The 288358-nt window shown below is 43.7% G+C and overlaps 6 protein-coding genes and 1 long non-coding RNA gene across 13 annotated transcripts in view; 4 read left to right on the top strand and 3 right to left on the bottom strand.

Annotated features, from left to right (window-relative positions):
* LOC306922824 (PDZ domain-containing RING finger protein 4) overlaps positions 1–72611 on the top strand; it is a 167228-nt gene extending 94617 nt beyond the window's left edge. The window contains exons 4-11 of one of the 2 annotated variants that reach the window (XR_013789969.1): positions 36382–36635; positions 41384–41480; positions 57577–57675; positions 63609–63671; positions 65200–65301; positions 66350–66478; positions 68956–71879; positions 72348–72611. Coding sequence is in view for 1 of the 2 variants with exons in the window: in XM_079500669.1 (XP_079356795.1) it covers positions 36382–36635; positions 41384–41480; positions 57577–57675; positions 63609–63671; positions 65200–65301; positions 66350–66478; positions 68956–70410 (2199 nt within the window). In the remaining variant the exon portion in view is untranslated. Of the gene's footprint in view, positions 1–36381; positions 36636–41383; positions 41481–57576; positions 57676–63608; positions 63672–65199; positions 65302–66349; positions 66479–68955; positions 71998–72347 lie in introns of those variants that run through there. The other variant, XM_079500669.1, reaches the window with a different exon arrangement.
* A 4107-nt stretch (positions 72612–76718) lies between these two features.
* LOC306923373 lies at positions 76719–86524 on the top strand. Its single transcript, XR_013790054.1, has 3 exons — positions 76719–76874; positions 77085–77195; positions 86394–86524. It is a non-coding gene; the product is annotated as an uncharacterized lncRNA (long non-coding RNA).
* A 75256-nt stretch (positions 86525–161780) lies between these two features.
* Positions 161781–174188, bottom strand: gxylt1a (glucoside xylosyltransferase 1a). 3 transcript variants are annotated; one of them, XM_079500689.1, is made up of 8 exons: positions 173891–174188; positions 173354–173446; positions 171459–171642; positions 171135–171266; positions 168477–168728; positions 167602–167725; positions 166166–166338; positions 161781–163032 (listed from the first exon to the last, which is right to left on the bottom strand). In XM_079500689.1, the coding sequence occupies exons 1-8, from the start codon at positions 174112–174114 to the stop codon at positions 162874–162876; spliced, it is 1341 nt and encodes a 446-aa protein (XP_079356815.1). In that variant the 5' UTR covers positions 174115–174188; the 3' UTR covers positions 161781–162873. The 3 variants fall into 3 exon arrangements, with proteins under 3 accessions (XP_079356815.1, XP_079356817.1, XP_079356816.1); XM_079500690.1 differs by lacking the exon at positions 161781–163032 and adding an exon at positions 164133–164574; XM_079500691.1 differs by lacking the exon at positions 173354–173446.
* A 1600-nt stretch (positions 174189–175788) lies between these two features.
* On the bottom strand, positions 175789–182956 carry yaf2 (YY1 associated factor 2). Of its 2 annotated transcripts, none has more exons than XM_079500709.1 (4): positions 182768–182956; positions 181982–182107; positions 176955–177107; positions 175789–176804 (listed from the first exon to the last, which is right to left on the bottom strand). In XM_079500709.1, exons 1-4 carry the CDS (start codon positions 182791–182793, stop codon positions 176525–176527), a joined length of 585 nt encoding a protein of 194 aa, XP_079356835.1. In that variant the 5' UTR covers positions 182794–182956; the 3' UTR covers positions 175789–176524. The 2 variants fall into 2 exon arrangements, with proteins under 2 accessions (XP_079356835.1, XP_079356836.1); XM_079500710.1 differs by lacking the exon at positions 182768–182956 and adding an exon at positions 182439–182611.
* Positions 182957–186320: 3364 nt separating this feature from the next.
* Positions 186321–231237, top strand: LOC306922981 (uncharacterized protein). 2 transcript variants are annotated; one of them, XM_079500911.1, is made up of 10 exons: positions 186321–189882; positions 193125–193198; positions 194184–194402; positions 195668–195741; positions 200175–200294; positions 203676–203851; positions 204914–204949; positions 212183–212256; positions 213077–213217; positions 230115–231237. In XM_079500911.1, the coding sequence occupies exons 1-10, from the start codon at positions 186861–186863 to the stop codon at positions 230328–230330; spliced, it is 4152 nt and encodes a 1383-aa protein (XP_079357037.1). In that variant the 5' UTR covers positions 186321–186860; the 3' UTR covers positions 230331–231237. The 2 variants fall into 2 exon arrangements, with proteins under 2 accessions (XP_079357037.1, XP_079357038.1); XM_079500912.1 differs by lacking the exon at positions 204914–204949.
* LOC306923193 (Golgi-specific brefeldin A-resistance guanine nucleotide exchange factor 1-like) lies at positions 222520–227556 on the top strand (the record flags this gene model as incomplete). Its single annotated transcript, XM_079501221.1, has 1 exon — positions 222520–227556. The coding sequence occupies one exon, from the start codon at positions 222520–222522 to the stop codon at positions 227554–227556; it is 5037 nt and encodes a 1678-aa protein (XP_079357347.1).
* A 156-nt stretch (positions 231238–231393) lies between the features above and the next one.
* prickle1a (prickle homolog 1a) lies at positions 231394–264618 on the bottom strand. Of its 2 annotated transcripts, none has more exons than XM_079500914.1 (8): positions 264350–264618; positions 241738–241941; positions 238777–238890; positions 237504–237641; positions 236233–236436; positions 235589–235775; positions 233970–234854; positions 231394–233772 (listed from the first exon to the last, which is right to left on the bottom strand). In XM_079500914.1, exons 2-8 carry the CDS (start codon positions 241924–241926, stop codon positions 232844–232846), a joined length of 2646 nt encoding a protein of 881 aa, XP_079357040.1. In that variant the 5' UTR covers positions 241927–241941; positions 264350–264618; the 3' UTR covers positions 231394–232843. The 2 variants fall into 2 exon arrangements, with proteins under 2 accessions (XP_079357040.1, XP_079357039.1); XM_079500913.1 differs by lacking the exon at positions 264350–264618 and adding an exon at positions 248662–248976.
* Between the last annotated feature and the right edge of the window lie 23740 nt (positions 264619–288358).

The following is a 288358-nucleotide window of genomic DNA, read 5'->3' as shown; positions in this document are numbered from 1 at the left end:
GGGGGGTGTGGCTCTGTGTGTGATTGATCTCTTGGCCACCCTGGAGAGATTAGCCCTGAAATATAATCCCATGCAGCATGCCGCCTGTCGCTGCCATTCTCTGGGTGAACCCCAGCCCATAATTCTGACAGACAGACAAGACAGACAGATGGACCGGCAGGTAGCTGTGTGTGCATGCATGCTCACTCAGTCACTCACTTACTAGCACACGCGCGCACACACACACACACACACACACACACACACACACACACACACACACACACACACACACACACACACACACACACACACACACACACACACACACACACACACACACACAAACCATCACGACCACTCCTCCTGCCAGTGCTCATGTTTTTCTGGATTCACTCTCATTTGTCACACAGAGATGGACAGATGGACAGTGAGTTTGTGTGTGTTTGCACAAGCAAATTTGGCCCACATGCAGGAGCGCACACACACATGCGGGAGCACACCCCGGCCCACACTGTCTGCCTTTCCCATGTCATTACGAGTGAACACCACATCTGAATCTGTAGCCATTTGCAGACAGACATATGGACGAACAGACAAAAAAGCAGGCAGGCAGGCAGGCAGGCACGCACACACACACACACACACACACACACACACACACACACACACACACACACACACACACACACACACACACACACACACACACACACACACACACACACACACACACTGTCATTACCATTCCCCTGGTGGTACCAGGCCCATATTTCTGACTCTCCCCCTTGGATTCCCATCAGCAGTCGCAGCGCTCCGACTGCACTTCATGGTGCAGGTCTAATCACAACCTAGATCTGTCATCCAACCACGTGTGATTGCAACACAAATGGATGTCTGCTCTCCTGTCTGCTGCCTTCCTTCCCCCAGCGGCTGAAATTGAGATGTAAATATGCTGAGTTGATCTTTTCCACTTACTTACATGTAGCTTGTTTACAATGCTGCATTACTTACTCCCTGACTCTGTTTCTATGGACTCAGCACTGAATGTCATCCACATATTCACTATAGAAGACACTGTGTAGGGAAGTGATTATCAACCGTATTAATTATATTAATTCATTTACTTTTGTATCTCTGGGAGCTGTATATAAAATCGTCAGTCTTCACTTAACTAGAGTGTACAAATGGTCCCGGACCCGTAAGGGTCCATTTGGTTCCATTTATACACTCTTGGAGTTACAGAGTCATCAGGGTCCATTTAGTTTTAAATCTTTTAGCTGGGGGACCCCCTGGAACCCTCCCAAGGACCTTTGGGGGTCCCTGAACCAGTGTAAGTACCCTGAACCAGTGTAAGTACTTTGTAAGTAATGTATAATTGGAGTTCTGATAATCTAATGGTTCCTGACTTGCATTTCCTAGTGCCTGAGTGCTACAGTAGTGTGACTGTGAGTGCATGCGTGCACGACGTGTGTGTGTGTTTTTGTGTGTGTGTGTGTGTTTGTGTGTGTGTGTGTTGTGTGTGTGTGTGTGTGTGTGTGTGTGTGTGTGTGTGCACGCGCGCATGTGTGGTCGCAATAGCTACATAATAAACAGGTTTGCTTTAAGATGCAACAGCTGTTCCTCTCTAGAACGATAAGAGCAAATTAAAAGAGGTAATACAAATCCAGCTTGACTCATGTGGCCGGGGGTGAGGGTCTGTGTATGCAGGATGACTCCGATACGGACAGCGGCACATTCACCACAAGAGGGTCAAATAATCAACAGTTATTTCTTTATCAGTGAAGCCCACTAAATCTCACTATAGGAGTAGCGAGGATTTAAGAGGGAGCTGACAAATTGACCTTTTTCCTTCCTGTCCGTTTCTTATCCCAATAAGAGTCTGTCTGACCTTTTCAGCCGTGTATCAAATCCTCCCTGACCCCCCTCGGCTCCTCAAGCTCCTCGTCTGACCTGACACTGACGCAGGCTCTTCAAAATGAGTTTTATCGCCCTCCCTCTCATCTGCTGTCCTCTCTGTCCCTTCCCTTTCATATCTGGCTCACTGCCTCCACCAGAGCAGAGCTCTGTGGACGATGCATGCTAAACCACTTTCCTCAGGGAACCAAAATGTGTTTATGCAAAGAACATGGTCCCCTGCACGGCAGTCTGTGTCGACTGTGGAAGGCTTGTAAATGGTCTGCATTTATATGCAGAGGGAGACACCGACTGCTACCAATGCCTGTTTACTGGCAGTTACAGGTGTTGATAGGTGTTCTTACTGCTGGCACAGTCTGTATACGTGTGTGTGTGTGTGTGTGTGTGTGTGTGTGTGTGTGTGTGTGTGTGTGTGTGTGTGTGTGTGTGTGTGTGTGTGTGTGTGTGTGTGTGTGTGTGTGTGTGTGTGTGTGTGTGTGTGTGTGATCAATTGCAATTTAGGCTTTTAGCAGACTCTCTTATCCAGAGGATTTGCGAAATCAGAGTAAATGGCATGAACCCTGGTCAACAAACCACATGGTAAATAGTGATAGTCACAGAAGTAGAGTGCAAAGAGAACGCTATACTGTAGTGTTACAAAGTAGGCTAGGATACCACTTAAACCTACTGTAGCATCTGTCTATACAACTTGCTATAACATTCTTAGCATTTGTGATCAAGCAAAAATAAATCTAAAAAACAAATAATCAAGAATATTTGATCTGTGACAGAATAGAGACAAACAACAAAATTGATATTGATTTCCACAGTGTTTGCGTAGTTTTACTGAATGTTCGCCCTCGTGTGCCATTGGGACACTAAGGGTTAACATGCAGGTTAACAATACTTTATAGGACAAAGAGAGGATAAAAAAAACCCCACACAAACGTAACTTTGACTTATCAGCCTTCAAAGTCCATCTGCTCATGAAGTCATTCAGCGTGTTCTCACTGAGGCTAATCTGTCTCGGGCTGACGAGGATGACATGAGTGTGGCGTCATCCACCAGTGTGAGTAACACGGGAGAGAGAGAGAGGGGGGGGGGGGGGGGTCCTTTGTCAGAACGCGTGTTTTAGCTTCATGTGCCCGTGGAGATCAAAGGCCGTCAGCTCCAATCAGCCTTTCGAGAGCCGTTGAGAAAATGAAAAAACATGCCCGAGTGTCTCCGTGTCAATCCCCAGTGAACCGAAGCGTCTGTCTTAATGAAGTATACCTGGTATAAGGTGACTCATTTATTGTGTGCGTGTCAGGAGAGGAGAGGGCTGAGACAGAGCCCGGCAGCATGGGGCAAAGTAAGTCAAATACTGCCTGTCCTCGTCCCCTGTGTTTGTGTATTGTCTCTGCCTGCACATATAAATCATAGTGTTTAAGAGACATATTTTTCCTCTGATATCCCAGTGATTAATAGAGGCCACTTGGAAAATTCAGTGCAGACATAATGCAACAAACAGCAGTTCTGCTTTTACACAGATTAATTTATGTATTTATGTGTGTATTTATGTGTGTGTGTGTGTGCGTGCGTGCGTGCGTGCGTGCGTGCGTGCGTGCGTGCGTGCGTGCATGCGCACATGGTAAATTATGTGCAGGCCTGTGTATGTTTTTTGAGTGACACCAGACCCGACAGATTGGACTATCCACTTGAACTAAAACAAAGGGAATGTGGGGTCTGCATCGTAATGCCTCTCAGCTGATTAGCTGGGTTTAAGCAGACAGAAGGACCCTCATTAATTCATTCCCATTCACAAGGAGGCGCCTTGCCTTTAGTAAGGACTGTATGCTGCCCAGAATGTTTCAAACGTCTAGCTCTTCCTCAGACTCTGAGGAAGAGCTAAATTGGTTGGTGGTGAATTATCCATGGGAGCATGATCCATGTTTCTGTTTTAACCACATGGACTCTATAGTGTCCTGAACATTTGCCAAAAATAGCAGATCGGCTATTTTCAACAAAGAGATTTAGTGTAGAGGGCAAAAAGGAGCGGGCCAAGTATAGAGCCCTGGGGGAGTGAGTGGGACCCTGCAGTGTTTAAGGCCTTATTCTGTAATGTAACCATGAGTAACACAAGGAATAAGTAGGACCCTGTGGAAAGTAGCTAGCTGCTCATCAGGAGGTTCTAATCTAGACCAATACAGAAGATGGACTGGTCCATTCCAGTCCATAGTGGGCCAGTGCTACAGTGCGGATTGGTTGAGCTCTAGTTGACTTTGAGAGTTTAAGAGTTTATACAGTGGATTTGTAGCCACATTGCCTAGCCTAACAGCCTTTAACAGCAGGTGACAGCCAGACGAATTTGTGCATTATTTGTCTATGGGACCCGGTCGACTACCGCCGATAGCAGGCGAATGGCCGATAGTCGAAAAGTGGGCGGAGGAACGTCGCCCGAAAATATCAAAATAATTCATCTTTTCGCCTGATAGCAGGCGATTAGGCGTTGTGTCGCCCGATGCCTGCCCGCTGTTAAAACGCACTGTAAAGGGGTTCCATGTGCCGCCCAGAAACCATTTTGTAAAGCTGCCTCTGAAGAAACTAATAACAGCAATGGGAAGCCATCTGACCTTTTGTATGGTTTTGTAGAGAGATAGAACATGTGTCGCACTGTTGCTTGATAATGACAAGCACTTATTTTGGTCCAACTCCAAAGGGAATCAATGAAAGGTCTGCATCTGTATGGTGCTTGTGTGTGTGTGTGTGTGTGTGTGCGCGCGCGTGCGCGTGCGTGCGTGCGTGCGTGCGTGCGTGCGTGCGTGCGTGCGTGTGCGTGTGCGTGTGCGTGTGCGTGTGCGAGAGAGAGAGAGAGAGAGAGAGAGAGAGAGAGAGAGAGAGAGAGAGAGAGAGAGAGAGAGAGAGAGAGAGAGAGAGAATGAGAGTGCGAGAATGAGAGTGCGAGAGAGAGAGATAGGGTCCCCTTTTCCTCTCTGGTGAAATAAAAGAGGACCTGGCGGAATACCCAATGACAAATCATTCTCTTATCTGTACAATAAGCCAGGAGTCCAGTTTCCCCCCCTCGTGCAGCAGCCTTTAGATATCGTCTCTAGCATCACACTGACATTTGGAAAAATAGGACGGTGTCAGAGTTGGGGCCGCCTGTTTGATCTTCAGTCGATAAGGAGGTGATGAAGCCTTGTGTTCTTCTGGCGGATGCTCCCTAGCTGTCTTCCTCTCTCTCTCACTCTATCTCTTTGCATGTTTTCTTCTTTCCCTTTCACTCTCTCTTCCTTTTCCTCGGTCCCTCTGTCCTTTACATCCTCACCTCACTGCTTGAGCACATCTGTGCATAATAGTATGACAGGTGTCTGCAAGAGTGTGTGTGTGTGTGTGTGTGTGTGTGTGTGTGTGTGTGTGTGTGTGTGTGTGTGTGTGTGTGTGTGTGTGTGTGTGTGTGTGTGTGTGTGTGTGTGTGTGTGTGTGTGTGTGTGTGTGTGTGTGCCTGCATGCATGCATAGCACGTGCATGTGCAAGTATGTGTGCCTTGTGCACAGCCATTGTGTGAGGATGGATTACTCATGCTGGAGAAGGCCAACGGATCGCCCCTCACGGCCCCTCCGGAAAGGCAGCCATGCCGGGTGTCACTCCACAGGTCAGCAGGGACCCCCCCTGTGGCTGCTGTGATAAGCCCTGCCTGACAGCAGTGTGATAGGAAGGGTGACACACACACTCACACCTCCCCAGCTCTGCTGCGCGCACGGCCAGGCCCCAGGGAACAAGGTGATAAGACCCTCCATGAATACACGGACCCTGCAGTGGCATTAGCATTCTAACAGTCACGGCAAAAGTGTCTAGACATGAGTGGGTTACTCATATCAGTTATTGTGCCTTTTGACTACAAGGACCAAATGAAAACGTGCCTTGCCATGGGACGTTTTTTTATTATTATTACCCTTATTATTATTATTATTAGTTGAACTCGAGCCTGTGAGATGTGATGCGATTCCACTAATGCTTGAGGGTTTCTCTGATTGGGTAACACTGATGATGTGCATTTCCCCCGCGCTTGGGGGGTGGGTATATATGCTGGGGATTCAGTGTAGACTGACCACTATTCACATGACATTTTTCTTACTTCATACTAGAACAAGAAGCGATATTGTTTTCACCGACGCTTGCCCCGGGGAAGCTCATGAACCTCAAGCCCACACTGTCGGCAGAAGACCGCTCGCCTTGTTGCGGTAACAAAAACTAACTCCTCTCCCCAACCATCCTAGAGAAAACAATATAGCGAACATGAAGCCCCTCCACCCGAGTGTGATGTAAGAGCAAAATGGCCACCATGTGCATATGGTCAATGGAAGGAGCGCAGCTTTATTTATGTGTAAGTGTGTTAGTGTGACACAACACTGACACACTGACACACTTCCACCCTGTTTTTAATGGGCTGCATTTTAAATGAGACCACCACAATGGTGTTTTAAAAACTCGAGCCCTCCTCAAACAAAATCAATTCCTCATCAATGCAGGGTTAGCGCCACTCGACACCTCAGTGTAAATGTAATTTATTCGGATTGCAAAATCTATTTAAGAGTCCAATAGTATTACAACCACAACCCGAAGCGAGAGGCTGTGTCGGCTAATTGAATTGCAAATCTTCTGCGGCATATTGCTAAGGTTACCTCTGAGATGATATACGCAAGAGTACGCTAAATGTTAATCAGTAATGTAAATCATGTATCATGTTTGATGTAGCAGAAAGCGCAATGCCTAATGTGTGCTTCGTCGTATGACAGTGTCCCACACGCCGCAAATGGCTAATTCACAAGCTCACAATGAGTCGCGGATGCGGCGCGTTGTGAGCTTGTAAATCGGCTATTTCTGGCATGCAACCTCGTCGTAGGACGAAGTATAAATCAGACTTAACACGGAAACGGCAGCCTTTCAGCCTATCCTCCTCAGAGACATAAAACCACTCCTGTTTAAACTAAAGAGCAGCAATGTGAGGTTTCACAGTGGGAAGGAGTTGAGGGGTTGTAATGGCGAGCATGTTCTCTTATCTCCCGCGGTACTGTGCTGCAGTGTGGCACCTCCTCCTACACAACCCAGATCCTCTCACGCCTCCTCTCTCACAGTCTCAGCACTAGTTGGAAGACTGAGAGTCTGTAGAGGATCGTCCACCTGCTTCCCTTTGCCTCTGTTCTCCTCCAGCAATGTACAGTAGAACTAGAAGTCTGTGAGATCAACTTTGCTGTATAATTTCCGTTACTGAAGCTTTTCATTTAATAAAAAGAACCAACATTGAACATTGAAAAAATGTCAACCTGCCGTGCTTATTGTGGGGCATGTTTTATAGGCAATCATTTTCAATCATTTGATCAGTCATTATTAGTTTTTAGGGTAAGGTTAGTAATGAATCAATGTGCAATATCCCCAAAAGTTTCCCAAACCAACGTGTGTGTGCATTGATTGATTGATTAATTGATTGAAGTATTTATTAACAGATTGGAGAATTACAGTACATTTCAAGCACAGCTCAATACAAAACTGTTAACTGCATGTGCGTGTGTTACTCAGAAAGAGAGCCAAAATAGAGAGTTGGAGCGTAAGTAAAGGAAGGGTTCACGGTGTCAGGGGAACGCTGAGCTGGAGTCCATTAGTGTCACGGGCATGTCTCCCCGCTCGTCACCGACACTCTGAGTGTCATTGCCATTGTCAGTTCCTCTCTGTCGCCCGTGGCCGCGGCAGGCCGCCTGTCACAGTGGAACAGGGAGCGATTACCGTCGTAACCAAGGCTATCTGAGGGCTCCCAAAAATGACACTCAGTGACCAGTCAGCTCCAATAAAGTCTCCCGTCCAGCTTGGATGGTCGAGCGACGGAGGATTCCAAAGGAGGACAAGTGCCTCAAAAAGTTAATGTCAAGGCCTGCCTTGCATTACTGAGAACGAGGCTTGTCTTTTTCATTTCAGTCAGTTCTATTGTAGACGAGGTTGCATTCAAGTCTGCCATCAACTCTGACAACCATTCTGAAGATAATTGTAAAATTACACCCATGTCCGTTGTCTCGTCGGCTTCCCTGCAGTGATTCCACAACGTGTAGTTGATTTGGAACCAGTGTTTTCCTCAGTGGGTTGCCTTGATAATGGCAGCACCTGAGAGAGGCGCAGGAAAAGGTAATCAATATGAGAATGTCTGTTTTTAGACCATGCGTGTTTCAGACTGAGTTTGTGAATCAATAGTGGAAACTGTTTTTAGAAGGAGGGGGTAGGACCACATCGAGCTACTAACTCTACTTGAGGACTGCTATTCATCAGAATGCTGTAACAGGTGCAGGAGCGAGCAAAGAACTCCCCCCTGGAGACCAGAAATGTGTGTTTGTGTGTACAGTTGATAATGATATCATGAATTTTCCCCCTTCCATCCCAGATTCCCCTACACTAGGGAAAGAGCTGTATTTGAGGAAACAAGGTGCCTAGAAATATCCCAGGTGAAAATCTATCATGTTTGCTGTTCTTTGTTCAAGATTGAATTTGCCAGTTGCAGGAATGAAGGAGTTCCATTTTCCCTCTGTGTCTTTGTCTGACAACTCCGACTGAAATATATAGGTCAGACTATAGCAGGAAAAGATGACGTAAAGTCTACAAAAGAGAGGCAGTCCTCATTTATGAAATGTTCTTTCTCTCGTTTTATTTTTAACGACGTATATCCTATTTGACTTCAGCTGACCAGGTTCCCCCCGGGGTCCTGTCCTTTTTTCCCGCTAGATCAAATCTCTTTAGTGAAATTAGATCTGCTATTTTTCGGAATATTTGTCTATTTTTGCCAAATGTTCTCCTACTATGTATGCCCTGGGGTTCATGTGGTTAACTCAGTTCAAGTTGTAATTTATGAGTCCTCGATGTTAAAATAAAACTGGTTTACAGTTTACAGAAAAATCCAGGAATTAATGATATCTCAACTGTATTATGGATATGTGAGATACTTCCTGTGTGAACCCGCTCATCTCTTGCTTGGAAAATGATTACAAACAAGATGATTTGCACTGGAGCCGGACCAATTTATTTTTAAACTAGTTGCTTTAGGCTAATTCTTGGTGAAGCAAAAACCAATCAAAACCAATCTGTGTGATTACACGAGGTAACACATGAATCGTCCCCAGCATGGAGAACCCTTGAGGTGCTAATTTAGAAGGTGGGTGGGAAAAGACGGGAGTCACGGGACACCGCGACATTATCTCGAAAGCGACAAATCCCGGGTTTAGCATCTGTTAGCAAGATTTCTAAAGCAGTGCATCTATCAATGAGTGCAATGGGACCTGCTGGGCAAACAGGTGGGTTCATTTGAAAGTCAATTACAGTCAGCATGTGTTTAAGACTCTTTTAACCAATACGCTTTTAAATTCAATTGCAACACTACAGGCGCCTATTGTGTTCTATCCGTGGGTAAAATGTATGGCACTCTACACATAGCCTACACTGTACTGTATGTGGCTATGTACAGTATACAGTACATACTGTAGGGGTGTAGGCCCTACAGTATGTCTGCTTAAATACAGATACAGTAGGCCTACTGTAAAGTAAAGTCTTGGAAGGGGCATTGAGGAATTAAATGGATAAATGTCCTTGTACAGCCTTGTAATTCATCTTTTGACACAGTATACCTTTTACATTTATAAGATGCCAGAGCAACGATTTACTTTGTAATGACATACAGTTTGATACAGTAACACTTATGTTTGAGCCATGGGCCATTTTAGTATACCATAACCACTTGGGCCCTATTTTGTATACGATTTGATTCACCATCATGTAATGAAAATAGCAGATCTACAAGTGTGTAGATGAGTTTTCTTTCGCCGCATGAAACACCGGACTGCTACAAGTATAGGCCTATAGGCTACTTTTGAGAATGAGAATGTTCACCTATAATGAATAACATTCTGTCCACAGCCTATAGCATGTAGCATCCCTATTCTGAGAATATGAAAATAGGTGAACGAACGGATGAACAAAGGGCAGAAAAAGGTATGAACATGTGGCGAACATTCTGCTAAAATAGTTTATCTGGGGGTTTTTCTATAGCATGGCTCCAGTTTGGCATTGAATTGAGTTAACGGCATTGTGCGCCTCCTTTGTTGACATACGGTATGTGCAAAGACAATGGGGGAGTGCAGCTGCAGTTTAACAGGTTGCCCTACTGCAGTTTGGGACCAATTAGCATTTGTCATGGCTAAGTTCCAGTCGCCAGCCTGTAGAAGTTTTCAACACAGATTTCTTTTCACTTGCAATATGGTTAATATTTGTATTGGGGGCACACTAATTGTCTCCATTGTTGCAGGGGACCCCCCCCCCCCCCCTTGCCAGTTTTTCTTCCAAGCCACAGAACTGTTAGCAGAAAAGTCACAGTGGAACAGACGCACTCATCTAATTATAAAACACTAGGTAAATGTAGAGCAGATGCCCTTCTCGTGCAACCCCCCCCCCCCCCCCCCCCCCCCCCTCTGCCATCCAATTGTGCACAGCGAAATCTTTATTGTGTGGAGCCATTTGGTCTCACTCTGGTGTTGCGTTGGCTCCACATGGAGCGGCGCTGCTTGCCAAGATACTGACGTGGTATGAAATGAACCTAATTGGTCAAACACCGCCCCCCACCACACACACACGCACACACACACACACACACACACACACACACACACACACACACACACACACACACAGTCACACACCATGGCAGTCCGCCTGGTACAGTAGGAACAAAAAAAGACCTCTGCTTAAGCCTCATGCTGTCTGCTGTACGTGGTTACTGTATATGCAGCAAAATCCATAATTGAACTCGGAGAGTGCAAAGCGGACACATTTCTACACTCTTTGGGTCAACACTGCGGATTTTGCTGTGTATGGTGTACAGGGCCCACTCTCAAAAGCGCCCATGGCCCACATCTGCGCGTGCGTGCGTGCGTGCGTGCGTGCGTGTGTGCGTGCGTGCGTGCGTGTGTGTGCAGGCGTTGGAGCTTGAACCTGGAGCGAGGGATGGTATGGTACTGTAGGTATGAAAGCGTCATAGGAACCCCGGACTGCCTTTTAACGACTGCAGAGTTCATAAGCATGCCGCTTGGCAGGGCTGGGCCACACAGTTAAGCATCTGTTGGTAGTGGAGGGAGGAGAGAGAGAGAGAGAGAGAGAGAGAGAGAGACAGAGAGAGAGAGAGAGAGAGAGAGAGAGAGAGAGAGAGAGAGAGGTGGAGACGAGAAAAAACTGCATTGCAAGTAGAGAGACTGAAAGCATGGAGAGAGGAAGAGGTGGTGACACTGAGAAGAAAGGTAGAGAGAGCCAGACACACACACACACACACACACACACACACACACAGTCACACAGTCACACACACACACACATGCGCGCACACACACACACACACACGCTGTTGTGTATTTTCCACTTCACACTTCAACACCATCACCTCGTGTGTCCAGACTGTCCTCCTGCCTTCATTACCTCCATGCCGTGCACTCTGGGCTGGAGAGACCAAGCAGCTGTCATTCTCCTCTGGCTCGAAGCTTTCTCTTCTTGTCCTGACTCCTGTTTCCGTCCCCGGACCAGGCCGGGGGACAGGTCTGTTCTGTGTAGACACATTCAGAGACGGGTCCCCTGGTCGCAGCCAACGTATTATTAAGATATCTGCGGTGTACACAGTCAGCTCTTCTAATACATTGAATGGGAAGGTGACTGATGTTAGTCTGCTCAAACGTTAGTATTTTACCTGCTTTTTACTAACACTAACTTTACAAAGACGCCCAGAACATCGGGATGATGAACCTGTGTAGTTTATGGCCGTTAGTGGCAAAATTCAACTTTGGAGAGAAACGAAATGTCAAATGTCAAACCAGGGGACCCGTCTCTGAATGTGTGTATATGGATGGTCCAGGTGTGGGCTCTGGAAATGCAGAGCGTACCTGTGCTTGGTTTATATAGCGGATAAAAAAAATGTATGGCAGTTTACATTTAGAGGCTTTGCACAGTGGTTGGCATTTGAACACACACACACACACACACACACACACACACACACACACACACACACACACACACACACACACACACACACACACACACACACACACACACACACACACACACTCGGAGGAAGCATCCATTACACAGTCTGACTATAAATCTGTCTGGGAATTATCCAGTGAGCAGCAGAGGGTGATTGCAGCGGCAGTCTACACGCGCTCTCAGGAATGAAAATAAATGGGCAGGACTTGCTGTGAACAATCCTTCATTACGCCCATTAGCCAGAGGAACCGAAAGCGTCCTGACTCCTGAGATGTCTGAGAGATGCCATGCCATGCCATGCACAGATCCATGAAGCCTGAGAAATGCCATGCCATACCCAGCCCAATGGGCACACTGATGGCCCACTTCTGGCCACCAGTGCAAAGCGTCTCCTCCCCCCCTGCATGTATGAGTTAATACAGTATAACTAACTAGTTATGTATAACTAACTATGTAATACAGTAAGCTAACTTAGTATACTCATTTATACAGTACTTGCATGCGTGCAAAAATAGTCAATCTAAAAGCCTCATGCGGTGTGTGATACAGTTGGAGGCCATCGATATTGTCCTTTTCTTTTTGCTGAGGTTTGCGTGATCTGCGCAAAAGGACAGTTAACCCATTTTGGGCGGGAACCCCTTTTGGTGTTTTAAACATTATGTTATAATTTAGCTATTGAAAAATAGCAGATCTACAAGCTCATAGCGCGCCACCGAGTGGCGCGCTACGAGCTTGTAGGTCTGCTATTTTTGAAAAATCGTGAAAATATTTATTTCAGAAAACTGGAGGATTTAGAAGGATTTTTTTAAATGTTGAGGTCAGGCCTAAATGGGTCAAATGATAAGGGACAATATCGGTGGCACCCAACTGTACGTATAAATCAGGTATTTATGATCTGGCTGACTGTCGGCCTTGGTTTGTTGTCAAAGTTCGTCAGTGTTTTGTCTGCTGAAGCAACTTTGGAGAATCATCCATCAGCTAGCCCTGCTGTCCCTCGAGAGACTATGGCGGGTGCACTGCTCAAATAACTACACCAGGTATTTTTAATCAAGATGGGGCTGTTTACTTGTTTATGCATAATCTATTAAAATTAGCAGGTGTACTGTTTTTCATTAATGCTTTCTCTCTGTCTAAGAGTATGGTAATGTAACAGCTCATTTACCATATGAACATGTCTGGCAGGCTGCGGCAGCTGTTTCATTAACATTAACGCCATGTACCCTGTGACACTGTTATATTTTTTTCTTACCTTAATTGGAGGAATTAAGAAAGCTATACAGACCCTTCTCGCTTGCAGACATTTTGATGGGTGAACCCAACAGAAGGTATTTGTGTGTTATATATAGGTGTTACTACAGTGTGACAGCAAGGACGGCTCCTCCTGTGCAGTTCACTTCATGCTGGGGCACACAATAAACACCCCCGCAATTAACATTATTACCTTTCAATATGGCAGCTGTAAAAAGGGTCCACTGGTGCATGTTCTCCCTGTGTCCCCTAGGGTAGGTACCCTCCCAAAAACATGCAATAATCCTGGTCTGGCCTGATGGACGGGGAAGGAACTGGTTGGAATAACGTGTTCCTTCCACACGCTATGTCCTACTGGTGATACTCCCCCCTGTCAGGTGATGAGAAGCGGCCTGCTCACTCCTCATGCATTGAAGGAATGAGCTCAGTTCGGGGCTCTCCCCAGGTTGGCAGAGGAGAGTATACCGCCCAGGATTACAGCTTAAAATAGTGAAATAATACCATTTTAGCAAGCTCCCAACGTCTCTGTGTCACATTGCGGAAGGTTGTGTGAGTTTGTGAATTGGCTATTTAAACACTTTTCGTGCCGGCAAGGTTTCGGGCACCTCGGTAGACCCTACCAGGCAAAAACAAAAAAATTACGTCATTTTGCGGGTTCTTCGTCTGCCATTTTAAATCCGGAAGTAATAGCACAACCTGTCCGTAGCTAGATCGGGTGCCTAACTAGCAAACAAGATCATAACATGCTAAACGGAGCCTAAGGGCCGATTCATACTCCTATTTGCCGAGGATTTCGGCTCGTCAGAAATTTTCAGTAGCACCGAAGAGCCGACTTTAGGACGGTACCTGCCCCCCCGAACCTCAAATGACGTCACATTGTAGGCTCTACAGAGCCGAACCGACTTTTATTCAGCTCTAAAATAGGAGTATGAATTGCGCCTAAGTTGCGAAAATGCGAGCGAGCGAAAATGCAAGCGAGCGAGAATGCGAGCAAAAATGTGAGCGAATCTGAGGGTCTATTCCGAGATAAACCCCGCTAAAGATCGCGGCCAGTATGGGATTCTATGGAGCACGGATTATCATTATTTTCGTCACTTTTGGTTCTCGACCGTTCCAAGATGGTTGCCGGTCCCCTTGTCGTCGGGGCCCGTATGCAGGAGGCTTAAGTACAGTATGACTGTTAAACGTTCAAACGCGAGGATGGCATAAAAATGAGGAGTGTTATTAACCGTGTTTGGACGTGTATGGCTCGAAGTGTGTTAAAGAATCAAGGCTTTGTTTGTCACTCATACATGTTGTACAAGCAGCAAAATGTTGGTGTGACATGGTTCACAAGACAGCAGAAACAACAGTAATACAATAATAATAATAATAATAATAAAACTTTATTTGTATAGCACCTTTCATGACATGAGATGCAGCTCAAAGTGCTTTACAGAGCAATGGAGAAAGAAAGAAAAGAAAAGCAAGGCATAAACATTAAAAATAATAACAGTAATGCAATACAGTGAGGACATGAATAACAAAAAATTAAAAGATCAATTAAAAGCAAGAGTGTAGAAGTGGGTCTTGAGCTGTGCTTTAAAAATGTCTACAGAGGCTGCCTGTCGAAGGTACAGTGGGAGTTTGTTCCACGCCGTCGGCCCGCAGAAGAAAAAATCTGCTTCCCCGTATTTTTTAGTTGCCATTTTTTTAGGCAAAGCGAGCAGGCCAGCAGTGGAAGACCTTAGGGGGCGGTTTGGGACATATTTCGGCAGGCAGTCATGTAGGTAGGAAGGTGCGAGACCATTGAGAGCTTTATAAACGTAAAAGTAATAATTTATAAATAAAAGTAAAATAATTTTAAAATCAATCCTAAAAACAACCGGAAGCCAGTGCAGTGAAGCTAAAACTGGAATATTATGTTCTCTCATCTTAGTTTTAGTTAAAACTCTGGCTGCCGCCAGTAATATATATGTCAGTTGTTTTCTTAGGCAGTCCAGAAAAAAGTGCATTGCAGTAATCAAGCCGAGAAAAAACAAAGGCGTGGATTAGCGTTTTTGCATCGTCCAATGACAAATAGGCTCTGATTCGTGCAATATTTCTGAAAAAGGGCAATCTTGGTAACATGATTAATGTGTGAATTAAAATTCAATTCAGAATCAACAAAACAATATACAGGTATACAAGATGATTATAATGGATGAGCATACTGGACTCTTTGGCACTACTTGTTATTTATTCCTATCGAGGGGACACGGTGGCAGAGTCGGTAGTGCTGTCGCCTCACAGCTAGAAGGTCCTGGGTTCGATTCCCGCTGGGGACGCTGTGTGCGCTGTGGGCGTGTTCTCTCCTCCACGTCAGCAGTGCTCATACCCAAGGCGGGGTTGGCGAAAGGGCCTTTCTGTGTGGAGTTTGCATGTTCTCCCCATGTCCCTTAGGGTAGGTACCCTCACTGGCCAGCCAGGGGGCCGGGGCACGCCGGGGCACCTGATGGAGGGGAAATTAACTGGTTGGAATAACGTGTTCCTTCCACGCGCTACGTCCGGCCGGGGAAAATCTCCCCTGTCAGGTGAAAAGAAGCAGCTTGGACTCCTCATGCATAGAAGGAAGCATGCGCTCAGTCCGCTGCCCTCCCAGGTTGGCAGAGGAAGTGTAGCGCCCAGGATTACATTAGATAATTGACACTAGGTGAAAAAAAAAAAAATCTGTTATTTATTCCTATCGTAATTTGTGGCCATTAATCTTCAGCAATACATGATAAGATTTCCAGGGGACGCTGTAGGGAGTTTCATATATGGTAAAGGTTTACCATGCACACATTTATAGGAATTACACTTAACTTTGTTACTGCAGTTGAATGCAGCCTCTGTTTTACTTTTATTTGGGCACTTATTTTTCCTCTTCCTCAGTTTTTTATTTTTGTTTCACATGTCTGTGTTTAGAGCTCTGACAGCCACTGGCAAAAAGCGCTTCCTATAATCCTTGCGCCGCGGGCTATGAGAGTGAGACATCTCAAGCACTTCCCAATCCACATCATCATGAACAGTCCCGTTACTGGGGTGCTGTTTATCCTTCATAATCCTCTTAGCCCTCCCCAAGCACAGTCTACTGTTATGCGTCCTGTGGAGACGGGAGGGAGCACCCTGTGGCGTGCTCAGCAGACCACCACCATCCGTAGAACTCGCAGATCCTTGGACTTGGAGTAACTATTTCCATGTCATACAGTGATAGGCCCTGGCAGGAGGCTCTGGGTATAGTAGCGGAGTCGAAGGCAGTTTTTGTGAATCGTCGTGCACGACAAAGTACTAGCACTGTATAAAAGGTTAATTCTTAATTCTCTTAAAGATGCTTTTAAAAATGTCATTGCAACATTTCACTCGGCATATGATTTACTTTCTTCCAGTATTCTAAACGTGAACGTGAAGTCTAGTGCCTCTTATGGATTTCTTATCGTTGCGAGTCTTGCCATTCTGCACCGCACAGGTACAGTAAATCATGCCTAACGGGCGGTATCTCCTGAACGGCGTCTCTCCGTTGTCTCAAATGGATAATCAGGGCTTCGTGGTATGCAGTGAATTACAGCCACTTTCCTCTCACTTCCTTTTGTTTATTGACTGACTGACTGAGGGACCTGACAAGGTGCATGTGAACCGAGAGAAAGGAGACAGACGGTGGCTGCGTTCACCCCTCCGTGGCATTTCCACAGTGCTGTGAATAACAAGGCAGGGAGCCTTGAAGTAGATTGATTACACTTGCGATCACTCTCCCCAGATAATGTCCTCCCTTTTAATCATACATTGTGCCACTGCACTCTTTACATGGTTCAGATGATCACCCGCAACTTCATCACTGTCTCATTGTTAAAGCTGTACTAATTGAAAAGCTATTCATTAGGAGTTTTTATTTATTTGTAATCTTGTTTTACTGTTGTGTTTTCCCTCTGGTTTTCCGCTGGTACAGTATGGCAGCCAGTTGCTTCTTTCACCCAGTCGAGTTAGATGTTCTTCGCCTTACTTCAGAACGTGTTATACGGCAGCACAACACAGCCCCACCTGTTCTAAGGGCTGTCCACAACCTGAACTAGAAAAGTGCCCTCCTCCCTGGTTGCCCACCCAGGGCTGTGTCAGTCGTGGGGTGTAGCCGCCAAGACACGACCAGGATCAGGTGAAACGGGACAAAATCTGAGTAGCCTTTTTAGTGGAAAGAAATTCTCGTTTGTGAGTGCAAATAAATGAATGGTCTCTTATATTTTAGTTGATAATTATGCACTAGCAAAACGCATTAGCCTAATGTGTTGATGTTGTAATTGTTCTCTGTCAGGGTTGACTGTCCCATTAAAGTTGTCTGAGGAAGTTGGAACTGTCCATGGTCTTGGATAATGCTTGCCGGTGAAGTAACCCCACCCCCCCTTCCTCCCGGCATAAAGAAAGACAGGCTTATAAAGAAAGATAGGCTTATTGTTGTTGTTGGTTGGTGCATAATGCATATAGCCTTTTCTCCTTCTCCTCCCGCCGTGGAGATGGCGAGTTGCGACATAACAAAGACACTAAAGCCTACAAATTAATGCTCAACTATATTTGTTGTTGGCGAATGGTGACGCATAGCTTTTCTCCTTTTCCTCCCGCCGTGGAGATGCTCAACATAATTTGATCATGTTGTTGTTGGTGCATGCCATCGTGTTTCCATTGTTCTGTACGCTACTATAATTGTTCTCTTGGTGTATAATTGGAGCCTATACTTGTAGCCCTTTTTCCAAGGCTTTTGTGTTGTTGTTTATTGTATATGTGAGCATTTTCTTGCTATTATGGGTGGTAAACTTGAAAAATAAAGTACCCCCTTTGGAAAAATTAAGGCCCCTGTTGATTATTCCCTGGAGACACGGCACTGCTCTCAAGACTATTTGCGCCTGATTTGTATGGAAAATAATTACGTTTCAGCAACAGTGACATTGGCTGCTTTTGTGGCAACCCTTTTTGTAAGTATAATTGCTTTTGGCTCTGCGTAGTTTAGAGCTCCCTTTATGTGTGATTCGAATTTGTTTTGGGGTAGGTGATAGCTTTATTTTGTTTATTGTTTGTGAATGGTGTTACGTTCCATCTACAGTTCATGTTCTCATCTATCGTGAGGTTGACTCTTAATGGATTGCATTTTAATCGCATTTTAATTGCATTTTTATAGCGCTTTTCCATGTGCTCAAAGCACTTTACAATGGTCCATTCATTCATACATTGGTAGGTGAAGCGGCGAACAGTCGACCCCAGCGTCCTCACTTCCCACATTGATACACCAATGGTGGCAAGCTAGCACCGACCGACTCACTGGAGGCAATGTAGAGTTCAGTGTCTTGCCCAAGGACACTTCAACATGTAGATAGCCAAGAGCCCAATCTGAAAGCAATTGGGATGGAGGTACTTCCTTGACCTAGTAGGAGGTTGAGTGCAAAGTTTCATGGGTTTCAGAGATTAGCTGTCCAGAGACAGACACACACACACAGTCACAGTCACGCACACGCACAGTCACACACACACACACACACACACACACACACACACACACACCCACACACACACACACACACACACACACACACACACACACACACACACACACACACACACACACACACACACACTCCAGGACACTCCACAAGAACAGCACTTATGACTGATGATAAAGAGCATGGGTTATAGAAGGCTTACTTGCCCGAGAAACACCGAAATCGTCCTCGTCTGGATTACCCCTTGTAGGGACAGTGTAACTTCAGTGCTGCTTCTGATGTTACTGATTATTGTTGTCTGTTGTTGGGAAAACTTGAATTCTATGGTTTTAGTTATGTTGCTCTGTCCTGCATGGAGAGTTAAGGTACCTGTCAAGAGAAAGCAGAGGGAGTATTCTAATTTGACCGTAAGGAGCTGCAGTGCAGAGTTCCTCAAGGAAGCTCCTTAGGTTCTCTTTTCATTCACTAATGACCTACCATTTTTATGAAATAAATCTAGCGTGGTTATGTACGCGGATGACTCGATAATGTACAGTACCGCATCTACAGTAGGTGAATTCAATGATTTACTAAATGATTAAATAAAAGCAGTAGCCGATTGAGTCGGCGAGAATAAATGAGTACATTGCCAAAACTACAGTAAATGCATGGTGTTTGGAGCTAGACATGTTGGACAATGATCCTCAATTGAGCATATCACTTGCTGGGAAGCCAGTGGAAGCGGTGAAAGAGGCTAAACTACTTGGAATTGTATTATATCCTAAGCTAAATTGGACTAAGCAAATTGATAATATAGTAACTAGAATGGGAAGGAGTATTGCTATAACCAGGAAATGTTCCTGGTATATAACATATAAAAGTATATAACATTAAATACTCAGAAAGTAGTAATTCAAGCTTTAGTTTTGTCACACCCTGAGTACTGCCCAGTCATTTGGTCATAAAGAACGACATACACAAATTACAAATAGCTCAAAACAAAGCTGCCAGATTAGCTCTCCAGTGCTCCAACTGGACACATATTGTACAAATTCACAGAAATCTATCATTGCTTACAGTTGAAAATAGATTACACTGACGTATTCTCACCTTTTTGTCTCCACCAGGCCGAAGGCATGGGGAGAGAGTATGTTTTGCACTCCGTCCGTCCGTCCGTGTGTCCGTCCGTGTGTCCGTCCGTCCGTGTGTCCGTCTGTGAACAGCTAATCTCTGGCACCGTTGGCTTGATCGCAGCCATACTCTGCACACACACTCCCTGAATGCCAGAGCTGAACCTCTGCCCCAAAGTTTTCACATTGGCCTGTTATAGCGCCACCAGGAGGCCGCTTTGTACAAAACAAATGTTTTGACAGTACACCTACAGATTTTGTCCAAACATTACGCAAATTGGTACACAGTCTCTCTTCAACGAAACGGGTCTTTCAGATTTTTCAGACTCCATCCTGATTGGCTAAAATTGGCTTCCAAAGTTCGCAGGAGTGCTCCGTTTCAAACAAAATGCTGCAAATCATGAACACATGGTGTGATTTCCGTGAAATTTTGCACGCACATTCCCACTAGGTCGAGGAAGAAATGTTTTCAACTCAACCTCATGGTGGCGCTATAACTGGCCGATTTGTGTTTTTACCTATAACTGCACCGATCTGTGTAAAACCATGTATGCACACTTCCTAGAGGCCAAGGAAAAACCTTTGCCTGGAATTTTTCACATCTGCTCTTTATAGCGCCACCAGGAGGCCGACATATGTAAAACACATTTTCTAATATTACTCCATCAGATTTTATCCAAATTTCACGCAAATCGGTACACATGCTCTCCATAGTCATGTGATCATGTGATTTGTTTAATTTCTCATAATTAGCCATCCTGATTGGCTACGATTGGCTTCTAAAGTTTTCAGGAGTAGCCCGTTTTGTACCCGTTTTGTACAAATTGCTACAACTCCGCAACGCAGCGTCTGATTGCGGTGAAACTGTGCATGCCTATTCCCACTACTAGGCTGAGGAAGAAATGCCACTTGACAGTTTTCAAATCAGCCTCATGGTGGCGCTACAACAGGCCAAGTCGCGTCAAACACACACACACACACACACACACACACACACACACACACACACACACACACACACACACACACACACACACACACACACACACACACAAACAAATAAACATGTTTATATTACTCCTAAACATTTTGCCAAACATCACACACAATCCTATCCTCCTGGTGGAGACCTGTGCCCAGAAGGGCACTTTTTCTAGTTCCAAAATGTTTTAATTGACAGAAAAATTATTTGACCAGGTAGGACACGTAAGAGATGAACATGACAAGCCAGTTCCGGTGATTTGGTAACACTTAAACCAAGAACAAAATTATAATAGGTTATTTGTAAAGCACTCATAAATGTGCGTATTTAATCATGCATAGTAATTTTGTTTGTCATGGTCTAATCAACACAATGTCCCTGGTGTGGCCATCCATGCACGCACACTCAACACTCAACATACAGTCATTTGAGTGAATACCTTCAGGTGTTTGAGGCTGTGGGCATGTTCATAACTGTCATGGGATATAACCTTCTGGACTGTTTAACAAAGGAATGCAAACCTTAACCTGTCCTCTGTGTGTTGACATTTATCTTGTTTGCCCAGCGGAGCGAAAAACATTGCAACAGTGAATTTGAATTATTTATTTTTTGCGTCCATTGTGTAACGCTAACACTGCTGACCGCAGCCACTTGCTATCAGTTTGAAAGGCCTACAGTATCTTTGCCTGTCCTCCTTGTTGTCCTTTGAAGTAGTTGACATTTTTTTAATTGCCCCATTTGGCTCATATAGAAAGTGTTGCAAACAGCAGCCAACGCGTATGGCAGTGATTACTTGCAGCATGTGCAAAAGTAAATACCTTGGGTGATATGGTGTGTGCAGATGAATGTGGACAAAGCCACTTAGTTCCAACTATGAATGTGTGTGTGTGTGTGTGTGTGTGTGTGTGTGTGTGTGTGTGTGTGTGTGTGTGTGTGTGTGTGTGTGTGTGTGTGTGTGTGTGTGTGTGTGTGTGTGTGTGTGTGTGTGTGTGTGTGTGTGTGTGTGTGCGTGCGTGCGTGCGTTGCCTTTAGTAGTTTGACTAGGATTTGAAGCACCTAGCTTACTGGGATCAACTCATTTTGCAGTTTTCTGATACGGTCTATTATATAGCGGATATAACTTCACTTTACCAAACAAGGCCGTAAACCTAGAGTACCTATATACTTCCCCTCTGAATTCCCCTTTGCTATATCATCCAAGTTTTATTCCAACTCGTAGCACGACTGGCGAGACTAGACCGTTTTATTCATCATTCAGGTCCCCACCTGAATGATGTGTCTCCACACCTCATTCAGGTCACACCTCATTCAAAGTTGAACTCCACACCTGATGCGACAGTCTAGCCGGTAACTCTATCTGCTCCTTTTCTGCAAGCAAGGGCACTGAACGTGATTTTGATCTCCAAGTTCATCGCATCGCGTTGAGAGCTTGTCAATTATTTTTGACACATTGCGAGAATTTGCGACACACTATAGATCTTGTAGCTTGTAGATCAGATTTCCGTAGCATTGCGACATGTTGTACATCTTGTATCTTGTAGCTATTTTTGGCTGGCGACTCACTCGTTATTCGACGGACTATAAATTAAGCATTAGCCTGGCTTCTTCTAGTATTTAATGCCCCTTGACTCCAACTCAGCAGACTCCCAATCACCATTAACAGGCAGATCAATGGGCAGCTGCAGGGGTCCTGAATGACCTGTCAGACTCCCCTGGTTTATTATGTCAGATCTCACAGCTCCTTGCGCAACCTACTGACCCCAGCTCTCTTTCCATCTCCCCTGTGATGAGTGGAGCGCCTGGAACCGTCATGTGACAGGTGCAAAGAGGAAGGCAAGGAACCGGGGCGGGGGGAACCTTGGGGGGAGGTCGTACGACACCAAAATGTTTGTTGTGATCATGAGTGTGTATGTTATTAATTATGTAAATATCACGCTGTTAGCCTCTGCTGCCTGGAAGTGCAGATGAATGTGGACAAAGCTACTTAGTTCCAACTATGAAAGTATCCCCAGGCCACTGTGTACACGACATACGGTCATACGCTTTGCCCAAAATGAGTTCTAAAACGAAGCAGCCTGCTGTTTGTCAGAGAGATAATTCAAGATTTGGGTTTACTTGTCGCTCACTCATAAGTCATAATACCTGTATACAAGCAGCAAAATTTTGGAGTGGCATATGTTCCGCAAAAACAACACAATAATATAATAGTGATGAAACTGGATGTAATAAAAAGAAAAAGCAAAAGAAAGGAATAAAGATGAAAAGTAATGTTTGCCGGCAATGGTAATGTATATAAGTAAGCATTGCCGAGCCATGTAGGGCTGGAGCCCATCTCTTGTTTCTGTAGCGTGAGGCAGCTTGATGTACAAGTACACCCCCTGGTCTGGACATGACGCTAGTATGTCGCAGGGACTTATCCCCAATCCAACCCTTGATGCTGATTGCCAAGCAGGGCGGCACTGGGTCCCATTTTTCAGATTCTTTGGTATGACCCGGCCGGGGATCAAACCCTGACGTCCCAAGCTCAGGGCAGACGCTCTAACCACAAGGCCACTGCGCTGGTCTGCTGTATATGTAGGTAAAAAACACTTCAGCAAGTAAATGGGTGGGGGGGTGCTATTGCAGTACAGCTTGCAATGCGGCTCCCATTTTTTATGTCATGGTCTGACACTGGTATTGTACACATCAGGGACAATAGAAATGAAACATAGAGTCCGAGTCCGAACGTGAGGGAAAGCCTGCTCGCCGTGCAGCCCACGTTGTGCCTTCGCCAGAAGGCAGGTGCATTTTTCTTTCCACCCACTGTGAGTAGCTCACTCGCAGCCCATAAAGAGGTGTTCCGTAACAGAGCCCACTTGATTTCACTCAGTCAGCATGTGTAATGGCACCATTACACCTTACAGCATCTTTTCACGCCGGCTAGGCCCTTTGGCTGATATGTACAGCACATAGCATCACTGTATGGCTGATATGTACAGCACATAGCATCACTGTATGGCTGATATGTACAGCACATAGCATCACTGTATGGCTGATATGTACAGCACATAGCATCACTGTCCCTTTGGCTGATATGTACAGCACATATCATCACTGTATGGCTGATATGTACAGCACATATCATCACTGTATGGCTGATATGTACAGCACATAGCATCACTGTCTGGCTGATATGTACAGCACATATCATCACTGTCCCTTTGGCTGATATGTACAGCACATATCATCACTGTCCCTTTGGCTGATATGTACAGCACATATCATCACTGTCTGGCTGATATGTACAGCACATAGCATCACTGTCCCTTTGGCTGATATGTACAGCACATAGCATCACTGTCCCTTTGGCTGATATGTACAGCACATAGCATCACTGTCCCTTTGGCTGATATGTACAGCACATAGCATCACTGTCCCTTTGGCTGATATGTACAGCACATATCATCACTGGCCCTTTGGCTGATATGTACAGCACATATCATCACTGTCTGGCTGATATGTACAGCACATATCATCACTGTATGGTGTCCCTTTGGCTGATATGTACAGCACATATCATCACTGTCTGGCTGATATGTACAGCACATATCATCACTGTATGGCTGATATGTACAGCACATAGCATCACTGTCTGGCTGATATGTACAGCACATAGCATCACTGTCTGGCTGATATGTACAGCACATAGCATCACTGTCCCTTTGGCTGATATGTACAGCACATAGCATCACTGTCCCTTTGGCTGATATGTACAGCACATAGCATCACTGTATGGTGTCCCTTTGGCTGATATGTACAGCACATAGCATCACTGTATGGTGTCCCTTTGGCTGATATGTACAGCACATATCATCACTGTCTGGCTGATATGTACAGCACATATCATCACTGTATGGCTGATATGTACAGCACATAGCATCACTGTCTGGCTGATATGTACAGCACATATCATCACTGTCGGGGGGAAACCTTGTGTGACCTAAAGGCATAGTTTTCGGGAGCTGGGGGGAAAAAACAACCTGTGTTCCCATTGATCCAATTATTATTTATGCGCAAGCTCTTGTTAATACTTAGTTCAATATTTAGTGGGATAAACTCATATAGAGACTTTACTTTGTTTCTTTTTTTTAATGATTTGAGGGGGGAGACATGCAGCAAAGATCATCATGACCGGGACTCGAACACGCGACACGCTGTCAGGCCAGAGCCTACAGTATGTGGCATGCGCCTGGACCACTAGGCCAGCGGGCACCCCAAGATTTTACCACTTCCAACCTGGCATCTCTATTTAGATTTTTCAAAATAGCAAAAAATAGCAGTTTGAGGTGTGGGAAGGAGATACTAGGTTTCTGCCTGACAGCGACAATATGTATGCAGCATCCATCTACCCCCATCACCCAACACCAATTATCAGTTATCACCAAGGAGGGAGGCTGTTCCTCCATTAGTTATTCATTCACCCATGTGCCATGTTCACTCTAATTTGATTTTCTCCCTACGTTTTTGCATTAAAACTCACTGTAAGAGGCCGAGCTCTTAGAAGTTAAGCACAGAGATTAACTGTGCTTCGCTAAATCTCTTCAACAAACATATTCTGCATGTACCATTAACCTTGGACAAGCTGATTAACTTAACTCTGCAACTTTTCCCCTACCGATTGCCCAAATCATGTTAAAAATCCACAGTAGAATTCCATAACTCATAACTGAAATGGGATAGTGCAATTACCCCACATCTGAGTGTAATCTGTTAGCGGTGGAGATGAAACCATGCATTGATCAAATTTATGCTGAAACGATCATTACCAGAGAATAGATGATTGTGTGTACCCGTCCCATCTGAAGCATAAAACCCTGCACAATAGTCAATGGAGTCTGATGAAATGTGTCTTTCCTCTGCATTACGGAAAACTCTGCTTTGTGTGGGTGTGCAATTGTAATTGCGTTCTCACTTCTGTCTGGCTATCTGGCTACTTGCCAGAAAATGTCCTTCTGCCCATCTGTATTGTCTGTTTGTGTGCTGTCTGTATTTACACACCTGTGTGTGTGTGTGTGTGTGTGTGTGTGTGTGTGTGTGTGTGTGTGTGTGTGTGTGTGTGTGTGTGTGTGTGTGTGTGTGTGTGTGTGTGTGTGTGTGTGTGTGTGTGTGTGTGTGTGTGTGTGTGTGCGTGTGTGCGTATGCATGTGCGTGCACGTTTGTGTTTGTGTGTGTGCACGTGCGCGTGTGCGTGGCTGCGTGCGTGCTTGTGTGCACATGCGTGCATGCTTGTCTGCACGTGTGTGTGTGTGTGTGTGTGTGTGTGTGTGTGTGTGTGTGTGTGTGTGTGTGTGTGTGTGTGTGTGTGTGTGTGTGTGTGTGTGTGTGTGTGTGTGTGTGTGTGTGTGTGTGTGTGTGTGTGTGTGTGTGTTGGTCATCTTGGCAGACTGTGAGAGGCTCCTTCAGGCATAGGGCAGCAGCAGCATTTCATTAGCCCAACAACAGTGTGCCCCAGAGCAGCTGACGATGCTAGGAATGGGCCCTCAGCCATCCCCATAATCCCACCACCACACACAGTGCTGGTCAAAGTACTCAACCCCAGCACTTGAGATACCGGTACTCAAATATTATCCACCTACTACTGCTACTCGACAAGTGAAAGTTGCTCTGTGAGAGTTGTACTTGAGTTTCACTTACACACTTTGTACTTTTACACTTTTACTTTTAATGTATACGTTAGCCTAATATTTAGAGATTTTACAGAAATGAAAACGAAAAACAAAACAAAAAGTTGTTATTGAGCCTGTAGATCGGTTATTTTCAATAGTAGAGGTTCGGGAAAATAGCTGATGCCCATGGAGATCTCTGTATTTGTCAGTCATTTATGTCCATGGAGATCCTTGATGGCAGTAGTATACACTATGCCCATATAGCATGCACCCTTTTGTGCCCATATATGGAGGTGACTGATTTGTTTGACGGAACATTGAGGTTAGACAACACACTCTATTTGGGTGTAGCGGCAGTGGGAAATCCTTATATGGTTATGGTTGGGTCATGGTGACATCAGTGTGACGTCATCCGCCCGTCTGCCTGCCGGCCTCCCTTAAACCAATTTTAATACATTATTTGAAATAGGGCTGAGTTGGCAATTCGTAATGTACTTTTTCCCTTCATAGAATCGTCAAATAGTATCCCCCACCCCCCCCCCAAAAAAAAATGAAAAAGAAAAAAAAACACTTGGGTGGACACACAAGTGTTAGTTTGGTGTCAATATATAACAAATAATATAATAACTGGGCCTGGGCCGTGGCTCAGCAGTCCAGGCACCTTGGCTGGTAATCCAGTCTGGTAGTGTGCCGCGGGTTCGACTCCCGATCCCGACGGCCTTCACTGCATGTCACCCCCCCATCTCTCTCCCCATTTCCTGTCAGCCTACTGTCTGTCCCTCCATAAAGAAATATAAAATAAAGGCAAAAGCCATAATATAATAACTGGTAAATGGTCTGCAGTTTACAGTTTATGTGCCTCACATTAGGGGGATCACATCACTATATATATATATATACAGCAATATGGTGCTTTCAGATGATGATCATCATTAAAGGACCACTTTTCAACATCTCTTCACTAATGTTCATGAAAAAACACCACCATTTTTTCCTACTCAGTCTGTGTCTCATAGGAGGGCTTTGGGCAGTTCGGACACCCGTCCACCAGTGACATCATCATTAGGCAGATTTTTTTTTAAACAAGATTTGTTTTACAATATATTTAGATTTGTATTATCGTGAGAACGATGGCTTCAACTTTTGCATTGCAATTTTTCAGGAAAAGAAAGCCTGCCGTTTCTATTAGCTTGGATTCACCATCGATTATGTCACTGGTGGACAGGTTTCTGAACTGCCCACAGCCTTCCTATGAGACACAGACTGACTAGGAAAACATTGTGGTATTTTATCATGAACATTAGACCAATTATAGGAAGAGAAGTTGAAAAGTGGTGAAGTGGTCCTTTAATACCTGTATTGTATATTATCTAAGTGGATACAAGCAAACAATAGAGCAGCTAGAACAGTCAGAGAAATTAAGAAAATGATCCCACTTTACTGTAATGCAGCCTTTAAAACCAAGGAACCAAGAAAACACTTATACCATAACACAATATTACCATGTATTTCCCAGATTTCATCCTGTCTCATATCATGAGATATTACCATGTACTGTATATCCCAGATTTCATCCTGTCTCATATCATGAGATATTACCATGTATATCCCAGATTTCATCCTGTCTCATATCATGAGATATTACCAAACCCTGGTTCACATTCACTCTCATACTCAGTCACACACCAATGGCGGTGTCTTGCTTAAGGACACTTGAGGATTGAACCGTCTCAAAGCTCCTGAGCCACCGCTCGCTGCCCCGAGAGTACAGAATAATAAAAGAGTGTATGTAAACGACTGGCCCGATGAATCGCTGCACAAATTGAAAATGAAAAATGCACGCTGAGCGCGTTACGCAACGAAGGGAGCACTCCAACGATGACTAGCGCGCAGAAAAGAAAATTGGCAGAATTCATCAAATGTTCGAGGGGCATAAAAACCACTGACAGAAGTGAGTAGGTCCTTTAATGTGAAAAATAGCCCAGGGGTCTTTTGGAGTGTGTTTTATGTGGTTGGAGGGGTTAAAGGAGTTGGTTCATGTAGAGATGTTGGCGTGGGGGAATGTCAGATTTCCCCAGAGAATTGCTCTCTCTCTCTCTCTCTCTCTCTCTCTCTCTCTCTCTCTCTCTCTCTCCCCCCTCCCTCTCTCTCTCTCTCTCTCTCTCTCTCTCTCTCTCTCTCCCTCTCTCTCTCTCTCTCTCTCTCTCTCTCTCTCTCTCTCTCTCTCTCTCTCTCTCTCTCTCTCTCTCTCTCTCTCTCTCTCTCTCTCTCCCTCCCCCTCCCTCTCTCTCCCTCTCTCATTCTCTCTTAGTTGTGTGTCACTGGAGCAGTGCTCGAAGCCACTCAAACAGTGACTCCGCCTGTCCGGGTGTGATTTATGCAGTCATAAGGGCCGTACTGTAGCGGACCGCTGCCTGTATTTTATTCTGACACTTATTATTGAAATGAGACATTTGGGGTGCAGAGAAGAATGTGACCCCCCCCCCCGCAAACCCCCACTCCCCCCTTTCCCCCCCCCCCCCCCGTCCTCCTCGCCAAGAGGAGGTGGCAGGTCGCATTCACGTCACAATCTCAGCCCTCCAGCATGCAGGACTTCAGGGAGGAATTAATTAAGAGGATTTAATGCTGCTTTCCTCCCACTGATTATTCCCCACTTCTACTTCCTGTGTACTGTATATTGTTTTTTTTATTTATGGCAAAAAAAAATGCAAATTGATTTCCGCTCATTCAAAGGCGGGAAGTTGACAATGCGTTGTTGTTTGGGATTAGAGCAGTTCCCATGCGGCTGCTCTAAGCCACAGCTTCTGCTGTGCGGGAGGTGTGGTGTTCAGTGCAGCCCTCTGCCAGCCTGTGTGAAATGAGCAGCACTCCTGACCTTCCATTGTGCTCCTTCGCTCTCTTGTTGTCTCCATAAAGAGCACAGACAATGCCAGATACCTGCGTGAGAGGGTTTATCCACACAGCGGCGTCTCGCTCCTTATCCCGAGCGCATTGGTGGTCACGGTGTCTTGGACATGAAGAGGTTTTCCTTCTATTGGCGCTCTGTTGGTGGTGCGTAGTGCAGGAGCAGCGTGCCGGTCTCTGCTCTAAGCTGTACCGTATACAGTACACCTCCTTTGTCTGTCTGTATATCTGCCTCCTTTGGGCCTGTGTCCACTCTGTTGCCTTTTGAGACCAGATGACCTACAGTGCCCAAGGGCAGGCACACTTCAATGTATACACAGCGAAAATACACACACACACACACACACACACACACACACACACACACACACACACACACACACACACACACACACACACACTGTGGTGTATCATTTGACTCTGTATTGGATGTTGATATAGCAAACCTTTTTGTATGCAGGTGCTCAAGTGGCTCAAGCGGGGGTTCAAATCCATTGTGGTGCGTTCGACTTTGTCGAGCATCTATACGAACACAATTGGCCTGTGTTCAGGGGAGGGAAGCCGGACGTGGAGGGTGATATTTGTCACTGTCTCCTACGGGCTGGGGAGGCACCTGTCAGTGGGGAGTGTTGGGTGGGAGGTGTAGGACGGAAGCTCTATGTCCTGCCTGGTGGGGGCTGCTCACTGTCAGGTGAGCCAGTAGGATACAACAGCAGTGACAACACAGCCATGTGTTTGAGGAGGAATTAATTGGCAATTGGAACGAAAAGAATCTCCTATAGTTGTTTGTATAGTATAGTAGCCTACAATAATAATGTGGTGTTGCCACAAAATCCCAATTCACAACGGGACATGTCTCACGGCACACTGTGTGTGCCTTGGCAAACCGTTTGGGAGCCACTGACCTACAGAACAGTACAAATTGGTTGCTCTCCGTCCCGTGTGAATGTTCTCAACGCCCAAACGGCTGCATGGTGACAGGCAGTACACAGGAGGCTGTATATATGTTAAGGAGATACAAGTTCAAGTGCTCGCGGTTTGCCCAGAACTCAAGGTTAGAATGTACTCCATTAACGTGAGCTTGTGAGGCTCTTTCCCTGCAGTTGAAAGTGTTCTTTTTTGCCCCCTGTTGTCAGGAGTCATTTGGAGAGGATATCATTATCATTCCGTTCAGCACGCTCCCAGGTCAACCAGCACAGAAGCTACTTACCTCAGCATAACCTCTCCTAAGCCACTCTAAAACATCTCATTAAGGCACAGCATGGGCTGCATGCAAGGTATAGAGTTGTGTGGTGTTAATTTAAAAGCTAATGGTTTTAGCAGTTATTGCCTCCGAGCCGTTTTTTCCCCCGTTCTCGCAGTTGAAGTACATCAATCACTTCTATCAGTAAGTTCCGGCAAAGCTGCTGGTAGCGTTAGATGTCTCCCTGCCACTGAAACAGACCCTGGTGCGAAAGCACTGTGAGATGGAACTGAGTGTGACATGTTAGCAGATACACTGGCCCTATACTTCACTAATACTACTGTCTCTACATTCTGCCCTCAGTCCATGGAGAATATTGATGCAGGCCAGTGGTCGATAAGTCAAAGGCACTTGCAGAGGAGGACGCCAGAAGAGTTGGTCTATAGATATTGTACACTTGCTCTCGCTTGCTCGTCATTTTCACGTTGAAGACACAAAGAACACAAAGGATTTTGGACACTGTACATATAGGTGACTCTTATTGTGAGAACACAGGTGTTTTCTTGTATGTTTGTCAAAAATGTCTTTACTAAACTCTCATAATGGCTTATGGGTGTGTTTGTGAAAGTTGCAATTTTATGTTCTGGGGTGCATCATGAAAGAACACAATTTCCGAATGTTATTTGTCAACATGGCACTCGGTCACACAGAAACAGAGAGAGAGAGAAAAAAGGTTTCATCCTTTTCCGTTTCACTCCACTAAGCCGGTCTATTGCATTTGTTGTGCGAAGGCTGGTGGTCGTCCCAGGGGGTTAGAACAAAAACGCATTTCTCTGCCGGCTACAGCTGCTGTGTATCCATGTGCAAACCTCCGCCAGATGTACCTCTGGCCAAGCACACATACTCCATCTCAGTGCTACATTCCAGCCAACTTAACTGATATCTTACACAGGCTGCTTTCAGAACAAACAAATACAAACAAAGGAATATATATCCTGATAAAGAATCTAAATCGTGTGATGCCTATCAGATTTTGTTTCTTTGGCACATACACATGCTTTTGGACACAAAGCACGCACAGACAGCAATGTTTTAGTTGATAAACATTGTGGCTGCTGAATAGTTTGTTGTGAACAGCTCTTGTTTACTTCTAGGATGTGTTTATGAATGAATATGTATTTGCATGTTTTTTCACACTTGAAGTGGAAAATTGGTTTGAGTGTAATTACACTGAAATCTGTGTGACGAAATCAGAAGAGGCTGCATGAATATATCAAGCCTAAGTGCACAGAAAATGCATTTCACTCCTTGCTCTTTGCTAATGTACTTGTTGATCTACAGATGTAATCACATTCTGCATTCTGAAGGTTAATTACTGCAGTTGAAAATAAAGGTAGATGTTTTGTCCTGGAAAACCTGGCAAAGAATGTATAGTTAAATATACTGATGCTGATTAAGTTAGTTACCTGCCTATAGCAGGGTTTCCCAAACTTTTCTATGCCATAGCCAGAGCTATTACGAATAGCTGTATATCAATCATTAGTTGTATATCAATCATTTATTGCCAAAGCCAACTTACTTTACAAGAACAATACGGAAGTAATGCCTGCCATCAGGTGATCGATAGCCTGGGGTCCACCTATGCTTTCTATGGCATAGGCAGCTCCCGGCAGGACACTAGTTAGTTAGTTGCTGCGAGAGTGAGGTCTAGCCAACACCAACTCGGGATTCATGGATTGCTGCCCTCCACAAGTTCCTATCCAACATCAGATTCTTGAGCTCTGCAGTGTTGTCAGCCAAGCTGTCGCGCCGCAGCACGTCTATACATAGGTGGTACGCTTCTTTCCCCTCCTGGCTTTGCCCTGGGTTGGCTCCCATAGGGTCAATTTACTTGCCTCAAGTTCTGGGTGCCTGACGCAGTGCCCTGCCAGCCTCATCCTTCTCTCTCTGACTTTGTCTGTGACCCGTGGTAGGTCCTCATAGAGGTCCACAGCTCTGATGTGGTCCGTCCAGTTCCAAACACTACCGTATAGTTCCAGTCATTTAATCCTTATAATGGGAGTTGATGAAGCGCCTGCGTTACATGAACCACGTGAACCACAGTGAGATCATTCAGATCAAACAGTGTTCCAAGTTTTTGTTTCAACAGTCAGTTAGCTTTACTGTCAATAATAACATGATGTACAAAGGTAGTGATAGGACATAGTCATCTAATATCATGTGCTTCACTGCTTACTAGTGCTTAGGGTGTTGTTAACGAGCAAGAGCATGGACATATCATTGTGGGGCTGCTCACTTTACAGGAGAGCTCAAAAACATGATCTTATCTGATTTAGGTCACTGATTTGGTACTGTACTGTACTACAGTACTGTACTATACTTTGTCTGGATGCCAGCATCTCCAGAAATCAGTCTGTCTGGAATCAAGAGCATGGATCTCCATGTACTGTATGTACATATACAATCTAGTGTTACCACTTAAACCGTATGTACAGTACTTTGTTGACCGAGGTCCCCCATGGTCTGTACTTGCATCAAGGTACATGGCCTCCTCCTTTCCCCCCCTCTATCCCAAATCTCTTCCATGCATGAAATAGCCAAATTGTATGCGTTTGCTGTTATGCTGTTTTTACTGAATGTTGCCTTTTTCACTGAAAACAGGCGAATGGGTGTGTTATTATTACATGCCCAGAAAAGGGACGCTAGGGTTTATGTGGTTTAATCTAAGAACTTTTTTCCAGAGTTAATTAACTCTGGAAAAAAGTTGTTAGATTAACTGTTAAAACGGTTAAACTACTGTTTGAACATACTAAAGGCACATAGTTTTATCTGGCACTCCCGTCAGCCAGAGAGGGACACACCCTGGATGTTAAAATCCCGTTCCACGTGCAGGAGTTTCAGGCAGTTTAATGTTGATCGGGGATTAATTGCTCCATCTGGCTGAGATGACAACGAAAATGAAAGAGGAAAAGAATCCTTGTTTCATTATGGCCATGGGTGTTTGTATATAGCGAGACGGAAAGGAGGGGGGGAGCGGAGCGTGGACAGGACGGGCTGCACCAGAGGGAGAGCTGGGAAAAATGTGATCATTTTTCTCTGGGACTGTCATACGCAATAGGCAGCCTCATTTGTCTGCTCAAACTCCTTTGTTTCCACCGGGCTCCCTGGTCCAGGATTAGGCTACTCAGAGAGAGAGAGAGAGAGAGAGAGAGAGAGAGAGAGAGAGAGAGAGAGAGATGGAGAATGGGGGGGAGAACAGTGAACAAGGCGAAAGGAGGGGATAGAAGAGAATTGAACCTCGACCAAAACAGCTATGAGCTAATTATTACAACAGCCCCGTGTTATTTTAACACAGTTCTATAGCATAATGCACGTGGCTGCAATATTTAAAGACTGCTGACTGGCCACAAAGAGAGTGGAACAGAAAAAAGCAGGTCTGTGGCGGTAATAAAAGGGAGGAATGGGGGAGGGTGGGCACATGAACTGCACAGTTTTCACCTTTTTTTCTTCCAAATTGCCGCTGCAGTTCCACAGGAGTGCTGTTGACCCAGTTTATCTCTCTCTCAGGTGATTAATGCTACAAACAAAGGTCACACCAGGAGACAGGGGAGAAGAAGGCCTGTGCCCAACAGGCGTTAAGAGAGTTATACAATACACTGCTCTTTACAGCTGAGAATATGTTATAGTGTTTGTAGGGCAACTGCAGTCTCACTCTCCAGCCACAAGCCAGGACCACCAACATGTATCAGTTAAAACTATGAATAAAATGCTATTTTTAACCAATCTGAGTATTCTAATTCAATATTGTAACCAACACATTTGCAGTGGATGGAGGACGGTAGTCTCCCTACTGAAACATTGAACACTGGCGATGGCTAGGACTGGACACTTTCTGGTTGACAATGTTATTTGAAGCAGACGTTACACTGGATTGAATACACGGCCATCTTTATTGCAGTTCAGACATTTACTCACATCGTCAAAGTGAGACAAAGTAAAAGACTAATGTAAAACACTATTATACTATTACTAAAGGTAATGCTTATAGATACAGGTAGCATTGCCAGTGAACTAGTACTTTAGTAAAGCCACACGGTTAAAGGACAACTTTAGTTTTTGGTCGTTATTAGAGAAAGTAAAAGATGAGTGTTTAGCAATCGTTTTAGCGATTTTAGCAATTTTTGACAGGGGGGTACTATAGGGGGGTGCCACACTGTGTTGTATGGCTCAACAAGTCAGTTTGTCACCCCCTTCACATTCAGTAGATCCTGTGATCTTTTGTGGCCAGATGTAATTTCCTGGGGTCTAGTAGGACTATAGTAGATCATAAATAAAAAAATCGCTATAAAATTGTGTAAAAAAATACATATTTAGCCCCATGTTCGAATGCCCCCGCCACCCTGTAAACAATAGTCAAAATCGCTAAAATGAAAGAAAGCAGCAAATGAAAAAAAATGAACACTCATCTTTTACTTTCTCTAATAACAACCTAAAACGTGAACCTTGGTTGAAAAAAACTAAAGTTTTCCTTTAAACACAGCTACAGGTCATTTGGACATGTACACCTCAAATGGGATTAGGCAGTGATTTACCAAGAACAAGTTATTCACATGTTGGTGAATCACAGCTAAATCATCTTTGTTGTGCCTGCTGGGAGGTTTTTTAAAGGTCTCCATAGGAGTTTCTGTGAACGAGGCATTTAAACTGAGCATTAGAAGTATCCCACGCTCACTACATTAAGTGTCTGCAGCACTTGAAATTAGGTCACTTTGTCAAGAGCCAGTCTAGTATAGGATTTAATCCTCTCTGCCAGTATATTTTGCATTGCAATGCAGAAATTCAAAATATAGGTTGAGGAATAACGCCTTGAGTTTTCCCTCCTGGCGTTTATTTTTCACAGCCGTTACTGGTTGGATGCTAAATGCAGATTTCTACCTTCTTCTTTTCTGTCCGTTTAAAGAAATCATTTTAACTCAATTCAACAGGCGTGCCCCACAGAGCAAAAGGCTTCAATCCAAATGCCAGACTTGAATAAAACAGCTTGAATAATTGTGCTGCGCGTCTCTACCCCTTTTTTCTGCCGCTATCTAAATTATAATCTCTAGTTTCAGTATCTATACCAAATCACATTCTCTGAGGTATAGCACAGCAACGGCTTCTTTTCCAGAGCAATTACTGGGGCTAAATGAAGCGGTGCTTTTCTTCATACATGGGCCAGCTGCAGTGCAAATGGTTTTCACTCTGCCAGAAAATCTAGTTGATTCTGTGGAGCCAAGCCTGAGGATGCACTTATGAGTGAATGAGAGCCACTGGGGCAGTGATAGAGAACCAAGGGCTTTTCATCCAGCCATACTTATCGTGTCACTTCAGACTGTATTCTCTTGAATGCTTTTACAAAGATGCAGTGTTTGGTTATCTTCTGTGGCAAAAAAAGTGCTCGAGCGTCATTTATAAAAGGACCTGTTGTAGCGTCTAGAACTACGCTGCAGTATATCATCACATACTGTACTGCATTGTCAAGGACCAGAGGGTGGACGACTTTGAAATACACAGAATGTTGCTCTCTTGTTTGATCGGCACCTGACTTGAGAAAGCAGTTCCCTCCCCCTCTACTCCAAATCTCTTTGACGAATGTTCAGCCATTGTTACCCAGCATTGGGATGCTAGAGTTCAAGTATAGTTAAAAAACTCATTGGCCCTCCAGAGCTTTGACATTGTGGCATGCCGATTTGGACATTGTGGCTTGCCAATTTGGACATTGTGGCTTGCCAATTTGGACATTGTGGCTTGCCAATTTGCAGTAGGCAGAGTGTATGTACCATGTTCTGAAGTGGCACACAAAAAACACGTGTCTGATGGCTTTCCCCTTCCTCCTCCTCCTCCTCCTCCTCCTCCTCCTCCTCCTCCTCCTCAGGTGAATGGGAAAGAGCTGTCCAAGTCCAGCCATGAGGAAACAGCGGAAGGATTTCGCAGCACCAAAGACCCCATCGTGGTGCAGGTTATCAGGCGGACGCCCGGAGGCCGTCCCCATGGCTCCCCTCAGGAAATCCACGTGATGGATGTGTGCACGCAGACCGACATCACCTTTGAACACATCATGGCGCTGGCCAAGCTGCGACCCACGACCCCTCCAGTGCCTGATGTTTGTCCCTTCCTGCTCTCTGATAGGTAGGCTCCTACACACCTGCAACCCCTGATAGGCTCCTACACACCTGTAACCCCTGATAGGCTCCTACACACCTGTTGTAACCCCTGATAGGCTCCTACACACCTGTTGTAACCCCTGATAGGCTCCTACACTCCTGTAACCCCTGATAGGCTCCTACACACCTGCAACCCCTGATAGGCTCCTACACACCTGTAACCCCTGATAGGCTCCTACACACCTGTAACCCCTGATAGGCTCCTACACACCTGCAACCCCTGATAGGCTCCTACACACCTGCAACCCCTGATAGGCTCCTACACACCTGTAACCCCTGATAGGCTCCTACACACCTGTAAACCCTGATAGGCTCCTACACACCTGTAAACCCTGATAGGCTCCTACACACCTGTAAACCCTGATAGGTAGGCTCCTACACACCTGTAAACCCTGATAGGCTCCTACACACCTGTAAACCCTGATAGGTAGGCTCATACACACCTGTAAACCCTGATAGGTAGGCTCCTACACACCTGTAAACCCTGATAGGTAGGCTCCTACACACCTGTAAACCCTGATAGGCTCCTACACACCTGTAAACCCTGATAGGCTCCTACACACCTGTAAACCCTGATAGGCTCCTACACACCTGTAAACCCTGATAGGTAGGCTCATACACACCTGTAAACCCTGATAGGTAGGCTCCTACACACCTGTAAACCCTGATAGGTAGGCTCCTACACACCTGTAAACCCTGATAGGCTCCTACACACCTGTAAACCCTGATAGGCTCCTACACACCTGTAAACCCTGATAGGCTCCTACACACCTGTAAACCCTGATAGGTAGGCTCCTACACACCTGTAAACCGTGATAGGTAGGCTCCTACACACCTGTAAACCCTGATAGGTAGGCTCCTACACACCTGTAAACCGTGATAGGTAGGCTCCTACACACCTGTAAACCCTGATAGGTAGGCTCCTACACACCTGTAAACCGTGATAGGTAGGCTCCTACACACCTGTAAACCCTGATAGGTATAGGCTCCTACACACCTGTAAACCCTGATAGGTATAGGCTCCTACACACCTGTAAACCCTGATAGGCTCCTACACACCTGTAAACCGTGATAGGTAGGCTCCTACACACAGGGCCGCTTTAAGGGTAGTGCGAATGGTGCGGCCGCACAGGGCCTCGCGCAGTCGAGGCCTCGCGCTAGGCAGTGTTTTTTTTTAAGAAACAATAATCGCATCGCAGCCCGTTCCGTCGCAGTTGATTTTTCACCTATTTAAGCTGCGGTCGGCTTGGAGCCGCCCCCCAGGGGGGCCTCCGGCGGCCGCGCGTCGCCTCCTCCTCCCAACCGGCGTCACTTATTCAGCCTCCCGTTAAGCAACGCCCGGCCGTCCGGTCGTGGGGCCCCCTGTTGTCCCCCTTTGCGCTGTGCAGTGCCGTGCTAGCTTGCGCTGCAGAATTAGAGCAGATCTACAAGCTCACAATGCGTTGCAGCGCGACGCGTTGTGAGCTTGGAGATCGGCCGCGCCACCGCGCAACGCAGTCGAATTATACACACACTGGAAACGAAACAAAAACAAGTTGAACACATGTAGGCTAGTTGAGTGCACAACCGCTCCCGGTCACAAACAAAACGACTCGGCAGTCGGCACTCGAGTGAAGTGAAAAGGTATGCCATCATGTCATGTAGGACTGTGTGTGGACAAAAAAGGTTTTATTTCAAATAATTAGTCACACATGACTATGCGCGAGAGAGAGAGAGAGAGAGAGAGAGAGAGAGAGAGGACCTCTCTCTCTCTCTCTCTCTCTCTCACGCAAAAGTAAGTATTAATTAATTAATTAATTCACGCGCGCTAACGCGCGCGCACATTGTTCCCCCCGAAATATCGCACAGGGCCTCGCATTTCTCCCAGACGCCTCTGCCTACACACCTGTAAACCCTGATAGGTAGGCTCCTACACACCTGTAAACCCTGATAGGTAGGCTCCTACACACCTGTAAACCCTGATAGGTAGGCTCCTACACACCTGTAAACCCTGATAGGTATAGGCTCCTACACACCTGTAAACCCTGATAGGTATAGGCTCCTACACACCTGTAAACCCTGATAGGCTCCTACACACCTGTAAACCGTGATAGGTAGGCTCCTACACACCTGTAAACCCTGATAGGTAGGCTCCTACACACCTGTAAACCCTGATAGGTAGGCTCCTACACACCTGTAAACCCTGATAGGTATGCTCCTACACACCTAGGCTGTAAACCCTGATAGGCTCTTCCATACCTGTAAACCCTGATAGATATAGGCTCTTCCATACCTGTAAACCCTGATAGGTAGCCTGTGGGAGTGCTATTTATCATTTAAAGGACCATGTTTACTGGCATATTAACTGATTATAGAGAACCGAAGTCAGACATCACTGCTGCTAGAGTTATTTTTTCCATTGAAAATACCATACCGTACTCTAAATAATTGAATGAGCATTTTCAATAGAAAAAAAATATACTTCTGTGACCCGGGGGATAAAATAGTGACATCAGGACTTCCGTACTCTATAATTGTGTGGTTATTTCTATTTCGTCCGCAGACTGATTTGAAAAGTGTTGAAAATGACTGGAGAAAATGTATATCATAATCATACGCAATACACATGAATTGCCCAAATACGGTATACATGAAAAGCTTTAAAAGTTTGGCCAAATCTATCCTTATTGTCATTGCAACGTGACTTTGTTCAGATTTAAAAATCCACTCACTAGCACTGTTGACTATTGACTGAAATCATTTGCTCCTGACGAACATGACGTGTGTGGTGCAATCAATACATTCTACAACTAAAAGCCCGCCACAATTGAAAGGCAGGAACGTGCAATACCTCAAAGACATACTGATACTGTGTCCTGAAACAAGACATGAAAGCATCTAAAAAGCTCTGAGACAAGACGTTACACTTTAAAGTGTATCAAATTTAATTTGATACACTCAAATGTCATTTGAATTCAATTTTGAATACCGGTAGTTTTAGGCTAGAGTAGAATAAAATAAGGATAAGCTCAAATAAATACAATTTATTTTAGATCAAAAACCTCAATAAAAGGCAGCAGCAAATAGAAGGTGTTCTTCTTGGGAAAACAACAAAGAAATATGGTGTTTATTATTACTTCCCTTTGCTTGGAGTTTTGTTCATACTATTAATCTCACAGGAGCAGCAAACAAGCGAACAAGACAAAGTTTAGCATATCTAGGTTTCTTCTCTTGGGACATTGAAAACATTAACTATGCAGTGGGATTTTATTACAGCGTGTGGAAGATAACAGACAGACGTATGATTAATTCCAATAACATCAAAGCTAAACCTAATTAAACGCACATCGACAGACAGTGGGTGCTAGGCCAAAGAAACTAATATTTAAAGAGGTTGAGCCTGCACACCGTCTTCAAGGGAAAGGATCACTTTATTGAGTAGACAACGTTTTGATCCTCACAGGATCTTCATCAGGTCAGTACAATTCCAATAACAGCTCATGGATGATGAATTGATGGGTTTAAATATGATCAAGTATACATTTACAGTTCACCAGAGACCTCATACAGCCATCGAGGGATCCGATTTCAATCAAGTGTTTTATCTACATTATTGAAAACAAATATGGCCATTGTCCGCTGATAAGCACCCATGATAAGGTGTAACCACACATTTATTAAATGCTGGTTTTTATAGGCCCAGGTATTTCATGCATGACCCGACCTAACCCTCTGTCTGTCTTTCAGTATAGCTGTATAGATTCCCCACAGGGCCTGCTTGTAATAATTGCAGCTGCTTGGTATATCCATTTTGTTTCATGGAAGGTTTACAAGGTGATTAAAGTGAATGGGCTAATAAAAAACTAGGCAACACAGTGCGATGCTAGCTCGCTGGCTACTTGCAGCCCCGGGCTCATCCCAAATGTAATCAATGTGACCCATAAAACCCCCATTTTCCTCTCTTCATCGGAGATCAGGTGCACAAGCCAATATATTGCTACGTTTTATAGATATAACAAATGTTTCTTATTTTTCAGGGTGGATTGTAAACCTTTGTAATTGTATTCCACGCGCACACCGCCAGAGATGTTTCAATGTATAATATTGTACAGTAGAATCAGAGTATAAAGCATTCTGACATTTACTGGTCTGGTCCTTTGCCCAGGAGATCATTTTTTGAGACGGGTCCTGTTGATCTTACAGTGGTGGGTAGTCTGCCTTTTTCAGACAGAGAGTTGGATGATAATGTTTTATTGTAAGCTACTTGATTAGTATCTTGTGTGGGTTTCAAGTCGCTCATCTTGCTGCAGCGGTTCCCATTCAACGTTGTTTTGTTCTGTGAGTGAGTGCAACATAATAGAGTTACACCATACGACGTGTGGGGGGTTGTCAGTCAAGAGTAGGAAGCAAATTAAATGACTGTGTTTGGGATTAACGAAAGGCTGTACTTTTATCACATGCCATTCTACTGGTAGTGAAAGCCCTTGACAAATCCTTTCTTCCAGACTTGGGGCGGTGACGAACATCCTGTCACTTCAAGGTATTCACTGCATATTATGTGAAAGAGAATGAGCGAGAACTCTCTAGCTTCGCCATAGCAAAGGAGAGCTCTTCTCTCGATGTCTCCACTCTCCCCCCACCACTTGATAATGGTTTCTATTAGCTCTAATTCTTTGTATCCTCACATTCTCTTTCTCTCTCTCTCTATCTCTGCATTTTCCTCTCCGCTGACAGCTGTCACTCTCTGCAGGAACAGGAGTTCTATGAAGGGACTGACTACCTTTCACCTCTGCCAGCCGATGGAGAGAGGACAGAGGAGTTTGAATATGAGGTAAGAATCTGAGAATAGCCTATCTACAATGTGTTTAGGGCACGCACGTATTTAGGGCACGCACATGCACGCACATGCGTGCACAGCCACGCACGCACACACGCACGCACGCACGCACGCACGCACGCACGCACGCACGCACGCACGCACGCACGCACGCACGCAGGAATGCCACCCCACCCTCTACTCCAACAACATATGCTTATAAAACACTCTGTTTACCAATCAGTCCAAGAGCCCGGCACTAATTTACTCCCCAGTCCCCACACAATCCCCAAGGGCACAGCAGTGACAGACGAACAGTCACATATCTTGGAATATCCTCAAGACCTTTGACACTCCCCCGGGTGATGACGACACCTCTGCATTTGTTTATCCTATTCTATGATGTGCCTTTGCTCAGAATTCATATGAGGAATATTGTCTTTCGTGTCTGTCTAGTGATGTGCAGCATGTGCAGCCGAGCGTTCTTCTAGGCAGTATATACTGTACAGTAGTAGACTGTACATACTTCCAGACATACTGTATAGGGCTCAATTTTCGTCCGAGCATTCTAAAGCCACAATTTGGGAATTTAGCATTGTGGAAGGGGCGTTCCCGCACTGAAGTGGCTATTTTGGTCACCTGTCTAAATCCCTAAAACACCTCCGTTACCCGTTACATTATGCATAGGTGTGGTTTGGGCGTTACAATAATTAAACCAATCACCGTGCCACATGCCATTGCCTTTAAGAGATCCCTTATCCGTTGCCCGTTATGCCCAGTGCTATATTGCTTCATAGCTACTTTGCCTTTTTTTTACTATTTTGAAAAACATTGAATACCGGTAGTTAAAATAGCATCTACAAGCTCACAACGTGTCGATGGATATTGCCTATTTTAACTATTTAGAAATGTTTTTCAAAATAGTAAAAAAAAAAGACAAGGATTAGCATTAAGGATAAGCATTGGCCCGGATGGTTAGCTCAACCGCCTGGGCACCTAGGCTGCTGAGCCAGCCTGATGGCGTGCCGCGGGTTTGACTCCCGGACCTGATGGCCTTTGCTGCGCATCTCTAGCCTGGGTAAACCCCTCCCCCCTCGCCAGATTTGCATTCTGCCTGAGGGGGGAGGGGTTTACCCAGGCGAAATGTTGTCCAGCAGGGGGAGTGGGTTTACCCAGGCTAGTTTTGGCTGGCAAAGTCTCTTGCATTCATTGTTTAGGAGAATGAGCACAGATTCTTTGATTGTGTCCAGCAGTGTGTCGTGTTTCATGATGAGGTTATGAAATGTTGTCCAGCAGGGGGAGTGGGTTTACCCAGGCTAGCGCATCTCCCCCCCCCCCCCCCCCCATCTCCCTCCCTAATTCCTTCCTGGTTGTACTTTCAACCTATCAATAAAGTCAGAAAAGGCCAAAAAACACATCTTAAAAAAAGTTTAGCATTGACAAAAATAGAGCCCATAGGGTCCTATCTTGTGCCCCCTTACCCCATATCCCTAAACGTATTTGCCTTTTCTTTTTTTACTATTTTGAAAAACATTTTAAAATAATTCAACTAGCCGATCTGCATCGACACGTTGTGAGCTTGTAGAATGGCTATTTGAACAATTTTAAAAGGTTTTTCAAAATAGTAAAAATGGCAAATAAGTTTGGGGATAAGGGGTAAGGGGTGGCGCAAAATATAGCCCATAGACAGTACTTTCAGACAGTATAGTCTACTCTACAGCAGACTATACAAAAATGACAGATAAGCTCACCGCTTAGCGCTTAGAATTGAGCAGGTATATTGTAAAACGCATGTTAGCACTCTAATAAAGAGGCAGTGGGTAATAGATGAATGCTTAATACGTGGATGTGACCCCGGGTCACATTGTGCGCTTGATCTGCTATTTTCATAAAGCCAAAGTATACAGTATATAAGGCTGAAGTGGTTAATGCATGTTTTCTAATAATCAGAATCTGCAAAGTAACTAGAGTCACTGACCCGTGGTGAGCTTGTTGATCTGCTATTTTCAAAAGCTTTTAATACATTTTGAAACCTTGTCAAATGAGACATTCTGCGTAATGAGTACTTTTTGTACTTTAATTAAGTTGTGATGCCAAAACGTTTGTACTTATTACGCAAGCACATTTCTACATTGTGGAATTGATACTTTTACACAAGTAAAACATCCCCGTACTTCCTCCACCACCACCGGTTGTATACGAGGAACAGAGGTGTTGGTGTGGAAGACGACGTGTTGAGACTGACAGCAGCATATTTCCCTGATCCCATCTTCACTGGAGCTGAAGTAATGGAGGTGCAGGGACTGCATGGCGCTGAGATTAGCTTGATAGATGAATTGACAAAGCTTGTCAGTCTACTTTACGCTCTACGAGACACACAGACACAGACACACAGACAGAAACGAGACGTCCTTTACACAGACACAGTCACAGACACACAGATACACAGACGCAGACAGAAACGAGACGTCCTTAGCACACAAAGACACACACAGATGGAGTCATTACACAATCATCCAAAGCGTAATATCTCGTGTAGAGTTGTCCCGATACCATTTGTTTCAGACCGAGTACAAGTAGGCCTACTTCATTTTTAGTACTTGCCGATACCGAGTACCGATACGAGTTACTTTATTTTTGTTGAGTCACCACTTATTTTACGCACTTTTTCTCATAGATGCAGATGGATCTCCAATCTACACTTGTCACTTATGCTTGTAGATCGGCTGTTTTTGGCGATTTGCCCTAAGTGTTTTTTTTGCCGATGGGTTCCTGGATTGCCTAAGCGTGGCACTCTCCCTCACATCCGCATGCACACACACACACACACACACACACACACACACACACACACACACACACACACACACACACACACACACACACACACACACACACACACACACACACATACAGTATATATCAAATCAAATCAAATCAAATCAAAGTTTATTTGTATAGCACATTTACATTGACCGAAGACAAACCAAAGTGCTGAACAAGAGCATGTAAAAACAAGAACAGAGCAACAACAAGAGCATATAAAGAAAACAAAAAACAAAACAAAAACAAAAACAAAGCAACAAGTGAGACCGGAAGTATAACCAGACATGGTATAAGAAGGGTACGAGTTTTCAGGCAACATTAAAAGCCAGGGAGAAAAAGTGGGTCTTTAGGAGAGATTTAAAAACACCCAGGGACTGGGCAGAACGAATGGGAAGGGGCAGGGCATTCCACAGTGTGGGACCGGCCACAGAGAAGGCTCGGTCACCTCTAGTGACACATGAGGTTCCAGGCACAATCAAACGCAGTTGGTCAGCTGACCTCAAGGGTCTGGCTGGGACGTATGGTTTAATGAGCTCGCAGAGGTAAGGGGGGGCATGCCCATTTTGGGCTTTGAAGACAAACAATAATAATTTAAAATCTATTCTAAAGCGAACTGGGAGCCAGTGTAGGGAAGCAAGGACAGGTGTAATATGATCGCGCTTTTTCTTTCCGGTAAGGAGGCGGGCAGCAGCATTTTGGACGAGTTGTAGGCGTCTGATAGCAGATTGATCGATTCCAAAGTACAGGGAATTGCAGTAGTCAATCCGCGAGGAAATGAAGGCATGGACAACTTTCTCTAGGTCTGAGGGAGGTAGATAGGCCTTGATCTTGGCCAGCAGCCTTAGTTGGAAAAAGCTAGCTTTGACAACGGCACTAATCTGCTTATCAAATTTAAATTTGTTGTCAAAGAGCACTCCTAGATTTTTAACAAAGGGGCGAGTGTTGATGCTGAGTGGGCCAAGGTCAGCGTTGGGATAGCTTGGGGCATGATCGAAAACCAGCACCTCAGTCTTTCCCTCGTTGAGTGTTAAAAAATTTGAGGCCATCCAAGCCTTAATATCTGAGAGACAGTCCAACAATGGTTTGGTTGAATCACTGTTTTTTGTGTTTAAGGGTAAATAAAGCTGTACATCGTCGGCATAGCAATGGAAAGTCATATTATGTTTTTTAATGATTGTCCCTAATGGCAGAATATACAATAAAAACAGAAGAGGGCCGAGAATGGAGCCCTGGGGGATACACACACACACACACTGTATGCAGTATGCACATACAGATACACGTGCATGTGGTGTATAGACACCACATGCACACGTCTACACACGCACGCACGCACGCACGCACGCACGCACGCACGCACGCACGCACGCACGCACGCACGCACGCACGCACGCACGCACGCACGCACACACACACACACACACACACACACACACAGATGTGCCAGTAGCTGTGTGACAGGAGGTGATAAACAGACTCTCAGTTGCATAGCGGGGCCGTCTCGACCCAGAGACTTCTATCCTAATATTCTTCATTTCCAAGTCATTGCGGTGCAGAGTAGACCAGAACCTCTGCCTGATCTGATGCATGATCATTGCCCCCCCCCCCCCCACCACCACACCCCCACCCCCACACCCTACATTTGTTTGATTTGGATGTGTCTGAAATTGCTCTTCCACCGACTGAGCTCAGAGTTGTTTTTACACCTCCGTAGGAGATGTGTGCATCCACTTGTGTCGCCGAGGCCCCCGCGTCAACATATGATATATTAAGCCCTCCTATCCTCTTTATGCCTGATTTCTATTAACAAATCCTATTATGTTTGCGCGTGTGCTTTGCAAGCCGCTTGTACCACTTTTTATTTCATGCTTGGGGAAGTAGATTCCGCACTAATGCAACCCCACTTACCGAATGTCAATAAGAATGTCCTCTGAGGAAGATGTAGTAGGGGAGCGCTCAATGCCGCTCTCTGAGCCTGGAACTAGGCTCTTACTCACTGCACAGAGAGAGAGAGGGGGGGAGGAGGGAGGAGGGAGAGAGGGGTGGGGTGGGGGGGGGGGGGGCAGGGCAGAGAGAGGGATGAGAGAGAGAGAGAGAGAGAGAGAGAGAGAGAGGGGTGGGGAGGAGGAGGGAGAGAGATAGGGAGGATAGAGAGAGATAGGGGGGAGGAGGGACAGAGAGAGAGAGAGGGAGGAGAGAGGGGGGGGGGGGGGGCAAAGCAAAGAGAAAGTAGACCGACTCTCATACACAACATACACTCTCATACACTCCAAAAAAATATAATAAAAATAATACTCCATATTTAATATTCCTTCCATTAACCACAGACATGCAGACATAAACGCACGCACGCACGCACGCACGCACGCACGCACGCACGCACGCACGCGAGGAAGGGAGGGGGTCGGAGAGAGACAATTTTATTTTAATTACCTCAGTCAGATAAAAAGAAGCCTGCCATCACATCAGAGAGGAAACGTCTAAATCTAATTTACCTCTCTAATACGCAAGGACATTGATGTTTCCTTTTGTTAGTAGCTACAGAGGCAATCACTATAGCTGACGCCCTAGGAAGAGGAATGCCATCAAAGCATTGATTGTACATAAAATTGTACATATTTTGTTCTTTTTTTAAAACCTTGTGTTAAAGCTGTAGTCTGGAGCTTTTATGTCCTACCTGAGATTCAAACACGGGTCTCACATATGAGACATCAGAAATGTGTACCGTTCTCAAGCCAGAGGCAATCCCTGCTTGGCCAGGGAGATATTGCACTTATGCTTGCACTACATTTCAGAGTATGGGATACCTCAAACCATTGCAGATCTGCTAGTATATTGTAACATACTCTACCATACAGATTGGTTATCATAACGTTTTCCGACTGTCTAGCCGAGGTGTTAAAGTCACCCCGAAATGCTGTAGTGAACTTGCTATCTATCACTAAAAAGAGAATATACATTTGCTGAATACGTGAGCACGGTAAACAACCCAAAACTTAGGAAAGCATTGACTAGGTACAGAATCAGTGAAAACAGCCTTGCAATAGAGAAAGGCCGCCACAGACAGACCCCGCTCCCAAGGGAAGACAGACTATGCACCCACTGCACACAAAATGTGGTGGAAACAGAGCTACGCTTCCTAATCACCTGCCCACTATACCAAGACATCATCAGAGACACATAATTCCCACAGAGTACACACACCCAAAGCGAGTTTGAAACTATTTTTTCCCTACATTATGGTTCCCCCTAGTTTCACTGAATTCACTATATTCACCGTGCTTTGCCCTGTGGTTTTAAAACCCTATGCTATATTAATGGATATTCTGAACGCATTTTTACCTATCTTTAACTGTGTCCTATCGCATGGTACTTATGTCAGCCATGTGTATTGACACATCGTATTATGCTTGTTATTGTGTTATTGTATTATTGTGCTATTGTATTTGTTGCTGTTTTTTTGCTGTGTATTGTTGTGAAGTGCACAGAGACCCCTTGGGGTCATGTTGCACTATAAATAAAAATAAACTGAAATAAACTGAAACTGAATGTTTGGAACTATAGCCCATAGGCACCCGATTTGCGGCGAGATCAAAGCATGTCGCTACTCTCCTACTCTACACTCTGGTCTAGTAGTCCCCAAGAGGAGAATTAGCAAGAGAGGCCAACTTTGTTTTACTTCCCGTATCTGCGTGAGGTGGGCGGTAACATTATTAGGAGACGGGAAGAATGTTGGAGTCTATTCATTTCCAATGGGAGAATGAACGTGAACACAGCTTATGAACCATTCCTTAACTCCATGGTCACTGAACTAAATACTGGACCCAATCATCACAAGGCACACAATATTTACAAGATATTCATAGTAAAAGGGCTTCTTTTAGCGAGACAAATCAGGAGTCCGGAAACCTCTCTCTGTCCATCTGCAATTTGACGGACAACACATAGGGGGCTCTGGCCCCATATTTAAGATGACATGTGAATATTAATAATATTCACATTACGTGAAATGAATGGACATATTAAAAATGTAAAAGTGAAATAAAATGTGTGTTCCAATGCTTAATTTTATAATTTTCCATAACTGTCTTAGACTCTTGGTTGATGGGGGCTGATTTGGGAAATGGCATTTGACATACCGGTAATTGCGACTGACACAGAGGCAGTTATAGCGGACCCCCGCAGATAATAAAAATCACACCCGTGTGAAGTGAGGGGCTCTAATATCCAACTCATGTTGATTAGGTGATCTAAAACAAACGGTGTCAAAACAAACATTAAATTCTCTTTATTGTTAATGGCATTTAATGTTTGTGTTACAAGATTACGTACATTTTCCCTTCATTGTCAATGACGTTTTTAAAACAAACATTGAACTAAAAACATTAAACCTGTATATAGGAGGGGTTAGTGCCCCTCAATAATGCAGCTGGTAATTAATTGATTTAATCAATTTGGGCTTGTTTTCGTCTCCTATTACAGTGTTCATAATATCTAAAGACTGCCGTATATGAATGTGGTGAGCCTGAACAGTCTGCCAAACACATAATTAACACCTGTTGTCTGTGCAGACCATCTCAAAAACAATCTGTTCTGGGAGATGATACCCAAAACCAGGACACACATGATTGTTATTAAAAACACTGAATGATTGTGCTGTTTACTACTGATTGTGTCCAGATAGCTCAGTTGGTAGAGCTCTTGCCTTTGGACCACAAGTTCATGGGTTCAAATCTGGGCACCGCCAACTCAGTGTATGATGTCATACTCCTCATTAAGCCCTTTTGGAGCTAGCGTCTGTAATGTTAATGTATGAATCCAAAGCAATTCCCATCTTAGTAGAAGAGTCACATAACAATTGTGCGTAATCATACTGTCAAGGGAAGGGAAAAAAGCAAATCTATATTGCAGCTAAAATACAGTAGGCCAAACACTGTAAAGTCCTGAGTGTTACCGTATAGTTCTAAAGTGAGTGTGCACAAAATGGACCCTTCTCTCTCAGAGTGAAATTAACTCTCAGGATTTCAGTTTGTCGTTTAAATATTACAGAATTGCTATTACACAATGGCTGAGGCAGGCAGGCCCAAACTACCACTCTTTGGTGTTGGGCTCTATTGAATAACTAGAATTCGACCAGCCTTTGGCCGGTCTCACTCTAGCACCACACCATGCCATCCAGGTGGCCAGTGTACTCTGCCATGCTGTACTGTAGGAGGCTGTACCGTACCAGGCAGTACTGTACCATACCACACTGTACCGTACCGTACCGTACCGCACCGCACCGCACCGCACCGCACCGCACCGTACCGTACCGTACCGTACTGTACTTACCAGACTGGACTGGACTGGACTGGACTGGACTGGACTGGACTGGACTGGACTGTATTGTACCACACTGTACTGTACAATACTGTGCCGTACTGTGTACCATAGTGTGCCGTACTGTTCCATACTGTGCTGTGCTGTACTGTTCCATACTGTGCTGTGCTGTACTGTACTGTAGCAGAATGTGCTGTACTGTACCGTACTGTACTGCTGCACCCTGTGTGTGTGTGTGTGTGTGTGTGTGTGTGTACATAACATATAGCAACATATAGTGCGTTATGTCTGGACAGGCATGCAGTACGGTGTTGTGCATGGAGAGATTTGTGCAAACAGTGTGGTTTGGTAGAAGAAGACGAACAAAGGCGAACGGATAAACGGGGGCACACGGCTTCAATTAGTGTGGCAAGATGACAAAATTGCGGACATGCACCATAACTACCTTTCAAAGGGGGAACTGTATAGCAATACCATAGGTTATAAAGGAATCCTTCCATTAGTTCCACAGAGTTCTAAAGAAGCAAAGTGCCCAAAGCTCAGAGAGAGATAGTGGATCTGTCTCTCTCTCTCTCTCTCTCTCTCTCTCTCTCTCTCTCTCTCTCTCTCTCTCTGCCAGTGGCAGCCGTCCACGCGTCTGTGACTGCTTTTTCAATTACTGGTAATCAAAGGCACGATTATTATGACAGCATCCAATGTGCTTTGGCGGTGGGCGGCAGTCTCCCCCTAATCACGCCATCGCAGTCATTAATTTACTGTCAGCCCTCATCCGTGCGCCACGCTGCAATCTCCCCACCGGAGAGGCTGAGAGCTCTCCTGAAAACAGCGGAAAAAAGACGAGGCGGGAAGAGGCAGCGTTCCAGAGAGATGTGTGTGTGTGTGTGTGTGTGTGTGTGCGTGTGCGTGTGCGTGCGTGCGTGCAATTATAAGACAGGTTCCCTTGTTGGCGATTCACAGGCATCTCTGTGTGTGTTTGTTTGTGTGTGTGTTTGTGTGCGTGCGTGCGTGCGTGCGTGCGTGCGTGCGTGCGTGCGTGCGTGCGTGCGTGCGTGCGTGCGTGCGTGCGTGCGTGCGTGTGTGCGTGCGTGCGTCCGTGTGTGCGTGCGGGCGTGCGGGCGGGCGGGCGGGCGTGCGGGGACAGGGGTCATCCATTTGTGTGTAATATTCTTCTCTCCCTAACCCCACACACACACATACACACACACACACACACACACACACACACACACACACACACACACACACACACACACACACACACACACAGCATGCTCCATCCAACATGCCGTAATCACAGCCATCCGTTTTCTGTGAAGATTTAGCCAAAGGTCTTGTTCCTCCAAATGCATACATGAATTAGTCACAAGCAAATGGAGGCTCTTCCCATTGAGCAGGAGAACGATGATGCCCTGGCTGCACCAGATCTTCATACTTCTCGTTTGCCTTCAGTGTAGCTGTTAATCTGCTTAGTTTATCATTAGACAGATGTCTTTACGACACTCCCAGTCATTTGCATATTTCCCACAGACATCCTCTATCATGTGCTCCCGCTCAAATTGCATCTCACTCGCATCAAAGGCCTGATTTATAATTGGCTGTGTGTGCCGGTTCGCCGGCGTCGTGCACTCAAAGTAGCCGATCTAATGCTTGTAGATCAGCTATTTTATGTATGAGACGCGATGCGCGCCCGAGTATAAATCAAGGCAAAACCGGCAATCATAGTGTATTGTCACTATGATTCTGATTACCTCCATGACTACTTCATTGCATCAGGAGACATGTGCTACTTTAATATGTGGGAGTGATAGTTCATTAGTCGCTGCCGGTGACTGATGTTTGCATTTCACTTTGTTCTGCTATTCGCTACCAAAGCTTCCTCATTCCAACAACCCCCATTCCCTTCATATCCTATTCGAAAAATCTGCTGGGATTTGAAGTCGCCGTTGCTTCTGAGACAGTCAATTAAAGACGTGAGCTTCCTGTCAGGTTTGACGCCGCCAGAGAAGATGAAATGACAAAACTCAGGCATATTTCCTTTCTCTCTGTGTGAGATTGCTTGTACGGCTGCACATACAGTAGGCACACTAACTGCACGTGTCCACGTGAGGTGGCTATAGGGATACAGGGATTACAGGGATTGTGCAGGTCCTGACGTGAGACAACCAATACGCATCAAATAAGATACAATTACATAAAGCTTTATTGATCGACAGAGTGAAAATTCAGATCTGTGTCATACAGTAACAGCAACAACAAACATGTTCACACTGGTCTTGGGAGAGCTGCTTCCTGATGATCAGCCCGTATGTGTGTTGTAAATGTAATGTGATAAACCACGTACATTAAACCCTGACGTTGAATATTTCTAAATTAATAGTTTCAGACACAGCAGGTCTCTGGCCCAGGCAGATGCTGCTGCCGCAGAATGCACTCACTCCTTATGAAACGTTGGCAGAAGGTTAAAAGGCAAAAGGGAATAAAGAGAAATACATTTATATATATTTTTTAAATGTTTTTTTGGCTTTCGCCTTTATTTTATGGAGGGACAGACAGTAGGCTGACAGGAATTGGGGAGAGAGATGGGGGGGAAGACATGCAGTAAAGGCCGTCGGGATCGGGAGTCGAACCCGCGGCACACTGCCAGACTGGATTACCAGCCAAGGTGCCTGGACCACTGAGCCATGGCCCAGGCCACATTTATATTTTGTTGCTTACTGCGGGGGTACTGACAGCAGGGGGTGGAGGTTAGCATAGCAAGGGGATGGGGAGAGGCATCAGGTGGCAGCTCTATTGCCCCCCCATCCCTTCCAATGGTCTGTTACTTCTCCATTTCCCCAATGCCACGTCTGACACATGTAACCAGCCAACCCTCGGATGTCAGAGAGAAGAGGAGGAAATGGATCTCTCAGTTTCTCCCTACAGAATTATACAGACCCGTCTGAGCCCCCCAGACAACCCCCCTTCATGCCCACAACCCACCTTCACCCCCCCTCAATTCTACCAGCTTTTGGCTGCTGAAAGAGTTGGTGTGTTTCTGCTCTAATGAAGACCTTCAGAGGAGAGGCCATTTCACAGTTGATTCCCTTCAACAGCCTTGACGTGGCTAAGCATGAAGAGAGGCTCTGCAGGCTGGTCGGCTTGTTGTTTGAAGTAGCAGCAAAAATGGGACATAAACTGCGTATGAACTGTCTGTGGGGGAAAGAGCAAACACAAACGCATCGAGCTGTTTTGTTAGGCCCTACACTGTAAAGTCCTGAGTGTTACCGTATAGTTCTAAAGTGAGTGTGCACAAAATGGACCCTTCCCTCAGAGTGAAATTAACTCTCATGATTTCATTTTGTCGTTTAAATATTACAGAATTGCTATTACACAATGGCTGAGGCAGGCAGGCCCAAACTACCACTCTTTGGTGTTGGGCTCTATTGAATTAACTAGAATTCGACCGGTCTTTTTGGCTGTTTGGGTCCTTGTGTGGTGTATTTCTTATATTAGAAAATGAATAGAACACATGCGTGTAAACATGAAGCAAAATCAATAGCAGATGCTCTTATCCAGTGACATGTTGGGCGGGAACCCCTTTTGGTGTTTTAAGCATTATGTTATGCTTTAGCTGTTGAAAAATAGCAGATCTACAAGCTCATAACGGGGCACCGAGTTGCTTCTTGGGGGGGTCCCTGGGACAACATATTTTCAGATGGAGGTCGGCGGCCAATTACATATCATTTTGGGGGTCCTTGACATGAAAATGTTTGAGAATGACTGACATAGAAACATGATTTTTTTCAGAAAACTGTCATGATTTAGAAGACATTTTGTAGAATCTGTTGTCAGGTCAAAATGGGTTAATCATAACTCACATATTGGGGACGAGTGGAAAGTGTGCCATTTTTAAACACTAACTCTAGCTAATGTTCATCTCACTTGCTGTTTATGCGCTTAAAAAAGGCTTAAATGATGCATATACAAACAGGAGGGTGGTCTAAAAAGCCCATGGGGAAATTTGACAACTGCTCATTTGTAAGTCAATAGTTTGGTGCCACTTCCCGGCGGGACAAGATGAGGAATACTCATGGCACTGCAATGAGTGAATAGTATTACCATAATTATACTTTATTTATAATAATCTAATATTCTAGTACTTGGCAACAGCTTGCAACAACACAAGAACTGGAGGTCCTCTGACATTTATCAAAGCATCTCCGATCGAGCCACTGATGCCGAAAACGGCATTAATCATCAAACACTCTCTCCCTCAGACTTGCTTGGATGAGCGACGGCAGCCCAGCCTCACACACACACACACACACACACACACACACACACACACACACACACACACACACACACACACACACACACACACACACACACACACACACACACACACACACACACACACACACACACACACACAGCGACGGCAGCCCAGCGCCAATAATGATGATAATGATAATGAACTTTATTTATATAGCACCTTTCAGAGCAATGCTCCAAAGTGCTGTACAGTACAAGGTACAAGTTTAAAAGCGAGAAACACAATGGGAAAAAAGACAAAAATATCAACAGTTTAAAAATGTACAGTCTCCTATAGAAAGGGTAAAAAACATTCTTTGTACAGGTGAGTCTTTAAAAGTGACTTGAACACAGGCACAGATGGTGCTAGCCTTACATGCACCGGTAGAGCATTCCACAATTTGGGCGCCCGGGCGGCAAAAGCCCGATCACCTCTGGTGACTAGGTTCGTCCTAGGGACCTCAAGTAGGGCCCTCTCCGATGATCTGAGGATGCGTTCCGATCTAGGTGGGGACAGCATTTCGAAGATGTAGGTAGGGGCCAGCCCATTTAGGGCTTTATATGTAAGGAGTAGAATTTTGAAATCGCATCTGGCGCTCACAGGCAGCCAGTGCAGAGTGGCAAGTACTGGTGTGATATGGTCTCGTTTCTTAGTGTTGGTAAGCAGTCGGGCAGCAGAATTTTGGATTAACTGTAGGCGGGATGTGGTTTTCTTAATAAGGCCGGAGTAGAGGGAATTGCAGTAGTCGAGGCGTGATGAAATGAGGGCATGTATGACTATCTCGAGGTCCGGAGGTGACAGGAAAGGCTTGATTTTTGCGATATTTCTTAGTTGGAAGTAGCATGATTGTACGACTGTTGTTACCTGTTTATTAAAAGTTAAGTCTGAGTCAAAAAACACACCGAGATTGCGGGCTGCAGGTGTAACATTTGAGGAAAGGGAACCAAGTTGTGAGTGTAATAGGAGAGTTGAAGTAGGGGGGCCGAATAAAATTATCTCTGTTTTGGATTGGTTTAGTTGAAGGAAATTCTGTGTCATCCAGGCTTTGATGTCAGAGAGACAGGCCAAAAGAGGTGACATGTTGCCGGAGCCGGGTTTTAATGGGAAGTATAGTTGGGTGTCGTCCGCGTAGCAGTGAAAGTTTATATTATGGGTGCGAATGATGTTGCCAATGGGGAGCATATAAATACTGAAAAGGAGTGGCCCTAGGATTGAACCCTGTGGGACTCCGCAGGTAAAGGGGGCCCGAGAGGAGGAGGCCTCTCCAATAGTGACAGACAAACTCCTACCCCTAAGGTAGGAGCTCAACCAGGAGAGTGCCAGATCATTAATCCCAACCCAGTGCTCCAGTCTCTCTATTAAAATGTGGTGATCAACCGTATCGAAAGCGGAGCTGAGATCCAACAAAAATAAAACTGAGCAGTCCCCAGAGTCAGCCGCAAGGAGTAGGTCATTTGTGACCTTTAAAAGAGTAGTCTCAGTGCTATGGAGGGTGCGGAAACCAGATTGGAATTTTTCAAACGTACTGTTAAAATTCATAAAAGAAATCAATTGGTTAGAAACCACTTTCTCTAAAACTTTAGATAAAAAAGAGAGTTTTGAAATAGGTCTAAAATGGTTTAAGATGAGGGGGTCCAAGGAAGGTTTTTTCAGTAGGGGCTGCACCAGGGCGTGTTTAAGGCTACTTGGGAAAACGCCTGTGGCCAGGGAACAGTTTAGAATTGATAAAATATCAGGGCCAATGGTTTCGAGGACCTCTTTCAGAAATGTGGTGGGGATGATGTCTAATGGGCATGAGGAAGATTTCATTTGTGATATTGTCTGTTGGAGTGTTGCTAGTGAAATTTGTTGAAATGAGGTGAGGCGGGACGGTAGTGGTGGACAGTTATCAGGGGCTCTAGGAACTGGGGGAAGATTCTGTCTTATTCCTTCAACCTTATTGATGAAGTGAAGGAGGAACTCCTCACACCTTTCTGAGGAGGCCTCCAGAGGCTGACTGGGCAGTGGGCTGATTACAGAGTTGATTGCATTAAACAGAATTCTGGAATTGTGGGAGTGAGAGGTGATGAGATTGGAAAAATAGCTGTTTCTGGCATCCTTTACTGCAGATTGATAACTGGCCATCAATTCCCTGAGATGGTCATGGGTTGAGGTGAGTCTATTTTTCTTCCATTTTCTTTCAGCCTTTCTGCATTTCCTTTTGATGTCTCTGGTCTGATCATTTTGCCAGAGCATGGATTTTTGCTTGGCGTATTTGATTTTAAAAGGTGCAATAGAGTCGAGGATATGTGAGCAGGTGCTGTTAAAATCATCAACTAAAATATCAACTGACAGTGGTGGGTGCATGGTGGTATTGGCTGTGGTAGCTGAAAAGGCCTGATGAAAGAGATGACTGGAATTGGAGTTGAATGTCCGGGATCGGGAGGATATACGTGGCGGAGGAGCAGGAGGAGGCAGCATGGTGTGGAAAAATACAGCTTTGTGGTCTGAGGGAGGAAAATCTAGAATATTTAAGTTAACCAGGGAGACGCCATGAGTGAGCACAAGGTCAAGGGTGTGTCCCAATTTGTGGGTGGGACCATTTACGTGCTGTATCAGGTTAAAGGATTCATAAATATTAATAAAGTCGGTAACAAACGTGGAGGAAGGACAGCAGACGTGAATATTGTAGTCGCCCGTCAGGATAACACTGTACGGCTGGGCCATAATAATTGATAAAAGCTCAGAGAATTCCTCTAGGAACCCGGCCACGCGTTTTGGTGGCCTATAGATTAAGGCACATAAAATAGGGGTCTTACCATTAATAATAAAACAAAATAATTCGAAAGTGGAATAGCTGCCAAAGTCGACAGGGGAGCATTTAATGATGTTTCTGTACACTATTGCTAGACCACCGGCATGGCCCAATCTAGGGTGGTTAAAATATGAAAACTCGGGTGGGCAGGTCTCTTTGAGAGTTGGAGAATCGCCTGGACCCAGCCATGACTCTGTAATCATAAATATATCTGTATTTGAGGACATAATAAGATCTCTGCAAATGAAAGACTTGTTTGTGAGAGATCTAACATTTAACAGGCACATAGTGAGAGGTGCAGTGACATCTGGTGGTGAGGTCCCACGTTTCAGCATGCGGAGGTTGGAATGGACAGTGCCACGGTTTGAGTGGATGCCAGGGGCTGATAACTGTTGCTGTCTATGTCTTATTATTGTTTTGATGGGGTTTGGAGGGGCGTCTAGGGCTAAGTGGTTGACAGGCAGAGATCTAGGCGCAAAGGGAGGTGGAAGCCAATAAGGGTCTTAGAATCAAGAGAGGTGTTTGTGGCTGGTGGAGTTTGAAGAATATTACAGCAGCATATCTGAATTTTAATGCAGTCATTGTTGGCACACTCTTGAGAGTTCAGCATGCATTTTATGGCATTCATGGCCACTTCAAAGAGCTTCATAATATTTGTGGTTGTTATTATCTTAGTTTATGTGTTTTGTGATATTTTGCTTCTTTTTTTTTTTGTCATACTTGATTGACATGATTCATTTGTTTTTCTTATGATTTGTTGTTGTTGATGTTTTCAGTGTCTAATGTTGGCAGGTATGCCCAGAATATGGATGCTGCATGCATGGGGTTCAAGTGGTTAAGATGAATCTTACCGTAGTTTTATCGTTTGTTTTGTGCAGGAGGTGGAGCTGTGTCGACTCAACAACCAGGAGAAGCTGGGGCTGACGCTCTGCTACAGGACAGACGAGGAAGATGATGTGGACATCTATGTCAGCGAGGTGAGAAGATTGCACACCTTACAAAAAAAATCACGGCACACCATCTTTAAGTAGTTGTCTTGGGGGCCCCCTGGAACCCCCCCCCAAGGACCCCTGCCCTGAGGGTCTGGCCCCCACTTTGAGAAACACTGATCTATACGTTTGCTGTGTTTACAGGCACATTGGCACATACTGAGTATCTCAGTAAAGGTATTTTTGGAGCTAACATGTTATGTGAATCCTTATGCACTATAGTCAAGCATGTGTAGCAGAGTAGCAATGCCTGAACCCGAGAAGCCTAATATCTATCTACTATCGGGCGGCTGTGGCTCAGGAGGTAGAGCAGGTCGTCCAATGATCCCTGGGTCGGCGGTTTGAATCCCAGCTCCTCCTGTCCACATGTCGAAGTGTCCTTGGGCAAGACACTGAACCCTACATTGCCTTCAGCGAGTTGGTCGGTGTGAGCTTGCCACCATTGGTGTGTGAATGTGGGAAGTGAGGAAGCTGGCGTCGACTGTTCACCGCTTCACCTCCAAATGTATGAATGAATGAACCGTTGTAAAGCGCTTTGATGACTTGGAAAAGCGCTATAAAAATGCAATTCATTAATATCTGCCTTGGCCAAGGGTGGATTTCCCTGGCAGGAGACCCGGGTTTGAATCCAGGTGGTTAATTACTACAAATAAATATGCATCTCAGCTATGATGCTAGACTCATTCTGGGTTTGAATCCAGGTGGTTATATAATTACTACACACTACTTGGAGTTGGAAAGTAACTAAAGTAACTTTAGTAATATTATTACTTTTTTTTCCAGTAAATAGTAATATAACTAATTACTTTACAATTTGAGTAATAATATTACTAATATGTTACTATTTTCCAAAAGTAACTTGTTACTACTTTCACGAGCCTTGGTGGTCCTGTGGGCTTTGAGTGTTTATTAATGGTAGACTGGGTTGGGATAGAGGCTGCTGATCCGGTCTGATAGACTATATAGAGCGGATAAGACAATGTGCACTTGTCTGTACATATTATTGGATGTGGAAGGGCGGGGCTTAAACCATCCGGAACAAACTGGGTATAGTGTGACACTTTTGGGGACAAAAGAATAAGATGCCATTACTCAGGGCGGGCGGAAAAAAACCCAAGTAAAGTAATAAGTAACTACAGTAGATACTTTTGGCAGGGAGCAATATGTAAAGTAATATTACTGTTTTAAGTAACTGTAATAGGTAATATATTACCAATTTTTTGTAACTTTTCCACCACTGTTCAATTAGAAGAGCCCCCAAAATAATTTGGCGACCCCCCCGAGGGGTCGTGACCCACGGGTTGAGAACCCCTGCCTTACAGGACTGTAAGTGTACAAATGGGACCATTCATACATATATACAGCACTTTTCTAATTTAATTAACTAAGGATTTTACAGTGTAGATTGGGGTTCCAGAGATAACGATTGTGTTGTGTGAAATGGGGGAGTCTGTTCTCAAGGTTCAAGGTTCACTTTATTTGTCATTTCACATGTTTGCACATATAAAACGAAAATCGTACTCAGGACCAGCAGTGTATATTTAAAGGAGCATTCAGTGATTTGGGTGATTTGGAAAACCACCCAGTCCGCCCCGGTAACAAAATGTGCACATGCACACTCTACAGTGGGGGGAAGTGCAACAGGCCAACAGCATGTGCACCAAGGCCCGCCCCCACTCGATCATGATTGGAGGAAGGCCCCACTCATCCTGATTGGATGAAGGTTTTGCCACCCGCCACCAAAACTGAAACTAGGGTTTTTTTGACCCCAGGGGCTCACAGGGACAGGGAGGAACTCCTTATATGGTCAGCACACTCTATAGTAGGGAGGATTATCCAGAAAAAAAGAAAAAATAAGTGATATTTGAATTAAGTCAAATCACTGAATATACCTTTAAAACGTATCAATAAAAAGAATAGGAATACAATTCTGTTGGCTAATACATATACATATATCAAACTGGGCTCTTGGAATTAAAAGGTTTGAGAATTACTGATCTAGAAACTGCCACACCTGACATCTATTCTCATCCTCTTGCCAGTGTTACTTTGTTGTTCTTTACCAACTCCTGGTGATGCTACGGCAAACATGCAATATTAATCGCCCCCTACAAGATATAGCAGTGCAATAATAGGAAATGGAAATAATCTGAAATAAAGAGCCATGCTTTGAAAGTGTATTACTGTATTTCTCACCTCTTTGAAGTGTTGCATTATCGTTGCATATAGTACATGCTTTGTAGAAAGACTACAGTAGTTTTTGCTAGATCATATGGGCCGAATGTATGTGCTGTACATCAAATGTGTCATTTAATATTCCACTCTCTCTTTCAATTTACAGTATAGTCTAATATTCATGTGAGTAGAGCGAGTTTCTGCCGGGAGAAATAATCTCACGATTGAACCTATTTATCAAGAGCGAATGAGATTATTGAATGTTTTTCAACGTGCGTGATCACACTAACTAAAAAGGTATGTGTCAGCCCATTGGCACAGAGATAAAACAGGAGAGATATTTGTCAGCCAGGGTTCCCCAATATGCGGCCCGCGGAGCGCCCCCTTGTGGCCCCTGGAAGAATTTCAAAAAAAAATTGTTTTGTTTTGGGGGGGGTGTCCCAGATATAAATGGCATTAAATGGGGGTCAGTAGCCTATGCATGTCAAACTGGGCACACCCTCAAGGACCACTGGTGGTCCCTGGACCACTGGTTGAGAACAATTTTTAATGAATTCATGAAAAAAATAAAAAACACAATTTTTCGCGCTTGCGGACTCGGCCCCCAGCCTGGTTCCCTAGTCAAAATATGGCCCTTGAGGAAAATGTATTGGGGAACCCTGAAGAACCTTGTCAGTTTGTGGTCCCTGGCCAAACAGGGGTGCTTGAGGGGGTTGTGAGGGTCCCCAGTAAAATTATTGATTGTTAATCTTCATCATTATTAAATACTAATTAAATACATCTAGAGCAGTGGTTCCCAAATGTTTTTGCTCAAGACCCAAAAGAGAACTTAGACGTTTGCACAGTCAGGACCCAAACTAGTGAAAATAAGAGATCTACAAGCCCACAACGCATCACTTCGTGCCACATTGTGAGCTTGTAGAGCCGCTATTTTCATTTTCACTACTTCTTAAAGTTTTTAAAGGTTTTTCAGAAATGGAAATCATTAGATTTTTTTATTTTTAATTATGAACAACTTTTGAAAAATGCTGGAATTGTTTTTAATTGTTGAAAGGTTGTGATTTTTTTGTTTAAACTTTCTTAAAGGGGGGGGGGGGGGGGGGGGGGGGGTATATATATTTACTTGTGACCCATAAAAATGGGTCCGTGACCAAACATCAGTGATGTAGAGAATCAATGTACATGACAAGTTTCACTGTTCTCTCTATACTTACAGTATACAGTAACATACAGCCTACATACCTACGTTTTTCTGTTCTGCCCTGTAAAGCACTTTTAACTTTAAGTATGAAAGGTGCTATATAAATAAAGATTATTATTATTATTATTATTATTATTAATACCATTCTCCCGTTCAGCCAAACAAGTTTCTCCGCTGCGTTTGATGTGGCCTCAGAACCCGCAAGGTACTGGTCCATGACTCGTGTGGAATACAGATCAGTGCAGTCTGTCTGTCTGTCTGTCTCTCTCTCTTTCTTGTGGCTCCTGGCAGCCTGTCCTCAGGTTCTGGCTCTGTGAAAAACAGTACAAGGCGAGTGGAGCGAGCTGCATTCAGATGAGCCTGCTGCGTGTGAATATCACTGTGTGTGCCAGCCGTGTCAGACGACGTGTTTCGTATACTGTGATCTTTCGTAAGACGCCAGATCACATGAACGGAGAGAGAGAGAGCAGCTAGCGCAAGGTCATTATGAAAACAAACTGAATTTACCTGCCTTCCTTATGCTCTTGTGATTCAACTGCTTACAGCATGAGCTGTACACCAACAGCAGTGTTCTTTGGTTTCCTCAACCTTACTCGATCTTAAGGATGCTGCTGGTGTTCGGTTCCGTTCTCACTCGCAATCTGTTGTGTTGTTTTGTTGCACAACATTTTACATCACCAAATGGCATGATTAAATACTGCACTTAAAATGCCACCATTTTAAACAAATTACCAGTGCCATTATAGTTTTATTGTATCATTATTGTCTCTGCCAGGGGACAATGTTTTTCAACCATACATGCATGATGCGTGCAATGCATCATGCATCAACGTCCATGAACATTCAACTAATTCCAAGCTGTTTTAAGTCAGTCTTTAGCCACTTGAAAGAGTTGAGTGTCGATGTTTGCCAATGCATATACCAAAACTAATTGAAATGACAAATGTGTACATGCTGAATGCTAGATTTGAAAATAACTTGTTTTGGCTGATTGAATTGATGATTCTGGTTGCACCGTAATGATGTAATGACAGTCCTCTCTGTCATCTCTGTCCCCCCTCTGGGACTTTTCGTACTCACGCACAAACCCAAAACATTGTCATCATAAGCCCCAGACAAACGGAAAGATGGAGGGAGGTAGGGCATTCCTCCTGGCAGAGCTCTTTACTGATCATACCTTTCTAGTTATATATTTGTTTATTATGCAAAGATAGTGTTTTACTCATAAACCCACACAGGACACTCACCCAGTTTCTCTGTTTCATGAAACCATTGTTGTGGCTACCATAAAAAATGGGGAAAGACACCAGACACCACTGATCCAGTCCCCTGATGCTCCCAGACGGAGTCCCAGTCCAGTCTGGTGACCTTCCTCCTTAATGAGCACGCTCCCTCTGTGGCGTGCTGCGCTATCATGAAGATGGAACACCACTGGGCCTATAACCATCTCCGGAGATCCCATCTGATTGGACAGAGTGAAACGAATGGCCCCAGTCGCCAATTGATTGGCCGATGAAAGAGTGTCCTGCCCCCTCGCTCAACTGGCATTATTTATACAAGCCGCATGTGCGTCTCCCGATCAGGGGCTGAAGTGCCATTTATAGATACTATGAGAAGCTTCTGGTGTATCAATCAGTGTAATGCGGTAGACCAAAGACTTTATGGTGTAGTATATATGCTGTGGTTAATATAGTTTTATTGTAACCAAACGCTCTTGGGGTGGTGAAACATTTTACTGTAGGTGATTTGAATTTAATTGAATACATTTAATTAAATACAGCGACTGAGGTGGGTAAAGTCAGCTGAAAAAGCAACTGTTAAATGTTCTGAGCAGTGGCATCATGGTCAAGTTCTACTCTCCTTTAGCTCACACATGTACAGTACTGACAGGTGTGTGTGTGTGTGTGTGTGTGTGTGTGTGTGTGTGTGTGTGTGTGTGTGTGTGTGTGTGTGTGTGTGTGTGTGTGTGTGTGTGTCTGTGTCTGTGTCTGTGTGTGTGTGTGTGTGTGTGTGTGTGGATTTCTATTAGCCAGCAGAGTAGGTGAAAGTTGCCTCGATACGTGACAAGGCAGCTGCGATAATGGTTTTTGACAGCAAGGGTCTTCCTCTGGAAGCGAGGTGTCAACTACACTACACTTCCTTGGAAACCTGCTCGTTTCCAAGGAAGTTTCTGTGTTATTATGAGTCTAGACTGTATGTCTAGACTATACTTCCATGTGCAATAGAAGAATGTCTTGAAAATGGATTTGAGAGATTTTCAGACATTCTTTTCGTTTTCTGTGAGCCAGCAGGGACGTTATTATCTCTTACAATTGACAATTTAGGCATTTAGTCAGACACTCTTTTTGCTTAAAACATGTAAGATCAGACTAACCAGGGTGTAAGGAAAATCATACCAGCTGAACATCAAACCTATCATCTAAATAACATGCTATACTATTACTGTACTTGTAGACAATTGCAAACTGCACTGTTACTGTACGTCTATTTAAATAACATTCATATCATGTGTGACCTATATCAAATCTTATCTCTTTTTATACAGATTGGTCCAAACAGCATCGCCGCCAGGGATGGCCGCATCCGAGAGGGGGATCGCATTTTACAGGTACAGTACTGAAGGACGTCGCCCTCATCAGCATTCCTCTTCCACCAGTTCTCATTTAGATTCTATGTAAAAGCCCTTTATTTGGTTGTGCTCCACCGTTGTCTCGCAGCACGAGAGCCCATTCATTTTTAATGACAGAACATTAAAGAAGGAACTGGTTAGAGGGGGGAGAAATACCCCCCCCCCCTCTGTTTTACTTACAGACTCAGCACCACTAGGGCTTTTTAAGAGTCGTAGTAGTACCACAGCTCCCTTACACCCCTCTGGGATGAATGTTATTAGCCCCTAGTTCCATCTTTGGGCAGGGATGTTGTGTGTGTGTGTGTGTGCGTGTGCGTGTGCGTGCGTGCGTGCGTGCGTGCGTGCGTGCGTGCGTGCGTGCGTGCGTGTGTGCGTGGCGTGTGGTGGGCTAAAGGCAGCCCACAACACCACTGCCATGGTTTTCTGGGTGATGGGTGATTATTGTTTGGGCACAGGTGATTCAGAGAGTAGTGCTGGGTGGTATGGACAGTAACAGTAAATATCACAATGTTTTACCAAATACCTCGACGAGTCAGTATCATGGTCAGTTTATTTCTAAAATAGCTGATGCACATCCTCACAACACCATTATTATTCAGCATTACGATATTCAGACGATATCGATATCGAAATATTGATATATTTCCCAGTCCTAATTCCTAGCCACTAATTCTAATGGTTGAAATTGGTGAGAGAGGTCATTTTGAATAGGCTACCAGTAGGTAATGGGACAGCACTAATGAATGTGGGCTACTATTGCACTAGCAGGTGGATGTTTTAGCAACTGAGTGTCATCATAATAGAATTTCCCCCATTTCTGTTTATGCTGTGTGTATGCTTTAATGAGTTCATTGTGCAGAGTTAGGAGAAGCACAGACGTGGCAGAGATGAATATTCTGTGCTGGTGATTATTTTTTCAGGGACAGAGGAGGGATGTGTAACTGCTGTATGGTCAGAGATAATGCACTTCGCTGGCCTAATTGTACGCTGGCGTGTGTGTTTTGATCCAGGAATGGGGGGTTGTTTGCGAGGCAGCACTGTGCCACTATTATCCAACACTGACAGGGCCATTACTCTGCCCACAAAAAGATGGACGTCCCCTGTCACCGGCCAGTTAATTGTGCAGCTAGATGTATGTATGCTGCCGGATACTTTAGTGAACACAACAGTTCCGCCAACCCTTGGCCACTGTCCCATTCATAATCAACGCCTCGTCTAGCCTCATAAACTGGAGACTGCTGGCATTCGCCTCTGGAGTGGAGATTATTGTGTAGTGCCACTTTGATTGTGGCCTTATTCTTCTGTTATGGGAGAGAGTGTGTGTGTGTGTGTGTGTGTGTGTGTGTGTGTGTGTGTGTGTGCGCGCGCGCGCGCGTGCTTGTACGCATGTGTACTGTGGATGGGTGCGTGAGTATGTGCGTGTACAGTGTATGTTTTCAAAGAATCAGCATTTTACCAACAAACAAGCAGAATTATAATGTGCACACTTGGGTCTGTGTTCCCTCAGATAAACGGTCAGGATGTGCAGGACAGACAGGAGGCTGTGGCAGCACTCTCCAACGAAGACTGCAGAAACATCACCTTGCTTGTTGCCAGACCAGAATTGCAGGTGAATTGCACATCCAATATAATCCCCAAAGCAGACCCTTTGAGGCATTGGCCATAATGCACACACAAGCAAATTGCAGCCATTTGAATTTGGTCAATTAAGGAACTCACTGACATGTAGTGTGTAGGCTCAAATTAGGTAAACAAAGCATACTGTTCACAGCCCCGGGGCTCTACCACTTACTCTGTGTATGGCCTCATAATAAACATTGGTGCTGTGCTGTAGCCAACCTTCCTATTCACCACTCTACTCCCAGTGGTAGTGGTATACAGTAGCTAGCACTGGGACACCTCATCATGTTTTATTTTTATGTAGCGCTGCTGTAATTGACTTCCAACGGTAAACCATAAAAGCTATAATGGCATGCTAATGTGGAGTGTGTTCAGGCCCATGGCCATGCTGCTGAGTCGTTGCAGGAGCTCAGCCACAGAGGAGCGTAGAGGATCCGGAGCAATGGAGGATACTTTGTAATTAAATTAAGTCTCTCCACGTAGTAAATCTAAAGTCTTAACCACTTTCAACCTGGCAATGGAAATAAGCTCTCAAGCTTTCTTTGTGTGTTTTATCCTTTTGACAGATATGTAATCGCTGTTTGGCAGAAACCGCCAAATCACCATACTTCAATTGTGTATGTTTATTCGTCAATGAAGGCCCTACTTTGTCATACTATAACTACAGTGTCACACAAAAAGCAAAAAACAGCCGATCTACATGCTCTAAAATGCAACGCAATGCGTCATGCATGGTGATTTTTCCTATTTTTGAAAAACTTTTTTTTAATTACTTTATTTATAGGATTTTCAATTTTTAAAAGACAAACAACCTTACATATACCTTCCCTCACACAAAAGAAGACAACAACATCAATAGCAACAAAACGTATTTAAGTGAAAGTGTTTAAGACTGTCTATGTCTTTGTTTTCTTTACACCCGAGGCGCCAGCGGCATTGTGTCCATGACATTTTGTCAATGAAAACGCCAATCAAGCGGCAATCAGTCAAAACATTCAAAGATACAGACCTAATTTGAATCAATATACTCTCTCTAGCTGGAGGAGGCGTGGCTGGACGACGAGCACAGTGAGTTCCTGGAGCAGCTGAAGATGGAGATGATGGAGGAGCAGCAGAGAGAGGAGGTGGAGCTGGCTGCTCTCCAGGAGGAGCAGGAGAACCAACAGGTGGGTTAGGGTTAGATGGAGATGATGGAGGAGCAGCAGAGAGAGGAGGTGGAGCTGGCTGCTCTCCAGGAGGAGCAGGAGAACCAGCAGGTGGGTTAGGGTTAGGGTTAGATGGAGATGATGGAGGAGCAGCAGAGAGAGGAGGTGGAGCTGGCTGCTCTCCAGGAGGAGCAGGAGAACCAACAGGTGGGTTAGGGTTAGGGTTAGATGGAGATGATGGAGGAGCAGCAGAGAGAGGAGGTGGAGCTGGCTGCTCTCCAGGAGGAGCAGGAGAACCAGCAGGTGGGTTAGGGTTAGATGGAGATGATGGAGGAGCAGCAGAGAGAGGAGGTGGAGCTGGCTGCTCTCCAGGAGGAGCAGGATAACCAGCAGGTGGGAGTCCTAGGAGCCTCGTTTACACCCACACATTGGCAGAGGGAAATTAATTTGTGTGACCTTGGCAGTGTGACCAAAACACAATTCATTACACCTGGAACGAGGTTGCGGTATCATTTTTGTCAAGCAAAGGGGTCATGTGAACAAAGTATAAATGAAGCCTCAGCCTATAAAGCTTCTGTGTGTCCCTCATTGATTTATATGGAGGGAACACCGGAACACTGAAAGTGGAAACAAGACCACTCACATTTCCAGATGTTTTGAGTAGGGACACAGGACTGACTGTGAATGAACTTGGTGTGGCAATGAGCAACAGAGACCAGTGGAAGCAGCTTGTGTCGTAGATCTCGAGGGCACTGAGGGCGAATGATGATGATGATGATGTCTGAAAGTGTATCTCTCACACACACACACACACACACACACACACACACACACACACACACACACACACACACACACACACACACACACACACACACACACACACACACACACACACACACACACACTGGTCTGGCAACAACAGGAACAGTTCTGGTCCCCATGTTTGTTTAGTTAAATAAAAGGAAGGGCTGCCAGGTGGACACAACTCAAGGCATACTGCACCGATCTGCTAAACAGTCCTCACTGACCTGGTTTCTGTGCTCTTTATGCTGCGTGTGGGCTGAAACAGGGATTCTCAACCAATTTAGGCATTTAGCAGACGCTCTTAATCCAGAGCGATTTACATTAAGCAAGAACAAAAAGCATGGCAATACATCACATACATAAAAAGTAGTTATCATGAAACGTGTAAGCTAAGAACGTAACAGTGGAATATCTCTATATATAATGCAACTATACATATAAACTATACATATACTATACTATGCTATACATATGTACTATGAAGTGCTATGACTACATACAATGCAATTCTAGTGCTGTCTACATAACATGCTACTGTATAAGTCTGTATCAAATGCTATCTAAGTCTACAAAAAGTACTATCTAAGGCGGTAGGGTAAGTGCTACGGGCCATGATGGAGTCTGAAAAGGTGGGTTTTCAGACTACGGCAGAAGATTGGGAGTGAGTCAACCTGTTGCATGTCGACCCACGTCGACCCAAATTATTCAACTGGTTCAATTCAACGGCCCAAACCACACCAATGGGTCCCCATGCAACTCCTCGCAACTGTCTGGTTGCATGACGACCCATTGGTGTGGTTTGGGCTTTATGCATTAAGGCACAGATCCCCATTTGATATTACTTTTATCTCTGCAACCCCAATCTACACTGTTTAAATCCTCAGTATGAATTTAACTCTGGAGAATAGTGGAGAATAGACCCATAAGGATCTGTTTGGTTCCATTCCACTCTTGGAGTTACAGACCTGTAAGGGTCCCATTTGGTTCATAACTACAGTATCAATCGTTTAACTGGGAACCTCCTGGAACCCCTTCAAGGACCCCTGGGGGCCCCCGGGCCCCGTGCTGGGAACGGGTGGGCTAAAAGACACATATCTCTTGATAATAAACCTCAAATAATAATAATATACATTAATTCTCCATCATGTGTTCAGGTTCATGAATAATTGAGATGCACTAACTGAATATGGGTCACTTGCTCTCACTCCAACTGCTGTTGGAAAGGTGGTGGAGATCGGATCAAACTCACTTTATTTACACGTACAGTATAGAAAAAAAATAACTTGGAAAATCAAGCAGCGGCGCCGGCCTTTGAAATACAAATACAAAATAACCACTGTGAATATGTATGGCAGGAGATTTAAATTCCACAACATTGATGTAAAATTAATTTAAAATTAAAAAATTCCGCTTTGCTGGGAGATTAGCATATTATAAAAATCCATGTAAATGGGCGGAGAAGAAACACTCCCCAAAGTAACAGAAGTACTCACATCAGAAGGAACAGTCCTAGAGGATAATCCAGAATAGCGAAGCGCCTTTGCTGAACCTCCATAGAGATGACGTTTTCTTCTCCAATCTCCTTGTTCTGTTTTAATGCGTAGGAAGAAAAAAAATACCAGAAAGTTATGGAAAGTCTAAAAATCTGAGAAATTAATTTTCATCACGTGTGTGTGTCTGTTTCATTTCAGAGAGCCGAGGATGACGGACCCACCTGTTCCGCGCTCGCTCACAGTAAAGACAGAGCAGTGAAGAGCAGAGGGGAGAGCTCGGAGCGTGACATGTTGGCCCACATCCAGAAGCGTCTGTCCCAGTGCCTGACTAACAACCGGCCCGCGGGCTCCACGCGGCTGGAGGAGGAAGAGGACGACGAAGAGGAGGAGAGGGAGGGCAACCGCTTCCAGCAGCTCCTGGAGCTCAAGTGTCAGATCCGTAACAGCGGCGAGTACGACCTGTTCTACAGCCGCCGCAGCACCATCGAGTGCACCGTGGCGGAGCAGGGCGGAGTTCAGCGGGAGCTGCGCATGCTCAACGAGGAGTTGCGCAGCATCGAGCTGGAGTGCCAGAACATCATGCAGGCCCACAACCTGCGCAAGGGTCAACAGTCGCCCTCCACGGGCCACTCCGCACCCTCTGCCAAGGACCAAAGCCTCCGCCGGGGCGAGCCCACCAGGGGTAAGTTGGGAGACATAAATGAGAGGCTGGAAAAATCGGACAAGGACAGCTCCAGTGCCTATAATACGGCGGAAAGCTCGCGGAGCACCCCTCTGGCCATGGATCGCTCCCCGGATCATTCCCTCCACAGGATGGTGAGTCTGACCAATCAGAAAAACCTGTGCAGCAGCCTGGCCACGGGATACTGCCTCAGCCCTAGTCCCAGCCCCACACACACGGTTGCAGTTCTAGCCAAGAGCAGCAGCCCCGACCACTGCAACCACTCTGAGTCGGACCAGGCGCCTCAAGCGGAAGAGGAGAGGAAAGGGAAATTGAAGCCGCTGGGCTCCCAGATCCCCTACCTTTCCCCGTCCCACAGCTCCCAGCAGAGACAAACCAACATCCCAGCCCACGCCCGCCACTACCAGAGCTATATGCAACTGATCCAGCAGCGTTCTGCCGTGGAATACGCCCAGAGCCAGCTGAGCTTGCTCAGTGTCTGCAATGAGCCACAGCAGCCTGCCGATGAACACAAGATGGAGTGGAAGGTGAAGATCCGGAGCGATGGCACGCGATACATCACCAAGAGGCCTGTGAGAGACAAGATCCTGCGGGAGCGCGCCCTGAAGATCAAGGAGGAGCGCAGTGGCGGCATGACCACGGACGATGACGCCATGAGCGAGATGAAATTGGGGAGGTACTGGAATAAGGAGGAGAGGAAGCAGCACCTGGTCAGGGCCAAGGAACAGAGGAGGAGACGGGAGTTCATGCAGCGCAGCCGCCTGGAGAGCCTGAAGGAGTGCCCGCAGAGCGGCAGTGAGGGCCGGAAGGAGGTCAGCATCATCGAGCTCAGCCACAAGAAGATGCTGAAGAAACGCAACAAAAAGATCCTGGACAACTGGATGACCATCCAGGAACTGATGACTCATGGCACCAAGGCCCCTGAAGGGGCCAAGGTGCACAACGCCTTCCTATCAGTCACTACTGTATAAAGAAAAGAGATCAAAACAAACACACAATCTACCCCATGTGGTATAATATACTTGCCTCGTTCAATGTGGCATTTTTATGCGGACAATAGGAATATTTTTCACACTTTGTAACCCAAATAGCATTTTTGTAAAGAATTTATCAGTGTTTTCATGACATTTTATTTTATTTTTCAGCATTGTTTTTCATGTCACACTCTCCCAGAAAAGAATTTTGTATGAAATTATAGCGATGCAATGTAGTTATTTTTCTTATTTCATGCTATAGATGTTTATCTTTTTGATCATTGATTATTTTCATACTTCCTTTCTACCCATACAAATCAAGGCAGCAGTGTGAGTTTCCAGATAGGAGTTGGGAGCTTTCTTTTGAGTATACAAATTGTATTGCTCAAAATGCAATTGTGACCTAATTTTTGCTTATGTAATTAACAATTCTATATTTTACTTAAAAAACCTTATGAATATTCACACATTCCAGACATAGTACTGTACAACTTTTAGTACAATACAAGGTGCATAACAAAGAATGTCTAACTTGTTAATGATTGTTAATGATTCATAAATAACCTACCCTTTGAATTCAGTTGTTTTCTAACTCAAAAACTATGCTGACACGGTTGAGGTAATGTAATTACAATATGTTTATGTATTTCTTGTCACTCGTATAGTCCTTACCAAATTATGTAATAAATTACTCCATTCAAAATGACAAAGAAATTAATTAATCAAACAAAACTAAAAATGTATACACACTACACATTTCTTCCTGATGGCCTGAAAGCTAGAATTCACTTCACTTCATGGTTCACACAATACAATTAAGTAATTTTAATTAGAAAATCGTAAACATTCAATAAGACGACAAAGTCTGTCTCTCCTTTAACAGAGCAAATCCTGTTTATTTCAGTCCCTTTAGACCCCTTAGTAATCTTTTCTGAGCTCTCAACAAAATGTAAAGGTCATTCTCCATGTATACATTATATCCCACACCAAATGGACCTGCTCATAGCTTTTACGAGACAGTATTTCTTGTTTGTTTGTTTGTTTGTTTGTTTTTACATCTCCACATGCAATTTAACTCCACACATAGCCTTAAACAGCTGGAAGTGAATTCATGCAACACTGATGCACACTGATGGTTCACACATGAACAAATCTTCTGTAGGATGGAGAGATTATAATTCAGCCATAAATCTATATAATCTATAATCATATAATGTGCTGTTTGAAATCTGGAAAACATTATCAGACACTTTAACTGTATGTTACGTATACATGTGAACCATCATTAACCCCTTACACTAAATTGAGCAGAGTCCATCAGTGCTCTATACCTGGCCTTTGTTTTGTTTTTGTTGTTTTTTTCATTTTCTAATCTACACCAAATCTCTTCGCTGAAAATAGTCAATCTATATATAGATTGGCTATGTTTGCTGAATGTTTGCCACAGAATAGGGATGCTACAGTAGGTCTATGGTGTTGATCTCAACTGTTTGCCACAGAATAGGGATGCTACAGTAGGTCTATGGTGTTAATCTCAACTGTTTGCCACAGAATAGGGATGCTACAGTAGGTCTATGGTGTTGATCTCAACTGTTTGCCACAGAATAGGGATGCTACAGTAGGTCTATGGTGTTAATCTCAACTGTTTGCCACAGAATAGGGATGCTACAGTAGGTCTATGGTGTTGATCTCAACTGTTTGCCACAGAATAGGGATGCTACAGTAGGTCTATGGTGTTAATCTCAACTGTTTGCCACAGAATAGGGATGCTACAGTAGGTCTATGGTGTTGATCTCAACTGTTTGCCACAGAATAGGGATGCTACAGTAGGTCTATGGTGTTAATCTCAACTGTTTGCCACAGAATAGGGATGCTACAGTAGGTCTATGGTGTTGATCTCAACTGTTTGCCACAGAATAGGGATGCTACAGTAGGTCTATGGTGTTGATCTCAAACTCATGCGTTCAAACGATCACTGCTGAGCAGGTCTCAGAACATGTAGTTCAGTCCATTGGTGACACTGGGTTTACTTTCCACCTGTCAACATATTACAGTTACATGTACAGCGTGCTCATTCCAAATGCCTACTTTTTACTGGAAAATACTGTACATTTGGAATTTTAAACCAATTCTTGTATTTGTTTAAAGTCGGTGTCCAATGGTCTTATTTCAAGTAATCCGTAGTTGGCACATTTGTAGCCAGGTAAAATGTGTGATAATTGTGATCATTGAAAAAGAAATGACAATAAATTATTGTTTGGTTTTTTTTTAAAAGTCTGTTTTTAAATCATATGTGATATACCATATATGGGAGTTATATGCTCTATGATTATGATCTTATTCCAGGTAGCAGTTTGTGAACTAGTTGGGCAAGTCTGCAGCAGTGTTGATTTCGTCGACTAAAACGAAGACGAAAAATGTTCGTCGACTACCTTTTTCCACTGACGAAAACTAAAACTAACTAAATGAAAGCTAAGCTATGATGACTAAAACTAACCCTAAATATATTGACAATTTCGTCAACAAATAAAAACTAGACTAAAATGTTAAGAAGGGACTAGTGGACAAGAGATCCAATATAAGTCATTTTACACTTGGTTGCATGCTGAAAATAGCCGATCTACAAGCTCTGCAACGCGTTGTTTTATTTTCAGCAAGTGTAAAAACAGTCATTACGACGGCATCAAGGCCCGACAAAACACATTTTAGTCGACTAAATAAACTAGATTTAGTCGTCTAAAATCTTATGATATTTAGTCGACAAAATTTGCTGCCAAAAATAACACTGGTCTGCAGACTCTGCACCTCAAGCTTGGAGCAGTGCACACAATTCAGCCGCTGCCATACCAGGCTATATGAGCCTATAGAATTATAATTCGTTTTTTAGAAATCTTTCAAACATTTGAGGGAAAAGTACCAAAACTTTCCAAATTAGCAGAAATCTATACAAGCCTTCACATTGAGGTCAGGCACACTCCCTATTGGGAACTCCTTGTGGTTATGGCTGTGTCAGAATGATGTAATGATGTATAATTTACCATCACAAAATGGTGTCATCCGTCAAAAAGGTAATGGGGTTAATTTACCAAAACTTTAAAATAGCAGATCTACCAGCTCACAGCGTGTCTATATAAATCAGGCTTTAGTTTCGATAAAATGTGTCATGTATGGTGTTATAGGAAAAGAGAGGAAGCCGCACACTCATATGCTCCGAAGGATAAGTTTATTGACGACGTTTCGAGCTTCATCTGGTCAAAGAGTTTGACCAGATAAAGAGCCTTGGCTTGAAACGTCGTCAATAAACGTATCCTTCGGAGCATATGAGTGTGCGGGTTCCTCTCTTTTCCTATGTTACTTTTTGAACCCAGCACCTCCATGAAGTGATGTGCGTATTTTACTATAGTTTCTCATGTATGGTGTTAGAAATGGTGTCAAGAAACAGTAACAGCTTTGCAGCACATTATGCAAATTCAACTCATTAACCTGAAGAACCGTCAGCCAAAAGTGAGAGAGAACGATTGTTACTTGTTCATTTAACACTTTCACACTTAAAATATTGTCTTATATTTTCCACAGTGAACATGTTAACTCCTAACAAACAGATGGAGATTTCAATTAAAATCACCTTCCACTCGGATGGCTTTCTGTTCATTAAAATGTACCAACCACTTAATCATTTCTATGGTCCTGTCATATGCGTGGGAGGGCTACTGGGATATTCTGATCTCTGTTTTATCTTAAGAATGAATGTTCAACGGTCATGCATACTGCCTCAAGACTGCTCCTGGGTCTCAGTTAATTGAAAACTTGTACAATATACAAAATTATTGAATTCTTCCAGAGTCCTTCCAGAAATAAAAGGAGCAAAGTTCCCTGTAGTGCAACATACCACAGATATTAGAAATTGTCTCTGTCTCTGTCGGGTGGAAACCATAAGTCCAAAACAGTTATTTTCAGGATTCCAGAGCCGTAGAAGAAGAGAGTCGCGACACGATTTGATCTTGCCACAAAGCGGGGCGCTATGGGCTATAGTTCCAAACATTGGAACTGTCCCATTGAGATAGAATGAGCACTTCCGCATTCAATTATTACAATGGGAGTAACGCTAGCGTCATCACTCTCATACTAGATCACGCTGCAGGATTCCAAATCAAAAAGCTCAAAGCATGTCACCTCGTGCCACATTTCGAGCTTGTGGTTCTGTTACTTTTGATGCTTTTGTGTGATGCTGTAGTATGATCAAGGAGGACATTAATTTACGACAAAACACAAAAAGTTAGCGTGTGTTTCATAAAAATCCACTGTAGACATGTTATGAGCTAGTTTCGGTCAGGAAATTCTGTGCAGGTGATTCTTTTTTTTAAGTGTTGAAGTTTGGAAGCGCTCGTCAAAGTCACTGAATGGGACTGCATACCACCTGTTTCGAATGTGCACATGCTGCAGGAAGCAGCAGCACGACCCGTTAATTAAGAGTGAAACATGGTGGTAGAGTGTACAGTACATGACTGGAACGGCAGAGACTGAGTTTAGAACTCACACTTGGAAGATTGTTGGTTCAAAAAAGGTTGAGTTTGTTTTCCCAAGTTTGTGCATGACGACTCTAAATTTTCACTGAAGAGCATGCAATAGAACTGGCTGAGTATATGAACCATGGTGATACAGAGGTAAGATACACGACTAGCGAAAATAAACAAAGAAAACATTTCCCAAACGTTACAGAAATAATATCATAATCCATAAGGTAAGTAGTATTAATCATGTTTTTTGCAACACAAATGCTTCAAGTATTGAAGCAAACAGTGTACCACTACCATGTGACCATGATGTGGGCTGTGACAAAAAAAGGTAATGAGTAGGCCTACTAATAATTGAACAGGTGAGGCTATAAAGACTGAGAAGTCTCAGGGTTAAAACGTAAGAGTTGCATATACGCAACATGAGGGGAGGGGGGGGGGGGGGGGGTAGGGGGGTGAATGTACTTATTGTACTCCAGAGTTTCCTATGGACTATATTCAGACCGCGGCCATCTTGCCAGCAAGGTGCTAACTAGGTGCAACTTCCCATTGAGAGCCCATACATCCAAACTTTCTATCTGCAAAGTGTTTGTTTCATAAAAATCCACCGTAGAGGTCCTTTTTAGGCGTTTCCGTGTCAGTGTGTTCCGGTAGTTGTCATATGATATGTGATTGATAGACGACGTTTGATCTGACGTGTTTGTTTTACTTTACGTAACTGATAAACAAAGCATCTGAAACATTCCTACACATACACTCAACTGTTAGCTCAATCTCAATGTATTTAAGATATCCGATAAAAAATCATCTTGCCAGATTTAGCTGTGCCTGCGCCTACTATACTACTGCTGCAAATGTCCCATGCAGACAGATTAGCCTGTAGCTCTGCTGCTCTGTAAGATTCCACTCTGATCATTGATTTTTATATTTTGATTATGCAGCGTCTTCCACGTTTAAGCACAGGTAGAGACTAGAGCTTATATGTTTGGGGATGTTGTTGAAGGTCAGAGACACATACACATACTGTACTTCCCACAGATTACACACACCCAACGTGAGTTTGAAACTATGACAAATGACAACAACAAAAACTCCCATACCTATTGGGAAAAATACAACAATGTGCAAACACAGCAGCAATATTTGTGAACTGTTGTGACAAAAGAAGGTTAGCCAATGGAATACAACCACCATAAGGATATACCAAGTAGACCGCTGGACCTTGCACATGTAAACAGAGCTGCTATACCTTTAAACAGATCTTAAATCTGAGTTTTCTGTATACTATTTAAATAGTCCTGAGAAAAATGCTGCCATTTGTCCCAAAGTGACTGCAAAAGAATGTGCTGCTATTTGTTTCAAAAAAGCTTTATACTCCTGTTGAATTGAATTGAATTGAATTGAATTGAATTGAATTGAATTGAATTGAATTGAATGTTATTTCGTCAGCTGACTCCCAAGCCATATTTGATATCTCGTGACGCAGCTGCCCAGGCACTTGTGTAAATGACAAATAATAAAGTTTTGGATGGGGCAATAGATTGGAGAAGTTGGACAATACTGTATGTAACGGATCCCAGGATGGGATTCCTGCCATGTTGGGTCTCACAGACCTTTATTTGACTAGTTTCCTGTCCAAACTTCAGAAGCACATCAATGGGCACTGATTAGGTTGATCAAGTTCACCTGTGGTGCTGCTGACGCCCAGCATGGTGCTGCAGATAGCAACAGTAGAGTATAAAACAGCCTCAGTGGTAGAGGAGCGAAAACGGCATCACTATGGGACCAGTACACAAATTGTGCTTAATATAGAAGGTTTGGGCAAGGCTTATGGAAAGGAAGGCCAATTGAAAGGATTGACGGTCAAAAGCTGAACTTTATGGAACAAATGGACATCCAAGCAGTGAAGCACATGCCACTTTAGCACCCAGCTGGAAAGGGGACAAGGTGAATCGAAGTCTTATTCTTGTGATATATTGTCTAAGGTTTATTGTTGTGGTTTTTATATTGCGTTTTGATATGGTAATTTTAAGCTGTGTACTGTATGGATTGTATGGGATATGTAATTATGGTTTATGGGAATGTTTGTTGCTGATATTTGATGTGTATGGATTATTGTCTGATTTATGATACATTTTATGCCTGTTTCTTGTACAGTTATACGTTGTATGAATAAAGCAACTTCAAATCATCAGTTCAGACTTCAACCTTTCATGGCCAGCTGGGTCCGCTACACTGTAGGAAAAAACCTTGACTTCGGACCCTGCGGTAAGTGACCATTTCATTTTGGCAGGAACATAATTTTCTAGTATTAGGCCTTAACAGGGACAAGTGAGATTCTAAATAAATATATATATCTAACAGTTTATTGGAGCCCGCTCTTGCAGAAAGCAATGATGCCCTATTTATTGCAGATATAATATTGTTATGCCTATTATCATACTTTTTCAAGAAAGCGATGCTTGTGTAAATTCCTATTAGATTAATAGAAGGGGCGACTGTGGCTCAGGAGGTAGAGAAGGTCATCCAATGATCCATGGGTCGGCGGTTCGAATCCCGGCTCCTCCTGTCTACATGTCGAAGTGTCCTTGGGCAAGACACTGAACCCCAAATTGCTCCCGATGTGCTGGTTGGTAGTTGCATGGTTTCCGCTGCAATCGGTGTATGTGTTGCCCGCCTCCGCTAGGGGTCAGAGGGCGGGTAACCAGAGTCTGTAGAATGTATAAGAAAAGACAACAGGCTCTGTTTATATGTCGCTCTTTTCACTGCTGGATTTATTCTCTCCATTTCAAATATCAAAATGATATGACATAACAGTCACTTCATTATTCAATTTCTGGCTTTGCCACTTGAACACCTTTAACACAGCAATTCCTTCCCAGTATTACCAATCAATACAGTGCAGTATTTATCAAACAAAAATACACATGACCCAAAATGTACAATGCTTTCTCTCCAAACCAGTTTCTCATTTAGAAAACAATGAAGGCACTTAGTTGTACTGTATTCATGTGAATACATTACCAAAACACAAATAAGAAAACAGCTTGTCTTTTATGCAATAAACCTCATTTGTCACGTTTCCTTGTTCTCAGATAACCAACAATATTATGTTCTCTCAAAATAAACACATTTGGTCATTACACCCCTGTATAGTAACAGCATTAATTCCTCACAGAATGATTAACACATTGCTGAACACATTACTGGCTGCATTCATAATAATGGTTTACCATTTATGCTTTAGTGTCTGTCCAACATGTGACAATAACATACTAACAGTAACACCAGTATTAGTATGGGACACGTTTACCACCTAGCTACCACCTAGCCACCTAGCTAGGCAGCACAAACCTGCAGTGTTGTACAAAACTCCTCAAAACGTATTTCCTTGAGACAATACATGAACTTAGTTCAACCCTTTACAACACATACATGTTTAACATTGATATCATTCATATTCTGATCATTATATTCGTTTTACTAACCTGTAGAATGTATAAGAAAAGACAACAGGCTCTGTTTATATGTCGCTCTTTTCACTGCTGGATTTATTCTGAGAAATCTCCGCAGGAACATAGCATATAATGATCCCAAAACCGCAGGCGCCCTCTAGCGGCCTGGGTGTGAAACAGCAACCACACTGAAACCATATCACCAATGCAAAGGCAATGCAAATGTCTGTTACCTTCTGTGAAAATGAAAAGAATGACTAAACTCAATGAAAATTAAATAGGGGTAACTGTTTTTCTTTCTTTAATCTATTTCCAACCCTCTACACTCTCCCCCACTTAAAAGAATGTCTCCTGACGTTTACTGTGTTCGTATCTAACGTACGAGAGTGCCACAATTGTAACAGTAAGACTGGGGCTGGATTGGGTAGGGGAATGGCGCAAAGTGTGGCGCTACTGCTGGGTGGATTGGAAAAAGGGTGTTCACATCTGCACCCCAATGTCGGTAAGATGGTTGACCGAGAGTGTCATATGTGAGTCTTTCCGTCGGTCTCCCTCTGCGTTGGGACCTTCTCACGTCCTCTCCTTCTCCGTCAATGTCATCCATCTCCTCCACTTGATCAGGCTCTTCCTCAATGTCGTCCATCTCCTCCACTCGATCAGGCTCTCCCTCTATTAGCTCTGGCCTCTCTGGGGCCTCCTCCCTGTCCGGAGCTCCCTCAGCTACTTGTCTGACAGGAGAGAATTCTCTGGCTGTGGCACGGAGCCCAGGCTGCTCCCGACGATTTTGCTGTGGCATGACAGGTGCTTGTTGTTGAGGCTGTACAAGTCTAAAGCATGGGATTCTGCTCCGGAGGTCATGACGGTAAGTGTACTCTTCTTCCTCATCAGAGCTATCTGTTACAGGTCTGTCGATATCTTTTTCAGGTTGTCTCTGTCTGTTTTGTTTCGTCTTTCCTTCCACAGGGAACTCTTCTTCAAGAGGTAGGTCATTTACTGGAAGCAGCAGGTTTCTGTGAAGTACACGCGGGGCTTTGCTACCTCGCTCTGCTTGTACTTTATAGACTGGCCCATCTCCCACTCTTTCCACCACGTGATGTACGACATTCTCCCAATAGGCACGTAGTTTACCTGGGCCTCCTCTCTCTGAGAGATTTCTCACCAGTACTCTGTCACCTGGTCGAAGAGTAACACCTCTCACGCCTCGATCATACTGTTTCTTGCCTTTCGCTGAAGATTTCTGACTGTTGTCAGAAGCGATTTGGTAGGCTGCCCGCATCCTTTCTGCCCACTGATGTGCAAAGGTCTGAGGGTTTCGTACCTCAGTCTCTTCCTTGGAGCTAAAGATCAAGTCAATTGGTAACCGTGGAGGCCGGCCATACAAGAGGAAGAACGGGGAGTATCCCGTTGCGTCATGCCTCGTGCAGTTATAGGCGTGCACGATGTGAGGCAGATGCTCTTTCCAATCACTCTTCTTTTCCTCCTGTAGAGTGCGTAACATTTGGAGAAGTGTGCGGTTTAGTCTTTCCACTGGGTTGCACTGTGGATGGTAAGGAGTGGTCCGTGAATGGGCAATTCCTGCCAGTTGCTGCAGTCTCTGGAACAGGTTATTCTCAAACTCACGACCTTGATCATGATGGAGCTTCTCCGGGTACCCGAAACGAGGGATAAAGTCCTGAAATATCTTTTCAGCTGCTGTTTTCCCTGATTTGTTCCTCGTTGGGTACGCCTGAGCAAAGCGCGTGAAATGGTCGACAATGACGAGGATGTACTCAAATCCTCCCTTGCTGGGTTCCAGATGTAAATAGTCAATAGAGACTAACTCAAACGGGGCACTAGTTGTGATGGATCCCATCGGGGCTCTCTGTGGGACATTGGGACGTTTTTGTTTGATGCAGGCACATTTCTTTGTCACATAGTCCTCAATGTCTTGCTGCATATAGGGCCAATAAAACCTTTCACGGGCAAGATGTACCACCTTATCAGCACCTACATGTCCCATGTCGTTGTGCAAGCTCTTCAACACCATAGGTTTTAGCTTTTCAGGCAGGACCAGTTGTCTGTGTTGGTCGGTTTTCCGGTAGAGTATCCCCTCATTTACCTCTAGCTTGTTCCACTCACATAGCAGTCGTCTCGTCTGTTTCCCCATGTTTTTTTTCTCCTTTTCATTGGGGATCCAAGTACTGAGTTTCAAGGACACAACTTCTTTGATTGCTGGGTCTGCTTGTTGTGCAGCTTTGATGTCTTTGGGCATCACCCTAGAGATGCTATCCGTTGACACAGCATTCTCCTCTTCACAATTAAGTTGCAGTGCAGCCACCCACGGGATATCATTGTCTTGGACAGCGTTACTTCCTTGCCACACTGCCGACACCACCTCCGGTGACACTGTCTCTGTATGCTCATCCATTTGATAGTGCAGGCTCACGGGGTACCTAGACAACATGTCAGCATCTGCATTCATTTTCCCCGGCCTATACTTGATGTCAAAGTGAAAGTCGGCTAACTCACCAACCCACCTGTGTCCCACAGCATTTAACCTGGCAGTACTTAGGACATAGGTCAAAGGGTTGTTATCTGTATAGACCGTGAAGGTTGGAGCGTAATACAGATAATCACGGAATTTGTCGCAGATGGCCCATTTGAGTGCCAGGAATTCAAGTTTACCGGAATGCATGTGATAATTTTTCTCTGCAGGTGTTAATGTCCTGGACCCGTACCCGATGACACGTAGTTTGTGGTCCTGGCGTTGGTACAATACTGCTCCTAGGCCTTCGTTTGATGCATCCGTGTGCAAAACAAATGGAAGGTCAAAGTTTGGGTAAGCTAGGATGGGAGGGTTGGTCAGCATCTCCACAAACCTTGATACCACATTCTGGTGTTCAGCAGTCCAAGTAATGGGTGTGCGTGAGGGAAGTTGACCTTTGTCGCCCTTCTTCAACTGACATTTCCCCCTCCCTTTCTGGAGCTTGTTGGTATTGCTGGTCTCCACTGGGCTCTGGAGAAGTTCGTACAGGGGTTTTGCCAGTCGTGAGAAGTCTTGGATGAAGGACCGATAATAACTCAAGAAGCCTAATAGGGTTCGAAGCTCTCCGACGGTGCGGGGTTTCTTCTCCTTCAGGGCGATCACAGCTTCCACATCCTTCTGGTCCATCTCTATCCCTTCCCCTGACACTATCCGCCCAAGGTACCTGATTTTACTCTTAAACAGTTCACATTTAGCTGGACGGAGCTTGAGGCCATGTTGTCTCATCTGGCGGAGTACTTGTCTGAGGTGGTTGACATGTTCATCAAAGGTTTTAGAGTAGCACAAAACGTCGTCTAGGTAAGGCACACAGCACTCGTCTCTAAGGCCCTCCAACACTCCCTCCATACAACGCTGGAATGCAGCAGGTGCATTCGTCAGTCCGAAGGGTATTCGCACCCATTCGTACAGCCCCCAGGGGGTGCTAAAGGCGGTGAGATGTCTAGATTCTTCGCTCACAAATCCCTGGTGATAGGCACTGCCTTGATCCAGTATGGAGAACCACGAGTGGCCTCCCAAACTGTCCAATAGATCCTGAATTCGTGGCAAGGGGTGACGATCCGGTATGGTCTTACGGTTCAGTTCGCGAAAGTCAACACACAGGCGCAGGCTCTGGTCCTTCTTGCGCACGCAAACCACAGGAGAGGAATTGGCAGATGTCGACTTCCGGACCCAGCCTCTGACCAGAAGATTTTGCACGTACTCTTTGACCTCCTTATATAAGGGTTTTGGAATAGAGTTGTAACTCCTCTGAACTGGATTGTCATCAACCGTGTTGACTTTCAGTCTTAAATCAGGGATACAGCCAATGTCGCCCTCTTCCTGCGCAAACACCTCAGATTCTTCGTAGAGCATTTGGCGAGCAACTTTCTGTTCACCCTCACTAAGATGGTCTAATCCTATTGGTGGGTGCCATTTGTCATGGGTGTCCTCATGCTCAGAGGCCGCACTTACTTGAGCTGAGCACAGGAGAGTGTCATTGTCTTGATTGATTGGTGTCTGGGGAGCAGAGACAATAGTCACAGGTATGAGGTCTCTCATTTCTTCAATAGAACCCAGAACTGTTTTGGGGGGCAAGAAGATGTCATGCAGTGTGGAGTTCTGTATTGGTATTCTCACTATCTTTGAGGCACCGGCTGACACGTCAACAAGGGCAGGAAACAGCTCCAACCCTTCTGGCAAACTGCTCTCCACGGTTGGCTCGAATAACATAGTCCCTCCCTCTGACCATATTCGGAGGCGACATTTTACCTCACCGATTTGGCCCCTTTGGACCGTAAGCCCTCTCTTTCCTACTTTCAACACAGGGTTTACTTGTTCTTCCTCAAATGACATGTCGTTAATAGTAGAGACGAGAGTTTGGACGGTGTGCCTCTGGATACTCATGGCCTCCGATAATAAGTCCAATAGACCAATGTTATTTGGCTGTTCCTCATTCTCCATGATGATCTCCTCGATCACATTAAAACCTAGCAGTGGGTTAGTAGCACAACTTTGACTCACAAGCATCGGTACATGTATTGCGACATGTCCGTGTGTTTGACTTTTGATCTCCAAAAGGACCTCAATCCACCCATCATATGGTACAGCTGTCCCATTAGCGGCTGTGAGTTTGAGTGGTTTGTCTGACAGAAGGCTTTCAAGGGGTTGGAGTTTGACATTCGGCAAGGCTTCTTCCACCCAGGACTTTCCCACCATACTGACTTGTGCTCCACTATCCAGTAACATCTGAGCTTTGACCCCATTTAAATAACAGCTGAGCATACATCTCCCACCAATCAGCTTGGCTACACGTTTTCCTTTGGCTGTACCGTGAAGGTTGGGTGACTGGGTAGATGACAATGTTTTATTTTTGGGCCAGGAGTTTGCTGTGACGGGGGACTCTATACTAGCTAGGGTCACTGGTGGTCCCTCCCCAGTGACCTTGTTCGGTTTCCCGACTGGTTGTTTTTCAGGAGGCAACCAATCGCTCTGTGTCCCTCTTGTCCACATCGAAAACAGTGGTTGCAGCTATCATTCCTTTGTGCTACACACTGCTGACATTTGCCTCTACTGTCCTGCTTGGGGAACTGTTTTGAGTGTGATAGGGTGGCAGGGGTGTTTTCTGGGGTTACACTCATTACAGCAGGGGTGAGAGCCTTCTCTAAACTCTTGGCTAAGGATGAGACCTGTGCTGTTAGCTCATGTATGGCAGTGCGATTAGCTTGGACTTCTGCCTGCATCTGAACATCATCCTGTCTCTCCCTGTCCTGCTGTACTGCACTGACACTGACTGCTTTTTGTTTATGTGTGTGACCCAAACGGCTTTGCCTCTCAGTTTCCTCACTCACTGACATAGTTATAATTTCTAAGAAGAAGTCGTCAGTAATACTCATATTTGAGATGTGTTGTTTGATATCCCGTCTGATGTAAGAGTATTTCTCGTTCATACCCTGGTAAAGGGAATGAAGGAACACACACTGGACTAGTTTGCTGTCATACTGAAATCCTGCATTTTGTTTGGAAGCAAACAGTACGCGTTGTTTCAATCCCATTAACCTGTACATAAACTGTTGTGGGCTTTCTCTGTCATTTTGTTTTCCGTTGCTGAGCTCCTGAAATAATTCGGCACTGCTTTTATCTCTAAGGTGTGCTCTGAGAAAACGCTTTAGCTCAGCCACAGTCAGGCTATCTTTGGTAATGAGCATGTCTTTGAAGGTACCAGGCTTAATTATCTTTAGCACTGTTCTAATGATCTCCGCCTCTGTGAACCTTTCAGCAAGACCTTCATCAATTTGTTTACACAGATTGTTAAAACTCAAGTCAGAATCAGAATCAGAAATTTGACCACCATGAATCTTATACTCTCTGCGCGGCAGGAATGCTGCGAAATCCGATAATTTGACCAAACCGGTTACCTGATCAGCAACTGCTGCTGTGGTCTTATTCAACACTGGTGCCACCGTTACTGACTCAGTCTCTGGCACCGGATCAGGGTCCTCTTCTTCAGACTCTAGACCTTGTCCATTATCAGCTGCATGACTTTGAGAATGTACATCCACTGTCACTGCCTGTGGAGCTTGCAGTTCATAAATGAGGTCACGGAAGGCATGCAGGCAGGCCATCCCTTGGTCCTCTTGGCTCCTCAATCGTTTACTTCTCAAAAAGTCAACAATGAAGTCAAAGAGTTCCACTTCGGTTGATTCCTCGCCTGGCACCTCTTCTTCCGCCTCACCGTGGCATGAAGTTGCAAGCTTGTAGAGTATGTCCGTGTTGCCAGAGCTGGTCAGCTTGTGTAGCTGTTGCTGTATTTCCCACCGCAGGTTTCGTAGAGCAGTCATCTCTGGACACCTGCAGTCTGTTGCTCAATTCACTGGCTAGGATCCCGTAGTTCTGAGATGATTAACACGTCCACCAGGAGGCGCTAATCCCGGACGAGCCCCCAAATTGTTGCCCGCCTCCGCTAGGGGTCAGAGGGCGGGTAACCAGAGTCTGTAGAATGTATAAGAAAAGACAACAGGCTCTGTTTATATGTCGCTCTTTTCACTGCTGGATTTATTCTCTCCATTTCAAATATCAAAATGATATGACATAACAGTCACTTCATTATTCAATTTCTGGCTTTGCCACTTGAACACCTTTAACACAGCAATTCCTTCCCAGTATTACCAATCAATACAGTGCAGTATTTATCAAACAAAAATACACATGACCCAAAATGTACAATGCTTTCTCTCCAAACCAGTTTCTCATTTAGAAAACAATGAAGGCACTTAGTTGTACTGTATTCATGTGAATACATTACCAAAACACAAATAAGAAAACAGCTTGTCTTTTATGCAATAAACCTCATTTGTCACGTTTCCTTGTTCTCAGATAACCAACAATATTATGTTCTCTCAAAATAAACACATTTGGTCATTACACCCCTGTATAGTAACAGCATTAATTCCTCACAGAATGATTAACACATTGCTGAACACATTACTGGCTGCATTCATAATAATGGTTTACCATTTATGCTTTAGTGTCTGTCCAACATGTGACAATAACATACTAACAGTAACACCAGTATTAGTATGGGACACGTTTACCACCTAGCTACCACCTAGCCACCTAGCTAGGCAGCACAAACCTGCAGTGTTGTACAAAACTCCTCAAAACGTATTTCCTTGAGACAATACATGAACTTAGTTCAACCCTTTACAACACATACATGTTTAACATTGATATCATTCATATTCTGATCATTATATTCGTTTTACTAACCTGTAGAATGTATAAGAAAAGACAACAGGCTCTGTTTATATGTCGCTCTTTTCACTGCTGGATTTATTCTGAGAAATCTCCGCAGGAACATAGCATATAATGATCCCAAAACCGCAGGCGCCCTCTAGCGGCCTGGGTGTGAAACAGCAACCACACTGAAACCATATCACCAATGCAAAGGCAATGCAAATGTCTGTTACCTTCTGTGAAAATGAAAAGAATGACTAAACTCAATGAAAATTAAATAGGGGTAACTGTTTTTCTTTCTTTAATCTATTTCCAACCCTCTACATATGAATGGGTGAATGTAATGCACAATCTATGTAAAGCGCCTTGGATAAAGGCGCTATATAAATGCACCATTTACCATTTATAGAAACTCGCTCATATTAAACACAAAGTGAATTGGAGACAGGTCTCCAATTCAGTTTATGAACCTTACAAATAAATCTCAGTTACCAGTTTATTTCTAGAATGTTGCATAGCTTGTAAAGGAAGGAGACGTCCCACAGCTCGTAGTTTATACAATGTTTTGTTTTTGTTTAGAATGTTGTATGGAGCATGACCTTGTTGAGGGGGAGGAGTCAGACAGGGTTGGAGAACATGTAGCACTTTGTGATTGGTTGAGACATGATTCTATTCTACTCTTTGGCCAATCAATCCCAAGCAGTTAGTGGTTCCACCTCAGGCTCTCTAGTATAAGGAGAGTTTGTAGTTGTCATTTCTCCACAACTCCTCCAGGATATCAATCATTGCTGATCACATCTGACTGTGGACTCCAGACTCCAGACTTCAGCTGAAGATGAACTCTCTCAACCCCACCAGGAACAATTCTGCTCAACAGGGAGGACCCAATGATCATGAAGACCTATGTAAGTTACTGATTGTGTCTATATGGATATACAGCATGTCATGAGGATGTTGTTTTTAATCATCAGGACCTCTGTAAGTTACTTACACCAAGTCATAAGGATGTTTTTTATCTAAACACTAAGTTACTTACTATGTCTATATGGATATACAGAATATGATAAGGATGATTTATCGAGTCATGTTTATTTGATTTATTATTAGTGTCGACAACTGTTTTGTCTCTTTTGGTAAAATGCACAACAATTGTAGAATCAAATTATAAATGACTGGAAGAGTTGATAATTGTGTACATTAACTTCACATTCGTTTCTGAAATGTTGGTGCCATGGAGTACCTCTAAACATTCTTTCCTTTGTATTTGTTTCCAATTCAGTGATCCATCATCAGTCTGGCTTCCCTGTTCTACCAGAGGTGAATGAACAAAGAAAAGTGTCTAAGCATAAAATATCCAGCCTTAAAATCCACCAGCGAATTCATACTGGAGAAAAACCCTATGTATGTGATCAGTGTGGGCAACACTTCTCTCAAATGGCACACCTTAAAATACACCAGAGAATTCATACTGGAGAGAAGCCCTATGGGTGTGATCAGTGTGGACAACACTTCTCTCAAATGACACACCTTAAAGAACACAGGAAAATTCACAGTGGTGAGAAACCCTATGGATGTGATCAGTGTGGACAACACTTCTCTACAATGAGGAACCTTAAAACACACCAGAGAATTCACACTGGAGAGAACCCCTATAGAGACACACGGGGACTACAAATTCCACGCCCCCAAATGAGACAGCGGCCCCACTTCTGGTCCGTTAGACCAGTGTACTGCATGCCAGCCCATAGAAGTCAATTGAAATTCCACTGTAGTTAGCCTACTTTTAAAATAATACAACATGAACTGAAGACTATATTGATTTGAATAAAAATATATTTCCAAATGTATGAAGTGTCTTTGTCAACATATTTTTTTGTTTTCTCAATAGATGACTTGTTTCACATTTAATTTACCACTTGAATGAGTTACCCATAATGTTAACGGAGCAGAGCTGAGTTGACAGACTGATTACCTGTCGCTTATAAGTGACGTTCCAAGCGCCGCCGAGTTTGAAGATACATTATCCGTATTTGTGGTGCATGGTGTGAACATGCAGGCGTATATGAATTCTTTATACAAAGAAAAAATAAAACTTGTTGGATTATCAATTTGTCCATATGATTTGCCTAAAAGTAGTTGGGAAAATGACCCAACTAAATGGCCAGGAGTGACATATCCAGATATTGTCAACTATCTAGTTGATTCTCCAGGTTTATAGATAATAAAATATCAATTAGAATCTATCTTATGTATTACAGTTTTAATATATATTACAATATATGGGGTATTTATTTATATAGCCCATATATTGCAATTTCACGGGAATTGGGAGCTTCATGCATGAAGAATAATATAATAAATTACTTTTCAGGCAGTCAATTTCAGTCTGTGTAATCCTATATAGCAGCATATGCTCCTCAGATGATTTTGCCTGACTTCTTGATATTGTCAATCTATATCATATTCAGTAGGATAAAATTAATGGTTCACATGACGCTCGTCCTTCACGTGCGTCGTGGCGTGACTTGCCTTGTTTTGAGCGCCTGGCTAAGTTATGTGCATTTGTAAACGTTCAGATTTCAAATAGCCTATAAAGTGCTCACCCCCGGGGACACGGATGTTAGAATTTTGAACGGGCGGCTATTAACACCCGTGCATCCCGTATTGTTCAAGAAAATGCATTTTAATCCGATCGGTGACCATTTTCTATAAAGGTTATAATAATGCATGAGTGCAATACACCTCCCAACCGATAAGGGCACGTATTGAAAGCATATAGCGAAAAAATTAGAAATTGGCCAGCCGTCGGATAAAAATGCTTTTTATTGAACAATATAAGGACTACGGGTGCTAATAAACGTGCAAATGTATAACATCCGTAGCTCCGGGGGTGAGCACTTATATTTGAAATCTGAACGCTTATGTACACTTAAACGTTGTAAATGTAGCAAGGCACTAAAGACAGGGTGAAGTTGCGTCATGACTGACTATCATAAGTTTCAAGGCTATTTTCACTGTGACATATACCTTCATAAGCTTCACTTGAATACTTAATTTCAGTTCACAAACTTCTTCTGGATGGTTTCACATATTTTTTACTAGTGGATGGGTGCAGCCATTTCTGTCTCTTTTCATGATCAGCTGGAAGTTGATGAAACATCAAGTCTGGGTTTTTTTCTTTGTTGTTTTTACAAAGAGGAACGCAGCACACTTTAGGCATGATGAAGACTGGCCGTTTAACCGTTTACAACGCTGGACTCTGTCACGCTCGTCGTGGTCGCTCGATCCGTCGCTAGGGAATGCCGCATCTAGCGGTATTTATAAGGATTAATGCGTGACGTACAAATCATACGTCAGGGAAACTTCAATATATCCGATGCTAGCAGTCTTTACAATCTTATGGAGTATATTATAGTACATTGTGGGTTGTATATTGAGATGGCAGGTATATGACATTAAAAAGGACAAATAAAACATATGGGACACATTATTCGAACACAAAATAAATCGCTACAGCCTCAGTAATGAACCAGTGAAATAAGGGTATTTTATGATGCCTCTCATTGGGATTGCATTGGCAGCTGCAGTACACAGTTGAAACGGACCAGAAGTGGGGACGCTGTCTCATTTGGGGGCGTGGAATTTGTAGTCCCCGTGTGTCTCTATGGATGTGATCAGTGTGGACAACAATGCTCTACAATGGGAAACCTTAAAACACACCATATAATTCACACTGGAGAGAAACCCCATGGATGTGATCAGTGTGGACAACACTTCTCACAAATGTCAAACCTTAAAAGACACAAGAAAATTCACACTGGAGAGAAACCCCATGGATGTGTTCAGTGTGGACAACACTGCTCTACATTGGAAAACCTTAAAAGCCACCTTAGAATTCACACTGGAGAGAAACCCTATGGATGTGATCAGTGTGGGAAACATTTCTCTCAAATGTCCAAACTTAAAATACACCAGAGAATTCATACTGGAGAGAAACCCTATGGATGTGATCAGTGTGGACAACACTTTTCTAAAATTGAAAACCTTAAAAGCCACCAGAGAATTCACACTGGAGAGAAACCCAAACAGGACATGCAGCATAGTTAACCAGGGCATTATTAACCATGTACCACTAGAGCTCATACCATTTCCCCCCAAACAGACAAGTAAACAATAACACACTGTCACTTCACTAGAACAGCTTGTATTGATCTGAAGGAATTTGGAGAAATCATGTGCAAATGAAGCTTCTATAGGAACTTGTGGCATTTTAGATGTGTTTGGTCTTGGTCTTTATGCAAGTTTTATACTTTATGCAAGTTTTAAATTACTTCCTTTATTGATTTCGCTGTGATATATTTGAGTTTTTTATGATTTCTACTAGTTTAAGGATTATTATAAACCAGCAGCATTTTGTTTTTTATGCTTATACAGGTGACCTGAGACAACACACACACACACCATTTTCCTTTATTGATTTTGCTGTGAGTATACTCCTTTAAGGTTTATTATAAACTAGCAGCATTTCGTTTTTATTATTATACAGGTGAACTAAGAAGAGCACACACACCAATAAATTACCATATAACAGTGTGACAAGAGCTGTTAGAAAGGATTTATTATGTTAACATTTTATATAATCATTTCAGTGGGTGTGTGACATCTGACATGTTTTGTACAATTCCATTGGGGTGTAACTCCTATTTTATTTTACTTTGACTTCTATTTTTGTGTTATTTTAATAAACATTACAAGTAAAGAGATCTTTTTATTTTAGCTTTTGTTTAGATTATGAAGAGAAGAGAGTCCAGTTGTGATGTTTTGCATTTCAATACTGGGTGTCTATGGGTGAAACTTGTATAATGCATTTTCTAGTGATATATGATGTAAGCACACCTGAGATTTTTCAAATAAAACCTGTTAAAGAAATATTGTCTATACATAATATGTATAGACAATATTTCTTTTAACAGGTTCTGGCTCTGCAATATTTAAGAACTTGTATTATAAGTTCTTAAATATTGCAGAGCCCAGGCCTTTCCTCCTTCATATTACGGTTAATCACTTGTATTTTTATCACATTTCACATTATGAAAGCATAATAATGGTGTTAGTGAAGTAGGTATGGAGACATCATACATGGGAAGACTTCTGTTACTGAACAAAAACTATATAAATTATTAATAGTATGGTTTTGTTCATTATTTAGCAAAAACATTGAATAAAAGTGCAGTTTAAATTGGACTTGTTAAAGTCAGAGATAGAATATGCAGTCCATAAAGTTAAATGTCATTGTTATAAACCAGCAACATTTTGTTTTTATGCACCACATATCTGGAACAACGTCTCATAAAACAGCAGGTAGACCTATGCTGTCACAATTAAAGGCTGTTCTGTTTCCTACTGTATTTGTTTTCCTCTTTCTTTCTCTTCTGCACCATAATTGTTTTTGATATTTTTACTTATTTTGATTTATGATTTTATATTTGTTTCCTGATTTATGCAAAGCACATACCTTGCCTTGTTGAAATACCAATAACTATGTTAATAATCAAATATTTCACAGTGAAATCAATAAAGGAAGTAATTTAAATGTTGTCTGATCACTGATCACATCCATATGGTTTCTCTTCAGTGTGAATTCTCTGGTGGCTTTTAAGGTTTCCCATTGTAGAGCAGTGTTGTCCACACTGATCACATCCATAGTTCACTCACGTTCACACAGACTAATAGAATGTAACTGTGTCAATAAATCAATGTATCATAATTTAGATAAAGTTTATGAACCTTACAAATAAATCTCACAGTTACCAGTTTATTTCTAGAATGTTGCATAGCTTGTAAAGGAAGGAGACGTCCCACAGCTCGTAGTTTATACAATGTTTTGTTGTTTTTGTTTAGAATGTTGTATAGAGCATGACCTTGTTGAGGGGGAGGAGTCAGACAGGGGTGGAGAACATGTAGCACTTTGTGATTGGTTGAGACATGATTCTATTGTTCTACTCTTTGGCCAATCAATCCCAAGCAGTTAGTGGTTCCACCTCAGGCTCTCTAGTATAAGGAGAGTTTGTAGTTGTCATTTCTCCACAACTCCTCCAGGATATCAATCATTGCTGATCACATCTGACAGGATTAAAAATGAATGGAGGGTGATCCAAAAATGCCTGAAGGCACTTTCTCTCATGGCAATTGAGAGCTAACTGATCAATACACCGGACTTTGAGGATAATTTTGCACAAACTTGCAAAGCGTTTCCGTTTTTTAGCCCCCACTGCAAGTTGCAGCTGTGCGCAAGTGTAGCATTACGCGGAAGCGGGGATTGAACCCGGGGCTCCCACTCGCCAGACCAACGCGCAACCTACCGTGCCAATAGGGCTGAGCCCGATTGGCAGGGCTGTTGCGGGCTGGGTCTTGGCTGGGGGCTACAATCACCCCCCCAGTCTTTGAAGTGCGTCCTCGCGCTTCTCACTTCACAGCGCGGACCGCCGCACACGATGTCCCTCATGTCCCTCACGTGAGGATATCACGCTCCACGTCCTGCCGACTACGCCAGATTGTAGCATTCGCGGAAGCAGGGATTGAACCCGGGGCTCCCACTCGCCAGACCAACGCGCAACCTACCATGCCAATAGGGCTGAGGGCTACACAAGCTTAATTTCCATCCACCAGCTGTTTAAAAACCAGGAAGAGACACCTGCTCTAAACTGCATCTTGCATCTTCTGGGAGTAGTGTATGTGTTGCAAAACTGTTGAGGTAGCCATACAGGTGAATTATTGTCTTTAATTCATGGAGATTTTTTTTGTTTTTGTCGCATTCCTAAGCCAATAATTATATATTTTGTTGACTGGAGTACTGTATGTGTCCAAAGATTTAACACTTATACTGACCAGAACGGAGATCGCCATCTTTTGAAGCCTATTACGTTCTCTGCCCAGGACCGAGTGTGTGTGTGTGCGTGTGCGTGTGTGCGCGCGTGCTGTCTTTGTGTCTCACAACCACTGGACCAATCATCTCCAAATTCCTTGTGCATATAGTTTTTGAGGGGCGCCTATGCCCAGCTTTATGTCTGTGTACCACGGAATGTGATGATTTGATTGGCTGAACACGGAATGTGATGTACTGTATGATGATACAATTCCCATAATGCTTTGGTGCACTGCTCCTCCTTGTGGATAGGGGCAGTGCCGTCTTACTGAGACAACATGTAGTCCAGGAAGTAAGTGAGCCCAGTGTCGATGACATCAGACACTGGGCTCACTGCTAAAATCTAAAATATCTAAAACCACATATTACACACACAGACCCCAGGAAAGTTTTCTAAATCTTCTAAACGTCATTAACATATATTTTTTTGCAAAAAGGCTGAAGTGTCCCTTTAAGTGCGTCACCCGAAAATGGTTGTTAACTTTGATACTCAAATCAACTCAATTGTTCAATGTTGTTTTATGACTTTTATCATTTGCAAAATATACATAGCTAAAGAAAGTAGGCCTACATTCCTTTTATTTTACTGCTCTTTCCACTGGTCCTCAAAGTGGGGTCCGGAGACCCCCAGGGGTCCTGACTCCTTGAGGGGGTTCCAACGATCCATAGCAAAATGAGTAACAGCACTACGATAAGTGGTTTATATAGTCCTATAACATATGATTCTGAAATGGACATTCTGCATGATGATCACTATTACTTTTGCTGCCAATACGTTTTGAGTACAGTATACATATATTTCTTAGCCTGTGGTGTTTTACTCAAGTCCAAAGTCTGAATAGTCTGCTTTTCCCACTTCCTCTCATATTCCATAATAGATAAACTGGTTTCCTAATGGACCTCTTAATAGCTAAATGTATTTATACAGTGAAGCCTACATTATGTTTTACGATGCCAAGCTGAGAGCACATCAGTCTCTGTGACTTTGAGATTGTCCTCCATGGTTATGAATGCCGCTAACATTTTCATGCTAGTCTGGGTCACATAAAAGCATTCCGCTGCTGTCGGGCAGAAACCTCGTATCTCCTTATTTCAATTTTTTTTCCATAGATTAACAACTACTGCATCATACAAGTGTCACTCTAGTGAAAAAGGCAGATCTACATTCTGAGCTTTTCAAATTAAAAAAAATAACAAAGGAATGGTTTCAGACATACAAGGCTTTCACCCGACAACAACAATTTCCATTTACACAATGATCAAACATTAACATCCCGCCTCATGGTGTACAGTAATGTACATCCCTGACAGCCCTGGATCCCATTTGACCCCCCCACCCCCCCGCCCACATGTGAATTCACATAGTCTTGTTTAGATTGGCCATTAAAATGCCAATGACGATCCGCAGAAGCCGCGTAGGTCGCACCAACTGGCGCTAATACTAGTCCTTGCACTAGCTGGCTAATTAAGTTCATCCCAAAAGCCCCCTGAAAGACCCAGTCAGGTGTAATTAAAATTGAGCTAGTGGCAGCTATGGCATTTGTCAGAGCTATCCAGCAGCTCAAATACCATGCAGCAGTGACAGAAATGCCAAACAGATAGCAGCGTCCCGTCTAGCTCGCTGCTCACAAGCACACAGGCAGGCACTGGCTCCGTTATGAATGTTTGCAATGCTGATAACCTTTAGGATTCCCTCAGCAGTAAAATAAATAAATAAATAAATACAAATTCCTTCTCATTATTCTTCGAGGGAGACCCAGATTTATTGATGCACAGAGCCACTCAACGTGTGACAGTGCAATCTACTCTACAGTAATTCACCACACACACACACACACACACACACACACACACACACACACACACACACACACACACACACACACACACACACACACACACGTACCCACACCTAAATCCAGAAGCATGTAACAAACTGGTAATTGCAGTGGATGATCTGCCTCTTCATGTCACTATAGAAATTGATGGCAGCTTTGATCTCCAATATGATAACCGCAGTGTGCTGGTAATTGGCCTTATTGTGGCAGATGTAGCAGTGTATAGGCTATGTGGAATCATGCGGATTCTATTGACAGGCTGGTATTGCTGAGCCAGCTGGTCTGCATTTATGGTGGTCTGCATTTATTAATATGCATCTATATTTGCATCTTTATATTTGAGAGCATACCGTTACCTGTTGTAGGCTGTAGGCCTACGCTTAACCATTGAGCCCCACATGCTTCGTTATGCAGGGAATAACAGAGTGGCTACAACGTTCACGTTTTGCATTGTGAGCTTGTGTAGATCAGCAATTTTTTGCTGTATGTGTCCCAAAGTAGAGATGCCAAATTAAACTTACTGTAAAGTGGATAATACATTTCATTGTGTTTTCTCTCTTTGAAAGTTCAGACGGGTCTGATTGTGACCATTGAGAGCTTTATAAACGAGTAAAATCATTTAAAAATCAATCCTAAAAACAACTGGAAGCCAACGCAATGAGGCTAAAACTGGAGTATATGTTCTCATCTTAGTTAGTTTTGAACAAGTTGTAGACAGTCTGTCTGTTTTCTTTGGCAGGCCAGAAAAACGTGCATTGTAGTAGTCGAGTCGAGAGAAGACAAAAGCGTGGACCAATGTTTTTGCATCGTCTAAAGACAGATAGATTCTAATGTGTGCATACGGTATGTAACAACATACTGTAGAGTTACTTCCTACAGTCAGGTTACCGAGTCTATTTCTTATTGAATCTCTCAGTATCGAATCTGTCTTATCCTCATTTAGTTTAAGAAAGGTTCTCACTCATCCAGCATTCTATGCTATCGATTTAATAGATGTTATACATTTTATGTCGGGACCCACTTGCAATATCCTCACGGAACTAGGCCCACAGGTTGAGAGCCACTGTACTAGTTCACCACAAACTCAGAAAAGCTATGGCTATTATTTGGTCTCTGTTGGGTGGAAACCTCATATGTCCAAAACTGTTACTTTTCAAGATTCAAATAAAAAAAATGGCAAAAGTAGTAGATCGACAAGCTCAAAACGCCTCGTTTCATGCAGCACTTTGAGCTTGCAGATCTTCTACCTTTGATGCTTTTGTGTGACGCTGTAGTATCATGATCAAGTATAGGGCATTAGTTTACGAAACGACACAAAAAGTTAAAATGTGGAGATAAAAGGTTTCTGCCCGACAGCGATGATTTGCTCCTGCTCATCATGTGAAAGGTGCTTTGACCACCAGTGACCACACTGATATAGTAGACGGCAGGAGCAAACCTTTTCATTATCTGGGCAAAGTGGGCTTGTATCGGTGCCTTGCACTGCAAAGGAGAATGCGCTCTGTGTTTTTACCTCTGTAGACTCCGAGACAACTCGGAGGCATCGAGACAACATCCCCTCATTACAGCTCTCCCGTGGCTTTGAGTTTTGTCTTGAACGGACCGTAACAAACTGTTTGGTGCTGCAGCAATCCAATCACCCTGCATGGGCTATAGAAACAGTGGCAGCAGCACCTGTGGTGAATGTTACCAATCATTAATAATCCCCCTTATTGTTTTTAATCTTTTATCCCATGCTTTTTGTAACCCATTTTTTTCATCCAGTGGTAATTGTCTATCCTGGGCGCTGCACTGCCTTTGCCAACCTGGGGAGAGCAACGGACTGACCTCATGCGTCCTCCTATGCACGGCAGTACGAGTAGTCCAAGCCGCTTCTTTTCACCTGACAGAGGGGAGTTACCCCGGTTGGACGTAACGCGTGGAAGGAACACGTTATTCCAACCAATTCCTTTCCCCTCCATTAGGCGCCATGGCTGGCCAGAGGGAGGCAGTTTAGAGACCAAGATTAGCCTACTACTGCATGTTTTTGTGAAGGTACCTACTATCTACACTAGGGGACACTGGGCCTATTGACGTAGGCCCCCAAATACTTGTAAAAAGATTTTAATGATCATATAAAAAGTTATACCAATAAGTAAGAACTTAAGTACTGAATACTGTGTTCCATTTCTCGAAAGTAGAACCCGATCAGTTGATCATTAACATAAAATTGCTCTGACCACTTGATCTGAATTCTTCATCTTAAACTTCATCAGATGGGTGGGTCACAAACACTTTCAAGATGTTCAAGTGTGTACCGGAAATGATTGAGATTAGGCTGCATTGTTTTTCTAAGGATGGCTGGAGAAGAGGATCGCACCACCAGCAAGGCCTTAATTGAGACTCACACGATCGAGGCGAGTCAGTGGGCGACCAAGTTCCCACGCCGAGCAGCCGTTGGCCTGGCACAACTAAAACTATGTCAACTAAAACTATTACAAATGATTTGTTGACTACCTTTTGTCACTGACGAAAACTAAATATATTAACAATTTCGTCAACAAATGGGGTGGGTGGGGTTGTTTGTGTCTTGTTTGTTTGTTTTTGTGTTCATTTTCTTTTACTGTGTGTATGTGTATTACTTGTTTTGTTTTCTTTATTCATTCATGATGTTAACATGTTTGGTTGTGCTATTTTTGTCTTAAATAAAAACATTTGATAACAAAAAAAACAAATATAAACAAAATTTAGATGAAAATGTTAGGCAGGGACAAAACATCCAGGAGAGATAAGACAAGTCATTTTATGCTTGGTTGTGTGTAGGTCTCACAATCTGAAAATAGGTGATCTACAAGCTCACAACATGCTCAGAGAATGTCTCTGTGGTGCGTTGCGAGGTTGTAGATCGCCTATTTTCAGCAGTATCGGCACGCAGCTAAGTCTGCTAAATCAGGCGTCATTATCCTGGGTTCCAGCCCAAAATACATTAGTCAACTAAATCAACTGTAGATTTAGTCCACTAAAATCTTATGATATTTGTCAACTAAAATGTGACTGAAACTAAATGGATTTTTATTCAAAAGCCTATCAACAAAACTACAAAGTAGTAGTTTTATTATTATTATCTTTAAAACATTTTAAAACAGTGAAAATAGCCAATCTACAAGCTCACAACGTGTTGAACCACTGCCCTAAAACCTAAGCTAGGTCTTTTTTCCAAAGGGTCCATATCAGGAAAAATATCACCCAAAAGGGCCAGACATCTGCTGACATATACCTTCCTTCAGACCATAACAAAGTCACATACACATGCATCACATTTAAGCACTTTGGACACCCCTGCCTTAAGTGGTTAAGGATTAATAGAAATGTCTTGTCGTTCTCCGGCTGCCTTTTATGGTTTGTTTCCTACCAGGACTGTGTTGTTCATATTCATATTCTCTGTTGGAATCATTTGTGACTGAGTCATTATTGCCAGGGAGTTTTTATTGCCTCTGTGATCATTCAGACATTTTTCCCCCCTCGTATTTCGCTCTCGCTGGTTTGCGTGTCATTTGATGTTTGATTTTCACCCTGAACGAATGCATCATGAGTCCCAATTAAACAAAAACCTGTGAATATTTCAGAGCATAATTAGGTACTAATTACAATTTATTATTCATAAAATGGGTTGAACCTCCATCGCAAAAGGCAATGCATAAAAGTCTCAAGCGTGTTAATACTTGGGTTGTAATTATATTAGAAAACGTGGAATACTGAACGCTGCTTTAAATGCAGTGTAATAATTTAAGGCCTTATTCATTGGTATGCGCCCAAGTGCAACATTCAGACCCCACAATGACTTGAAATGCAGGCAGGTTGATTGTCATGTTTTAAAGCTAAACAAACAAATAAGCCTATTTGTTAAAATTACATTTAAAGATGTGCCGTGATTTTTGTACTTTTTCCAGTTTTTCATGTGTTTATGAGGTGACGGTACTTCATTAGACCCCTTGGTGTGGTTGTTATGTGCAATGATGTCTTCCCTTTGTATTTAGGGTTTCTTCTTGGAGGCTGAAACCTTGACAGTCAAACATGCCAATGAAACAAATATATAGTGACATCACACTATCAGCCCCTCCCCTAACCCCTCCCCCATTATCATACAACAACAGCTGTGGGTGTGGCCCACCATCACCACCCAATGAACTGGTGGGCGTGCCCACATAAAAACGACATTTGAACAAATACTGTAAACGTTTTTGAAAAAATTCTCCCTCGTTATATAACAATAAGCCCTGATGATCATGTTTTAGGGTGGAAAAAAATCCTAGCACTCCATCTTTAAACATCCTGTTGCTATTGCTTCTTGCTTGTGTTTTTAGGTCAGTCATTTCTTCAGTCCGGTTCACCTTGTGTCACCAGGTAGCGTCGGTAGGCTATACAGACTATACTGTAATTTGAACACATCACATGCAGAGCCATAGAGTAAGACTGAGTTATGACAACTCCGTTCACTTCATGGGGCCAGTCCAATGACGGCTCTTCTACATAGACTTCTATTGGCGAATAGGGACACCGGAAGTTTATGGAATGCATTGGAGTCTATGGGTTCGTGCGAGTACAGTACATGAACCACGTGACCAGGCTGTTTTCTGCCCCCTCAATGTCGCAACTCTATCTATACTCTATGGCTCTGATTACATGCAGGCACTGTTTCCGTATCAGCTCCAGACCCAGAATGGATCGGCAAGGTGCAAAGCAAATGTGCTATATGCACAGCAGCCATATTGGCCAGTAATTGGGCCCATACTTATTTCACAGGTGTGTTCTCAAACAGAGAAGACCGTATCAAGTATACACAGTCAAATTAGTTTTCTTTGGCTTGCCTTCTTTGGCTTGTCGTTAATACTTTCCACAGGGCTACCGGCTTTATGCCATGATTATCTGTTGACACTGACACTCCTACTTGACTTACTTGACTTAAGCCCTTTGCTCCTCAGGGTGCATAGGCCGTTGACAAAATGTCCTCCTCAGCTTCTAGCCGTTCCTTCGAGATCTCCCCAGTTGAGCCCATTTCTGTCTCGACTCCAACTCCACTTTCTCTTCCGGATCTGTAGGTAAATTGTTCTTTTCCACAGGTCCACATTGCTAACTCCACATTGTCCCTCCACCAGATGTGTAGAATTCTCCTGAGACATGTGTTGGTGAAAGTTTGCAGCCTGTGTGTTGTGAGTTTTGTTGTTCTCCAGGTCTCGGCTCCATACAGCATCACCTGTTTCACACTGGAGTTAAAGATGTACATTTTGGTGTTGATGGATATGTTCTTTGAGCTCCAGATCTTTAGATGTTGAACACCACTCTAGCCTTGTTGATTCTGCTTCTTATGTCAGCATCTGTCCCTCCGGTGGTCCACAACACTGTAAGTAAAAGATTCTACCTCTTCTAGGGCAGTGTTGTTCATAAGGATAGGGTTGGTGGTTTTGGCATGGATCTTGATCACGTGTTTTTGCTATATTGGGGGTGAGACCGAGTTTTATTGCAGTTTGTCTGTTTTCTCTTGCATCTGTGTATGTGAAAGGAGAGCTATGTCATCCGCAAAATCAAGATCATCCAGCTGCGCCCATATTGTCCACTGGATTCCATTTCTCCTCCCCGCGGTTGTTTGTCGATTGCCAGGAGGAACAGGAATGGTGAAAGTAGACATCCCTACGCCTGTCTTGACCTCGAAGCTCTGGGAAAGCTGGCCTGCATGCATAACTTTGCATGAGGTTCCGTCGACTCGTAAGAATTCTTGATGAGGTTTATGATCTTGGTGGGGGTTCCATAGTGGTCCATTAGTTGCCATAGTGTTGCCCTATTCAAACTGTCGAACGCTTCCTCAAAGTCAATGAATTTGATGTACAAGGACGTGTTCCATTCAATAGACGTTCAATGATGATGCGTAGTGTTGCTATTTGGTCTGTGCATTGGCGATCTATTCTGAAACCAGCTTGCTGGTCCCGTAGCCTCTTGTCTACAGCCTCCTGGAGATGGTTAAGGATGATCCGATTGAAGATCTTACTGGGCACGCAAAGTAAGGTGATCCCTCTGTAGTTGGTACATTTCCTTAGGTCAGCTTTCTTCGGCAATTTCACTATGGGACCCTCAGCCCATTCTGTGGGTGTCTTTTCCTCATCCCAAATTCTCTGAAAGAGGCTGTAGAGCATGTTTGTGGATGTGTTTATGTCCACTTTAAGGGCTTCAGGTGGAATATTGTCAGGGCCAATCACTAGACTATTAACGCAGGTCTCTACAAACATCTCGCCATTCTCGTTCATTCTCCCTACTCCATGTTTTCCCATCACTGCCTCGTATCCCTCGTTTTGGCCTCCGTCTCCTAACATATCCCTAATTTGCTCCGTCGTATGGTGTCACACACCAGAAATGGCTGATCTACAAGCTCACACTCACAACATGTTGCGTTCTGTGACACGTTGTGAGCTTGTAGATCATGTATTTTCTGCCTTGTCATGACAAAGAAGGAATCTGTCTTAAAGCTCCTGGCTCATTAGTTGTGAGTGACAGATAACAGTTACAGAAATACAGCATAATGGTGTGCAATAGGCCTTCTTTTCTTCTCTCTTCATTGCTCTGTAAAGCACTTTGAGCTGCATTTCATGTCATGAAAGGTGCTATACAAATAAAGTTTTATTATTATTATTATTATTATTATTATTATTATTATTATTACACTGTTTTCACACCTATGAGATTTGACATATTTTTGAAGGGTTAATTGCAAATATCTCACTGTGAGGTTTTCCGTATTTGTATATAAAAAGAAAATCTGTTTTTCCCAAGGTGGAAATGATTGCCGTGGGTTGCCAGCCATGCATGTGACAGTTGTATACAAAATGTCATGGCCTCTCTCTTTCAACATTCACCATACTCATTGACATTCTTGTAAAGTTTAGCTCCTCCCAGAGTCCCCGTAAACATGAACTATTGGTCAAAGTCTGTGTCCAACAGACAACGACTTATCTCCACCTGGCCTGAATGGCTTAGGGTTGGGAATCTGGTTTTGTCTGTCTGTCTGTCTGTCTGTCTGTCTGTCTGTCTGTCTGTCTGTCTGTCTGTCTCTACCCCAAAACCTTCAAAATGGCCTCATGGTGGTCCCATAGCAGGCTGTTTCCCCCCTGGATTGCTTGGATAATGATGCAACTTGCCATATAGGCCACACTCATTTTTGAAGATTTCTGCCGCTTTCAGTTTTCTTTAAAACACACATTTTGCTTATTACTCTGCTACTAAAAGTCATCGAGATCAGATATGAATCCACGATCCCTCAGACCTTTCATATCCCGTTCCGTTTGGCTGCGACTGTTTGACTGTTCTTTCATTAGTCATGCCGAGTTGTTCAACAATAATTGTTTTAGGTTCCCACGTGTATTACGCTATGTAGCCCTGTCATGAAGACCTTTCACACACCAGGACCAGTCTTAACTTGAATGTAATTGGCTCCTGGGGTGCAACTTAATGAAATCGCAGCACGTCTTAGCATGAAGTGACACCGGACTTTCATAATGTATATGTGGGTATCTCTGCTGTTGGCGAAGGTGGCGGAAGTGTGTGTGTGTGAGTGTGAGTGTGAGTGAGTGTGAGAGTGAGAGCTTACCAGGTGGGCTTGCTGTGAAAGCTCAGCTTCTCACAAATAAGAAGAAAATTAGCTATTTTCACTATTTTGTTGTATGGCAATTATATACCGGTAAGGTCTAAACAAACAAACCTAAATTTAAAGTAGCCAACGGGCTCTTGCAGTAAAAACCACAAAGACAAGAGACATTTGATATATCAAAGCTTATTAGACAACCGCCCAGTGATCTGTGTGCAATAACATTCTCTTTTATTCCAGCAATTATTGCTGCATGATATTTTCCACCATTATAACATGCTGCGTGAAATTCACTTGAATTGTTTGAAGTGTCATTAAACCGCTCACCAGAACAAAGTCCTGGGGATGATATATTCTGTGCTGCCTTTGAAGTGCACTAAACAAAGTGTGCGCCTGCATAGGTCTGTAAAAAGAGCGATCATGTGGATGTGAAATGGAGGCTGATGCAGCCCTGCCTCCCCCCTTCTTAGCCTCTGTCCCTGAGCAACCTTGAGGCTGGGGGGGCCCATTATGCTTTATTAGGTTACGGACATCTCTACAAGTTTTATGATTCATGGGCATTGATTTCATAGTGCTTTGTAGACCATTTGACGGGACTGGGTTTTGTAATGGCAGAGGACTGAAAGAGAGGGGAGGTTATAGTCAGCGAGGATATATAACTGCTTTCATTTCAAACGGGCCTCTGTGACCAAGATAAAGTTAGATGTGGCCATAGCTGCATGGTCAACTGGATAATATCTCCATAATGACACGCACGCACGCACGCACGCACGCACGCACGCACGCACGCACCCACGCACGCACGCACACACACAGACGAATAGGTCATCGCTATGGAGCAGAATGTCTGTTTTTATTCTGCGGTGCAAATTGTGGATGTATAAAATATACCTGTTTATCTTTGAGTACTAAACAGCAAAGCCGAAATCACAGTAGGAAAAGGGGCTGTAACACAACCAAACTAGAAAAATACAAATCACAGTAGGAAAAGGGGCTGTAACACAACCAAACTAGAAAAATACAAATCACAGTAGGAAAAGGGATTGTAACACAAGCAAAAAACCTGCTAGATTGGGTGCTGTACAGATAAATAGTAGCCTCGGTAACCAGGCTTTTATTTTCATGTATAGATAAATGGTAACAGTGTAAGAATAAAAGAGTCTGCAGTGTCCGCACAGTGATTGATGCTCCCAAAGTTTGCAAAAGTTTGCTGTCAACTTCTTTCTACCTTACTTACTTACTTCCTGTATTTACTTATACTCAAAGCTTATGGTGTCTCTCTCTCAACCTGCTCCACAGACTGTGGCAGTTCAGCCTGCCACTGAGACTGAATTTAACACATGGTTAACGTTTGAATTATTATTTATGTTGCAGAGTGATATTTGTTATTTTCACTTTATATATACCTGTATATTGTTTGATGCTTGATTCAAGTTGATTGATAATTGATTGTTGACTCCGTTGAAGGGAGCAACTACCAGCTGGGTACAGTGGGAGGGTTTGTTTAGAGAATATTATGTGGATAATTTTTAGAGTAGTATGTGACCCTTTAAAGTTTAAAATGTTATGAATGAATTGTGATGTCTCTGGACATTGATGTACTGGTTCGATTGTGGAATCAATCCAGGGATGGTTTGGTTCAAATGGGAGGGGCCTAGCCTTTATAAGAGGAGCACCTGCCACTGCCCCAACAATCAATGTAGGATTGCACAGGAAGCAGAGCAGGCCTAGATAGAGACAACCTGGCCAGTGGGCTGTAAATGTTTGAACGACCATTTCATGAGCCTGCCTACGTCCCCGACCACTGCACTACACCAGAATGCTGCTATTTCACCTCACTCTTGCTGGAGAAGAGAGAGCGAGCGGTCATTGATACGGGAGTCATTGATACTGACCAGCTAGTCAGATGTATGAGGAGGATGGAGATGACTGGAGACACCACTGGAGGGCTCATCACGAACTAGAGAGATCTCTCTATCCATAGGTTCCACAGTTTGACCTTGGCATCACTTAAGGTCCTTGCAGACTGGACGCGTTTTTTCGGAAAACCGGCGGAAAAACGCTGCTAAAAATCCGAAAAAAGCAGCAGTGTGCAGGGACCTTTACAGTAGAAGACGGCTCAAGGTACGAACTTTGTTGTTTTACTTCTTTGCTGCTGCTGATTGTGTTGTATGCAGTGTGTGTATAGTGTGATTCAAGCTGGTGTATATACTATTGCTGTAATTTTTTAACTTTTATTTGCAACTCTTGTTTCTTGTGAATAATATTTTGAGCGAGGACTTGGGGTGTCCCGTTTGGTCCAGGGTGGCATGTGGCTGTATCCAACAAAATGCCAAAAAAAAAAACATGATTTTTTTTGTCCAGCTCATGAATGTAGCCTGTGATAGTATGATTAGTGAGTAACAAGGGAGAAAAAAACCATAATCTTAACCCTATTGTGTCAGGTGGGTCTATGATTGACACAATAGTGGTGGTCCTCAGTTTGCTCTTAGTCAGGATGGTGGTCCCTGGGTCAAAATCAGGTGAAAACCCCTGCTTTAATTGATAATTCTAGCCATTACTATACCTGACTAATGGTGCATGTTAAGGAAAATAAAGTGGTGCAATCGCACATTAAAATTATTTGTGTTAATTTAACTCTGGTCCTTCTGTACCCTCTCAAAGGAGGAAATGTAACACTAAGGAGTTTTGCTGTGTGTGTGTGTGTGTGTGTGTGTGTGTGTGTGTGTGTGTGTGTGTGTGTGTGTGTGTGTGTGTGTGTGTGTGTGTGTGTGTGTGTGTGTGTGTGTGTGTGTGTGTGCACTCACAGAGAGCAACATGCAGTGAAAAGTGTTCCCATGCTCCCAACGGCTAATAGGCCATACATCACTGTCATGGTCCTTGTTCCTATACGTGAATATCGCTGCTGTCGGGCAGAAACCTTGTATCTCCATATTTCTTTCCTAAATGAATGCCCTATAGCGACTTCTTGGTATAAGACTGTATAGTGCAAAAATAATAATGAGAAAAGCTGATCTACAAGCTCGCAACGTGTCATGATGTGACGTATTGTAAGCTTGTGGATCTGTTTGTTTCGCTGCTTTTGAACAATTTCCATCGGAACGCATCCCCCCCCCCCACCCTCAGGTTTTGAACATACAAGGTTTCCACTCAACAGCGACGCTATTCACACCACATGGCTCACTGATTAGGAGGTGGGAAAAGTATTTGTCCTCTGCAGATTGTCATAATTGTCAGAAGGTATTCATCAAAATCAATGTCTAGACAGGTCGTTGCCTGGTAATTGTGTTTATGTTTGTAAAACTAGATTAAGGAGACATACTGTACGTCATACTGCATGACTGAGTTGGATCTTATGTATATGCAATAGTATGCATCATGTGGCGTTCATTTAAACAATAGTTTGCACCGTGTGGCGTTCATGTAAAGCTGTCTGGGAAACAGGCGGTCAGTCCGTGGTAGGCTCGTACATGGTTCACCCTCCACCGGCCCATTCTATAGTTATGTCAGTCCCTGGTACATGGTTCACCCTCCGCCGGCCCAGTCTATAGTTATGTCAGTCCCTGGTACATGGTTCACCCTCCGCCGGCCCAGTCTATAGTTATGTCAGTCCCTGGTACATGGTTCACCCTCGGCCGGCCCAGTCTATAGTTATGTCAGTCCCTGGTACATGGTTCACCCTCCGCCGGCCCAGTCTATAGTTATGTCAGTCCCTGGTACATGGTTCACCCTCCGCCGGCCCATTCTATAGTTATGTCAGTCCCTGGTACATGGTTCACCCTCCGCCGGCCCATTCTATAGTTATGTCAGTCCCTGGTACATGGTTCACCCTCCGCCGGCCCAGTCTATAGTTATGTCAGTCCCTGGTACATGGTTCACCCTCCGCCGGCCCAGTCTATAGTTATGTCAGTCCCTGGTACATGGTTCACCCTCCGCCGGCCCAGTCTATAGTTATGTCAGTCCCTGGTACATGGTTCACCCTCCGCCGGCCCAGTCTATAGTTATGTCAGTCCCTGGTACATGGTTCACCCTCCGCCGGCCCAGTCTATAGTTATGTCAGTCCCTGGTACATGGTTCACCCTCCGCCGGCCCAGTCTATGTCAAAGTGTCCCAGAGTAAGACACCTAAAGGACAACCTCACCCAATCTTGATATATTTGGTCCTCACTAATGCTCATTATATGGCACCATTTCTGTTTGTGGACAGCAGAGAAACATGCCTAACGCTGACATCATCCGAATAGGCAAACTTTGTTCTTTTCTTGTTTAATGCAAGAACAATGGCTTCTATATTTCTGCATGCAAATCTTCAAGAAACCGCAAGACAGTAGTTTCTATAAGGTTGGAATCCCCATCGATGTTTGCTGAGGACAGTTCAGATACCTGCCAGTGTCTACCAATGACACCAGTTACAGTCATAGTGTCAGGGGCTTTGTCACAGTACCCACTGTACCCGTCTGTCTGTGCATTTTGTGCCCATATATGGAGATCCCTGATGTCATTAGTATATGCCCATACCCTGTATATTGGCATGCCTGGACATATTGGTCGGATCGACAGTTCTGGAAAACCGCATATCCGAACAACTCGGATACCGCACTTCCCCGAGTCCTTGCCGATGTGCAAGCCGAGCTTGAAGTCGAGAATTTTAATACATAGGAGGATCAGGTGAAGTTCTCCTTTAATTCATAACTGCTTCCCTGGGCGCTGACTTAATAAGCACCCACTGCTGCTAATAGTTAGGACGGGTAAATGCTGAGAATACATTTCATACAGTATGTGCAAATGTACAGTGAAATATTTTACCCTGAGGATATTACTGTGCAAAGGTTCTTTGTGCATGATTTAGATGTAACATCCTACTATAAATGCGCAAAATCTCTGTCTGTGTGTACGTCTGTAGTTCACATATCTCCAAAACCGTCCAACCAACCGACTTCAAACTCGGCGAGTCGTTTGGATCTGGATGGACTTGGATCATAGGCCGGTGACTGGTCTAGTGGCGATCTAATTTTAAACCGTGTTTTAATTACAGTTTATTTTGTTGCAGCAATTATTCTTTGTATGCAGTAAAATGGTGAATGTATAATGGTCATCTGACACTAAAAATTGTAAAATCTTTACCCTCAAAGTTAAAGTAACACACATTTAGGCTGTGGCTGTAGTTGGGCTAGGATACCCCTTGAGTGCCAGCCTCCTACACGCTCCCTGCTCCCAAGGCACCTGAGGATATGAGCACAAAAACAACAAAGAAATCTCATACAATATGTTAAGCCATGAATATCCAATTGTGCACTGCAGCATAATCAAGTAAAAATGCTTATGGGGCAAGAACAGTAATGTTTGAAGGAGGTGAGTCTATGGGTAAAGGACAGAATAGGATTATTGTCATTAGCCTAAGTGCAAGTGATTTTGTTTAGCCAAGCATTATGAGATGGGGAACATCTGGACCGGGCAGATGTTTATGTAGCTACAGTATGGTTATTATGGCGTCATTGGTGAGTCAAAGCTATAGATCACAGTTGGAGCCTGTTCTACGTGCCAAGGGGGAAATAAGAATTGGCCGTATATAGGTGACGTTTTGTATACTGTATCGTTGCAGTAACCTCGTATTTCCATATTTCAACCTTTGTTTTTCTTTTGGTAAATTGATGCATTACTTTGGTAGGGCATTATGCGTTGCGATCAGATGTGTTCGTGAAACAGTAACTGTGATGCCCATTGCCTGCAATGTGAGCATTGAGCATTGGGCATGCGGCATGTGGCAGCGGTGGCCGAACGGATAGCGGCGCGGTCTAGATACCGGAAGGTTCCCAGTTCGAATCAGCCGTCCGACACGTTAAAATTACCACCGCTGAAATGCCCTTGAACAAGGCATCAACCACTACGATGAAATGTGTTCTATGAGCAGGGCCTGGCTGGAAACAAGTTCTTGAGCTTAGCCCAGATACCCTGGGTAAATATAGATTTCATTTCATTTCATTTCATTTCATGCATACATACATTACTAATACAAAGGCGACATTTAGAATGTAAATCTCATTGTTGCGATGTAAGGAGATCATACTGTATACAGTGGGTAAAATACCGTATGTCTTCTGTGTATTTCTCCCCTGACATCCAGATGCCCGTAATGACAAACCCATCACTTGCGTCATTGTTGGGCATGGTGAAACTAAGCTTTTGGTGTCGCAGAAGTGTATTTTCATATATGATCACCTTACACGACAGGATTTATGTTCAGAATTTGTCACGGTGTGTCAAAATGGAACCCAAATGCAGGCAACACAGGCAGAGCAAGTTCAACGGAAGTTTAATGGCGACCAAAACCAAGGGAAAAGGCTTACAAAACCATGAAAGCAGTCCAAAACAGGCAAACGCATCCAAGGGGGCAGGCAGAAATCCAAAAGTCCAAAGACGGGCAGGAGGTCAAAATCCAAACTAGGAAATAATCTAGGAACAATAGGAAAATACTGAGAACAGGAATACACACATGTAACAATGGTTATCTTCTAGCAAGGAATGAGGCAGAATGAGTCCAGTTTTGTAGGCGGTGGCTTGATTGGGGAAGTAGGCACAGGTGTGTAATGAGAAGGGAACTCTTGGGCTGATGAGGCAGTGGGAGACAGGACCGTTGAGCCGATTCTACTCTATGGCTCCGAGACATGGACACTTTCAAAGAAACAAGATAATCGGTTGGATGGCACTTACACCTGCCTTCTAATGAGAGCGCAAAATCTGTCTTGGAAGAGCCACCCATCGACTAATCTAATATACGGCAACCTTCCCCGTGTTTCTACACTGGTCCGATCCAGAAGAGCGCAGTTTGCCGGCCACTGCTATAGAGCTGACAATGAGGTTATATCTTCCCTTCTTCTCTGGAGTCCTGCCTCAGGGCGGACCAGAGGTAGAAAGCTGTCGTTCCCTCATCGCTAGGGACACATGCTTCAGCAGGCAGGAACTGGGGGTGGCAATGAAGGACCGGTGCTTCAGTAGGCAGGAACTGGGGGTGGCAATGAAGGACCGGGAAGTCTTGCGTAGCATTGTGGAATCCATGATCTCGACCGCGGTCGAAAAATGATGATGATGGGTCTGCAGTGTGGTGGAATAGAATGTGGGAGTGGCCAGCATGGAGACACGGTCTGTGGAGAGACAGACCGTGACAGAATTAGTAACCCTTTAATTTCTCTTTAATTTAACTAATGAGAGTGTACCAATTAAAACCGAATGGATACGCATCATTTGGTTTAATTTGTACAGATTGTATTACTCTGAGTATCTCAGAGTAATACATTATATTTGTTATAAATTAACACGTACAGTAGGATTGTCCGGGTAGTATGTATTCTAACTATTATATGGGCCCCATGGCTCGGCAAGGCTACTTATGTATTCTAACCATATGAACCCTAGCAAGGCTAGCATCCCTGTGTTGGGCAATTATAATAGGCAAACATTCAGTGAAAATAAGTGAACATGTGATGTAAATCACATTTTCACCTATTTTACTGTTACTACAGTATCAGTAACAGTATCATATGTGGCATATATCATTGTTTTGTTTTTTCCATTGAAAGCTTTTCTTTTTTCCCTTTGCTTTTAATGCAAACATTCAAGACAAAGCCCATGCATGAGAAGTAACCCGGTCATGTTCAATAAGAAGAGGAAGAGTCACTGTGTACCGATCCTAACTAGCCTAAGATTTAGGTGGTCTTTACACGAGAACGGTGTTCATAGAAAACGGCAAAATAAAGTATCGTTTGCTGGTGTCCCTTTAGACGAGAACGTTTCAGTAGGTGAAAACGCAACAAAGTGAAAACACCTTCCAGAGTGGAAATCTTTGGGAACGCCGTTTCATCCTGTCTCCATGTAAACAGGCAAAACGGTGAATCCGCAAAACTTATGACATCATGGCTCACGTTGGCTCACAACGCATATGTTTATTACATTGATGCAGAGCCATCTCTGCATCAATGAGCCATCTCTTCCTCTTTAAGAGGCGGCTAAAAACCCATTACTATGACCTCGCCTTTAACTGATTCTGTTTCCTTCATGATTCCTTATCTTAAATTTACTTCTAATATTCAACGAATTCTACTGACCAGATTTGAAGCTATTACTTTTGTTTTTACCCCTGTTCAATGTTTTGCATTTATGTGAATTTTCTTTTTACTGTATGTAAAGCACTTTGAACTACACTTGTGTCTGAAAGGTGCTCTATAAATAAAGATTATTATTATTATTATATGATATAATGGAGTTCTTACAAATAACAATGAACAAGCCTCCCTCCTCGCCTACAAAGCGCCACTCATCAGCGATGGTGAATGTAAAACCATGATGTAAATAAAATGCCTTGTGATAGGCGGCAGCAGCGTTTATGTACTGTAGGCCTATTATAAAATATATAACCATCCCGTGGCGCTCTCTGCCTGCATGCTCTGGGCTGCCTGTCTGCCTGTGTGTCACTCGTTGCGTTAGTAGAAAGCAGGCAGCGAGCGACGGCCACAACCCTGTCGTGTTCTGGTAGCGTCATTCAAAACCCTGATAGGGTTGCGTGAAGGGGGAGCTACCTGGTTCTGAATTCCCGCTGGTTCTTGATTCCCGCTCGGGGCGCTGTGGGTGCTGGCGGCGTGTTTCCTCCTCCGCGTCATCAGTGCCCATACCCGAGGCGGGGTTGGCGAAAGGGCCTTTCTGTGTGAAGTTTGCATGTTCTCCCCGTGTCCCCTAGGGTAGGTACCCTCACAAAAAACATGCAGTAATCCTGGTCTCTAAACTGCCTCCCCCTGGCCAGCCGGGGCGCCTGATGGAGGGGAAAGGAACTGGTTGGAATAACGTGTTCCTTCCACGCGCTACGTCCAACCAGGGAACCCCCCCCCCCCCCCCTGTCACGTGTAAAGGAGCAACTTGGACACTCAGGCATGAGTCCGTTGCTCTCCCCATGTCCCCCATATATGGGCACTAGCCCAGGATCACATTAGATAATTGACACAGGGGTGAAAAATGGGTTACAAAATCGTGGGATATAAAAAAAAAGGGTCAATAAAAAATGAGAACGCAACGGGACTTTGCCGTTTTATCTGGAGACCATCGCCGTCTAAAAGAGGCCTTAGACACTCGTAGATGTATTTTATCGATTCCGAGACAGAGTGGATTAAAACACCTGTTTTATTGAAAACTACAGACCTCCGGGTTTTCAAATGCTTGCCAGAGAACAATCGGACAGGTGTGGCAGCAGGATAATCACATTAGATTTTGCATTTGTACATATTCAGAGCTCTCCGGAGGCAGTGGGGTTTCGCTCTCACTACCATGGGCATTGAAGCCTTAGACTCTCGTAGATTGAAAATGTCAGAATCGATAAGATACATCTACGAGAGTCTAAATCTTAGGCTAGATCCTAACCTCTGTTATTAGCGCCCTGTCATAAACACAGAAGACAGTATAAGCCTCCTCTGTGGCTTCAAGCTGAGTTTTAATGCAGCATGCTCAATGGCTGTCACATTAGACGGCTCTTGAGAGAACACTATCTTATAAATCAGTGCCACTAACTAGGCAGCATTGTCTCCTTTTACCGCAAAGACTTCCTTGACTAGATTTGAACCAACGGAACCCTAGCGACTACTGTGGGTGTTAACCCTTAGACAGATTACTACTGGAAAACACGTGGAGTTTTGCATTAGTCTTTTCTGCCCTGTACGTGATTTTCCGTAGTTCTCTTTTTTTATTAATACCAATATATTAATTCGGTCCGCACCTCTGTATATAGTATTGAGCATAAATATCAACTACATTTCCCAGAATTCCCGTGTCACGTGACACACGTGTATGCTTTCCTATTGGAAACTGACGCCCAGCCCCCAGTGAACAGGGGGGTTGGTTGACTCCTCCGAGGTGGGCACTGGAGGAAGAGTTTTTCAGCCAGGTTTGCAGTCGCCGCAAAAAAAACAATCTGAAAAATGATCCATCCGTGTCCAGTGGCATTCTCCAGTCCCAGACCGTTGGCCGGGCTGCAACATCCACCCTCGCGGATTACACGTGTGCAATGTTTTTTCTTCTCCCCACCGGAGTTACCACCAAGGCTGATGCCTTCGCTAAAAGGTAATTTTATTGTATTCGAAAATGCCCTAATATGACATGTCTAGTAAGACGATCCCTATATTTGGCCCGAGCCGACCTAGTGCTGATATCAGATAGATGTGGTAGAACCATATATGGATAGATCTAACTGGTTTAGTCATCGTGACAGGCATAGTCGGAGAATATATAACAAGGGTCGGTACTATAGGTGATCGACGTAGCTAACAAAAACATCTGATCAAATGAATGTATTGTACTGTGTCTTTGTGGGCCGAATCGTGGCATCGTGGCATACAAATAGATGTTTGTATAATTAGTATCACGATAAAATAATATGGCGACGTTAGAATGACACCACCAATGAGTGATCGCGTGTAATGTAGCTGCCCAGCGTATATCCAGCACCATCACGTCACCACATTCCACTGGCTGTTGGCTAGTAGTAGTTGCTAACAAACACTGCACAAATGGTACTGGCTATTGGCCGGGCCACAAGCCCGGGCAATAGCCAGTACCAATGTTGCTGGATGATTGCGACGCAATGGTGCTGGATATACCCTGGGCAGCTAGCTACATTACCAGCGGCAGCGATCACTCATTGGTGTTTCATTCTAACGTTGCCATATTATTTTATCGTGATACTACTTATACAAGCATCTATTTGTATTTGTCATGCCACGACTCGGCCCACAAAGACACTGCACAATAAAATCATTGATCGCCAGCAGCCGGGTAAAACGCCATGTAATAGTAGCGTGCACTGACTACAGCTAAAATGTTTATTTCTTTTTATATATTTAGAACTGGCATCAGATGAGGAGGAGGAGGAGGATGAAGAGTCAAGACTGCGATGGCGTTCTCCGACACTGAACCGGATTCATTCATTCATTCATTTCAGGGGGGGCAGTTTTTGGGTGTTTTTTTTTATTTAGCCTACTCACACATAACCTGACTCCGCCAGATGGGGCAGCAGAGAGTACACTGGGTTCCCCCCTCCTGCTCCCATCTGGGAACTCTCAGGCAGACTTGATGCCCGGCCACAAAACGGCCTGGCCAATCAGCAGCAGCTAGAAGCGAAGTTGCTCACAAAACGGCCTGGCCAATCAGCAGCAACTAGTAGAAGCTAGAAGCTGCTGCTGATTGGCCAGGCCGTTTTGTGGCTGGGCATCAAGTCTGCCTGAGAGTTCCCAGATGGGAGCAGGAGGGGGGAACACACTGTACACTCTGCTGCCCCATATGGCGGAGTCAGGTTAACTCACACACACACACCGTCAAGGACTGGGTTTGGGGACATTTGGGAGGAGTAGCTCTGATCCATAGCTCTAAATGCGCATTTAGAGCTATGGATCAGAGCTAGGGGAGGAGTAACTGTTTTGTATGTAGGCCTACTTATTTTCTGTAATATTTATCATTTTATTATGTTAGTCGTAAAAAATAAAAGACTCTTTTACAATGAGTTAGACCTGTCATGACTATTTTGTTCACTATTGTGAGGTTTATTGTATATGACTAAGCAAGTTTCAACTGTGATTTACTCTGTAACGGTAGATGGTAATAACTAAATTTCTTTTTTATAATACAGTATACATTCAAGTCTATATTTTGATACATATCATGGGCACCAAGTCATATCAAAACAATGTCCTTGGATGTGTTTTTTATCAAAACTGTGTTTCTTCATAACAGGTTTTTGAGATACATGCATGAATAGACAAGGTACTGGTAAGACTATGTAAACATGGTATATATCAAAATGTGCGTTAGAATGTCTAATTTTACCCCAAAAAAGAATTGAGTTTATATGATGTTCCAATTTCAGACCAATGGGGACTTTTAGCTGGATAGGTCAGATTGATCATGACTGACCATGCTATTTATAGATGGCAAAATATCTACAGTGGTACATGTGAGAAACGTTTTATTTTATTTTAATTGAACTAGACAACTCACCCTTTAAAATGAGATATTGCATGGCTATGTACGCCCAGCAGAAAAAAAGTTATTTAGAAAATAAAACTTCAACCGGGCATAACTTTTTTTGGTTGTCCTAGAAACAGAAACAGTGTAAATGCAGGCTCTTTTAAATGGCTTCCAACACAAGAACTAAACATTGTATCAACTCAGTTCATTTTTTTCCTGGAAGCAGACAAGTCAAGCTTTCTCTGAAGGTCTTTCGTTGTCACACATTCACAACAGAGAATTTTCAATAAATCATTCAAAAACGCCATTCTGGCCATAGAGAAGTCTACCTACTATATAGAAATCCTTGAAACGCTCAAAGAGTTAATAGGTGAACATTGGATGAAAATAGAAGATTGTACAAGCTTGTAGATTGCCTATTTTTGGCAAGGGGGTTTGATGTAGAGGGGAAAAGGGTCGGAATCAAGTATCAACGAAGGTTAGCGAAGGGTTTAAGTGGTTATAAGCTCTTTCTTCAGCAAATAAATGATGTAGGCTACTGTAGTGCCTTTTGGGATGAGTGAATGGCAACATGCTACGTACTATACTCATGGATGTTCAGACTATCTGTAATGCGAGTAGTATTGCCATTATAATAACACCTGAAGTTCAGGATGCTCAAAAACAAAATTATAGAAATTGGCCGAATCCAACCCTCGTGGGTTTAAAACATATTGATGGCTGTTAGTATATCGTCTAAAAGGCACTGTAATTAGTTATGGCTAAACGTTTTCAGAGACTGATAAGATGTGGTGACACAGTCGGTAGAGCTGTCGCTTCACAGCTAGAAGGTCCGGGGCGCCTGATGGAGGGGAAAGGAACTGGTCGAATAATGTGTTCCTTCCACGTGCTACGTCCAACCAGGGAAAACTCCCCCCCTGTCAGGTCAAAAGAAGCAGCTTGGACTCCTCGTGCATAGAAGGAAGAGTGAGGTCAGTCCGCTGCCCCCCCCCCCCCCCCCCCCCCAGATAATTGACACTGGGTGAAGAAATGGGTTGCAAAATCGTGGGATAAAAATTTAAGAAAAAAGAAAAGATGTGATATCTTGTCATATACTGTACATACAGCAAGACTGGCTGTTTTTAAATACACATTAAAGCGGCTATTTCGCCCAAAACGCATATTAATTTGATATTTCTATGTAATATTTATCATGCATTTAGACATTCTTTCGGAATTCAAATTCCAATATAAATGTATATTATGCATTACTATCTATGCCGTTATTTCTCAGACTACACAAACATCAGCTTCAGATAACATGCAGGAGCTTCTATAAACTCAACACAAAAGATGGGTGGCCATATAATGTAACATCCAAGCTTTTATAACACAGCATGGCTTTGTTCTCCATTCAACATCCTAAGAAATCAGCATGCTCTAGCTAGCCTATTGTAACCTGCATATGAATGGTTGCCCACTTCAATATTCTCCCTCTCATCCTATCGCATGGTGCACACGCTCGCCCCCTGCATACAAAGGGCTCACGCGTACTTGAACCTGTGCAACAATGGGAGTTGAATAGCCTGGTTAACATTTCATATTTGCAATCAGATACATAGATGGATCCAATAACCGTCACCTCCTGGACAGTGTATTGGCAAAAGATGGTGAAAGGGATAGCTGTCTCATTTTACCATGCAGGCTTTGTCATTATTCCTCTTTGATACGCATCCAGTTCCTGGAAATGTGAATGCGATTGATGCAAATTTGTGTATATTGCAGTAAATGAGGTTTAATGGCACACCCTCCAATTCCAAAGAATCCTGGTGACGTGCATTATTAACAGTATATCCCTTTGAATTGACTTACATATACATACATAACGGGAGGCAACTATAACAAAGGCAACGTAATGCTCTAGTCGAGAGCGTGAGAGAGAGAGAGAGAGAGAATATTCATCTGCATCTCCAGGGATCTTTTAATCATCCTTGGGCTGTTAATGTGGGAATTTGCCAGCTCCTCACCATGTCCTCTGCTCCTGACCCCTTTGATGCCAGTCAATCTGCTCAAACTCTGACTCAAGTCCTCAGAGCACTTTCTTTCAACACAATTTGTCCGCAAGAACCTTGACGAATCACCAGCCTCAGCCCCTTTGTTGCCTCATTAAAGCTGACAGCTTGTCTTGACCCTGCAGGTCATTTTGTGGAGGTTGAGGATGAGTTTTGCAGGGGGGGTATAGTGCTGCTTTGATTTCCACAGAGGTGCACTCCACGCTACCGCTGCGTACAACATTTAACAAACGAGTACAAAGAGAACACTTTGTGAGATCTAGCAGGAAACACTGGTAACATGCTGGTGAGTCTAGCAGCGTAATGCCTAAGCTGGTATACTTCGCCATGTGACCGTGTCTCAGGTGTTGTGAAGACAGTGGAGTAATTATAACAAGAGGGAAACTTAATTTGTGATTGCTTTTCTTCAGCACCATGGACAGGGCCTTTGTAGGGGAACTCAAATCAGTACTTCTGTTCCACACATCTTTTAGTCTTGCATAGCCTGACAATCAGAGATCTCCCCCTAGTATAGTGATATGGCTGGGCAATTCTGACACCATCCCATGAAAGTCTTTGCATTGGTTCCGTGAAGCTGTTTTTGTTTTGTTTTGTTTTATTCAGAATTGTTTCCACTCACTTTTCGCCAATTCATTGAATTTAGATTTAGAGTGGACCACACCACCAATGAGGACATTTAACAGATTTTATTAACGAAAGATGCCTGACACGATGAAGGAATGAACGATGAACAGAACGAAGATGACCCGCAACGGGCCATCTGGCCATCCAGCTGGACATCGGGTAATTTGAGCCGAGGTGGGGAGGCTTCGGGGATCCGCCGTGCTCCCAGGCATAACGAACCAGCCTTAGGGACCTGTTAGGAGATGTTGGGGTGGGGGGGGTGGGATGACTAAAGCGAGAACGGGGGGAGAACCGGGGGATGGATGGGCTTTATATACACAGGTGGAGGTGACCTGATTGGAGGTGGCTTGATAGGAGGTGGGGGTGGCTGCGATGGAGGTGTGGTCCTGCTCCTGAACTTCAGCTATGAGCTCCATGAAATGTCTGGCCTGCTGATCAGTGACGGATCAACCCCTCTCAAGGCCCTGGCGCTTCACCAAATCAAAAGGCCCTACAGATTCAGCCAATTAATTAATTCATTAATTAACATGCATGCATGCGTTTTGCCGTTTACCGCATATCCACTACTGCCTGTGCTGCCCGCTGACACACAAGACACAGCCGCACTGCCACTGGGCACAGCCTTTCCAACTTCAGTCTCTGCTAAACTATTATGTAAGGACTGGGAGATTACTTTATGGTTATTAATACGATCATTAACAAGAAACATGCAGCAGCATGTTTTGTCTAAATTGTCTTTGTGGCCAACAAATGTAGCTACATTTGCAAACAGTGCTGTTGACCATGTTGTTACATGGTCCATATAACATGTGTGCACCAACAGACAATGCCAATATGCTATATTAATATTAGAACGTTTTAAAGACAGATTAATTATTGACGACAATGCAACCAAGTTGTGGGTGCAACGTCACTGAAAACTTTCATAATAGCAAATTAGCAATTACATTAATTTACTCACGAGTGCTGAAATCGTGAAATGGAGGATGTAAGAACACACTTTTGTTGCATTAGAGCAGGGTAAATATGAAGTTTTGCGCCAAGGTTTATATTCCTCTTACATAGGCTGTAGGCTATGTTATTGTCGCAACAACACATGTTGGTCGGTCTGAGAGAGGGGGCCTACCTGAGCGAGGGGGCTTCTGACGGCGTCGCTTACCTCTGTCGGAGGAGGAAGCGCCGCGCAGCCGTCGGGAACCCCCCCAAGCCGACTGCCCCCCCCCCTTGCTGCTAGTATCAGGCTGCTACAGAAACTGTCAGACGAGAAGACCAAAAACACTAGCGGGGGTTCCTGTGTTGCGTTATATTTTTCGACAGAAGCAACAGTTGTACCTATAGTCTCGTACCGGGCCCTGCAAGCTTCGGGCCCTGGCGCTTAAGCTCCACCTAGTTCCATTGTTAGTCCGGCTCTGCTGCTGATAGGTCTAGGGCCTAGACCTATCAGCAGGCCAGACATCTCTGATCATTATTGTGTCTATGAAGGACTAGCAATCTTGTTACATATTTGCATTTATATTCATCTCAGTATTTATCTGATAACCATTATTTCTCAATGCTCTGTGCATTTTGTAACACCGGTGTGACATGACTGTCACTAACAAATAGACCAAATATGCAAACTGTTAAAAGTACACTGCAACAAAGGTTTAATCACTATTGGGGAAATGCAATCCTAGTTACGATCAAATATAAAAATAAATCTACTGTGTGTAAATGAATAAACACCTCAGGCAATTCCCGATGTGAGTGATTGTAATAAAGTGTGACCTGGTAATGAAACCGGTGTGATAAGACCTAGATAGACATAGTGTTATTGAAGCCATTGTATCAAGCCAAGCATAATTATAAGAAGACAACTTGATTCCCACCTGTGCCCTTTAAGAGATGGATGGAGGCCATTGATTTCTGTATGCTTGATATTAATCTCAAACAGGTCACAAGACTCTTGTGATCTGAAATATAATGAAATCTGCAGAAGATACATTAGAAATGGGCATGTTCTGTGTTTCATGCAAAACTACACCTTTTGCGAGCTTTTAGATCGTCTATTTTCGGCGCATGTCACCGCCGTGCGATGACTACGGACTATATGCATGAGAAGGATTGGGTTTCTTCACATCTGCGAAGTCAGTGGCGATAATGAAGTCTGGGTCTACTGGTGAAAATATCCAAGAGAAAAGCTCATATCATAAGAGACATTCCCCATTAAACATCCACGCTCCCTTTTTGGCACGCAATAATACTTTAAACTCTCTGCCATATATCCCATCTAGGCTACTTCGTTGCTCTCTTGACACGCGTTATGGGGCCTCATAGTTTGGTGTAATGAAATGCACATGGGAAATAAACTTTGAGAGATGAATCCTATTTCCCAGTGTGACAATGTGAACATGTGGGGAGAGAGAGGGGGTCGATGATGAACACTCGGGCCCCAGCTCGATGACCTTCCACTACACCCGAAACACAGCCCGACATGGCCATGCATCAAGACACATCCACGGCTATTTACATGCGGCCTTGCGGTGGCTCCCAAGCAGCAGCCAAGTGACGCTCTGCCGCTGGAATGGCTGACGCGTGCGTCCCCCAGTTCCTGTCACATGAAATAATGACAGCTGCAAAAGTGCCGGCTGTTGTTCCACAGCTGAATGGTCCACCAGTAATGTCACCAATGTACATGCATTGCGCACACACACACACGCACGCGCGCACACGCACACGCACACACCGCTTGTCCCCCATCATGACAAAACAAAACAAACATGTGACAACTATTGGGTTTTGTTAACCACATAAGTCCTTTTCAAAAATAGCAGAACTATAAGCTCTCAACGTGTCGCATTGAGACATTTGAAAACGTTTAGGCATTTTTCACCTAAAATGACATGCCCAAAATAGGGACACCATGAAAGTGGCAAAAATGTCAGCCAGTAACAATGTCAAGAAAGTCAAATAATATATCGGCCAAACCGAGATATCGGTCGGGCTCTAATTACTGATAGCATGCAGCTGCTGTTTGGCAAATTAGAGAAAAGTGGTGCGATGGGACACTTCTAATGTAAATGGGGTTCAGTGAGAGTTTAAACACTTAAACCCTCAATTCTCAGTAAACTAATAGCTGAACAGGGTCGGCTCTGTATTTTTTCCGCTCTTTATTTCCCTCTACACAAAATCCTTTCACAGAAATTTGCCGATATATAAGCTAGAACAGGGATGCTCGGGATCAAACACACGCAAGCAAACTTTGGCCTCATTGACTAGCAGAGATTAGTAGGTACAGTGACCAGGGGTTAAGCACCTGGTGGTTAAAAAGGCAAAAAAAAAAAATGCTCTTTATTTTCTTTTTGCAATGAAATACCTGTCAGAACAATGATTTCTGGGAGTGGGGAGGAGATGTGGGCTGCTGTTGTGTCAGGCATAGAATTCAAAACACATTCCAAACCAAATGAGCCTGGCAAACTTGCAAATGAAATTCACCTGTCAATCTGCATTTCTTCGATCCAATTTCACTGTCAAACTGAATCAGCATCAGAGCATTGGTTCTTGTTCCGTCAAGACCATATCACATTAACCAAGGGACTTTGGTTAATATTGTGCTCAGCTGCGTTTAGGTCCACCTTCATTTACATTACATGGCAACAGCAACAGTGTTTGAAATGTGTTGACGTGTATCTTCTAAGACAACCATGTGCCACATATTATGACCAACGTTTGAACTGTTTCAGATGCTACCACGTTGCAACAACTTGCTAGTGGATCTTGTTGATTTTGACAATGTTTTAAAATGTACTTTAGTCATAGTCTTTAAAATAAAATTCCATTTAGTTTTAGTCATATTTTATCTATATCTTGGGAGGCCTTTATGGGCGTCATAATGCCTGATTTATACTTAAAAAATATTTATACCAATATTTATACCAAAAATAGCCAATCTACAAGCTCACAACGTGCTGCAGAGCGACGCGCTGTGAGCTTGTAGATCTGCTATTTTCGGAGCATGACACCAAACATAACATGACTGATCTTAGTTCTACTTCTTCTGGATCTCTTCTCCACTAGTCCCTCCCTAACATTTGAGTCTATAGTAGTTTGTATTAGTTGACGACAATGTCAGTACATTTAGTCATAGTTCTGGTCATCATAGCTTAGCTTTTATTTAGATTTTGTTTAGTTTTCATCAGTGAAAAAAGGTAGTCGAACATTTTTCGTCATAGTTTTAGTCGACGAAATGAATGTCTCTGTCATTGTGTGTGGAGAAAGGATGCTAGAATGTCGTTTCTAAAAGCAGACAGCCTGGTTTTGTCGACACAATAAGGTCAACCAGGCTCTATGTGAGTTGTAAGATCTCTCCTCGCACGCTTTGATAAAAATAAGAACATAATTTCACAACAGCTGTCTGGGGTTACTCTGTTCATTTGATGTAGGCTGTTGGCCTTCTAATAATCTACCTAGGGTTTTTGTGGTGTGTCCCCATGCAGGTGTCCGTAATCTCTTTCATGATTAATCTTGCCGAGCAGAAATGTCATGCAGGCAGCCTTGGTGCTGCACACTCTCGGCATCATTTATTTCTTGTTTACCTCTCTCTCTCTCTCTCTCTCTCTCTCTCTCTCTCTCTCTCTCGCGCCCCGGTTAAGCCACCTGCCATTGCCAAGGCAGTCGGGATTCCCCTGAAGAACGGTCTATTCATTCTTTCAGCAGGCAGTGAATTTGCATTGAAAATCTACATAACTGTACTGTCTACTCTCTGCCACAGAGATATCATTCCTCTGTGATGGATGACAATAGCCATTGTGTGCACACGTGTGTGTGTGCGTGCGTGGCTGTGCGCGTGCATGCATGCATACATGCATGCCTGCATCTGTTTATGTGGCACCTCATTCTGTGCAGAGACATGACATACCTTGAGGAAAGCTCCCACAGGCTGATTTTAGCATTTTTGCTGTGTGGCCTACTTTCCACCCCCCAGCTATCTTTTTAACCGAGCCCCAGATGCTGCATGGCATGCTGCTTTAGTGCAACATCATAGGGTGGCAGTGTACCTGGCTAGGGACCATCTTTGGAGTGAATAGAGATGGTGCTTGACTGTGGGTCTGTGGCATCAGGAAGACCAGACATTTGCCTACAAATCTGAGTGTGTGATTATGCATAACCCTCACTCCTCCTGCCTCTAGTCTATGCTGTATGCTAGGATGCACAAAATACATTTAGGCTAATATCCGATTATTTCCATGGTCATATCAACTGATAGCAATACTGATAACAATATTGCAATAGCAATTTCCACTAGTAGGGCTTACTCTACGACACCTGTCTGCATCTGTGCAGATGCAGATTTGTCTTTTTAAATACTACTTTGTTATGACGTGATTTGTTAGGTGGCTGAACACTGCACTCCATTTTCGACCCACTTGTGTGATACAGAATTGCAATATCTCCCAAAGTATTGCAATATGCTTTGCTACCATTCTCTCCAAAATATAGTGCTGCTCTTCCGCGCCTCCACACTACGGATCATAACGGATGTTCCGAGGAGCATATTTCACAATGTAAGATATTCAGGTGCTTATACATTTAGGTATTAAACGGTTGTGTCTTGTTCCATCCTTGCATGACTGATGCCAGATGCTGAACCGTCATTGCAAATCACACATTTGTTGTCACTTTCAGAGACTTTTACATAATTCCACAATGCAGACATTGGGCTCCATTGTCGTTCGATCTTTCTAAATACACTGTTTTGGGATTTAGCAGTGGGGAAGGGGTGTTCCCCCCCTAAAGTTGGTATTTTGGTTACCTGTCTAAATCCCTAAAACACCTCCGTTACCCGTTATATTATGCATAGGTGAGGTTTGGGCGTTACCAGTCCACGTTACCAGTCCACGTGCCATTGCCTTTAAGAGATCCCATATCCGTTGCCCGTTATGCCTAGTTCTATAGCCTTTCGGTCTATAGCCCATGGAAGAGTGATGTGTTGCTGCCTTGAAGTCAGAAGCAGAGCCTGTTTGTCCATGGCTGCACGTGCACCTGCAGCCCATCAAGTATAATTTATGATTCGTCCCGCGATGGTGTCGCGCACGCAGACCTCTAAGCTCACAACAGTCGCATCGCGATGCGAGCTTGTATATCAGCTGTATCAGCTCTGTGCGCAATACTGTTGTGCTTTGTATAAATGTCTCCTAGGGTGCTCCTCACTAGCCAACACACAAGAGGAGGTTGAATGGACTGAAACCAGCGCTCCCCAAAACAACAGGTTTGGAGATCTGTTGGGAATTGATTACATGAAACAGTCACCCGTGCGCCCAGTCCCAATGTTTGTAAACAAATAATTGGTCTATAGGGCGAGTGGCGAGGAGCTAGTTTAAAAAAGGGGGCAGCTGTCCTATTCTCTGCACTGCCTCCTCCTGTGTTTGCTGATAGGCTCCTCAACAGCTGTGCATGGGACGGTGAATGACACCTGTCAGAATTACACAGGGGGGACGTCTCAGCAGCTCTGCAAACAACCACACAACAGATGGGCCCAGCTGGAATACTGTGTTTTTTATGTACTGTATAGCCTATATGATGAGTCCTACCTACATCATTCAGGATTGGTAAATGATAGAAACATGTTAATGGTCTATAAAGATGGATTATTGAGCAGAATAAGCAACAGCTTTCCGTTTGTCTATTTGTCGTCGGGCAGTTTTGAGGCTTTGACCTTGTTCCCACAACCAAACAACAAAACCTAATCACACTGATCTGAACTCGGGTCTCTCTCACATGGGATTCATTCCAAACATCTAAAGTACGCATCCAAAGGGGAGTCCCCCCTTGGTCTTCAGGCAAGGCTACCCCTACATCATGTACATTTACAGCGATACAATACGGTTGACGATACGATACATGGACGATATTGGTTCATTTATGGCGATCCGATACGATTAAATGATTTTAAATCGATACAGTAACTATTTAAAATACATTGACATTATTTTAAACTAAGCAATGAAACCCCTATTTTCTTTTTTCTTCAAAAAATTGCTAAATACCACTCACAAAAATGTAGTATTGATACAATCGATTGTTTGCATAGCAAAACGATTCGATACCGATTATTTGCATTGCAAAACGATACGATACATAGTCAATGTTGCTGTTTACATTTCGATATACTTCTATTCTTGAAATTAAAATGTAGTTACTATATAGTTACACCCCTAATACACAGCCATAACAGAGTACTACTGGCACATGGTGGTACAAGGACAATACTGTACAACAGACGGAAGATAGAAGACCATAAAGAGGTGGTGTTTTTTATTGAGAACAATGAACACTATTTTTCAGTGCACAGCTTTGTGTGTCTGTCTGGCTGGCTGGCTGGCTGGCTGGCTGGCTGGCTGGCTGGTCTGGTCTGTCTGTGTGTCCGTGTAAGCACGGAATGTGATGACTTTGTGTGTCTGTCTGTCCATTTGACCACGGAATGTGCATGACTTTGAATGGCTGATGTATGATGACGTTCTCATCATCATACATTATCATGAGTGTGATTTTCTTTTAGATAGCATTGAGACAGAACGTGTAGGTTTGAGGTTTAGCTCGCTTCCTAGTTTCTCTGAGGCAATACTTTGTTCTCTTTGCACTCGGTGTATTGTTCATATGACGATTTACCCTGTTTGTTGACTAGGGTTCATGCTTACTGAGCTACTCCGATCTTGTACTTATACAGCATAAGTTGCTCTGGAAAAGAGTGCTAAATGCCCAATTCTCAATTGTTCATGTTTATCTTCTCTTCCACAGTCCCATTAAAGCGTCTACTTTGGGCTTCTTCTGAGTTTCTAACTATTACTGTAAACGCGATATACTGGTATGGAGCCTTTGTTGTGATCTCATCCCGGTGGCCACCTCACATGTTGTTCAGCATTCTCATTGCGTGAGTGATGCAGAATCATTGCTGTGTGTGTGTGTGTGTGTGTGTGTGTGTGTGTGTGTGTGTGTGTGTGTGTGTGTGTGTGTGTGTGTGTGTGTGTGTGTGTGTGTGTGTGTGTGTGTGTGTGTGTGTGTGTGTGTGTGTGTGTGTGTGTAAAGCCCAATTACAATGCCATTATCCCATTAAAAAGCCACTGAACTGGACTTGCACACTGCAAATGAAAGGGAAACATTAAAGCCCCCGTGAATAAACGTGACACTATTTTAAGTGACTTTCAGACAGCCAGAAGAAGAAAGAAGACACATTCTACATAAATAATAAGCAGGGGGACGAAGAAAACCTGAAAATAATGAGTGTATTGAATTTGTGTGGAATAATGAATGAACAGGAGTGGAATGGTTGGGGTGGGTGCTCTATCATTTGTTGTCAGGACAAAAGACCAGCTAAATCTAACGAGAGAGATCTATTGATAACTGATTTTCAGAGCTACATCCCTACCTGCTTTCTCTGCACCATTTAAGGCCGTTTCCAAATGTTAAAATGTAAAAGACCAATATTATTATGAAGAAGACAAGATGTTAAGACCGCTAAACCAAATAGAATAAAGTTTACCTTCAGAAAAAGCGTTGTTTATGGCTTCTGAATGTCGGTCTTTTAACATGTAATGTCTATGGAGTGACGTCACGTCAACACCACTAGGTCTGGAAAGGGGGCGGGGAATGGCTGTGAGACAGGCCTATTGCAAACGTTTGGGAAGCGGTTCGATCCCCAGCTCCTCCTGGCTTTGTGTTAAAGGGACACTTCACCCTTTTTGCCAAAAAATATATATCAATGACGTTTATAAGATTTAGAACACTTTCCTGGCGTTATTTTTTGTGTAATCTCTGGGTTTAGATATTTTAGATTAACGGGTGGCTCTGACGTCAGAGACACTCTTCCGTATTGCTACCGGACTACATTGTCTCCTCACACTGCAGCTAGACCAGCCCCAAAACACAGCCGTCACGGACACTGCGATTTGTTCCACCTACAACCTTCGTTGACCGCACCCCCACATGCGCATTTGTTATTGTGTTTGTGTCATGTCGCCGTCGTCAGCAGAGCAGCACCAGAGAGACGTGCTATGTTGCCACGAATCCCCCCCCCCCCCCAACTCTAGATTTATTATAATGATATGAAGTGACTTGCCATAAACCATCCATTAACTCCCCATTCATCCAATTTGCATCTGCTTGTATTAAACAACATTAAACTCACCAACATTGCAGCTGTAGGGAAAGCTTGAATATCCACTTTCAAACTGCAAAGCTTTTGTTTCATAAAAATCCACCGAATCTTTTTCCCACTCAGCTCTGCACTTAGTTTTCTCACTACTAGAACTTTCTGACTCTGAGGTAGATAAGATTTTTGGCTGTCAACAGCATCCATTTGTTTTTTCAATGTTGTGGACCGGAGCGTGGTGAAATAGTTGCTAAGATACGATACTGCATAGTGATTGGCTCTGCTGCATGCCTATGAAGAGTACTGACCAATGAGCTGAGCCTAGCGCCCTTCCAGACACCAGGTTCCAGTGTCTTGCTTTCCTGTTCCTATAGCTCAGTCGGCTGCCCCTTCTTATTACTGCATGGGAGCGAGTGACTGAGAATCACCATAACGCGCTGTCATTTTTCCACGAGACAAAAATACGGGATTAAGTGCGTCCCGTATCGGTTCATTACGGGACAGGTCTTTTAGTTGCCAAATACGGTACGATCGTATCTTAGCAACTATTTCACCACGCTCCGGTCCACAACATTGAAAAAACAAATGGATGCTGTTGACAGCCAAAAATCTTATCTACCTCAGAGTCAGAAAGTTCTAGTAGTGAGATAGAACTAAAAAAGAAGAAAAACTAAGTGCAGAGCTGAGTGGGAAAAAGATTCGGTGGATTTTTATGAAACAAAAGCTTTGCAGTTTGAAAGTGGATATTCAAGCTTTCCCTAGAGCTGCAATGTTGGTGAGTTTAATGTTGTTTAATACAAGCAGATGCAAATTGGATGAATGGGGAGTTAATGGATGGTTTATGGCAAGTCACTTCATATCATTATAATAAATCTAGAGTTGGGGGGGGGGGGGGATTCGTGGCAACATAGCGCGTCTCTCTGGTGCTGCTCTGCTGACGACAGCGACATGACACAAACACAATAACAAATGCGCATGTGGGGGTGCGGTCAACGAAGGTTGTAGGTGGAACAAATCGCAGTGTCCGTGACGGCTGTGTTTTGGGGCTGGTCTAGCTGCAGTGTGAGGAGACAATGTAGTCCGGTAGCAATACGGAAGAGTGTCTCTGACGTCAGAGCCACCCGTTAATCTAAAATATCTAAACCCAGAGATTACACAAAAAATAATGCCAGGAAAGTGTTCTAAATCTTATAAACGTCATTGATATATATTTTTTGGCAAAAAGGGTGAAGTGTCCCTTTAAGTTGTGGTGGGCCGGTCTATGTTAAAATGTCAGGGCCGACCCAGTCCAGCCCTGAGTGTCCTTGATCAAAACAATGAACTCCTCATTGCTCATTGGGTGCTGTTCAATAGTTGCCCACAGCTAATTAGAATGGGTTAAATGCTGAAGACAAATTCCAGGTATGTGCTAATGTATAATTAAAACAAAATTTACTCTTCAAAAGGTTATAAGACTTAACAAAATGGCTAGCCATGGCAAACAATGCCCTAATGACGGCCACTTAAAGGCCGAACCGTGCAGGCATGATTTTTACCTGTTCAATTATAAACTAGCCATTTTATTAAAGTTTAACCTTGAGCCTTGGACTCATTTTCTTTTGATAATGGAAGATTCTTTCTTTGGACCAAAGACCCCCAGTCAGACTTGAATGCCGTGCCATAGCCCTCCCTTTTTCTAATTTATGTGCAAATGTACTTTGCTAATACCCCAACAAAAAAACAAAAGGGTACACATTTATTATGTATTTATTATTCGAACATGCCGTTAGTGCCGTTAGTAAATATTATGGTAATAACCAATTCTTTGAAATCAGCATGTCAGATCTGTGCACCATTTTGTTTTGTATTTCGCCTGATGAGCTTTATCTTATAAGCTCAGTGGTAAGCCTGGCTCAAGGAGCGCTGGTGATTCCACAGAGATCCCCACAGATGGCCTGCTCCTCTCTGTGTCTGTGACGCCGGGACAAACACGAGCAACTAATGAAAATTAATGGCCAGGTCCCCTCGGCATGATTGCCAAAGCTTCTCTCATCAATACTTCTAAATAAAGGAGCCACACCTCCCGGTGGGCCATGATACTGTGCTGTAATATACTGTGGAAGAGGAGGAGTTTAGTGGACTGACTACCTTTGCATGTCGCCTAACTATCTTTAAACATTATCAGGTCAAGGACGTGACCTTGACCAAGATATCATCACTGGGAATTTAGCACTTCATTGTTTACATTACAACCCCCTCCAGCTTTTATTAGGTGGGATTTTAGTAACTATAGAATTATTATAACACAAAAAAAGGAGAAAACTCACATCCAAATCCTTTTCCAAACGTGCACTTGTGCCAAAACTGGACAGACTAGCCTCACAGATCCACTGAATATTAGTGTTAAGTCTTTTGCAGAACCTAACATTGAACTTAAGTCTGGTAATAAAGAAAACCACTGTCAAATCCTAAACTACATCTAAAACTTAATTTATACTTTATACTCTATAGTATGACTTGTCACTTTACAGACAAGCTCAGTTGTGCGATGGAGTATAAAGGAATCTTTTACAAAGTGGATATGTTTCCCAGAGCACTTTCTGTTTCCATGGCATGAATTAGCACCAAGTAACCGTCCACATGGCTTTGGATGGAATCACAATCTAAATGCTAATGGAACATTATTTGCAGAGCGCATCATACCTCTGTCCTTGGGCACTGAGTTGAACATAATAGGTTGAATGGTGTTATTAAGCTTTTGGAATGAGATTATGATGATGAGCCAAATAGTGTAAACGGCATTACAAATATAACTCCTGTGTCCACCACTTAAACACCGTTTGGGTGTGAGTGATCCTTCCTGGTGATTCTGACATGCAGCCCCAAGGTGGGACACTGACTGTGAGACTACAGTACTTGTTTGATCTGACAGGGAGGAGTTGGAGGATGCAAGTTCCAGGCCCGCTAGAATACTGGTTCCCAAACACTGGGTCGGGACTCGGGACCCATTTGTGGGTCACGGACACATTTTTATGCATGGGTGCCTTAATTTTTTGTTTCCTACATTTTGTTTATAAAAATATATTATATAAAAAAACCCTGAATAAATAAATAAAATCAAGAGTTAAAACAAATTCAATGTTTATTTGTTTTTTCCAAAGTAATTTTATGAATAGGCCTAAATAAAAAAATTAGAAAACTAATTCAAGAAGTATTGGAAATAGCCTTGCGCCACGTTGTGAGCTTGGAGACTAGATTTGGGTACCGTACGGGCAATCTCTCTTTTCGGTCTTGAGCTAAAAGGTTTGGGAACGACTAACAAGTCCTGTGTTTCTGAGAACTGACTGAGCATTTGTGTGTTGGATAAGCTAATAGACAGGGTACAATGCACCAAAGCTCACAAGTCATAATTACACTGTGACAAGCCAATGTTCAAAGGAGTCTTATTTTGTATTTCATTTCATTTATGAATAGTGACATTCACATTTTCCCTATCAAATTGGAATGAACTTACCAGGTGAAGTGTTGACATTATAGCTGAGAAGTAACTCAAATTATTATCCCTGCATAGCATTGATGGAAATAAAATTCCGGCGACCCCAAGGATCGTATTAATGGATAAAAATAAATTATATCTATTCTGTAATGCTAATTAGAAAGGACTGTAAATATATATATATACCTTCAATAACCCAGCAGGGAGACCAAATACCGTGCTGTATTTACCTTACAAATGAGTGGATAGCCCTTTAAATCTTGAATGACAGCCACGGTACCATAAAAAAATAGAAGGATACCTTAAAAACGAATTGGAGACAGACGAAATAAAGTTCTGAGAGGAAGTTTAAGGTTTTAACTGTAATTTTAGTAGGTAATAAAGTCAATTTACATAGAGAATGTGCTACATGGTTCAGATAATAATAATAATAGTACAATACATCACTATAATTTAGAGTATTCAATTGTTCCAATATGGATCCGAACTGAACCATGAACTCCTCTTCACAGTATGTTCCTGGCTTATACTGCATCTGACGTCAGTTGTTGATAAACGTTCATTGGCTGAATAGATAGTTCATTTCCGCAATATCCCACGGTGGTGCTGGTTGTCGAGTGCTCATTGGACCAGCACATGGATGATGAGACTGGTATCGTGACATCTTCCTTGGTTCCGTCATTGAGGGCCATAGACCGGGAAAGCACAGAGGCTGGCGTTGTTATGGCAACCTGAAGATAACATTCTTTCCCTGCTAGCTGTGAACTCTTTCGACAGAGAGAAATACTCCTATCTACTTTCTCACTAGGCACCAAGGTCAAATACATGTCTCAAATCAAAATAGGCCTCTCAGTATGCGAGTTAACTTGCCTGGGGACAGACAGTATGGAGACCGAATAAGGAGTAAACAGGCAGTAAGATATTAAATCTGAATGTGGCGTCAGGAAATCCATAATATAAATATGATAAAATAATATAAAGGATAATATAGGGCTGAGATGATTAGGCACATGGATGGTGACATGACATAAATAGGATAAGGAGAACAACCCGGAGTAAACAGGCAGTAGGCTAAGAGTAAAATGATGATAAAAGGGCAAGATGACAAAATATGACCTATATGGAACACGGTCTGGGCCAAAGTTCTATATGTGTTGAGCCACAGAATATGATGGAGTGGCCAACTTGACATGACGTGTAAACAACATGTCAGAATTTATCTAACAAGCATTACAGAATGTAACCTAGAAAATGGCCATTTCATCATGTTGTCAGTGAATTTGTCTAGAAAGAACGTGCTTCTATTTATTCTATTTTTACCCCTTTTTTAAAATTATGTAAATTACCCCTCTATACCACACACACACACACACACACACACACACACACACACACACACACACACACACACACACACACACACACACACACACACACACACCTCTGTGTTGCCACTGCTATTGTACCCTACTGGCACACATGCCCTGACCAGGAGGACGTAGGGCCCTTGACAGATCCCATGACAGGCACTGCCCCAGGCCATAGGAGTCTGTAGCGTGCCTGAATTTCCTACCCCCGAACACGGCCAATTATGTTTGTATAGATGCTCGGCCAATCCAGATGAATCACAGTGGGTTTGCAGCATAGAATATCTGGTAAGTGGAAATCCCAGCCCATTCACTTACGGAGTTGCTCACCCAGCGCATACTCCCTTTTACCACTTTTTACCCCTTCTTCTGTGTTTGTTGACGGTGGCGTGGTGTGGCGTGGCAGGCTCCGAGCCTTCTATTAGAGAGTTACGTCAATGAGGTGGCAAAACGGCACCAGTCATGCTGTAACTCGAAATAGTGACAAACGATCATAGACTCCAGTGCATTCCAGAAACTTCGTGTCAGGCCTTTGTCACGAATGACCAATAGAAGTCTATGTAGGAGACCTGACTCGATGAAGTGAACGGAGATGACACAACTCTCTAATAGAAGGCTCTGGCGGGGCTCATCCGCTGCGTTTTGCGTCGTCTTGCATGTGCAGTAGTGTCACCTTGTGCGCAAGCTCGTGAGTTCGTTGCAACCGCTCATGCTCGTTCATGTGTCAATAGAATCCATGGTGATGGATTCAAGTGCTTCTGAACTGGTGACACGTCTGCTTTTGGCCAATAGAAACTTGTGATGCATTATCCCACACACAGTCTCACATGCTCAGACACCAAGCCCAGCAACGGAGGGTCTGCAGGCCATCCTAACCACCAAGTTATGTGTAGATCTGTTCACCATTTAAGCACTATATACTTTGTTAAGCGATGAATAGTGAAACAAACAGAACAGAAAATATGTTGTGAGCTTGTAGATTTCTTTAGTACGGAGCCCCTGAATGGCCATGCATTCAAAATATATTTTATCTTGTCCGTACAAGATAATATCTCGTACAAGATAATAATGATCTTGTACGTACAAGATAATAATGATCTTGTACGTACAAGATAATATATTGTACGTACAAGATATTATCTTGTACGTACAAGATAATTATCTTGTACGTACAAGATAATTATTATCTTGTACGGACGAGATATTATCTTGTACGGACAAGATAAAATATATTTTGAATGCATGGCCATTCAGGGGCTCCGTACGTTTGCTATTTATAGGGGAAACAAAATTGGGAAAAAATGGAAAAAAAAGGAAAGGAAAAAAACACACATGCCCAAAATAGGGATACCATGGTTGAAAGTGGTTAATAAATGCTTGAGATGTCGCGTAAACAGATGCTGGGTGAAAAACTTTTTTAATACTGACAATCAGGATCCCTCAAAAATAAACTCAATTCCATTTTAATGGCAAAGCCACCTGTGTGGCAAATGACAGTTATCTTGAGAGAGAATAATTCATTGTGAAGTGAGAAGTTCTGGGGGGTCATTTCGACTTAATTTTTCAAGAGGAACTGCATGAATTTACTTAGCCTCATTCATTGTAATCCAAAGAGGTATTCAGTCTTCTTATCGGTTTCCTTTTTTCTTTCTCTATTCTCTATTATGACTATTTTTTAAACTGCAGAGTGCTGGGATTGGGGGAATTGTTACAAAAAGTAACAACTTTAACTAACATCTCCCCTTGTACTTTCATTCCATTTGATTGTGTCTGCAGGTTTATGTGTTGAGAGATGAACAGTGGCCTATTGGCTCATTTCAACAAAGTTAGGTCCACAGAAAGAAGTACCACACACACACACACACACACACACACACACACACACACACACACACACACACACACACACACACACACACACACACACACACACACCTCCCTGGTGAGTTGGTGACAAAGAGATAAGTCGATGATCAAAAATGTTGTTTAACACAACAACAGAATGTGGATGTGGAGGAAAGTGTCTGGGAGATAACCTGGAAGTGCCTGGTATAAGATGAAAGCAGGGACTACCCTGGGAAATGCATCGCAGCATAATTTGTAGCCGTCCAGGGGAATTGGAAAAGTTGCTTTGCAGGAGCTGCTGAGGTCAGGAAACGTTATATGTTGGATGAAAGAAACGGACCTCCTGCCAGCGAGAGGAGAGGAGCTACACCAGGGGTGCCCACACTTTTTTGACCTGAGAGCTACTTTAAAAATGACCACCTCAACAAGATCTACCCACCAAAAAATATAGTGACATCATACTATCATCCCCTCCCCTAACCCCTCCCCCTTTATCATACAACAACAGCTACAACCACCAGGCATACTTAATGAACTGGTGGGGGTGTCTACATGAAAACGATATTTTAATACTGTATTTTATATTTTTTATACTGTAAAAAGAAGCAAAAAGATGGATTCCACTGTCCTGGGTGATGATCATCATGCCAGCCTTGGATAACGGCTAAATTAGCATGTGCTTGAACAGGTTGCCCACCTCTGGTTTAAGTGTCAATAGGGATACTTCCTTCTTTGAAGCATAGTTTTAAGCTAAATAAACTACCATGTGTTACATGTGGCATTGAATGACCTTGAGCAAGACATTGAAGCCCGATTCTCACAATGGTGTCGCGCATGGAAAAAGTTGACCTACAATCTCACAAGTCACGACTCACCAGTGGTGTAACGTAACTATAACTAAAAGTAGGCCTACAGTTACTGTTGAGTAAAATGTACTTTTACTTTTGACTTTCGACTACATCTCAGAGGCAAACCTTCTACTTTTACTCCACTACAAAACATACATGGACCACTTCAGCCCTATACATTTTGGCCATTTGAAAATAGCAGACCTACTTATAGATTAGCTAGTTTCAAAATAAGTTTATACTGCATTTTTTTTATTTGAAAACTTGTGAAATGGGACATTCTGCATAATGAGTACTTTCTACTTTTGGTAATTTAAAGGGGAAAACCACCCATTTTCAACATTTTACTATGTCATTAATATACCTTAGAGCTGTTAAAAAAAATAATAATAAAAATAATAAAAAGTCCCCCCCATTCTTTGTTTCCTAGAACTGTAAGTATGAACAAAATCATTAACATGGTGAAACACATCTTGATGACATCATCAAGATGTGTTTCACCATGTTAATGATTTTTTTCAGACCTCTAGTTCTAGGAAACACAGAATGGGGGGACTTTTTTATTATTTCCACACAACAGCTCTAAGGTATATTAATGACATAGTAAATGGGTGGAATGCCCCTTTAAGTATGTTGATGCCAATACTACAAGTACATTTGAATTCCGGACATTTACTTGTATCTCTACATTGCAGTATTGATGCATTTACTTAAATAAGAAATGTGATAATTTTTTCCACCACTGTGCGACGGAGCATAAATTAGGCATGATCCTCCACCTCTATGTATTAAAGTTGTACAAAATAGAAACTTATAGAAACTTAAACTCTTACCACTTAAAACTTTCTTTGCAACTCAGAAAAGTTAAATTACCGTAAGTAAATTGTGATAATTTAACCTCTATTGACTTAAGTTGATTTCTGGTCTCTATTTTGATGTATTAATCAACATCATAGACAAAATGCTTCTTAAGAAAATATATATAGCCAAAGGTTGTTAAATAAATTGCTCATAAATACGCAGCATGTAGAATCATTTTCACAAGCTTCACAACTCATTACATTGTTACATAAAAACAGATTAAAAGAGTCTTTTGATATTTCTTTTTCTGATTGTTTATCTATAACGTGTGGTTAATTCTATTTAGATTGAAAGCCAGGGGCAAATTAGTAAGGATCCTCGTTAGCAATCTCTGCAGAGAAAATAAAGTGGATTATTTTGGATGACCTAGTTTTTAAAAGCTTGACTTGAAAATATCTTCTCTGATTACTGCTCCATTGCCTACCCCCTTCAAGAATGACTTTGGAGTCAATTGCATATCGTCACTGTCGGGTGGAAACCTTGCTTGTCCAAAAGCGTTCCTTAAACTTCCTTTTTATACCATACATAAGTATGGCATTAGGAGGTAGAGCAGGTCGTCCAATGATCCCTGGGTCGGCGGTTCGAATCCCGGCTTCTCCTGTCCACATGTCAAAGTGTCCTTGGGCAAGACACTGAATCCTTCATTGCCTCCAATGAGTTGGTCGGTGTGAGTTTGCCACCATTGGTGTGTGAATGTGGGAAGTGAGGACGCTGGCGTCGACTGTTCGCCGCTTCACCTCCCAATGTATGAATGCAATTCATTATTTATCTATTTACGCATCTATTTACAAAAAAAATAATGGAGATACAAGGTTCTTGCCTGATGGCAAGGATATAATTATGTATGTCTATTCAGAAGTGACAATTAAGTGAGTAATTGAAATCATGACATCCTCAGAACATACAGTAATTTATTCTGCTCTGTGAGTTGAAGTAAGATGCATTGTTAACCAGCTTTGCTTTTATGTGAATTATCCTGGCATTGCTAAGGTAGGGTTCCTATTGTCCACAGGTGGAAAGTAACTAGTTACTTTTACTACTGTACTGTACTTCTTTTTTTTTAATAAAATGTAATTTGTCCAATCTGTATGATGTAGAGCAGGGGTGCCCACACATTTATGACGTGAGATCTACTTTCAAAATGACCAGCTCAAAATAAGTGTACCATTGCTGAAAATAGTTTAAATATATAATGTACCTGGGGGGGCTTTGGAATAGGGAGAAAATATGACAGGCAGTTTGCTGTCATATTTCCTCCCCGTATTTAACTTAAACGCCCAATGCATTCTCAATGGCAATAGCACAAACTTTGGCATGCTACTAGTCCTACATACTTACACCTAGAAACCCCATTCAAACCTATTTAGGTTCAACTTACGGTGGACATGTTTGCCTGAAAAGAAATCTTTGAAATGTTTCATAGTTTTAGAAATATAGTGCTTTCAAATTTGAGAAATTTATAATGGGGCTCAATGGCAGCTCTATGGCACGTAAAAAATCACTTTCACCTATAGAAACTCTATTCACACATTTTATAATTCAGCTTACTACGAAAAAACATATCAAGAGAGTGGAGTGGTAGGCCCTTGGATTGACCAGTGGATGCAATGTACCCCACTTTGAGGTGTCACGTCTTAGGCCTAGATTTAGGATAGGATTGAACCAGTCGCACTGTAGCCATACAAAGGCCTATAAGGGTTCCAGATTGTAAAATGTTGTTCCTCCATCTTGGGAGAGTATGTAGGCCTTTCACTGGACCTCCTAGCCACTAAGATGACCACAGGCCCACCACTTAAAGACCACATGTCAGGGTGGCCAAAACTGAAGCAATTCAGTAAAGGTCAACGCTTCCTCATGGGGTCATTTTAGGGCCTAGGACCTCCAGTAAAGGGTAAAATACTCTTCTCGGTTGTGGGAACAACATATCCAATGATGAGGACCCCAGGCCCAAAGATGTCCCCCTGGCAACTGTTTCAACTTTGGGTCAGCCTACATGTAAAAGTGTCCAAAGTTGAAAGAAGGTTGTCAAATGAACTGAAACCGAAGCAATGGTGTAATTGTGCCCAAATCTGAAGTTAGGTGGTCAAATGACCTGAAACTGAAGCAATTCAGTAAAGGTCAACGCTTCCTCATGGGGTCATTTTAGGGCCTAGGACCTCCAGTAAAGGGTAAAATACTCTTCTCGGTTGTGGGAACAACATATCCAATGATGAGGACCCCAGGCCCAAAGATGTCCCCCTTGCAACCAGGCCCGCGGGAAGTACTTTACACTCGCAGGGGCTGAGCGTCTAGTAGGGGGTGCGCGCGCGTAGTGCGCGCCGCAAAAATGCGTGTGCACGCGCATCATGCACGCGCATTTTAGCGCATTTTCACGCGCAAACGTGGCCTTTACTTTCCCCCTCCACACGCAAGTTATATGAACGAACTGACACAGGCAATTAACCAGGATAAGGTGCCAATACTGTGATACAGCATATTTATTTATCTTTTTTTTTTCTTCCCCTCCTGTTCGAGGGGGGGCTGTGCCTGGGGGGAGGGGGTGCTACAGCCCCCCCAGCACCCCTACTTCCCTCAGCCATGCTTGCAACTGTTTCAACTTTGGGTCAGCCTACATGTAAAAGTGCCCAAAGTTGAAGGGCAGAGCTTCAACTTCAGCTACCCAGTACCCAAGGTTGAAGCCCTTCAACTTTGGGCAGATCTACAAGCTCGTAGTGCGGCACCGAGTGCCACGCTACGAGCTTGTAGATCTGCTATTTTTCAGTGGGGTACATTTAATCACTGGTCCTGGGTCAATCCAAGGGCCTACCACTCCACTCTCTTGATATGTTGTTCCTCAACTCTTGGAGAGTATTTAGGCCTTTTACTGGAGGTCCCAGCCCCTAAAATGACCCCAGGAGGAAGTGTTGACCTTTACTGAATTGCTTCAGTTTGAGTTCATTTGAGCACCTAAATTCAGATTTGGGCACCGTAGCATGTGGTTTTTAAGTGGTGGGCCTCAGGTCATCCTAGGGGCTAGATTGTAGAGTATGTCGATACAATATAACTTATACAGTTGGGGTGGTTGTATTTGGTCTCCCTGCTCTTGGATTGAGTCATGTATTATTGCTGCTCAATCCCCTGATTCAAGGTAAAACATTTCAGCACTTGGCAAAGTGCAGCTTTAAGTACAATTTTAAGTTAGTTGTTTACTTGAGTATTACCATTGTTTTAATACGTCTATGACTGTGCTACATCTTTAAAGAGGCAAAACAAATGTAAGTAAATATACTTCTTACTCCACTATAATTATTTGAAAGCTTTAGTTAGAATTTATATTAAGATTACAATACATACATTAAACCACTCAAGACCTATTTTATACTTTGGCCATTTTGAAAATGTTATTATGGACGCTGTCCATAGTGAGTAGGCTACTTTACTTTTGTACTTTTACACAAGTAAATGTTTTAATACAGGCCTTTTCCTTAACTAGCATTAGTGTAATCGAGTGGTATTGGTACTTTTACTTTACTTAAAAAAACTCTTGTGTGTTTTTGATACACTGAGGCAGGCCTGCGTTCCACTGGCTGAACTTGGGGGTAATCAATCTAAAATGTGCCTGGTTTATGCAGCACTTTACTCTTAATTAGCCTCCAGTGCCCCACTCATGAAACCTGACAAGGACTGGTAAATGCTTCACGGCTACAAAATGTTTATGATGAACATTAAACTATACTGAGAAGAGGATGGCATTAACAAGCTTTCAGAAGTCATAGTCAAAAAACCAGGGCACAAGAATAACGAAAGCCTCATTTGTGCATGTGAAGCATGATTTATACTTCATTGTACAATGATTTTGGGCAGTGCATACGGGCACCAAAAGTGCTGATCTACAAGCTCACAATGTGATGGAATCTGAGATACGTAGTGAGCTTGTAGATCTGCAATTGACGGTGTGCAACAACATTGTATGACGGAGCATGAATTGTACAAATAGTATACATTATATATGTGTTCTCATATTGGCTTATGAGGATAAGAATCCAGCATCAAAACAAAATATGTGCTCTATAGATAGAACATGCATTCTGGATGAATATTTTACAGTCTTTGACAGACAATCTCCCCTGTTTTAACTGCATACACAACCAGTGCAGTGCGTGTCTTCAAAAGTAGATTTTTCTCTCCTGATAAGACTTTAAATTCCTTCACCACGTTCCTATCCCCACTGGAGCATCAAAGTACAAATGATTTTCTCACCGGGGGGCATTTGAACAAAGATAACGATTCACAATCTCTATTTGAAATGTTTGGAGCACTTGCTGGTTAAGTTGTGATAGAGGGGGGATTTTTGAGGAATAAGTCAAAATTCTAAGCCTGCAAGGGATTCCATCGATTGATTAACCACATGAACGCATCGACTAACAGATTTTGTGTAGAGCGGGTAAAAAAGTAGGGGGCCAAGTATAGACACCTGGGGGACCCCTGATCTCTCCTACGGGTAGGTTCAAATGCTGTTAATGCATTAACCCATTATGACCTGAGGCTGATTCTACAAAATGCCTTCTAAATCGTCAAAATTATATGTATTTGGCCACCGACCCCCATCTCAAAATATTTTGTTCCAGGGACCCCCAGAAGCAAAGATTTGAGTTAAATATATCGTTTAAAAAAATGTGACATTCTATGACCTTGTAGATCTGCTATTTATGAATAGTCAAATTATAAAATGACACAGATAGGCCTACTTTCCCAGTTTTAATGGGTTAAAAGAATAGGCCTAACTATAAAGTTGCCACAAGCAATATGTGTATAGAGCCTATATAGCCTATACGTGTGACAAAGTGAATTACAAAATTTGAGTAAGAACATTAATCAATAAAACATCAGACCTGTCTGAAGTGAGTGGTGCCCCCCTGTTGGTACCTCATACATACATACATACATACATACATACATACATACATACATACATACATACATACATACATACATACATACGTATACATACATACTAGCCTATAAGATTTAGACTCTCGTAGATGTATTTATCGATTCTGACATTTTCAATCTACGAGAGTCTAAGGCTTCATTACCCATGGGTGTTCAATTCTTTGCCCGTGGACCTAGAATTGCTCTTAACATATACAAATGCAAAATCTAAGGTGCTTACATTGCTGCCCCACTTCTCAGGTTGACATGCGATCTGTGTTTAAACCCCGTAGATGCGTTTTTTTTCAATAAAAAAAAGTGTTTTGATCCACTCTCGGAATCTGTCATCCATCTTGGATCTCTCCTCGTCTCCCCCAATGAGTGCAACTGGCTGCACAACCCTGACCGCCAGGGGCGCTGTTGCACAGTTACAATGGAGGACAGATCCTTTTCTATTGAAAACAACGCATCTACGGGTTTTAAACGTCAAAGTCAACCTGAGAAGTGGGGCAGCAATGTAAGCACCTTAGATTTTGCATTTGTACGTGTTAAGAGCAATTCTAGGTCCGCGGGCAAAACATTTAACACCCATGGGTAATGAAGGCTTAGACTCTCGTAGAGAGCGATGACGTCAGAATAAATACATCTACGAGAGTCTAAATCTTAAGCTACATACCCTATGGTTGCACCACTCAAAAACAAATCGGTAAAACACAGCTTTACAGAGTTGTATAGAGCTCCGTGTCTCAGACTCTCCATGTATCAGAGTGCAGTCAGTGACATTCCAGCCCTCCCCCTTGAGTCACACACATAGGCACAGATTCTTTCAACTCAAGACAAGAGAAGAAGACCACTCACTTTGTTCACCTTTGCTGTTTACCAAACTAAACTGTGTGTGTGTGTGTAATGCACAATATGTATATGTACTGACCTCCCAGTCTTAAATGGACCCATTATAGTGATTATAAGTTAGGCCTGTGTTAGGCTGTGCAACAGTGACACTTCGTGGTGAACAAACGCTAGCTATTTTCGTGCTCGGACACACACACACACACACACACACACACACACACACACACACACACACACACACACACACACACACACACACACACACACACACACACACACACACACACAGTGTGGTTGCACCACTCAAAAATACAATATACTCAAGCTGAGTCCAATAGCATAACTTTCTTGACAACGCACGTGTCTGTGGCTTTTTGCGAGTTTAGATATTTAAAACCGTATACAGTACTTGCTAACTCTAATGATACTGTGACACGGGCCCGGCAAAGTGAGCTCCTGGTTGGCCCCCACCCCAGTGACGGTGCAGAGAACAGCTCCTTTGATTTGGATCCAAATCCAATACGTCCCTACAGATTTCTGCTGGATGGAGGGAAGAAAGCCAGAGGATGAAAGCCCATAGAGTTGTTTGAGCACAGTGTTCTATAGTCACTGTATAACCCATTTAGACTTGAGGACGATTCTAGACGTTTCTATGTTAGTGGTGCTCAACCTTTTTCATGTCAAGGACCCCCAGAATTATCTGTATTTGGCCGCAGATCGCCATCTGAAAATATGTTGTTCCAGGGACCCCGCCAGAAGCAAAGATTTGAGTTAAAAACGTTCGCTCTGAAAAATATTCAAAGATTTGCGGCACATTTTCACAATCTTTCAAAAATATCAGATCCACAAGCTCGTAGCGCAGCACTCGGTGCCGCGCTATAAAGCTTGTAGATCTGCTATTTTTCAATAGCTAAAGTATAACATAATGCTTAAAACACCTAAAGGGGTTCCCGTCAAGAATGGGATAATTGAGGAGTGGGTGGCGAAGAACAGGAGATGTTAAAGCAGTTACAGATGGATTTCTCTGGGGGATTGCGCCAACGTTCCAATAGCAGTGAGATAAATTGACAGAGGAGTAGTTTTGGTCAAATGACAACATGACATTGAAGAAAACGATGGTATGGAGAAGTGATTATAGACATGTTATTGTAGCAAGATTTAAATTCCCATGAAACATACCGTCTTCAAAAACCCAGACAGGGATATACAGTAGGACACCGCTGCATTATGTAATATGTGCTATTCAAAATAATCCAATTCACCTCTGATACTTTTTTGACTACATTCATTAGATATCAAATGTATGTATTTGAATCATTTTGGCCAAATAAATGTAGGAATGTATCTGACTTTTTATAAATACTTAATAGCTAAACTGCTTCACAAGAACAATTCTGGTGTAACTAAGAGACTTGCTGAAAAGATATTTATCCATATTATTCATAGGTTATTAACATATACGATCTTGGTCGTTTGTGACGTTGCGTGCTGCAACTTTCAATCGTTCTATCAATTTATTTTTCAATTAACAGAATAATCAAGAAGCACATGTGGGGCTCAGGAGGTAGAGCAGGTCGTCCAATGATCCATGGGTCAGCGGTTCGAATCCCGGCTCCTCCTGTCTACATGTCGAAGTGTCCTTGGGCAAGACACTGAACCCCAAATTGCTCCTGATGTGCTGGTTGGTACCTTGCATGGCTTCCGCCGCAATCGGGTGTGAATGGGTGAATGTAATCTCTATGTAAAGCGCCTTGGATAAAGGCGCTATATAAATGCACCATTTACCATTTAACACTATTCTGAGTAGAGCATTGGGCGAAGAGATTTGGTGTAGACGGAAAAAAGCGTCTATGACACAAGTCTAGACTAGAGGGTGTAAGTGGGTAATCTCCACCAGGGCGACAGGTTGGGAGGCAGAGGTAATGTTTTCGCTGTGTGTGTGTGTGTGGGGGGGGGGGGGGGGGGTAATTCATTTTCAATTGGCGATGATTGCCAATGATGATTTGCAGGGGGGTCCCGTTTCTGCACAATAGGCTCACAATTCGTTGCAACGTTGTGATGTTGTAGATCTGCCCTGTTGTTCAATATTGTTCAGCAATAGATGTGATTGGTCTAGACATACAGTAGGCCTACACACCCTGTTCTAGGTGGCTTTGCCTTCTGCCAAGCCCATAAAAAAATAAAAATCACCCCCATGTGAGGGTGCTCTTATCATCGTACAACACATATGACGTAAATTCTCCATTCATTGTCAATGGGACGAAATGTGGACGAAAATAGCCGACTTGCTCGCTCTTATAATCGTACATCATGATGTAACATGTAGATTTGCTCAGACACATATGACGGAAATTCTCCATTCATTGTCAATGGGAATTTGACAAAATAAACAAAATCTCTATAGCTGTATAGGAGGGGCTAGCGCCCCTCAAAAATAAATTTGAGATACATCATTACTCTTAACTTGTATCACTGTTATCACTTGGAGTAAGGGACCTGCAGTGGAAGATTAAATGGGGGCATTGCTCTTTCTAGCACACACATATAAATGCCAGGCCATATAATTATGATTAGGAAGCATCTCCCTAAAATGTTAATTGAATAAAAAATTTGGATGTAATCCTGAATGGTGCGTGATGAATGCGTGATGATTTAGGCCTGTGTGATAAGTTTAATTTAATCAAACGCATGGGGACATTAAGTAGATAGTCCCGTTGAGCAGCGTCGATTCCTTGCATTTGCACATTTTCTAATGAAATTAAGGGAAAGAGCAGTGACATGAGAAGTTGTTCAAACTGGAAGCATAAAGCCAAATTATGCTTTTATGACTTTCTGCTCTGATGCTCACAATGTTCTGTTCATTAAGTAGGGCCTCTGGCTGAGTGGGAAGTACTACGAGAGAAAGGACTTTTGAATTAAGTAGCTATAAAATGCACAATATAATGTCTCTGTATATAAACATTGAATCTACCACGTTGCAATAAATCATTAGCCAATCCTGGCCTATACCTGGAATCTCACTTGTTGTGTGTGTATGTTTAATCTCGACTTTAATTAATGTGTAAACTTCCAGTCACGTCTGCCACATAATTGACCACTGACTCACGTGCACGCTTGATCTTTTCCTTGATTGCTTCATTATGTGAATGATCGCGTGGCTAAATAAGAATTTATTATGGTGGTAGGCCTATGTTGGCGCTCACAGTCAGGCAGATTAGATCAGTTGTTTACTCACCAACACTATAAAAACAGCATCTGCTGCCTCGTAATGATTAATATTTTCATTACGGCTAGCTGCTGACATTGTACCCTGTAATCAGCCAATGAGGAACCAACACATACCAGGAAATAATTACTGAAGAAATGTACAAAATGTTTCACTTTCAATTTAATTACGACAATCACAGGTATCATTGTCTTTGTCTGTTCAGTGATTTCAGTAATATTGCAGGATAAACATTATATTTTGCACTAATGTAGGCCTAATTTAAAATGTATAATGGGGTTTACAGGATCTAGGTGCACTTGGGTGGGTAAAGTATCTGAGGTGGTCGGGGTAGGGGTTCAAACCTGCGGCGCATCTGGGTAGACAGAGTGTCTACAAGAGTACAACATTACTGTTAGTGTTACTATTATAAGATATGTTGAGATTATTAAGTGAGGTTTGATTATTGCTTGCGTGAGCAGAGCGTGCAATCAGGGATTGTGTATCTTTGGTGGCGTCGCTCGGCCAATCAGAGCACAAGTTGGGAGCTATGTCGGTGGCCCCCTCAGCCAATTGGATTGGCTCCGTATGTTGGTGGCGTCGCTCGGCCAATCAGGGATTGGCTGATGACGTAACTATGTATGTTTACGTAAAAACTGTGGTTCCGGGGGACAACACTGTCATGTGGATGACGTAACCAATTGGAACGCATTGTAGTGGTGAGAGATAAGTTGCGCTCTCTGCTCGCGCACAAGTATTCATGGCCAACTTGCTTGCGAAGCGCAAGTTATATTTCTATAATATAATCGTGGAGAGACCTCCTGCTTCAGTAGACATACCTGTACGTACATGAGGCATATAAGAATTTAGGAGGCACAGCTTTTCCCACAAAATATGGCGGCCGCGATGACGCATATCGCTCCAATGAAGAGCAGTGGCCATTGGCCAATGTGGTATCTACTATCTATGGGCAGGCCAGTAGGGTACAACAGCCGGGGCAAGTTGTGGGACTCGTGGGAGGAATTAATTGGCATAACCACTACATTAGAATGCATTCAAATTGTAACAATTAACATACGCACAGTTCCCACTCTGCACTGAATGTCTAAATAGAATCGGTTCTCCCTCTCAGAGCCATGAGCCATCACTGCCACATCACTATTACAACACCTGGCAACAGGTGTCTTATTAAGACTCTTCAAATGATCCTGTGGTTGCTTTTCTTTCTTCTTTCTTGGTCGGAGGTGACTCACAGATACTATAGTGTCCTCTGAGGATTGCTGTTGACGCTCAAGACTTACTAACTCTGTAAAAAGTGGGGATTCGGTGTCTCACATTACATATCAACTAGCAGCATATGAGCATCCAAGTTCCTGATTCGAGACACATCACACCTCTAGCGTATTAACTACTCACACCTGTCCTCCGTTGCTTTAATTAGACCTACTTTCCTTTCCCCTTAGCTGAGACTTTCCTCTCACTTGTCCCTCATTAGCGCTCCATGCAATCATCATTCTGTCTTCACTCCATTATATATGGCACTACTGATTTCACTTCATTAGTGTATCCAGGGTCCGTGTACCTTCTGGCAGTTGGTTTTCCCTTTGTTTGTGTGTGAGTGTGTGTGCGTGTGTGTGTGTGTGTGTGTGCCTGCGTGCGTGCGTTTGTGCGTGTTGAAACATATATTAACAAGTGCCAACATATCCCTGTGCCAAGTTGTCCAAGTGCCCACCCATCCAAGGTGCCCAAGTCGTCCAAGTGATATGTCCCTAGTGCCCAGTTGTCAAAGTGCCCTCTCGTCCAAGGTGGCCAGTTGTCCAACTTGTGCCCACATGTCCAAGTGCCCAGTCATCAAAAAAATATGGTGCCCAGATGTCTGTGGTGCCCACATATCTTGTAACCAGGAAAACCTCTCTGCTGTTCATATTTGTCAATCACAATGACAAGTCATCAGGTATATTTGCCAGTATATTTGGAAATACATGTGGGACATTACATTGAAATGTTTCTGGTTTCACACAGGATTTTTTGTAAAACACAGACTGAACAGAGGAATGAAATTCAAATGTGGGTTACACAGCATTGGTATGCCTTAGTTTAATGTCAACAATTCTGTCATCATGCCTGCAGCCTGGCTATACAGTCCTTTGTAAACATTACAACCGTTTATGACATATGCTATGGGACATTATAGACTATAGACTCTATCTATGATCTGATGCTGTCCATGGAGTAGAGAGTGCGCGCGACTTGATGTCTGCCTGCCTGCCTGCCTGCCTGCTGCTTGTCTGTGTCTTGGAAAGCCTGGTGACGTGAGGTTAGTCCCTGTCAGTGAGCCTTATAACACGGGAGGGGGCCAGGGGGTGTTATGACACGCACAAATTGATCTGCTTGTTTTAATATGTTGTATTATGTATTCAATTATTATTTCGGAGGTCGTTATGCAAGCATACAATATTATGAGTGACACTGGGGAGGTATTATGACACTCTATGGAATGAATAGGTCCAGTGCCGGTCCACTTCCGGTCCGTGCTGCGGCCGCACTCCGTGGATTAGGAAACACTGTCGCGGCGGGTTCTGTCAATTTTGGTACGAGCAAAACTTGTGTTAAAATGAAAAAAGGAAAAACTGGAGTGCTAGAAGCGATTTCCATGTGTGGTTTCAAAAGGGAAAACCAACTGCCAGAAGGTACACGGACCATCCAGCCTCTCCTCATGATTCTGTCCAATATTTATTTTTCAATTCTCTGACTTTTGTTGCTGAACTAGTTTTACTGTTTGTCATTTTTGCACTGCTCACAGCAGCACAGTGTACTCTATATCCTGAGTATATGTCCTTGCAGTTCATTTTCATCACCTGTAGCTGAGATAACATCATTTCTCACTGCAAGTTGGTGGAGTTTCAAACTTTTGTAGCTGAAACATGGGATTCAAACTTTAGCTGTCACAAGAACATTATTCATAGAAACACTGAATTGTGTGTGTGTGTGTGTGTGTGTGTGTGTGTGTGTGTGTGTGTGTGTGTGTGTGTGTGTGTGTGTGTGTGTGTGTGTGTGCGCATATGTGAAAAATAATAAAAACAAATGTTTCACTAACTGCTTTATTAACTGTCCAAGATCAACTGTAAATTGAGTTTTAGGGTTTATTCTCCCTTTCAGTTAGAAAATACCGGTACTTGTAATTCTGGGCCTGACAGCCTCACACTGGATCCTGAATATATTGCAGACCTATGTTATCACATGGAATCTCCCTAACAATTCTTGCCATGGTGCCCTGATTGCAGGTTAGAAAGCTATTTATATAGCCATTGAATCATGAATCATGCATGACAGTATCACTATCGCCTATTGGCAAAGGTATTGCGATAGGCCATAGCATGTTCAGCCATGAATGTGTTGCTATTCATAAAATGTGGATATGAATGAATATATAAGTACTGCTCTAATGAAACTATTGAAACCAATATTAGTACAATATATGAAAAAATATAGCCTACTTTTACTTTAACCACACGGCACCCGGGAGCAGTTTGGGTTGGCGCCCCAGCCTGTGTCTTCCGTGAGGAGGAAGCCTAACAATCCCACGGTGAGGCCCTTCGGAGGGCCATTCAAGCCGCAAGTGGAGACTGCAGCACCACCATGCAGAACCATTGCACCACTCCTGAATGATGTGCCTGGTGCTGGCAGACTGGTGCCACGCACAGGTCCTGGACCTGGTGAGAGCAGGAATGGACCTGGTGAGACGTAGGAGGGGCCCGGACAGGAGTCAACCCACAGAGCCTCCCTAGTCCCTCCACGCGCCAGTTCCTCTCACTCCCAGTTCCGGCAGAATAGTTCCGGAGCATCGGATTGTGTGGCCCTGGTCTTTCCCTAATGGGACTGATCGAGGGTAGCTACTGGGGCGTAAGTCGGGACTTGATCACCCCGGCTGGGTCACTTGAGTGAGGGGTATGATGTTGCGAGACCCGAAACCCTGATGACCTTGGGATACATCACTGAGGATATGTCCCAGTTGCATACGTCCCAGGTTTTTTTTTTTTATTAAGTGTATTTATTGGTTTTAACTAAATTAAAGACAATACACAAACACAACAAGAAAGAAAAGAAAAGAAAAACAGCTCAGGCACAACACTATTGTAAATGAAGTATACAAAGACATGACAAGAACAATGAACCATAACGACAATAAATGGCTATTGATCGACTCATTAAGAAAATAATTGAATTGAATATATATATATATATATATATATATATATATATACAGTCATCATAGGCACCAAATCATTACAGTGAGAGTAGACCCATGCGTACTCCACTCCAAGGCGACAACCGCCCACCCTCCAGACGGCAGGGCCACCGCCCCAAGAAGCGGCCCTGACGCAAAGCATTGGGACCCCTGCCCGGGCGACTGCCCCTCCCCCCATACCCAAAGGGCGAACAAGCCCCCACCCCAAAGCAGAGCACCCATAAGGGAAGAATGCTGGCATATGTATTTTTGTTTTAAGCCTATTCATAATTCATTGTACGATGGTGTCATGCGGTGAAAATAGCCGATTTACGCATTCACGACGCTGCGCAGCATGTAGCTGGGCTATATAAAAAATCTGCGAGGGGCGCTCTTATCATCATATATCATCATACATCAAATTCTGTGCTCACTAATCATCACAAAAGTCATTCCAGCCAATCACTTTTGGCGTCTTCACTTTTCTGCCCTCACTTTTATCTTCAATATGTACTTTCCTCAGCCAATCAAATCATCGCTATGGGGTGATCAGCCAATCACAAGCCAATGTTTGTGTTCACACAAACCCAGAAAGCTGGGAATAGGAGGGGCTTGCCCCTCAAGAAAATACAAATAAATAAATAATATTTTAGCCTATAATGACATTCCCAGAATAGGGACGGCAGGTTGAAAGTAGTTAAACACTGCCTATCATCACAGCCGAGGAGGAACAACCAGATTTCAATTAAAGGGAAGGCTTTCTATTCTCACGGGACCAAAAACAAACCACTGGTTGCCTAGAGGGTCCTGACACTCCATTTCATTATCTGTCTCCACCATGCATCATGGATTTTCTTTTACATGTGCCTAGCAGCCATTTTGCATTCGATTCACTCAATGCTCTGCCTATAGACATGTTCAAAGGAAATCAATCTAACAGAATGATGTGGACTCGGGTGTAAATTGACACATTGAGTGAAACATTTACGCTTGGTGGTCTAAGTTCTTATAGATAGATTCCTTCCTTCGAGGAAACATCTTTTCGATTAGTTTGTCTGAGAAAAGCGTGCTTTCACCTTTGTGGCTTTGCAATGTTGTAGTGACATTTTATTTTTTAATCTCTTTGGGTCAATGATCATTTAGGTTGTGAAATTGACCATTTCCTTCCTCAGGTTTAGTCAGAGTGTAGTCCTAGCTGGCAATTAAATTAACTGAAACAAAGTGTAATTTTGTTGGAGCATATAAGAAAGACATGTGTTGTGTCAAATGCTAATCGCACAGCTCAAAGATAATTGAACTTAAGTTCAAATCTGGTGGTGCATGGATGCTTTATTAATAATGCAAGATTTTGAATGAATAAAAACAGGTGAAACTTCCCTCCAAGGAGCTGTAAGCGAGATGCCATGAGAATTCAGTAAGAACAAAGCAGATAATTGTCTGTGTAGATCCATGAGGTATGATCTGTGACACTGCATGGACACATTTCTGTGATAGATTTCTAACCACTTAAACCCTACAATACTTGGTCTGCTTCGTTTTTCCCTACAGTACTTGGTCTGCTCCTGTGGTTCTCAGACGTTTCCAATTTGGTTACGATTTGTACACAGATTGTACACTGAGTTATAGACCTGTAAGGGTCCATTTGGAACAGCCTATACCCTGAAGATCTCTGCATGGACCCCACTGTCCTACACCAAATCACTAAGCCGAAAATAGGCCATCTGCAAGTTACAACACGTTGCAAGTCGCAATACGTTACGTTATTTTTGCCAAATGTTCGCCCTCAGAAAAGGGACACTGCATGGGTTTATGTGAATGATCACTAATTATCTAGGCTAGCTCTGATTTATAAGAGGTGGTGTCTCAGTTGTCTTTGTTCATGGCTACACTGGGAGCACAATGGCTTTGTGCAAAATGTGCCTCTCAGAAACAGAATGTGTTGGATCGACTAATTCACAGTCCGTTTGGTGCCAGAGTGACTGTGGGTCCTTTAAGGAGTGAGCCAAGTTGGCATTGAATCAGTGCAGATGATTGGACTGTGGCGGTTCAGAGATAATGGGATTGGCTAAGGTACGCCATGTGCCTGTCTGAGATTGGTTGTTTAGGCCGTGGGGAAACGGTAAAGAGGTCATGCCACACGTTGCCTGTTTTCTGGAAGTAACTCAATACCTAATGCATTTATTTATTGTACAAGATGCTACCCGGCCGGCGCACACACGTAATTACAGCATGCTGATTATGCTACAAGTTCAAGAGGTCGGCTACGGAGCACGGCAGGAGTTGCTATTAAATCTTCTGTCATATAGGAAGTATTGCAGTTGCTATGGTACGGTAGACTCTAGCAGTAAGTAAAACATTCAGCCATGAATTTGTTGCTGTTCATAAAATGTGTCTATGGAGTCTTGCTTTTTTAGTAAGAGCTAGCCTCTCTTAAATACAATCTATAATCGGTCAAGTACACTATTGAAAAGTAGCAGTGGAGCCTCTGCTAGTATAACAGTGAATGGAAAAAAATATGTTTTAATTTTTACTTTTTCCACTTATACCCTATTTAATAATTCATCTTGGTGTTGTGCGGTGAAAAGAATTACCTACTTGCTTAGATCTGTTATTTTCACTATTTTCGAAACATTTTGACAGATACTTTTTGAGTTGCTGTGAAATGTTTTCATCTTCTGCCATAAGAATATGCTCCCTGAAAGAGATGAATAGCCTTTCAACTTGAAGTGGCTTGGTGTAAAAAATGACACTTGCTTGAGTCAGAACACGGCTCCATTTTGAGAAATATGCTATCAAATCCTCATGTAATTCACACTTACATACCTCCCATCAGTCTTTTTTTTTTTTCAACAATATATTTATTTTCCTTTTTACACACAAATGACAATACACATATACAAAAAACAACAATGAACAGTACAAGACAATTACTGATATAAAGAAAGCAAAACAACAATAACCAAAAACAACAAAACAAAACAAAAAACAACAACAACAACAGCACTACTCCTCTTCAGCTCCATCCATTAGATGTGACAAATTATTGTTCTTTATGTATCTCATAAAACGGCCCCACACCTCCTGAAACATTTCTTGTTTGTCCTTAAGAATGTATGCAATCTTTTCCAAAGGTAGACATAAAGACAATTCTCTGAACCACTGTGTAATACTTGGTTTGTCCGGCCTCTTCCAGGTCAATGCTATCACTCTCTTAGCTTGTAAAAGACATATATCTATAAACATTTGTTCATTACGCTTTATCTTGTGTCCCTCCGGATATAGACCGAGCAGGAAGAACTTTGGTTCTGGTACAATATTTATTGACAAAATCTTCTGTATTTCCTGCCCGACCTTCCCCCAAAACTCAATCAATTTTGGACAGGACCATAGACAGTGGAACAATGTGCCTCTATCTTCACCGCATCTGGTGCATACATCTGGAATATTACAATTATACTTATTAAGTTTCACTGGTGTAATGTACACTCTCATAAGCCAATTGTATTGTAGAAGTTTTAGACGAGTATTCCCAGTCTGGGATTGAGCTTGTGCACAAGCCGTACTCCATTGTTCCACTGTTAAATCCTCCTGAATATCTGTTCTCCAGGCATTAAGCCTATCTTCCGAGGATTCCGGAGAAAAGTCAACCAATAGGGCGTAGAAATCTGATATTAACCCCCTTCCGAATGGGTCATTAACCAAAGCTTTCTCCAGCACAGACATGGATGGGGCCAGCATGGATTGCCCCAGATTAGTTCTAATAAAGTCCCTCAGTTGCAGATATTTAAAGAAGTGTTTGCGAGGGATATCATATTTAATGACCAGTTCCTCAAACGAGAGCATACTCCCCCGACCCCTCTCAAATACATCCCTTAATTGACCTATTCCCCTATCAGCCCACAATTTAAACCCCCCATCAGCTCTACCTGGCACAAATTGATTATTACCCCATATTGGGCTGAAGCGAGAGAGACGTGGATGTTCTCCCAAAAATATATTAACCTCATGCCAGACTTCAATCATTGTTTTAACTATAGGATTGCTTGTAATTCTTTTTAGGTTTTTATAAGTATCTGAGTAAATATAAAGGGGGAGTGGTAACTTCAAGGAGCTTGATTCCACATCTTTCCATGCCGGCGCCGCATCCGTTGTAAAGTAGAACATTAGTGTTCTCAATTGAGCTGCCCAAACCATCAGTCATTTTACTGAGAAATTAGATTTAGAGTTCTTCCAAGCATGCATAAATAATGATAATGACCTAGAGTTCTGATGAGGAACCATCTCAATGTTTCGTGGTGAAAGTGCCCTTGAAAATAACAAGGATGTCTGGAAATAGCTTTCATGAAACAATCTGTGTTTAATTTTAATACCCAGGTTAAAGCATAACAGGCTCATTGTAAAATGTGTAGCTTTTAAATTGGATGTGGGTGTCATTTGTCTGATTAATCTATTTCAGTTCTACGGGCTGCTAGATTTCAAGGACTTAAAGCTGCAATTCGTCAGTTTTTATATGTCCTCTCCTGCCAGAGGGACGTAATTGTAACTGTAAAACCTGGGGTTCAAACCTGGGTCTCCCACATGGCCAGGTGGAGAACAAACATCTACCGCTCCACTAGAGGGAATCCCTTCTTGTCTTGGCCAGCCGAGATATTGGGCTTATGAACTTCAGGCAGGGTTACTTTTAGTCGTCATCCAGTAGGTGTCCTACCCAGTGTTGGGACTAACTCTTAGTTACGTATTGCTGTAAGTTAATGCAACTACTTTTTGCGGGAACAATTAACACAACTAATTACTCTTTCCAGTTCCATAACACCCTTAAAACATGCATAGAAGGAAGCATGAGGTCAGTCCGCTGCCCCCCCCAGGTTGGTGTAGCGCCCAGGATTACATGATTAGATAATTGACACTGGGTGACAAAATGAGTTGCAAAATCGTGGGATAAACATATATAACATATATATATATATATATATATATATATATATATATATATATATATATATATATACATACACATAAAAAAAAGCTCTATATTGTGATAGTAGGACTCATTGATGTTGATGTTTGTTCGGTAACGGTAGTCTCCATGTCTCTCTCGCTTTTCTCGCTTTTTATTAAACAGAAAATGCATTTTCAGAAACTGAAACAGAAACCAGGATACCAATTTTATCCAATCAGGATAGAGAACGCAGTAAGGATACAGAATAGATAAAACAACTAGAATTGAAAGTGATGACACAAAGAAATGAGCAGACAAAATTGGAACTGGAACACTATAAAAAAATAAGCTCATAAATAGCTACTCTCTCCTGATTGGCTGAACTTTTGTCACCTATACCTGAAAATGTATTTTCTGTTTATTAAAGAGCTGGAGAGACATGGAGACCCCTGTTATTGAAACAAACGCACGTCGCTTAACACCTACACAACAGCAGAGCCATAGAGTAAGACATCTCTGTTCACTTCATGGGGCCAGTGGCTCTTCTATTGGCGAATGGTGACAAAGGCCTGAACCGGAAGTTTACGGAATGCATTGGAGTCTATTCTCTTTATTCAGACCGCAGCCATCTTGCCAGCAAGGTGATACCTAGGTGACACTTCCCATAGACAGCCCATTCATCCAAACAGAAAAGTCCTCTCTAATTATATTAAACAAAGTCAAAATCACCAACATTGCAGCTGTAGGGAAGGCTTGAATTATCCTCTTTCAATCTGTAAAGTGTTTGTTTCATAAAAATCCACCGTAGACATTTTATGAGCTAATTCCTCCAAGCTCACTCAACAGCCCATGCGTACCACCTGTTTTGAATGTGCACATAATGCAGGAGGCAGCAGGAGGTTGCTTTACTGATAACGAGCGCTTCCATACTCTGATACTTAGGCCCAGGCTACACGTATATGGATCTTTTGCGAAACGTACATTTCTTTGTGTGTTTGGGCCTTTCAGCCACACGCAAACGGCGTTTTCGGCCACTCAAACAGAGGATTTTGGAAACGGATAAATAAGTGAAGATTTTCGAAAATATCCGGATCAGTGGAGCTGTGTAGTCATGCGAAACGGAGCTTTTGAGAAACGATGATGTCACCGCTTATTAGCGCATATCATTTTTACTATAATTAGGTGAGAAATGCAGCTTAATTGTGCCTGCATGCGGAAACTCGGATATCTATCCAATTGTTCATGTTTATATATCACTGTTAACAACTTTATGATGTGTTGCATCAACTGCAGCGAGCAAAGGCTCTGCTCTATACAATAATAAATATATCAGCCTACTAGTCCAGTGCGGACTGGTGATTTCATTTGTATTGGTGCCGAGTGCGAAGCTTGAGGTTAATTGCGGACCGCTACAGATAAACTGTGGATATTAACCTACCAAATAAGGACCCAGGCCAAATGCCATTGTAGTAGGCTACACCTGCAACATCAAGTCTATGCGTGGTGTGTGCAAAGCCATGTGAAACTATATTCTCGTGCTGTATTTTGCTTTCCATTTCATGGTCATGGAGGAGAGAGAGAGGTGTGAATGGTGAGAAGAAAGTAGGCTATACAGTGGGTCGCCGTGCGCATATATGGCTCTCTCCTGTTTAGGTAATAAAGGGCGCACCCTTGACTGCATTTGTCACTGTGCCTGCATGCCGACAAGTGCGCATGTGAACTTTTATTAGCCTACATTATAACGTGACATTTATTATACACCTCGAAAATATAGCCACTCTACAGGCTCACAAGTGGTTGTGGACACTTCTATAGAGGTCTGACTCTGCTATTCCTGCTGTGCAGGACTTGCCAAGTCGCCAGAGCAATGGTAAAGTCTAAAGTGTCTATCATTTTTAAATTATATGGAGAGAAAAGTCGAGAGTCGGGATTTGGAGATGCTGACAGACAATGAAAGAAACATGTTCCACTTCCACTCACAATTTAGGTGGCTTTTAAAATGCGGTACTTATTCCTTCATCTAAAACGGAGGACGGAAATATCCGTTTAGCAAAAGATCCATATACGTGTGGCCTGGGCCTTCGAAAATAATCATCTGCAAGAAATTTCTTGACAGGAAGTAGCTCATAAAATGTCTACGGTGGATTTGTATTAAACAAAAACTTTACAGATTGAAAGAGGATAATTCAAGCTTTCCCTATACAGCTGCAATGTTGGTGATTTTGACGGTGTTTAATATAATTAGAGAATACTTTTCTGTTTGGATGAATGGGCTCTCTATGGGAAGTGTCACCTAGGTATCACCTTGCTGGCAAGATGGCTGCGGTGACAAACGAGTTACATGAACCACGTGACCGGACTGTTTTCTGTCGTAACTCTGTCTTACTCTATGGCTCTGCACAACAGGAATTAGCAGGTCACACCTTCAGGGGGACGGCGGGGTACCGCGTGCAATGACCAATGCAACACTGTGCGGGACCTGGTCCTGATTCCCTGTTGTCGTTTAAAATAGTGCTGAAGGGTGACCGGCTCCTCAAAAATGTAAAGGTAGTCCCGGCTAAGTCCTGCCCCATGTGGGAGCTAACTATTTCCATAGACAACGCCTTGGTAACCTCGGCCCCAACAGCAAAAAACCTTGGTGTTGTCCTGGACAGTCAGCTCTCGTTCAAAGCACACATTACAGCTGTCACTCGATCCTGTAGGTTTACACTCTATAACTTTCTACGAATTAGACCCTTCCTCACCCAGGAGTCAGCCCAGCTCCTTATCCAGAGATCAGTCCTGTCAAATCAGGAAGGTACTTCCAGGGAAGCTGGAAGTTCCATATCACAACAACAGTTCATGAAGTGCACAGAGGTGGGCTTTGTGCAACACATTGCAGTATGACCCCAGGGCTTTCCTCTTCCTACTCTAAATGGATTCTCCAATCCAAGTGAGTGGCACTTCTTCAATGTACACCCAAGCATAAAAATCCACATGGCTGGCTCCCGATGCCCCTTAAAGTGCCTTAGTGTCTACACACTGTAGCCACGCATGTATTGCTGCAAGTCTCTTTTGACCGTGAATATTTGTCAAGGTATTCAGAAACCGTCCTTTATCCGTTGCGGAGATGAGCACCATGGCCAATCCATCATGTGTCGTCAGCTGTCAGGCTTAGGGAAAAACAATTAAAGGTTCCCCACACAGGTCGAGCTGCACCAATAGTCAATGAAGCAACCTCTGTATGCAGGACTAGGAACAATAGATTCATTACAAAATGCCATGGTAGGTGCAGGGAGTGTGAGTGTGGAAGACAATTAAACGACCTATGGTATTATGAGGTTGAGGACTCAAGGGGATAAAAAGACAAAAGGAGGACAACTAGGGGATAAAAAGTGAAAAGGGTGCACATACATACATACATACTGTACATACAGACAGACAGACACACGCACCCCCACACACACCCCCAGTGCCCACTGCACACAAAAGCGAGCTGCAAGAAAGTGCTGACGTCCTCATGTGAGTTAAGTCGTTTGCCAGACCAAAAGGGAGGGTCTCCCACTATCACTAATTCAGGCTCTAACTCTGGCAACCATTAGCCTAAGAACCCAGCTGCCATGATTCGCCTTCCTCTCTTTAGCAAACACAGCAGACATATGGGCCACAGCTAGGGCCAATAAGGCTTGGACAACATTATCCCAGCTCTTCAACAGACATAACCCATGTTTGCACAACACATACACAGACGGACCTCCATATCCTATAAAAGCTTAAGCCTTGGCATTTAGCCAAGTCAATGACAATTTACAATTTCTGATGCTGCAGTCATGCTTGTGCTGTTGTGCATATGAAAATGATAGTGCATACAATGAATCACGTATCATGAATCACATGGAGCTTCTATTAATGTTGTTTCTCAAGCACTGCCTGCCTACAATGCAATCAAGAAAAGAGAGGGGTATTGAATTATGCTGCATATTGTTCACTAACAACACTTGGCATGCCATTGATTCCAACCAATAGTCCTTAGCCCCTGGGCACTGGGATGTGGCTCATTGATGAGGCACTTTATCAAGGAAAAAAGGTCAATTGCAGTGATTGATACCCTCTTTTATGAGTGGTAATACAGATAGCTTTACATGTGCTTTTTTGTATGATGAATCAGACTGACATTTGCTACGATTGAACCATAAAAAGCCAATGTGAGAGTGCGTGAGTAATAACATCCTCATTTTTGTGTGTGAATGTTATGCCACTATAAAACATTCCTTTCTATCTTTGTGGTGACGGTGGGGCCCTTTAGGGGTCAATGCTATAGAGCAGTGGTTTTCAACTATTTTCACATCGAGGTCCATTATTTATTCGGCATTTGAGCCACGGACCACTATTTGATGAGAGATGTAATGTCTCAGCCACAAAACGTAGAATATTTTGTTCACGTTGGATACGATTTTGTCCACAATTCCATACTGTATTGATGTGGTATAGAAGAGATAACATACTCTTGAGACTAAGCTTAACATGAAACCAAATCCCGTAAGGGTTGGTATTTGGTTGGTTAACAACTCTCCATCATTTAGCTGGGGACCACCTGGAGTCCCTGTTCAACCCCGGAGCACTGGTTGAGAGAACCACTGCTATCCGTTGCAGTGTGAGTGGAGGCTCCACTGCCCCCAGGTAGCATATGGATTATTTGTTGAAGCATTGATTCTCAAAGTGTAGTGCTTAGACAATGTGTCATTTAAATGATCTTGTTCTTTGACAAATACATTTAGAGATTTTTCTCATTGATATAAATAATTGAATGCAAGCAGTAGGGCGACCGTAGATGAGTCGGTAGCGAGGCTGCCTTGGAATCGGAGGGTGTAGCTGTTCGACCGTATCGTCCCTTAGCAAGACCTAACAGATCCCTCTCTGTATGCTCAATCAAATCCATCTGAGCTAGCCATCTGCTGGGTGAAAGCTGTAACACTTTAACCCTAGCAGCCCTATTCTGGGAATGTTATACATTAGCAGATCTACACGCGCACATCGCGTTGCGGTCCGTTGTGAGCTTGTAGACCAGCTTCTTTTTCGGCCAGGTGTTTTGGTTTTGAGGGCAAAAAGGAGGGGACCAACTATTCTGTACATCCCTGGGGGACCCCGGTCAACAAAGTATATAGGATTTAAGTGATTAATTTCTCGCAACTTCTGTAAACAGAGTGGGAGTCTCCAGGGTGGGAATGGAGATGTTTGATGAATCTTGCAGTGTGCCGATAAACTGAAAAGCAGGAAATGTATGGATGTACTATATTCATTACAGCATGTCATTAACAGTTGAGAAAATATACTATTACAGGCCATGGGCATGAGAAATTTCAAATCAACAGAGCCAACTTAAAAAAGAGAAGAAAAAAAAAGAAAAACATTCATCTATGCTCTTAATTGAACTTCACCTCATGACAAGATGAGACCCATGTTTCTTCACTCCTAGGCCGTGAACTGGCCATTTCATTTAATTTCCTCTACATATTTCTAATTTCCTCCTGTGCTAGTGTGCTTACACTCGCAAACTCACTGCTCAAGACGATACAGAAGGATATCATGCATAGCTAATGTGCAACAGTAAATTACATTAATTGTCTTAAGCCCTGGCATATCAGCACAATTATACCTGTCTCAGCAGCACAGGCAAATGTATTATTGATCAAAACGCTCGCTCTTCAAATGATATCCTACCTCGCCTGTAGCAGGAAAATGAAAGGAACAGAGTGGGATGTACTTGAGGAGAAAACAGATTTATTTCCCCTGGTCTGCTTGGCACTGACAATTAAGCTTCCTACTGTGCCTTCATTCCCTCTCTAGTTTGTCAGTTTGGTTTAGCAGTCTGAAGAGATACACGACTCGCTGTCAACTCTTTGTCACTGTTAACAAGACTCATCCTCCCAAGGAAATTGCTAGCTTTGCAATAAATGAGTCTGATATCCTTACTATTTAGACAAGTGCACTTGATGATGACGACTAAGCCATTTTCCTGTGTCAATAAATAATGATTATCATCAGTCATAGTTTATACAGTCCTTTAATTAAGTTGTACTTATGATCTCTCCTAACCACTACATGAGGATGAAGCTCTATATATATGAACTTGAGACTTTTTAGGGGATCAAGAAATTAAATTATAATTGTCTATGCATTAATAAAGTGTGTGAATGCAAACCAGACAGTCTGGTTGCAATGTTACCTTTAGTCACCCTTTCTCAGTTTGTGTTGGGCCATTTGCCTCTAAGTAATGTAATTTATCTCTGGGTTTTTAAGTGCTATTGAACATAAGGGAGCAAGTGGTGCAAGCAATAACATGAATAATCCATTGGCAGTTCCTGTCCGAATGAGGCTTCAATCACCGTCAGTGCCTGGTTCACTGGAACCAGGCACCAGGCAGCCTTTACTCCGGAAAAGTTGTTGTAAGAAACTATTTAGCTATGGGTTGTGCTCTGAGGTGTTCAGAATGATCTAGCTTCTGTCTGCAAATGTATAATCACATCATGGGAGAAATGAATTGACCCCTGGCATTTTTGTGCAAACCACATTATACCGTACGCTTGTGTATAGCCGTAGGAGGCTCTTCGGTTAGTGGGAGGGAGAAAGTATAGGCATTACACCCTTCCCTGAAACACAGAGATCCTCCAATAATATGAGCCATAGCTCATTTGTAACCCTTCCTAATAGCCTGTGGCATTTCACCCCACCACAGAGGAGCAACACGCCCTAAGGTTTGGCATTATCAAAGGAGGGCTCTTCTTATTCCATTGTGCCTTTTGGCAAGCACAGCCCATGAAATAAAACACTGAATCCCAAACCATGTTATTAGAAAGTTTGCTCATTAGCTTATAATGAGAGAGAACCATATAGTACCCATTATTCAAATCCATTGGATTTACTTTCACATCCTGGGGCTGTACTTGCAAAAATGTTGCTCAATAGTACATTACCGTTTCACTGAAAAGCTATAGTATTGCCATCTATTTCACTGAAAAGCCATAGCATTGCCATTATGGAAGAACATAAGAAGTAACAATGTATGAATGCTGAAATGCTTTTCTTACTCAATGGAGACTGCACCGCCAATCGGTCCCTACACAGGAGAAGGGTTGAAATGTGATTACGGTATTTTTAACAGCTTCCTGGCATAGAGAACCTATGAAATTCAGTACTTCAAATTCAAAGTAACAGTAATTCAAATGGCACTTCCAGGCATGTCTTTCAATCTTCTTGTGAGGTGAAGCCCTGGTGGCTACTAGCCCCAACATGTCAGCTCCTTTTTGGCCTGCAGTCTTCACACACACATGGACTATTTTAATTCTTAAGCTGCATTTTATACTTTGTCGGAAAATTAAGCATTGTTGTTTTTTAGGTAGCTGATGCCCTCTCCAGCATCACGTGTGCTTTGTGTAAAGTGCCTGCAATTCTATTGTCGCTGTCAGGCATACACCGTCAATTATTTCACCTTTTAATATACACCGGTATTTTATGTAATCGTCTCAGATTTGACAAATCAATAGCAGCCATATTTTGGCATCACGTATTATGTATGGGTTTAATTAACTTGGCTCAAACCAGTTACGGTGCTAATTGACTTAACAGGAAAACAATTACAATGCATAACAACATTCCAGTTATATTATGGTAAAAAAAAAAAATCACATAAAAAAAATCTTTAATGGACTTGTCAATGCAACGTACTGTATGCAAACAATGCTCTGAAGACTTTGTGATCCGATATTACATCCAGCAAGTGTTCATTCAGCCGAATAAAGATCATGCCTTGATTGTAGAGCCTGCAGGGCCGGCTGTAGCCTGGCCCACTGGTGGGTGTGTTGGCAGTGGCGTGTGACATTTAGAGGGGCAGGTGCTCAAATGAAGAAAAAAAAGGGCACCTTGTGTGGCGCGTGGAACCACTGGTTGCCATTTATAGATTTTGGGACATAATTAATATTTTTGAAGCTTTTAATCCAGAATTGATCAATGTCACCATGGGCCACATACTGTACACTGTACGAAACAAAAATAAAATTAACAAAAAACAAACATTCAAAAGGGCACATTGCTGTCCAGAGGGCAAAAGGGCAGGTGCTCTAGCACCACCTAGTGTCTATGTGCACGCCACTGCCTGTCGGTTAACAGCATTTATGGCAAACAGTGTTCAGATGGGTTTAAATTTCTCTAAAAATGCTGCCCACCCAATCAGAACTGATAAATGGTACTGATAGTTATGTCAGGTATGTTTTATATTGGCTACAAATAAATATTCTATACTTTTGATTGGGTGTGACACACCGTCACGCACATTTTGGTGGGGTCTGCACACCCCTGTCCCCTCTAGAACCAGCCCTGGTGGAGGTGGGGAGACTGGGAGGCCCCTGCTACTGAAATAAACACACTATGGCAATGATTACCGGAATATTGGAATACAGATATTTAGTATTGATTAAAAGTAAGAAATCATAAATGAATGGAGAAAAAAGAAGAAAAGGGAAAGAATATACTGTGTAAGAATTGAATTGTGAGTCTGTCCAGCGCCTCAGTGAGGTGCATAAAGTTCATGCAAGGCCAAAACAAACTTATGGAATACTGTAATCAAGTAATTGTTCATTTTTATTGACTGTCCACATCAAACGGTGAATATCAGCAGTCAAAGGGCTTTTATTGCAGATGATTAAAGTACAGTATCCCTTGTCCTTTTGATAATTATGCTTTTATATTGTTTATGCCGTATATATTAATCTGTCCAACAGCAACACAGTTCCCTAAAAGATGATCGTCCGTGCCAACTTCATTCCATTCACTGCAATAAGTTTTGCTTCACTGCCGTCCTTTGACCACTGATATTCACAGTTTGACGTAGGACAGTTAATAAAATTACACACACACACACACACACACACACACACACACACACACACACACACACACACACACACACACACACACACACACACACACACACACACACACACACACACACACACACACACACACACACACACACACACACACACACACACAACCTTTGATTGGGTGGGCACTGGGCAGGACGCACGTTTGGGCAGGACGCACCCTTGCCCCCCCCTTAAGGCTCATTTATAGTCTGGATTTTCGGTGGTGAGGTGACCACCCAACTACAACATGATGTCACGAGCCGTGGTGAAGAGCAAACCACCGCCACCGCCCCAGCCCTTCTCTCTGTTTTACTCACCACCGATCAACGTTATTTCAGCTCCGGTGGTCAGCTCACCACCGGAGCGGTGGTCACCTCACCACCGAAAATCCAGACTATGAATGAGCCTTTAGAACCGGCTCTGAGAGCCTGACTGATATATCGCCATTATTTGAATATATTATACCGAATATATAATCGGTATGTGCAATTATTCAGCCGACGTGTCCAAATGTTCTTTTCACATGTTTAAGATAACATTAATAAGAAACATTAACAAAGTTATTCATGGTTATTTTTTTATTTGTTTGCTTAAGTTAAAAGTGATCAAATAAAGTTTTTTTTTAATTGATTAGAAAATGTTGCACTTTTCTTTTTTTAAATATCACTAATCGGTGGGTCTCTCCAAAATCGGGATCAACATGGGATCGCTAAGGCTCTCCATGATTAACGTGAAAACAATCTTACCACTAATATCAGAAATGCTTGCCTGCAAGAGATACTCATCAATAAATATATACTGATATGTTCAGATTCTACATACAAAATATTTTCCACAAGCACATTCATTCATCCCAGCATTAAAAAAAACCCAGCATTTGTACATCGCTGTCAAGTGATATGAAACATACAGTACTACAGTGACCAACACACTGTAAGACACCTTGTATGAAATACTTATATTAATATAACTAATAAAATAGTCAATCTTTGAATATAACAATAAAGAATAATGCACTAAAGAACCCTAATATATTCGTATTTCTTTAAGACAACAAGTGCTTGTCGGTTCTTCTACACAAAAAATGCAACCTGATTGTCAGGACCAAGTACCCTTGTTGTAGGACAGGAAGTTCAGATTCTCTGCAGGACAAAGTGTTTTCAGTGCTTTACCCCCCCATTATGGGGGCGGGGGACGGGGGGGGATTTGTCACCTGATTTTCAGTTCATGGACATATACGTACCAAATAGAACTGTGATTAGCGTTAGACGGATTGTTCTTTCACCAGAGAACATTTTGCAAGTTGCAATGTCTTTGTAAACAAATACAGATCAACAAATACAGAACAATGTAATGCTCAGCTGTCCTCCTCGGTGACACCAGCTATACTGCACTGGATGTCACCAAGCGTATCTTCTCTATGTTGTCGTCTTACACCCAAGTCTTCCTTTCTTTCTGGAGTGATAGATCAGTCATTGAAAATGGTGTGTGTTAATGATGTATTGGAGCAGTGGGTCTACGGACCCTCTGGGTTCCTTGAGGTGGTTCCAAATGGACCCTTACAGTCTGTTACTCCGAGTGTACAAATGATGAAATAATGAAATGAAATGAAATAAAAAGTTTCAGAACCACTATGTTAGAGGCATATCATCTCTGTGTAGCATCCTGCCCAATAGACCTGATGCTGTGCTCTAACCTCTTGGTAAAGAGGTGGCTGGCTCTCCCACAGTAGGTATGGGCAGTGTCCTGTAGACTTGCTTCCAGAGGCAGAAGCAGGGAATTCATCATATCCTCGCCAAATGGGTGCTGTGATAAGAAAAAGAAAATCACACAAAAACCACAAACCGTTACCACAGCGACATTTGTCATTGTCAGCTCAGAACAATATCATTGTGCTATGTTTGATTCGGATCAGTCGAGTTTGGGTGTGTTTGGATAATGAATATCAATTACTCATCAAAAGAGGAGAATGGGCTTAATACGGCGTGACGGCTTTGCTGGAAAAAACTACAGCTGAAGCGTCGGAGATATGCTTGATGATGGCATGATTTGTTATGTAAATGTCACCCAAGTCAATGGCAAGGATGAAAGCCAACACTGATGTGTAATGTTACAGACAGAGGCACTTTAGACAAGTTCATGAATAAAGCAGCAAGCTTTTATTATTATTTTTACTTTCGGAGGCTGCACCCCTACTTTTACTGCCCTCACAGTAAATAGGAGCAAATCACTATTTTACGACGTCTCCTTTAATTCCAGTTTGGTCGGGCATTAGGTCACCCAAAGCACACTTTCTTTATTATGTTCCATACACAACAGCGGGGCAATAAAGCACCATTAACCGTCTCCCATCGATTTTTATGTGGATGCTGGTGGTGCGTTGTCCGCAACGCCATGGCGTCTCAACATAGCATCAGCACTAAACATTTTACAACTCTGCTGTGGGCTTGGCTGGGTAATGATGGGAGCCTTTATTGCGAGCTCCTCTGCTTGCTGGGATAGCTGGTCCAGAGAGACTGACCGACTAAGGAGCTCTTAGTAGCCGAGAAATTAGAGTTTCTCGTAATATTGCTCTAGGTTTCATGACTGATGTGCTGTCCTCAAAGGACTGATAGGATATGGGATTCACTCATACTTCATACAGCAGGCCCACCGAGAATGAAGCAAGGGCAAATGGATGCGTGTGAATATGGTGAATTTCCAGTAAGCTACTGGGTGTGGACCTTTTAAAAGAATACGTGCACAAAGCTGTATGTGTAAACATAATATCTGTTTATTAATGCGGTTTTTACACACGATCTACAAGCTCACGAACGCGTTGCGATGCCATTTCTTAAAAGTTAAACTTTGAATGGCACAAATCTCTTATGGGTCGGGGGTCCCCGGCACAAAACCTTTTCAGATGGGGGTCTGTGGCCAGATACATGAAACTACATGAAAATTATTTGAGAACCACTGGTTTATTAAAGGAAACAGCAAATGACGCTTTCACCTTGATTAGCCATGACTCTTGATGAAAGATTCGAGAGAGTGGACTGTTATGTATGCACCGCTTTGGACATGGTACGTGGACTGTTTATCCTGTCTGAGAGACGAATGGTGGTGGGCCCAGGCCCCCATAATGAAGCCTGCTCGTTTACTTAATGGCAGAGAACATTGCCTGCGCTGTTAGTGGCCAGTCTGGAGCCCTGTGGCAATAATGGATGGAGATCAGCTAATGAACCTCACTCACTCGCTTTCTCTCTCTCCCTCTCTCGCCAACCAGAGTACTGAAATCAACAGCAGCGGATCGAAGGTTGGCTGCCAGTCCAGCACTGCAGTGGGGGTTTCCCCACATGCCGTCCTCTCCTAGCCTCACATTGATGGATAGGAGGAGTGGGGAGAGAAGAGTAATGCTTCAAACATCTCACACTGTCTGGACTCGGTACACTGGCCAGAGGAGAGCCAGTACATCGACTTAAGGGCGAGCAGAGGCAGAGCGACAGGACAAGTTAACAGGACTATCGATTAAGCATTTTCAGTCAGGTGAGTTCCATAATATTGAAGCAGCGGCCTGGAGTGCCCCTGATGATGTAATTGAGTCCACGTTTGGCCTAATGCCGCGCTGATATTGCAAGTGGGCCCCCAAATAATTGCCAACAGTTAAATGACAATATAGCATTAATAACATTATATAGAAAGATGTTAAAAAAAGCATGGTATTTTTTTTTAATCTAAAACCTTTAAATAATAATAAGAACTTACATTGAGCCAAGTCGGAACACAATCGATTAATTCATCATTAAAATATAAACTACCGTGAAATATAAAATGCACACTTTTGAAATGTTTAGGTGGGCCCTGAGAGCCACTGGTCTAAATATTCAAAGCCTTATCTAAACAACATCAATCTACAAGAGGACTGTGACACAGAAGAGGTAGATCCACTCGCTCTCCTTTTTGTTTGTTTGATTAATACCTTTTTGAAGCATACCCGTGAAAATACATCATAGAACTGGGGTAAAGGAGTTCCTGAGTGCTTGGGGGGGCACAGTGGTAAACGTGTCTGTCCACCACCACGGAGGTGGATTTCAAATCCACAGTGGTCTGTAGGGTTATGTGCAGTGATAGTTATCACCCTCCCCACTCAACAAAGCCGAGTGGGGAGGGTGATAACTATCACTGCACATAACCCTACAGACTGGGTAGCGAGTGTTGGGCGGGAGTAGAACGAAGGCTCTACGACGTCCTCCCAGTGGGGGCTCCTCAATGGTAGGTGAGCAGTGGCAATACACAGACATGTGTGTGGGGTCCTCCCAGTGGGGGCTCCTCAATGGTAGGTGAGCAGTGGCAATACACAGACATGTGTGTGGGGAGGAAACAATTGGCATAATATAATGATTAAATTGGGGATAAAAATGTGTAAACAAGCCCAAATTCATGAGAATTACCAGCTGCATTATTATTAGCTGCGGGGGTCCGCTATAACTGCCTCTGTCAGTTTCAGTGCAGCAGTTTAGGTAGGAACCAAAATTCTCTAAGGCGGAACTATAGTCGTTAGTTTCCGCCCGTACATATTTGCGCATATCAGCCAATGAGAAAACCAGATGGACTACAGGACTAGCTTGCACATCGATTATAGACTCAGCTTGCTATTGCATAACAGCTGGTAAAAAAAAGGAGTTTATGCCCGCCACTGGGGTTTGAATTGGTGCATCTGGCTTGGCCGGACACTCCAAACAACATAACTGGTCATGTTCACAGCTGCATGATTAAAATAATACAAAAAATTAAATAAGTTTCTTGCACTTTGAACATCTTCAAAGCGTTAACAATAACATACATCTGAATTAGGTCTCTCTTTTTTTCTTTTTACTTTTCGCCTGTCCAAAATAGGGATTGATTATCTTTTAGAATTGATTAAATTGATTAGTTCAATTAACTGTTGCACAACCTATACCTTTTGAATGGCATCGTAGACGGCTCGGAATGCTGGCTGCTTGTCGTCATGATAAACACCTCTGTTACCGTGCAGAATGAACACGCCTTCTTGCTCCGCTTGGCGACAGTTGCTGCCATAGATGCAGTGGTCAGGACGGTAGTTCCACTGACAGGGGAACACATATAGGCTTTCTGCATGACAATGCCAAGACAAGACAAGGAGGGTTGAATATTTATTTTGGAAAAAAAAAAAAAAAAAAAGCAAGAATATGTCAGCCAACAGCCAGCACAAACCACTATAGACTGGGACATTTTGACGAGTGAGTGCACAAAAAGAAACAGTGCAAAGCAGTGCTGGATTCTAAACGATTGAAATAAACCTCATTAAACGGCTGCAAACACTGAAGGAGCTTAGACGGCCCAACTTGAATCCTAGTATTCTATAGTGAGGCGGACATTTGAAAATGTGACAAAACTTCACCAATGGATTCCGCGTCTCCAAAGACAAAAGCTCCGCTAGCCTATATAAAAGAGTATGACGCATCTGCTCTATGCCGGATAACATTTTAAAGAATGTGCATTCCTCACATACACCCTTCAGTTTGTTTCTACAGCTATTACCTGCAAATGAAATACATGATTATAATACTAGACATGCACTAAAGTAATGGTCACTTTACTTTTCCTCTGCCCAAAACCAATGCACTTAAGAAAACAGTCATGTACAGAGCCATTGCATACTGGCGTGTGCTCCCCCCACATTTGACTCTAACAAGAAATAGACCTACATTTTGGTTCAAAAGGAAACTTAAGGCAGCAATAGTCAGAAAGGAAATTATATTAGATTAGGTTGTTATTATTTTTTGTATTTTCGGACCGACAAATCAGTTTCTTCTTTTATCTTTTAATTTTACTGTTAATGTTTAAACATTTTGTTCTCTAGGTTTGTGTGTTTGTTCACAAACATGGATCATGCTGTACTGCATTTTATGATTTGTACTGTGATGTTTTTGCCTGGACCCCAGGAAGAATAGTCTCCACTACGGTGTAGAGTAGACTAATGGGGATCCCTAATAAACTAAACTAAACTAAACTAAACACGTTTCACATACTGTACACATTGGGAAGATTTATGTCACACTGTCAAATGTCCAACTCACAAAAGAAACGTGGGATTCAACTTGCACATCAGTGAATGAGTGAGCACAATAATAAGGGTGTCCACTGTCTAGGCCACCCACCTCTTCAATATTGCCTTCCCTAGCTAACCGTTCTCACTGTCTTTCTTTTTAATGTTTTTTAGCTTTTAGTATTTTTCCTTTTTCTAATAAAGTTGTTTTTATTTTGTTGTTACCTCTGTAAAGCCCCCCATGTAAAGCGTCTTTGGGTACTCAGAAAAGCGCTATATAAGTTTGAGATATTATTATTATTATTATTATTAGGCAAAATCCATACCGGGGTTATGGTGGAATATGATGTTGAGCAGGTCCTGGTCACCCCAGGTGATGTTGAGTTTATACTTCTGGAGCAGGGGCATCAGCATTTCCTCCCACCGTAGTGGAACTGATGTCATGTCATTCTGAGAAGACCAGTAATGAGAGAGCATTGTTTTTTTTGTTTTTTTTTGGTAAATGTTCAGCCAGAGCTTGAAGCAGCCACAATCAGAGGACAGACACTTTTAACCCATTAAATCAATTGGCTTTTTGCTGTCAAAACAGCCAGCCATTCACAGTATTCATAAAGGAATGACAACAGTGACCTCCATTGGTCAATGCTGGTGGTGCAGGTATTGAACTGATCTTTAACTGTTCAGTACTCAACCATATTGAATTGTAGGTTAGCCAGCATGAAACACTACAATATAAGAAAATCATTCACATCTAGTGCTACATTAACCTGTGCACAAACTCAGTTATTTTATTTTATTGCAGTCATAAATTACCTTTATCTGTTTGACACATGTGGTGAATCACTCATCTGAGTGACCATAATCGATACCCTTGATACAATGAACATAAACTACAGATAGACTGACGTCCACAATGATAAGAGATGCATGTTCTATTCCTATTCAATCTGTTCTTGTCTCATATCTTCTGGTCATATTACATATGACATGACCAGAAGATATGAGATACTATTATTGTCTATGTGTGTATTAAACTTCAGAATGTGTTGTATGATACTGGTATACTGCCCTGGTGTCATTGTTCTCTGCGCGTGCGACTCAACTGCACCCTTAGTTAGATGGGAGACTAAAGGAACACATGGTTGGTCGACCGAGATCACAACACACACAAAAGCCTCTCACTACACTTCATGACTGTTACCTTAAAATATTTGTCCCTGATACGCGTCATGTTCATCAGCATGACCCCTGAGTTGATGCCCGTCTTGCCATAGTAGGGGTGGCGGGCGAAACGGTTGTACCAGGCAATGCGTGGCTCCTCGTGTTCAGGAGCCATGGCGGCTAAGTGGGTGGAATTGAAATGATCAAGGAAGGCCCACATGTTGTCCACAGGCTGCAGGAAAAGAATGTCTGTGTCCACATACAGCAAAGAATCCACATCCTTCAGGATCAGCTGGGAATCAGAGATACATACAGTACTTAAAGAAGTAGTTAATTATTGTTTAGCGTTTTATTATTTTTTATTTACAATTTGTTGTTAATTTAAAACAAATCAAGCTTTATGTTGTATTTCATTGTTATCATTACTATATTTTTCTCTTTTTTTTGTCAACGGTGGTTGGTGCTTGGGTTTGGGGGTAGGATTTTTAAAAATGAGGCACTGATTGTAGTTGGCAAAGAATTTGAATTATGTTTTATGTGGATTTTTTGTATGCCTGTACCTGGGCCTTTCATCTAAAAATGAAATGAAATGAAAAGTTTATCACGTGTATGAGACTAAAGCCTAATTTATATTTTGGCGGTATAAGTCAAGTTTACGACAATGTCGCTTGACAATAATGATTATTATGGTGACACTTTTTAGGTTGAAAATATGTTGTTTATGTTGATGTATTATGGGACACTGATCGCATGATACTATTCTGCCAAAGCATAAATGTGGTAAATGGTGCATTTATATAGCACCTTTATCCAAGGCGCTTTACATAGATTGTGCATTACATTCACCCATTCACACACACACATTCATACACCGATGGCGGCAGGAAACCATACAAGGCACCAACCAGCACATCAGGAGCAACTAGAAAAAGTGCCCTTCTGGGCACAGGTCTCCACCAGGAGGATAGGAGTGTGTGTGATGTTTGGCAAAATGTTTAGGAGTAATATAAACATGTTTTTTTTGTTTTTTTGTTTCTTGCAACAATTTTCTTCATTTTGTTGAGGAAATGCAGAGCCAGTTCACTCATAGCATCTCTGAGGATAGAATTCTGGATGAGCAGGACATGTGCAGCATTTTGTACAAAACGGGCTACTCCTGAAAACTTTGGAAGGCAATCTTAGCTAATCAGTGTAGAATCTGAGAAATCCAACAGGCTCGTCTTGATCACATGACTACAGAGATCATGTGTACCGATTTGCGTGAGATTTGGATGAAATCTGTGCGACTAACATAAACAATGTGTTTTGCAGAAATCGGCCTCATGGTGGCGCTATAACCGGCAGATGTGAGGGATGCAGGGAAAATGTTTTTCCATGGCCTCTAGGGAGTGCGCATACATAAGTTGTCGATGCAGTTATAGGTAAAAACAGGAATTGGCCTATTATAGAGGGTATGCGCATGCTTAAAGTGAATGGCACATCGAGTGGCAAATCGAGTGGCAAAGCAACCTGCAAAGTGAGTTAAACTGAGTTTAACATTGTTTAACATTGTTTAATGCAATCAAATAGGACTTTTCTGTTTGGATGTATGGGCTGTCAAGGCCAGAAAGTAGTTTTTTGCCACTCAGTAGGCATTCCTGCATAACTTCCGGGTTTGATGATGATGTCACGCGCATACCCTCTATAGCGCCACCGTGAGGCTGATTTGGGGGGGAAATAGTGGCATGTCGTCCTTGGCCTAGTGGAAATGTGCGTGTATAATTTCATGGAAATTGGACACTGTTTGTGATTTGTAGCATTTTGTTCGAAACGGACCAATCATGTGAGCTTTGGAAGCCAATCTTAGCCAATCAGGATGGAAGATGGGAGATTGTGCAGATCTTTGTTGATCACATGACTATGGAGATAGTGTATACTGAATTGTGTGATTTATGGATAAAATGTTATCTACAGAAATGTGTTTTGCCTAAATCGGCCTCATGGTGGCGCTATAACAGGTCGTTGAGGAATATTTGGGGCAGAGGTTCGTCGTTGGCATCCAGGGAGTGTGTGTGCACAGTTTGGCATGGATCGGGCCAATGGTGCCGGAGATTAGCTGATAACGGACGGACGGAAGGACGGACGGACGGACAGTCAGACACACGCACACGCACACGCACACACACACAGACGGAGTGCAAAACATACTCTCTCCCCCTGCCTTCGGCCTGGTGGAGACAATTAAGGGTTCAGTGTCTTGCTCAAGGACACTTCAACACTAACTCTGGGGGAGCCCGGGGTCGAACTGGCAACCTTGCGGTTACCATCCAGCCACTCTACCCCTGAGCCACTGCCGCCCCCAACAGTGACCCAACAGCATACCTGGGTGCATGGCTGTATAATGTCAACTCAAACATTTGTAACTCCGAGAGGGTTACATTTGTACACTCTCAGCGTGTTAAATGGACACAGGTCTTTTAGTGTTTAAGCCAGGGCCGGATTTACAGTAGTAGGGGCCCCCGGGCTAGACAAAAATCAGTAACCCCTTGGCCGTACGGTGTGCAAAAAGAAATAGGGGTATTTTGGTTTAATTTTGGGGTACCCAGCCCCCCAAAAGACGGACGGACGGACGGACGGACGGACGGAGGCTGCAGCCCACCCTAGCCAAATGGTAATTCCGGCCCTGGTGAAAGCATGGATGATGCAAGCACACACTTACCGGTAAGAAGAGTCTCTGTGAGGCACATGGTTTGAAGAGCCTCTTCCACTCCTTGGCATTGTCACTGGGGAAAGTGATGGGATAGGTTGTGAAGTTAAACCTGGGCTGGACAAATGTGGGCCAGGAGACGAGCTTAAAGAAATGACAGAAAATGGTCAGGTTTTAGTAACACAAACAAAGTAAGTGTGTGTGCTGTATATATAATTTCATTTTTTTTGTTTCTTTGCCTGTGGGTGCCCCCAACAGGCAATCATAAATCACTGTGACAAATGCCTGCAATTCTGGAAAACAAATCACCACACAACATTACGTCCACACACTCACAGCATCCCTGAAGCTGGCATGCAGATGGTCCTCTGCAAAGATATGGAAGTGCAGTGGCTTTACGCTGAAAATAACTGCAGACTTCAGCATGGTGAGGGTTTCATCCAGCCTGGAGCCACAGGCAACCACAGCCAGGTGCATGGTCTTATCTCTACTGGCCTCAACAGCAGAGCTGAGGCTCTCCCTAAAGAGAGACAGCGAGAGACACACTGTTGTTCATTAGAGATTAGAATGTCTCAGTAACCCAATTCCTAGATTCTGTCAAGAGATGAATGAAGCAGCCCAAAGCCTAGATTCTGTCAAGAGATGAATTAAGCAACCCAAAGCCTAGATTCTGTCAAGAGATGAATTGAATAAAGCAACCCAATGTCTAGATTCTGTCAAAAGATGAATGACGAGTCAAGTTATGTCAGTCGTTTCAGCTGACTGGTACTCAGACTAAATTGATTAGTCTGATTAACCACTTAAAGGAGTATATCAGTTTAAAACATCTGGGACTGGGTTGATTTTAACGTCTACTTTGGCTTTTGCGCGCACACACACACACACACACACACACACACACACACACACACACACACACACACACACACACACACACACACACACACACACACACACACACACACACACACACACACACACACACACACACACACACACACACACACACACACACACACACACACACACACACACACACACACACACACACACACACGCGATTTGATTGAGAGAACCAGGGCAGAATCATAACCTCCTCTGTGAGGTTGACGTTATATGAACCCATTGAACTTAATTTTAACCATGTTTGACTCATTGACAACACACCTCTCTGCTTCTGGTGATTGATTTGTCTTTCTAATGTGTGAGGGATAATTCGTTGAGCTCAGTCGGTAGAGCAGTGGTTCCCAAACTTTTTCATGTCAAGGACCCCCAAATTGGCACTAATTAGCCTACGGACGGAAATTTCAAGGACCCCCAGTTTGACGTGCATTAGTCTACGGACCCCCCATTTAATGGCATTTCTATCTCTGAGACCCCCAATTTATATTGTAAAATCAATGTTAATTTCACTCCGAGACCCTAACGGGTCCATGTGGTTCCATTTGTACACTCTCAGAGTTACAGACCCATAAGGGTCCATTTGGTTCCTATCATTTAGCAGGGGACCCCCTGGAACTCCCTCAAGGACCCCTGGGGGTCCCAGGACCCCACTTTGGGAACCACTGTGGTAGAGCACTCGCCCCAAGGTCATGGGTTTGATCCTGTGCACTGCCAACTCAGCGTATAATACCACAGCATGGATGCGGGCCGTGCGGCGAGTCATACGATAACTAGTGGGAGCTGATGGGAGGTGTTGCACTCCACCTCGGCAATCCCTCTCCCAGCGGTGTAGCACATTGTAACAGGGATAGACTACCACAATCTCGGCTGACACTGGCAATAAGCCTCTCCAACCCTACTGTCACTTACTCAGTATTAAGTATAATACAGTAAGTCTTACTGTATTATACTTAATACTTCGTCGTTCAATGGTGGTTGGACAACATATCAAAATTGCCAATCTAAAAGCTCACAACACGTGAGCTTGTAGATCTTGATTTGATTCAACTTGTAGATATTGATTAGAAGTCATTTCGCCCAGCCATAATCAGAAGTGCCATTAGGCATTCTATAATGATGTAATATAATGAAGACAAAATGCTGTGTAATGTTATGTTGAGTAATGTTTTATGACAGATCATACTACTACGCTATTATCTGGGCTATTATCTGGACTGAACGTATAGGTCCTATAGCCTATAGGAAGTAAGTGAGAGGTGTTTAGGCTTGTAAGGTTGTTGTAAAAATCGTTATGGCCAATGGCCATTGGAATCATTAATCAACCATACCTAAGCGATGACTCCAATAAGCAGTTCACTCCACAAACATCAGCAGGCAGTCTCCAATAGGGATTCCAGTAAGATACTGACACTGACTTACACCTAACAGGATGAGAGCATATGATCTGCGTGTAGCCATGCATCAGAAACTGCTTTGATCTGTCTTGATGTTAATAAATGGTTCACAGTTAACAGATGGTAGTGCTTCTTAATCCAGGGCAGGCATGAGGCTAATCTAGCCGATACATTAGTATGATTTTACCAATTAGTTAACAACCGATTATCGCCATTTTAAATCACACCAACTACTATTACCAGACTAACCGAAATAGTGAGCAGTTTGTAAGTGACAGTCTGAACAAATACATGAATGTGTGTTAGGCTGTTAGCTAACAACATAGATGGCATAAGTAACTGATTCTTAGCCCTGTCGTGTATTAGACCTAACAGCAGGGGTGCACAAGTGTACTAGAGTAGTAATAACTGAAAATAAAAGTTTCGATCTAAACAAATTCCGAACGAACATAAGACCTATAATCATGTTACCCTGGCTGTTGGACCCCAAGGGCAAGGCCTGCCACTCCACCGGCATGTTTCCTGAAAACGTGGCCGGTGTCAGGACCGTTCCTGTCGGCTGTCCTCAGTGCTGTCCTCCTGGGTGTCCATTCGTCTGTTGCCTCCAATGTGGAGGCTAGCTGACTGAAAACATAAAGCAGTGAGAAGAACGCGAGGACCATGCACAGCAGAAAAGCATGAAGGTAGCATCGCATTTTGCGTTAAAACGCTTATGGAGCTAACTTTAACATGTTTTGACACTAATAGCTGCCTGCTGTCACACTCTAGTTCTAGTAGTAGCTTCCCCCAGCTGCTGTTTACAAATCCCCACCCAGCCCCACCCACTTTGTGGTCAGCCAGCGTGCTATAGTTGCGCGCCGGCGCGGTGTGTCGCGCACCCGGTAGAGCTGAGAGCACATGAGGCCATAATCTTTGGTATTATCAGTATGTAGGGATTGTAGGCCTATACTTGTTCAACTGCAACAACCCGTCGCCAGGACCGTGATTATGAATCCCACCTCAGTTCTAGGAAAGCCCCGCCTGTGATTGACAGTTCTTGTTTTTGCAACTATGCCTCAACCTAACTCTAACCCTAAACCTAGGGCGCGTTCGGAAATACCGCACCCGTCTGTAGTTTGCAATGCACAGTGCGCTCAGTGCGCTATTTCCGAACGCGCCCCTATATGTAATGCAGTGGTTCTTTGAAATGAAATGAAATGAAATCTATATTTACCCAGGGTATCTGGGCTAAGCTCAAGAACTTGTTTCCAGCCAGGCCCTGCTCATAGAACACATTTCATCGTAGTGGTTGATGCCTTGTTCAAGGGCATTTCAGCGGTGGTAATTTTAACGTGTCGGACGGCTGGTTCGAACTGGGAACCTTCCGGTATCTAGACCGCGCCGCTATCCGTTCGGCCACCGCTGCCGAGTGGGGTCCCAGCAAAATGAGGAACAGATTATTTCCCCTATTTCTCACCATCTCTAGAAGTTAGCTAGCCTGGCTCCAGCCATGAATTGCTACCATTAAAAAAAATGTCCTGGCGATTCATAATTAATTCAGACTAATGAAGTGAAACGAAATGAAAATTCATACTGTCAGGCTAGAAGTTAGCCCAACAAGAATGGAACTATGTAATATTGTAATTATGTAATATTAATGAATATTCAGATCAGTTTTCAGTTCAGTTGTACCATCTTTATAATAATTCTGTAGCCTACCTAAAATCAAACAAAAATCCTCAAATTCGGAGGTCCCTGGTAGCCTACATCTGCGCCCTTGACATGACATTTGAGATTGAGAACTACTAAAAGTAATGTACCATTAGCATGCCATGTACATTCAATGGATCATTGAATTGCTGATTATTAACCACAATACGCCCTATATAGCCTTCATATTAAAATATCTGATGTACAAGCTCACAACGCATGATATCGCAACGTTTTCAGATCTGTTGCTTTGATGGGCGCTTTTTTGAGGGGTGCTAGCCCCTCCTATATTCAGCTATTAGTGTAGATATTCGTCTTACACAAACATTAAATTCCCAATGACAATGAATGGAGAATTTACGTCTGTAGACAAGCAAATCATCTATTTTTGTCCCAAATAACCAGACAATGATAGGAGAATTTACATCATGTGGATAAGCAAAGTGGTATTTTTATCCCAACACGAACATTAAATTCCCATTGACAATGGAGAATTTACGTCATATGTGGCCGAGCAAATAATACGTTACATGAGGATGTACGATGAAAGTTTTTAACAATTTTCACCTATGACAAAATATGAACACCATGCTTTAAGTGGTTAATCCATATTTTCAATAAAGCATCAAATTCGATACAATTGCAAGACTATTTACAATGAACTGCAAGATGAAATCATGTCCGTATCCATCTCTTGGTTTTATTTCATATCATCTACATCTTACATTATAAACCACTATTGATCAAGTCATGCTTAACTCTACAAAGTGGAGAAGCATACAATAATTCTTCCATAATTTTACTCATGTTAGGTGATGCTGGATATGAGCCATAAAAGCAACATAAGTCAGTAAAAGGATTGCAAGAGTGGAAATAATGCATATAATAATAATTATTCAATAATTCATTAGGACGACATAAGATCCAACAAGTGCAAATGTTAACAACAAACAAAACCCAAAAGAAAACTATACAATTTCTAAGATGGGTGCTTCACATTTTCTTTCATATAATGCTTTAACTGAAATTCATTCTTTGTAGACATTTGTGAATGACCTCAAAAAGTCCACAGTGGGAAAGACTGAAAACAAGAGCTATGAGTGTGACTGTGACATCAAAAATGACACTGAGGTGTTATGACACATGCCACCACAACATATGGACCTTTCCTGCTGCACGTCGTCCACGATTCACTGCTATTGTGACTTTTTTCAATTCACTCATTGTGACAGCTCTGACTGGCTGCAAAAGTTTGTCGACTGAATGGAGTGTTCTCTCAACAGTCCCAACTCCTGAATCCTCGCTCATCATGGGGAAGGCAGATTAGAATCCGTCCCCGTTAGATCTGAATGTTATTACATCAGGAGGCATAGGATGTTGAAATTAATCACTTTGGGGTGTCGAGGGTAGACAAGCCTATAGCTGAGTCGTCGAGGGGGTTTGGCGGTTTGTTAGTTGAGTCTCTCCGTTGACCAGAGAACCTTCTCCGCGTGGCGATGAAGACCTGGAGACCACTCGCTCGGTGTTGTCAGAACTTGAGCCACTTTGACTGTGCTGGTCCACGGAGGCGGCGTTTGCTGGCGTGGGTGTGGGCTGCTTGACTTTCTCCTTAAAGTCTGTTATTATAACAGTCAAGTCACCAACGGTGACTTCTAGATGCTGGGCACTGCTCCTGTCCACATTTTTTAATCTGGGCCTAATGAAAGAGGTGGGCAGAAACAGGGGAAGCATTATAATAATAAAATAATACATACATTGTACTTATAGAAGATTTTGAGGCAAAACATAACAATGAAATCAGACGGTGGATTATTGTAAGCATGACTGTTACTGGATTTACTATTACCTCGTCTTTTTATGGCTGTTCTTCTTAAGTGTTGGGTCTTTGTCACTCTTGTCTTTCTCTGGCTTTTCTCTCTTCTCTTTTTTGGGTAGTGTGGGAGGTGCGAACTGCTGATTTACTTGCTGTGCCACCAGCTGTGAAACAGGCCGAGGTTTTCTGAAAGAGCAATAGACATCAGTGGATTCATGGGCAAATTTGCATTCATGCCTGTGTCATTAAAATGCCCATGTGGGTTGAACTGAGTGCCCACAAAGTGCCATGAGGTAAAAACTCTGTAGGAAGACAAAGTGTGAGAGTGCTTTCCGCTTTCCTCTGTCTATGAACAATATTTATGAATCCTGACCTACTGTCCCAGTTATGGAGATGGATATTTCATTGACATTTTAATTACTCATCTGTCCTGTACCTATCCTGCGTTTCTAGGTTATTACTTGCTGCTGGTGCTGCAGACAATAGCTGAATTTCCCCACAGGGGATCAATCTTCATCCATCCATCCATCCATCTTTGAGAAGAGAAATTAAGAGCATTTTCTGTGGTCTTGTATGTCTATATTCTGTACCAAGTACATCTTTCATATACATTTGTAGGGAAATCTATTTTTAGATGATGTAAATTAACATTCTTGCTAAGTAATGTTTACCAATATCAGAAACTAGTTTCTGAAAAGTTATTTTAAAAGAGCATTCAGTGATTTGGGTGATTTGGAAACCCCCCCGGTCCGCCCCGGCAACAAGATGTGCACATGCATGCACTACAGTGGGGGGGACACGCGACAGAACACACACCAAGACCCGCCCCCGCTCGATCATGATTGGCGGAAGGCCCCTCTCTATCCTGATTGGATGAAGGCTGGGCCACCTAGTCAAAAACGAAACCTAAGGTGTTTCACCCAAGGGGCCAGCGAGGCTATAAAACATTGAAGCACTGGGCCCTAGTGGTAAGAGGAGGGACTGCAGGCGGACCCGTGGAAGTATGATTGGGAAACCCCGTGCAGCTGGGCTTTAACATTGAGCGTGTTTGCACTTTGCGCATTTGCGCATTTTGGGCACCAAATTTTGGTGCCCAAATCGAAAAAAAGGCGGAAGTAAAGGCCAGATCAGTCTCTATCCTTTTATATACTCTATGGTTTCACCCCCCCCCCCCCCCATGGGTTAACTGGGGACAGGGAGGAACTCCTTATAATATAAGGAGTTCCTCCCTGTCCCCAGTTAACCATATTATGGTCAGCACTCTATAGTAGGGAGGATTATCACAACAAAACAAAAAAAGTGATATTTGAATTAAGTGAAATCACTGAATACCTTTAAATTGCAACAGCCACTTGTTTCGAGCATGATAAACAGGTTTGCTGTTGAACTTACGGAAGAAAAAGGGATTTTTCCAAATATCTTTGCATATCCGACCTTTAACCCATTTTGGGCGGGAACCCCTTTTGGTGTTAGCATTATGTTATGCTTTAGCTATATCATTTCCCTGAAGAAGGCAACTTGTTGCCAAAACGTTGGAAAAATAAAAATTTGTTGGCATCGTGACTACGAGCTGTGCGGCCTCTCCTTTCTCAGTCAGTTTTATCTCCCGCGGTCAGCACCTCCCCACTACTGGTGTGCGCTCCTACCTTCCTGTTTGTTCGATGCTTTAGCTATTGAAAAATAGCAGATCTACAAGCTCATAGCGCGCCACCTAGTGGCACGCTACGAGCTTGTATGTCTGCTATTTTTTTAGAATCTGATCTCAGGTCAAAATGGGTTAATGTCAAATTTACTTTTCTTGGACAGCATTTTGCAGCAAACAGTATCAGCTTAGCTGCAGGTGATAGATACTTACTACTCTGCGCATGTATACGGTGTCTGACGATGACGTATGTATAAAGTGAAAGCATTGAGTGTTGAGGTAACTGCCCTATTGTTATGCTGTTTACACAACAAGCGCGGTGTTGGGAGACAGGTACAGACAGCGGGAGCAGCGAGGTAATTGCTGTCTATTGTTATGCTAAACACAACAAGCTCAGCAAGCGAGAACGAGACAGTTACAGACCACGAGAGCGGCAAGGGCGACATCAGAGCGACTTCATAAGTAAATGCTCGTTTTGGTCGAAGAAAGCTGGAGATGGAACTGCCAGGCAAGAGAAGAGGAAGGCTTAAAAGGAGAATTCCATGCTAGAAGGCTTTCTTAACTTTATTTGTAGTCGTTACGTCCCCACCAAAGAGGTCCAAGTGTTATGTTGTGCAAAAGTGCATTATTGGCTATTTCCCCCAATATAAGCCCTCAATGGGGGTTGGGTTTTTGTGCTAATTCGCTTATTTCCATCGAAATAAGGAGTAAAGTGTGCCGCTTGGGATACTACATTATGAAGAGAGGATATATATTTTTGAGTGGTGTAAACCACTCCTACAACTGGCTTTTGTGTGCAGAAAAAAATGAGCATGGTTGCTATGTTCAAAATAATTTCTGACGTAATTAAATCACACCCGGGTGAACTGGATGACCGTAGCAACCATGCTAATTTTTTCTGCACAAAAAAAGCCAGTTGTGAAATCACATCCGGGTGTGATTTCATTACGTCAGACCACAGCTGATCATGCTATATAAAACCTTACACCACTCAGTTCACACGGGTGTGATTTTTTTAATGATTTTTGAGCGATGGAAATAAGCGAATTAGCACAACACCCCAATGCCCCATTCAATTCATTGAGGGCTTATGGTAGGGGAAATAGCCAATAATGCGCTTTTGCAGAAAATAACACCTGGACCTCTTTGGTGGGGACGAAACTACAAATAAGGTAAGAAAGCCTTCTAGCATGGAATTCTCCTTTAAGAAGAGGTTTATGGATGCGGTGAGAAGACATGGGGCCCTATTATGCGTGTCTTAAGTACCAGGTCTTATGACTTAACTTAAGACCTGGAGGCGTGGTCAATGCTGTTTGGCCACTCAGAATAGCCAAATGGCATTGATCTTAAGTTAAGTAATAAGACCTGGTACTTAAGACATGCATAATAGGGCCCATGATCTTCTGCATGTCCTATAGTACATTTGTTGAAAGGATAAACCTCTTGAGATGTTTCATCTCGTTTTCGTGGGCCAATTGTGATGCTGAAAGAATCGCCCCTCCCTCAGGCAGATTCATAACTATTCCAAAGCGGTTGAAAATAAAATGCTTCCCACGGGAGCGCCTTCCCACAAGCCCAGCAGTGCCCTTTTATCCACTTGGGTCTGCACCGGTAAATGTACTAATGTCATCATGACGTTATTAGGTTTAAGGGTTAAACATTTAATAGCATATTAAAGAAGGTCTTTGGCCTGGCACAGAAAGTAATAAGTGTTTACAATATTCACACTGACTGAGGAAGTTAGTTATCCGTGAAACTAGGTAAAGGCAGTTAAAGAGAGAAAGGTTGGCTTGAGAACCACTACTTTGCTGACAGCCACAGAACATCCCAGGGTTCATTTAACTCTGGGAATGTACAAATTGCAGAGAAGATTGTGTGCACATCTATGCCTGTATTTAGGCCAGAATGCTGGAGATCAAGGCGAGGATAAAAACATCTGCACTGTTTTATAGCTCCAAAAACATACTTTTATTAATGGCCCAACGTAGGTCTTGATCAGGCAAATATATTATTACATATATTACTAATATATTTGCCTGATGAAGACCTAATGGTCGAAACGTTACACTCACTGTTAATACAAGTAAGTTCTTTGGAGCTATAAAACAGTGTGTGGATGTCTTTATCCTCTCCCAAATTGTAAATTACACACTCGGTCTCTCAGACTCTCACTACACAGTACAACTACACACTGCAAGAGATTTGGTCTGATCTGACGCAAGATCGGAGGTTGACCACTTGACACGAGTCATGAACAGCTTCGGAATTGCACACAACTAACAAACACCCCCTCGACGCATGAGGGAGCAGGATGTTGTCATTGAAAACAAGCACTTCCAAACTCCAACACTGGAAAAACTCTGAAAAAGAATCATCTGCAGCACAGAATTTCTTGACAGAAAGTAGCTCATAACATTGCCTACGGGGGATTTTTATGAAACAAACACTTTGCAGATAGAAAGAGGATAATTCAAGCGTTCCATACAGCTGCAATGTCTGAGTTTAACGAGTTTAATGGATATTAGGATATAAGAGTCCTTCCTCTTTGTCAGTCCTGGACTACGCGTTAAGGAAGGGCATCAATGGACAAGAGCAGACTTCACCATAACACCAAGGAGGTCGAGACGGCATCCCGCAGTAGTCCTGACAGACCTGGACTACGCGGACGACATCAGCCTGCTCTCCGACCACGTGGAACAAGCTCAGGAGCTCCTGACCAGAGTGGAATCGGAGTGTGCCAAGGTTGGCCTCCGGCTCAACGCCAAGAAAACAGAAGTTATCGCCTATAACATTCCATCGGAGCATCCACCGCTGACGACAACAGAAGGCACTGCTCTGAAGGAAGTCTATGACTTCAAGTACCTGGGCTCAACGGAGCAAGATCTTAAAGTGAGGAAGGCGCTTGCATGGAGGGCCCTGAACGGCATGGCCAGTGTATGGAACTCCAACCTCCCCCGTCAAACCAAACTCAGCTTCTTCTATGCAACGGTAGAGTCAGTTCTCCTATACGGCAGTGAATGCTGCACCCTGAAGCCAACCCTGCAGAAGTCTCTATACGGGTGCTACACCAGAATGCTGCTTGCAGTACTTAACATCAGCAAGAGTACACATGTTACCAACAAGAATCTGTATGATGGGATGCCAAGGGTGAGCCAGAAAACAGCAGCCAGGAGAATGACACTAGCAGGACACTGCCAAAGACACCAGGAGCTGCCAGCCAGCAAACTAGTGCTGTGGGAACCAACACACGGGCACCGGTCATGAGGACGTCCCACATTAACATATGTGGATGTACTCAAGAACAATGTGGGAGCGCCAAAGCACCAACGACGATGGAGGGCTCGTCTGAGGACGACCTAGAGAGAGAGAGTCATGCATTGCACATTTTTAACACTTTCTAGTACAGTTGCATCCTTACCGGGTGGAGGTCCCCTTCCTGACGTCACACATCATGCACTTGAAGGCCTCTGCACTGTTTCTGAAGGTGCACACACTGCAGTCCCAGTACCCATCATCAGAGGACGGCTTCGGCTGTCGCTTTGGCCTGCACACACACACACACACACACACAGTAAAATTAGGGTAAAATGTATTTGCTAGGGCTCCTCAGACTTGCAGTTCTTTAATAAAAACAGAATACAACTGTATATTAACTATTAAAACATCAGCACACACACACACACACACACACACACACACACACACACACAGGGTGCAACTCTTTTTAAAAAACGAGACCAACACACTCAAACATGCACGTTTAAAAACGTCTAAAAGCATGCATAAAGAAAGGAGCATCAATTTAAAAGAGTCACTTCGTGTCGTGGGGATTAAGGGGGTGAGGGGGAGAGGTTGACACAGACAGACAGACATACCCCATTAAACCACCACTTTCAACCTGGCGTTGAGCATGTCCATTTACAGGGGGCCGAAAATGCTCAAAAATGTCCAGAAACGTCTGCAAATGTTCATAAACTGCGAAAATAGCAGACCCACAAGCTCAACAACGCGTCGCGCTTGCAGATCGGCTATGTTTTGCTACCGGTATTTGACATGACACACAGTATATGGGGGCTTTTAAAGCAGCCAAACCGTAGCCTAGCCGCCATGAATGAACACTTCACTGGAGAGAGAATGAGTTCTGTGTAAACGACCCCCAAAGAGCACGTCCTTTGTGAAATATAAAGAAATGTTTATTTATTACCTCGTGGGACTCTTCTTGTCTCCCATTTTTTCATAAAGCCCTCCTCATATGTCGTTGGGTTGGGTTTTTATTTTTAACGGATTAATATTACGAGGAGGAGAAAAAAAGAGAAGACGAGCCGCTCTCTCTCTCTCAGCTGTCGTGGAAACTCCACCACTACTGCGAAGCTCGAGTCACGTGGGTCGGGGTTTATCCAATCACAACCGGAGGACAAAACGCCAGAACGAAGAAATTAATTAAAACAAACCATATTTATTAAAAAAAGCAATACTTTTTTATATGCTGAAAGCGGGATTGATATGAATTTGACAAGCTCCAGTATTCGTATAGATTTAACAACGTTGTAGGCCTATTATTTGTATTGTGGTAGCTGAGGACTGAGGAGAGCTCTAGCCTGTATATGTATATATGTTGTTAAAAAAGTGGGGAAAATATATGTTATTTTATTTAAAATGTTATGAATGTGCTGCTATTTAAATACAACTGTCGGTTTGTACTTAAATGTAAAATAATCATTTTGAGGTCAAAGAATCTTCAAGATCATGCTGTGCATTAATATACACAGAATCGGATTAATCAATAGTTTCATATACCATTTAATGTCTTAGGTAGCCTTAGCTCTGTTCTTCCATGGCTCTAATGCTGTTGCAAAAAATGCAACGGCATTAGAGCTATGGATCAGCTCAAGCTAAGGTAGCCTCGGAAACCCAGACGTTTGGTGACTGGCTCTGCCACCACAGGGTGGCAGCAGCACACGTTTCGGAGGTAACCCGCCTTTTCCGTTGAGGAGGAGGATTTGAGGAAGAAGGAAAGCAGCGAGGGGGAGGATAATAATAATAATGGTGGTTTGTTTTTATTGCTTGTTTACAGATTCAAGCGACTATCAGGTATCAGCATTTGTGTGACATAGTGTAAGGTGGAGGAGGAACACCCAGAGCACCGTTGCGTTTGGTACGTTTCTTTTAAAATCTGATTGAAGTTGTATTACTTTACTTATATAGTATCTACAATGTTAATATTAGTGAGTGTTACAACCTCGTGGTGGTACCACAGGCGCTCGTGCTACGTTAACCGTTAATTCACAACATTCATATAACATGCATTCCACTATCTAAGCGTGTGCAGTTTGAACCTTCAGAGCCTTGTGTGCAAAAAAAGTGCCGATCTTGTTTACATGATGGCGTAGCCATGGTTCACATGACGCTCGACCGCTCGTACTTCACGACAGTCATGTTTCAGGGGCAGGGCTAGCGTAAAGGTACCAGTGTAAGTTTGATTGATTGAAATATTTATTAACAGTTTGCAGAATTACAGTACATTTCGAGCACAAACTCAATACAAAGGCTGTTAACTGTGAGTGGACGACCCAATTAAGCATTACACTTGTTTCCAACAGGGTCCACCATGTTCAATTCATCAAAACATTTAGAGACGTACAAATAGACACTTCTATATAGACAAAGAACAGAACAGGAATTCATCATAATGGAGGTAAAAAGGGAAAATAAACATATACAGTGAGGGGCGGGGGGGGCGGTGGGGGGGATTCAGATTTTACGGGGGCCAGTTTCGAATTGCAGCCATCCGTAGGTGCCCTTTGAGAGCGGTTTTGAAGGAGTCAAGGGATTCACATGTCTTAATGACTGTTGGTAGGGCGTTCCACATTTTGGTGGCATAGGAGCGAAAATAATTTAGTCCCTTGTTTGTGCCGAATCTGGGTTGTACATGGTTCGTTGCACTCCCTCTGGTGTTGTGGGTGTGGACTTCATTAACATTAAGGAAGTATCTAGACAGGTACATGGGTATCTTGGTGGTGTATCGAATGTTGTGGACCAGACCCATTGCAAGATGCTGTACTCTGTCGTCGACCCTAAGCCATTCCAGCCTGTCGAAGTGGGCAGGGGTGAGGTGGGTTCGGGGGGCGAGGCCAAGTAGGAGCCTGACCAGTTTGTTTTGGGAAGTCTGGAGCCTAGTTTTAAGGGCCTTTGAGGTGCTGTGGTACCAGGAGGTGCATGCATAGTCAAAGAAACATTGTACAAGTGCAGTGCAGTACATTTACCAGTGTAAGTGCAGATTTTCGTTGGCTACTTAAAAAAGTATTCTGATAGTATAGTAGTAGTACTCGTTGCTAGTGTTTGTTCAATAACAGGAGTCTCAGCCTGTACGGTACCCGTTCCAGTTCCAATTGTGTCTGCTCCTTTTATGTGTGTCATCATCACTTCCAATTTGACTTGTTTAATCAGTATCCTGACTGTGTTCTCCTGACCGGAAAATGCATTTTCTAAAGAGAGAGACGTGATTCTGTTGGGTGGTACTGGGTATTGAACAAACACTAGCAACGCGTACTCACTAGCAAGAGCCATTCTCAAAGGGCACCACCACAGGCCCCCGTAAAATCTGAATCCCCCCACCCCCTTTCCCCCTTACTGTGTATATGTTTATTTTCCCTTTTTACATCCTTACCTGATTTCCTGTGTTTTATATAGAAGTGTTTATTTGTACGTTTCCAAATGTTCTGATGAATTGAAAATAAGTGTAATGCTTCAGTAATGCATGCATGGGCCATGTTTTTTCCCCCTATTCAGAATTCCCATAGACTTGTTTAATGTAAAACTTTGTTCCAAAAATAAACAAATGAGCATGGTGGTTTGACTCGTATGGATATGAAGCATCACTAAATCACTAAAATTACAGTCGCCAAATTAATTAAATCAAAATTACGAGAGTATCAAAATATGAGTGACTATCGCAAACTATACAGAGCCATTGCCCTGACCATATCGCTAGGACAGTTTATTTATTTTTGAACCACAATTCTTATATCAGACGATTCTAAGATGACCCAATCTTATTCTACGTTACTTCCATGACCCAGGGGATGAAAGAGTGACGCCAGGACTCCTGTAGTCTAATGAGCTCAGTAGCAATGCCAATCCATGCCACTGATGTCTAAATGAAAAGATCCATACTTCAATGGGCTCGGGTCGAAGTACCGGTATGCCGCTGACTTGCCCGTCAAAGTGGTGATCCCACTCATAATGTGAAGATTGGACAATAAGGCTGATATTTATTCCTCTTCTTTGTAGGTACATCAACCCTGTCTGAAACATCTTGGGACGTACAAAAGAAGGGAAAGAGAACCAATTCCCTTCAAACAGTAAGTGTAATGCCAAATGCTCTAATTTTGACCCATGATTCATGTTTTATTCTAACACCCATCTGCCACTATCTTATTAACTGTCACAGAGGAGAGACAATATTTTGTGTCGAATAATTAAAACATGTTGTCATTTCACAGCTCACCAAATGTGCTGAAGTTACATTCATTGAGATTGGCAGTGAGCTAAAAGACAAATGTCCTCCTTTTCTTTTGTTCTCTTTCATAGGGGACCTCAACAGAAGCTCCAGTTGCATGTATGCTATTCCCAAGCCAAAACCACAAAAAACTAAGCACCACAACGTGATTGACACAGAGGGAGTGCTCATTTTGGTTCATGTGATAAACCAACCTTTGACGTCAACGCGCAAGTATTTATTTAAAAAGTAATCAAAGTCATGATTTGCGCAGCCATATTCATTCAAGGCGTTTTGTGAACCAAAACAAGTGTTCCCTCCCCAAAAAACACATTGGCTTGGGAATCGCTTATACGTGCTTCAGTTACATTACACAAGCCATAAGTGGCTGTTAGGGAGCAACAACTCCTTCCAATATATTGAGCTAACCCTGCTGACTCATTCCAAAACGTCTACTCGCTTTGCACAGAAGCCTGAAATAACTGAATAAAGAAGCAACATTTAACTTGCCCATAGAATCAAGCACATACACAGTAGCCGGGTGCTCAGTCCCTATTATACAGTTGGTTTAAGTTCATCTTCACTTCTTGAATCGCCGCATTGGAGCGCCATCTCCTGGCGTGCCGTGAACACAGAAGTAATCCATAAACCTCACAGACAATCATATTGGCCTGACATTGCGAGTCATGGCGTGACGGCTCATCCCTCCCCCGAAGTGATAAGGCGATAAGAGTGTTGTAAAACCTCTAGCCCCTTCTGCTAACCCAAAGAGTGTTGTGAAACCTCACTCGGAGCTACCATGTCTACTAGGAGAGAGGAGTTCGCTCCTGCGACAGCTCGCAGACGAGCGGTGTTACCTAGTACTACACCGCAGAAGATATGCTCCAACCAGTTCTGCTCCCACTGCCTGGCCCAAAGCGACCCACACGTGAGGTGTGCCTTATGCTTGGGACTCGAGCATGCTAAACAGGCTTATAGCAGGCCAGGCCTCTGCCCATGCTGTCTCCACCTCTCCAACCACCAAAAGTGGCATCGCCTGAACCAAGTTAGAGCTTTCCTCTACCTATCAGGCAACAGCGAGGAAGCTGAAAGCGAGGATGACTTGAGCCTCGCTCTCTCCAGTCTCCCTAGACCCAAGGCCACCACCACTAGGACCCCACTGGCCTACGACGTGGCGCCAGTCGCTCGTTACGACAACTACAGCGGCAGTGACAGTGACGTGTGTCTGCCCCCCAAAAGACGGGCCATAGCCACCTACAACGGCCTCCTTGACATGACACCGTGGCCTGCCGAAAGACAGGCCCCAGCCACTTATGACGTGGCGCCAGTCGCTCGTTACGACGACTACAGCGGCAGTGACAGTGACGTGTCTCTGCCCGCCAAAAGACGGGCCATAGCCACCTACGACGGCCTCCTTGACATGACACCGTGGCCTGCCGAAAGACAGGCCCCAGCCACCTACGACGTAGCGCCAGTCGCTCGTTACGACGACTACAGCGGCAGTGACAGTGACGTGCCTCGGCCCGCCAAAAGACGGGCCATAGCCACCTACGACAGCCTCCTTGACATGACACCTTGGCCTGCCGAAAGACAGGCCCCAGCCACCTACGACGTGGCGCCAGTCGCTCGTTACGGCGACTACAGCGGCAGTGACCGTGACGTGCCTCTGCCCGCCAAAAGACGGGCCATAGCCACCTACGACGGCCTCCTTGACATGACACCTTGGCCTGCCGAAAGACAGGCCCCAGCCACCTACGGCGACTTCCTCGACGTGGCTCCGCCACTCCCAGCACAGCCCCGACACCCAGTGAGGTCCCGCAAACCTGCATCCTACCTCGACGTGACTCCGCCACCCCCAGCACAGCCCCGGCCCCCAGTGAGATTCCGCAAACCTGCTGCATTCTACCTCGATGTGGCTCCGCCACCCCCAGCACAGCCCCGACCCCAAGTGAGGTCCCGCAAACCTGCTCCATCCTACCTCGACGTGACTCCGCCACTCCCAGCACAGCCCCGACCCCCAGTGAGGTCCCGCAAACCTGCATCCTACCCCGACGTGACTCCGCCACCCCCAGCACAGCCCCGACCCCCAGTGAGGTCCCGCAAACCTGCATCCTACCTCGACGTGACTCCGCCACTCCCAGCACAGCCTCGACCCCCAGTGAGGTCCCGCAAACCTGCATCCTACCTCGACGTGGCTCCACCACTCCCAGTGAGGTCCCGTGAACCTGCTGCATCGTACACCGCGGCCACAGCTGCTAGAGTTGAAAGAGTCTACAGCCCTGCACGCGAGGCCTCCCCCACTCATTGGGACAGATGTTACAAAGAGAATGAACCCCTGCGAATGAAACGCTGCCCCTGTGGCAATATAATGTCATGTAGGGACCCTCACCCGGTGTGTCCACGTTGTCTCGGTCTGGAACATGCCCAGGATGCACTTGCATCCACCGTTGTTGAATGTATCCACTGTGCAGCCATTCCCAAAAAGGTTCTTAAGCGTCGGCTAGCTCGTCAGACTAACCTGTCCAAGGTGTCCATGGACAATCTGCTTGGGATGGCCGGTGCGCTGCAGGACGAACTGTGGCTGCTGGACACTGTGGACAGCGGACATGCTAAGTCTTCCAACCCAAAGGAGCAGGACCTTTGCACACCTGCAAGGGGACAGGTGCATAAGAGAAGACCAAAGGACAATCAATGTAGAGGAAAAACTCCCACACACCACCCTCAAATGCAACAAGAAAAAATAAAAATTGCTTGCAACCCGGCAAAAAAGTTATTTTCCACATATAAAAGGCGACTGATGCGCAACAGAACACTAAAGGAAAATAAGTGTAGAGGAAAAACTCCCACACACCATGTTCAAATGCAACAAGAAGAGAGAAAAATGTCTTCTTATCCAAACCTGGCAACAGAGGGAGACTACTCTCACGTCTCTACCCTGGATTTGGACATGGAGGCGTTTTTGCCACGTTGCATCATGTCTTCCAACCTGGCAACAGATGTTACGGGGGACTACTCTAACTTGTCCACCCTGGATTTGGACATGCAGGACATATGTAAACGTGCTGCTATACGACTCAATATGCAGTGGCCCACTGTTCAAGCAGAGGCTGGGAAGTCTCCTATTGACAGTAAGGAGACAGGAAAGCAACGGCTGCCTTTCTTTCCGGAGTTATTGGAAGAGCTCACAGTTACCTGGCAGGACAAGCCTTATAGCAAGAAACAACCATTAATGGAGAGTTCCCTGCTACATTGTGAGGGAATGGAGTCCCATGGTTTGCTTCAAATGCCCCCCGTGGAGCCATTGGTGGAAGCCCATCTCCACCCCAAGATCTCTCTCTCGTCCTCTACTTCTACACTGCCCTCGAAGACTGACTGTTTACAGGCCAGTCTCAATGATGAGTGCTACAAGACGGCTGCACTTACGGTCAGAGCGCTTAATGCTTCCTCCATCCTGATGGCATATCAAGCGGAGCTGGAGAAGGATATGACGATCAAACCAGACAAATTGCAGTGGGTAGATATTTGCCTCATTTCGGACCACGTCAGGCGTCTCCACAAGGTGGCCATCCAGGCCGCAGGTAGAGCCATGGGTCTTGCAGTACTCCAGGAGAGAGCACGTTGGCTAAACCTTACCAACTTGATGCCCAAGGAGAAGGAGGAACTACTTGACATTCCTATAGTTCAATCAGGCCTCTTTGGTGCAGCAGATGACGCTCTGAAGCTGTGTCTACGGACCATCCCCGCAGCTCCATGCTCATCTTACACCCAGGCTACACAAATTGGCATCTATAGAGCTGCGGAATCCCCAAGCTTGGATTCCAGTAAGTAGTATTTGGTTTAGCTTCTATGACTGACTGTCTGTCATACAACAATCTGTCATACAACAATCACAACATACAATAACCAATGTTGGCATAACAGTCTAGCCCCTCCCGAATCCCTATCAAATTCATTCTTATCCTCAGCATTTATTTATCTTTCTTGTAACGATGGAACCAGTGCTTCATTATGGGACAATAATCGAGATATAAACCAATATTACACATTTGTATTTTTGCAGTGTGTCTCCACTGAACAAATCTGTGCAAGCATGATACAAACTAGGCTCAGATCTACAAATACCGATATGGCAGATGCTAGGGATTCATTGTTATTAAATTAACTTGACAAAGAACTATTCTGGGCCCGAGGTGAACACAAAAATAGCTGATCCACAAGCTCACAACACATCACATTTTGATGCATAGTGAGCTTGTAGATCAGCCTAGCTTCGTTTGGAACCTCTATATCTACGCTGCTACGCTTTAGCTCAGAGATGAGGTTCCGTGTCAGGATATCCCTGCACTGGTCGAGCTGGGTCGAGCCTGTCCACAAACGGTGGCGAAACAGTATCAAACGGTACACTTTCCAAAAACTAAAGGTATCAGAACCTAGATACAGTTGATAAACTTAAGTCCGGCCCTTAACATTTTAGTCCGTCATCAACCAGTACCATATTTTCCCAATGCAATCTTGCGGAAGCAGTACTGCGCATGCGAACGGTGGTTGACTGGACTACATTTTTATTTTAAGCCTGATTTTAAGCATTTGTTTGACGCCGGACTAAAAATGTTAAGGGCCGGACTTAAGTTTATCAACTGTATCTCGGTTCTGATACCGTTTTCTTTTTTTTAAGAGTACTGTTTGATACTGTTTCGACACTGTTTGTGGACGGGCTCGACCCAGCTAGAGCCCATTTCGACCTGTGGACGGGCTCGACCCAGCTAGAGCCCATTTCGACCTGTGGACGGGCTCGACCCAGCTAGAGCCCATTTTGACCTGTGCAGGGATATCATGGGACGGAACCTCATCTCGGAGCTAAAGCGTAGCAGTGTAGATATAGAGTTTCCAAACGGAGCTAAGATCGGCCATGTTCGACAAAGATATTTGAAGAGGGAAAAGTGGGGCCCTAATATTGACCCCTGGGGGACTGCGGTCAACAAAGTATAGTGTTTGTATGGTTATGGTTATATGGGAAGAGGCTGGAGAAGTGGAAGGAGTTCGTCTCAGCTGCTCATTTTGTTAAATCAATCAGTCTTAAGTCCACACTAATTATCCATAATGTATAAATCATAGATAAGTGGTCAGGACAGCTAGGCCTTTTCGGGGAGGGGTCAGAATAAATTATGGACTTAGACTGTTATTCGTCTCGACTGCTCATTGATGAACTGGCTATGGGGGGTGCATATTTAGTTTAGACTAGTCATTGGTTAGACATGGGTTAAGGTTAGGTTTAGGTGTGCTGCCCCGTGGGAGGTTGGGGTTAGGGTGAGGGTTTGAGATAGGTTGTAGTTGTAGGACTAATGTTTATTATTAGAGGTGCTCTGATATTCACTACAAATGACTCGATCTGATCTGATTTGTTGTTTACCCGATCTGGAGAAACCATTCTGTGACTGTGACAGGCCTAAACATTCTCCCCTTCCTCCCCACACACAGGAACAGTTTTTGACATAATAATTTCGGAAATATTCAAATTTTCCCTTCACGCACAAGATCGGTATCGGCCGATCGTGAGAAGAACAATCAGTGATCGGTATCAGTCTGATCTGATCGGACCACCTCTATTTATTATGTAGCAGTGAGAATCGGTTTCTTTAATATGTACAGGTCCATCTCAATGAATTAGAATATTTTGTAAAAGTTCATGTTCTTCCGTAATATAATTAAAAAAGTGAAACTTTCATGTATTTCAATTCATTGTCCATAAAGTATTTAAAACCTTTTTTTGTTTTGTTAATCTTGATTATGGCGTACAGCTCGTGAAAATCAAAAAATCCTATCTCGATGAATTAGAATATTTTACGAGACCACTAACAAAATTAGTTTTTAAACGAGAAATGTCGACCATCTGAAAAGGGGAGCGTACCTATGTTCCCCAGGTTCTATGTTCCCCACCATGCAAAAAAGGTTCTTTCCCTGAAAGGGATATTAATGTATGCGGTTAATACTTGGTCTGGGATACTTTTGAACAAATCATTTCATCAATTGGGCGTGGCATGGAGGTGATCAGCCTGTGGCTTTGTTGAGGTGTTATGGAAGCCCAGGTTTGCTTTGATAACAGCTGTACATTAATTTGTATTGTCAGTGGATCAACACCAACAGATAACACGGCCTAAATCATCACTGTGTTTTGTCATGTCCAGAGTCTCAACACAACCATCTATTATGATATTTGCACCTGTGCCTCCGTACATTGACAAGCTTTATGTTGATGCTGATCTTCCTTTTCCAGCAGCATGTGTTGAGACAATAGAAGTGTTACAGTGTATATTTGTACGTCTCTAAATGAACAAGGTGGACCCTCTTGTAAACGAGTGTAATGCTTTATTGGGTCGTCCACTCACAGTTAACAGTCTTTGTATTGAGTTGTGCTTGAATTGTACTGTAATTCTGTTAATAAATATTTCAATCAATAAAAACAAAACACAGTGATGATTTAGGCCATGTTATCTGCTATGGTGTTGATCCACTGACAGTGAAAACGTAACAATGGTTTCAACACAGCCATCTTTTTAGAGTACATTATGCTTGCTAATTTTTCTTTCCAGCTCGATTTGGCACCTGCCCACAGAGCCAAAACTACTAGTAACTGGTGTACTGACCATGGTATTACTGTGCTTAACTGACCAGCTAACTGGCCTGACCTGAACCCAACAGAGAATCTAGGTTGTATTGTCAAGAGGAAGGTGTGAGACATAAGACTGAACAATACAAATTAATTTACGGCTGTTTATTTGAGTAAAAGTGACAGGGATATGAGACGGGATATGAGTTGTATATCTGCTATTTTTGAATAGTCAAAAGTATAAAACGCCACAGATGCTTTTAGCTTTAAATGGCACCTTGACCTCATCTGAGCAGTTGTTCAGATGAGGTCATTGGCTGCACTGTTTGATTGGTTGGTATATGGATAACCATTCTCACATGTCTGACTTCCGACTGCCTGAACTATTATTATACTTCATTCATTCGTGTTTTTGAAATCATTACATGATTGGCCTCTTTCTTGATTGCCTTGCAGTGGCATATCGACGAGACCGAAGACCAATCCGGGAGGCGTATGATGAACAATCCGTTTCTTCCTCACAAAGAGAAGTAAGAAAGAACATGTTCTTCAATGGCTAGAGGTTCACATTGTTCACCTGTCTTTGAGCCGAGGCATTTGTTTTGTGATGGCAGTGTCCAAACTAGACCCTGTAAGCACTATGTATTCTCAGTTCGTCACACGGTTATGGTTATGGTCGGTGTCGCAATATGTTACGTCCACAATGTTTTGTGAGCTTGTAGATCGGCTATTTTTGTCACTCTTCACTGTAATATAGTATACATTAAAATTAATTGTCATTGCAATACAATATAAAGTTTTATTAAAATGATCTAATTGTAATCGATCCCTATTCTGGGCATGTCGTATGTGAAAGGCTTAGAAACATTTCCAAAACAAAAAAATAGATGAAATAGCAGATTTGCTATTAACTATTTTTGCCTGACCCTGTTGTGCACTAAAGTATATAATAAGTGGTTAATCGATTTGGTGATATAGAATGTTTCAAAAGCATATATTTTTTTGCTTAACACCTAGTCTGCCAGCATGTATTAATAACTTATAATAAGATATAATTCATGCCAGCATTTTCCCCCGTTCAACTCTTATTTTGAAGAGCCAAAAACACAGACCGGATGTTATGATCTTATGTTAGTGTGTGTGATGATGCAAGATCACTCCCTGTCTACCGTCTGGGCTGCTAAAACATGATTGAGGGGGGATCACATCGTCTGTTCTGGCCGTGGAATAAACCTTGTTATGACCAAAAATGCCATCTGGGACAAGGATTAGGAGATGCATACATCCAAACAGAAAAGTTGTATTTATTGCATTGTTTAATGTTTAATGTCCGTTTAACGTTGTTTAACGTTAAATGTTATGTTAATGTTAGTTTAATGTGGTTTAACGTTGTTTAACGTTAAACGACATTAAACTCACTTTACCACTCGATTTGCCATTCACTTTATGCATGTGCATACCCTCCATTGCCGGCTTGTTTCAGTGCTGTCACTAATGCTAATGCTTTCCTTTCAGGTGACTTACCAGCGAGTTGTCAATGTTGTTGAGCGGAGGACAACCACAAATCGCTTAGAAGTATACGATAGACCATACGATGATGACGACCAACGGTACTACAACTCTCGGAATGTACCAGACCAAAGAGGCTACCGCGGAGAAAACACGTACCCACCTGATGTCCATGGCTACACAGACCTCAAGCAATACCCCAGTACACGCCCCATACCACAGTTGGTAAGATGAGCTGTTCAGTGGTGCCCTTGCTAACTAACTACTCTCTGCAGTGGTGTCATTTCAGCACAGTTATTTATTTTACGGACAATTCGGGAACGATGCAAGTTGGGAATTCATGCAATACCCGTTTGTACCCATCGTCAACGTACCCATTGTACCGGTCTACCTGTGTGTGTCTCTTTTATGCCCATACTTTTTATTTTAAGATCCTTCCTAGGTTCCTTCCATTTGTTTTCCTGTTCTTTGGTGTTTTCCTTGCCTGATTGAGTGCCCAAGCTGGTTTTGTGTTCCTTTTGTTAAATGTAGGCCTATAAAGCCCTTTGGGACTGTAACCGTGATTAAGGGCTACACAAATAAACTTGACATGAGGCGGATCAGTGAATAAGAGTGCATACCATATACAAATAAATAAGGCTATAGTCCTTCCCGCAACTGACCCCCGTTTGAATCCTCCGACCCAATCTCTTAACTGCATGTTATCAGATTTGGTATATGGTTACAGTACTTAACCAGTACGGTGGTGTGTAACCTACCAGAAGTAGGAGAAAAATCAAATGGCTCGATCAAATACAGCCAGTCATATTAACCACATGAACCCTAGCGTCCCAGTTCTGAGCATGACATAATGGGCAAACATTCAGAGAAAATGGATGAACATTCTGTTTATTAAGCTCACAACTTGGAGATCAAGCTTGCGAGAGATTTGGTGAAGAGGGAAAAATGGAGGGGACCAAGTACCCCTGGGGAACCCCTGTCAGCGAATAATATAAAGTAGGTTTAGTTGTTAAATGAGTTAAATTTATAGGGTGGCTGTGGCTCAGGAGGTAAAGCAGGTCGTCCAATGATCCCTGGGTCGGCGGTTCGAATCCCGGCTCCTCCTGTCCACATGTCGAAGTGTCCTTCTTGGGCAAGACACTGAACCCTACATTGCCTCTAATGAGTTGGTCGGTGTGAGCTTGCCACCATTGGTGTGTGAATGTGGGAAGTGAGGACGCTGGCGTCGACTGTTCGGCGCTTCACCTCCCAAGTATGAATGAATGAACCATTGTAAAGTGCTTTGATGAGCACTTGGAAAAGCGCTATAAAAATGCAATTCATTAATGACTTAAAATTGGAAACACTATTGGTACAACGTACCACACAACTGAACAACCCTCATAATTTTGCTGTTTTCATCCATCTCACCAACAAACCTTTGTCAGGTTAATGTACTTACTACTAACTTACTAATTTAAACAATTGTGATATTGTAATATTCTTTCCAGGAGGACCCATCATATGGTTCAACCAGAGATGATGTTCTTATAAGGCGACAAGTGGAGATAAGCCGGACTGGGAGGTAAGATCTTCCTGTGATTTTGCACAGTTTACCAACTTGGTAAACCGGTACTGATGTGTGTATTATCAGCTTCTTTTTGGGGTCATCATGAGGATGCTGAATTGAGCCGAGGGCTTTTGTCAAGTGTTGCCTTATTTCTGTGTGGTTGCAACAAAAGTGCAATGCAAATGCAATGTTTGAAAAGACCACTTGGTGGCAGCATATGCTCTATTTTAAAAGCAATATAATGAGTTGGACTTGAAATTGGTTTCTCTAGTACTGTATACACTCAGTAGTTCAAGGCAACTTCTACATATTATAAAGACTTTGGTCAAGTGGTTGTAAATTAGGTCTGGACGATATGGACAAAATCAATTATGACAATACTTTTGATCAGATACCTCTATACAAATTGTGACAGTTTTCTTTTTACTTTTTCAAAACATTTCAAAACTTTTCAAAAATGGCAATAAAAAAAGCATATGCCATATCACAATATTATGATATGATATCCAATCTAGTCTCATATCACGATCTCTATAATATTGAAATATTGCCGAGCCCTACTGTAAATGTATTAGAAAAGGTTGTTGCCTTGGGAAATGTTCTGAGGTTCATTTATGTGTTTTTGCATTGCTCTACTAGAGGTTTGCCGCAGGAAGTTCGGCACCACACAACACTGCTAAATCCAGGGGTCTGTCTCATAAAATGCCAAGAAAGCTGTCTTGCCCTAGCCATTACCATTACAGCATGCCAACAGCTCCTGGGCCAAGGCCCCCCTCCCCAGGCCAGGAGTCACACAAGGCTAGAGACAGGGGGACAAAGGGCACCAGTGTCTACTCACTGAGCCAAGGAGCCAAACCCCCGCACCAATACCAGCTGGGCTACTCCCTCTCAAATACCTACACACACCTCTTACACTCTGAACTATCTACGCCTCCGTCTATCTGGCGGCGGTGGCTCAGTTCGAGCCCGGGCTCGCCCCCCCCAGAGTTTGTGTCAAAGTGTCCTTGAGCAAGACACTGAACCCCTAATTGCTCCTGATGTGCTGGTTGGTGCCTTGCATGGTTTCCTTTCCGCCACCATCAGTGTATGAATGTGTGTGTAAATGGGTGAATGTAATGCATGTAATGCACAATCTATGTAAAGCGCCTTGGATAAAGGTGCTATATAAATGCACCATTTACCATTTATTTACCATTTTCTGGTGTGAAATGTATCCTATGACGATCATTGCCGATCTTCAGCATTGTACTGCAATGCAGGGTTCCTTGGCATCAAAGTCTTAACTCCAGTGGCTAAGAGAAGGCATTGTAGAGAACTTTGTGTGTGTGTGTGTGTGTGTGTGTGTGTGTGTGTGTGTGTGTGTGTGTGTGTGTGTGTGTGTGTGTGTGTGTGTGTGTGTGTGTGTGTGTGTGTGTGTGTGTGTGTGTGTGTGTGTGTGTGTGTGTGTGTGTGTGTGTGTGTGTGTGTGTGTGTGTGTGTTTGAATATAACACTGTATCTTTGCATCATGAATAGCAACATGTTAAGACACCAGAGTCCAAAGGAGCCACATGCTTTAGTTTGGGGGAATCTTATACTCAGGTCTCAGCGCTTATGGTCAAGACGCCACAGACGGCCTCACCTTTGCCTTCTGCCTTCCTTGACAGGAATCATGGGCAGCATGTCTTTGGAGTGGGTGTCCTCTTGCACAAGGTGTCTTGTAAGCTATGTGCAAAAGAGTCCCAACATCTTTCCCCATGCGCTCACTCCTACTCTCGTGTCAACAGGCTTTCCACCACAGAGGAAAGAGCTCAGTTTTCATTCTAAAACTGAGCTGTGTGATCCGGTTTGGAAAGAATCACACTCGTGTGAAGTGAGGGGCGCCTGGTAATGTTTGTATAACTGCTGTAAACAAACATTAAAAGTCCATAGACTTGGCTGCCACATGACGTCGCACATTGGTACAGTAGTTAACCGTGGCGTGTTGACTGGTGTCACCCGGGACTCTTTAAAGGGTACCCTCCTTTTTCAGTCTACCATGTGAGCTTGTACATCAGCTATCTTTGCATAATATTGGGATCCTGAGCATGACGTTAAACGGCTCCGTTGTAACTACCACCGTTAATGTAGTGGGTGCAGATTTAAGATGCATTTGCAAACCTCTGTGGACTGTGTGCTTCAACACCATCACAAGCTTGCATACAACAAGGCACTGCTCACCGATGGAGTATAATGACAGCCGGTGCTGCTTGTTGGCCCTTTCCATGAGCAGCTACCGGGAAGACAGGCGTTAGACCTGGCCTTCTAGTGGTGTGTCCGTCCGCTGTCGGAACAACAGTGGGTGGATTTTGGGCCCATGGGATCAGTCACACTACGGAGAACGATATGACACCGGGTGGCAATGCAGGAGTGGACTGGGAAATAGTTTTCCTCTGGTGTTCCAGCCTGGGTCATACCCGCGGACTGGTTGTTGGAGGGGGTTTCGAACTTATGATGCCTACATGCTGGGTCACATGACATGACATGCTTGTTGTATCGGACATATGCCTTGATTGTGGTGCGTGTGTGTGGTGCAACTGTTGACACCAAGATGTAAAATGGAAGCCCTAATAAGTTAGTGCTACTATTGTACAACTATTGTAGAAGTCCCTCAAAAGTTTCTTTGCTGATCTATGCCTTTTCTCGGTTGAACGTTTCTTTTGTAAACCATCTTTTACGCTCAAATGACCTCAGGCTGCTTGAAGCATTGGTCACAGTATTTTGTTATTGGGTCTTTTAACAACACAAGCAAGGAAGTATGCAGTGACAACCTTTCTGCAGTTTTCTTAGGGTTTGCTTTACTTTCGCTCCATCTGGGGCTCAGGGGTAATTTTGAGCTTCAGGTGATTTTCCAAGTAATTGCTTGGGGCTTAAAGTTTATGTGCCATTTTGTTTTTAGTGCTCAGAAGATACTGCCTAAATCTGTGCTGTATTTAGAAACTATCCTTTTGTCTTGTGTCAGATGTATTTGACCTGTACAGTGCTTGATTTGTGCTCCATCATGTCAACCAACCGCCTGTATGTACAATGTATAGCAACTCCTTTTCTTTCCGTAGCCGTGTGATGTTAGTTTAGCAGGGCCACTGAAGTATTACGATGGCAGTTAAGTTTATTTGGCAAAAGGCAAGCTGAGCCATGGCTACTTCAAACAGGCCATGCGTCGTAAAAGCTGTAGGCCTTGTTAGGCCTGCTCTTTGTTTTGGATGTGGCTTAAGTTCAGGAAGAGTTCATGACAACCAGGTGTCTATTCATTCATTTATACCTCTGCTTGGCACTAAAGCGTGTTGTTCAGACTCAGGCATTCAGTCAAGAAACAAACAATTACCTTGCTAAATACTGTACTGAGATTACAATTAAAAGTTAAACAGCAAATCATCACGATCAGGCAGAAACCTTGTATCCATGTTTTCTTTTTCTTTTTTTGTAACTTTCATAGATGAATGCTAATAGTTATCTTTTAACTGCTTAAGCCCCATTTTATACTTTTTGTAGTACATTTGAAAGCTTTTGCTATAATGCTATGTCCGAACTAGGGATTAAGACCTGAGGCCGATTCTACAAATGCCTTCTAAATCAGTAGTTCTCACTCTTTAAAGATTTTTCAAAACATAGCAGATGTATAAGCTCACAAGTGACGCACCGGGACTTGTGAGTATTTTTATTACTTCCAATGAAAAGTATTGAAATAACTACAGTACATTAGAATCCATTGGAACAATTTCTTTCCTGAAAAGAAAGTACGTTTTGAGATACAAGGGTTCAGACAGACAGTGACAATATATGCCTATTGGTTGACACAATAAGTGAGTGTTATATGCCCTGGCTTTGTGAACACTAAGCTTTAGCCTAGGCCCCAGATGAAGTATTCTCAGAACAAGACTGAATACACTACACGAGGCCAACCCTTTGACAGAGAAGCTAAGTGAAATGAATGATGGTGCGCTCCATGCAGAGTGCACTTACCTTTTTTGTTCCCCCATACATCACAACTTTTAATATTTATAGGCCTTTCACAAAAATAGCATTACATGATGCCAAGGGTACAAGTCACTAGGAAATATATGTGGCTTTCATGAATATGACTTATATTTTGTTGAGTAGCTTTTGGACGACAACGAGAGCGCAGGAAAAGAAGAAAAAAAAAAAAAAAAATAATATATATATATATATATATTATATATACAGTTTGCTGCTGCTGCTGATTAAAAACAATGTATCGTTGCTTTTCTTTGACTTCCTCAAAATGAACGCTTTTCGTTGCCTTATGTCTGCAGAGCAAAAGACCATTCAGAAACCATTTTAGAATAGACGGAACAGATAATAATAATAATACAAAGTTTGTTATTTATTTATATACCAAAAGAAATGGAATTGCAAGGTAATGAAAATCATGGACCCAACAGACTGTTCTTTTTCCATGATGTTCGGCAGGGACAGAGCTGCTCCGTATGTCAGCAGCAGAGGTCAAGGGTTAAGCCCTCTCATGACGTTGAGGACGGACAGAGGAGACAACACGCTGCTGGCGTCATCACATTCACACACAGCCCAGGGGTACAGTATGCCTTCTCTATTGTTTGATTAAGTGACATGTTTTTGTTAAAAAATAAACTGTTAAATTGCTTTATATTCTGAGTACTCATTGGTATAGAGCAGGGGTGCCCAGTGCCCAGAGGGGTGGGTGCCCACACCTTTTTGAGTGGTGCAGCCACTCCAAGGAACAGCAATGTGTGTCTGTCTCTATGTATGTCTGTTTAGGGTACCAACAGGTGACAAAGTGGCGCTGTTGAGCTTCACACTGTGCACAGGTGCATGATGGGAAGCTGAACACCAGCACAGTGCAGTACAGACTACGTTGTAGCACATGCACAGGTGCATGATGAGAGGCAGTACTGTACAGTACATACTACATAGTCCGACATTCAATAGTCCGACAACCAATTGTCCGACAACCAATAGTCCGACAACCAATAGTCCGACAACCTGACACCCCAACAGCACCACTCAGTTCAGACGGGTCTGATTTTTGATGTTAGAAGTACTTTTAAAATGACCGGCTCAAGAACATCTACCAAACCAAAAACGTATGTTCCATTGCTGAAAATACTTTTGTACTCTCCCTCTCTCTTTGGAGAAAGAGAGAGAGAGTGAGTCTTATGTCTTTTTCTTTTTTGTTACCAACCACAACCAATTTAATTGTCACATGAATATATATGTTGTTGTTGCAATGGAATCTACTATATAATGCGCCACGTCTCTGTGTGCGTGTACGGTTGTAATGCACGTAACTCGAGAACCGTTTGACCCACCGACTTCACATTCGACACACGCGTTCCACACCCCCACAGGGAGTGCAGTGCCAGGTATCGAGTCGGTCGGACCCACGGTTCTCCAGAACCACCACAAAAGGCTCTGGTCAGGCTCTGCCAGTGGGCCTAATGAGGCCAACTCCTTTCACCTGGGCCAGGCTCTGCTTGTGGGCCTAATGAGGCCAACTCCTTTTCACCTGTGCAATTTCCAGCCTCTGCCTCAGCCAATTGAGGCTCAACCAATCAGGCTCTGCCAGTGGGCCCAATTGATTGCCAAGTACACTTTTCAGTTTGCAGTCTTCACACACACACACAGGCACATACACAGATCTCCATGTGGGACACCGGCTGACAGTTAAAACGGGTGCTATGTAAGGGATAATATCTGGCTAGGTGGTCATTGTCGGGATATAATTCACCTTCAGGGAGTGTAACCACCTCGGCACACTCCCTGAAGGTGAATTATATCCCGACAATGACCACCTAGCCAGATATTATCCCGCTTATTACATGGCTAACTAACATAAATTAATACATTGACCCAAAACACAACAAAAAAAAGTATTCCATAAGTTCGCGCTGGCTGCGTCTGCCCAGCTGCAGGGCTGCAGCACTGTCAGAAAACAAGGAAGTGAGTTGATCAAATAGAATCCATTTTCGGGTCCTGCTTCGTCTATTTCTCTCTCAAATGTTTTCAAAAACATTTTTAAGAGCAATGTTTAGCTGTAAATTACATTGTGTGTCACTAGTGTGTGTGTTTACATGGCTGTTATGTTGGAAACGGCAGTAAATCAAGCGGGGCGCAGCCGGTGGTGCTCAGAGGGTTTGATTAGGCAGCGGTCATTATACAGCGGCGCGGTCATTATCATGAGATAACTCACCGCTGAATTAAGCGATTGACCAATCAGAATCAAGCATTCAACCAAGCCATGTAATAAGGCAATGTATATCATTAGGTTCCCAAGTTGCATCGTTCCCAAGTAGGCCGGTGGCCGACTGCGACGGGCACGTACAGGTCTAGTCCTAGCCTGGTTAATAAACCAGACCGAATCAGCCGTTGGCAAAAAACCAGCGGATTACGGTCTGGCGAGGCTCAGTAGCACGCCTCTTTCCTACAACCGAGAACAGGTCGGACCAATCGGGACACGGTATGCAATATGGGCGGGCTTTGGTACAGTGACGTTCAATGCTTGAGACTTTTGACTGACAGTAGCTCTGACCAATTGCGTCAAAGAGAAAATGTTTGAACCCGCCCCCCGGGAAATCCAAGTGGAGCCAGCCCAGACTAATATACCGCGACAGTGTTGTGTGATATTAGTCTGGCTTATTAGCCAGGCTAGTCTAGTCCTACTATAAATGCGCCACGTCTCTGTGTGCGTGTGTGTACGGTTGTAATGCATGTAACTCGAGAACCGTTTGACCCACCGACTTCAAATTCGACACACTCGTTCCACACCCCCCACAGGGAGTGCCCGGTATCGAGTCGGTCGGACCCACGCTTCTCCAGAACCACCACAAAAGGCTCTGCTCAGGCTCTGCCAGTGGGCCTAATGAGGCCAACTCCTTTCACCTGGGCCAGGCTCTGCCAGTGGGCCTAATGAGGCCAACTCCTTTCACCTGTGCAATTTCCAGCCTCTGCCTCAGCTAATTGAGGCTCAACCAATCAGGCTCTGCCAGTGGGCCGAATTGATTGCCAAATACACTTTTCAGTTTGTAGTCTTCACACACAGGCACATACACAGATCTATGGGACACCGGCTGACTATGACGACATATATCATTAGGTTCCCAAGTTGCATCGTTCCCAAGTAGGCCGGTGGCCGACTGCGACGGGCACGTACAGGTCTAGTGTATATAATACAGTATATGAATAAATATACGTGTAGTGTGTAAAAAGAAAAGGAAACTCACATTGGAACTGGATATCTATAGGAGTTAGGTAGGCAGACGGTAAACGGTGCGCACACTTTTTGACAAATTATGCATCACCCGAATTAATTTTTCAGTGACACCAGTGATACTGAGAAACGCATGCAGGTATTCATTATATTTCATGGGAAATGTAAGATACAAGCTATACTATAGTACAAATTGTTTTGTTGCTAGAATATTCTCAGCTTGCAATTTGACCAGTATGTCAATTCCATCAGCAAGACAAGACAATTTTACAATCACTTTTGTTCTCATTGTTCACAAGCTTTCATCACAAATGGAGCGTAGGGAGCTGGAACTAAATTCTGTGGCCAGGACTGGATTTGATTATAGGCCTGGCTGTCACACATTACATAATCGCCTAATCTCAATTATTTGACATAATCACAATAATCTTTTGCAGATAAAATGGCAAAAGATAAAATGGCAGATATAAGTTCAAAACCTGCGTTGATGCAACATGTTTTGAGCTGGTAAATCAGATATTTCCACTATTAATATTTTTTAAAGTTATAAAAAAATGGTCGTCTGCCCTGTGCAAACTTTAGTTTACACAGCCTAAAAGCCAAACAGAAAAGTATTTTTTTATTCATAACGTTCCAATGTTCAGTGCCAGAACAGGGTGACAATTAATCGTCGAGTAATTTCATAATTGCCTAGATTTGAATGAATTGTTGTGTGTTTGTATCCCCAGGGACGACTATGATGAAGACTACCAATGGAGAGAGTCATTAAATCCGTCTCGCGAGCGCTCTCCTCCCAGGAGGGAAGTCCAGACGTCTGTTGCACCTGACCGTTCAGGGTCTAGCAGTAGGAGTTACACCCCTGAAAGGGACACAGGCTACACCTACCAGCAGCTCCAGCAAAGGCGTAAGAGCTCTTCATCTAGCAAGTAGCGCCTGTAGCTCTTAACCTGTAGATAAGTGCTTCTCAAACTGGGGGTCTCCAAATTGTTTTGGGGCGTCCCCAGATTATTAGCCTAATGTGCAACATTATTTACTCACGAAACGGTGATACGGAATAAGTCTATACAGGGCAGCTCCAGCAAAGGCGTAAGAGCTCTTCATCTAGCAAGTAGCGCCTGTAGCTCTTAACCTGTAGATAAGTGCTTCTCAAACTGGGGGTCTCCAAATTGTTTTGGGGCGTCCCCAGATTATTAGCCTAATGTGCAACATTATTTACTCACGAAACGGTGATACGGAATAAGTCTATACAGGGCATCTGCACATTTTGAAAGTGACAATTGAACGACTTTTAATACCAAATTGTCAAATGTAACGGGGCAAATATTGTGACAATAGCTACAAGCTCACAGTGCCTCGCAGAGCGAGGAATTGTGACCTTGTAGTTTGGCTATTTTCACAATCTGTGGAACCGAGTCAAACTCAATTTAATGCCTACAATTCCAAATGCTTGTCAGGTTGGGGGGTCACCAGTTTCATGCAAACAATGCAAAATGCATTGTGATGTGACGTAATCACATCTTTGCTATTTTCTTTTTTTATTTAAATTTAAATATCTTTTTATAATCGATTTAAATTGATTTGTTTGATTAAAATGGTAAATGGTGCATTTATATAGCACTTTTTGTCCAACCTGCTTTACATAGATTACATTCACCCATTCACACACATTCATACACTGATGGTGGAGGAAATCATGCAAGGCACCAACCTGCACATCGGGAGCAATTAGGCGTTCAGCATCTTGCTCAAGGACACTTCGACACTAACTCTGGGGAAGTCCGGGATCGAACTAACTGTTGTACTCCTTAAGAGATTTTCATTTTTCATCTCAAGTAGTTTGTTGATCTGTTCTTGTCGTGCGAATAAATGGTGTATAAATTAGGCTTTATGAGATCATATATATATATATATATATAATATATATATACTAGCTGTCAGTGTTTTGACTATTGATTTTATCTTCCAGGTTTTGAAGATTCTTTAGGCCATAAAATAGACCGGGGTAAGTTTATAAACTCAGGAACTATCCCTTGGCTTTCGGGTTAGCCAATTTGTCCCTTTCTCCTTGTATGAATAGATAATTGAATTATTATTTTTAAGTATAACATAATTGCTGTGCTCCTATTTTCCAGTAGAAACATACTCATGCATGCCCTTTTAACATATTAACTCACCAACTGCTGGAGTCAGCAACCACTGCCAGCGTTTTTTTCCTAATCTTTCAAGACCCACATAATATTTTGTTCTATGACTGTAATCACAGAATGTCTCAAAAGAACGAAGAGAGTCTCTACTTTATCACATGTTCCGTTCTATAGTTATTGGCAGTTGAATATAGCTTGTTTTCAACAAAAAAATCACACCCGTGTGAACTGAGTGGTGCAACTCCCCTCTCCCCCCTCCCCCTAGCCCCCCCCCCCCCCCCCCCCCAACCCACCCACCCTCCCTCTCTCTCTCTCTCTCTCTCTCTCTCTCTCTCTCTCTCTCTCTCTCTCATTAGCAGGCAACAGTGCAGCACTATCTCTCTCTCTCTCTGTTTCTGGCACAACAGTGCCACTTTTGCCGCTACTGGTACTCATAGTAACATAGTCACATACATAGGTTAACCGTTTGACCGCTACCATTATTCAATCCCTCCGCCGCGTCCTGCCAGGATTTTATCGCGCGTAACACTTACTTTGAAGAGCCAAATATCCGTAATAGCATTTTACTATGAAACCATTCCGTGTGTTGACGAAGCTGGTGCTTGTTCTCTCGGTCGGTGGTGGAAAAAGTGGACCGCGAGTATCACAGCGCCTGCTACAGGCCGTTGAAAACGCTTGTCTGGGACAAAGCGACCCCTCCAATGTAGCTTCTGTGAGATACAGCCGTCTGAAAACAGAGCAGGCAATGTAAGTGGATGCGCGCGCATCTTCAAAATGGCCGCGGCCATTGGCTCAGAAGCATAACAGAGCTAACGAACGGTAGCTTTTGATACGATCTTATTAAAACATGCATTAAATAATACATCGCTGTTAAAACATCGCTGTTAAAACGGGTGTGGCACGCTACGCTATTCTACGTGTCTATGTTCCTGGCAGGCCTCGGACATTACTGTTCCTTGGAGTGGTTGCACCACTCAAAAATCACACCTGTGTGAAGTGAGTGGTGCAACTCCGTGTAGGGGTTCCCGGGGGGGGGGGGGGGGGGGCGTTCCAGACCAGGAACGCGCCCAGGGGGCCGGGCCGGTTCCGGCGTGCCGCCCCGCGCCGTGCAGCCACGCGTACCGTGTGGCGGTCCCTCTACTGTACTGTCACTATACTGTACTGGCACACCCGAAAGCATCATATATACAGTTAATACGTGCGTGTGTGTTTGTGTGTGTTTTAGGTTGCGCACAAGTGGTGAAAAACAACCATGCTGTTTTCGTGCTCATACCCACCCAGACAGCCAGCCAGCCACCCACCCACCCACACACACACATAGCTCCGTAAGGGAGTGGTTGCACCACTCAAAAAACACTGTCTCGGAACAGAAAGCAAAGACATTTTTTTTGAGTGAAATCCTATAATAGGATTTGATAGGTGATCGATAGTAGTAGATTAACTCGCAGGTTGCGGAAGAGCGCCCTCTATCGTAAACACTGAAAACGCCAAATTACATTTAGACGTCAATGGCGGTGAAACGTTGTATTTGAAATGACGTCATTGGCCAAATGGATTTCCAGTTCCATTTTCTTTATGCTGCAATTCCACCCTTTCTCAAATTGTAACAATACTGGTAATGTTCCCGGCCATTTGGTATGCTTCCACAGTAGATAGTGTGTTCCTGAACTCTGTGACTCCCTTTGATTGGCTGCGAGGAAGCATGTCTTAAGTGTGGAATTGCTACAGTAGCACTATGCATTTCTTCTGGTCTAAGCAGAAATGGCATCAGTGAAAAGGGGCTATACATGAATGTGTACACATGCAGAATATGAGGAAGAAGGGAGACAATCAGGCTCTATGCACTGCAGCGATATTGGAAAGAAATGTGGCCTCTTCCTCACTTCCTTCACAGGTGTTACCGATGATGCTAATTAAGGCTCTGTTTGCATTCTGACCAAACAGAATCAGGGTGCTGATATTGTGCATGTTTGCTTGGCTCACTTTTAGACACTGCTACACCAGACCAGTGGGTCTCAATTGTGGTCCAGGGACCCTCATGGTTTGTTGAAAAGGGTTCCAAAATCCCCCTTACGGTTGTGTAACTCTGAGAGTGGTTCCCTTCCCTTTGTATACTCTCAGAGTTATGGGGGTCCTTGATAATAAAAAAGTTTGACTACACTAAATGGAACAGAGCCTTAATTGGTAGACCTGTGAAGGGAGTAAGGAAGAGGCCCAATTTCTTTCTGGCTGTGCATCGAGCCCAATTCATGTCCTCAACTGTCAGAGCCTATGCCAAACAATTCCAGACAGTCATCAGTTTTCTTAAAGGATGACTTAAGCCGCGTTCACACCAAGGAAGCTAGAAGCAGCTTCTTGTTTCGTGCATCCCATGTTATCTCTATGCATACCAGTGTTTTCGTTTTGAAGCTTTTTCTCCTGAAAACTTAACTTTGACGCAGCTTTTAAAAGCTGGGTTCTGGCTTCGAGCTTCTAGAAGCTGCTTCTAGCCAATCAGAGCACAGCGTGGTTTGAGGAGGCGGAGTTTAGCTCATTTGACAAGAGCAGAAAACCTCGGACCGAAGCTGACCGCACCGAGATCGAATTAAATTATTAACTTTTTAAATAAGGGCTGTATATGTAATATGAATGATTATTTGGCAAGAACATAGCATATTTATGGAAAGAAATAAAAGTTTATATGAGCAACAAGTTGTCGAAGCGGTGAAAACTGGTTGTGTTCTGTCACAGTCGGACCCCCCCCCCGGTTCTCACCGGAGCTAAGCATGGACTGACCACTAAACGCCGTCGCTGACCGTGGACTAAACACACACATACGGTTTATAAATTAGCAGATATACGGGCATAGAAATAACTAAACAATATAGTTAAAACCGATTGGAGGGTTTCGGTCGTGGGGGAGAGGACAGCGGAGTGGAGCAGAGGCTGTTTTCCCCCAAGATGAGCAGATCGAGACCGGTCCGTCGTCTCGTTCGGTTATTTACAAGCATGTTTACCAAGATTATATTATTTATTTATCCATTAATAGGTTGTGATGCAACTAAATATATAATTATTTCTCCTCTACAGCCGCTATTTTACATTTTAGACTTTAAAATGCGCGCCTGCTCGGACTGCCTATTTTCTGTCTCGTCTCAAGGCCAGTCCAGGCCACTTGACTGACAGGTACCTTGTACACGCCCACTTTCTGAAAAAAAAGCTGCTTCGAAATCATTTTAGCTTGCTTTTTTTTCTAGCTTCCTTTGGTGTGGACGCGGCATTAGTAGCACACTGAAAATAACGCTGCGACACGTTGTGAGCTATGCATTATGCTGTAAGTATGCCTTGGGGCTTGAAAGACAATGTCAGCAAAGTTTCAAAGAATCCAACATCCTAAACAAAGCATCTGCTGTGAGACTCGTGCACTGCAAGAGCCCAGGATGTGCTGGAACATGTTAAGATGCTAATTACACTCAAGCAGCACACTTGCTGGGAAAAGGATAGCCTTGGTTTTTATTGTGGTGCTTTGGCTTCGGATTCAAGGTCTGACCTTTGCTTGGTGTGAAAGTAGCGTGCTCACTGACGGAACAGATGTCTCCACAATCATACCACGCCAGTCAGTTTGTAAGCTTCTTTCTTTTCTGTAAGTCTTTCACATGTTCTATCTAGAGTAGGTTTCCATGTCAAGGACCCCCAAATAGCCATAGCCTCTGGCTGCTATCTCCGATTGCAAAATGGCTTAAAAAAAATTAAGACCCCAAAAAATTTGCTTAATTTCATTCCACAACTCACTCTGCATTTCCTGAATGGAGAGAGTCAATCCCCCCCTAAATATATGAAACTGTCTGTGCAAAAACTAAAAGAAGCACAGTAATGTTATTAATTACATTTGAATTGAAATGATTAACCTCATCCTAAAAGGACCACTGTTCTAGACCAGTGACTTTCAACCTTTTTCATATCAAGGTCCATTATTTATTCGGCATTTGAGCCACGGACCACCATTTGATGACATTTAGTCTCTCAGACCCAAAACGAAAATATTGTATTCTCGTTGGATAAGATTTCGTTCACAATTCCATGCATGCTGTATTTGAGATGGTACCATAGGAGAGATAACGGGCAAACGTTGATTAAAATAACAATTATTCTACATTCTTCTTGGAAATTAAGTAAGTTAGATGTTTAACAATAATTTAACTTTTGAGAGCTTTTATGCTCTCAAGAGTTAAAGATCTAATAAGGGTCCATTTGGTTACCAACTCTCCATCATTTAGCTGGGGACCACCTGGAAACCCCTCTAGGACCACTGGTGGTCCCCGGACCACTGGTTGAAAACCACTGTTCTAGACTGCTGGTTAATTAAAGTCAAATTGGTGACTTGCATGCCTGCATCTCCGCATTAGTGGGGTCTGATTAGGGATGAATCACTGTTAACACAATCAGCGCTGGGATTTCTTTCAAAATAGAAGCTCGGGTCCCGGGAAGATATGGCCACTTTTACTCTGTAAAGCCCCCCCCCCTTCCGCTCCGGGAAAAAAACGGACACATATTTTTGCTTGCTTACCTTGCTCTCGTTCATATTTTGAACGAGAGGCAGGCAGAAGTCAGAAATGATCAAAACCACGGATAGCTCCCTAGATTAGGAGATACGAGGGATTCTTTCTGCAGCGGTAAACAGGGAAGGGAACGGGACCGTGGATGTGCAAAGAGCAAGGAGTATGGTGGCCTTGGAGGCCAAATATTTTTCTCTCGTTTGATATCAATGACAATGAGCTAGGACGTGTGTACACGTCCTTTGGATCCGTTGGTTGGATTAGTTATGACGTTCCCACACGTCGTATGGTCTGAATGTGTAAATATGTTGAATTGTACATGGTGACATGTTTCTATGGTAAAGTTCTTTATAAACATGTTTATGTTTTGTTGTAAACTACCTCCCTGTGAAGACGCAATTCAATGTTGAGAAAGCGGAGTCCCCCCCTACTCCATCTGGGACACAAATTTGTCCAACACAAACTACACTTGGTAATGATGATAAAGAATACACGCTACATTTTACATGAGAGTGACCCCCCACTCGGAATGTTCATAACAATACATGTACAATATCCTATCTAATAACCTAGATGTACTATTAACAGCATGAACCTAACCCTCCCTATTCTGTGCATGTTATAATGGGTGAAAAAATAATAGAAACAGGCTTGTGATTGTGACACATTGTGAACTTGTAGATCGGCTGTTTCTGCAAAGAGATGTGGGACCCTATCTTATGCCATTTTTTTTTTACTATTTTGAAAAACATTTTAAGTTAGTGAAATTAGCCGATCTGCATCGACACGCAAGCTTGTACATTGGCTATTTCAACTATTTAAAATAGTAAAAGAAATGCCAAAGTTTAGGCATAAGGAGTAAGGAAAAAAAGAGGACATATCTCCGCTGAACAACATATAATAGGGTTTGGATAATACATGGGTTTTTCGACAGGATGAAATGTTATCCAATGCATACGTCAGCCTTGGCATTCTCGTTCATGGCTGCCATATGTATGTCCTTTTTAAAACCTCTGCTAAGAAACCTGACAATTGTGGAAGTACACAAGGCATTTGGAGCAGTCATCCGTCATGGCTCAGTGCAAGCAGACTGGCAGCACAGCATGCCCTGTGTGCCCGATAAGAAAAGCATGCAGACTGTGTTTGCCCTATTGAACAGCTGTCTGTTTGTGGTGCTACCTCAGAGTGTGTGTGTGTGTGTGTGTGTGTGTGTGTGTGTGTGTGTGTGTGTGTGTGTGTGTGTGTGTGTGTGTGTGTGTGTGTGTGTGTGTGTGTGTGTGTGTGTGTGTGTGTGTGTGTGTGTGTGTGTGTGTGTGTGTGTGTGTGTGTGTGTGTGTGTGTGTGTGTGTGTGTGTGTGTGTGTGTGTGTGTGTGTGTGTGTGTGTGTGTGGGGCGCTGTGGCAAATGCCAACTTGCCACATTATGTGTTAAGTACTTGAATCATAAAATATTAATTTAATAGAACAAAGCCATAAATTAAATTGACAATTGTCTTCTTTAGCTATCAGCAGTCAGGCAGATCTCCATTTCCTAGCTTCATTACACATTGGGTCTTAATAAGGGCCCTGTATTGCATAAGCTATACATGTCTGTTCGTATAATCTTTCATGGGTTTCACGGTTCTCTGCTCATCATTGATTTGCAATTCATGACCATCTGCTGCAGTCAATTTTCCATTAATCATTTGTATTACGCATCTTGGTCTTTTGCCACAGATATGGTGTGTGGCAGCCTGGCAAGCATAGTAGTGAATATACCCTACATTTACATGGATATTTGATCAGATTCACTACCAGGCAAACAAACGGCTTGTTCTTCATGTCAAGAAAAGTTTGCGCTCTTCACTCGAGGCCTGCCGATGAGTAGGCCAGGTGTGAGGTGCCAAGTGTGTGTGATGTTTTCATTTGGCCTAGATTTGAATTACCTTTTTAATCTAGATTCTATACAATAATTGTACTGCACATTTTGGCTGTGGAAAGTTTCACTGGAGTGTCTCACAACCTGACAGCACTGTTATTGGTTAAAAACAAAATCACAACAAGTGTTTTTAATTTCACCATGGCTCAGTCAGGCTAATCACCATGGGAGATCCCTGAAATAAAAATAAACATCTGCAGCCTTGCAATATATATATATATTTTATAGACAAATCGGAGCCAGCAGAGTTCAGTACTTCAATTTAGTCGCAGCTGAACGTCTCTACCACCATTGTGCGGTAGACTCCAATAAACGAGTAAACTTAAAAAAAGCAATTTATACTCTTCAACAACAGCCTCATAGCATCTTGTCCTCTCCATTGTTCACTGTACAAGCGGCAAGTAAATAATTGCTTGGTGGCTCCCAGCAGATAATAAATGATTGTTCCTTAATGTGTTTTTCCTATAGGACACACTAAAATAAAACAATGCCGTGGGCGGGCGGCACTGATGTGTTCCTTATTAGGATTGCACACAAAAACAATGTTTCCCCCTCGTTCAAAATGCCTCTGTTCACCATAAACATCTGTGGGTGACTGTCTGTTGTTTTACTAAATGTTGTGTTTGACTCTCTCTACAGAAAACCCCAGAGTGCCAACTAGTCTTACTCCCAGTGGTTCAGCAGCCGGGTCTCCACACAGCTCAATGGTTCAGGTGAGACCAGGCTTTCTTTCTGAACGCATTGTTCTTCACCAGCATGAATGCTTCATGCTCAGATTCATTACAGCAGTGGTTGGTTCTCAAACGTTTTCACTTCAACGACCCCCAAATTCATATGCATACCTCTTAGGGGTTCCGCACACAAAAAAAAGGCTCAGGAGCGACCGCGCCTTTGCTGTCGTAGCCCCCACACTGTGGAACAGCATTCCCCTCGCCGTTAGGTCTGTGCCCTCCGTTGAGTCTTTTAAATCACAACTTAAAACAATTTTATATTCACAAGCCTTTGCATCACCGACATGATCTTGCACCTTTCCTTTTAGATTACTTTGTCCTATTTGCCTGTTGTTCTATTATTGACGTCTTCTGCACTGAATTGTACTGTATTGTATTGTACTCCACTATATTCTGCCTTGTGAAGCACTTTGGTACAATGAGAGTTGTTTTTAAATGTGCTATATAAATAAATGTGATTTGATTTGATGTACTGCTCTGCCACCAAAATGTGGAATGCCTTGACATCATCCATTAAAAGATGTGAATCACTGCTTTCTTTTAAAATTGGCCTGAAGGAGGGGAAAAAACACAAGGGGAGGTAAATGTAAATTCCCATCGAAAGGAGGTGTCATTCACTGCCGCCGTTTTTCCTTTTTTTGTCCTTTTGTACATATAGTCAGAGCTTTAATGTTTACTGTTGACCTGCTGCATGCATGACGAAGCATTTAACACAACACTAGTGACAGTAAAGACGGCCGTCCAGGTCTGCTGCAGACTTTGAAGCTCTCTGACCCTTAAACTTTAACCCTTGGCCTGTCAGGAGGAACTCCCCGCATGTGTAAAAGAATCGGAGAACGACTTGATGGTGGTGGGCAGCACGGAGCCGAAGCTGACACCCGAGGAAGACTTAAAGGCCCGTAGAGCGAAGGCCATAACAGCTAAAGCGTTCGAAATTGAGAAGGTAATTAGTTTTGCAGTTTCTGACTGTACTCTTTTTGAGTGTTTTTGACTGTGCCATATTGCAACTGGTCTCGTTTGGCTTTCCTACTGTCTATCTCAATCTTTCTAATTCAAATTATTTTATAATTAGAATCCCCCACACCTTTTTATTTCAAAATCGCAAAACAATTATTGTCATATAGTTTTGGAAAACTGCAATAGCATAAAGCCTCTGGAGAGGAGCCTGAGAGATTCAGCGAATGTGAGAGAGCACACAAATGCACATATTATTGTACAGTCTGGAACATGCATATTTAAAAGCCCACCAGCATTTCATACATGGTCCAGCAAACCATATACTGTATTTCTAGGTTTTGACTTAGTCTAGTTTCTTTATTGGGTGGTGAGAAGGAGGATGAGTTTGCAGAAAAAGCCCTAAGCACCGCTGCACCTCAGGTCGTACTGAGCCACACGGCCTAGCATTTGGGTCTGCTCTTCCCTTCCCTCCCCTTCACTGTAGTATGCCACAGTACCACTTATCTGTTCCCGTTAAAGCAGGGCAGGAATTGCCCTGCAGGATGCATGCGGCCCACCCACAGTGTGGTACGTACAACTCTTGGCATTAGCACACACACACATGCTTACCCTGCCATTCCTAACCAGATTACAGACGCGGTTGGAGGCACCAGCCTGTAGTGCTCCTTTACTGTAACATCTGCCCCAAGGCTCGGCTAAATGCGCACTGATCCATCACTGTCGTGGACTCGTGGAGGGCCAGGCTGACGGGGCCGAGCAGTAGGGTTGACAGTTGGGCAGGAGCTGGCACAGGGTCTGCAATCCACCAATGGCACAGGGTCTGCAATTCACCAATGGCACAGGGTCTGCAATCCACCAAGGCTGTAGAGCGATGGCTCCGGTCCACTGCTGAGGGACATGCCTGCCTGCCTCCCAACACACTGGCCTTCGGGCACTTTCACTTCTCCATTCTCTTCTTGGATCTGTACCCATTTAGGCCTGACGTCGAAATTTAAAAAATGACGCTATATGAGCTTGTAGATCTGCTATTTTTCAATAGCTAAAGTATAACAAAATGCTTAAAACACGACAGGGATTCCCACCCAGAATGGGTTAAATGAGTGCTTTACCGCTAAGACGGTGCGTCAAAGGCCAGATACACACGACTCATCCTTAGTTAGGATTTGGACACTTCTTGAGCATATGTGGGAGGATAATAAGAACCAAAACAGAAGTTATGCTTTGACACAGTAAATTTAGCTTACTTGAAATACTGCCGTAATTGCACCACTGATTACAAACTGGTTGGTTTATATTGCTTCTTTGTCATCAAAATCCTCCTTCCTTCGTCTGTTTGGTGCCACATGTTACCATTTTAACATCTGATTTGTTATGAATTTTTATGTAGGGGGAAAAATATAGAAAATGCGAACCAGTTGCACGCCATATAATTGCAATGTCATGGGTTTGATTCCAACTCAAGATTTGTGTTGCATGTTATTCCCTCTCTCTGCCCTCTTTCGATCTCCCTTCATTGTGTGCTATTGTCTTTATAAAAAAATGAATGTACAAATGTACAATATTTTATAACCTAAAACAAGCTATTGAACATGGCTAATGCCTGGGAGTGATTTTCAGATAAGTCCATTCATCATCTCAATCAGTGCAAATGAAACATATCCATTTCAGCTATTAGACCCCCTCTCACAGAGAGGTCCGCTTTGCAGCCTGAGTGATTAAAATGGCTCTTTTAATATCCTCTAATGTGTACCAGCCCTCAAGTCATTACCGCACTTCCCTTATTACGCAGGACCCCTGCCTGCATCAGTGCTCATTTGAACAGAGCCCCACTAAATGATCATGTTAGAGTAGTATGTATAATCCCCCCCCTCCAGCTCCCGACCATATCCCAACACACAAAGCACACTCCCTGTATCACCCTTATAACCTAGACCTCCACAAACATCCGATCTGGGCAGCGGCCGACTCTTTCAGGCCCTCGGTGATGCTGTCTCTCCGGGGCCCGGGCCCGCCATGTGTGGCCCTCTAGTATCAGGCTTTGGGATCAGACCCTCCTGCTGCTGGGAGGTGAACTTAGGCAGAACCTTCCCACAACCTTGCTTCACAACATACAAAGCTCACTCAGGCCAAATGCACCCTTCCTGTTTAAGTAACAAGGGAGGAGTTCTCTGAGAATAGCAGTGTTAGGACATACACTCCTTCCTAGATTCCTTGGTATTATAATAAATGTGGAGTAATGCTCTTCAAAAAAAAGAAAAGAAAAAAAGAGCAAATACTCCTCTGGATATACAGTATGTGTGCACTCATGATGGCTTGCAGTCTCTCCACTACAGTCGAGGGAAATCACTTAATTTGAGTTCATTGTTCGTTACAAGTCCCTTTTTCCTCTTTCCCTTTGAAGCTTCAAAGTGTATAAACCAGTGTATATAGGACATAATGAGGTGAAAATGTAATCAGTGTCAGCGCAGCCTGTAGCCTGGAAAAAGCTTAGACAAGGTTTTGTTTTGAAAGATGGCAAACATAATCAATTGTAAGTGATTGGAGGGGTGCTTGGGTTATGGGACATACACCGCATACTTTTTGTCTCGTTTAGCCCATGTTTCCTCTCACATCTTCAAACCTGGAACCAATTTTCCTTCCACCACAATTATGCTCAGAGTTGGGCGAAATGTTTTCCGACGGGACAAGTTTACGCTCACAAGAAGGCATGGACCACAGCTCAATGTTAAACGGAGGCGAGAAAAACATCCAATATAGCCTAAAAAAAGACCTGACATGTTGCATGTACAACACGTAGGGCTGTATTTTGCGTGTCTTAAGTACCAGGTCTTATTACTTAACTTAAGACCTGGAGGCGTGATCAATGCCATTTGGCTATTCTGAGTGGCCAAAGAGCATTGACCATGCCTCCAGACCCCTGAGTGCTAAAGGTGGGGCAATAGGCGGGGATATTCAAATAATGTGAGGAAACGGTATTATGTTCTAATTTGTCAGAAACGAGAAATATGTTTTATAAATGTTTGAAAAACAGCTACATCTGCCCCTCCCCCAACATTCAGTTGAGCGGTTTTGTGATGTCAGGAGTGGAGGAAGTGCAACGTGGTAAACTCAACTCCCTAGAAAGAAATACAACAATACTTACATCAACAATACACATTTTCTTTTACAGTAGAGAGGCTTCCAGTCGGAGCATTGCAAATATGTCTGATTTACATTTAACAATGTTAATTTATTATAGTACAGGTCAATATTGTACCAAGTACTGGCAGTACAGTGTACAACAGTGTGTCTGTTGTGCTACCTTTAAGGTCACTTTTGTAAAACGTCTAAGTTTCAGTCATTTCCAGGTAATTGTATGAAAAAAAAAAAGATCTGTTGCCCAACCGTTATCAACCTAAGCCCTATATTTTAGGGATGCCAGACTGAAAGTGGTTAATTTAACTCTTGACGGTGTAAAGATGGACCATTTTGCGTCCATCTTTACACTCTTGGGGAGGGGGGAAGAGATTACATTACTTGTTGTTTTTGTATGAGCACAAAAGGCAGTCTGTGTTGTTGGAAGAAACTGACCCTGGGCTCACTCTCTCACACACACACACACACACACACACACGAGTCATGAGTCTGGAGCTTCCTTGCGGTCCTTGTTGAACACTATGATTATGTGGGGCAGTGGATTTGCTTGACATGACATCTGCAGACATTAAAGCATCAGGCTGAGTCCAAACATCTCCCACAGTCGGAGATATTTCTGTCACTCTTGCGATCATGTTTTCGTATTCTCACTTTCCTCCCCTGTGTTGTACAGTGAGTGTTTTGCATTATTTTGATGCGGTGCGCTTTGTCCAGGCATAAATATCATATATATACAATCCAGTGGTGTATGCCGTCCATGAGAAAAATATTGTATAACGTCCAGTAACCATCCGAGGAAGTGATGCAAGAATATAGACCAGTTAAAATGCCTTTTTCATGTTATGGGGAGGCTATTGTCTTGAGGTGATAATGGCCGCTGTGCTGACCATTGGAGTTTCGAAGTAATTCACACATTAACTTAACAATAGAGTGGCTATTTCATTATAACCACCATTATTGCGCATTAAATGCCTCAAACCAGCTGGAAATGCAACAGAGCATGGATAACCTTGCCACAGCATGCACAGACTTTGGCCTTACCAGAAGACAGAGGTGATGCACCAACCTGCTCCTGGTGCCCTGTACACTGAGCCCCTCATTAGTGTAAATGGTGAACATCTCAAGGCTGCCGAAAAGTTTGTCTACCTAGGTAGCACCCTGTCACGCACGGCCACCATTGAGGAGGAGGTACTGCACAGGATAGCCCATGGAAGCGCTGCCTTCGGTAGACTCCGCACCTCTGTGTGGGAGCGTAGAGGGATCAGCCTACAGACTAAATTGATAGTCTACCGTGCTGTTGTCCTCCCGTCGTTGCTGTACGCCTGCAAGACATGGACTTTGTATAGCCGGCATGCGAAGCAGCTCAATGCTTTTCACATGAGAATGCCTCAGGAGGCTGCTCGGCATCAAGTGGCAGGACAAGGTCCCAGACACAGAGGTCCTCCACAGGGCTGAAATGGAGAGCATCTATACCATGCTCAATCACTCTCAGCTGAGATGGGCTGGCCATGTCTGCCGCATGCCACATGAACGCCTACCAAAAAGGCTGCTGTACGGCGAACTACAACATGGCAAGCGATCACGTGGCGGCCAGCGGAAGCGCTATGAGGACACCCTAAAGGCCAGCCTCAAGAGCTGCGGTCTGGATCCTGAGACCTGGGAGGCCGATGCCCAACACCGCTCCAACTGGCGCTCTGCAGTAAAACATGGAGTAGAGGAGTCTGAAAAGCGCCACATCCAGGAAGCCTCACCTAGCCAGCCACCAGACATCACATGCCCTCACCGCAATATGACATTCCGTGCACGGACTGGCCTCATCAGCCATCTTCGCACCCACAAGACGTGAAGTCAGTTGGTCATCTTCGCTTGCGAAGGACGAACATGATTATTATTTTTATTTTTTCATTATGTGACCACGTGCGGCACGCACATACTGTATATATCCATGGCGTGCGTGTGGGTGGGAATAATAATATGGTATACCATCAGAAAAAAAACTAGAACATACCACAGATATTGTCTATGATTTTAGTTAGTTTTGTAAACACAATAGTTTCAGTTATAGTTTTTTGTAAAGCCTTGTTTTTATAAGAAGTCTTGATACATCTGAGGGCTGGAGGCAGTGAGGCACTACAGTTATTTTAATTTACTTTTAAGTAGCAGGTAGGGCAGAAAATGGAGACCCCCTCATCTTCTCTCCCGGGGCAGTGTGTTTCACTTCACCTTACCGGTCCCAGTCACACATGCTCATGTCACGGTGCCTGTTAGGATTTGATCAGATAGTACGCACAAGAACGACCCAATACAACCACCCACCCATCACCCCTACTGCTACTCTTACAGACACATTTATGTGCAAACATGCATCTCTGCATTTACCTTCAAATCAATGCAGAGATCGATTGACTCCCACATTGAAAGGTGCTAAATTGTAACATGGCAGGCCTACCACCCTCATTGTCTCCACCAGGCCGAAGGCATGGGGAGAGATTATGTTTTGCACTCCGTCCGTGTGTGTGTGTGTGGCCGTCCGTCCGTCCGTCCGTCTGTTACCAGCTAATCTCCGGCACCGTTAACCCGGTTGATGCCAAATTTTGCACACACACTCCCTGGATGCAAACGATGAACCTCTGCCCCAAACGGCCTGTTATAGCACCACCAGGAGGCCGATTTTTGTAAAACACATTTTGTGTGCGGCTCTTCTACATAGACTTCTATTGGCGAAGTGCTAGGCGAAGTGTGAAGTGTGAAGTCTTGGACCGGACATTGGCACAATGCACTGGACTCGGGCAACAGCAAAGTTTTAATGATCTTAAATCCCTTTATTTTAGATTGTTTTTAGTAATGGTACAACATAAACATTACAGAGACTAAAATTGCTAATATTTGCGCCGGCCCTCGTTGAAAACAATGTATTTCAAACTCCAGCTTGTCACACTCCAGTGCTGCATGAACAGCGCTCGAGTGCTGTTTTGTGCCCCCTCAATGGCGCCACTCTTCTTCTTCTGTGTCTGATTTAAGCCCATATATGGAGATTCTGTGGCTGTCTGTGTCCCTTTTATGCCCATCTATGGAGTTCCGTGCCCAGTGCACATGCCCAAATAAGGAGGCCAGGCTGATGTCATATTTATGGCAGCATAGTCCATATATGGGGAGTTGTGGTTTCATTGATATTTTTGGGAGATCCGCTGATCGGACCAACTTTCCACTCGGTGCATCACAGCCTCGGGTCCTCTGTGATATCCACATGGATTTTGAAGTCGGTTAAACTGACGCTGGTCACGGCTCCCCCTCGGGTCGTCGGCGACGTGCACACCAAGTTTAAAGCTCACACACTCTCCAAGTGGTGTCAAACTTTCAGGACAGTCTCTGAATCTAGTGTGTGTGCGTGCGTAATGTGCTAGACTCCTGGGAGATGGATAGCTGAGGTGGAGCATGTTCCCATATCGCGATCTGTTTCCACCCTTATTATTCCAAGTTGAATGTCAAAGGATTGTCCCTCTAACACTGACCTTTTCCCATTGACCTTGATACCTTCATAGTTGTCCTGGCTAGTTTCCTGTTTCATATACTGGTGAATAGCTTCTGGGTTGTGTCCTGTGCTAAACTAAAATTACAGCTACTTACATATTATTGTACTAGTCTTGTGTTGTTCCTCTGCTCTCCTCTGTCCTTTTCTGTTTCCACATGCTCAACACTTATAATATAATAATATAATAATATAATTCATTACATTATTACAGAAACACCATTTATGAAAACCATATGCATTAGTCATCAATTAAGATTTTTGTTATAACCGTAATTTAATAGGCTTTTAATTTGTCCTGCGATTAGTACAAATAACCATGAGTACACGATCGTGTGTTAGCCTGAATACACATGATGTCGAGGTAACAAATTTTGTGGTTTTTAAAGTTGCCCATTACACTGACAGGCTGCTGGAATTTCGCCTGTTTTAGTGGTATGGTTAACCTCACATCCTGCCCCAGCCCAGACACTGATGTGGGTCGACAGGCAGCAGGGTTCTTAAAGGTCTTCAAACATAGCAAAGCTGCTAACTCTTCTTGTTAATGTCCGACAGAATGAAATAGGATCATGTGCCACTTCTCTTGATTGTAGAGGAAAAGAGCATCTCCATCCCACATTCCTAAAGTAGCTATGGGGTCATCACAACATGACACTATTCTTGCCTCTAAAGAATCTCAGTACAAATTGTTTAAATCACACCGTTGCAGAAGTAAGTCAGATCTCTCGCTACTGTAGTAAGTAAGTAGTAGTCTTTGCTACCTGAGGGAAACGTTTAAATAGTTTTTTCCTTTCTTTCTTTAAAAAACGTTGTATGACGTGTGGTGAGTTTGTAAATCGGCTATTTGAGCTATCTACACATTTCACCATTTTATGAACAAGGTATAAAATAGAGCGTGGTTTCGCCGCGTTGATTTGTTGATGTATTAAAAAATAAAATAAATAAACGCTTCCCGATTATTCAATTCATTGAAAAAGTAATCACTAGAATCATTGCTAAGACAACAATCAACAGCCCCAATAGTGTCAGGATCAAATGAAACCCTGGAGAACCCTGCTGTCCCAGACTGCTCTTTGACTATAGGGCCATTTGATAGGGTGGTGTGAACTGTGAAAGCCGGGCCAGACGACCGTGCCCTCTAGGAGGGGGATCAGATCACGGTCCCACATAGGGGGCCTTGCTGGCCCCAGGTGATAAAGGCCTAGTGAGCTTGCACCTGGGACACTAATAAAGGGGTTAACAGCCGTTTCTGCCAAGCAGTAAAACCTAAGCGGGACCTCAGAGCTTGTTACATTATGGTGTGAAAGAACTTTGCGGTCCCTGCTAACATACTCTGACACCTTGGCTCCCTTTTCTCTCCCCTTTTCTTTTCAGACAAACGCACACTTGCATGGGCTCGCACACACACTCACACCTGTTTAATGGAAATACACCTACTTGCCAGGAGTGAGTTCGCAAAGTTCACATTTAAGTGTTGGAATGAGAGCGAGTCTTGAAGGGCGTTTGGAAATTAAGTGATCACTTTGACCTCTCTGGGCTCTTGATGGTAACATGCATTTTCTACGACTGAACAATATATTTATATTGCGTTATATGAGAGAGGCATAATATGTGTATTGCAAAGGCTGCAATATTTACTTTAGTTGCGGTGCCGTATTTTGGTGACTAAAATTAGCCTATGTGAACTTGAAAATGAAGATGACACTCCACCACATATAGCATTATCATTTCCCACGTATTAAAGATTAAAATGCTCCATTTTATGATCATATTGAAATGGAAAACCTGTTTGGCATTTAATTTTCAAAGCCATAACCCGCTTTACAGCAAATCATATTCAGCATAATTGTGATACATTGAATTCATATTTGGAATAATATTAAAATTATTGAAAAATGCTTAAATTATCAGCGGTCAAGCCCAAAGGTTGTAGACCCCTTATTTTTTCCGTACGGATTCTGACATTTTTAGCAGTTTTGACAGTTCTGTACTGTTGTTTTCCACGAAATTCGGGAATGTGCTAGACATTTTATGATTTGCTCGATCCACTTTTTCGGACATTAAAATAGCGACGTAAAATAATTTTTTGGCCGGGGTATCTGGGTAACCACTCCCCTTGAAATCGCATTTCCATTCATGCGAGTGGAGTCTGGACTCTCGTTACAGGATAGAGATTATTTTTATCCACAACTCACACTGGACACCTTTTGCTTCAAAAAGCCCTTTGCTTCAAAAAGCCCTTCCCTTCTAACGGGCATCAGCCTAGTCTGTGTGTTAAAGTTTTGTTGTTTGAACAGATTTGCCCAAATAAGGAGAGAAGCACTGACATAATACTGACATCACAGATGACTGACATCAATGAGTGGCCTCCAAGTACTTGCTTTGCTTACCAATCCCGGATTCACAGCGCAGCTGGTTCATGTATTTGATGAATTTGCTCTCACATATTTGGATCATTTTGTGAGTTATTGAATCAGCAGTGTTTGAAGCCAGTTGATTCCATGAACCAGGATGTCTGAGAACTAATCTAACATTGTGAATTGAACATTGGTCTTTATTCACTGATTGATCTGCTATTTTCTAGCTGTCACGCTAGCTTAGCATTATCTGCCGCCATTTTGGAAATGGTGCTCACAACATGCACAGGAAGCAGGAGTGTGGAAAAGAACATCTACGTTGTCAAAGGTGAGATTAATGCAGTAGTTGGTGCCATCAAGAGAACCTCTAGAGGGAATACCCACACTCCATCGGGTGAAGAACAGGACCCATTACTTAATAGTTTCAGGAAACTCCAAGAGATACTCAACAACATAAAAGGGTTGTCTGATGTGGAGCCCAACGTGTTCCTGAGACCCTTCCTGGAAGTGTTGCGGTTGGCGGATACCACTGGACCCATTGCAGGCCTCGCCCTCACCTCTGTCAACAAGTTTATGTCCTATGGACTTATAGACGTCAACCATGAGGCAGCGGCAGAGGCCATTGAGAACATGGCGGACGCTGTCACACGTGCCAGGTTTCATGGAACAGATTCAGCCAGCGATGAAGTAGTCCTTATGAAAATCTTACAGGTCCTCGGGACATTACTGCTGACGCCAGTTGGAGTCCACCTGACCAATGAGTCAGTTTGTGGGATCATGCGGTCTTGTTTACGCATCTGTTTTGAGATGCGTCTCAGCCGGCTCTTGAGGAAGTCCGCGGAGCACACACTGGTGGACATGGTCCAACTACTGTTCTCCAGACTACCCCAGTTCAAAGAGGAGACCAAGAGTTTTGTGGGTGCCAACATGAAGTTCCGTTCCGCTTGGATGAGCGAGTCATCCAAGGGGAAGAAGTACAGACGCTTACTGTGGGTTCCTCATCACACGGTGAAATACCCCGCATGTCAGATGGAGCAAACTCAACCCACATTTCTCCGCAACAACCACCTCTCTGATGGGGTTCCATTAATATACCAAGGCTCCTCCACGCCATCTCCCACCTGGAGATGGCGCTCAGACAGCGCTGGCTCCTCTATCTCCTGTCCCTCCACTACAGAGAGTGACCTGGACACATGCTCCAGGGACACATCCAGGGAAGACCCGATGGACCTGGAACAGAGCAGCTCGACCACCAGGCTCAAGGCACAGTCTAAGGGCAAGCAGGTGGAACATGTCCGTTCAGCATCAGTAGAATCTATCCCTGAAGTCCGGGAGGACAGAGAGTCTGTCACAGAGCAGTCGGACAGCAGTTCTGTACATGACATGGACTACATGAATCCCAGGGATGGAGCATCCCTCGTGCCATACGGCTTACCGTGCCTGTGGGAGGTCTTCAGCTTCCTCATTTCACTGACTAACCCCCACGACCGCCACAACACGCCCACCATGATAGACATAGGCCTACAGCTGCTGACTGTGGCCTTGGAGTCTGCACACATCGCCAACTACCAGTCATTCCGAGGACCGGTCAAAGATGAGCTCTGCAGACACCTCTTCCAGATGCTGAGCGTGGAGCGCATGAACCTGTATCCTGCCTCATTGCGTGTTTGCTTCCTGCTTTTTGAGGGCATGAGAGTACATCTCAAATTTCAGCTTGAGATGTACCTGAAGAAGCTGATGGACATCATAATGTCAGAGGACATAAAGACGCCTTATGAGATGAAGGAGATGGCACTGGAGGCCCTGTTGCAGCTGTGGAGGATCCCCAACTTTGTGACGGAGCTCTACATTAACTATGACTGTGACTTCTACTGTTCCAACCTGTTTGAGGACCTCATCAATATGCTATCTAAGAATGCCTTTCCAGTGTCTGGGCAGCTCTATACCACACACCACCTCTCTCTAGAGGCTCTGCTGATTGTGATTGACAGCCTTGAAGCCCACTGCCAAACCAAGGTGCTCAACAGTACCATTCTGCAGGACCAATCAGAAGTAGCACTCGCAGAATGGGAGGGTTTAACTCATAACACCAAATATACAGCAACAGACACTACTGTATTGGGGTACAATGCCAACTGGCAGAATGCTCCAGAAGCTGGGAGTGCTGTATTGTGTCCGCCAACCAGTAGACACTTGATGGATGATGAGAAGATGAGACTGGGCAGACAGGACCAGGAAGAGACTGATACTACTGGAAAGAAAGCACTGACAAAACCTCAAAGATTCTCTTCATGTCTCCCAGATTCACAAGAGTTGAACAACATTAAAATCAAGAAGAATTTGCTGATCTCTGGGACAGAGCAGTTTAACCAGAAACCTAAAATGGGTATCCAGTTTCTGCAGGAGAAAGGCCTCCTCCATAATCCCATGGACAATAACCAGGTGGCCCTGTGGCTTCGAGAGAACCTACGACTCGACAAGAAGATGATCGGGGAGTTCATCAGTGACCGTGAGAACAAGGACCTTCTGGTCAGCTTTGTCAGCACATTTGCCTTCCAAGGGCTGCGTATTGATGAGGCACTGCGTCTCTATTTGGAAGCCTTCAGGCTGCCGGGAGAGGCTCCATTAATCCACGGGCTTCTGGAAACCTTCACTGACAACTGGCATAAAGTGAATGGTTCTCTCTTCATGACAAACGATGCTGGTTTCACCCTAGCATATGCTGTTATCATGCTGAACACTGATCAGCACAACCACAACGTCCGCAAGCAGCACATTCCCATGACGGTAGAGCAATTTAAGAACAATCTGAAGGGAGTGAATGGGAACAAGGATTTTGACCAAGACATGTTGGAAGACATCTACTATGCTATCAAGAATGAAGAGATTGTGATGCCGGATGAGCAGACTGGCCTGGTGAAGGACAACTATGTGTGGCGCGTGCTCCTCCACCGCAGTGCCACACCGGAGGGCATTTTCCTCCATGTCCCAGTCAGCAGCTATGACCATGACCTGTTCACTGTGGCCTGGGGCCCCACCATCGCTGCCCTTTACCATGTCTTCGACAAGAGCTTGGATGACACCATTATCCAGAAGTCTGTCGATGGTTTCAAGAAATGTGCCGTGATATCTGCTCACTATGGCTTCAGCGATGTGTTTGACAGTCTGATCATCGCCCTCTGCAAGTTCACTACTTTCTGCAGTGAGTGGTCTGTGGAGAACCCACTGTCAGTGTTTGGAAGTAATGGAAAGGCCCAGTTAGCAGCAAAGACTGTGTTCCACCTGGTCCGTCTCTATGGTGGGGTTCTCAGGCACGGATGGAAAACCATCATTGACTGCATGCTGCAGCTCTTCAGAGCTGAGCTGCTGCCCAAAGCCATGGTTGAGGCAGAAGATTTTGTGGCGCCAAATGGAAAGGTTTCTCTGAAGAGAGAGGAAATGCCCTCGCACCACAGTCAATCCGCAGTGCTGAGTTTTGTCAACTGGCTGACTCTGAGTGGAGCGGAGCAGTCTGGTCAGACAGGACCCTCCACAGAGGATCTGGAAGCCACGCAAGCCGCCATCCTCTGCATCAGGCAATGTGACCCAGAGACGTTGATCACAGAAAGTAAAGGCCTACAGGTGGAGTCACTACAGGAACTGGTGAAGGCTCTGATCTCAGTCAGCCCTGATGAGCACTATGATGAAGAGGATGCTGCCTTCTGCCTGGAGATGCTGCTACGCGTCGTTCTGGAGAACAGGGACCGCGTGTTGTGTATATGGAAGACCGTGCAGGATCACCTCTGCCACCTCTGCGTCCGTGCTAACAAGAGCTGTTTCCTGGTAGAGAGGGCTGTGGTGGGACTGCTTAGACTGGCCACTTGTCTGCTACGACAAGAAGACATCAGGTCTCAGGTGCTCCTTTCACTGCGTCTCCTGCTGATGATGAAGCCCCATGTCCTGTCACGGGTGAGACGGGAGGTGGCCTATGGCCTTCACGAACTTCTCAAGACCAATGCTGCCAGCATCCACTGTACAGATGACTGGTACACTCTGTTCTCCTTGCTGGAGTGTATTGGAGCTGGGGTCAAACCTCTAGCCTCCTCCCAGCTGACCTCCACCACTACAGACAATCATATATGTGCTCAGTCAGATGGTGAGTTGTCATCCCACCACTCCTGTGAAGTGAGTCTGAAGGCTCCGGACCGTGGCTGTTCCTCTGATTCCGAGCACAGCCATTCCAGAATCTCTCACTCTACTACTGACATGGATGTCGAGAGCAGTGGGTGTCTGGTTGTTTCTAAAGATGTCCTTGACATCGCTACGGGCCAAGGCCAAGCAGCGAGCACCAAGGTTCTCATGAGCCATCCACTGGTCAATCAGTACAGTCTAACACTAGATCAGGAGCTGGGTCAGCACGACATAAAATCCTTCATGAAGTGTGTGGAGACACTGTCCTTTATTGTCCATGACGCTGCCCACATCACCCCTGATAACTTCGAGCTTTGTGTCAAGGCTGTCCGCATGTTTGTGGAAGCCAGCCGTAATGGAGGTTACCATGACAATGACAAGAAGAGACAGAACTCTTCCAAAGCTCTCAGGAAAAAAGCTGGTTGGTGGGAGAAGGATTGTGGAGGCACGCTGTGGGGTGGCAGCCGTGCCCCCAGCCAGTGTTCTTCGCGCTCCCACAGTGATGATGAGGAACCAGCCGGCTACCACACGGTGTCATTACAACTGTTAGACCTGATGCACACGCTGCACACTCGTGCTGCTAGTATCTACAGCTCCCGGGCAGAGGAACATTGCCACCATGAATCTGCAGGCAGATCTGAAATCCAAAAGATCAAGCCAGACTCCCAAACCTTATGGACCAGGTGCTGGTGTCCACTGCTGCAAGGCATTGTCTGGCTGTGCTGTGATTCTAGATGTCAGGTCCGTATGCAAGCTCTCAACTACCTTGAGAGAGCCCTGCTGCATGATCTGCAGATGCTAGACGCTACCCAATGGGAATCCTGCTTCAACGAGGTGCTGTTCCCCCTGCTGACTAAGCTCCTTGACAACATTAGCCCAGCTGATGTTGGCGGAATGGAGGAGACCAGAATGAGAGCGTGTACCCTCCTGTCAAAGGTGTTCCTGCGGCATCTGTCACCCTTGTTGTCCCTGCCCAACTTTGCTAACCTGTGGCTCACCATCCTGGACTTCATGGTCAAGTACATGCATCCTAGTTCCAGCGACCTACTGTTAGAGTCCATTCCAGAGTCATTGAAGAACATGTTGCTGGTAATGGACACGGCAGGGATATTCCCCAGCGCACCACTCTCATAGTTGCCACTTATGATACGCAACTTTGGGCATGGTTTTTCTGTAAGATCACTACTTCAAAATCTGTTATAAGTAGTAGTTCCTTAGTAGGCTATTTGTGTCTAATTGTGTGTTTATATGGTAGTTATTATAATTAGTTGTTATCATCATTATACAGTTGTTGAAAGAACAAGGAGGGGGTAGCACAGCTCACTTTAAGATCATGTGCTGAAATACTGCACCATTCACGACTGCATAGGGCTACATATGGTCTGTGTAGCTGTAGTATGTGTAAACCCCTCAATACTTTAGTTATGGAGTTTGTCCAGTCTGAACTCTGAATCTGAATGGAGACTTTGTTTTTACTGCTGCCGGGGGAAGGATGTGTTCTTTCCTATCCGACTCTTCTTGGCACTGACATCAGACACACTGGGGTGATGTCCTCATAATTGGGGTCCTCATATTAGAAGCGTTGCCACTAGGCGTTTTCACAATCTTATGCTGTAACACATTGGCCATTTCATACACTGCTTTTTTTCCGCTGCCGTAGGTGACACGAAATCCGTGAAGCTTGATTTAATATTTGCTGAAAATTGCATCACGTGTTTTAACGTGTATACATATTTTACACTGCATATTTTGTACTGCATGATTCTTTTTTTTCCTTAAATGTTTCATCTGTTTTGTCAAAATTGTCCCACACCACACTCCTATGTGAAATTGCCAGGATACAAGTTGAGGAAATCTGTTCCCTGAAAACTACTACCTTTTTTAGTCTTGGAATGTTTTGAATTGGCTATTTTTTAGAAAGCTTTTGAATAGGCCATTACTACTACTCTAAACAAACATTAACCCTCTTATGGCCACCCTAATTAACAGTGGATTGTGCCTTCTACCTGCACTATTCATATGTTTAATTCGTCATTTTAATGCCAATAGAAAAATCCGTGACATACACACTATATCTCATTCTAACACCGTAACCCTATAGTATTATACCCAGTCCTGATGGTGGTGGTAACTTCACCATTATGCCGATTTTGACCAAATAGAGCAAATCTGGCGATGTCATTTCCTGTCCACGTGATCACAACATCCGCTAGTTTTCTCCACTGTGTTACACAGTCAGATGTCCGGGATGCTGAGCTATCATCGTTTATTTTAATAACTAAGTCAAATTAAGCTCTAATCAAGCCCCAAATATTGCATATTTGAGAGTGTGCACGCGATGATTTCGGCCGGTTTTAGGTAATTACATCGGCCGTTAGCCAAACAAGCTAAAGGTTGCTACATTTTGCTACATTAAGCCCCCGATTATAGGGAATAAAACATTTACGTCAACGGTTAACGGTCCTATTTAATTATATTAAATGTCAAAATCACAAAAACATTGCAGCTGTAGGGAAAGCTTGAATTATCCTCTTTCAATCTGTAAAGTGTTTGTTTCGTAATATTACACCGTAGACATTTTATGAGCTACTTCATGTCAAGAAATTCCTTGCATGTGATTTTTTGAGTGGTGCAAACCACTCCAATAACCAGCTTTGTCTGTGTCTATGTATGTGTGTACCTGTACGTGTGTGTACCTGTACGTGGGACCCAAATAAATGAGCATGGTTACTATGGTCACTGACATTACGTCAGACCACAGCTGATCAGGCTATATAAGACCTTGCACCACTCAGTTCACACGGGTGTGATTTTTTTCTAAGTGTTGGGGTTTGGAAGCACTCGTTGAATATCACTCAACGGCCCATGTGTACCACCTGTTTTGAATGTGCAGCAGGCAGCAGGGGGTTGCTTTACTGATAACGAGCGCTTCCATACTCTGATACTTAGAAAATAATCATCTGCAAGGAATTTCTTGATTTACGTCATATGTGGACGAGCAAATCGGCTTTTCTAAACACAGTGCAACTGTTTTCATTCTGCTCGGGGCTTATATATATATATATAACATAAATTCTGTTCTGTTCTTACATGATCATGGTGAAAAGATGAGCTTTGTTAAACTTTGTATCACAATAAGAATATAATATAAGTTGATAAATTAATTCCTGAAGAAGTATATACATTTTTTTATTGGATGACACGGGTGTGATTTTTATATTGCATATTTGGATTTGAATTCTAATGATTCTTGGTAGAGTCCAGCCGATTACATCATGTGTCCAAATTCAATCCGAACCCCACTGACTAGCCTAGTGACGGTGTACAGTGAGATTAGCTCCAGACAGACACAGAGACCCTCTTATAGACAGTTACCACTTTCAAAAGCCATGCTGTAAAAATAAATTTAATATACCGTATTGTCCCGAATATAAGACGACTCTGATTATAGTCTAATATATCTAATGATATAGAGTCATTTGTGGAAAAATAACATTGAATGTCAATAGTCTAGTCCCCGATTATAACACGACTATTTGCATTGGAAAAAAACGTAGTCTTGTATTCGGGCCAATAGGGGGTAAAACTTCCTTAATTTTTTGCATGGATATGTGAGTTTCAATTTATCTTGATTAATGTTACGTTATGTGGGTAACCTTGTATTTATTTATTTTGCCTCTTGCATTGTACAGCTGTACAGGCAGGACTGCGAGACGTTTGGCACGGTGGTGAAGATGTTGGCAGACAAGGAGCCGACTTTGGAGCAGATGCTGACGGCCCCGCTGAAAGAGAACCTTCTGGAGATAAAGCAGCGATGTCTAGATGACCTCAGTCACTTCATCAAGGAGCTGGACCAGGCTATGGAGCTTGACCAGGCCATGGAGCCGTCTGAGGTCATCTCTGTATAAAGCATAGACTGGACCAGGCCACACAACCATCTGAGATCATCTCTGTATTAAGCAGAGACTGGACCAGGCCACACAACCATCTGAGATCATCTCTGTATTAAGCAGAGACTGGACCAGGCCACACAGCTGGGAATAAAAGCTTAGCTTACAATGTCATCTTGCTGAAAAAGATCTGTTCTCCTTCTCTTCGGTGAGTAACACCGTTGGGTGGTGGAAACTGATGAGTGATAACGTTCTGTAAACGCTGAACAGTGGCACCAAACACAGTCAGAACCCACACACTGTCAGAGGCAGAGAGCGAAAGAGCTCTGCCTCTGTGGTGCTGAACTACACATGCAATAGTATATTAATTACAATGGGGCGAGATTGTTGCAGGCTTACCTGAGGTAATGCCAACTAGCCTACTACAGCTAGCGTTAGCCATTTATCTCCTCCTCTCCATTTATAATAACAAAACTGTCACTGATTCCGAGGGCGAGTGAGACTGATTGCATCCCAGATGTCCAAACATGGGAAACATCCAAACAATGACATACCGTATTTATAGTCACCGTCATACTGTAGTTATTGTGCTTAGTGTTAACAACAGACATTTCACATGTTTCAAGATAGTATTTCTGCGCTCACCACTATCCTTCAATATTGTCTTATTCCATTCCACTTGAATTAATTGATTTATTGATTGAGTTTAAGATTCAATTATATTACAGGGTTTTGGGAGGAGAATTACAATAGTTACTGTATTAAATAAACTCAAACATTTCAACAGCTCAAATGTAAAGCTGTAATCTACATTTTTGACAGTTGCATGATATTGCCAAGTGGGTGTTGTTTTTTTTAGTTTTTATCATTATAAACCCACATAATCAAGTTGAAAGATTCAACAGTTATCACAGAATTCCAAAAAGATGGTTAATCTCATGTAGTCATATGATCAGAGATGGTTTGAGAATTGTGGTGGTACAAAGAGAAGTCCAGCGCACATCAGTATCTGCATAATTATATGCATCTTATAAGCACCAGTAATACTGTCTAACACAGGGATTTTGAATGCTTTACATCTATTTTATATATAAATTTCATTGGTTTTATTTTTGTCTGTTTAAATGTTCTTACATTTTGTTAATAAAAATGATTTATTGAAATGAGTGAAATTCCTTTAGAGAGAAAGAAACAAACGGCACATCATTATATCTTTTTTTATTACAATTATCAATCTGAGCCTTATATTCCAGTTTGTACATTTATACAGATTACAATGATTAGTTTACAATAAAACATGACCTATAAATAAGCCCGCTCAACCAGGTGCTGTAATAATGCTTAATTTATTCTCCATCGTACGAATGGCGTCGCAAACCTAAAACAGATCTATAAGCTCACAACCGGGCGCAGATGTGCTGTGAATTTGTAGATTTGCTGTTGTCAGTCTGTGACACAGCAGTATGACGGTAGTATAAATGGGGCTTAATGCATACACTGTTCCTTTTCTGTTAGGACTGCAGAAACCTTTAACCAAGAAACAAATAAAAAAGCCCAGGTCAAACTATAAATCATTTAATATTTAGCACCCTGGTGAAATTAAAGGTTATGTAAACAACTGCCAACAGTTTCATGTCCATGGCGTTCCTCGGGAGGGGTATAAAAATAACCATTTGGTTTTTTTGAACTCTACAATATATACAGTAATATCTGCAAATGTTAAATAACTATCTAAATTATGCTTCATAAATAGGTTTTACTCTGAATTATGGTATTTGCTACTACAGTACATTGGTATTTTGTAACTTTAGAGAAGCACATATACATGATGCCGAATCAGAAAAAAAGCATTTATCTTCTCCTGACAATGGGTTGTTAACCACCACTTAAAGGGACACTTTATTTTAATGATGTTTATGAGACAAGAAACACTTTCCTGGGGGTTTTATGTGGGTAATGTGTGTTTTTAGATATTTCAGTATTTCCAATTAAGTGTCCATGACGACATGAACATTTTGAAATAATAAAATATCTAAAAACACATATTACCCACATAAAAAGCCCAGGAAAGTATTTCTTATCATTAAAATAAGATCCGGTTGCAAAAGGGGTGAAGTGTCCCTTTAAGCCCCTATATACTTTATAGCTACTTCGGAAAACTTAACATTTTTGAAAACATTTCTACAATTTTCAAAAAACAATTAGAATTGTTTGTCTATAATGACTCACCCAAAATAGGGAGGCCAGGGTTTATGTGGTTAAATTGAGTGCTGTGTTGGCATGTACAGTACTTCCAACTGGCAGGAGTTGATGCATTTATTAGCAAGCGGGGTGTTTTGGTAATACAAACAGTGGCTTCTGGAATCAGAGAAGCTGTCCCAGAGCATTATACAAAACGGATTTAAGCTTAATTCATACTCGCGTGCCGAAAATAACCGAACTTCCGAGCTTGACGACCAGTTCTTTCCGGTAAGTGTCACCGTCGTACGACAGAGTATAAATTATAAGGCTTTAAAAAGGGATCGAGTGTCTTATGAAATGATGCAGTTCTTCCCCTTGTGACCTTTCTTCTTTTTGGATTTAGTCCGTGGGCTATAGGCAGAGGGGATTCCTGCCAAGGGGCTGGGCAGGTCATCTGTGTAGTAGTGTCTATGGGACCTGGGCTGGGGGATGGGCTGACCCAGGAAGAAGCCTTCCTCCTCTGAGTCAGAGGAGGAGGAGGAACAAGTGGAGCACCAGTCATCGTCCTCGCACAGCTCAAGAAACCTGTCCATGGCCGGGCCCTGGAGACCGTAGCCTGCGGCTGTGCGGGAGTTAGGGTGTCCATGGGGGAGCGGTTGGCCGTAGAAGGCCTGCTGCTGCTGCTGCTGCTGCGGTCCCTTGGCACCAGGGGCGTTGCCGTGGCCTCTGTGGTCCTCCCTGTGGTACATGCGGGTCGCCCTCTCTTTGGGCACAAGGTGAAGAGCATTATCTGAGCGAGACTTGCGGCTGCTGCGCTTCCGGTGGTGATGGTGGTGATGCTGGCGTCCAGAGTGAACGTCCTGCTCTTGGTCTTCGAAGTTATACACCCTCCGCCGAGTCCGTTCGCTCATCGGGGGCTGGCGCACCAGCAGATCGCCGTAACCACCACCACCACCACCACTGTTGTCCACCACGTCGTCGGAGAACTTGACCTGCTGTGGCCTGGACTGCGAACGGGTCCTCCTCAGTGATGGGAGATGAGGGGGTTTGGATCTCTCCTCGGGGAGAGGAACCTCCTCTTCCTCTGGGACATTCTCCTCCACCTCCTCTTCCTGCTCAGATATGAGGCTCTTCAGGGAGTTGGCACTTCTGTGTAGCATGGAAGAGTTGAGGGTTCCCATGTTGCTGGTCTTCTCACAGTCCTCCGTCTCCAGCTCCTGGAGGTTTTGCAGGGAGTACATGAACGGCCCATCTTTACTGTCCCCATCGACCGAGGCCCCTGAGAAAGTAATGACAGTGACAATGAGGTACAGTTTGCACGACGACTTCTATGGAAGATATATCATAGATCTGCTGTAGATCTGTAATTGAAATAAGTACATGTCTGGAGCTTTATTGTCAGACCATTTTCATCTACCATTTTTTTTTTTTTACTATTGAAATCACTTTAGTCTGATGTTATTGTTTGTTACCCACCAGTGATATTGGAGAGAGCCAGGGAATCCATGGAATCTCGGACGCTCTGATCCGTATTCTTGAGCTCGCCTGCGATGCACTCCAGGGAGTCGCTGTACCACTGCTGCCCCTCTCCCTGGAAGCCCACTCCCGCCCCGTGCTCCAGCTCCAACTCCTGGATCTTTCTGCTGCTGGCAGGCCCCGGGTGGCTGCCGTAGGCAGAGTCCCCAAGCCCGTCCTGAGACTGAGCCCAGTACATGTCCGCCTGGTACTTCTTACTGGCCAGACTCTGGCTTCCCCTCCCTCCCCCTCCTCCACTCCCACTTCCCCCAGCCTTGGTAGAATCCTGCTTCATCTTGACGTCCGTCTCGGATATCCAGAGGTCGGCGGGTCGGGTGTCGTCGGCCTGTTGGAAGACGCCGTGCTCGCCGAACTTGAGCAGAAGCTGGGTCATGTAGTCCTCGTGCTCGGCCCACTCCTCCTCCCGGTCCTCGGGGGCCTCAGTCTCCTCGCCGCGGCCCCTCCAGAAGCGCTCGTCGGACAGGCCCATGTGGGCCAGCTTGTTGGTCAGAGTGTCGTCGGCGTTCCCGCTGAAGCCGAGGGACTTGTAGTTGACGGAGGGCGAGAAGAGGAGCGACTGGCGGCACTGGTCGGCCGAGCGGCTGCTCTTGCCCATGCGCACGCTGCGGCGGGACTCGCGGGAGCGCGCCGACTTGAAGGCAGAGTCGGAGGAGTCGGAGGCGTGGACGTCCTCTCCCAGGCTGCAGGTCTTGGAGCAGTAGATGCGGCCCTGGCGCGGCAGGAAGGGACAGCCCAGCAGGGAGCTCTTGCAATGGGCACATCTGAAACAGCTCTCTGTGGCGTGCCAGTGGAGGCCATCATAGGTCATCTGGGCATGGTCCACACCTGGAGCAAAACAACATCATGGTGTTAAATACATATTCTTAATGAACGTTTCTAGTAAACAACCATTTGTCCATTTCTACACTCGTAGAGTTAAATTAAGACTGATGATACTACAGTGTAGATTAGGAGGGTCCCAGTGATCAAAAGTATATGAAATGGCAGGTCCATGGCATGATGCACATCAAATTGCGGGTCCTTTAAAATTTAAATGATTGAGAATCATGGGCGTCCCTGGAGGGCGGTCTGTGGGCTAATACGGTAGGTCGATTCAGGGGTCCTTAACACCGCCTTTGCCAGAACGAGGGAACTCGTCTTTCTTTAATTTAATTTAATCTACTAATTAAAAATATTATTACAATATATATATATATATATATATATATATATATATTATTTATTTATTTTATAATTTTCTTGCTTTTACTCACATGTTAGACAGCCTACATACGGATCCGACGTGCACGCGCGTGCTTATTTGTCCTTTTTGTGCTCAAAATGAGACCATCTGGGGTGTTTAGGATCTTAGAAAACAAGCTAAGCTAACGCTGATGCTACCGCCGGCCGGTGCTGCCCCTCCATGAGCAACAACAATGACAATTGGGCTACACCACGTGGTTAGTCAGGGAGCCCTTCTTCTTTGGTTTTTCACGCATTCTTCTGGCACTGGCGCCACTTTTTCCCCTAGAGGGCTGGGATGGATTGTGTTAACAAAGATTGAGAGCCACTGGTCTTACCTATGTGTTCTCCACATGCCTCGCAGTACTCTGCGTAGAGCGACTCGAAGCAGCCGCAGCAGTACGGCCTGCCGTCCTTCATGATGTAACGCTGGCCGCCCAGGATGGTCTCGCATTCGAAACAGGCAAAGTGCTTCATGTGCCAGTGACGGCCTTCGGCCTCCGTGCACTCGTCAGAAAAGATTATCTGCAAACGATCACATACACACACACACATACCCGTTCAGATGGTTTCATCTAACTTTTATTTTTATTTTTTATTTTATTTGTGGCTTTCGCCTTTATTTTATTTTTTTATGGAGGGACAGACAGTAGGCTGACAGGAAAAAATGGGGAGAGAGAAGGGGGGGAAGACATGCAGTAAAGGCCGTCGGGATCGGGAGTCGAACCCGCGGCACACTGCCAGACTGGATTGCCAGCCAAGGTGCCTGGACCACTGAGCCATGGCCCAGGCCATCTATCTTTTATTATGGTCGTTCAATGACTTATCAGGGAGTAACATTCAACAGGAAGACTCCTGTTTTCTGACAAATAATTCTGCGTGCGTTAAATATATTTTAAAACATCTTCCCATGGACCACCTGTGATTATGTCACGGCCCACTATGAGTCCCATGCAGTACAGTAGATGTTGCCAGGTCTCACCTCATCGCAGGCAGAGCAGCGTGGTTTGAGGAGCTCGGCATGGTGTCTTCCACAGTGGATCTTCCCTTCCTGGAAGAAGTAAATCAGATCCACCAGCAGCTCACTGCAGGTGGAGCAGGCAAAGCATGCTGGGTGCCAGCAGAGCCTGGTGCCGGCCCGGGATGCAAACACCGCCATTTCTCCCCCGTTGATGTTCTCACCGCACTGCAATATGCAAATGTAAGATGGCGCATGATTATGAGAATGTGGCACACACAATACGGCAGCAAAAAACATACCGTGATGAAAGTAGAATGCCAGTCAGCTATGGCTGCTGAGACTCAGCCCTATATGAGCCCTATATCCTTATTTGTGATCAGACCCATACAACCTGTCGTACATAATTTGGGCATGTGAAAATCGTTCAAAGAAAATTCAGAAATGTTTTGAATTGAAGTTTCCAATATCGTGATGCATAGTGAACTTGTAGATTTCCAACTGTATGTCCACCATCGATACCATTGTAGGACAGGGCTTATGTTATTAAAGCTGTCCATTTGTAGAGACTAGAGAGGAACAAAAACAGCTGGACAAAGACGAATGGAGGGGGAGCAGAGAGCTGCAGATGTGCAGCTATGTTTTGAGAAGGTTTACTCCTGGGCATGCTGAATGATGTTGTAATTCATACAATATGAAACTGAAACAGAGACACTGTCCCAAGCCACTGCACAACAGTAATAGAGAGAGAGAGAGAGAGAGGCCTGCATGCATTGGTGGCAAATCTGTTTTATTTGCATGGCTGATACTGGGCTCTGTAAGCAGAGTAGATGTTTTACATACTGTGGTTATATAGAACACGTCTACATCCCAGCTGACCTCTCGCCTCTGAATTCAGCTTCATTCATACTCTATTGCACGGTGGTGCAACAATGTTGTACACAGTGCTGGCTCTGTGTGTACATTTCTGTATTATTATATTATTAATTATTGTGTCTTTATTATTTAAAGTCCAAACAACATCTCACTGCTTGTAGGCTACTAAAATCCAACAACTGTCTTTGTAGTATGTGTGTGTGTTATATGTGCTAAATAACATTTGTATGCCATGTCCCCCCTCCCACCTCAGCCCCCCTTGCTATAAATTACTTTGAATCAAGTACAGGGTCCGTTGAGTACTTTGTTCACCACTGGTCGTACTACTCAGGTGTCTAAATTAAGCCTAATACTCGTATTAGGCATTTTGACGTTCTGTGTCGCTTGTGTAATGTTGAGGAAAGAGCGGCGGGGCTTACATGCTCGCAGACACTGTGGAGAAGATTGCGGGGCAGAAGTTTGAGTGTTCCCCTCCCCAGGGCCTCCTTCTTCCTCTGAACACTGAACATGTGCAGCTCTTTCTTCTCCTCCTCACTGAGGGACTGGCAGTAACGCACCTACAGTATGGAGAAGTACAGAAGGGTTAGTCACCAAAAGGTTTAATTCACGCACCAATAAATGAGAGCTTCTTGTGTTTTAAAAAGGGGCCTCACACTGACACATTCTTTTATGGCCGTTGTCCATTGAGATGACATTTTGGTTGGAATATCCCTTTGACTTTTACCCTAATGCAAATATCAGGCAGTGGATCTAATAGCCATGACTGTCACTCATCAAAAGAGGTTATAAAGTGAGTTAAGTATGGGAGAGGGCAGAGTGCATACCAGAACGTTTTGGAACAAAGGTAACATGTTGACCCCCGCGTGGCCTTCCTACCCCCTGCCTTCACACCCCCGCCCACAGCCTCTAGATTGAGAACCTCATTTTTTACAACGGCCCCTTTTTGGACTGATGTCTCCCAAAACCCTTAACAAGGAGGAAAGCAGACGTTTACACAAATAAGGCCCTGTGTTTGGAGTGAAATCAAGGGAACGGGCATACAAAGGACGCTGAGGCATGCGGCTCGCTACCACTGCGGTGGTGGTGGGCATCACATAAAGACCCTTTCAACCTGCGTCCCTCTCTCCCGCGGAGCCGTCCCCATAAAAACCCACCACTATGACAGGAATCCTGCTGGTGGGCAGCCCCCCCCCCCCCGGCAAACATCATAAAATCATCAAGTCAAAAGTCACATTGTGCCCCCGCGCTACAAGGCTGCAAAATTGCCGAACAAAAAATCCCCCAGGGTGTGACGTCAACGTGAATGCCAAGTGCCTCACAGAGTGCGATGGGTGGCGGCGGGCGAAATGTACGGCAAGGTTGTTAACAACTCTGTGGGCTTAGCAGGCAGAGGACGGACACAGCTACTCAAACAACATGAAGGAGGGAGCAGCAGCAGGGGTCGTGGTGGGAAAATGGGCGCTGGCTGCTGGGATGCTTTGTTCTAACGCTGGCTTTAATTAGAGGGCCTGCTGGGGGGGAATTTTATGATACTCAGAAATCATTGCATTATGCACACAAACATGAATATAATTACGCAGGGACACGCGTGTGCGCAGTCTGCGCACACGGCCATGCACTTATAATTATGAATGCATGGATTGGACGTGCATTTATGTTTAGATAATGTGCATGTGAACGCAGAATATGTACCTCATTATCATGCGGCGGCAGTTGATAAAGAAGCTGTTTGATTCTGTACTTCTCTCCTGGACTGTTGACGTAGGGAACCTTGTCCTCAGGCAGACAGGAGAAATATAACTGGACCTGGAGGAAGCACAAGATGAAGGAGGAAAGAAAAGCATTAGGCATTGGAACAGTGCAGTGCATTGAGATCTAAATGGGCCATAAGCTTTAAAGTTGAGTCTGGGTGTGTTTCTTAAGCCTGTCAACAAAATCCATTATTGCTGCTGCTGATACACGAACTGGAGTTTTAGTGATGCTTTTGTTTTTACTTAAACTGAACGTTGTACGCTTGTATACTGTAGGTATGTTTCATGACCCTACGCTCTTAGGGTCTACAGTCAAAACAGTTGTCATGGGCAAGGCTTCAACTGTTTTGTTTTGAGAAACGAGGTTTGCTTGTGGTAACAGCAGCGATGCTATTATTCTCATGATAGTCAACAATCCAACCAGGATTTGTGAACCTGTCTTTTCCCAGGAGAGGAAGGGTGATGAGACACGTCCTGGATCAGCTCTGTCCACAACGTATGTGAGAACTAGATCGACTACGACTAGTGGAATCACTTTTTTTTTCTTTGAGCTTTTAAACCCCCAATGAGCTTTGTTTCATGGTGAAATTATTACTACCAGAAATCCCCAGAAAGTCCCCCGTATATAGGCTACTGTGGTATATACGGTACTGTGATTTTATTTTTTTAATTAAATCTGTGTGTTTTTTTTATTAAATCTAGATTGATCCATCCAAAATGAGTATGTGAATACTCTTTTATTATAGGTCCGAATGGGCTACATGTGGGACAGTGGAGAAGGAAGGGCTGGGTGTCTTGAAGTATCTCTGTGGACCCCTGAGGGGCTAACCGAGGGCTCACTTTATGAGGGAGGGGGTCATTATGGTGGGCTGGATAAAGAGGTGGGGATGTGCTTCTTCTGTATATGGGAAGATTTCCTGCTGTGTGTGTGTGTGTGTGTGTGTGTGTGTGTGTGTGTGTGTGTGTGTGTGTGTGTGTGTGTGTGTGTGTGTGTGTGTGTGTGTGTGTGTGTGTGTGTGTGTGTGTGTGTGTGTGTGTGTGTGTGTGTGTGTGTGTGTGTGTGTGTGAAGGGGGGGGGGGGTCTCCTCAATTTACCCTGACAATCAAACTAACTTTTGTCACCACCGTAAATTATGCACATTTCCATGTTGCTATTGCCCCCTCATGCAGCTTCCCTCCTGGGGCTGTCTGGGGAAACGGTCAGCTCTCACCCACAGCCCACTGTAATGATCACCCCATCATGCATAGTCCATTCAGGGCAACGGCTGCAGTAAAGTCACTACAGTTTACCCACACCTTTCCACACAAAAGGGCACTACGTATTTGGGGACTTTAGGGCTCTCTGTTGCTGGGTACCCCCTTCTCGTACCCATCATCCACTCATTGCTTCCATGTGTGTTGTTGGACCATGGTAAAGAGGGAGAGGAGAGGAGGAAAGAGAGTCAGGGATAGAGAGATAAGGAGTGAAAATTGAAGGGCAGAATGAGAGAGAGAGAAGAATACTAAAGAGGGAAAAAGTGATGCATGCCAAATATGTCCTTGCGAGGTGCAGACCCAGGAGAAACAACATGAAAACAAAAAGTTCCAGATGCCATTTTTATTGGACTCAGTCGGGGCCTTCGTCAGGGTCTCAAGGGTTGTTAAGATCCTGACGAAGGAGTAAAAATGTTGCCAACCCTTCCTTTTCGTTTTCAGATAAAAGGGGGTAGGGGATGCGTGAGAGGGCATGTTAACCATGTCGTTCCTATCTTCGCCATGTCATAATAGGCGAAGGTTTGGCTAAAATAGGTGACAATTCGGAGAAAGCAGGTGATCATTAAGGAAAGATATCTGGTCTACAAGCTCCCAGCTCTTTGCATCGTCATTGTGTTGTAAAGCTTGTAGGTTGACTATTTTTGTCGCTATTTGTCACACTTGTGGTTAAAAAGTCCTATACTGCCGGCAACAGCAGGCTCCGTCCACTGAGGTCTCATCTGGCATCTGGCAGATTTCTGATAATCACAAACAGACTTCACCACACCGCAGTGTGTAAATAAAAGATACACACATCCTGCCTTTAAGTGGCTGTTGGAGAAAGCCCGACAAATCTGCCCTCTAACAAAAAACCTTTTTTCTTTCTTTTTTTTCTTTTTAAGATCAAGACTTTTACGAAATACGCTGGCCACCTCTTCCATACGTTCCTCTAGGCTTGTAGTTGGGATGTTATTCATGAATGTGCTAAATAGCCTTTATCTGGGCCAGGGAAGTGGGGAGTTAGAATCAGGTCATGGCTGTTTTTATCCTCAATCAGGAGTAGTATATACACCATAGCGTCACTGTAGCTCCTCCAATTAATTGCAGCAATATGTAGTTTGTTTAACTATTTGTAAAAGCACAGAAAAACTAAAGAACAGACACCAAACAAACAGTCTAATACAGTGGTTCTCAATCTCATTCTCAACCCTTTGTGGATCACTTGTTATGCGGTCAGCTGGGTGGGAATTTTCAGATCATTTCTATCGATTGTGTTCCACCTTGGATCAATGTACCATAATGTAACATAGTATACATTTTAAGTTCTTATTTATTGGTATCACTTTTTAATATTCATATAAAAACATACAACTGAGCTGACCTGCACAACACTATCTAGCTGCTACACAAAGAGGTGTCAGTTTGCCTGGAAAACACCTAGATCAAGTATTCCCAAACTTTTGTAACTTTTTTTTAATGTTTGAACACTTTTAATTTTCGATTTTCTTTGTACTTTTCTGAAAATTCTTTTTAAACATTTGTTGTAGAAAAGGTTTAGAAAAAACTGGTTATTTACCCGTCGTAACCCATAAAAAAACCTGGCCCGCGACTCCAAATAGGATCATGCCCCTATGTGTGGGGAAACACTGAACACTGACGTGTGACTCACCTGTTCAGGTCTGAGTCCAGGTGGGACCCAGGCATACTCCTCCAGGGCGCAGCCCGAGTCATCATCGGAGGTGGAGCTGCGCTGGAAACCGAAGGTCAGCTTGCTGACTTTCTGCTCCATCGCCGCGTCGCGCTGGCGCGCCCCACCTTGGTAACCTGCTGCCGCCACGGTCACACCGTCCAGGCTCATCAGACGCTCCTTCTACTGGATGGAGGGGAAGGACGAGGAGAGAGAGAGAGGAAGGGAGACACAGGGGGGGAAAGAGAATGAACAAAATGCATCATCGCGAGGGAGGGTGTGGAATCTGGAAATCATAATTCTACGACATGGGCAGATATGCGATGGGAAGGCAGGGCGAGAATGAATGGACAGAGACCGGAGGAGCCGAGGAGGCATAGTTAGCAGCATACAGGGCGGAGGGGAAAAAAGAGCTAACGAATGATTACACAAGACTAATCTCCCGCACGGTGCTATCGTCACGCTGTCTCATGCATTTCTACTGGCTGCCTTCCCATCACCACCAGCTGAATCACACCACCAGCTCTGTCCTGCATATTTCATGTGGGCAAAGCCCCTCCTGTGCGCCCGTATCTGAGCAAGCCTTTCTGGGGTCCCCAGTGACCACTCTCCCATTTAAAGACACTCATAATGGGAACTGTAACCCTTTCCCTTCCACTGTGGCGAGATGTCACCCATCTGTCCCCTTCAAGTGGCTTTTGCTGAGGGTTTTAAGGGCCATTAGGAAATTCCAGAAGCTTCTCGAGGTGAAGTCTGGACTTGTTTTAGTGACAAATAACAAGCAGCTTACCACTCATGATTATACAGTAAATGCAGAAACGCACAGATTTATGTGCAACGTCTCGGGCTATGATGGAATAGACGCCGCATTCTTTCCGCATGCTGTAATTTGGTTTTCCCTCAACACGCGAAAGAGCAACGCCAGACGTTGGCCAGTCATCGCTTCAAGGTTTCACCTTTTCTGCACCGCACATGTCCGGGTGAGCAATCATTTTTTATTCCACTGAGGTGCTACGCAGGGGTCTCCCTGGAGGGCCTTGGAACACGTGGGAAATGATGACGGCTTGATCATCGGAGCCGGAGCTCTGTGTAAACACGGGCCAGGCCACAGGGAAAACATACACCCTGTGGATAAGACAGCCATATGGGGAATGTCCACAAGCCTGCTCCCTCCCTTCATCTCCCCTCTCTTCTCTTTCTTTCCCTTGGAGCTGTTTGTTTTCCAACCTGTCGCGGCCGAATGTCTGATCATCCTTTCATCTTCTGGACAGATAGACCAATGCCAAACAGGTGAAGGAGGGAGGGAGGGAGGGAGGCTATGGATTGAGGGACGAACGGAACGGGTGGACGGATGGGGTCGACTCACACTCTGCTGGACACTGACAGCAGAATGGGGGGATGAAAATGTGGCAGAGAGAGATCAAAGACCGGCGGTCTGGCACAGTGCTGACCTACGTTAGATGGGGCCCACACACCAACAGCATGTTTTTGTGCAACATTCACACACTTGACAAAGATTACAGGGAGCAATTAGGCTGTGTTTAATGAAAAGGCCATGTGACATGCCTGTCACATCAGCAGATCACTGTCCAAGAGCTAGGACACATACAGTAGGTTTGGACATTTTAAGTATGTGTACACCTCGTCTGCAACGTGGCATCACTGGCTTGGGCAAGAAAAAGGGAGCCCTTTGGATGTGTTCAGGGCCTGTGTAATCTAAAATAAACTTCTGTCCATGTTCATCCAAAACAGACTGTCTTCTAAGCCTCTTCATTCAAATAGGTGGCAAGTGTTTGGTTCAAAAAGTCACGATGAATGTGTGTCCAGTTGTGGTCATCTCTCATGGACCAGGGGCTCTGACTGAGATCAAATGGGAGCCCGGCTAGTGACCAGAAGCCTGGCCTTTTCACCCTACCCCCACCCCCCACCCCCCAATGGCCAGTGAGGGCACACAGGGCTGTGGGGAGACAGCTGAGAAAACCCACCACACTTGACTGCAGCCTTTGAAGAACGCAGGACAGTAGAGGCTCCTGAAAAGCTGCGCTCTCCCCTGGAATGTAATACATGCACGGGTCCCTGGGAGCGCACGGCTCCCATGCGCGCATAGAGGGAATGTGTTCATTTACACCGAAGGACACATGGACGCGCATAATGCATGCAAGCACACACTATTGCGTGAACAACACGATACTGTGGTGATACATTTAAAGATAGCTAAAACCATGCATTCCCATTCATTCTCAATGAATGGGAATGAATTCTCCCCTTCTCAAACTAAATTGTGTTGTATATATATGGAACATAACCTACTGTGAAGCTGTTCACATAAAGTTTACCTAACTTTGCTACTACAGGGAAAACATGCACATGTACATATGTTACTATTATTTTTACACTTTGATTGCTCTTTCTTGCACTCATTATTCTTGTTTTCTGTGCTTGCTGTGCTTTTGTTGTTGTTTGAATGTTATGCTATCTATATGCTGCTGCATTGTCTGTAAGGAAGCCAAACAAAAATAAGTTTTACTCTTATGTACCTGTACACAAGATGTAACAATAAAATACAACCTTGAACCTTAAACCTTCATTCATGCCCCAAACCTTTTGGCTACATTTAACCACTTAAACCCACCCAGGGCTCTATACTTAGTCCCCTCCTTTTTTTTAATCCCCGAAAATAGCTGATCTACAAGCTCAGTGTTGTATCGCATTGCAATGTGTTGTGAGCTTGTAGATCGTCTATTTTCGTCAAATGTCCGCCTATATTTCCGCAGAATGTTTGCCTATGATGACATGCCCGGAATAGGGACACAGTCCACTGCGGTTCAATACGTATACTAAGGAGTACACTACACACACACACACACAAACACCCTGGCCAAGGCCACTGACCGGGGGGTGTCAGTCAGCTGTACGTTTCAGCACCCTGTTTCTCATTAAGCGACAACTCTTTCAGAGATACTGTAGTATAGCACGCAGCGTGCCAGAGTAGCCCCCTGTGGAATGATTAACTACCAAGCACCACAACACAACAACATGGCATGGCAGGCCAGACACCAGCTATTCATACCAACTCATATCCCTCAAGGACAAGGCAGGCCGCTGCACACCCGCCCGGCACCATATCTCATGACAACTGGTGTCCTCTCAAGCACAGCCTGCCAACTCTCTCTCGTTGAGTTCCTCGGGACACCAGCGTGATGGATAGCGGCGGAGGCAAATCTCTGGGGCCGCTCAGTGACTCATGAATGCGCTGTTGCCCACAAAGCGTTAAGTCAGGCGCGTTGGCTTATGACACCTCCCATTAAAAGGCCTGTGATGCCCGAAACAAAGGCACCTTTGTGTGTGAATCAACTAAGGGCTTGTTCCATCAGGAGCCTGTTTATCTCTCTTTCTCTGGGTCTTCTTCCTCTTGGAAGATGTGGTCTGTTATCTACACATTCATGACACTTAAAAGCCCACAAAGCCAGATAACCTGTCTTCAGATGAGCAAGAGGGGCGAGAAATTAGACACTGTTCTATTCACATCCATTGACTTGCAAATGGGAAACCGAAATAACCCAGCAAAAATGCGGCCTTGTTTTGAGGGCGGTTTCACATGGGAGAGATAGCTATAGATAACTATAGGCAGGTTCAGTAAGGAGGAGCCAAGAGACTGACTGTTATTCAGGCACACACACACACACACACACACACACACACACACACACACACACACACACACACACACACACACACACACACACACACACACACACACACACACACGCACACGCTGCACCACCACGTGCGCTACATTTGCTATAAAGATGTTCACTTTCACATGTCGGCCAAGTCTCCTCGATGATGTCACACACCCGCCAAACCTGACTCAGAGGAATGCCTGGCTCGATTTGAAGCCAAATCTACAAAGTGGAATACAGGATATAAACCACTGCTCAATCTCTCTCTCTCACTCACACACACACACACACACACACACACACACACACACACACACACACACACACACACACACACACACACACACACACACACACACACACACACACACACACACACACACACACACACACACACACACACACACACACACACACACACACACACACACACACACACACACACACACACACACACACACACACACACACACACACATCTGCTAGTATGCTAATTTCCCCCTCCACATGTGCACCGGGTCATTTCCTCAAAGTCAACTTCCTTAACCTCCTGGGTGCCAGAACCATTCATATACAACTAACTTAACCACGGTATGAATATTGACTCACCACCGGCCACATTGTGACTCGTCACTTTTTTTCTTTTTGCTCTGGCTTTTTCAAAGTTCTGCTTCTGCAACAAGGGACCAATGTTTTAGTTTAGCGTATTAACTGCCTCTGCCGCACAACCCCCCCACCTCCCCCCATAGCCCTCCTCCACCCACACACTGGCCTAACCCCTGCGGTACTGAATGTTTAACAACCCCTCTCTCTTTTGTAAAGGTGCTTGTTAACATGGCTTTGGGAGCTCTCTGTAGCCTGCATATCTGACTGATCTGCCCACAGACAGCCAGAGGGACGGGGGAGGGAGGCAGGGGGGTGGATGGGGGAAGGGGTGGGGGGGAGGGGGCACAGAGTTTAAGAGGAATGGAGGAGCAGAGATGACAGGGGTTGATATCAGATCAAGACCATAATAATGAGATAACTGGCGTGGCATGAAAAATGAAAATGTTCATATGGCTCTACAAAAGAAAGGAAATTGTACGTCAAGTATCGATGGATCAAAGATCAACAAGGCATGTGGATCTACTTTAAAAAGCTAAACCTATACACTTTGTTGGCTGGAGCCCCCCTGGGTATATACTAGCCTAGGCCCCCTCCTTTTATCAATCTACACTACATTTCTCTGCCAAAAATAGATCAGCAGCTTTTTGCTGAATGTTCACCTATTTTTGGCCAAACGTTTTTTTGCCCAGAATAGGGATACTAGGTAGAATAGGTTTCAAGTGGTTTAATGGATAGATATAAATTGATGTGCCGCAAGGATTCACCAGCTTATATGTGCAATATGAAGAGGTCATGTGCTAAATAAATAATAAACATATAGTTCTGTAAGTCTAACTTACGCTCAAATTATTTTCTGTTGTCCTGTTTTTGAAAAAGATAATGTATAACAAGCTTGTTATGCACTTAAACCCTATTTCTATCTGAACATTTTTGAAAAAGAATTGAAGCAAATTAACAAAACCATTTCATGTTGACTGTCCAAAGAAAATGTGATGTTTACTGATTTTGTCCTGTCTGTGAGGTCATTCAACACTGTACCAGGCCTCTTGCTGGGCCTTGTATTCAGGCAAAAAAAATACAGTGACATTTTTAAAGCGTATTTGACCAGACTTATAACCAGAGCCCTCTTACAAATCCAGACATTGGAGCCATGGATTAACAGCCCTTGAGACGCGAACAGGAAAAATAAGCAGCTCCTGGTCTGAATTACTGTCTCTATTCCACTAGGAAATGGTTGATGGACATGCACGCAGGCCAACACAGTGCTCTCTGTCAGTCCGGACCAGCCCAACATGTTTTACTTGGCTCACACTAGCCTGGCCCGTGTAGGATAGGCTCTACTTGAAGAGAAAACAAGATATTCTGTTCAAAGTCTGCACTTTTCAGAGCTCTGTCGAGTCTGTTTTTCACCAAAAAAAAAAGAAGATATTTCTCAGCTTAAGAAATACACAGTAAATTCTAACTCGTAGTCAAATTATCAGCCTTCTGCAATACGGCATGTTTATACCCCGTGCAAATAACTATTGTAGAGGGCATTCTAGATACGTCATCATGTGACAAAGCAGATTAGATCTGAGCGACACTTTGTGACTAAACTGCCTCATGTGAAATAACCACAGTAAATCAGTATTTATTACACCTTGAACTTCATTGATTTAATCCAGAAGTCTAGCGAAATGTGATATCCTAAAACTAAAGTACCACGTCATTCATTCATGGTTCCTTTCCAGAACAAATGGTTTGACAGCATGACTACAACAATGCCAGCGTAATTTAACAGAAACATACAAGAGCTTATGCTTATGTGTTGAGGTGCTATATGGGAGGGTGTTTATCCAACACCAAATGGATGGGAGAGTGACATACAGAGAGCTACGCAGAGAGCGAGAGAGAGAGACCACCTCCTTGCACTCACTGTCCTAACCTGCACCCCGACACATGTTGCCGGGCTGTCACATAGCTGACATCAAATAGTATAGTCTGTATCCCACTGCATTCAAAGCACACACACACACACACACACACACACACACACACACACACACACAGTACACACACACACACACACACACACACACACACACACACACACACACACGTGCACACACGCACGCGCACACAGCACATCTGTGGTCAGGCTGTAGAGGTGATCTTAAATCAGCTCTTTTGTAGTTAGTTGTGGCACCCTTCACTTCAGTCCATCTCAGAAAGGGCTACAAGGAAAAAGCTTTTGAAGAACTGGTTTTGAGCCAAGTCTGGTTCAGAAGCTGAACTGCAGTGCAGAGAGAGTTCCATCTAATGCTTTACTTTAATGATATGGCAGGCCGCATCGTGGGTCTTTACGTGAATCGCATAACTCCTGATGAATACCCTTACCCCTGTTAGAAACCTCTAGACTAGGGACATTCTACATTATCAAAGATTCATATAAAATATAATAACAAGTTAACCTGAAAAAACAAATCTGCATTATACATGCTCATTAATTTAGTATCAAAGGACAATTCAGTCAATTATTTGACAACACATCCACATCTCAAGTGACATTCCACTGCCTGGAAACCAGACTACAGTACATTTCCCTTAACCAGCTCCCCTGTTCGCTCGGTGGTCTTACCTCCGTGCAGGGGGGGGCTCCTGAGGCGATCTGAAAACGGGGTCTTATCACCACCACCACGATAGCCAGTCCTAGATTGTGTTCCAGGCTCCTGGCTCCATGTCTCTCAGCCTGCCTTATCCTTTTCTCTCTAAGTCCAGAATGGCAGCACACGGGCTCCTCTAGCAGATCTCTGGGCACAACTGCAACCCATATCAAAGCCCAGACTGTAACAACCCAAGGATGTGTGTGTGTGTGTGTCAGTCTGAGTGCGTGGGAGAGTGTCTGAGAGGGTGTGTGAGTGAGTGTGTGTGTGTTTGTGTGGACTGTGTGGAGGAGCCCACAACCAGATGGCTGGTTATTCCACCCCTCTCTCTCTCTCTCACCCTCCCACCCCAAACTCCCAGTCCAGCCCATTAACCTCAGCCCAGCCAGTCAGGGCAGGACATGGCAGGGCAAGGCGTCTCCTCTCTTGAGATCCTCCCCTCGCACTTCAAACAGAGTCCCAAAATGAGAACCATCAGTAAGACTGGAGGATGCAGGAACTGCGCTTAAGTGCTTTAAGGACCACATGAGCGATGCCACATCTTGCTTTTACCACATTGACCACCTCTGTATCCACAACAGCCTTCATATGACATTCCTCTCTATCCACTGCTCAACGATGTGACCTCGACCTTGGCTTTGTGAGCCAAAATATGATTATTGTTTGTTCCTATCATGCTATCAACAGTTTCAAACAAGCCCCCAGGTCTGTTCCAAAGACACCGGCTATCTGTGCAATCTACAGGCCGTTTTGCGTATGGAAATCAGACAAAATCTATGCAAAGCAGTTCCTTCCACTAGGAAACTGTGTCGGCAGCTGCCTGACAGAATGATGGGTAAAAGCTTTGAACTCTGATCTCAGCTGATCTCAAGTGCCTCTCTCTGATACGGTGCATGTATAGCGTAGCGTCCCAACAACTTGCAAATAATAGCCTGAACATCTGTGCACATTTATTGGAAACATGGAACAACATACAATACATAATAATCGTTGACACGCCAGATTAGCTCCACCACCAATACCTGGATGTCAAAACGCAGTCAAATCCTGAGTGCAAATTTATCTCTGAGTTAAATGAACACTCTCGATTTCACGGTGTAGTCACCCAGTGGTCAGTGAGTTGACCTTTCCCTCTCCTTCAACTCCGAAGGAATGTCAGAAGGTGAGGCCCTTCCTGTTGCCTCAGAAAACAAAAACGCGACCAATTCGGGTCAAACTCTGGACAGTTTAGCTTGTTTTGTGGTGGGCGGCTTAGTTACAATGTCAAAGTGTTACTTTCTCCCTGTTAGTCCCCAAGGACCTGTTTATGGAGTGCGGTGACCAGACGTCCCGGCTTTGGCCGGAAATGTCTGTAAAACACTAAAATGTCCCAGTTTTCAACTGCCAAACTGTACTGATTTTCACCACAATTAAAATAACACTTAGTTTATTATGATATGTTCTGTGCAGTCAGAATTGAGACAGCCTGGAAGGAAATTCAAGGCTGATCACTGAGCACGGTTCAGCACAGTTAAGTTCGATTCACAACCGAACCAGGCTGGGGTGGAAACACCAGCAGAACCACACCGAACCGAACCGTATTGTGCAAAAAAAATAAAAAATAAAATAAAGGCGGGGGTGGGTGGGATAAGTGCTAAAATAATTTTCTACAAGCTCACATGTTGCATCGCGGCCCGTTGTGAGCTTGTAGATAGCCTATTATTTTGAAAATAAGGGTCACCCTAAGTTTGTGTCAAACTCTGGACCTTTAGCTTGCTTTGTGGTGGGCTTAGTTACAATGTCACAGTGTTACTTTCTCCCTATCCCCAAGGGACCTGTTTATAGAGTCCCTGAGAATTAATGTGTCTCGGAGAAAAGTCAAGCTTAACCTTTTCAGTTCTAAGTTTGGCTGTAGTATAGAGGGTTTATGCACATCGTACAGTACAACATTTTATTAGGAAACCGGGAATCTGTTAAATGGTTAGAAGAACCGCTTCCTTTATTAACACTTCAGCAGATGTTTAATTTGGTGGAAATGACCTCAGTAGGTTCTATGATCCATGTGCTTGTGTGTGCGCACGTGCGTGTGCTTTGGTGCATGCGTGTGTTTGTGTAGAGTAGACTGTGGACAAAGACTTTGTAGCAAGTAGCAACCAAGGCCAGAGCAGGAAGGCCCCTTCACAACAGATCCCAGTACAAACCACAAGCCTTTTGTGCTGGTCCAAAAGACTCAGTGGCCCACCCCATTAGCAAGTGTTAAAGGGGTGGGACAACTGGGCATCCTGCCTGGGGGGGCATACAACAAATATAATGTGATGGTGAAAAATTAACTTACTATCAAAAGTTGGAAAGCCAACCTGGCAAAGCCAGCATGACTGTAACCAACCGTACTCATAATGATTCCTTGTTGTGTTCAGGACTGCTTAATGAGGACACATTTGTAGCTCCCAATTGAATTGGGAATGAATGGAGGGAAATTGAATTCACCCTCCATTCACAGTTAGTTGAGTGGATAAAAGTTGACTAGCAGGTTGTGTAAGTTCAAAGAGACGACATGCATTGTGACTTAAGAACGTTTGAATAACCAGCGGTCACACAGGAAACGTTCCATGTTCCAACGGAATCAACAACTTCCACCTCCATCTGCGAAACCCACAGACAGACAGACAATCCACATCTGAAAACAGCCTTTGGCAAGGGCCTATTGTTTGCTAAACTTCAACTACATGAATGAAAACCTTCTTGCATCACTCAAGCATCCAACCATTTACTTACTCTCAGCATAATTTGCTCTGCTACACCCAGAAAGAACACATGAATGTCCACACGGAGAGAACAAAGACTATGACATCCTGTAACTCTTCTTTCGACACTGTACCAGTCTATTGTTAGTAGTAGCGAGAGCCTCTCTGGTTTCACAGTTCAAGGTGCGCCTCAGATAGTTGAGAAATATAAAGTTGGACAATCCGTGCATCCCTGACCCTAGTGGCTTTAGAGAGCACCAGATGAACCGTAAATATCTGGCCCTTACGGAGCTTTATGGCCCATTCCCCCTGTCATAGCTACAACGACCTGAACAGCACCTCACACCTGGTCTACACCTTCTCTCCGCTATAAAACACACCCAGCAGCAGCACTAGCCGCTAGGTACTCTGTGGGCCAGCATGCCCTGACAATGACAGGACAGGGATAGTCCTCATCTGAGCAAACAAGCAGATGATCAAGCTGCATTCCTCTCTGGTCCAAACTCGTCCTTGAAAGCGTAAACGAAACCATGACCAAGCAAGCCATGATATCGCATGTGGTCAGGAAATACTCTACTGTGCAGATTACTGGGATGATAGCCAACAATAGCCTATAGAGGGTATGCACATGCATAAAATGAATGGCAGATCGAGTGGCAAATCGAGTGGCAAAGTGAGTGACAAAGTGAATTCAATGTTGTTTAAAGTAATTTAATGCAATCAAATAGGACCTTTCTGTTTGGATGTATGTGCTGTCAAGGCCAGAAAGTAGTTTTTGCCACTCAGTAGGCAATCCCGCATAACTTCCGGACCGTATGATGATAATGTCACACGCATACCCTCTATACAAGCTCACAACACGTCGCATTGCAACATGTGAGCTTGTACATGACATTTTGAAAAGATTTTTTTTTTAGAAAATCTAAATAAATAAAATAAATACAATCTTATTCACATCCCCAAAATAGGGGTGCAAAGACTTTCACATGGTTAATGAACCTTTGCATGCATTAGTCAAATCTAGGCCCTAAGACATGCTGTAAATAGTGGCAGCAAAGGGTGCTCAGGGAAGGTCAGGCTCTCCTAAACAGCCCTGCAGTCTGTAGCAATTTACTGTCATTGAGGGCCATTGTTGAGAATAGCACACACTGGTGTGTGTGAGCTACCTTATCATAAAAAGGAGGCCTGTCTCAAGGCTTAAATGACCTGCCAGCGGGTATTAGCAGAACACAGGCCAAACAAAAGCCTCAGTTATAATGGCCAATAAAGTCCTATCACTCTACTGTAATAACAATCCCTTTTACACCTTGAAAGAAGGAGTAAAAGGTCAACTGGTGGAGCAGTCAGTGCATTGATATTGACTTAGCTAGATTGGCGCTGAGAGAGAGAAAAAAAAGGGGAAAAAAAGAACCAGGTCAGACCGTGGGCTTGTTAGCCTTATAACCCTCACATAACCCCTTTTACTGTTTCACACTGACACCCCGGAGACAGCTGAGGGCAGAGCACAGACCCATGCCCAGTTTCTGACAAAACACATTCAACGTGCTTTGTCAGAAACTATGAAAATTAAGGGGAAGTTATTTACACTTGGCACTAGTATGGACATTAATATGGACCGATTCAATTATTTTCATCATATTGAATGGTTAACCACTCTATTATACTTCATTGGTCAGGAGGATCCCCCAGGGGTCTGGTGCCCTCCTTTTTCCCCCCAATATCAAATCTCTGAAAATAGCCCATCTACCAGCTCAGAACGCGTCGCACCACAACACGTGTCATGTGAGCTTGTACATCATCATTCGTCATTGAATGTTTTCATTGAATGTTTTCATTGAATGTCCACCAGAACAGGGACGCTATAGGGATCATGGTTTACTGGATTTTGGCTCCATCAGAACTTTTCAAGCGAGACTGAAATCCATACTTGCTTCCTACACAATGGCAGCAATATAACAGAATACTTCCAAAACAAACCTTATAACACACTATTATAGGTTCATTTCGAAAGTATCTTGCCACGGTCATTCAAAGTGCAAACAATTATCTAATTCTCTGGGCTTTAATATTGGATTACAACCTCTAATTGTGTTATGTTATACAAATAAATAGGACTTTGTTCAGAAGGTGATGTTAGCACGGGAATTCCCAATCGTGCAGAATTGAGATATGAAATTAATCTACTTTACTTACTGTTGTACTACTATTATGCTTATGCAATCTTCTCTATTTGACTCGATTTGAGTCCATTGTGTCCTCCTGCATGGATAATGTAACTTAAGACATGCACAGTCTCCAAGCGGCAGCCCGGCCCCTAACACATTGCATGAATCAGTCATACATGACGCATCTCAGTTAAACAATCACTGTGTGTCAGCATCCCACTGGATGTTATGTGTCTTCAGACAACACAAGAGCACTGCTTCCCCAAACATGGCTGAGATGATGTCGGATGGGGGACAGGTCATCGTATTTCACCCTCAATTTGACACCCTCTCACCCACTTGTAAAAGCAGGACCTCATTGGGGAACAATGGGAAGTGGAGCGACACAGCTCCTGGGGCTGTTACAGGGAGGAAGCCCCTTTATTTGAGGACACTATAACTCCCACAAAAGCCTTGTGGCAGTCTCCACACAGACCTGACCCAGGATGAATGTGCTACCCCATTACACTACACACTCACACTGAAGTGTTTGGACTGACAGACTCCTTTCTACAAACTGGGAAGGCTTAAGATGATAGACACATTCTAAAGTTACGATCTTTCAATAATTAAAATTATATTTTAACTAGTCTGTATCTTAGAGTTTGTTAATACAATATAACTATAGCATATGAAGTGCAGTCATTGGAGGTGGTCTCTCTCTACTCTTCCGTTGAGAAATTTAGACCCTGATGTTGGGCAGGACACCCACTGGTTTGTGACGTCAATAAAGTTATTTGAAACAGACTGTGCACCAGATTGAACACGAGATGCAGTTCGGACATTGTTGCTATTATAAAGGACATAAAATGTTTGGATTGTAAATTGAATTGTAGTTGCATAAATTAAAAACCCTACTAAACAACCTACCAAACATGCAATGTAACGTGTTATGCATTTTGAACTATTTTTCTTTTCTTTTTTCTTATTATTTACTTTTTCACATTGCATCTTGATGCTATTTGCCATTTGTTTTGTTCCGGTTCCGATATCCGAACCAACTTTTAGGGTTCTGAACCAATTAATTTCAGTGGAAACACTCTCAACTGCTTTACTATTAGGCGGGGGAAATAAATGAACCAGTTCAATCCCGGTGGAAAAGGGGCCTGAAAGTGTACAAATGGAACCAAATGGACCCTTTGGACCCTTACAGGCCGCTAGTTTTTTATTCCTAGGATAGCTCAGGTTTAGGAGCGCTCGTTTTACTACTCTTTTACTACCGCGGATTTTTTAATAGTTTTTGGATTAAGGTTGGTGAGGGGTACGTTAATAGTTTTTGGATTAAGGTTGGTGAGGGGTGCGTTGCTCCCCTGCTTGCGGTTATGTTTAGGTTAGAGTTAGAGATAGGGTTAGTACTAGTCATAGAGTACTAGTAGGCATAAACACTTGTGTGCGGTCCAAAACACAGCCCAGCGCTTCCTACTCCACTGACAACCAATCACAGCGCTCCAAATTCCCTCCCATCATAGGAATAAAAAACTCGCTTACAGGCCCATTTGGTTCCATTTCCAGAAAAAATCTGAAGTGAGTCTGAAGTGAGTGGTGCAACAGCACCCCCTGTTGGTACTCTAAACATAGGGACGGACATAGGGACATTGCTGTTCCTTGGAGTGGTTGCACCACTCAAAAAGATGTGAGAACCACTGGATTGCATGTGCCTGTTGCGCTCCTGTTGAAACACCACTTTGCCACAGCATCCAAGTTCACAAGGTGAAGCACCCTCAACACTATAACCTTTGACACCGTGCCGAACTTCAGCGTATGACCTCTGCTTGGCAAAAGTCTGACACGCAAACCCTTTGCAACCCCACACATCTGTGCCTTCCTCTGAAAGTTTCCTTCGAGTTCAACAGTTTATCCCCCTCTCAGAATGATCTTCCTGTGCATTTCTAGCCCCAAGCTAAAAACGAGGCATGAGTGGGACCGCCCCCCATTTTGCAACGGGCGCTACTCGGGCGTGAGCGCTCGGAGCAAGTCGTTGCAGAAGAAGAGGAGGATGCAGTAAAACAGAGAGAGAGAGAGAGAGAGGAAGAGAGAGATAGAGAGAGAGAGGGGGGTGGGGGGGGGGGACTGGCAATTCCCACACATGGAAGCGTTTTCCTCAAGTTGAGGGGCTTCAAAAGGCAAACCGTGGAATCTGACAATACTCTGGAACAGTTATGGAGCTGCTCAGTCAGGATCCCACTAATGATTAACATTCCTGGAGAAGCACTTCGTTACAGTCTTCTTTAGAGCGCTCTAATTAAGCACATGCTCCAGCGCCGCCGCACAGAGCGAACTCTGGCGACCGTGGAAGTGGGGATGCTTCTTTCCAGCCTTTCTTAATTAGACACAATTTAGACTCGGTCATTAAGGTGGCAATAAAACAAAACTGTAAAAGAAAGGAATTGAAACAGAGGCCCAGTGGTCCTGGCTGCTACCAAAGATACGGTGACCACTGACCAGACATCCCCGCTTGAATTGTCCCGGTTTCAAGCAAAGCCCTGACAAATATCTCTAAAATACTGATGTTCCCAGTTTTCAACCTTCACTACCTATTATACTGGTTTTCACCACAGTTGGTTTGAATGCTTTACATAGATGTTTATCATGTTCTGCTCTGTTGAAAGGGGCAGTCACAAATGTGTATTAATGAAATATTTCACTTTCAAAAACAACTTTTGGCCGTTTTATCATCTATTCAGGTTTTTGTGAACACCCCAGACAGTTTTTAAGTTGCTCAATTCAGTATCTAGATATTTCACATTCATTTTTAGCTTCCTATACAAACCCATTGTAACTTCAAACTCCATTTTAACCATTACTTTTTTCATTTATGTTTTAATGTTCTTTTTGGAAAATGAAAATGTTTCCCACCAGGGGCCAAAGAAAGCGGTCCCTAAGTTCTTTTTTTTACCTCCTCCTAGAAGGCAGACACAGAACAGTGAGATCTACACTACACTGCAAGAGGAACAACTATAGAAGTCAGTCACTGCCTTCCTTTTATTTAACCCAAGTCTGACTGAGACATCTCACTGGACACTTAGTGCTGGCTGACTGAGCACAAGCACAGCTGGACACTTGTTTGACCGTGGATGTGGGCTGGGGTTCACTCGAACCACTCCTCTTGTTGCCACAGACAGACAGACAGACAGACAGACAGACAACATATAGGTCAACCATTTTTCGAAATCCATCCAATCTGTGTGCGTGTGTGTGTGTGTGTGTGTGTGTGTGTGTGTGTGTGTGTGTGTGTGTGTGTGTGTGTGTGACTGCTCGGGTCTGGTTGTTGGGGCCTGGTTAGATTCCACTGAAGCGCGTGGAGGCGTCAGTCAGGATACGAGACCCAGGCGCACACACAGACCAGGCTTGCCTCATTAGTACCCTGGGATCTCTGTGTGTGTGTGTGTGTGTGTGTGTGTGTGTGTGTGTGTGTGTGTGTGTGTGTGTGTGTGTGTGTGTGTGTGTGTGTGTGTGTGTGTGTGTGTGTGTGTAGGCACACGTATGTGTGGAATGGAAAGCAGAACACCCCTCGTTGTCTTATCACCCCGCAGATTAAGGAAACAAATGTCCAGAACAAGGTTTATTCTCAGCAGCCAGCAGACCAGACCTAGTCTAATGTGTCCACCTCAGTCAGCATCTCTGTTGGTGCTAATGACAGCTAAATGATTTCATCTGACTTCCTGAGCTGGCATGGAATGGGAGAGAGCATGTGACAAAAGCTGGGATACAAGCTCTGTGTGTGTGTGTGTGTGTGTGTGTGTGTGTGTGTGTGTGTGTGTGTGTGTGTGTGTGTGTGTGTGTGTGTGTGTGTGTGTGTGTGTGTGTGTGTGTGTGTGTGTGTGTGTGTGTGTGTGTGTGTGTGTGTGCGTGTGCATGTGTGCGCATGCGTGCGTGCATATACACACACGCGTGTGCTTAAGAGTTTTAATCCTTTCCTTTGCTCCTTTTAAATGGAAAATAGTTGCATTTCCTTCCATCTGGTACGGCTGTCCTTTTTCATTCCCCACATCATGAAACATCTGCAGATCTCCCTGATTGGCCGAGGTTGTGTTTGCCTGCGGACGGGTGTACAGACAAACACAAACACCGATCCACACATGCACACAGACACATACATACAGTGTATACACACACACACATCTGGTGGGCCTGCCTCTCTTGTTTTCCTTTAGAACCCAGTTCCTAACAGGAAGAGGAGCGTGAGCACAGCAAACAAAAAGTGTGCCCCCCTTGAACTGTCCTATAGCCGCAGCGGCCGTCGAGGTCGTTCTGACCAAACGGACCTCTTTGTCAGCTCGGCGGGGGGTGCCATCATCGCGGGGCCTGGTGGCCATGCTGGCTGCTCCACTAGAGCTTGTCCTTAGTTAACCTCTGTCAATATTGACCCACCTGCACCATACCTTCATTCACTCTCATGTACAGTCACTTACAATCAATGACGCAGCATATATCCTGTGCATGGGGAGGCGCACCAGATGGAAAAACATTGGGAGCGTAGGGGAAATCTAAACACAAGTCTGCCGGGCCCGGTATCTCGTGCTGTTATCTCCCAGCCCCAGGCCCAGGCCCAGGCCCAAGCAGGGAAGGTGAGCAGCATGGACAGATGGTCTGTTTCATTGATGACAAAACACACAATACTTTGACTGAAGTTAACCATGTGATTCTAACTAATTTAGGCAAAAAAGCTGACTTAACTTTTCCAGTGATTGGAAGGCTGTAACTAGGCATGGAGAGCCGAGGAAACCTGATGTGACAGCTAGCAGAGGCACGTGAATTTAATCACAGAGGGAGGTGAAGATAGGGAGAGAGAGAATGCAGATCCCACACACTACACTACACTACAGCATCATCTGAAATCCAGTTCACCTCAGTTTACCCATACCGAGTCTCTCCTCTCTCTTTGTTGTATAGGGCTTAAGTTGTTACGTTACTTTTAGATTCCTTATTATAATGGCGTAGGTACAGAGTAGCAGCCTACTTTCAAATGGGATTTTGAGAAAACTTGAACTGTGATTGGATAAAAGAAGATATATACCGTATGTTACAAGTTCTAGCAGCAGACATTCAACAGCAGCAGGCCCTCGCCCCTGTGAACTCTCTGAGAGAATCAGGAAATACTTTGTTGTCAATACAAAACCCTGTGTCCAGCAGCAGAGGCCATTTTTAAATCCCTCTGACCTTTTTTTCACATTTTTGGCTGACTCCACCCCTCTCTGACAATGCCACCGTGGCTCGGGGAACAAGAACCACAGGAAGGGTTTGGGTGCGGGTGGAGGTGGGGGTGGGCTTGGGGTGGAGGAGGGGTGTTTTGCATACTTCCAGCCGGGGGTCCGGAAAGCTCTAACCGAATCCCCTGTTGTGGGCCGGGGAAATGAGCTGCGCTCTTTAATGACTATCTGGGGGTAATGTGTTTTCTTTTGCATGTCGCTCCGGTGGATGCTGTGATTGCTTTTAGGTGGATCCCTGTGTAGCAGGGGGAGGCGCGGTGAAAAACAGACCTGCTCGTCGTCGACACGCCTGTCTGTGTCAGGCTGGGTCAGAAAAACTTTCCAGAACTCTCCATCACCAAGGTTTGATCACATTAACCCTAGCGTCCGTCCCTATGTTGGTGTTTCAACATTTTTCAGATGGAACCCCCCCAAAAAGTAGAAAACAAAATGGAAATAGGCAAATAGCAGATCTACAAGCTCACAAAGTGTTGCAGTGCGACGCGTTATGAGCTTGTAAATCGGCTACGTTCGCTATTAAGCAGTTAACACATGGCATGTTGATATCTGTTATACCCCTTTATCAAAGGCAAGCATGTTGATAATGACCAGTTTCACAGCTCTGCACCGTGGTTGTTATTATACAGTATTCCTTGAGAGAGCTGATTCTCATTGGAGTGATAATGAAACATGTGCGCTGCATGAATATGACTTTTATCATCGTGGAGGTCTGATGCCAGTAATGTGTGGTTAGCAGAGATCTGCTGGGGAATTCAAACTCTGGGCTCATGTGCCAAGTCTTGTTTTTTCCTCCTCTAACATCATCCTGCAACTCCTAATAAACAGAGTTGTGCCTGGAAGCGCTAAATCACTAACTACCTTTAATCACTTTAGAATAATGCTTAGCATGTGGATTCAATGTGCACATCGCTCGAGGCAGAGCCCCACTGACTTGCAGGCATTGCAGTTTGAAAGTTACAGTCCTCTGTAACTTTGATGGTGTGGGGGGTTATTCCTTTACTGCACAGCACACATGAAGTTATGATCTCTCCACCACATAAGGCTACAGTACGTCAGTGGTGGTGTGGCCACGCTTCTCCCACCCTTGGCAAACCACAAACGTATAGCAGTCACCTAAAAATGACCGAGGCAGGCCACCGTCCATTTACACAGGCCGAGAATGACCACGGACGCGAGGACCACCGGCGTTTAAACAAGCCACATTTCATACAACCGCCTGCCAACCTACCACAAACAGTTTACAGTCAAATGGGTTCTGCGCTCTGGAGTTTGTCTATGGCAGGCCTTACTCCATGCCACATCTCCCCATCCAGAGCCATGAAAGACTGGTTTATCCTGACAGCTCCTTACAACACAGGGCCCTGTCCCGTGCCGCTTTTAGCCCCGCTGCGGCTAGCTGGACCACGTCTGGGGATAAAAGGCTGCCAGAGTGTTTGGCTTGCAGGCGATTTACGCGGACGCGAGGGTGATTCATTCTGGGCCCTGCACAAACACGGCCTCTGTGGACATTTCACCGGGACGGTATGCAGGAAACATATACACAAACTGGCACTATAGGACTTATATTGTACTCATTTACACTCTGGTAAACACGCACGCACGCGCACACACACACACACACACACACACACACACACACACACACACACACACACACACACACACACACACACACACACACACACACACACACACACACACACACACACACACACACACACACACACACGCACAGTCTGAGACTGCATGGCTTTGTGTCTGTGATTTGTCTCCAGATCCAGGTCATACTGTGTAGTGCAGTGGTTCTCAACCTGTGGGTCCTCACATGATGTTGGGGGGGTTCCCCAGATAACAGTGAAGTGAGCATTTACTGCATCAACAAACTATATACCGGTATATAAAAACATCAGCCAAATTGTCAAATGATATAAAACATGTGAAAATAGTGATCCATAAAGTGATCACAAAGCCTTTCAACACGAGTCGTGAGATTGTAGATCTGCTATTTTTTGGGGGGTGGGGTGGGGCGTGGGGTTTATGCCTTTATTGATAGGTACACAGTAGTCTGACAGGAAATGGGGAGAGATGGATGGGTGGGGTGGGGGGGTGGGGGGGGGTGCTATTCATTACGATGGAAGTTGCATTTTTTCGATTTGGGCACCAAAATTTTGTGCGGAAGTGCTCAATAGCATCATGACTGAAGTAAAATGAGACACAAGTAGCATGTGCTTAAATTCATATTTAGAAAATGATCTGCACAGGGGCACTCATGGGGGTTAATCCGGCCCTGCCCCAGAAGGGCTGGCCAACGTTGAAGCTGCCACTACCTACTGGCCAAAAGTGGAACTGCAGCACGTTCATGGAGGTGGACGGAGGTTCAGTGACGTCATGTGGCTAATATTATGAGGGGGTTGTCACTGGAGCTGAGCAGTACATTATGAGGTGCTCATAAGAATAAGCAGACCCATCTGCCACTCCAAATCCTACTGAGATTTGAACAATGCGCTTTGGTACTAAACTAAACCATCAACATTCTTCTTATTTATTGAACTGGCACCGGTTAAAGCCTTACGGGTCTACTTTTACACTCTTTTAGATCTTTATGTAGGCCCTACATTGGCCAAAGAGCACACATTATACATTTCCCGTGCTTGCTGTCCAAGGGAATGGTTTTGTTTCCCTCTTGGACTCATGAAACTGTAACAAAATATAGGCCTATATATGAAAAGCTTTAGATTCAATTAATTGTGACTTTTGATTTGCTTTAATGCCTTTGGACACAAGACAGAAGGCACAAACACTGTGTGACATTTGGCGCTCCTCCAGAAGACTTCTTTGGGCCAGTTGTAAATCATTTTGTCTATAAATAACTTAATATTCACAACAGGGGATTTACCCTCTCTCAGAGCAGAGCATTGGAGCCTAGCTTGAGATCCCCCCCCCCCCCCTCCCCAACCCCCCCCCCCCCACACACACACACACACACACACACACACACACACACACACACACACACACACACACACACACACACACACACACACACACACACACACACACACACACACATGCCTTCTAGATCATCTAAAAAACATTTAAATAAGCACAGATGTTGAAGATGTTTTTGGAGGAAATGTTACATAGGCCTACAATAACACGTTCAATGAAAGCCATATTTGCTATTACTGGTATTCAAATATATACTGTATGAGATAAGAGATCAGACCAAAAAATGACTTCATTCAACCTACTCATGTTGATACTGATACAGCAGCCCTTTTGAAAGGAAAAGTGCTTACGCTGTGCTATTACTGTCCTTGGCCAAGCCTATCACAGCCAGGGAATCTTTGGAGTGTAGTTTACATTGTTTTTGGATGAACATTTAGTACAAGTCAAGTCATTGTTACAGCCAAATGCCACCATTGAGTCCTCAGCTGTAGCAGTTCTCCACTCCAACCACTAGGGGACACCAACTCCTTGATTTCGGCACCCTCCCCTTCCTCCCAAGTTCCCAACCACTATTTCCCTAAACACACACACACGCACGCGCGCGCGCGCCGAAGCCGAGTTCAACACATTTCTCCTGGCATGGAAATATACAACTTGATTAAAGAAAAGGAGTATCAGAAGTTCTATTAGGCTTGTAGCTAGCTAGCCAACGGTGCCAACCTGTGCTAAACCGTCGTTAACTCCTCACCCCAGGTTTGTAAATGTCCTCACTAATATGTGTTTGGCGTGGGCAATTAGCTAGTCGTGCAATTTAGGAAATCTTGTTATAATTTCAATTCCCGAACTGCCTTTATTTGGATAATTAGGCAAAAATGTTTTTGACTTCCACACGGTGGCACATTCACTCAGCTGGCAATCATTAGATAAATTAAGCCCTCATTAGGATGATAGTAAACCCCTGATAAAAAACCCTTAAACCCCCTAACTTACGAGGAACCCCGTCCCGTCAGAGTGTGTGCGCAAAGTACGGAACCAAATTATTCAATTTCATTCCTTTTGTGTACACTCTCAGAGAGAGTTACAGATGTAAAGGTCCATTTGGTTAAATCTGTCAGAGTTGCTGGAAGCCTGGACCCCACTGAGAGCCCCTACCCCTCCCTGCCGTGCTGACTGATAGAGTCAGGGCTGAACTGGGATCAGCCCCCCAGCTGTGGCTACAGTGACAGATTTCAAGCCAGGCTGACTTTGTGCCATATTGCTGCTAATGCCAAGTGTCTACTCTGACACACGTTAAAGCACCAATGTAGCCTACAGTTTGCTTTGCTGTCCTGTGCTGGGAGGAAATATTGTTCTGTACGTGTACAGTATTTATTACGTCAAAGTGCAAAGCGCCGCTGCGTCATACATTAACACACATGATTAGGATTATATTTTCAATTTTTATCTCTACTTTTGTTTTCTACTCTTAATATAATGGAAGGCTAATATGTAACGGAGGTAGATAACTAGATATGCTTTTTGGTTTTTGTTTCTCTTCCAAGAAAATGAGGAATCAGAAAGTGGATGAGGAAATTGTTATCAAATATTTTGCATTATATTTCATTGTCCTGTAATGTCATTCATGTCGAATGTCATGTTTTTATGTTCTGTGTGGACCGCAGGAAGATTAGCTGCTGATATGCAATAATGCACCAGCTAATGGGGATCCTAATAAAACTCTTAACAGAACTCCGAACGAACAGCGTGACTGAAGCACACAGCAGTCCACCCCGCACAGCTTCATATCCACCACAGATAAACCATGGGGAAAGTGTGAAACTCAGCATGGATGAACTGACTTCTCACACATTCTTGCTGGCTCACTCAACGTGACTCGTGTCTCTCGCCCCCAGATAGAGTGAGAGCAGACGGGAATGGGGTGGTGTGTGGAGTGTGGACACGGACAGACAGTCAGAGCGCCGACCAGTTGTCACCAAAGTGACAGGCGACAGCTGAGTCCATACATCTGGGAGCCCCAGGGGGCTGCACACGTCCCACCACGTCTCAGTCAGTTGCTTCAAGCACTTTGAAATCGTTTTTTTTTTCTTTTTCTTTTTGCTGTTTCAGCAACGAAAGTGAAAGTTCCGGCTGTCTTTTGGACATGTATGCGTATAATGCCTTGCGTAAAAGCGCAGTGTGAGCGCTGGATAGCGGGTTACCGAGTTGATGGTGCAGCGCCTAAACGCCAACGCCACTTTCATTGCCTAGTTGCCTACTCCGTCGTAAGTTCTAGCGACAGATCTCCAACCCAACTTTATAGATTTGTTCTGGTCGAGAAGCGACACACTCCGCTACTACTACGGAATATTAATAATACATAATTAAACGACAGAGGATGATCAGGCTGTCGAAATGAACTCCCAACAGCTCCGCCATAGAAGTCCAACATAAAATCATGGGAGCACTTTACTTGGAACTTAATTGGAAGCTGTCCCAACATAGACGTCACCTAATGCCGTAAAATAAAGCTGTCAAAAGAGCACTTGAAAACCACAATGACATATAACAAAACAATAAAACTGACGACGTTAAACTCACCCTAAAGTAGGCTATTCAGGCGTAGTGCCGCACGGGATATCCAGACCAGAACCAATATTCCTGAACTGAGGGGAACAGTTGACGCTGCGTCTCATTGGCATACGAGCGGAAAAGTCCACAGAACAGAATGTGCGCGCACCGCTGCGCTGTGCCTGGTTATAATAATACAGACGGCTTGCCTTTAAAAGCGTTGGTTTTGGCCGCATTTGGAGATGGACGACCCCGAACACACTAGTTTTTGAGTTCACCTACTACTACAACTAATGTCACAGCAGCAGCATCTCAGAATAATTCTGCGGCGTCCTGTGCGCAATAGGCTCCACAAGCCTCGCCACAGTGAAATGACATTAGTGCAGCTCCCTGCCTATTGGCTTAAACAACCAACCCCCACCAATCCTGCAGAGACAGTCGAGTCTCCAAAACATTGGAGAAATGCTGTCTTAACTCTTGTTTTCAGAGGGGATTTTTTTTAAGGACAAGGGGGTAATGTCACCACTTATGTCAGTGAATAATAAGCCTACACGAATCAACAGAAATCTCCCCACATAACCCCAGCAAGAAGAGGGTGCATTTTAACCAATTTCAACCTTGCATATCCCTGCTTTGGGCATGTCAAAACTAAAAAGTTTCCACTATTATTATTATTATTATTTTTGTATTAATATAGCAGATCCACGAGCGCATATGGTACCGCACATTTTGATGCACATAGCTTGATTTCCCCCTGTCCCTCCTTTATCCCCCAGCTGCAATTTGTCACTAGCTATAGAAACATGATCAGTCTTTTCACAGCCTTATTTGTCCCCCTTACAACCGAGGTGAAATTGTGACAATATGCTTTATGTTCCCTCATACAGGCACTGTAACAGTACTCCTATTTACAGTGGGCCATGAAAGGTAAGTCTATACATGCACACTGAAAGGAGGCTATTGCTCAGCTATCTATTGGTGAAGACAAATATATTGTTTTAGAAAGAATGGCAACCACCCACAAATCAGTATCTTAACATCATACAGTATAATACAAAAGGTAAAGGAAGTCAAACTGATCTGTATTTCTCTTTAGAAGTCAGCCTTTAAAGCTGCATGGGAACTTATTTGAATGAATAAAGCATTATTTATTTTAAGAGAGAGTGTGTTAATACAATAACTAGTACATGATTTGCAGTGGTTGGAGGTGGTCTCCCTACTCTTCCATCGAGCAATACTATCCTGGTGTACTAAGCTCAGATATCGTTGCTGTCGGCCAGAAACCATTTAAGGCTTAGGCTTAGGCTACATGATTATACTACATTCTCATACTAAATAAAGTGTAAAGTATCAAAAGTAGCAGATCTGCAAGCTTGAAATGCAGTGCGAAGCGACACATTTTAAGCTTAAGATCTGCTATTTTGCTGTTTTGAATTTGAATCCTGAAAACGAACCGTTTTGGATTTTTCACCCGACAGTGACGATATGCAATATCTCCCCTGGCGAGGTGCGCTGGGATTCTCTCTCGAAAGAGCGGAAGACATTTGATCTCCCACGCATGAGACCGACGGTTTGAATCCCAGGTAGGACATGAAGCTTTGTTTGGAAATACCGTGCATTAGTAGCCTAACTACAGTAATGTGATATTTGTTTTGGCCCTTCTAGTGACAACTAGAATTCATTACAATTTGTTTTGGGGTGCATATTAACCTCTGAAATGGGCATCAAAGCTGGGTTCCAAATTGGAAACAAGATAATCTTTCAGCCGTAGAGCTCTTGACCCAGTGACACCCTTTCATGACATCATGACTTCAAGTGTGGGTCTGATGCTATGCCCCAAAACAACTCAATCTACCTTGAAACTTTTAGTTTTTAAGTTAAAATCACTAAAGGGTCTTTGAAATTCCATAGCCTTTTCTCAAATGCGACATCATGGAATCAAAAAGCATGCGACGTGAATGTGACAAATGTGTCAGTTTAATAGCATGACCTCTGACCCATATCCTTCGCCCCTCGATGGAGCAGACACTACATATCTAGGCTGACCCGGGTTACGACCCAGTGACCATCGCATAGATCTGTCAATGTGAATGCATCTTAAGTGGAACCAGGCTTAACGGGCGAGGGCCTGTCAATCAGTGTCTGCGTAGTCATATAGAGTTCAGCGGGGGACCGCGCTCCTCTTGCACATTTCATAAGGACCAGATGGATGTGAGCCTTTCCTTGGCATCGCACTTCAATCAAACCACTTGCTGTTTCTATCAGTCGTCGGCTAAGTAGTGTTAGTAGTAGTGCAAATATCGTACCGTTTTTATTTTGGGAATGTCATTAGAGGCAACTTGTCAAAATTTCAGTATAAAAAAAACCAACTAAAATATCAGATCTACAAGCTGTGTTGTGAGCTTGTAGTTCGGCTATTTAGCTATTTGTTGTATGAAGAAGTATATAGCTCTTAAATGGTTAAACTGCATTGAGCATCAGATGATGAGTGACATTTATTACATCAGGGCAATATAGATTTAAGTCACAGAATAGTACAATAATGTAACTTTAAAATACTGTCCATACTTTATTTAACATGGGCCTGCTTTGTATGTCAAATAAATGAGATACAGTACTGTACATGTAGATGGAAGGAAATGGGCCGAATAGGCACTCTGTCAATGTTATCTCTAGTTTGCGCAGTGCACTCACTCACAACATCTGAGAAGAGGAGTGTTTTACAGTTGAATGAAGTTGTATGTTTTCTGGGCTTCAACTTGGTCAGATATAATGCTCAAACGGATAGATATCATGTCGGGTTGGACCAGAGATTATTTACTGGGACCACAATGCTTTACAGCAGGCTCAACCAGAATGTTAAACTGTTATCTTGTGTCTCTCTAATGCTTATCTCCGGCTTATCTAATGGGATATTTATGGCGGCGTTGTAAAAAAGCTTTCACCGGCATCACTTACATTGCTCTGGACCATAAAGATGTTCTGCATACTTTCCAGCTTTCCAGAGTATCTTTGCCTCATCCCATGTGGTGTGTAATTTTTCCACGATTAAAAGTCCTGTGACTTAATGCTGACCACTAACTACATATCCAATGTAATCTCAATCAATTTAAACTGCTGGGTGCTCGGTATGAGGCCATGGGTCAGTCAGTAAACGTGTCTCATTTGCATTCATTCATGTCGTTCCCCACGGTGCTGCGCTGTGCTCATCGGTTCCTGTGGCAGAGCGGTGGTGAATGTGTTGGTTAAATCTTTAATCCCTCTAAACCAGACTGGGAAGCTTAGGGTGACCCCCGCAGTGGAAGCTCTTTAGAAAATCTTCTCTAATTATTGGAGGAAGATTGCACTTTGTAAGTCTCTGTGGATAAGACCATCTGCTAAATGCCTAAATTGTAATTTGTAAGACTTGTTTTTGTCTTTCCTAATGTGTCTGACTGAATGGGCCCATATTGTACAGCACACTACAGTACCCTGCCATGTACGTATAGGCCTGCTGATAGGTACTGATGACACTGAAACCAAGTCTGTCTTCAACCTTCCCAAAGCCGAATTTATACTTTGTTGTACATGCTTGATGAAAACTGATTTAAGAATTAGTCCTGACTCTTTCGTTCCATTTCTCTGCCAGCTTATCCCCAAAATAGAAATTGCATTAATTACACATCTTCTTGCTTGAGAACTTCATCTTCATTAGTAGAACATTCAAGGAATGCATGGATCATATGTGTCATAAAGCTGTATTTAAGCCAGGGCTTTACAAACTTGTTCATGCCATGGATCCCCAACTGACTTTCATTGGATCATACCCTGATTCTTTCTTACTGTAGGAACCCTGATATAAAAATATGTGTGCTTTAAATTAAATCATTTTACATACATAGATTCATAGTGGCAATATTGAAACCTATTAGAATAATCACAGTAATAATTTCAATTGAATTGAATTACAGCAAAATTGAACAACTCTTAATTTGGCTGGGGACCCCCTGAAACCCCCTCAAGGACCCCTGCTGGGGGATGGTCCTGGACCGCACATTAAGATTGGTTTAAAGATGCCATGACTTTTGTACTTTCTGTTCTGTGTGTTCTATGGAGTTAACATTACTCTAATAGACCCAGGTGTCGTTAGAATATTGAAATATATCTTCCCTGTGTATTTTTGGTTTCTTCCTGAAAGCTGAAAACCTTTGAGTCAAAAGGCTCAATCAAAATACACATGATATTGTGACATCACATCACAATATCATCCCCTCCCCTAACCCTTTATCATACGTATGACATACAACAACAGCTGTGGGTGAGGCTTCATTACAGGTATATCACCATTCACCACCCACCTGAAAACCAGGCATACTTAAAGGAGAATTTCGTGCTAGAAGGCTTTCTTAACTTTAGTTGTAGTTACTTGTTAGGTCCGCACCAAAGTGGTCCAGGTGTTATTTTGTGCAAAAATGCATTATTGGCTATTTCCCCTACCCCACCATAAGCCCTCAATGGGGCGTTGGGTTTTAGTGCTAATTCGCTTATTTCCATCGCTCGAAAATCTATTTTTTGGTATAAATCCTCTCTAATGTCAACAGTGTACACACACTTTACTCCATAGTAACGCCGTTGCTGTGTTCCAGCCGTAAAGCATGAAGTCTCGTCTATCGCGAGACTTCGTGAGCTCCATGCAAGTGGATGGAGCTGCCTGATGACCATCAGCCTAATATCTCACCCCAAGGGGGAAGACTTTGGCTTTCCACACAGGAGACCCGAGTTCGATTCCCGGGCGTTACACATACAGTATGTCACCATTTGGTGAATAGTCATTGACCTGGAGGCCGTCCTATACATCGGATTGACCAATATGTCAAGCAGATATTGCAATTTTATTGGAATCGGCGGCTATGGATGCTGATATGGCAGACTCACATTTTTATGCCGTGAGCTGTCTAGAATAAATATTGTCTGTCTGGCTGTCTGGGGCTAATCTCGCAAACCACTTGACCACATTTCTTGCCAACAGACCATGCATTTTTCACATATTGTGAAGGGTCTCAACCTCAGATCGATGCAGTCCCAAATGATCGGAGTCGGCGTTGACCTTGAGAAACTCGTATCGGACAAGTTCTAATTCGGCCACCAACATGGACATAGTTATGGAGTGAGAATTGGGTGTGAGAATAATAGCTGTTACGTTAGCATGTTCATCAACACAGCCTTCTCTACTTCGAAGTACTGTGTTTGCTATGCTTTTTACATGTGGCTGTATATTTGCTTTGGTCCATGAATGAACACGAGTTACATAGCCAATACAAATTTTTTCAGATGCTCTAGCTTATTTGTATTATTGTAGTTCATATGATATGCTAGTCTGAACCACTTTGCGATATGTTCATATGGAAGGTTAGATTTGTATTTTTCTCTGGGGAAAGTATTGTTTTTCAGCAATTAAGACCTCAACCTGTTCTTAAACACATAATGACCGATAATTCTACTGGCCTACAGTTAACATTTGGGGACGCTGTAAACAGCTGTGTTCATGGTACACTGCTCACCTGGAAAACAAAACACGGAGAGAGAGAGAGAGAGAAAATAAACCCATGTTGAGACACATTCAAACATAATTGAGAGGGATTCGTTTACCGCACAGAGGATCTCATTGCGTTGAGTGTGCACAGGAAATCTCTAGTCCAAACAGAGGCAGGAAGACAAACAAACAACAGGCTAGCTGAAGGCAGAGGCGGTGATACATCCCAACCAAGCATTTGGGCCTCTCTCCGTTCTCCATACTCAAACACTGGCCACCAATTAGAGCCTGCTGACTGTGCTTGAGCCACACAAGGGCCTGAGCCATTCAGCCCGGTTGACTCGTTTTGTTCTCGTCACAGACAGAATGACAAATGGGATCGCATTACTAAAACAAACAAGCTAATGCAACAGGCGAGATACAGTGAGCCAGTTAGTTCCCAATAGGCCTATCTCACAGCCCGTTTTTCACGCCCACTTCCGGTAAATAGTGGTGACTTTAACATGAGCATTTACACGTTTTTTTCTCTGGAGAATCTAAGTACATTTTCTAATGTAAAAATGTGACAGACCAATATTATTATGAAGCAAACAATATGGTAAATCAGCTCGAACAGATAGAACAAACCTTACCTTGAGAAAACAAAAGTTGTAGACTTCTTAAATTACCTCTGTTAACATGAAGCGTCTATGGAGTGACGTAACGTTATCACCACTAACCCCGAAAGGGGGCGTATTAAGGGGGGCGGGGAAATTCTGTGAGATAGGCTTATTGTTGGTTGTCTCCACCAGGCTGAAGGCATGGGGAGAGAGTATGTTTTGCAGTCCGTCCGTGTGTCCGTGTGTCCGTCCGTCTGTGAACAGCTAATCTCTGGCACCGTTAACCCGGTCGATGTCAAATTTTGCACACACACTCCCTGGATGCCAACGATGAACCTCTGCCCCAGAATTTCCAGAACGGCCTGTTATAGCGCCACCAGGAGGCCGCTTTGTGCAAAACAAGTTTTTGGACAGTACACCTACAGATTTGGAGCAAACATCACGCAAATTGGTACACAGTCTCTCTAGAGCCATTCAACGAAACGGGTCTTTCAGATTTCTCACACTCCATCCTGATTGGCTAAGATTGGCTTCCAAAGTTTGCAGGAGTGCTCAGTTTCAAACAAAATGCTGCAAATCATGGACACATTGTGTGATTTCCGTGAAATTGTGCACGCATATTCCCAATAGGCCGAGGAAGAAATGCCACTAGAACATTTTCAACTCAGCCTCATGGTGGCGCTATAACTGGCCGAAAAGTGGTTTTACCTCTAACTGCACGGATCTGTGGATAACTTTGTATGCCAACTCCCTAGAGGCCAAGGAAAAACCGGAATTTTTCACATCTGCTCTTTATAGCGCCACCAGGAGGCCGACATATGTAAAACACATTTTCTAATATTACTCCTTCAGATTTTATCCAAATTTCACGCAAATCCGTACACATGCTCTCCATAGTCATGTGATCAAGACGCGTTTGTTTGATTTCTCATAATCCACCTTCATTGACTACGATTGGCTTCTAAACCTTTCAGGAGTAGCCCGCTTTGTACCCGTTTTGTACAAATTGCCACAATTACTCAACGCAGCGTCCGATTGCGGTGAAACTGTGCATGCATATTCCCACTAGGCTGAGGAAGAAATGCCACTTGACAGTTTTCAAATCAGCCTCATGGTGGCGCTACAACAGGCCAAGCCGCGTCACACACACACACACACACACACACACACACACACACACACACACACACACACACACACACACACACACACACACACACACACACACACACAAAACATCCTCCTGGTGGAGACCTGTGCCCAGAAGGGCACTTTTTCTAGTTCTCCGCTGTTTCTGTAGAATCGCACATGGCAAGGCAGTTAATAGGCTTTGTTCAGACTGACTGGCAGCCCAAATCTGATTTCTATCCAGATTGGAATCAGATCATTGTTTTTATAATTATTACTATAATTTTAATTAAGTCTGAACAGGCACAAACACACATGGAAACAGGTTTGTGTGAATCAGATTTGAACCACATTCCTATGTGATTTTAAATGTGATTTCATCCGACACTGCTTGCTGGTGTTGCTCACCAGTGGTGTTTCTGGCATCCCAGCAACATAGCGATATACACCCCCCCCCCCCTCCAAGGGGTACTGTAGGCGTGAGTAATGTTTTTATGCAAGTGTCCGAGTGTCCAGACTGAGACACATATTTAGAAATCAGATTTGAATCAACATTTCAAACGGGGTTCAATCTGATTCACAAAAAAATCATTTTCCATGTTTTTGTGGGGCACCATGCCCAGCTTTGTGTCTGTGAGGGCTTAAAAAGTGATTATAAAAAGTGAGGACAGAAAAGTGAGAACACCAAAAGTGATAGGCCGGAATGTGATGATGTGAGAGCGCCACTCACTTATTTATTTATTTGTTTATTAGTGTGGTAAGCAGACTATTGTTGTTGCACTCCATCGCTGTTTAAACACATTTAAATCTTTCTATTCTCCCCTCCGATTGGCCAGCGATTCTGAGTTCTTCCCATGGCTTTTGTGCACTTTGCCCTCATCTGATTGGACAGTATATGGCATTGGTGACATACCCAACTCAGTGAAACTCTTGTCACACTTTTGCCTATAATAGTGGCCATAGCAACTACACTCGCAATTCCGCAGGATTGCATCTTTCTAGTTTATTTGTTTTCACACTTGATACAACATAATCTGATTCCAATCGGGATGGGCCAAAAACAGGATATGGGCATTATTGGACTGCCAGTCTGAACATAGGCCCCCAGGGTTAGGAATGAACCGTGGCCATAACAATAAGCTATTGGTATTGTTTGGCTTGTTGGTTCAGCATGCTGTGAATACCAGGCCATTATAATTGATACTGTAGCATTTTGGCCTTTGTTGTCTATAATTGGGCCTTGGTCTAGCGTCGCCCCCCCCAAAAAATAACTTCAGACAGCTACTAGAACAACAGAAGGCCTGTTTCCTCACAGCATGCTAATTATGGGATCATTTTAGTCGGCTATACTATTCTAGCTGTATCAAAGTCAGAGGTACAGTGTCCGTTCTTGGCTTTCTGTCCAACTGTTAGTGGTCATGTCATGATGATTGGTTTGTATCCATTCCTGTCCCATTGCACCCCCCCATTTGCTTATGGCTTCTGGACATTGTGTACTATAGGTTTGGATCCGAGCCAGGCAGCAGGATCCAGTTGACATAATCTGTTTTATGAAAACGGTTGTCAAAAGCACTGTTGTAAGTTTTGGAAAGCATAATATCATTTTTTTTCTTTCTTTTTTTGATGTATTTAACCACGTTAACTAATCCCTGTATGTTATACAAAATATACACTTTTAGTTTTACTTTTGAAATGTAAAAATTCTTAGTAGGCCACCTCTCTTTTCTTCTTTGTCATACTGCGGTACGGTACTGCCTTGAAAACTACATGTAGGATAAATAAAAGTCTTGTCTATGTAAATATATTCAAAAACATTAAAAAACCTTATCGTGACACATTTGAATTTGTAGAGCTGCTATTTTGTTGCTATTCTTCATACAACGAACTATATTGGGCTTAAAGTGGTTAAATTGCTCATTTCCAAATAACACAGATTGGCTCCCAGCAGATCATATCTAAGACCATAATGAACACATCAGAGCGCCAAAATGAGCTTATAGCACTTTACCTCTCCATTAGGCTTTTATCTAAAGTGTGCTACAGCAGCATGAGTGCATGGAATCTTTTTTTTGTTGGTCTGGGTAGTGGGTATAGTCCCAATGGGAGTTGAACCCCTAAACCTGCCGGTATTAGCGCTCTACCTACTGAATACGCCTGCAGTACATTTCACGCTGGTTCCTGTCTTCTCCTCTTGTCTCTCATGCGTTCGCTTAAGTAGTTCCTTTCAACAGTTCAACTGTAATGACTTTTCCTGGTATCCTACTGTAAATGCTGCCTGCAGTCACACTTCAACAGCGCTTCCCAGCACACATTTAAATGTGAGAGCTGGACTCTTGAAATATGAGTTGAGAAATAACATAAACCCAATCCCAGTGTCCCTATTCTGGGGCAAACATTCAGCGAAAATAGCAGATCTATATGCTGACTGTGAGCTTACTGTGCGTTTGATTTACTGTGTATTTGATTTACTAGCTTAAGTAATTCCTCCCCGGTCCTCTGTACAGCATGATAAATCAGGTAGCTTAGTTAATAAGTCAACCATCCATCCATCCCGGATGGATGGATGGATGAATGAAAAAGGTGCACTCGTTTTCACCGATGGAGGTGACACCGGGAGGTAAACTCGAAGAAAACAAGCACTCCATTTGCAATCTGACTTTTTTCAGTCTGACTGTAACATACTAATAACTACTAGCTAGCTACACACTTGTAGATCTGCTATTATATATATATTTTTTTCCCACTATGAAATAAAAAACTAAATTGTTTTCTTTACATTTTTGACATGACCAAAATAGGGATGCCATGTTGAAAGTGGTAAAAACTGGCACAACTTTTATCTTTTGTCAAGTTGGGAGTCTTTCAGCTGGTGATTTCTGGCTGGGTATATGTGTGTATATTTGGGGGTCCGAGGGAGCATTTCCCACACAATGCTCTCCTATATCCCAGACAGGCACCCTCAAAGGGGGAGACTGGAAGGCCCCCGGGCAGGGAATCCAGGGAGCCGGGGGGAAAGATAAATATGTAGCCTCCCCCTGCAGTGTAGATCTACCTGGCCCTTGTCACCAAACAGATGTTTATCAACAACTTGTTTTCACTAGCTGGTGGTGTCACTTTCATTCGCATATAGACCGGCTTCCCTGCTGAATTTTTCATACCCCTCAAAAGGTTTTTCCGGCTCAGACATAAACCGTCAGAGGCTCCAGACTCGTCCAGAGTCCGTTTGCTGGTTACAGTTTTTATTTTTCCATTTTTGTATCTGCCTGTCATTCCCATCCCGTGAATTCCCCCAACACTGACTAGAGTGGAGCTCCTTTATACCCATGCAGTGCATTCCCTTTGCCTGGCCTTCTGTTGCCCGTGGATAGCACAGACCACACAGCCCACGCCGCTATTAAAAGATTCCTCATGCTACCCAGATGAGGAACTTGAACTGACACCTCTTGAAGGATTTCTCTCACTGTGGTCATACTCTTGTAAAGACTACCTGAAGGAGACTGACGTTCATCTGTAGTGCCGTGTGTCACACATAAGTATGCTGCTGGGAAATTGTTATTACGCCAGCCACAAATCCAGAGAGATGGCAGAACAACAGTCTCATCCTCCACCTCTCTCCCTGGTGGATCTGTGAAAGAAATATAGTCTCCCAAGTTTTGTTTTTGGAAGCGGTTTGAAGGACATTCCATCCTTGGATTTGCAATCCCTCTGCAGTTCTATCCTCTTTATTTTACACACATATATATAGGAGTCTTTTGTGGCAGATGACCAACATGCTGTCTGTTTCCCTCATAATAGTGGCTGCTGAACATCTTCAGACTCAATCTCTGTGCAGCTTTCAGCGGCACTAGGCTGTAATTTAATGTGCTCCTGTAGAATTCAGCGCCCGGTCACAATAAGTCACATTGCTTCAGTAAAATACCATCAACAGCTTTGTTCCGCCACAGAAAATACATTAACAAAATGAGGTCACCACCAGCACTTCTTGTCGTCACTGAAACGCGTCACGCGTTAACTTTTTACAGACTTGCAAAGGGTTAGGGGGAAATTAAAAAAAACTTGCCAAAGGGTTGGGGGGGAAAATATGAAAAAAGCAGAATAACTCTATTTATGGCCCAGCATGAATTGTTTCCTTGTATCAGCAAGGAGGGATGTTGTGGAATTTGCTCCAGTGGAAGGCGTATGCAAGGCCTTGTCTCGTCCTCTGTACATTAGTGTTCCGGGGATCATCCGCCTTGGCTTTGGCCAGGAAAGCTCCGTCTGCACCTTAGCGATACAGGCTGCTGGGTTGTGTGTTTGTGTGTACCTCTGTGTGTGTGTGTGTGTGTGTGTGTGTGTGTGTGTGTGTGTGTGTGGTGTTTTGCAGAGTGCCGGGTGGGGGTGGATCCAAGGCAGTCTGGAGGAGGTAATAGCTCTTTAGAGGAATCTGCCCCATTCCCTGCATTCTTGGCCTGGCGACCAGGGTGTTTTCCATCGGAGGAGCTCGTTGGTCACTTCTCAGCGTGAGCTCCAGTGCATTTTGGAAAACTTGGGGCCCCGAGTCTGTATACCCCCCCCCCCCCCCCCCTCCCAGCAACCTTGAAACTCTCCCCCTCCCCCCACTCTTTCCCCCCCCCCCCCTCTCTCCAACCCCAGCCCCCCCCCCCCCCCCCCCCACCACCACCACCACCATTCCCCTCCCCTCCTTCAACTCGTGGCCTGTGGAAATGCAGCATTAACAGATCTTTATCAGCGGACCCATCCGTGCTCAGACTCGCCGTTCGCCTTTTGTTTTATTTCACCGACCAAGCGCTGAGCCGGGACGGGGGATTTGTCTGACATGGCAGTCCTAATGTGAACCTGGTGTACCGTAGCTGTGGTCCTCGTGTTCCCTTTTTTTCATTTTTTTTCTCCATGCATGTTTGTCTCGAATGATAATAACACAGGATCGCTGCCATCCTACAGAGGACGGCACAGTGCGGTCAGGATAAAGCCGCACATTGTCGTGTCTAGCGAGAGGCACACGTAAACTCTGGAAATGACAAAACAGCAGTGGTGGACAAAGTACTCAACTCCAGCAGTACTTGAGTCAAAGTATATAGATACAGGGTCAGATATTACTCAACTACATGGGAAAGTTGTTCAGTTAAACTTTTGAGTTAAAGTGCTGGAGTACTTGGAGAGAAAAACTGTATTAAAAGTACATTTTCTTTTTATATCAATGCATTGCTGTATTGAAATTGTGAAACGTGAGCTGTTGTGTGCTGTTGTGAGTACTCAAGCAAATGTACTACTTACTGTCCACCACTGCAAAACAGGCCCTTGGAAATGAGAAAAGGTATGGAAAGTGATGAAGTCTTGTGAGAAAGTTACGGCTCTTTTGCACTGCATGGTACCGGCTCAATCTACTTTCTTTTAAACTGCAGAGAGTAGCCCTTCAATGTAGCTGTGTTGTCATAGCGACATCCAACCCTCTGCCAAGTCTAAGAAACAGTGGAGTCTTGTCTGGAAACAATCAATCTCACCTAGTCCAACAAAAACTGATTCTGATAACACTTTAGGCAAGAAAATAGGCCATGCAGCTGCTATATATTTATTCATTAATTTCACATTTCACAACCTAGTTTAACCACTTAAAACCTCTAGACTTGAGTTGCCTCTGTACTAATGTTGTCCCCCCCCCCCCCCCCCCCCCGAATATGAATGCTTAGGTTCAAGCAGTTAAATTTCAATGGATTGTGTTGTGTTGTGAACGATGCAATGACACTAGTGACGATTCTCTCTGGCCATTCTATATTCTGAAGTGGTTTCACATCACCTTTTGGTATCGCCTCAGCTCACTTGGAAGTTGGAACTATGACAGACGTGATACCAGAATAAGGTAGTAGGTACTACTTTTGCCCAAAGGAAAACCCCAAAAAGTGAGTCGAGTCAAGCCGTTAACCCAACCCAGTCTCCAGACCGAAAAGTAGATTTTTAACTAAATAAGAAAGAGGTTGCGCATCAACAATGGGTTTTCTCAGGGGAGTGCTTGACCGAAAATCCAGTATACTGTACATCAAAAGTAGGAATTGAAAAAAATCCAGAAAAGGTACCGCATCCAAAAAAATTAAAAAATAAAGACAAATACTCACATTTCCACTTTTTTATTGGCACACACCAATAAACGAATGCTTAAGCGCTGATGTTTAAAGTTTCTGCAAATAAAACAAGCCAAACGTTATTCCTGAACATATTTAAGAGCAACTACATTGAGTGGTGAATGTTAGGTCTATATAATGCTGTTTGCGTGCAGCTAATGGTTTTAACCACGTGTGGTGCTGTTTTTCATTGAGGGAATCAAATAATAAGGGCCTTTCTCGGCCCCACCCCTCTCCAATTGTTTAAATTGTGTTTAGTTTCCAAAAAGGGGTTGACATATGCCCTTACTGGGCTGCGTTCACACATTCAAGATGCCTGTCTTGTGTCTGTCTTGTGTCTGTGTGGCCGCTCCAATGCATTTCCAATGGAAGCCCATATGGTTTGACCAAACATTTTGTTTGATGGGGGGAGGGGGGCAGAACACATCCATCAAAGCTGTGTTCAGACACAAGTCAGGTGTCAGACAAGTGTCTTGAATGCAGCTCAGTAAGGGCATATGTCGACCCCGCCCGCTCACCTCCGCCCCACCCCCTCCTGGTGCTGCGGCCATCTTGGAAACTATACACAATATAAACAGTGGGAGAGGGGTAGGGCCGAGAAAGGTCCTTATTAACAATTAAAAATGTAACATTTCTACATCAAAGTTTGTCTGGAGACTATGTGGCCCTATCTTGGGTGCGCCTTACCCTTTATCCCTAAACTTATTGGCCATATTTTACTATCTTGAAAAACCTTTTTAAATAGTTCAACTAGCCGACCTACATTGACATGTTGAGCTTGTAGAACAGCTATTTGAACTATTTTAAAAGGTTTTTCAAAATAGTAAAAAAAAAAAAAGGCAAATAAGTTTAAGGATAAAGAGTATAGGGTGGTGCAAGATATTGCCCTGGGTTGCTTAACCATGCAGTGGAAAAGCACCATTTGAGTCGGGGTAAACGACAACAAAGCAGGAAAAAGAGAAAATGAAGACATACACAGTTTAGAACAGCTTGTTCTCAGAGGGCGGCCCTGTCCTACTGACTGTCCCCCCGTCCTACTGTCCTTGATGCTGCTGCCTACCTGCCTAGTACACTAGTAGTACAGCGATGGTTGAATGGAAAGTATGTCAGCAGTATATAAAACACTGGGCCTGGGAGTTCCTGTGGGCGAGGAGTGTCACCTTTCACTTCTTACGAGGGAGGACAGACAGGCGGCTGAGTCTCTGGAGAGGACCCATTCATCTCCTTTCCTTTCAGGGCAAGGTTAGACTCCCCAAAAATGTTGGCGCGGGAGAAGCCCAGGGCTGCAGAAGCGGACCCGCACGGCACTGGGAGGATGAGTGTTAATCCGTCTCCACTCACCTCACTGACTGACTGACTGCCCTATAGCTACTGTGGGAAGTACATGACACCCGGCCTACATTAATTGCAAGTAGTAACAGTAGTCCATTGCTTAAATGTACAGTATACTCAACAGGAATGTTGTTAACTTGAGGGCAATGAACTGATCTTCAAGGCTAAAAAATATATAAATACACAATACAAAGATGCACATACCAGCTTATCATGACCATGACAGCATAGCATACCACCGATGCCAAGTGTGCTGCTTTATGTACATCTTATCCTACTATCCTACATTCCATAAAATGAGGAAACCTGTCTGTCTGGAATTGTGTTTTCTCCTCAGTGCCTTGACCAGTTCATCTGAACTTGCACACAGGCAGTGACTATGGGATCTGTAGTTGCGGTTGCAGTCCCATATCCCGGATGGACAGTGGGTGAAAATGACGGGTATTGTGGGAAGTACACCTGGTGTAAACTTGTGATGTGACAATAAACTGATGTTGAAGTTGACACAGCAATAAGCAGTAAGCCAGCCAAGGCCGGATTTACAGCAGTAGGGGCCCCCGGCCCCGGGCTAGGCAAATTTGCAGTGCCCCCCTCAGGGGTAGGGGTATTTTGGTTAGAGAGAGAGAGAGAGAAAGAGAGAGAGAGAGTCGTTGTGCATTGTGGGTTTTAGACTGGATAAGGCTACCCCACAACACAGCAGGCACTGTCAGCAGTGCACACAGCAGAGCAGAAGCTCTCAATGTTTTAACCATAATACAACTAAATATACAATAACTAAACACACATGCGGTGGTTTTGAAGGTGTCAAGGGATTCACATGTCTTAATGGCTGTTGGTAGGGCCCTGGCGTTGTGATAGTGGACATTAAGGTATTTAGACAGGTACATGGGTATCTTGATGGTGTAGTGAATCTTGTAGACTAGACCCATTGCAAGATGCTGTACTCTGTCATCAACCCTAAGCCATTACAGCCTATCAAAATGGGCAGGGGTGAGGTGGGTTCGGGGAGTGAGGCCAAGTAGTAGCCTGACCTCCACCATCTGTTCTCTCCCCTCCAGCTAAGATTGCATCCAGCTCACTGATGTGCTATCAAAACCAATTGCTTTTAGCTTATTAATCAGTATGGAGTGGTTTAGGTGTTTAAAGCCTTTTGGAGGACCAGCATGACCATGCCGCAGTATTTGCCGGCATCCACCTCGTGTTTGATGTGGTCACTCAAATAGAGATGTGTCAGTGGAGTGGGATGTTCCGAAGCCAGATTGGAATTCGTATGCATTAGTGTTTTTGTGGCAAGATACTTTTCAACCTTTTCATAGACTATTTTTTCCATCACTTTTGAGATCGCGCTAAGAATAGAAATAGGGCGGTAGTTGTCGGGATCTAATTTGCTTTCTTGTGCAGGGGGGTTACTTTCGCAAGTTTGAAATCTTGAGGGACCTGTCCCTGTTTGATGGAGAGGTTTATTATGTGGGTGATGATTGGAGGCGGAGCTATATAATAGAGATGGCTGAGTCTCTGAGACATTTGGAGGGAATGTTTTCATGGCATCCAACATTGAGGAACCGGAATTGGTTCCATCAAATTTGGAACCCTTTCCGGAACAGGTTTTATCACACTGTCAGAGCTGGTATGTGGACGTCACGTCTGCTGTACAATTACAATACTGGTGGTTCTCAAACTTTAAGTCTCAGAGTTACAGACCTGTCTGTAACTGTCTGTCTGTCTGTCTGTCTGTCTTTGACCCCACCCCCTGTGTTTTTGAGAGGCTTGCATGTCACTCATGGTCTTCCTTGTTAGACATATAGTACTTAGTTTGTACATCTGTGACCTTTTGCTACCAAAGCCACTCATTCCTTTCATTTTGCATAAATGAGTCAATGCGTCTGGTCTGGACCATGTGCATAATTTACAATTACAATTTAGGCATTTAGCAGACGCTCTTAATCCAGAGCGATTTACATTAAGCAATAACAAAGCATGGCATACATCACATATAAATAAATATATATATATATATAAAAAAAGTAGTTATCATGAATCATGCGTAAACTAAGAACGTAACAGTGGAGTATCTATGTAAACTATACATACTATATTATATATTATACATGTGTACTATAAAGTGCTATGACTACATAAAATGCAATTCTAGAGCTGTCTACGTAACAAGCTATAAGTCTGTTTAAAATACTATCTAAGTCTACATAATGTGCTATCTAAGGGGCTAGGCTAGGGCAAGTGCTACGGGCCATGGTGGAGTCTGAAGAGGTGGGTTTTCAGACTACGGCGGAAGATTGGGAGTGAGGCTGCAGTTCTGACTGATGGGAAGTGCATTCCATAGTTTTGTAGCCAGAAGGGAGAAGAGTTTGGGACATGTGGAGCGTTGTCCCGGCGTTTTTAGTGAAGGTACCTCCAGCTTCCCTGCGTTGGCTGATCTGAGTGCGCGGGGGGGTTTGTAGGGTACGATCATAAAGTCTGGACTCTGCTTAATGATCAGCCTATTGCTATTGTTACTCAACTGTACATCATTACCAGTTGATTCCCATTGGATTCTCATTAATAAGCACCACCAAAGTGTATTCACTCCTCTGCATTGATCGAAGCCAACTTTGAAGCACGGGGGCCTGTCTAATTAGCCCACCTGAACACCCTCCCTTGAGATCTGCCTCTCAAACACCCACTTAACCCTTTGAGATTCACAACGCAACCCAGCACCTGCGCCAGGGAATTAGTTGAATATAATATGCCCTGGATAACAATCATTCTCTTTTGATCCGTGTGTGTGTGTGTGTGTGTGTGTGTGTGTGTGTGTGTGTGCGTGTGCGTGCGTGCGCGCGTGCGTGCGTGCGTGCGCGCGCGTGTGAGAAATTGTGTATTTTTACAAGGTCCCTATGAGCATGTTTCATTTTAAGGTGTAAATGGAAGGGCTTGTTGTACTGCGGCTGACTGGTCTTATTGTCCACACACACACACAGCAGGGGTCACACTGGCTCATTACGAAGCAGTGTTCTGTGACGTCCACAGACAAACACTATTATCATATTCATGATTCATTCAGAAAGCCTGCCATGTGAGGGGAAATTAAACTAATGTTTGGGGGAAATCAGATGTGGGTGAAGGGCAGGGATTGAGGAAATAGTCATGGATTATTGTTTATGGTCTGATGAAATGCATCCCCCAGCACAGACTATAGTGCTGTGGTAGAGAATGAAAGCTCTGTCACTACTGGGTGAATTGCAGCTTTGTAGGCCTGCAACTATCGATGATCATCTTAGCGTTTATTCTATCAAATACTTTTTCAGTTAATCAAATTATCGAGGAGCACATTCATCAGTAATCAAACTCATTTTCAGAGTCGTCGAGTAATACAAACACATAGAAAAACATCACAATAAATCAGAAGATCAGGAAAAGAAAAACAAAGGGTATACATGTGAATTACATACGTTTACAAATGAAAAAGCTAAGACAAATTTCAAAACGATCTAAAAACAGTTACATATTGTGGGGGTCTGTGTGCTCACCAAGGTTTTAAAACGGCTCAAGGGTACCAGTGTGGTCAATTTTAATGTTTGTAGGTCATTCCATGTATTAGGGCCACAGAAGCTAAATGCAGATATACCAAGCTCAGTTAACTTTTGGTACCTTGAATTTGGGGAAATTACTTGATCAGGTGTGGTAGGGTCCCATTTCAGGAAAGATGAGATGTATTTAGGATTAAGTATGGCTTTATACAAGAACAGGTGCCAATGTAGTTCTCGTCTCTCTGTCAGGGAGGACCATCCAACCTTGTTATGTAAGATACAATGGTGAGTACCATAACTATCACCCGTAATAAATCTAATCGATGAGTGATAAACAGAGTCTAGGGATTTAAGAGTGGATGCTGCTGCATGTCTATAGATTGTCTCCATAATCCAAGACAGACAGGAACTCTGCCTCAACTACCCTCTTTCTGCTAATGACAGGAAAGCTGGCTTTATTTCTATACAAAAAGCCAATTTTCTGTCGCAATTTACGAGCAAGGACCTCTACATGGTGTTTAAAAGTAAGTCTCTCATCAATCCAAATACCAAGATATTTATACTCTGTGTCTCTTTCGATATCAGCTCCATTCATAGAAGATATGCGAATGTCATTATAGGGGATTTTTTGGGATCTGGAGAACAACATGAATTTGGTTTTGCTGATGTTCAGCATCAATCTGAGACCAATAAGGGCATCCTGGAGGACGTTAAAAGAAAGTTGTAGGTTTTCCATTGCGACTTGTATAGAGTCTGCAGTACAATAAATTACTGTGTCATCTGCATAGAGATGACAGCTACCGTTATTTAAAGATGAGGTGATTTTATTTATATAAATACTAAAACGGATATTTGCCGTTTTCACACATTGACGTCTTTCAGACAGGTAGCTTTGGAACGAACTGCAGACATTTGTGTCAAAACCAATACTGTGTAATCTCTGCAACAGAAGGGAATGATGGACAGTATTAAAAGCTTTTGATAAATCTACAAATATAGCAGCACAGTGCATTTTTGTATCTAGGGCTGATGCTAAATCATTTAGGTATAGATCATAAGGTGGTGGCTGAGATTGTGCTGTGTTTCTCTCTAAAGCCGGATTGATGTGGCCTTAGGACAGCGTGTTCTGAGAGAAATGTTTTAACCTGGTTGTTTACCAGGGATTCCATAATTTTAGCTAAACAGGATAGCTTGGAGATTGGTCTGTAGTTATTTAAATCGCCTCTATCTCCTCCTTTTATGCAGGGGGGTTACATGGGCTGTTTTCCAGGAGATGGGGAATGTGCCTGATAGTAGAGAGAGATTAAATATATGGGTTATTTGTTCAAATAATAAGGGTGCAGCAAGTTTAAGAAAAATAGGATCAAGTCCGTCCTCTCCAGTCGACTTCCTGTCAATAGTTTGTAGTGCACGAAGAACATCATTACAGGACACGGGTTGAAAGTGGAAATTAAAATCGTGTCTTTATTATTTTATGTTTAAAAAAATAAAATGTTCTGCTACCTCTGCTGTTTTTGCATTTGAATCCTGAGAAGTAGGCTAATAGTTTTGGGGTTTCCACCCGACAGAGACGATATATATTATTAATGAATCAACGTGAAAATTATAATATAATAACAATCGACTAGGCATACGTCAATTAGTCTGCTTAACGAATTAAGCTCTATGTTATACTTACTAGTCTAAACTAAGTATGCACCCCATACTGTCAAACAAAAATGTACAAAATAGCCATTCTACAAGCTCACAACACGTTGTGATGCGTTGTGACTTGTGGGCTATTCCCTGCTATTTTCTTTATATTTCTTTAGGTTTATTAAAATAGATTTATTTTTTCAAAATCGAGGAATTCAATCAGTTAGATTAACTGTTGCACCTCTACAGCTTTTCTGTAGAGAGAATCATAAGTGAACTGACAACGTAACTAACCACGCCACAAACAAATGACTTTTTCACCAGGGTGGTAAACAAGGGACGGCAGATCGGTTATTATGGATGTTTAAGTAGTAGCAGCAAAGCCTAATACTCCGTAGTTCAAAGTGTGGCTGAAACAGTCACTTCCCAATCAATTCCATTCACTTTCCATTCTGCGTGAGTGAAGAGCTGGGGCTCACGGTTGCAGCGCGCTGAATGCCGTCCCGTACATTTTAACGTTTTTGTGTTTGATACCGCAGCATGTGAATTGGCCACTCCCCTGCCATCACACACCGCACCCTGAACCTTAACCACTTCGTTGGGTAGAAGCCTTGTATCTCAATAGTTCCATTTCTTTCGTGAATGAATGACCTACTTCATCATACAAATACAACAGTGTCATGGAAAAGTCCCTCAAATAGCAACGGGTCGCATGGCGATGCGTTGGTTGAGTGTTTAAGTGGTTAGTGTCGGTCTGTGGGGTTATAGATATTTAAACAATGAAGTTTTAACAAGAGCTTGTTTGTCCATTGTGTTCTTCTTTTGTTTTGTTTTTCCAATTCGTGAAAAGTAACGGTTTTGGACATATGAGCTTTCAGCACCCGACATCGACGACCTGGTCTCGCTGTTTGGGTATGTCACTATAGGTCAACATTTTAATTTCTTCCCTTGAAAAAAAAAAAGACAAAACGTGCGACGGGGTTTAAAAACATTGCTTAAGTGGTTCAGCTTCAGAGGAAACCAAACGTAGTGTAGCGTAACGTCTGTGCGTACGTCGCTGTCAACCGGTGTCTCTGTGCAGTTCAAGACTTCAAGTGTCCATCCATCAGGGCGAACACACACACAGCCTCACAGTGCAGTGCAGAGTGATCGCAGGCCAGGAGGGAGTACTGTAAAGTAGTACCACGGCCTCCTTCTCCCCCTCAGACACTTCACATACTTAGCTATGGATCATGTACTGTGTGGTGTATATATCATTACAAACACACACACACACAGGCGGTTATGTGCAATGCACCAGCTTGAATGCACGCTGGCACGTGCACACACACACACACACACACACACACACACACACACACATGCACACACGCACAATTGGAAAATTGAAATTAAGAGTTTACATAGTATGTGGTGCATGCATAAACCTTCCTGGTTTCAGTATTCATTTATGATATATTTTCTCTATTATTAACACAAAGCGAGACATGGCCAAAGCATTTCCGGGGTTCCCCAGCCAAAACCGTTGACAACCCCTGCCCTAGCTAGGGTACCTGGGCCACACTTTGAGTGTTTCCAGTGAGCCAACATGTACAATATCAGCACCCTGACTCTGTTTGACCTGAATGGAGCCTCAATTTTGTGTAATTGGTAAGACCTTTGAAGGAAAGAAAGGAAGAGGCCCAATTTCTTTACAATAGAGCGCTGAAGTCCTGACGTCATAAGCATTGCGGTTCAAAAATAAACAAAGTGTCTCTGCAAAATTGTCGGGGAGGTGGCTCTGTGTTGTTTACTCATTTGATACCGCCTGTTTCTAGCGAAAATGTAACTAATTCAGCAGCAGTAACATTCGCGTTTTCTCTCAGTCAGTTGATTCTTCATATCCATATGAGTGAAACGGCCGGGATGACATGTTTATTTTTCAAACACAGTTCTTATATGAGGCGATCTAAAATCCCCCTATGGGGATTACAATGCAAATAAAAAGTACATGAACCCGTGGACTTGTGCCCTCTCAGGGCCGGATTAACACCTCTGAGGGCCCCTGGGCACTGAAGCTCAAAGGGCCCCCCTTCACATGCACGCATAAATCTTTTTTGCGCGCGATACGCGCGTGCACAACATTGTTGCTGTTTTGGGGCGGTTTTATGGCGTTATATTGGCCTATTCCGGGTCGCCTACCCTGCCCCAGAGTGACAGCCAGGCAGTATCAAACACATTATTTGTATTTGACCCACATAGTAAGCAAATGGGTAAGATAATTCGCCAGTGTATTTCAGTGTTTTTACCTTTTTTTTTGTCGAGCCACCTGACGCTATGAATGCAGAATGAAAACAAATTAAGCACTGCTGGATGGTGGACATCACGTCTTTTATTCCACCAGAATCACCTCTCTACCTGACTTCACACAGCCCAGTGGGCCCACCCACCTTGAACAACAGCCAATCTAGCGCTTTGTTTCTGCTTTACACACAATTGCACTTTTCAGCTGCCTTCTCACCAACAATAAAACACATCTTTTTAGACACCATTTATTCATTCGGATTAGCAGGGAAAGTTTCTGTGGAGCTCCCCCACAGAAACTGACATAGCCAATGTGAAGGTATAAATAAATACACTATAAATTAGAAGCATAATCAGTGTCACGGCACATACACTGTTATGGCCTATATATAGCAGTCCTCTATCCCTGAGTGTGGTCTCAGATAGGGGACGCAGCAGTTCATCGAACTAATAGGTTTAATGGATTTATTAAAAAAATACCGTAATATATAATTGATAAGTTCATAAAATGACAGATGAATAATCAATCTATCTTGGTCATGGGCATTAAATGAAATTAGACGATCTACAAGCTCACTCTTTTTGCACGACACCGTTGTGGGACAAAGTATAAAAGAACGCTTACGTGGTTAATTGATTAATTAATATATATAAATAAATCTATGACTTATTTGTTAAAGAAATATCGCTTTATAATTAGATTAATTGAAAAAGTAATCAGTAGAATTACCAGACTGAAGAGGTCTTTTGTCCATCAGTCGACTCGGAGGCTTAATCAGGGTTTTGGCCAGGACTAGACTGAGCTGTGGACATTGCTCTCTGCCCTTATTTCTATGTATGTAACTGTATTTTCTTTTTTTGTCCTGTGTTATGTCAAATGTGTGTGTATGTGTTGCATACAAGGCCGCTGGGTCGCAAAACAAATTTCAGTGCAAACTGACAATAAAGTACTATATCAGAATGATCGAAAGATCGATAAGAAAATAATGGATAGTTTACAAATTACATTTTAGGCATTTAGCTGATGCTCTTAAGCCAGAGCAATTTACAGTAAGCAAGGTAAAATATGTACATGAAATATGTACATGAAACTAGACAAAACTGTAGGATGCCAGGTCAACAAATTAACCTGGCATCTGTCTAGAAACATGCTATCAAAATTAAATTTTAACCTTTGCGTAAGGCTGCATGGTCGGCGTTGGTCGTGCTCTGGCAAGTGCAGACCTACATTCATTGTTTTGGCCTATATTTAGCTGCGCTTTATTCTTGAGTGCGGTCTGGTCTGAGACCTATAGGAGAAAGGAAGAGCGAGGTTTTCAGCTTGGCTTCTTCAGGTAATCAGGCTGCTAAAGTTGGAAGCTTCCAGCATGCTGGGCAGGGGGAGGCCCAGTTAGCTGCATCACACTCAAACGCAAATCAGGTCAAGGCATATTTGCTCCATATACAATAACTGCTGCAGCTTCAATGGAAGTCCATAGGCTATTCTAGGTTATGCGGGCAGGGAAGGGAGGAGTTGCAGGGTTGTATAAAGCTCATGGCGACCTAGATAAGTGAAGTTCTTTAACCATTAGTAACACAAAATAATAATAATAATAATAATAATAATAACTAGAAAGGTGCAATTTGGGGAAATTGCAAGTGTGGTTGCAAGTTGTAGAGGCCCGTGGGGCCTCTACAACGGTGCCCGTTGGGCACTGGTCTACTTGGAACGATGCAAGTTGGAAATGCATGCCCCACCCAGATATTATGTCTGTGTCCCTTTTATGCCCATATATGGAGTTCTTTGTCAGGCATGCCCAAATATGGAGTCTATGCAGACGTCAGAATGATGTCAGAACAGGCCAGCTCCATATATGGGCCAGGGGCGGAGCCGGGAACTCTTTATGAGTAAGGCAACGCCAATACGAGGT

This window comes from Electrona antarctica, assembly GCF_951216825.1.
Source record: "Electrona antarctica genome assembly, chromosome: 5".
Lineage (NCBI taxonomy): Eukaryota > Metazoa > Chordata > Actinopteri > Myctophiformes > Myctophidae > Electrona > Electrona antarctica.
Note: the sequence above shows the minus strand (reverse complement) of the source record. Positions and strands in the feature narration are given on the sequence as shown.

Bases quoted from the DNA above. Each gene is read 5' to 3' on its own strand.
- gxylt1a (XM_079500689.1), bottom strand. From the start codon at position 174,114: ATGCGATGCTACCTTCATGCTTTTCTGCTGTGCATGGTCCTCGCGTTC. The intron at 171,643-173,353 runs GTATGGTTGATT...GTCTCTCTTTAG, and splicing joins TTATTGGAGTCATCGCTTAG to GGAGAGCCTCAGCTCTGCTG. The intron at 168,729-171,134 runs GTAAGTGTGTGC...TCTGATTCCCAG, and splicing joins CACAGAGACTCTTCTTACCG to CTGATCCTGAAGGATGTGGA.
- yaf2 (XM_079500709.1), bottom strand. From the start codon at position 182,793: ATGGGAGACAAGAAGAGTCCCACGAG. The intron at 177,108-181,981 runs GTAAGGATGCAA...TTGCTCTTTCAG, and splicing joins AGGAAGGGGACCTCCACCCG to AAAACCTCGGCCTGTTTCAC. The intron at 176,805-176,954 runs GTAATAGTAAAT...CTCTTTCATTAG, and splicing joins AACAGCCATAAAAAGACGAG to GCCCAGATTAAAAAATGTGG.
- LOC306922981 (XM_079500911.1), top strand. From the start codon at position 186,861: ATGTCTACTAGGAGAGAGGAGTTCGCTCCTGCGACAGCTCGCAGACGA. The intron at 189,883-193,124 runs GTAAGTAGTATT...ATTGCCTTGCAG, and splicing joins ATCCCCAAGCTTGGATTCCA to TGGCATATCGACGAGACCGA. The intron at 193,199-194,183 runs GTAAGAAAGAAC...CTTTCCTTTCAG, and splicing joins TTTCTTCCTCACAAAGAGAA to GTGACTTACCAGCGAGTTGT.
- prickle1a (XM_079500914.1), bottom strand. From the start codon at position 241,926: ATGAGCCTGGACGGTGTGACCGTGGCGGCAGCAGGTTACCAAGGTGGG. The intron at 238,891-241,737 runs GTGAGTCACACG...TGCTTCCTCCAG, and splicing joins CTGGACTCAGACCTGAACAG to GTCCAGTTATATTTCTCCTG. The intron at 235,776-236,232 runs GTGAGACCTGGC...GATCGTTTGCAG, and splicing joins GCTGCTCTGCCTGCGATGAG to ATAATCTTTTCTGACGAGTG.